The sequence below is a fragment of the Orcinus orca genome, chromosome 1 (genome assembly GCF_937001465.1).
Source record: "Orcinus orca chromosome 1, mOrcOrc1.1, whole genome shotgun sequence".
NCBI classification, from domain to species: domain Eukaryota; kingdom Metazoa; phylum Chordata; class Mammalia; order Artiodactyla; family Delphinidae; genus Orcinus; species Orcinus orca.
The window spans coordinates 132,374,958-132,663,315 of record NC_064559.1 but is presented as its reverse complement, the minus strand read 5'-3'; the positions used below and the strand labels follow the sequence as shown (position 1 = coordinate 132,663,315).

General features: G+C 38.0%; 1 protein-coding gene and 1 pseudogene across 2 annotated transcripts; one reads left to right on the top strand and one right to left on the bottom strand.

Annotated features, from left to right (window-relative positions):
* The first annotated feature begins 40,101 nt into the window (after window positions 1-40,101).
* LOC101288777 (peptidyl-prolyl cis-trans isomerase G-like) lies at window positions 40,102-88,433 on the top strand (annotated as a pseudogene).
* Window positions 88,434-98,419: 9,986 nt separating this feature from the next.
* On the bottom strand, window positions 98,420-227,370 carry HFM1 (helicase for meiosis 1). 2 transcript variants are annotated; one of them, XM_033432488.2, is made up of 38 exons: window positions 227,278-227,370; window positions 219,659-219,771; window positions 217,822-218,131; window positions 210,657-210,922; window positions 210,357-210,404; window positions 199,208-199,278; window positions 198,613-198,745; window positions 197,822-197,973; window positions 197,167-197,244; window positions 196,789-196,947; window positions 194,368-194,568; window positions 194,196-194,284; window positions 189,909-189,952; window positions 189,700-189,801; window positions 189,171-189,316; window positions 188,130-188,224; window positions 187,381-187,514; window positions 186,534-186,581; window positions 178,478-178,558; window positions 172,745-172,836; window positions 171,163-171,269; window positions 171,020-171,067; window positions 156,533-156,630; window positions 156,323-156,451; window positions 150,519-150,604; window positions 149,974-150,057; window positions 149,693-149,850; window positions 148,121-148,224; window positions 147,512-147,646; window positions 127,035-127,115; window positions 126,673-126,788; window positions 117,033-117,112; window positions 115,922-116,028; window positions 111,283-111,528; window positions 110,130-110,220; window positions 99,969-100,071; window positions 99,713-99,867; window positions 98,420-98,972 (listed from the first exon to the last, which is right to left on the bottom strand). In XM_033432488.2, exons 1-38 carry the CDS (start codon window positions 227,346-227,348, stop codon window positions 98,903-98,905), a joined length of 4,431 nt encoding a protein of 1,476 aa, XP_033288379.2. In that variant the 5' UTR covers window positions 227,349-227,370; the 3' UTR covers window positions 98,420-98,902. The 2 variants fall into 2 exon arrangements, 1 of the variants encoding a protein (XP_033288379.2); XR_007478961.1 differs by lacking the exons at window positions 98,420-98,972; window positions 99,713-99,867; window positions 99,969-100,071; window positions 110,130-110,220; window positions 117,033-117,112 and having other exon boundaries at window positions 111,396-111,528.
* Window positions 227,371-288,358: the final 60,988 nt, after the last annotated feature.

The window sequence follows — 288,358 nt, the reverse complement described above, 5'->3', positions numbered from 1 at the left end:
GAAGCTGATTAACTTACAGAGCCAGATTTAAACCTAGGACTGCGATTCTGGAGCCCAGGCTCTTAACCACTCCATGGCCTTGCCTCTGTTGTGGAAGTTTCTGAGCTGGGGTCACAGAGTCCAGGTACCACATATAGTAATATTTTTCCTGGATGAAGCCAGTAACAGATCCAGGAATTCTTATTTCTTACCTTTAGCTCCTCAGTCTATCCCATATCCCCCTCACTCCTTCCCCGCCCCAAACACACAACTATAGTGTACTTGCTTGGTAGACAATATACATTGGAACTCCTTCAGCTCAGGCAACTAGCTGTCTCCCCTGGTCAGGAGTAGTGAAGGGGACCTGAGTAGGATCCCTGGCAATGGTGAAGGCCCCCTAAGTCAGCAGGGGCAGATGGGGGCTGTGATGGAGTTGGTGGGGATGGAGCTAAGGAGAGGAGCATGAAAGTTCCATTGACAGGGACCAAAGATAGTTCTTGCAGTGCTGCTGCTGGGAAAGGAATCTCAAATGCGGTAGCCAATCTTTATGTTTTAAAAAACACCTCATACTAATCCTTCCTTAATTTAAAAGGCACTTCGACTCTATCAGGGGTGTCTGTACACAAACAGGGAAACATTCATCACAAGTTCACAGCTTTCAGTATGAGTTTAACATTTATTGAACATTTATCACACATCAACCAGAGGGAATACTGAAGGGTTTAGGGGATATTTTTTTTCCCACTAGGGTGACCAACCAGATCTTGTTTGTCTAGGACTGTCTTAGTTTTAACACTGTAAGTCCCACACCCCAGAAACCCCTCAATCCTGGGGATACCAGGACGGTTGGTCACTCTAACAGATGACTAACACAAGGTGTCTGTTCTCAAGGAGCTCACAGTCCAGAGATGATGGAGGAAACTGCATAAAGCAATCATGACAGTCCAAAGGTTTAGGTACAGTGTTTCATTCGGGAGGAAATGGCAGTTGGATGTCTTTACTGTGCCCACTAATGCTATAATATAGAGTGATTTCCATCCATTATAAACTCTGAGCATTAGCTCATTGGTGGATTGCACTGTGAGATGGAAATCATGGCAGAATTTATACTTAAGCAAAATTTTGTTTTTGTCTAAAATACACTATCCTTTTCCACCTGGAATAAATTCTCCTTTCACTCTGTTAGTGATCCAATCTTTATGATATTTTGCTTTAATTGTCCACTGAGTATGTACAGGCATTGTCTGCACTAGAGCTGTCCAGTAGAAATTTAATGCAAACCATGTGTGTAATATAAAGTTTTCTAGTAGCCACATTAAAAAAAAGGAAAAAGAAACAGGTGTAATTAATTTTAATAATATAGTATTCAATATATTTAACTAATACATTAAAATATTACTATTTTAATATGTGATCAACGTTAAAATTGCGATTTTTTTGGTACTAAGTCTTCAAAATTCAGTCTAGCCACATTTCAAGTGCTCAGTAGTCATAAGTGACTAGTAGTTAGTTTTGGACACCACAGGTCTACGCAAAGTCATGTGTAGAATACGATTATTTTGATAATTGAAGTCAAAACTCTTTGCCTAAATTAATGGGCTTTAAATTAATGGGCTATTTTGAGGGAAAGTGCTTTCTTCTGCCTAGGTTTTGGACTCCTCAATAATATGGACCATGCTGCCACTGGTCCCTAGGTTCCAGCTGAATTAAACACAAATTCTAAGCACAAGAGCAGCAGCACATCTAAAGAAGAAAACTGCAAGCTGGTAGCTGCATATTCTTTCTTAACTGTCGGAGCCCTGCTGAGCACATGGTGAAGAGGCCATTCTTAGGTCTGATTTTGAAATATCCCCAGGTGTTTCCAGTTACCTCCAAGGCGTATCATGGAGTTTGCAAAACAAAATATAATTTACATTCTTGGATTTATAAAAAGCAATTATTGTATGTGCCTCATGGTACGCTCTTGATGGGAAGGGGGGAGAAATGTGAAACCTAGCACACAATGAACTGATGTTGTAATTCCCTAAAGGCTGCAAAAACACAAACAAAAACAATGTGACAGAGATGATAAAGACACTATGAGAAAACATTGAGCTGGGGTTTAGCGAACCCAGTTCTCCGTCAGCATGCTTTGCCAGATGACTTATCTACTCAGTAATGTGGAACGAACACTGCCTTTCCTCCAGTTAAAAAAAGTTCTGACTCCCCCTTTTGTTTCCCATAAGCATTTCTGCTGTTTTTGCTCACTGAACCTCAAAATAACTGCACCCATACTCTGTTTTTCTCATTATTCATCTTGCAAACATTTATCGAGGCTTCCTATGTTTCCAGCATTGAGCTAGGCCCGAGGGTTGGGGGAGGAGTTACAAAAACGCTCACCGTCTAGTGGGCGAGACAGAGAAGCAAACAAAAGAGCTGCAGTTCTTACGACAATGAAGGGCTAAGTGAGCCTAGCTGGAGAGCTCCGCCATCAGTGAAGGATCTGGTTAGGTAGGGATTGGTCTGGGTGCGGATGGCCTTGTAGAGCAGTATTACATGATCTGGTTGGAAGGGCGGGGAGGAGGTGGAGAAGGCTCTTGAAGCAAACAAGCTGAGCCAGGGGAGCAAAGATGTTGAGGTTCTACCAACAACAACGTCATTGCCAGTTAACGCCTCAGCAGTTTGTGGTTGGACTGGGACTCTGAAAGTTAGCAGAAGCAGGCAGGGCAGGGATGATCCTGGATGAGAAGCACCATGTATTGACTTTGACACATTTTTCTCCTGGACTGGCCTTGACCTGTCATTCGAAGTGATCTCAGTGACACTTTGACACCATTCCTTCCTTCCTTCTATTTATTCATCCGATAATTTTGAACTCCTACTAGATGCCAAGGGTAGATCGGGACTAGAGGAAGGAAAAAAAGGAATAGGACGAAATCCTTCCCCTTGGAGTCGGGGGTGGGGGAGGGTCACTCGTAGGCACACATATCACGATGTGGTATCTGCAGTGGCAAAGGCAAACTTGGGAAATGGGGAAGAATCCCCTGACTGGTACCTCAAATTCAGGAGCCAGAGAGCTAAGAAGAGGAACATCACTCCACCGCTCCCCTGGACTCTCAGATATATTCAGGAGGGCTTTCAACTTCCACAGCTCCTGGGATTTGGGGTATGACATATGTAGCAGACACTATACAATTTTACCTGGATTTTGAGGGCCAAGGAGACCCCCAGCTGACACTCGGTAATACTGGGATGAAAGACACGACCAGAAGCAGGTGACCTCAGTGTTCTCACTCTGGGACAGTGTTGTGTGTGTGTGTGTGTGTGTGTGTGTGTCACAGCCAGAGACAGTCAAGTAAATGTCAGAGTGGTGGGAAGGGCCCACGTGCAGAGTCTGTTTCCTGATTCCTGGATCAAACCTGCTGTTGGAACTGGAGTGTCTTTAGACATCCTTTATTCTTTTTTCAAAATCCTTCCCTTAATGACTGAAAAGTCTGAGATCTAGACACGTGCATTGATGTGTCATGAGGTGCTGTGACCGGATCCTGTGTTACCCTGGCTCCCTGTGTCCTTCTCTCCATCATGCTGCCTTTCTGACCAACTCTGAACAATCAGGGCGGCACAGCTATAGACATAGGAAGACCTTATCCAAGTTCACCTTGGGTAAGTTCAGCAGCACAGGCCAAGGCCCTCTGCTTTGTTACACTGCCCTGCATCCTTGCTTAGGGCCTCACTTCCTTCTGGCTGAAGAGTCTCATCTGTGATGTTGTTCAGGGCTGTAACCCAGCACCTGGTATTTAGGGGATGCTCTGTCACTGTTGATTGATTGAGTGGATGAGATGTAACTCCATCCAGCTCCAGTCATACAAACCCAGACTGAAGCCGCCAGAAGCTCTGGGCTGTCTTCCCACTCTCACTGGCTGCTGCAGTAGTGGCAATAATGCCTGTTATTCAGATGGCCCTTTGCTATTTCCAAACCCATTAGCCTGCTTGGCCACATTCAGTCTCAAGTATCCCTACAAGGTGAACATTTGCATGAGAGTAAAGGAAGCCTGAAAAGTTCTGGACTTTTCTTTGGCACTTTCATTCAGGCCCACAAAGCCTGAAAAACCAGAAAGTTGCTGTATGTTATATAGACTCTGAGGGAATGGCATCATTTACCACAGTTTAAGATTGATTCTTAAATGCATGCATGGCATTAAAGGGGCTGTCCCTCCATCAGTTGTTTGTGGAACTATAATTTATTCAGCTAGAGTTTTTCCTGGATACACTCAGCCCAAACTTTGGGGGGTATTTGGTGATCACATACAAATTTCTTACAAGCGTCTAAGTGTGGGAATGCAAAGAAGTTTCAGCCCAACAGAGGTCTGGGTTTATGCCTTCCTCACATCTGATTTCCTCATAGAGACCACTTCCTCACATCTGAGGGGAAGAACCACATCTGTGCTGGTCAATTCTGCAATCCCAAGACCTAGCATTTTCAGTGGATGGATGGATGGATGGACGGATAGATGGATGGATGCACGGACTGATGAAAATTCAAAGAATCTTCCTACTTGAGAGAAGTTTTGAGCTCTCCCTCTTTGTCATTCCAATTGATTTCTTCATAGAAGAGCATTATAATGACCAGACAAGAAGGAGTGAATTCATGGATACAGAGAGCAGTTTAAAAGGACAGATAGCAGAGAATTTCTCCACACGCAGAAAAGAACCTGGGGGAAAATAAAGGTTAAAAATACACATGTGTATTTTTGAGGACCAGGTACTTTATCTTACTTCATTCTCACAAAAACATCCTGATAGGAAGAGCAACAACTTAGTGACTATTCCCCTGTGTAGGTTACTTTGCTGAGAACTTTCCATGCATCATCTTATTTAAAATTTGCAACTTAATCAGGCCAACACTATTATTATCTCCATCTTACAGATGATGAAACAAGCTTCGAGAGATGAAACAGGATGTGACAGTTGCAGGAATTGGACCTAAATCCAAAGAATATGTTCTAAACTGCTATGATTTATGGTAAGGAGGTTAATTTGATTTTCTTTTAGAGAGATGAAGAAACTGAGCCTTAGAGGACTTGAGAATCCTGCTCAAGCCAGTAAATGGTAGAACCAGGACTCAAATTTAAGTCGGCCTTACTTTAAATCCTACCTTCTTTTCAACCTCCAAACTCTCTTCTTTTTTTGACACGCTCAGTGGCTTCAAGGCAGACCACCAAAAGTGACTTTAGATGGATACAGAAAGAATATTTTTGACCAGAAACTTGGTGATGGTATCTGATACACATTAAAAGAAAAAAAACAAAAACAAAAAAAACACCAAGATTTCCCTAACAGAGAACAGAATTAGGCCCCTGTCGGATGAGTTTAAACATTATTTAAATTCTTTTTTAAAAAAAACTTATTTTATTGAACAAGTATTTCATGCTCTTGGTATAATATTCAAACTATACAAAAGGATTTGTTGTGAAAAATAGCTCTTCTTCTCTCCCTCCGTGACCCAGTTCCCCTACCATGGAACTACTCATTACATCAACACTGGGGTAGTGGGGGATTAACCTGGCCTGCCCCACCCCGCAGTCTGCACACCCTGCCTGAGAGCAGGAGGAAGGGGGAGAGAGCAAGAGAGGTTGGAGGCAAGTGAATGAATGGCATCTGCCCCTACTGGCCCTCACTGGAGACAGGAAGTTAGAGACCAAGGTGATATAACTATTGGAGGGATACTGGACCCCAGCCAAGCTGGGTTAGGGTAGGTCCTTCCCCCTGCCCCGCTGTGCTGCTGCAGTAGAGCCCATCTGGCCTTCTTCCAGGGCTGAGATTGGGAGCTTCTGAGCATCCAGAGGCCACTCCCACTGGGAACGTTGGCACGTTCCTGATTGGCTGTAAGTCACCTCAGGGCCCCAGCCCGTGGGGCGCAAGAGGAGGAAGAGGCCTGAAGCTGTGTGGTAACAGTAGCTGACCAATTGGGTGTGAAACATGTCCCTTCTGGGGACATTTTGGGGCTGTGAGCTGAGGTCACACTTTTAAACGAGTGGAGGTGATCAAGCGGTAGGCATAGGCCCTTACCACTTAGTGAGTGCACTGCTGACTACGTGAATTACAGCCATTTCCTCACTTCAGTCAAGCATGTGATCTCCTCAAAGAGAAGTTTTTGGCTGGCCCACTATTTGTCTTGCTGAGGACTGATGAAAGTGGAGGACACTGGGGAAAAAAACAATAAAGGAAAGAAGTCTTGCCTGGTTCCCAGACTGTGCATAGCCTTAGAGGAGAAATGCTTGATCCCCCCAGTTGCAGCAGAAAATATCCTGTGACAGTCATTGGTTGCTGCTGTTGTTTTTGTTTGCCAACCTTGAAGAAGCCCTCAAGATAATTTTATCCAAATCCCTGCCATTCAGAGATGAAGAACCTGCAGATCGGCTGAGGGTGTAGTGACATGTCCAAGGTCATAGTCAGTACCAGCATCACCTGGCTGAGATGACCCACTGGAGACCCATCCGGCTGGCAGGTGGAGGGTGCACCCCACTTGGTCACAGGCTGACCAGATTGTTCCCCACAGCACTGTTAGTGCTTGTCAGCATGTTCCTTGCCTCTGAGTTCTAGGGCTGGAAAATCAGGTTTTTCAGGTCTAGAAACCCCACAACCCTTTCTTCACTTCCCCAGCCGAGCCTCGAAGTCCTCAGAAAATCAATTTATGATAACCAGACTTTCCTGAAGTTGATTTGTAATCAAGAAAGCTAATAATTTACAAGGGGGACACAGTCTATTCCAGAATCTCTTTACCTGGTAGGAGGCCTCCTTGTGAAATCAAAAACATAGTAGGAAAATTGCCTGATAGGCAGAGAATTATAGAGCAGGAAGAATAGGTCTAATAAAATTTATTCAATATTTGGGCTGGGAATATCTACTGTCACCCCTCCTTTTTTCATGGAAAGAGTTGCATCTTGGGTTTGAATTTTAGCTCTGACATTACCAGCTATGTGACTTTGCCTGGTTGTTTGACCCCTCTGAGACTTCGTTTCTCCACAGGTCCAGTGGGGTTACCTACCAAATATACCATCTCCTTCTCTTAGATGGTGTTGGATGCACTGAGATTTGGGTTCTCAAATGCTGTTAAGTGGGCTGTAATTCCCACCTGTCCTTTTCTAGGTGAAAAAAGACAATAGAGTGAGTTTTCATCATGCTAAATTCATTGAAATATTTGATGTCAAAATGTCCTTTATTTCACCAAAAGATGGTGATAAGAGATCATTTTTCTAAAAAACGTTCTTACTTAGCTGCATAAGAAGTCGATCTCTTAATCTAGTCACGCAGGATTAGTGCCTGCATCTACAGGAATATTTGGATTAAGCGACTGCAGCAAAATAAGGAAGTGTACCCTCTTTTGCTTGTAGGTCTTCTACTTGGTTAGTGGTTTCAGTGAATTTAGGAATAAAAGCTGAAATTTCTAAAATAGAAAATTTTAAGTCCATGCTATTCAGTCTCAAACTTCTAATTTGTCTCAGAGAATGTTAGCATTTGGTGGTACCCAGATTTTTTGTGACATGCTGTCCCCTATCTGCCTACCACATCTACCTTTGTTGCCTTTCTTTGAATACTCCAGTGTCTGGTGACTTGGGTTTTATGCAAGACCATTAATGGGGGTGCAGAAATTACGCCTGAACTTGGTTGGAGTCCCTAACTCCTCTTGGGAGGTTTGTCCAGCAGGTAGAACCAGGAGAAGAGAACTTCGGAGCCAGCACAGTGGCGTTCCACCCTGCTCATGGGTCAGTAACTTCCAGAACCATCGGGGGGATGGGTGAAGCTGCTGAGGAAGACTTCAGCCTGTGGCTTTATGTGAAGAGAAAAGAGAAAAGAGAGAGTGAGAGGAAGGAAGGAAGGGAGGGAGGGAGGGGGGGAGAAAGGGAAGGAGGAGAGGCTTATTATTTGAGAGAGTCAGGCTCTTTAAATAAAAAAATCCATATGGCCCTCTAGAGAAAAAAAAAAAACCAAAAGCAGTTAAAATTTGAGAGCTACACTGTGAGCGACACCTGCTGTGTTTAGAGGCGGAGTTATTTAAATAGCAGCCACCGGGCGTCACTTCCGGTGCACGCAAGCTGTTATTCTGCGCTGAAAACTTGAGCAGAGGAGAAGGGAGAAGGAAAGAGTCTGGGTGAGCTCGCTAAACCCAAGCTTGGGTAGAGGAGGGGCATGTCTGGCTGACGCTGCCAGCCTCGGTAACTGGTAACTTCCACGGTGGGAGCCTCACTCTCCCTCCATCTGCATTCTTGTAAGACAGGCATGTGGTTGGTTCCCTTCTGAGTTAGCCAGCAAAAGCCAAGGTTTCACCCTGTTCACAAGCTTGCGAAGGCTTTTCTTGTAACCTATAGTTGTAGACTGTGACTATTTTGACTCTTGTGAATCGTTTCATGTAAATCAAGGGAGGCTGAAAACCCAAGCAGGGCCCTTCTGGCAGCTTCCTGGGCTGCCCGCCCCCCTTGGAACAGCTGGGGAGCAATGATATGCCAGAATATCTGAGGGTGTTTGCAAACATGGCTCTGGGAAGATAGTGAAAGGACCTAGGTCCACATTTTTGTACCTGAGGCAAGGCTGTGGGGGGCTGGGGGAAGATAGCCACATCCCTCACCCTCATGTGTCATAGCAATAGTTGGAAAGCCTTGCTGACATTTGGTGGTGGAGGCAGGGTGTTTCAGTCACTGACGTGCATAGAACGTGGGGCTAGCTCCAGCTGTGATCAAAGGAGAGGAAAGTTCAGACTACCAGCAACTTTTGTCTGGACTAGCCTCCTAACTACCTTTCTTGTCTCAGTGCACTGAAACCTGCCCTGCTGGCTCATAAGAGTTGATTGTGCATGGCTCGGTCCTAACGCTGTGTTCAGCGACATCGAACTGGTAAGCTTGAAATTGGCCTTGATGGGAGAATTTACACTACAGAAATTGTCAAGTGCCACAAATCAAGGCTTTTGTTTTTCCCCAAAGATCGATTCATCAGCACAGCACCTTGCTGCTTCCACTCTTGTCCCCCTACTTTCATTTCCTTCCACAGCTGCAGTGGCTCATCAACAGATAAAACTGATTGTCATCACCTGTAGTTTAAAACATCCACCACAGGAAATTCCCTGGCGGTCCAACGGTTAGGACTCCGCACTTTCACTGCCGAGGTCGCGGGTTCAATCCCTAGTCAGGGAACTCCCGCAAGCCGTGGGGCACGGCCAAATAAGTAAATAAATAAATGAAACAAAACATCCACTGTCTTCCCGTTGTTCTGAAAAGGACCACAGTCTTTACCATGGCTTATGAGGCCAGCCTGCACAGTCTGGCCCCTACAAGTCTCCCCTGCCTTTTTTTGCATTAGGCTTCACCTCACTTTATGTGCTCCGTCAGTTCTTCCAACACAGCTTCAGTTTCTCACCACAAGTTCTAAAGCACAAGCTCTTTGTACTGCCGTGTAAAGAGTTATTTGCTGCTCACCAGATATTCACAAACTTTCTCACATTTCCCAGCCCACTTGCAGTTGGGTGGGACCATGTGACCAGTTCTGCTGAGTGAGCTGTGAGTTGAAGTGACACGTAGCAGAAGATTTAGGAGCTGATGTGCCATCTTCCAGCCTTCTCTTCTACAGCTGCAATCGTGGAGGCCATATGTTGAGACAGCAGAACCACAGGATGAAGTAACCTGATTGCTGAGTCAGCACATGGAGAACAGCTGTCTTTAGAGAGCTGCCTGATTGTCTGTGGATGTCAGGGAAATAAACATTTGTTCTGTTTAGCCACTGAGATTCAAGACAATTTTGTTACCACAAAATAATTTAGTCTAGCAGTTCTCAAACCTTTGAGTCTCAGGACCTCTTTAGACTCTTAAAAAATTACTGGTAATCCTAAAGAGCTTTTACTTATGTGGATAACATCCAGCAATATTTCCATATCAGAGATTAAAACTGGGACTTTTAAAACTGAGAAAAACTTTTAAATGTGTACCTATGAATTCCTTTTAAAGTAAAAATAATAAAACCATTACTTAATATAAATATCACATTTTATGAAAAAGAGCTAGCTTCCAAAACAAACTAGTGAGAATTATAGTGTCTTACATTTTTGCAGATCTCTGGATTAATTGAAGACGGCTGGATTCTCATATTGCTCCTGCATTTAATTAATTGCAATCTGTTCTGTTTTTGTGTTGAGGTGTGTGAAGAAAATCTGGCTACACACAGATAATGTAGTTAAATAGTCTTTTCTGCTGATTACGAATATTCTTTTTGGATACCACATCAAAACTTGACAAGTGGTAGATTTTTAAAAGCTAGCTACAATATGGAATCTGAAATCATACCAATGAACTTTTCATGCTCTGTTACATTAAAGTCCACTAGGCTCTCTTGCACTTTGAATGGATCCTTTATTTACCCATGCGTGATTTTGTGACCTCAGGCATTGGTTACTTGGAAAAGATTGGTTCACTGAGTTATACAGATCTTCCAAATGTTGACATATTTCATTATATAATATATTTAAAAATCACATTAATTAGTATCAGCATCCATCTCACTGGAGTCTGTAAGTATTAGGAAGCTGTCAAGCTCATAATAATGGCTACAAGTTTTCTATAATTCTAATTTTTGTTTGAAAGCTTAAATTTTTATCTTTGGCAACAAACACTGTCAGTTATTTTCCTTGAAGTGACAGATTCGCTTTATGCATTCTTAAAAATATATATATCTACCAAGAACCCAAGATGGAATAACCATAGTTTGGCAGTAGTTCTTTTTCAAGTAAAAACTGTGTTCCATGATAAAAGCAGCTAGTTCCATTTACAACTCAAACAACTGCTTTCCCTGCAGACAACCATCGCATTTCTGTAGGCAGTAGAAGTGCTTTGTGCATACTTCCCATTTGTCACAGAGAATATTGAAGAGCTGTGTACTCAAGGGTAGTGATTTAATAAAAGAAATAACTCTTACTGCTTAATTAAAGGCGTTTCTAAGTAAAACTGACTTTTTCCCCCCTGCAAGTGCATGGAAAAAGAATACAGTGGCTACGAGTACGGTCTGGTGCCACTGCCTTCGTTCGTGCTAAGGCCTCAGCAGTGCTACCCACCAGTGCTTTTGTATCATCAGTGCAAATGTCATTCCAGCTGAAAAGGGGCAATGAAATCTTAGTAATAATTATAAAAATAATGTTGACCTCAGAGAACCTCTGGAAGGATCTCTGGTACACACAGTGTTCTGAGGACCGCACTTTGAGCACTACAATCCAGCCTGTGCTCACTAATGCACTCACACTTTTCCTTCTGGCTGGAGTGTAGCCCCTCCCCCACCTCTTTATCATTGTAGATATGATGCCCGGGTTCATGACCAACCTTAGGGATCCTTCTTTGACTTCCTAAGTCTATTCCCCTTTAAACATTCCCGCATACCTCATGTACATCTTCACTTACCACAATAGTAATTTACATTGACATCTATCTTCCTTTCTAGATTTTAAGCACAGGTAGCGTTGGGATGGGTTTTACGGTCTCACTATTACATTTTCAGTATCTGGCGTGGTGTCCGGTACATACTAGGACTCAAATCTTTGTTGACTGAGTAAACATGTGGTTCTGAAAACAACATGTGAGAAGGCCTGATGGAGGTTCCTGTTGATTTGGGAGCAGCTAGAATGACTCCCAGACGTCGATTAAACTTTCGCTCACCCAGGTTTTCCCACAAACAGATTCCATATTAAAAAGATAGCAGACCTGTGACTGGTATCTATGCTCTGCACTTTCCTGTTTCTGAAAAAGTCGTGTGTATGTGTGTGTGTGTATGTGTGTGTATGTGTACACGTGTGCGCATGAGAGAAAATGGGTCTGGGGAAGGGACGCTGACTATTCCTAATTACCTCTATAACGGGGCAAAGCGCTAACAATATCTGAAAATGTTATGCAGTTCTATGTTTTTATCTCATCCCATGGAACCTTTAATAAGAGCTGCTAATAAGTAGGAAATTGATTTCTGTACTAATGCATTTGCTTCCCCTGTGAAGATTGGTAAGTTCTATGAGGATAAGCGCCATGTCTTTCTCCTCCTTTCTTTCTGTCTATAGTGCCCACCCAGCCCAGCACCTGGCATACAGAAAACATTCAATGAATGTTCATTAAATTGTCATGTGGGAAGAAATAAAGCAATGTGGCAGGAAGAAGGAAAGGCAAAGAACTTGAGTTGGGAGCTGATCACCAAGGATTATCCAGCCCCACCATCTTCCCTGTCCAGGAAGAGGTTTAGGCACAGCCTAACGGCTGCTGTTGGCCACAGTTAGCAGCTCTTAGACCCATACCCTTTCTATTTTTTATATCCAAGATGTCCCGGGCTAAACCACTCCACCTTGCTGGAGAAGGGTTGGGGCCACTCCCATGGTTCTCAACCAGTGCTGTACATTAGGTCCTCCCGGGGATCTTGTGAAAAATACCATCTCTCTAGGGAGGAACCCAGGCATCAGTATTCTGAGGAGGTCCCCAGGTGATTCTGATATGCAGCCAGGATACAGAACCACTGAGCCAGGCAAGGAGGGGGGCACTCAGGTGCTCATGGGGCTCCCCCTATCTCCATGAGAATGAGTCAAAAACCAGGTAATGCGTCCCTGAGAAATTACCATATGGCTGTTGGTTGCCATGATGGCTGTCACTGCAAGAGAAGCATGCATGGGACTGGAAGCAGCTCCACGCCTGATTCCTGAGCCATGGGACCACCTCTGAGTGGTCTCAGGCTTGTGATGCTTGAGTGTTCCTTGCATAATCCACCTTTAAAGCACCATCGTCTCAAAATCTGTTCTTCACATCTTTCAGTTACTTGAACTAGAGGCAAGTGGAGTGGCATGATGCCCTAGAAAGACAGGTGTGCGATTAAATTCCTCTTACGGTGAAACTCCCCAGGGGGTCACATGCTGAGAGTTCCAGGAGCAGTGCTTATAATAAACCATTGTTTATAGTTCAGTTCGAGTTCAATAGCTCAACAACCCCCCTCTCCCACTTCTCCTCCCCACTTTCCCACCCAATGGTTTACCTCTAATAGGGTTCTTTAATGTAGTCTCTAATGGTGGGACAGATACACTGCCCAGGTCCAGTTATAGTTTTAATGGTGTTTACACAGTCAAAGTAGCTCAGCTTGCTAGACCATCGAGCCTCAAGGACAGGCAGAGCATCTGCTCAGGGCTCTGTTAAATTAACCTTTAGTCAGTTTGCCCTAATTGATCCAGTGCTTCATTCCCAGGGCATTCTAAGTATTTAAAAGCATGTAAGGAAAGATCTGACTAGCCTGTAACCATGGTGGTTTAAGAGAGCTGCTACAGTATTCCTTTTGAAATATACCACTGAACTAAAAATTTTTTAGGAGATATTGGGCTGAACATAAATTAATTCATTGGAGGCAAGATTAGTCTTTCAAATGTGGACCAAAATGTAGGAACATGAAAGCACTTGTTTTGTACTCAAGGAAGACTTGCTGCAACACTGACATCCCTTCCCCTGGTTAGAACATTTGTAAGAGCCTGTACGCCCCAGCAGCTTTCATCAATAGAGGGACGATATATGGTGACCTCTGTGCGTCAGCAAATGGGATTTGCCCGGCAGAGGTGCACAGACTCCAGAGAACCATACCAGGCTTGGAGTGGGTTCCATCTATGGCCAGAAGCTTGCCAGCCAGAGCTCAATGGAGTGGATGGCATAGGATCTGGAGTGGTGGAGACCCAGGTTAGAATCTCAACTCTCACACCTACTGGCTTTATGACCTTGGTCAGTCAGTCTCTTAACCAGGTTAAGTTTCCATGTTCACATGTGTAAAATGCGGAGGATATTAGTACCCACCTCCCAGGGTTGCTATGAGGACTAACAAAGATAACACATGGACAGCGTTTGGCGTGCAGTAAATACACAATAAATGTTAGCAGAACAAAAAAACAAAGCAAAACAAATTAAAACCCAAACAACAACAAAAGTAGGATAAGAAGCCCTGAAGAGCTACAGAAAATTTTTTAGCTACTTGAAACTGGCACTGTTCCCTTCCTTTCCACCCCCGTCTGCGAGCATGATAATTGCAGTGACCTCAAAGTAAAATATATTTAGTATGTTATAGTATAAATATTGTACGTTATAGGGGTCTAGAGTTCAAACGCCCTTGATAAATTCAGGACAAAAATGAGGACTAGCCCCATGATACTTGCTGTTCTCAGAGGAGGAGACTTCTAGAACCCACGAGTGTCGATGGGTGCTCTTTTTCTGAGCACACAGTCAGACTACATTTCCCAGCCCCCCCCGCACAGTTAGTTGTGGCCACCTGATTGAATTCTGGACAATGGAAGAGAGGTGGGGCCAATTCCGAGTCTGGCCTGCTAAACCCTCCTAGGTGCAAGCTTTGTTCCTTTTCATTTGCTGGCTGAATGGAGAGGACACCAAGGACGTGAAGAGCCTGAAAGAGGGCCAGCCCAGAGGGAATAAGGAAGGCCAACCTCCTACCTACACTGGATTGTGACACAAATGAGAAAGACATTCTTATTGCTTCAAGCTACTGATACTTATGGTGTGATCATAGCAGCTTGCCTCTTCTGATGGATACAATGAGTTTTTTTAATCTTTTGCTGGTCTCTGCAGGGTGGGTAAACACCAGATAGGCAGTCAGAAGAGCTGGTCCTAGTCTGGGCCCTACCCCTCGCTTCTTAATGCACCTAAATGGTCTCAGAGAGCTGAGAGTCTGAAAAGGAGGTCAATGATTCCTTCCTCTCTGATGATGACACAATTGCCTCTCTGCCTGAGCAGAGACTTGGCTGGGAAATGCGTTTTGCTAAGCCCTTGGAAGGAGATGCCAGCTGCCCTTCCCCTCCTTTTCCTGGAGTTTGACTTATGTGCTGGCTCTGCAGCTCAGCACACTGCAAAAACTATATGGTTCAGTCACTTAAACTAGTTCAATGACTTTATCCAAGTCCCTTCACTACTTGGGGCCTCAGTTTCCTTGTCTATACAATGGGAATAATGATTCACCTACCAAAGAGAGTTCTTATAAGAATTAGAGATAATTTTTACATTGCGTGGATCACAGTGCCTGGCACTGGTAATCACACAACAACAAGTTGTTGCTCTTAAATCTGTGTGCTTGAAACTTGGTACAGTCCAAAAACATTTGTTGAGCACTTGCTGTGGGACGCAGAGGCATATGGGTAGACAGAGCTCTGCCCTCAATGCATTTATGCTCCAGTCCTGGCACCCCCTAACCTCCTCCCACCCCTCCCCATCTCCCCAAACACACACATGGGCATGACTTGGCAATATGAAGTAGAAAACAAAGAAATGAAAAAAAAATTATACACTTTGGGTGAAATGTATGGTATGTGAAGTTTATCTCAATAAAGTTGTTATATATATATATAAAAATAAATTACTGGGTACAGAATTTTACTTTTTATACCTCTGTTGCATTTGATTTTGTTTTGTTATGATACAGTTTTTTACCTTTATAATTAAAAGGGAATAAATATGTTTTACTTACTGCAAAAAAAAAAAAGAGAAAGCAAATAAATGAATTTTCAAAGGGACGAATTCAAAGGGGTATCTGGGGCCAGGCTTCTGCTCTCCCCCCAGGCTGTTACTTGGAGTCAGGTATTCCTTCCTTAAGGAATTTCTCCCTTTTGGTCCAAGGGTTGGCAAAATTCGGTGGTTAGACCCTGGGCAGGAGGAGTCAAACCTCAGAGGGCTCTCAGTCAGTAGAAAAGCCTCAGATGCAGCTTAAGATTGACTCCTTTGGTCTGAAGGAACCTAGAGAGAAGGGAGAGGTCAGAGTTCAGAATCATTGCTCTGTTTCCCGGGTATGAGGGGTGAGGGAATCCGGAAGCCTCACAGAGTAAGAGAGGGACAAATCATTATATATCCATGCATTAATATTCTGAATGTAAGATCTTCAGTAGTCATTCCAAGCACAGTGTAACAAAGCCTTTAAGGACAGGCTTAAGAAGGATTAATTTACAAAGACCCAACAGGTAGAAACCTCTAAGATAATTGTGAATGGAAAAATGATACCATTTTTTCTTTTGCACATGTGTCCCTTATAGTTCTAGGAATAAGTAAAACAAATTTCCCAAATTCTCTCTCTGATTTTGCTCTAGGACAGTGCTTGGAGATCACACTATAAACCCTCTCCTTTATAATACACGAAGCAAATTAGAACTATAGTCCTCAATCTTCTATTCACAAAAATAAGAGTTTTAGGACCAAACCTAGGAATTTTGTGCATCAGAGCTATCTGGAAAGATGCCAAGCTTGCTCTGTATCCTTTGATAAGGACAACGGCCCTCCCACAGTTCCCTGCTGCAGGAAGCTGACGCTAAGGCTGGGGTTGAAACAAAGGTGGCCACTGGACTGGACCAGGCTGGAGTGGCCACCAAAGAAGCTGTCCAGGGGATGGATACACACCTGTGAGATGGTCTTGTCTGGGAAGCTCTGCCCAGGAAACTTCCCTTCCTGCTCAGGGAGGAAAAATGAACTAACACTTTTAGTGGTAAGCTCGTGAGAGTAGGAATCACCATAGCAACAGGGCATGAGAATGAAGACCTTCGACTCTCGTATCTGAAGAGCAGATCCTAGGCCTGTCTTGGGTCTTGAAAAGGAGCTGCTCCTTGTTTCCATGAGCTTCTTTACCTGTCTATAACCGTCATGTAATAATGATAGATACGTGACTAACAACTCCCATTACTTGAGGAAACTTGAAGGAATTTCTAACAATGTGTGAATCTTGGTCTCAGTATTTATGAATTGGAGCTGTGTGGGGAAATCTTACTTATGACTAGAATTTACCAGCCCACACAGGGGAGAGGATTCTTCTAGGGGACACAGCTCTTCCAGGTATAGAGGCATGGACGGTCAAGGTGGGTCCAGAGGATGTGGGAAGGCCAGTATGACTAGCAAGAAGCATGAGGAGGGGGGGATGGCAGGCTGTGGGGTTGGAATAGTAGGATCCAGATTGTCAGGGGTCTGCTTGTCACGCTGAGGTTTGGACGAGATCCTTAAGCAGGGTGAGGGATGGGACATGATCAGATTCACTTCTCTGTTGGTTTCCTTTGGGTTACAAATACTGTTAACACTAGTAAAGACACACTGAGAAAAAGGAGGCCAAGAAATGATCACATCAGCTGCACATTCAGGTCTCACAGAGAAGCAGAATGTCAGTCAGCACACAGCCATTGCTCTAGGGAACTGAAATCGAGGCCTTAAGAAAATTATTTTAAATTCTAGATGATGTCATTTTGCTTTTCACAACTCAGTATTCCAATCACAGTATTGCCCCCTTGGAATACTTTCCTACTTTAAGTTCCCAGGGCTTGAAGGAAAGATGTTTAAGGAATATTTTCATCTTGTCTTTCACACTTAAATTCAAATGTTCATGTCTAATGAACCACAGGCTGCTGCTGTAACCCAGAGAGCATTAATTGTTCAAGGACCAGAGTGAAGTCAGCATCGTGTGATACATGGAATCCCTTTGACCACAATATTGAAGTGATGGGATGTTTGTCCTTCATGAAGCATGGCATGAAAAGCTTGGCTATGAAGTTGCAGTTAAAATAATAATAATAATAATTTTATCTTTATTTTGTAGTTAGTAAACATTGTGGCTTAAAAAGACTGAGTCACTGTGTGGTGTGATGGACTTATGGTCCTATAAGTTTGTAAACTTTAAGGGGTCTAGAAAGAAATATGTGATCTGATTTAGGCCGTAAAAAGCCTAGTTTCGTAAACTTTAAATTTAGTCCACTTTCTCAAACAAGGGTAATATACTCCAGAGCTCGATTCCCTAACTGTAGTTCCTATAATGAAAATCAGCAGTTACAACTTCTAACGACTGCTGTTTACAGACCCTCAGGGCTGGTCAATAGGTAAGTTGGTGCAAACTTTCTGGAAGACTATTTGACGATATGTATCAGGAGCCTTATATGTGATCACATGCTTTGACTCAGAAATTCTGCCTCTGGGAATAGTATCCTAATCAGATATATTTATCACAGCATTATTTATATTAAATCCAAAGTAAAACTACTGAAAGATCCAATTATAGGGAACTTACCAAATAAAATTATGGTATATAATTCATGTGATGAATTATTAAGAAGACAGAAAAATGTTTTCAAAGGATATTTAATTCATGGAAAATTATTCACAATATAACCTTATTTGAGAAAAGGACATAGAATGACACACACACAAACACACACATATACATATATGTAAAGTTTTGGGTATGTATTTATATACATTTTTAAATGCTTTAAAAGAAAACCTGGGAGAAAATACTCCAAATCAAAGACCGTATGCAATAATCAAATGTTAATAGCATTTGTCTTTTGGTGTAGGTTTACAAATGCTTTAATATTTTTGTTTTTCATTAATTTTCCTAATTTTCCTCAATGCATGTATACTATGAATATCGTCAGGAAACATTTTATTTAAGCCACACACACAAAATTATCATTTGAATAGTCATTAGTTGAAAGGATGATTACATTCAGAAAAACAGAACAAAGACCAAAGCTTTCACCACCCCCAATCTGTTGACACAATTACAGGGAATAAGCAGGTGACCTTACTTAGGTCTCCGTTCTTTTTCCAGCTTATTCCTTGGGTGAGTTGATGAAGCCAAACCAGATTCACTGTGGTCTCCCAGGCCTGTCATCATCATCATCACTGCTAACAGGTATTGGGCACGTGCCATGTGCCAGACATTTTCAGAAGGGTTTTTCACATATTGTCAATTAACCCTTACAACAGCACTTTGGAGTAGGTATTATTATTGTCCTTGTTTTACTGATGAAGAAACCAAGCAACAGAGAAGCTTGCCCGAGTTGACACAATTAGTAAGGGACGGAGCTGGATTTAGACTCTACGGAGTCTGACATGCTGTAATGCAAGGCTCTATGCTGCACTGCCTGTCAGAAATCAACAGACAATACTGGAGTTTTTGGAACTAGAGGAGATCATTGCTCTTTTTTAAACAAAGGAATTTTTTTTCAAATCAAACTCTGTGTAATTCCAATACCTAAAACATTTCTTTTTAAAGGAGGGGTTACTTCTGGTTTAGTTGAGGCAGAAGCTGGGGTCCCTTGCTGTGCCTTTTCCTCATTTCCCATTGAGGGCGCTGTGGTTCCTTAGATTTGTGCAAGTCTTCTGAAAAATTCTTGTCCCGTTCCAACTACTTCTACTCAGAGATCGGAAACCTGGGCAAAGAGCTTTTAAAAGGCCTGCCCTAGGGCGGCCAGTTAGTATGTGCATAAGCCAGTGCTTCTCTAGTATCACCCCAGAGTACACATGTACCTTACTCAGGACTCTTTCTGTTACAAGGAACAGAAACCCAACTCAAACTTGCTTACACAGAAATGGGAATTTATTAGTTCAAATAATTAAGCAGTCCAAGGAGATGTTGGCTTCAGGTATAGCTGGATCCACGAGCCCAATATCACATAAGAGGCTCTGTCCCCCCCTTTAATTTCTTAGCTCTGCATCCCTGTGAATTAAGTTCCCATTCTCAGGAAGACTCTCCACATTGTACACTTATACCGTAACAGCTCTAGATGTGCAGGATTCCTGCATGGTAAACTGGATAATCTGTGTATCCTTCTAGTTAAGACTTGTTGACCTTTATTCTGTTAGTGGTATGATGATTAGGTCCCTTGTTCCCTATTTAAGAAAGAGAAAAGAAATGAACACAGAGTGCTTAGTGGTCCATGACATGCACCATCACCTTCTGTAGGCGTGGTGGTAAAAAGCTCCTCCTGGTAGCCAGGCACCCTGGTCCATGCATCTCTAGGTCTATCTGTTCACAAAAATTACACCGTCTTGATTACTACAGAAAGTCTTGAATTCAGGTATAGTAACATTCCTACTTGGTGATGGTGGTGACGGTGGGTGGTGGTGTTATTGCCATCCTCCTCCCCCTTTACTTCCTCCCCACCCACCCCACATTCTTCTTCTGTCAGATTTATTGATGTATAATTTAAATACAATAAAATTCACCAATTTTAGCTGGGCGATTTGATAACTTTTCACAAGAATATATGTATATAGTCATGTCATTACCACAATCATGGTAAAGAAGAGTTTCATCATTCCCCAAAGTTTCTTTGTGCCCCTCTGCAGTTAATACCTGCTTACCACTCTCTAGCCCCTGGCAACAGCTCTCAATCAGGTTTTCCCTTTCAAGTAATTGGAATCATACATATGTTGTCAGTTGTATTTGATTTCTTTCACATAGCATAATGCTTTTGATGTTCAGTCATGTTTTTGCATTTATCAGTAACTTGTTCCTTGTTATTGCTAAACAGTACTCCAATATAGGCGTATACTACAATTTGTTTATCCATTCACAAGTTCATGGACATTTGGTTGTTTCTACTTTTTTGGCCGTTATGAATAATGCTACTGTGACCATTCATGTACAAATCTTGGGCTGGGCATATGCTTTCATTTCTCTTTGGTAAATATCTAGAAGTGGAATTGCTGGTCCATACGGTAAGTCAATACTTAACTTTTAAAGCAATTGCCAAACTGTTTTCCAAATTGGCTGTGCCGTTTTACGTTCCCACCAGGAACGTATGAGGGTTCCAGTCTCTCCACATCCTCCCAGAACTTGATACTATCTCTCTTATTTATTATAGCCATTCTAGTGAGTGTGTAGTTGTGTCTTATTTCGTTTTTAGTGTGCATTTCCTATGTCTAATGATGCAGAACATCTTTTCATGCACTCATTTGCCATCTATATTATCTTCCTGGTGGGGTGACTGTTCAAATCTTTCTCCCCATTTTTTATGGCTTAAAAATGAAAGATAATACTTCAATTTTTATAAGAAATCAGAATAACATCTTACATCATTGGAATAGGGAATTTTAAATTATAAATATGATAAAAATGAGAAATCATAAAGAAAAATTTTAATATGTTAGATTATATTAAGGACTACTTTCCACTAAAATATTAAAAGGTGAAAAGACAAACTGCATAACAGGAGAAGATATTTTCAGGACATACAAATAACAAGAACTAGCATCCAAAAAATATAAAGAGCATCTACAAATTAATAACAAAAAGAAAAGCAACACATCCCATTAAAGGCTTTAGAAAAGGAAACAGGAATGGTGAGTGAACACAGGAATATATTCTCAAAATCATTGGTAGTTGTGCATGCAAATCAAAACCACAATGAGATATCATGTCTCTGCATTTTTAATTGGGTTGTTTGTTTTCCTACTTGATATGGACTGAATTGTGTCCCCCCTACCCCAGTTCATATATTGAAAACCAAACACCCAGTATGATGGTGTTTGGATATGGGGCCTTTGGGAGGCTATTAGGTTTAGATGAAGCCATGAAGGTGGGGCCCTCATGATGGCATTAGTGCCCTTAAAAGAAGATACACCAGAGAGCTTCGTCTCTTTCTTCCTGCCATGTGATGGCACAGGGCCCTCTGCAAGCCAGGCAGACATCTCTCACCAAAACCCAATATTCTGGCACCTTGATCGTGAACTTCTAGCCTCTAGAATAGTAAGAAAATAAATTTCTGTGTTTAATTTCTGTGTTTAAGTCTGTGGTATTTCGTTATTGCAGCTGGAATAGACTAAGACACTACTGTAGAAGTTCTTTAAGTATAACAGATATGTCTTTGTTGGACATATGATTTGTAAATACTTCTCTTATCTATGACTTGCCTTTTCATTTTCTTAATGCCTTTTGACGAGCAAACATTTTTAATTTGGGTGAAGTCCAATTTATTGATTTTTTTTCCCCATCTATTTCCCTTATTTTGTGTTTTTTGAGTAACCAACACAAAGATATTTAAGAAATATCTTCCAACCCCAAGGTCATTCAGATTTCATCCTATGCTTGTTTCCAGAATTTTTATAGTTTTACTTCTTACCTTTAGGTCTATTATCCATTTCAAGTTAATTTTTTATATTGTATGATGTAATTGTCAAAATCTTTTTCTTTTTCCTTTTCTGTTCTTTCCTTCCTTTCTCTTTTCCTTTTCTTTTTATCCCCTCTTATTGAAAAGATTATCCTTTCCCTATTGAATGCCATTGGTCTCCCCATCAAAAATTTATTGACCCTATGTTTATGGGTCTATTTCTAGACTCTGTTCTATTGCATTGAGCTATGTGTCTATGCCAATACCACAGTGTCTTGGTAATTGTAGTTTCATAGTAAATCTTAAAATCAGGGAATGTAAGTCTTGCAAATTTGTTCTTCTTTTTCAAAATTGTTTTGGCTATTTCTAGGCCCTTTGTATTTCCATATAAAATTTTTTTAATTAATTAATTAATTTATTTATTTTTGGCTGCATTGGGTCTTCGTTTCTGTGCGTGGGCTTTCTCTAGTTGCAGAGAGAGGGGGCTACTCCATTGCAGTGCACAGGCTTCTCACTGTGGTGGCTTATCTTGTTGCAGAGCATGGGCTGTAGGTGCACAGGCTTCAGTAGTTGTGGCATGTGGGCTCAGTAATTGTGGCTCACAGGCTCTAACGTGCAGGCTCAGTAGTTGCTGAGCATGGGCTTAGTTGTTCCGCAGCATGTGGGATCTTCCCAGACAAGGGCTCAAACCTGTGTCCCCTGCATTGGCAGGCAGATTCTTAACCACTGCGCCACCAGGGAAGTCTTATTTCCATATAAATTTAAGAATCACCTTGTCACTTTCTACAAAAGAGGCTGATGGTATTTTAATGCAATTACAGTAAATCGATTGATTAATTTAGGGAGAATGTGCAATATTAAATCTTTTAATCCATTAATATGGTGTATCTCTCCACTTATTTAGGTGTTTTTAATTTCTCTCAACAATGACATATGGCTTTCATTGACCTGGACTTACATTTAGTTTGTTAAATTTATCTCTAAGTATTTCATATTTTTGATAGGATTCTAAATATTGTTTTATTAATTTCAATTTTTTGATTGTTTATTGCTAGCATAGAGAAAAACAATTGATTTTTGTATATTGGCCTTGTATCCTGCAGCCTTGCTAGACTCACTTATTAATTCTAGTAATCTATTTTGTAGATTTGCAAGAACTCTCTATCTAGTTTGCAGATTTCTAAGGTTTATCTATCATGAATGGTTAGGGACAGTTTTGCAAACAGAGACAGCTTTAGTTATTTTTTTACAATCTGCACATTTTATTTCTTTTTCTTTCTTTATTACTCTAAGATCTCCAAAACAATCCTGAATAGAAGTGGTGAGAGCTGACAACCTTTCCTTGTTTCTAATCTTAGCGGGAAAACATACACTATTTTACCGTTAGGCATGATATTAGGATTAATTTTTTTTGAGATAATAACCTCATTATCAGGTTGGGAATGTTCTCTTCCATTCCTTCTTTGCTAGAAAATATATTTTTAGAATTATGAATGGGTGTTGAATTTTGTCAAATGCTTTTTTAATATTTATTGTGATGAGCATATGTATTTTGGTTTTAGTTTGTTATTATGCTAAATTATATTAATTGATTTTTTCATGTGAAAGTAACCTCAGATTTCTGGGATAAACCTCACTTGGTTATGACATGTTATCAATTTTGTTAAGGATTTTTGCATGACGTCCTTGAGGGAGGGATATAGGTCTGTGGTTTTCTTCTCTTGTAATGTCTTTGTCTGGTTTTGAGGTCAGGTTAATGCAGTATAATGACCATTGAGATGATTTTGGCTGCAGTGATTTAGGGTACTCTTGAGCAATCATTAGATTATTATTAGATTTTACAAAAGAAAGGAAGCGTCTTTTTTGTGGTAACATGATTTCATTAAAGTCTGGGATTCTTAGAATTAGAGAATAAACAATTTCATCCAAAAGCAACTAATGGTCACCATAATGAAAATAACTGAAAGGATAAAGCCGATTTTAGCAGAAAGTCTCCATATAAAATCACTTCTAAATAAGCAACTGGGCAAATGAATAAATCTTATTTCAGATCTTGGGAAGAGGCTGGCAAACTCCTCGGTTATGCTCAAGAAGTTGGGAGGAATTCAAGTACGGCACTCAGGGATGTTCACTGCACACCTCTGCTGTGAGATAAGATGCAAATTGTGGCTGCAATGGGGATTCTCTTGATTTGTTTCATCTTCCTGATTTCCTTTGGCACATCTTTAGACTGACAGTGATAACACTGACCTCCCCAGGGAGAAGAGGAGATGGCATTGATTAAAAGCAACAATTGTTTAAGGAAACAAGGAGTCTGGAACCTTGACTGCTACCAGGAGAGAGGTGTGGAGACTCCCAGTGGGAGCAGGTTAGAGATAGACTTGCAGCTCCAGCCCAGATGCCTGCATTTATGTGATGAGCAATGATCTTTCTGTGCTTTGTCAGTACTGAGAGAGTCTTCTTCTCAAAATAATTATTTTATCATTGTAGCAGGAAAAGCTCTCATCTTTCGTCTAAATTGATATCTTCATCTGCCTTATGGAAGCCTCATCCTTACTAAGGCTTTGGCTGAGATGTTGGCTGCCTTCTGCCACAGTCAGATTTTCCTCCTAATATTTTCAGGACATTTTAGTCTGTGGTGACTTCCAAAGGAGAAGGAAGTTCAGGATCCACCCCATCATGTCTCCAAGATGAAAAAAGATTGAATAGAGACAGAGAGAAAAATCACTGTGGTCACTAGCAGGGAGCAATATGTAACTGAGTGGAGTGGTTTTCTCGAGAAATAGTCATTTCTTTTCTGTCCACCTACCTGGGTTCCCTTAAAAGCAGAGCCTGAGACAAAGGCTTACATACAGGTAGTTTACTTGAGAATGTGGTCCCAGGGGGCAGGAGTGAGTGAAAAACAACAGAGAAGGAAGGAAAGCCAACATAAGGATGTGTTGTTGAGTTGACCATGGCATAGGCAATTGGGCGACCCTGCAGAATTTTCTGAGGATCCATACGAAATGTGTTCCAGAACGTCCATGGGGGATGAAAGAAAGAAACACATATTTATCAGCTCTTATCTGCCCCTCATCACCAGTGGCCCCAGAGTGTCAGCAGCCCTGCATTTTGAGCTGTCCACCTCGGAACGCTGTGCCATTCCCATCTTATGATTCTGACATCAGAACAGTAGTTGTAAGACATAAGACAGCACGGAAAGGAATTATTAGGGACTCGGACTGCAGCAAGGATGAACCAGACAGGCCCCCAGTTTGGAATGTGGGGCGGAGGATGGTGCATCTGTTTTTCAACAAGTCAGAGTGCAGGCCCTGAGATGGGGCTGGCCCAAGTCTGACAAGGTGTCAGGACTTCCACTAAAGGAACTGAGGTCACAAACGGGAAACTAGAGCATTGCAGAAGAAATAGAAGCAGTTGTAAGATTTCAGAAATTGGGGGATTGCAGAAGGATTGAAAGAATGCTTAGACAGCCTTTTGGGCACAGAGAGGCTTCCCCACCGCCATCCGCAGGCTTACAGAAGCCAGACTAACTTCACGCCAAGCACTGGGTCCCTCTGAATCGACTGTTCGCCTGAACACATGGTGTGATTCACGGGTTCAGAATGAGGGGATTGGTTCCCCTGGCCGGGGCCGGGGATGACAAACTAGAAACTTGCCTGACTCTTAGCTCAACTGCAGCTGAGCAGGAGGCCTCTGCCCTAGCGGGGTTGGCACATAACCCCTGACCCTGATCCCAATCTGACATAACCTCAGACCGCAGGTTAACCAGGTTAACCAGGCCCCCTTGCCTCGGCTGGCAGGGTGACTGCCCCACCACTAACACCTAATCCTTTGAGGCTGAGACCAAACTCTCAGCCGGGACTAATAGCTCACTGACCGAGGACAGCATAAACACACCAGCTATCCCAAACTGTAACTCATGTTTCCTCTGTTAATTTCATTTGGGGGAAAGAGCCATATTTTATTATAATGGACCAGGATCTCTGTTGCATCCTACCGCACACGGTAACAATGTAAGCAAATTCATTTCGACAAACTTTCCGTTTTTATTCTATTTAATATCAATACCTTTCTTTTATGGTGTTCAAAGAATGATCTCAGATCCTCTAGGTTTTCATGGAGAAAACACAACGAATTGATGTTTTTGATTGAAACAAAGATGTTGAAAGCAAATTTAAATGAGACGTGTGGTTTTATAAATCGTTGGCTGTGTAACAAATGATAAGTTAGCTTCCCTTTATTTTTCTTCAAAGGAAAAAATTCCAATTGAATGATGCTTTGAAAATAGCTAACTGGAAGCGTGAGGGACTTGTTTAGAAAGTTGAGGTGACAACGGAAAGTCAAGACCACACATGTTCCTGTGTTTCCTAGGGGAAAACATCTCCAATTTAAAGAGACTTGGGTGCTGCTGCCATTTCTTCAGATATAATGCGTAAGAATGGAAAAGATGGCTTTTCTTAATGAAACATTAAGATGTAAATGTTTTAAAATGAATATGAAAAGTGACATTTTTCCTTTCTCAAGATGTTTCCCTTATCTCGTCATAGTTTTATTGTTTGATGTCGACATCTTTAACTCTGTGCTTTCCAGCAGCACCCGGGGACACTACAGGGGGGCATCTTCGGGAACCAGGAGTCTCGCTCCTCCCCATGGCTCCCCACACTGGCTGGACCGTTGTTTCCTGAGGTGCCGCCCTGCCTCCGCCATCCCCTCCTCAGTGTGCTATGTGCCGTCCCTGGCCCCATCCTGTGCAACCTCTTCTGAACTCCTCTCTCCCTGTTCACTGAGACACGGTTATCCTTATTTCCCTTCCCAAATTCCTGGCAGATTTCTACCTGTTCGCCATCTTTTAAGATTAATCCTAGATTACAGTGTTGATGAGTAGCCTGAGTTCCTAAAATAGGTCGCACATAGACCAAGGTGGAAAACTGAGCTAATTGGGTCACTGAAATTAAGTGAATTTTGTGTCATAACAGGACCCAGTCCATCAGACCCTCTCCCAGCAGCATTAGCTCTTGAGCAATGTGATAAAAACCAGAAGTAAACAAGAAAGTCTTCTAAAGCGACGAGTCAAATAGCTGTCACAGAATCCACATAACTTTATTTCTTTGATTAAATTTAACAAAAACTTATTGAGTATTTTCTATATGCCAGGTGCTGTCCTGGGTGGTAGGAATACTGAGATGAATAATCTCAGTAATATCTCTCTCTCGTCTTGTGCCAGAAAGGATCTGAGGCAGCTTGTAGCAGAAACCTGTAAAATAAAATGGCCAAATACAGGTTTTTAAAACTCTGGGTAAGGCAAATATAAATTAAAATAGGTCACATCCAGGGGAAAAAGAGGACACAGATACATGGCCAGTGACAGCCTTTGTAATTGTGATTCTGAGCTGTGAATTTGACTCTAAGTGCGTTAAGTGGCTAAGGGAAAAGGGAAACATGGTCGGATACACGTTTCCCGTTGCAGAAACAGAGAAACTGTTTAGGTACTTAGGGAGAGGAAGATGAACAAGACATGGTTCCTAATGACAAGGAATTTGTAATCCAGCAGGAGAGACAGATCTCAGTGAACAGCTGTAAAGCAAAGCTGTATTATGACGGTCCGTATAAAGTGCTGAGGGAATAGAGAGAGAGCAGCAATTTACTGGGCTTGAGAAGGAGAAGATGCTACAAGGAGGAGAAGGGTGCGTGAGTCGGCGGGAAAGAGTACAGTGACCCTAGATTAGCGACTTCCAGATATGTGCACGTAAAAATTGCTTCTGGTGCTTGTTAAGCCTCTGAGTCAGTAGGGCTGGGATTTTTCACAAGGACTCCAGAATGCTAATTCTAGTGCGGAGTGACCTGACTTGGAGAAACACTGGAATAGACTCTCCCGGTGTTGCACAGTGAAAGATGACGTTGGAAGAGGAGGCTGGACCCATTTGGAATGGGCCTTGTATGCTGCAGTCAGAAACGTAGGCTTTACGGGTAATGGGGGACGGCTGGCGCTTAAAAGCCTAAGCAGGCGGATGACACTATCAGATCTGTGTGTGTCCGTGTGTGGGCCTGTGTTTTACTCTTCTTTTCCCTGATTAGAAATGCAACAGCTAGAGGATGAAAAGCAGGAAGAGACCAAAGCAGGGAACCAACTAGGAATGTTGCAGCGTCCAAATCAAAGAAGATAAGGATGTGCTTAGGGTAATGACAGGGGAAATGGAGAAGGTGAACACTTTTTTGCAGTGAGCACGAACCTGTTATTGTATTATTAGTCACAGATTTACTTTTCTGGTTAATCTGTTGTTTTCATGTCTCACCTAGTATTATTTGACTTCAGTTTCTGCTCTCTGGCATCTGGCTTAAACCAACAAGCAGCCCCAGTGATCTGCAGGGGAGAGGGTCCTTGCTGAGTTCTGTGTGGTCCACGTGTAGGGGGTGGGATGGCTTTGAAGAGCCGTGAGGGACGCTTGCTCACTGTCATGTAGGGGAGACCACTTCTCTCACGGTGAACTCACATTGGAGGGTCACATAGTGTGTACAGTTTTTTTGTTTCCTTTTTTATGTTGACACATTTTTAAAACTCTGTTTTCATAAACAGATAAAATAGAGAGGACAGTAGTGAATCCTCATAACTAATTACTCAGATTCTGCAATTTCAAGATTTTTATAACCGTTTTTCAGCTATATTGAGGTATGATTGACAAAATTGTATATTGTAAAGTGTACAACATGATGATTTGACATATGTATATTTGTGAAATGATTACCACAGTTAGCTTCATTAACACAGCCATCCCTCACATAGTTACCTTTTTTGTGTGGTCACAACACTTAAGGTCTACTCTCTTAGCAACTTTCAAGTACACAACACAGTATTACGAACTATAGTCACCATGTTGTACATTAGATCCCCAGAGCTTATTCATCTTATACCCTTGTACCCTATGACAAGCATCTCCCTATCTCCCTGCCACTGGACCCGGTAACCACCATTCTACTCTCAGTTTCCAGAGTTCGGCTTTTCGTTTAGATTCCATGTACGAATGAAACCACACAGTATTTGTCTTTCTCTGGCTTATTTCACTTAGCATAATGTCCTCTTGGTTTGTCCATATTATTGGGAATGGCAGTATTTCCTTCTTTCTCACAGCCAAGATACATACACACCACCTCTTCTTTATCTGTTCATTCATCCTTTCTAGGACATTTAGATTGTTTCCATATCTTGGCTATTGTGAATAATGTTGCACAGCAGTGGTCCCCAACCTTTTTGTCATCAGGGACCAGTTTCATGGAAGACAATTTTTCCACAGACCGTGGGAGGGGGGATGGTTTCGTGATGATTCAAGTGCACTATATTTATTGTGCACTTTATTTCTATTATTATTACATTGTAATATATAATGAAATAATTATACAATGCACCATAATGCAGAATCGGTGGGAGCCCTGAGCTTGTTTTCACCTGCCACTCACTGATAGAGTTTTGATATGAGTCTGCAAGCAGTTGGTTTATTATGGTCTCTGTTCAGTCAGACCTCTCTGCTAATGATAATCGGTATTTGCAGCCGCTCCCCAGTGCTAGCATCACCGCCTCAGCTCCCCCTCAGATCATCAGGCCTTAGATTCTCATAGGGAGCGTGCAACCTAGATCCTTCACATCCGAAGTTCACAGTAGGGTTCGCGCTTCTATGAGAATCTAATGCTGATCTGACAGGAGGCGGAGCTCAGGCAGTAATGCCAGCGATGGGGAGCGGCTGTAAATACAGATGAAGCTTTGCTCGCTCACTCGCCCGCTGCTCACCTCCTGCTGTGCAGCCCGGTTCCTAACAGGCCGTGGACAACTACTGGTCCGTGGCCCAGGGGTTGGGGACCCCTGTTGCAAAGGACACGAGAGTAAAGATATCTCTGAAAAATATTTTCTTCATATTTATACCTAGAAGTGGAATTGCTGGATCATATGGTAGTTCTATTTTTAAATTTCTTGTGGAACCTCCATACCGTTTTCTCTAATGGCTGTACCAATTTCCATTCTTACCAAAAGTACACAAGGTTCTCTTTTCTCCACATCCTTGCCGACCCTTATTATCTCAGATCTTTTCTATGGATAAACCTGCTTCACACCTCTGGTTCCCTCTTTGGGGGGAAATCTTCTCTCAGCCCTGCAGAGCCAGGCCATGTGCTGACGGCCACGTGCTTCCCTTAGTGTGGTGCTGATACTTGAGTTGGCGTGCTTTCTCTGAATCTCGCAGGCTGGTTTTCTGTGCATGCTCACCAGCCCTCTGCAACGGCTCATACTTGCCACCTTCAGGGTACACAGGGAGTCAGACACGGGGCAGGGGTGTGTGTGGGGGAGGCAAATGGAGCAGTCAGGGTGTCTGTGAGCCAGCTGGGGGGACCTGCAGGTGAGGTGTCCCCAGCAGCTCATGGGCAGGCTTCCTGGGGGATTCCGTGAAGCAGTTAGTAGGATCCGTGTCCCTGTGATGCCCTCTGAGAGCCCGTCTGCTTCTCCCAGGGCCCTCCCACCCCCATGCCATGCAGCACACCTCCAGCTGCTGGATGGGGTGAGACAGAAGGGGGCCCCTTTGGCAGCGTTCCACACAGCTGGGGAAGCTAGGTGCTCCCTCACACACTCACTTTCCCCTGTGAGAAATTCTCTCTTGCATTGAGCTGTGCTACCTTGGGGAAAAGATAACGTGGGTAAAGGGAAACCGTTCCTCTTATCCTCTTCAATGTGTCCAATGTTGGATTTGTTTTTGTTCCAGTGCCACGTGGAACTTCTCCACCGGTCTCATAGATGGCCGCAAAGGCACTCTCCTCCATGGGTGGCTGTTAAAATTGCTGTTCTTTAGGGGGACTACAAGAGAAAACTCCTATTTCACCATTTTGCTGACATCACTGCTATGTGTTTTTATTTATTCTAAGAAAATAGCTAATAATGTCCAGTTCACTAAATTCTGCAAACACAATGTCTCCCCCTCAAAAAAGGCAATAAATTCCAGCACCTTTGCATGTAGCCCACAAAACGTAGTGTGTCTGAAGCTGGACAGCGTTCCAGTGCAAAGTCCAATTGTTTCGAGTTTCCTCTCACACTTGCAGGGGTGTTTCTGAGCAGCAAGCCTGTGGTCCAGTCCAGTATTTCATTTATGGTACAGGAGCCACTGAGCACAGGCCCAAGGTAAAGTCAAGTAAATAATATTTGACTGGGCTTCCCTGGTGATGCAGTGGTTGGGAGTGTGCCTGCCGATGCAGGGGACACAGGTTCGTGCCCTGGTCTGGGAAGATCCCACATGCCGCGGAGCGGCTGGGCCGTGAGCCATGGCCGCTGAGCCTGCGCGTCCAGAGCCTGTGCTCCGCAAACGGGAGAGGCCACAACAGTGAGAGGCCCGTGTACTGCAAAAAATAAATAAATAAATAAATAAATAAAATAAAAATATTTGACTGGGATCCACTGATTAAACCTGTGGTTAGCAGGACAATGACCTCCCAAAGATGTCCATGTCTTAATCCCCAGGACCAGTGAATATGTTATCTTACATGGCAGAAGGGATATATTGGTTTGCTGGGGTTGCTGTAACAAAGTACCACAAACTGGGTGCTCAAACAGCAGAAATTTAGTCTCTCACAGTTCTGAAGGCCACAAGTTCAAAATCAAGATGGCAGCAGGGTTGGGTCTCCTGAGGGAAGTGAGGAAAGTCTCTGCTGTTCCAGGCCTCTCTCCTTGGCTTGTAGATGGCTGTCTTCTCCCTGTTATTTCTTCACCTCACCTTCCTTCTACGTGTGTCTGTGTCTGTATCCAAATTTTCCCTTTTAATAAGGAAATCAGTCATACTGGAGTGAGGCCTGCCCTAAGAACCTAATCTTTGTTGATTATATTTACAGTGACCCTATTTTCAACGAAGTTCACATTCTGGGGTTGAAGACTTCAACGTTTGAATCTGGGAGACACAGTTCAACCCATACCAAGGGACTTTGCAGATAGGATTAAGGTTAAGGACGGTGAGATGGGGAGATGACCCTGAATTATCCAGATGGGTCCAATCTAATCACACGAGTCCTTACAAGTGGAGAACCTTTCCCTCTGAGGTCATGAGAGAAAGTTGTGATGACAGAATGGCGGTCAGAGCAAGCAACGTTGCTGGCTTTGAAGACGGAGGAGGGGCCACAAGTCAGGAAACGCCAGTGGCCTCCGGTGCTGGAAAAGGCAAGGAAACAGATTCTCCTGCAGAAGGACCTCAGCCCTGACGATGCCTTGATCTTAGCCCAGTGAGCCCTGTTGTCAGACTTCCTACCCACAGACCTGTAAGAGGGCACATTTGTATTGTTTTCAGCCACTAAGTTTGTGGTAATTCACTACGCCCGTCAGCAATCGAAAACAAACACAACCCCCTCCCAAGCACAGCCCCTAAATTCACCACGCAATCCCAATCCCCCATAAATAATGCCTCTCTTTTGGGAGTCACTCTCCAAAGAACTTCCTCCACAGCCACTGATCAAAACCGAGTCAGGCAGTGTCAGATTCCTGGCAGAGTGTCTGGCCAGCCCACAGCCACTACACTGTGCACCCCCCGACGTCAGGGTGAGCCTGGACAGCACGGTTAAAGGACACCCTCCTGCCTGCACTGAGCTGTTGAGCAGGAAGGACGGTCTCTCTCAAGATCTCGAGCTAAGAAGCTCTGGGACCAGGAGGTGGGAGCTGCTTCCTGTTAATGACAGGGGTCTGGAGAGAAGGTTGGTGGCTTAGCTCTCTTGAGGTTCTGTGCTGCTCTGCTTACAACAGTTCGCAGCGAGTTTGTATGACTTGCCAGAGAACCTGAACGCTTGCACTTGGCTAACCCAGAAAGTCCCACCGAGACTGCACTGGAGAGGAGGAAAGGGAGATGCAGAAAAAAACCAGGGCAGGATGCTGCTCCCTGGTGTGGGAGAAGGCTGCCACTCCTGGAAGGAAGGAGTCTCAGAGGAGTTTCCGGGTTCCTTTTTACAATGATATGTTGTCAAATGACTCCGTGTTTTCTATGATGCCAGTAACCAATTTCTGGAGGCCTTGTTTTCTTCTAGAAGAGTCAAGCCACACATCTCTTATTGTAGGTGGTTCTTGCACCACAGGCACTTATCTCTCTTACACAAAGGCTTGCAAAATACTCAACTGCCTCTCAGTGCCTTTGTCTTGCATTGTTTTGTTTTGTTTTAACGTGTTTGATTTTTGAAAGCTGTTAAGACCTAGATTGGAAACTCTCAGATGATCTGATCCTCTCCAGTGTCAGGATGCTTAAACAAGGCTCTAGTCTTTTCTTTGTATCTATTTCATCAGGAACGGCTGGAGATAAAAGCAAATGTCTTAGAAGAGCAAGTGTGACATCTGGTTTGCTATCAGGAATAAATCTCTACCTGCCAAGCAAGACTGTACGGCAATCTGGAACCACTTACTGTGCAAACTTGTTTTGTTTCAAAATCGTATCACCTGACTTACCTTTCTATTTATTGCCTGTCTTGAATTCTTTTCCGGTATCAAGATGCTCCTAATGAAACACAGTTGACCTGAGTTGTTTTTTGTTTTAACATCTTTATTGGACTATAATTGCTTTACAATGTTATGTTATTTTCTGCTGTATAACAAAGTGAATCAGCTATACGTATACATATAACCCCATATCCCCTCCCTCTTGAGTCTCCCTCCCACCCTCCCTATCCCACCCCTCTAGGCGGTCACAAAGCACTGAGCTGATCTCCCTGGGCTATGCAGCTGCTTCCCACTAGCTATCTATTTTACATTTGGTAATGTATATATGTCAATGCTACTCCCTGGCTTCGTCCCAGCTTATCCTTCCCCCTTCCCATGTCCTCAAGTCCGTTCTCTATGTCTGTGTCTTTATTCCTGTCCTGCCCCTAGGTTCATCAGAACCTTTTTTATTTTTTTTAGATTCCATATATATGTGTTAGCATACAGTATTTGTTTTTCTCTTTCTGACTTACTTCACTCTGTATGACAGACTCTAGGTCCAGCTACCTCACTACAAATAACTCAGTTTCATTTCTTTTTATGGCTGAGTAATATTCCATTGTATGTTTGTGTCACATCTTCTTTATCCATTCATCTGTTGATGGACACTTAGGTTGCTTCCATGTCCTGGCTATTGTAAATAGAGCTGCAGTGAACACTGTGGTACATGACTATTTTTGAATTATGGTTTTCTCAGGGTATATGCCCAGTAGTGGGATTGCTGGGTCATATGGTAGTTCTATTTTGAGTTTTTTAAGGAACCTCCATACTAGTCCTTGACCTGAGTTTTGAGGTGAATAGTGAGACAGGGGTTTGTCAAAAGGACTTAAAGGGAAAGTGCTCTTATTTCCTCTAGGCTTCATGTCTGCAAGGACACCACAGAAACCAAGCCCCAGCTCTAAAGGAAGGGAAGGGAAACTGATGGTGCTCTGATGCCCAAAACCCCACCCTAGGAGCTTGTTTTAAGATGTGATGAATAGGCAATACATTTCTGCACTGATGTGTAACGTGGGGTCAGATGCCTGTTGGGCCACCGTCCAGTATGTTGAAGGGTCTTGGATGGATGACGCTGGAGAGAAGGCCTGTGCCTGCATGACTTACTCTCAACTGCGTCCCCCTGCCACCAACCCTCCCCGCCACCGGCAGGGACTTGGCGAAGGCTTGAGATGACTGACAGGTGATAGGGGTACCTGTCAGCTGCCGTGTGCTGACAGATAGTGCCCTAGCTTTTCCAGATGCTGGTGCCCTCCCAGTTGAGTATTTGATGTGCAAAAACATGGAGGTGCCAAATGGCAGGCAAACCCACACATCCTCAACGTGAGCATGAAAGACTGGGAAGCAACAGGCCCGTGATATAGGGCTGTTGTTTGTATAGCAGCCTTCACATTTTCTTACACACTCTCCTATATGTTATCCTGTAATACTCTTCAGAAAAGCCTGGTGAAGACGCTGCTGTCTTTCCCATCCTACAGATGAGGATGTGGAGGTTCAAAGGGCTGACTAACTTACTATTAAATTGAGGAAGTGAGTCTCAAGCCCCTTTTGCCTAAGTCTAATGCAGGGGTCTCAAACTCAGATGCCTGAGAGAGCGGGATAGTAATTACGGGAGAGCAGTGGCCTGGAGACCACACAGCCCGTCCAGAGGGGCAGCAACCCTCAGCAAAAGAGGGCGCTGCCACCTGAGAACTCAGGTCCAAAGTTACCAGAGCCTTCCATTTTTTCAGTCCGTAGTATGGATTTGTGTGTATGTGTGTGAGACTGCAACTTATTCAAAACAGCTTATTGAAAACTAAAAACAAAAACAATTTTGTGAGCCCTAAGTGGCATGTCTTAAGGCCTTCTTTTGTTTTCCCACCAGTTTGCAACATCTCCTGGTGGCTCATTTTACGTTTATTGAGCACCTACTATGTCAAAGGACTGTGCTGAGTGCTTGGGGGGCAGACACAGTCCCTATTTGAAAGGAGTCAATCTGCTAGTGAAGGCTCCTTTATTCATATCCACTGAGTCTATGTAGACTCAGCTTCCAGTCCTGGCCCCATGCTGGCTGCTAGGGTTAAAAAAAAAAAAACCACATGGTTGCATAACAATGCGAATATACTTAATGCCATTGACTGTACAGTTAAAGACGGTTAAAATGGTAAGTTTTATGTTATTTATATTTCACAACAATAAAAAAGTCAAGCTGTAAAAAAAAAAAACGTATAATTTTTATCCTTAACCAAGAAAAAACCTAAATGAGAAGAGAAAATTTAGTGCTATCAAATACTTCAACTCAGCAAATATCTGAGCACCCACTGTGCGTGCAGCACCATCCTAGGTGCTGGGAATAGAAAGTTGAGGAAAATTAGTTCCTGTCTTCAATGTAGCTTCTACTTGGAGATGAGAGTAATGTTGGGAGCAGCCTAGGCTTTTGCAGTTGATAGATGATAACTCCCTGCCAGGCACTTTAGAAAGTGCTCTGTGTTCTCTGGCTATTTCATTTGCGCCTCACAGCAACCCTATGGGGCAGATACTATTAACAACCTCATTTTACAGAAGAGGTGGCAGAGGCTCAGAGAGGTCAGCATCTTGCCCTAGGTCACACAGCACCAGAGAGTGGAGAAGCCAGGTTTTGAGCCCACAAACACTGACTCCAGAGCCCACGGCAGAGGGGCCTCAAGAGCCCTGGTGTAATTAGCCAGCAGAGATCGATGGGGCTCGGGAGGCAGGAGTGCTGAGGAGACTGGGCGAGGGGGGCTCAGGACTGAGGCCCAGGTGCCGCTCTCCAGGCAATTAAGCGTCCTGCACGTCTCCTGTTCCAAACGCATGGCAGTTTCACAGAGCTCATTGTCTTAGTGTGTTCGAGCTGCTATATCCAAATAGCACAGACTGGGCGGCTTGTAAACAGCAGAAATGTATTGCTCTCAGTTCCGAAGCCTGGAAGTCTGAGATCAGGGTGCCAGCATGGTCGGGTGAGGCCCGTTTTCCAGGTCACAGACTTCTTGTGTCCTCACATGGCAGAAGGGGCGAGGAAGCTTGCTGGGGTCTCTTTTATAAGAGCACTAATTCCATTCATGAGGTTCCGCCATCACGACCTCCCAAAGACCCCACCTCCCAATACCATCACTTCTGGGGGTTAGGATTTCAACATATGCATTTTGGGGGACACAAACACTCAGTTCATAGCAGTCATGAATGCTGATTCCTGAAGGATGAGAGATGGAGGAAATGGGGAAGGTCCCACTGGCCACATAGAACAGGTTAACACAGGGCAGGGGAGAGTGGCTGCCAATATCATGGAGCCCTCAACGCCCAGCAGTGGCACAGTGAAGGGTGACATCACACAATGTGGAGGGACATCTGAGGGAGGTGGCAGCTGTGGCAGGGCCTGGGTACCTGCATGGGGCTTGTGGGTCTTAGCGACCTCAGCAACAGACATCCCTCCCACAATAGGACTAGAGGAAGGTGTCAGGCACCACCTGGCAGCCGAGTGGGCTCAAGTTGAAGACTCTTGAAATAGTGGGAAGGGCAGCTTCCAACAGTGACTGGAGGTTCTACCAACATGCATGGGGCGGAGACTAAGAAATGTAGCTGCATGCAGGGGTTGCAGCACTGTTTTAGGCAAATGAACCCAACTGTAGATGCAGGGGCTGTGACACTCAGCCAGGGTGGTCTGGGGCACACGTCATTCATTCAACAAACATTAATTGAGTGAGTCCCCATGAGTGTCATGCTCTGTTTTATTTTTATTAAAGAATTTTTTAAATCAAGATTTTTAATTGAAGTATAGTTGATTTACAATATTAAACTAGTTTCAGGTGCACAGCATACTGATGCAGTCTTTTTACAGGCCATGCTCTAGATGTTGGGGACACACCAGTGAACAAGACAGGTGAACTCCCTGCCCTCAGGGAGCTCATTCTAGGTAGAGTTTATTATCTGACTAGATAATACACAAGCAAACAAAAATTATATAAGAAATTTTCAGAGAGTGACAAGAATATGAAGAAAACGGGGGAGGAGCATAGAATGTGATGGTGGTCACTAATCTAGATAAAATAGTCAGGGAAGGCTTCTCTGAGGAGGTGATATCTAAGCTGAGACCTGAATGGTAAGATGGGGTGGGCATGAGCTGGAGAGCAGAAGGCAGAGGGGAAAGTGGTATAAAGAGCCTGAGGCAGGTGTGAGCTTATTTTCCTGCAGCTTTGAACACATCTGTCTGAGGAAAGGAGGAAGGTCAGTGTGGTCAGTGGGGAACGTTGGGGAAAGGAAGGTAAGAGATGAGGTTGGGTGGGGACCAGAACATATTGGGCCTTGCAGCCTCCAGGACATAAATGCACACGCATTGGAGCAGCCTCAACACTACCCTCAAGAGGTTCCTGGACCAGCTGGGAAGGGTTCAGGGAAAACTAGCTGGGCCATAGGGTGAACTCCTATGAGGCTGGTTGACAGTCCAGGGTGTCGTGTCCAAAGGGACCTGCAAAATCAAAGCTTGGTATAAGGGGACACGGACATATAAGGTGCCTGAATGCAGAGCAGAATATGGCTTTGGGAGTCCACCACGGAAGTGCGTGGCCACGTCAGTCCGAGCTAGTGGTGAAGGGGCTGGGTTTAGGGTAACACGGGAAAAGATCCTGGGCAGGTTAATAGGGACTCCGTGAATTTCAGGGCTAACTGGGTAAGAGAAGCCAAAGCCCAGGTAATCGCTGGGTGAGAACACGGACAGACTGAAGGTGGCTGTAGTGGAGGAGGGTCGGCGGAAAGGGGATGGAGGCGGTGGGGTGGGTGGGGGTGGCGTGGGCACCGGCTCCAAGCTCAAGCTCAGTGCCTCAGTCCTAGGCAAGAGCCCTGGCAATAAGGCTGTTTCGGGCGCCACCTACTGGTGGGCTTCAGCGGCTGAGAGCATCCTGGTCCTGGTCAGGTCCACCTCCAGTAGAGGCCAGGAGGGAATTTGTAACAGCATTTATGATCGGATTCTTACTATCTCTGTTTTGTTTGGGGTATGACTACAACAGATACTAAATTCCAAAGGGGCCACTGTGCAGAAATTTCAAAGTCGTATCAAGAACAAGGAAGACAACTCTTAAATTCCTTACCCACTAAGCAAAGGCAAAAAGGATTTGCAAAGAGAATTTTTAGAGGGAGCAGCTGTCAAATCCCATCCTTCACAGGGTTGGGGAGGTGCGGGGCTGTCTGCGGCTGCTCCTTGCCTCAAGCCCAGAGAGAGAGACTCTATGGAGAATGCTTGGAGGGCTTGATCAGTGTTTCCTGAATAGAAAGACACTGGACTAGGATCTACCTTCTGCCTACAAGATCCAACAAGCTTCAAATGGGCTGGCTGCCCTGGAACTTTTCAAGGAAATAGCAGGTATTGATGTAAATAGCCAAGAGTAATAAACATCACAAGGTATGAAATACTATATTTCCCAAAGTGAATATCTATTTTTTCCTGATGAAAAACATAATGCTTGCTAATCAAAATTCAAACAGCTCAGAAATATCCCTTAGCAGAAAATGAATCTCCCCTTTATTCCCCACGCTGGTCTGTAAGGCCTTTTCCAGCATTAATAGTCTCAATCTACGTTCTGGGGTACGTTCTTCTGTGTTGTGACCAGCAGGTGGCAGCACACCACTGCGTTAAAGGGACGCAGGAAAGAAGATTGGAGCGGTAAGTTCCAGCCAGCAGAGAGCTGTGTAAAACGGCTTTAAAACAATTTATGTTTAAAAAAAATGATGTCAGGAAAACCTCGTAGTGATTGTTTTACATGTTGAGACATGGTCAGTTCTGGCCACTATGCCCTAGATTATTGCCCCTGAGCTCTGAGCTTTCGAGAGCAAGAAAAAAAAACAAAGTTTAGAAAACAAAGGGAATTTATTGGCATACGTAATTGAAAAGTCCAGGGATTTGTTCTGGTTTCACCCCCATCATTAGGGCCTTGGGTCTGTTTTCCTGACGTTTTCCACTGTCCACGGCCACCTTGGTCCTAGGACTGCCTTCCCTCCCGCTGGAAAACAGTCACAACAGTTCCAGGCTTCATCTCCGCATGTTTCACCTTCTGGAGTGCCTCCCACCCCTGCCCCACACTCTCCCCCAAATGCTGCCTTGGGTCTCAGCAGCCTGAATTGAATCACTTGCCCTTTCTGAAAGCAAACACAGTGACGGGAGGATGGAGCTGTGCTCATGCGCTGGAGCCTGAGCTTCGTGCCCTAGGAGAGCCGCCAAGTTTCCCCCGAAGGACATGGGCTATGTTGGGGTGAGGGAAATACCTGAGTGACTAAGAAGAGTTAACATGGGAGGTGGGTGGATGTTTGGTGGCCACGCATGGAATGTCAGTGGGACTCTGGTACCTTACGTCTCTGAGAAGTCCTACCAGGGACCAAGCCTCAAGGTAGCAAACCCGACAACCTCCTCCAGGCCTTCGCACTCCGATCCACCCTCCACCCAGCCAGCCCCTGAATGGCTTGTCCGGGCTGCACACATTTCACTGCACATTGCTCTACTGAAAACCCGATCGATGGCTCCCGTTCTCCAAGCACAAGTCCTCAACATGGCACACGAGGCCCCGACCCCTCTGGCCCACAGTCTCCCCAGCCTCATCGGCCTCTAATATCTCTGGCACTTTAGCCTCCAACTGCACTGATCTGCTTGTTCATCTCTTCACTCTGATGGGAGGGTCTTTCCATTTTTCTCACCTGAGTTTAGTCCTCTTCCTCCTTCCAGAGTTAGCTCAAGTAACACCAACTCCTCCAAAGCACCTTCTGTAGACGCCCCCAGGGCTGCATGGTGCCCTTGCCCTTGGCTCAAACACCACACAGGGCGAAAACCCGCAAAACGGCTCTAACCACGTGGTGTTGCAATGATGTGCTAGCCATGCACCCCCGTCTCCAGAACTGTGCAATTCTGGATGGCACAGGACTGAGGCAGGTGCTCAAGCGGTGTTTGTGGAACTGCTGGAATGCATTCTCAACCCTTCCTCAGCAGCGGGAGGGGCTGCTTTCTGCTCTAGGAGGCAGATAGTGGTTTTCCACTCAAGAACTGAACTTCCTCCGTCAGTTGTCTTTTTCCCCAGGAACCCTCCCATCCCATTGGCCTGAGTGATCTTCTGGGATCCCTTCCAGTCCTAAAGTGTATGATTCACCGCTGGAAATAGCATTTGAGGAGCAGAAGAGAGCTGGTCCCACTGATCAGATTGGTGGAGAATCTGAGCTTCCTGTTATAGGAAGTCAGATTGGATCGCTGGGAACAGCCCCGTATTTTGGATGTACGGGGTTCTGAGTAAATCATACAAGCTGCCCATGGTCTGCAACCTCCCCATCTTCTTTCCCCCAAGAAAAACATTTTCATTTTTTGCGGACATTTCTAAAGTGGTTTTTTTTTTTTTCTTCTCAGTTTCTGGCTGATTTGCCAAGGTGGAAATGTCCTGGTGTTCTCTGAATGAGCAGGGAGGTCAATAGAGTCAGGCCATTTGGAATGACATTACCATGGCTATTAAGGAAGGCTCCCATTTCTTGAGGGCTCACTTTACTAGCTATCATTTTAAGTATAATAATGTATTATTAATTATCATATGTAATTCAATGTTTACAACATCCTATGAGGTACACGCACCACTATCATCCCCATTTCACAGATGAGGAAACTGAAGTGTAGAAAGATTAGGTGGCTTGCCTAAGGCCGTGAAGCTGCTCAGTGACCAAGCCAGGATTCAAAGGCAGGCAGTCTGGTCTCCCAGACCCTCAGCCACCATCCTATACTGCCAGTCTTCTCCAGCCTGTGCAGGAAGAAGGAGGGAGAGAGGCCAGTTTGGAAAGGGGCATCCACGCTGGTGGGACCCTCTCTCCATTGCCACCAAGGCTGCTGGCCTCCAAAGACCAAACCTGGCTCAGTTCTATCGACCCAGGGCTCTTTAAACCATCCTAAATACTGATTATGGTCAGTAAAATGCCTGCTATTAATCTATCACGTTACAGCTCTCAGAACGCATCAGCAGCCTTATTTCATTAGAGACGGACAATGGCTCTGTGAGGGAGGCATATTAACTCCGTTTTCTAGGAGGAGAGGGTGAGGTTCAGCAAAGCTAAGTGGCCACTCAAATGCCCCAAACAAGTGAACAGAGAGCTGGGACTCACTCCTGGCGTACCTGTCTATGGACTCAGGACCCGCATCGCAGTTTCTTCCCTGGGAGCGTGGGCTCTCAATTTCTGGAGAATCTCTAGTGAAAACAGCTCTGAGGCAGCTTGTCCTTAGTCTCCATTCCCTGCTGTCCCCATTTCCAGCCCCTGCCCAGAGGGCCATGCAGGTCAGAGGATGGAGAGAACTGCCTCCGTGCCTAGGATGACTTTTCACCCCTCTCCCCACCCCCAATCTGTGCCCACTTCCTTTCCTCCAAACACCCCCTTTTCATTTTGCCTAGAAATGTTTGAGGTTTGATAGGCTCTGCCTCTGAGTCACTAACTAACCCCAGCTGGTGGCCAGGGCAACCCTGCTGCTTTCCACAGCGCAGGCTCATTGCTTTCATGGGCCGTCATTCCCCACTTCGCATCAGAGTCCTTCTTGGGTCCTTGGACTTTCAGGGACATTAGAGCCTGCAGTGCTGGCCAAGGTCAGGCCCGCACTTCACCACCCTTCCCCTTAGAAACGGTGCTGGGAGGAGAGAAGGTCGTGTTTCTAGTCTTCCTCTCTCGGGGTAGATGTTGATTAAGCACCACTACTTGGTCATTCAAACAGTTACGGAAAGCTCGCTCCAGGAAGAAAAAAATTCCCCGTTTCTCTTTCCTGGAATCCCTGAGACCCCCAGCAAATCACTCCTCCCAGAAATCCAGTCACTCTCTCTTACTCACATGGAGACCTGGGCGGTTGCAGCGTGGTCAGTGGAGTTGGGCCATTTGGAATGACGTTATTATGACTGATAAGGAGAGCTTACATTTTTTTTGAGAGCTCACTTTGTTAGCTAAGATTCACTGAGCTCCTACTCTTACAAGATGTCACTTTTCTTTTCTTTCCTTTTTTTTTTTTTTTTTGGCCACACCGCCCAGTATGCGGAACTTCCCCAACCGGGGATCAAACCCACATACCCTGCAGTGGAAACTCGGAACCTTAACCACTGGACCACCAGGGAAGCCCCAAGATATCATTTTAAGTATAATAGATGTATAAATCATTCAATATGCACAATCTTATGAAGTAAGCACCATTATCCTTCCTATTTTATAGTTAAAGAAACTGAGGCATAGCAAGGTACCTGCCAAAGGCCATGAAGCTAGTGTGAATAAGAGAAGCCAGGAGCTAAGATCAATCCCTGCTCCATCCCTAGACTCCCCAAGCAGGTGGGCAGATCCATCCACTCATCTCTTCGGGTACCTGCTAAGTTCAGGGCATACAAAGAAAATAAGGTTTAGGCCCCGGCCTCTGTAAGTTCAATGCCTGATAGTGAAGACAGACATGTAAGTTATAGCACAATGAAACAAGTGCTAAGAGAGGGTAGGTAGGAAGTGTGTGGGAACAGAATGGGGAATTCACTGAGACAGAAGGGTGTTACACAGGGGAGGTTGCATGTACCAAAGTTCAGAGCCTTGAAAGAGGCCTTCCTTCCTGGGGCACTGCACTGTGACCCACAGCCCTGCTGGACCTCCTGTGAGTGGGGCGGGTGGCACATACCCACCAAACAGCTGGCTCAGCCACTGAGCTTCCCAGCCACTGGCCAAACACCCAGGTGGCCCTTTCTGTAGAGATTCAGGGTTGGGTGATGGGACGAATCACCAGGGATGTTTCATGACAGTATGAGTCCTGCTTTCTGGGCCCTCTTAACACATGCTGTGGTTTTCTGATATTTTCCATATGTCACAAAATTTACGAGTCTCTCAGAGCAGCCAGAAAGCTCAGAGGCAAATGGTGATGTATGTGGACCTTCTGACTCCTCCAAGACATGATTCTTCAATTGTGTCTCTTAAAGTGATTTAATACTAAATCTTAGGCTGGAACAAATAGAAAATGCAAATCTGCCTTCCTTCTTTAAGGATTTTGCATTCTTTGATAGTTTCAAAGCAATCATGCAGAGAAACAACATATTTTAACAAATATAACTCGTTGGAAAGCGTAGATGCTTTGACAGATTAGAAAGCCAACCAAGTCACACACTTTCTTGTCAACCCTTGATTCCAGCTGGCAAGCATTTAAAATAGTATTTCAAGAAGGTTTAACATTCATGATTACATTGTTTGATTATTGCACTTTCTAGATAATGGTTTTTCAAAATTGTATCTTGCAGCTAAAAATTAAATAGCTACTTCTGGGTATGCACGACATTCTTTAATAAAGTGAGACCCAACGTAATATTCTCAGAGGTTGAGCAGTAATATAGAAGAGATTTACTGTAGTCCGAATGAGTGAGATCACTGATCCTATAGGATTCTTATTATTTTCTCAGGCTAAACTCCAGAGAATGCTGGGAACGGAGCCACAAGCTCCATTCACATCTTCCAGGATCCTGCATGGGCTTTTCTCTCCCACATGGGTACCTGAAGAATTCTTGGGGCCTTTTGGCTGTGTGCTGGGAAAATGCCTCCTAAGAGAAGGCTGTGGACAGAGCTGTTTATTTGTGTCCACTGTAAAAACATACCTCTGATTTTTAGGGCAGTGAAATAGTATGTTTGATACTATAATGGTGAATACACATCACTCTACACCTTTCAAAACCTATAGAATATACAACACCAAGAGTGAACCGTAATGTAAACCATGGACTTTGGGTGATAAGGATGTGGAATGCGAGGTTCATCAATTAGAACAAATGCATCAGTCTGGTGGGGAAGGTTGATAATGGGGGAAGCTATGCAGGTGTGGGGACACTAGGTATATGGAAACTGCACGTGCTTTCTGCTTAACTTTGCTATGAACCTAAAACGGGACTTAAAAAAAAAAAGACCCTCTGGACAGCTCAGCACAATACGCAGACCTTCCCAGCCAATGCCAGCAGCCCTGGCCCTGCCAACCCTCCGTGTCCTCAGATTGCTCCTTCCAGCTCCGCTATATTTTGTGCCAGATCCGAACCCTGGACTTTGTTTCTTGCTTGTCCCTCAGGACCCAGATGTTCGATCAATGTCTGCAGTGGAGATTCCGGTGTGCACCAGGCAGTGGCTTACACTTGGGCTTAAGCTTGGCTCTGACCCGGTCTTCAAGCATCTACCTAGAAGAGGCCCCAGGTGAGTCTGGGTACAATAGGAGGTCTGATGGGCTTTTTCATATGAAATATTGATTTGATTAAAAATATTATTTACAAATGTCCTGGTTGGTAGGTCCATCCCATGTTCATACATCAGGTCGAAATAAACAGACGCACCTGAGGATGAAATCCGTGAGTGTTGGCAGCACCTTCCTCCCTAGGCTAGCCTGCTTCCTGCACTCAGCCTAGGCTGGATTAAGCGGGTAACAGACAACTCTAAGAATCTCAGTGGCTTAACACAATGAGAGCTAGGCTCCAACCACACGAAGTTCAATGTGAATGTCACTGGTCAGGTGACTCTGTGTCATGAGTTCAAGGGTCCAGCTCTGACCTCTCGGAGTCCATTGCTCCAGGCACAGAGATGGTGAAGCCAGGGACCACGGAAGAGCTTGCTGGGCATTTTAGGGGCCAGGCCCTAAAATGGCATTTACACCCGTGTATCTGCCACACACAGTAAGGGAGCCACTTCCACCGGGGATGATTTTGAAACTAAAAGGTCATTTTCATTCTTCCTAAAATTTTTATATCCCATCTACTAGGCCTTTCTTCTTCTATATCCATAGTCATTAAACCAGAGACCCTTGGACACAAGTGTTCTGAGTAGCTCACCTCCTGACCCGAGTCACAGGACAGCCCTATGTGTTAGGACAGGCAGCTCACAGTGGACAGCCTTTTTGCTTTTCAAGAAAGGGATAATACAAGAAGTGCAACTAGACTCAGCAAGGATTCTATACGGGAAACTAGTAAGAAAGATAAATCCATCCTATTTTTCTGGGACCCAATCTTAAGTTTGAAAAACATCATTCTCTTCCTAATTGGGAATATATGGTTAGATCTAAAGCACTTGATAGTTTTCTATTCATTATCTGCAAATATTTGTCACTGAAAATCTGTTGTGCTAAGTTGTCCTAAAAAAGTTTTATTAATGAACTCTATTAAGTTTAGAGAATATGCAAATTTCCCCCTTTGTCACTTCAGGTAATCATACCTTCATTCAAAGGAATATTCTCATTAGAGAATTTCAAGGTAGAGTCCACAGAAGAGGAGGGTTGGGTGTGTGTGTTCTCACACATGTGCACTGTGGTACCTGCCAAAGTCCAAACCCTGTTAATGCTGATAGTTTCAAATATGCTATGATGATAATGCCTTTATTTGTGTACTTGGGGTATTCCCTCACTGCACCCACTTCCCCGAGAACCAGGAAATAAGATTGCCCTTTGAGAACCAAGATCAACATCAAAGAGAAGCAAAGTCACTCAAAGGAGACAAAATGTCTCAGGAGTCTGTAGAGCCCCGCTAGCAATTCAGAGAAGGTGTGACATATACAAAGGAAGAATATGTCCATTAGAAGAGCAGCTAGTCAGCCCTGGAAGTCTAGAAAAAGAAAATCTGGGGCATGTGCTGATGGCATAAGCAAAGGGTCTCGAATACTAGGGCAGAGGAATTGGGACTGGTCCCCAAAACGATGAAATAGTTACATTTGTCTTCAGTGTCCTTCTATTTTCTCCTTTTCCCCTATTTCAACTGTTTTTAAGACCCCTTTTCCTCCATTTCCTCCAGATGGCCAATACTGTGCTACCTTGCTTTTTTTCCAAAAACCAAGCTTTTCAGATGAAATAGGAAACCATGGAAAGGAACCTTACCCTATAGAAGTCATGATTCTGGAATATACTTTATTATTATTTTTTTAACATCTTTAATGGAGTATAATTGCTTTACAATGGTGTGTTAGTTTCTGCTTTATAACAAAGTAAATCAGCTATATGTATACATATATCCCCATATCTCCTCCCTCTTGCATCTCCTTCCCACCCTCCCTATCCCACCCCTCTAGGTGGTCACAAAGCATGGAGCTGATCTCCCTGTGCTATGTGGCTGCTTCCCACTAGCTATCTATTTTACATTTAGTAGTATATATAAATTCATGCCACTCTCTCACTTTGTCCCAGCTTACCCTTCCCCCTCCCCATGTCCTCAAGTCCATTCTCTACGTCTGCGTCTTTATTCCTATCCTGCCCTTAGGTTCATCAGAACCATTTTTTTTTTAGATTCCATATATATGTGTTAGCATACGGTATTTGTTTTTCTCTTTCTGACTTACATCACTCTGTATGACAGACACTAGGTCCATCCACCTCACTATAAATAACTTAATTTCATTTCTTTTTATGGCTGGCTAATATTCCATTGTATATAGGTGCCACATCTTCTTTCTCCATTCATCTGTTGATGGACACTTAGGTTGCTTCCATGTCCTGGCTATTATAAATAGAGATGCAATGAACATCATGGTATATGACTCTTTTTGAATTATGGTTTTCTCAGGGTATATGGAATATACTTAATTATTGATTCTTAATTTTAAATGCCTATCATATATGCTCAAATATAAGATGAGGATTTTTTTTCCTAAAAAAATTATCCCTTGGTAGGAATTCGCTGGCAGTCCAGGACCCTGTGTGTTCACTGTAGAGGGCCCGGGTTCAATACTTGGTCCAGGGATCAAGATTCTGCAAGCTGCATGGTGGTGCAACAAAAGAAAGAAAGAAAGAAAGAAAGTAAGAAAGAAAGAAAGGGAGGGAGGGAGGGAGGAAGAAAGGAAGGAAGGAAGGAAGGAAGGAAGGAAGGAAGAAAGAAAGAAAGAAAGAAAGAAAGAAAGAAAGAAAGAAAGAAAGAAAGAAAGAAGAAAGAAAGAAAGAAAGAAAGAAAGAAAGAAAGAAAGAAAGAAAGAAAGAAAGAAAGAAAGAAAGAAAGAAAGAAAGAAAATGATCCCGTGGTAATGAGAAAGAAGCCTTATATATAAGACCCCAAAAAGGCTCTCATGCAGCTGCTCTCTCAGTTACTTTACTGTGAATAGCAAATAGCAAAGTGCTGTTTGGGGAAGATTCATCCAGGTTAAAGGAGATCCAGACCAACGAACGGAGTCACTGGGCCCCCTTGGCAAAGACATCCTTAATATGAAGATGAACACAGAGGGTTGAGGCCAGCTGAGTTCTAATGTTCTAACTAGCCCTGGTTAGCTTTCGATGGAAGCATCAGTTTATATTAGTTTGCTTTCACTAAACATCCAGGTCATTTAGCACTGCTGTTCTGATTCCATAACCCTCCCTCTACCCGCAGGCAATCTTCTGATGAATATGTAGTGTCTGCCTTCAGAAAAAGAATGTACTACTCGTGTAGACTTTTTTTTTTTTTGTGGTACGCGGGCCTCTCATTGTTGTGGCCTCTCCCGTTGCGGAGCACAGGCTGCGGACACGCAGGCTCAGCGGCCATGGCTCACGGGCCCAACCCCTCCGCGGCATGTGGGATCTTCCCGGACCGGGGCACGAACCCATGTCCCCTGCATCGGCAGGCGGACTCTCAACCACTGCACCACCAGGGAAGCCCTCGTGTAGACTTTTGAGCATTTTGGTCCCTATGAGAGTTACTTCTTGTTGCCAATTAGTACCCTGGTATATCGCTTTTATTCTTCAGCCTCACTACTTGGCTAATGAATCTTTATCTAGAATAATAAAAAAAAAATGGATCTGCTCCTGGCGGGTTGTTAAAGTTCTGATTCCACAAGGCTGAAATCTAGACCAGCCCCCGGACAACCCACAAAGGTAGTGGTGGCCACAAGTCAAGGCTTCCCTGCAGATGGACTGATGATCTTGTTTTTCAAGAAAACATTTTGACTTGTTGGGTGAGTGAAAGAGAGCGTTTTTTTTGTTTGTTTGTTTGTGTTTTTGGTCATATGATAGATACTTTCTGTTTCAAATTATAAGTTTTCAATCCCCATCTCTGCACAGCTCTAGGCTGCTTCTCTTTAGTGCACCAGGAATGAATTTTGCATGTAACACCCAAAATTTCTATATTACTGGCAATTTTGGAGGAAACAAACTTATCAGTTCTTATTAACAATTTCTGAAAAAGAAATCACAGTGTACTCACAGCTCAGTATAAGAGCTGAGCTGATGTAAGCTACGTCCTCCAGATCTGAAAACAAAGACTGCAGCGGATAAGGTTGACAACCAATACTTTCTCCTTTTTGGTGTAAAGCCCCCTCCCCAAGCTTTCTAGGGCATGTGCTTTTTGGCAGGCTTCCATGTGCACATGCATGCATACATGAGTATACTTCTGAAATAAAGCTTTGATGGGTTCTTGAGTCTGCTGTCGTTTTTTTTTCTTTGACAACTCTACACATGTTAAGTTAGCTTTCTCTAACCAAGGGAGGCCAGTTTAGGACGTGGGTTTTAAATAAAAATTGAAAACATCAGGAGCCACTGCCTTCGTAGGAACTTGGGAAATGAGAAAGTTTCTTAGGCAGTTTTGTGGGATAAGAAAGCAGATGTCCGGTCATATGTAATAAAACAAACTAAGTGGATAATTCTGAAGGGACTGCTTATAACTCCCTAAAATATGCTCACATGGCACCCTGTCCTCTCATAACATTTTTCCATGGTTGCAGTTAACCAATTATGGAATTGTTGGGTTAATGTCTATATTCTTGCAACATCTCAAGTTTTAAGAAGGCAGGGACTATGTCTGGCTTTTTTTCCCTCTGAAAACTCAGCACCTACTACAGTGTCCTGCACTGTAAAGATGGAAGATGGTTGGTAAGTATTAGATGACTTGTTAATATACCATCCAAGGGACTATGTCTTTCATCTTTGAACCACTAGTGCCTAGCAGAGTGCCTAGCACAGCAGGCACCCAGGCATCAGCTGTGAAAGGGAGGACGGAAGGAAGGAAGGAAGGGAGGAAGGAAGGAAGGGAGGAAGGAAGGAGGGAAGGGAGGAAGCAAGGAAGGAAGGGAGGAAGGAAGGAAAGAAGGGAGGGAGGAAGGAAGGGAGGGAGAGGTCACCACCATCCCATGAACTCAGTGCAGTTAGACTTCAGGTTTCCTGATTAATATCATCAAAGGGAAAATCTTCTTCTGTTAGCAAAAGATATGAAAAATAAACAGAATGCCATCTAATTTAATTTGAGATGCAAAGAAAGTGACTAACGAGGCATTTCTGTATTTGGGTAGGAGGAGGATTCTCTAATTGCTACCTGGAAATGGCTTTAGTTACTTTGGTGACTGTTATAGTCTTGTGAGAATAATCTCCTCTTAATAAGGACAATTACTTAGATTTATTACTCCTCTGTGGTCTTGTTAAAGATCTAAGAAGAATCCTATTTAAATGAAAGGAACAATAGGAGCTTTTTAACAGGGAACAAGGTTTAATTAAAACCCGAGCACCGGATTGCTGCCTCTGTGCCTGGGTGGAAAAACTGGGTTAAAGGAGAAAAACCAGGGTAAATAATGGCACCTACTTCACCTACTTTTGGGGAAGAAGGTCCATTTTGAATGAAAAGGCCTCAAAAGGGTATGTGTATTCAGATTACACAAAACATGCCTTTTTTGAAAGTGGCCTTTGGAATCAAGTCCTCCCACTTAGTTTAATGAAATATCCTTTAGAATTGAGATAATGAGCTCGATTACCTGCCGGCGTGTCTGATCCAAGAGGCAGAGCTGGATGACTGATGTGAATCACTGTAATAATATGCAGTGGTATTTAAAGTACTTTATAATGTTCCCAGTGAGGACCCAGCATGCTTTCAAAGAAATACATTGTACCAGAGTCCCATCCCACAAGTAGAGAAGCTTAGGGTTCTTCCTGCTTGAGTAATAATAGCAAGAGCTCTTTAGAAACCCCCAAAGCTCTGACCCTGGGGAAATGTCATTAAAAATAATTGATATTCTAGAAGGTAACAAAAATAATGGAATGAAACAAAACAAGTGTGGTAACCCATCAGATGGGGGCCTAATAGGCTGCCGGGTGTACGCTGCCACAGATTGACAGCTTCTCAGCTGTTCACGTGGCTCTTTCCATGTTGGAGTGGCGCATATAAATACAGCTGTCTGCTGTTTGTAGCATTATTCTGCCCTAAATAAATAACCAAGAGCAGTCATTTAGATGCATTTTGGGTGACAATGGCACATGCGAACTCATGTCATCTAACCTAAGCCAGAAGTATTTCCACATTAAATTATATGATTGAAAACAATGAAGGCATAAACATGGGGTGGGGTGGAGGTGGGGAGGCTCTTTCTTGGCTTACGGGGTATGTTCTGATTTTATGTCACCCTAGTGGTCAACAAATGTCATACCAAGAACAGATGAGCACTAAATGAATCTCTTCTTGTGATGATTATAACAAGACTGTAAAATGGAAAACAGTAAATATAACTCATCCTTATTAAGACTCTCTGGTATTTGTTTCCAGCTAGAGCTCCTATAACAAGAGAGTAAACAATACCTGGTCTCTTGTGATTGCTAATTAAAATGCAATAAATTATGGAATCAATTTAAATTCTGGATCAGCTCTACAGTGGGTTCAACAAACCTCCTAAATTTTATTTTCCCCTTGGGGTCTGTCTTCCAGAACCTTGGGCAGGGCGGGGATGTGCATGTGCGTGATCTCTCTTTTGTTTGCTATTTAATTGCTGGTGGCTTCTTTCAAGGAAAGATAGCCAATAGCAGGACAAATTTCGGGATCCCTGCACACATTTTCTCTGCCTCTGAGTCACCTCTTTGCTTTTGGCTTGTTATTTAGATCAGGATAAGACCTGGGGTTGCTGCCCAAAGAAGTTCAGTGGCAGTGGCCTTGGCAAGACCCCTAGAGTGACCAAGTAGCCTGGCTTGCCCACAGTCTTGTCTGGGCCCAGCAAGAGCAATAGGGTCTAAGTCGCACCCTTATGTGTTTAATGCAGGAAGGCAAAGTGTTTGTCATCAAGGCCAACAGGAGAGGAGACTAGTGTCTCTCAAGAGAGGAATATAGAGATATGATATAGATATAGATATGTAGATACAGTTATAGATATAGGTACAGTTATATAGATGTGGTATCCTAAGCCAGAAATATTTCTATATTATATTATTTAAAACAATGAAGGAGAAAGGATATATATCTCTATCTATATATCTATACCTATATCTATACCTATATATTCCTCTCTATATCTATCTATATAGCTAGTTATATATAATATATAGTTATATAATATATAATATTATCTAGTATAGCTATATAACATAGATAATAATACTTATGAATTACATGCAATAATTACTAAAATATGTAGTTATTAAGATATTATCTATATAACAATATCTACCTATTTATCTACATATATTTCTAGTTTTGTTCTGAAGCTATCTGAAATCTAGTAGAACTCTGCAAGAAAAGAAAATATTCTAAGGAAGATTCCATCTTGGAAAAACAAAGTTACTTTGACCAGATGTGGCAGTGGCCCTTTCAAACTGCCAGAGAGAGGACAGGAATAGCTTGCTGTAACTTATGATACTAATCCCAGACATTGGAGTGAATGGAAACCCTTGGAGGGCTTTGCTGACCACTCCTGATCTGCACCAGCACCAGCGAGGGGCAGGTGAAGCGTGAAGAGGAGTGTGTATATGTGTTCCAGCCAGAATACAGTGCAGCTAGGATTGCCTGCTAGGCTGAGATGGAGACACAGTTTCAGGTAACGTCACAATTTATATCACAGCAGATACACAACCCAAGTCTGCTCTTTCCCTGTGTAGAAGATGTCTAGTTCTTTGCTGCCTCCTTCAGACAAACAATATCAGCAGTTTCATCTCTTGCTACCTGAGACGCAAGCTTGACATAATAAAAGACATGCCACTTTCCTGGCTGCTACTCAACTGTAACTCAGGAGAATTAACTTCCATCCCATTTGAATGCATGAAGTGCTCCCATCCAGCCAGTACTTAGTAAATTTGTATTGGTTATTCTTGAGGCAAAGGACATTTTCACCTTCTAGATAGGCCATATGGTCTCTTTCAAAGTCATCATGATGTAGAGGAATAAACATAGACTTCAGAGTAAGTCAGTGTTGGGTTCAAACCTCTGTTTTGTCTTTTATTAACTGCATATTCTTTAGCAAGTTTTTTTGCCTTATGTATAAAATGAGGTTAATAATGCCTACTACCTACTCAGGGCTATTATATAGCTTAAGCAAGTTCTTATATGTAAAATGCCTACAACATCTAGGCATTAAATAAATGTTGGTTAAAACAATTTAAAATTTGGTTTTGTCTATTAACTTTATTTTTATACCTATATATCACTTTGTATATTAAAAAACCCTAAGTATAACCATCTCTCATGCCTTTTGCCCAGGTTATTTTCTTAAGGAATAGCATGATAAGATAATTTAAAAAGCAAAGGATGGTTTTTCTTTTCTTGGAGAGCACACATACATTTGCGCACACATGCAGAGACAGGTGGGTGACTTTCCAAAGTTCCTCAAGCTTTGGGTCGTCATCATAATTAAAAAGGGGATGTGACCAAAGTGAGGAAATAATGCACAGCACATCATGAGAGATGTATTCCTCCGTGATCTGTAACAGATGCTTTCTGAAGAGCCTGGCAGAAGCCGGGTGCAGGCCCAGCTGCCTGTCGGTCAAGATGACCAAAGTCTGTGTTCATGTGTTAGAAGAAAACTAAAAGCCAGAACCCAGCAATCACTTGCTCTGAGCCAACTTTGTGGTAGCTGCTATTGAACATTTAATAATTATTAGTTTCATTCCGCCCTGGAATCTCTGACAGGAAGACTGTTGGCAGAGCTGTAAACAATAACTAAAAAAGACTGCATCTCTAGAGAGAATAACCAGGCCACTAAAGGGGTCTCTTCTCTCTGTCCTTCTAATTGCCCTTGTATTTTAGATATGACAGAGTCCCATGCAATAAGTCTTTTCTGTTCATCCTCATCCTTGGGTGGGTAGTAAATCAAACTCCATCTTCTCATTTCTTTCTTCTGCTGGGTGACTTTTTTGCATCTGGTGTAGCTCAAAGACCATGCAGTCCTGGAGAGCCAGTGCCAAGTCGTTGGTCAGGAAGAGGAGTCCAGACAATGTGGGCAAGAGGGTGGAAACCCCAGGCGGTTGAAAGGCTGTGGTCAGACCACTGTCCTCAGATAGGAGAAGGCCCCCAGAAAAATTGTTGGAAAATAAATGATTCCAAGTGCTAGAAGAGGACAAGGGAATCCTTTTTATCACAGAAGGCATCAATCTTATAGACATAAAGGAATTAAAAAAGAAAAAGGCCACAAAGAAGAAAGTTGACTTTAACTCTTTAAAAATTAAAAATAAGGAACGCAAAACACTGGCCTTAAAAAGTCTGGCGTCATTTATGGCTGGTTAAGGCGGTGGACATGAGAGAAAGGATATATTGACAGAAATGTGACGGATTATGAAAGATGAGCTTTGTGGCTTCCCTGGTGGCGCAGTGGTTGAGAGTCCGCCTGCCGATGCAGGGGACACGGGGTCGTGCCCCGGTCCGGGAAGATCCCACATGCTGCGGAGCGGCTGGGCCCGTGAGCCACGGCCACTGGGCCTGCGCGTCCGGAGCCTGTGCTCCGCAACGGGAGAGGCCACAGCAGTGAGAGGCCCGCGTACCGAAAAAAAAAAAAAAAAGATGAGCTTGGTTCAGGCACACACTGGGCAATCCTTCGAGTCCCAAATGCGTCTTTACTTTTAGGATCTTGAAGAAGGCGAGAGCGCAGCGCGTGCGTGAATCAGCAGAAGGAATCTTTGTAAGGTTGGTGTTTCCAAAGCAGGGCAGGTGTTAGAGGAGCCCCAGCTCAGACAGACGCCTAGGGAACACGCAGTCAACCGGTCCAGCAGGAAAAGAGCCCCGACCGGAGGCTGAGATGGAACGAATACAACCTGCCCAGCCCAGGGTAAAAGTTGAAAAGAGCTGGGACGAAGGGAGCTAGGGAGCAAGGAAGACACTCCCGGCCACGCCCCTCCCCATGCGCATGCGCACGCGCACTCACATCCACCCCTCCCCCTCGAGCCTTGGGACAAGCAGTCGGGGTCTCCGCCCAGCTTCATCCCTGTTTACCTCTTTCCCCAAGAGAGGCCCGAAACTCAGCGATCATTCCTCATGCCCTGGACACTTCATGCACATTAAGTCCAGTACATCACATTTTCTGACCCCGTCTCCCACCTTTCCTTTTCTCCTGAAGCTCTTCCTCTGTGCTCCCTGGAATTCAGTCAGTTGGCAGCAATATCCCTCTATTCGATCCTCCACTTCTTTTCTGAATGCTCCTTACTTCGTGCTGACACTTGCTCTTCTGAGGCATTGCTTCTCCTGTGGCTCTATGTGGTAGTGGCTCCCCGGCTCCAAATCAACTGATCCTTTCCCCCTTTCACTGACCCTCAAACCCCTCATGTCCTCTTTTCCCAGCTTAAGTCCGTGGTGGGTCATAACAATTACTCCCAAATTTAAATCTGGACTTCTCTCCTGAGCTCCAGTCACATATCCATTTGTCTATTTGACATCTCCACTTGGATGTTTAATGGGCTTCTCAATCTCTAACTGGTCCAAAATCAAGCTCAGAATCTTCCCATCTGCTCCTCCTGCAGTCTCCTCTGTTTTAATAAATAGTGACCCTTTCTTCTAATTGCTCAGGTCAAGAAACTTGTTGCCATCTTTAGGTCCTTCTCCTCCCACATTTATTGAGATATAATTGACATGTAACAGTGTGTAAGTTAAAGGTATACAACGTGATGATTTGATAAATGTATATATTAGGAAATGATTACACATCCATCACCTTACACAGTTACCTTTTTCTTTTGGGGCGAGAACTTTTAAGTTCTACTCTCTCAGCAACTTTCAAGTATATAACACGGTATTGTTAACATAGTCACCATACTGTACATTAGCACAACCAGAACTTACTCATTTTGTAACTGGAAGTTTGTACCCTTTGACCACCTTCTCCCATTTCCCCCACTCTTCTGCCTGGGCAACCACCTATCTACTCTCTGTTTCTATGAGTTTGATTTGTCTTTCAGAGTCCACGTATAATGGAGATCATACAGTATTTGTCTTCATCTGTCCTGTTTCACTTAGCATAATGCCCTCAAGTTCCACCCATGTTGTTGCAAATGGCAGAATTTCCTTCTTTCTCATGGCTGACTAATATTCCATTATGTCTGAAAATATACCAAATTTTCTTTATCCATTCATTTATTGGTGGGCATTTAGATTGTTTCCATGTCTTGGTGATTGTAAATAATGCTGCAATAAACACAGGGGTACAGATATCGTTTCAAGATAGTGATTTCATTTCCCTCGGATATCTACCTAGAAGTGGAATAGCTGGATCACATGGCAGTTCTATTTTTAATTTCTTGAAGAATTTCCATACTGTTTTCTAGAGTGGCTGCACCAATTTACGTTCCCACCAACAGTGCACAAGTTTCCCTTTTCTTCACATCCTTGCCAACACTTGTTACTTCTTGACTTTCTGATGATAGCCATTCTGACAGGTGTGTGGTGATAGGTCATTGTGGTTTCGATTTGCATTTCCCTGATGATTAGTGATATTGAGCACCTTTTCATGTACCTGTTGGCCTTTTGTACATCCTCTTTGGAAAAAATGTCTATTGACGTTCTTTGGGTCCTTTCTTTCTATCTCATAATCTGTCAACAAATCCTGTTGGCTCTACCTTAAAAATACATCCTGGATTTGATCACTTCTCACCATCTCCACCATCACAGACTGGTCCAGGCCACCATCATTTCTTGCCTAGATTCTGCTGTAGCCTCCTAATTATTCTCCCTTGCTCTCCTTCAGCTCATTCCCCACACTGCACCCAGCATGACCCTGCTAAAACTAAGACATGCTGGGCCACCCCTCAGCTCAGAACCCCACTATGACTTCCCACATGGTGCAGAGCAAAGCCAGGGCCTTACTAGGCCCTGCAAGACATACCCGGTCTCTTCCCAGCCTGCCCCACTCCGACCTCATCTCCTGCTTTTCCCTCCTGCATCGGCTTCTGCCTTCTGCCACTGCGGCCTCCCCACTCTTCCTCAGGCTCCAGGAGTGAGCTTCTACCTCAGGCTTTTGCACTTGCCTTTTCTCCCTGGCTCAGTTCAGACCTTCTCAAAGAGCCCCTGCCCTGGCTGGTCCATTAAACTCCACTCCAGACTCCTCCTATTCCCCTCCCTGCCTCATTTTTTCTTTATCACTGCCTAACTTACTGAAGTTTTACAAACTGTGTCTTTGCTTTATTTTATCCTATTGATTGTCTTTTTCAAGAAGGCAAGAGATTTTTGTCTCTTTTCTTCACTACTGAGTCCCCCCATTGCCCCAAACAGTGCCTGGCACACAGTTGTTTAATAGATGGGTGAATACCCCAGGCTCTGGGAGTGGGTCATTGGTGAGAGCACAGAAGAGGAAGGTGGTTGCACTGCAAACATGATGGAACTGGGCTTTGGAGGAAAAGAAGACACGGGTGGGGGGTGGGGAACCAAGAAAACAGGCTCCTAGAGATGAAAGCCTGCCTTATGGTCCCCAAGATTTCCTCAGCATCTGGCACACGGCCAGGCCCCAGCAGCCTTTCAGAAATATTGTTGCAATGAACACACTTTCTTTAGATTGGAGAAATCTGAAAAAGGAATGGGGCAAAAACAACCAGAGTTGTTGATTTCAGAATCTTCCTATAACCTCAGGTTACCCAGGAGTCTGTCACCTGGGTGCCCCCTTGCTAGGCCACTTTTTTCTTTACTACTTAAATGAAAACACCTCAAATCTTGTGGGCCACAAGCTATGGGAAGTCCAGTGACTGCCCCAGAGGATCTCTGTAAATCCCTGGGCCTCTGCTGAGTCACCTCTCTCACTAACCTCCCAGGCCTGCCAACGCTTCACCTGACATGAGGGCTGCTCCCCTCTCTCGTCCCATGGAGACCCCCCCTGTGAGCCCTGGTAATACAGAGTAGTGACTACAGCAGGCTCATTCTAAAATTAGGGGTTATACAACAATACATCACACATTTAATTTGAAAATTCGTTATCCCTGTTCCTAAAAGTTCCTTGGCTTCTCTCACACTGACCATCCACACTCCAACCCAGGATTTCTCACTGCCCCACTTTTCTCCTCAGACCTCACACAGACACAAGTAGGATAAGCCTGGCCCATGACTATAGCTCTCCTCTTTGGCTCTGGCAGAGTCCCCAGAAACACCCTCACCTGCAATGTCAGGACACTGAGACCAGGTCTCACACAGCTATTTCCATTTCAATTAAGTATGTGGGATTTGGATTTTGGAAATGTGGTTTGGGTTATCTCAATTAGATATTTTGTGAGCACTATTTCTGACTTGCAAATAGTTACAAAATTGCTTCCTTCTCAACCCAAGCCTGTGGTGGGAAATTAAGAACAATTTGAATGGGTCTCACCTTACCCAAGAGCTAATAATTCAGACCACAACCCACACTCAAACCCCGACTTTTTCAGCCACTGTGGATTCAGGGGAGGAAATAAGAGAAGGTCAGGCACTGGAGAGGGTGCCTCAGCTATTTGCACTCACTAGACAACGGGGTGTGGAAAGGAATTAAAGCTACAAAAAATCTGCCTTGCACCTCACCTCTGTCATACGCTTTTTAGGGATCAAGTTGCAAAAAACCACTTGCCTTGGGCTTCCCTGGTGGCGCAGTGGTTGAGAGTCCGCCTGCCGATGCAGGGGACACGGGTTCATGCCCCGGTCCGAGAAGATCCCACATGCCGCGGAGCGGCTGGGCCCGTGAGCCATGGCCGCTGAGCCTGCGCGTCCGGAGCCTGTGCTCCGCAACGGGAGAGGCCACAACAGTGAGAGGCCCGCGTACGGCAAAAACAAAACAAACAAACAAACAAAAAACCCCACTTGCCTCTAAGAGCAGGCTTTACTTTAGTGCCGGGGTTCCCAACCCCCGGGCCATGGACCGGTACTGGTCTTCGGCCTGGTAGGAACCGGGCCACACAGCAGGATGTGAGCGGCGGGCAAGCCAGCGAAGCTTCATCTGCCGCTCCCCATCACCCCCTATGGCTCCCCATCACTCGCATTACCACCTGAACCATCCCCCACCTCCCGCCCCTCCCCGTCCGTGGAAAAATTATCTTCCACGAACCTGGTCCCTGGTGCCAAAAAGGCTGGGGACTGCTGCTTTAGGAGGGCTAGCTGGCCTTCCAGCCGCCTCTGGAGAATTGTTAGCCCATAGAGGTGAAGTGCGTGTGGCTGGCTGATTGCGGATCAACACCACCCATTCTACTTTGGCTCACCCAAGGCAGAGGTTCTCAGGGCATGGTCCCTAGACCAGCCATGTCAGCCTCAGCATCAGCTTTACTCGGGAAGTGGTTAGACAGGTACATCTCATGTCCCACCCCAGACCTACTGAATCAGAAACCTTGGGAGTGAGGCCCAGGAATCTGTGGGGTTTTTTTGCGGTACGCGGGCCTCTCACTGCTGTGGCCTCTCCCGTTGTGGAGCACAGGCTCTGGACGCGCAGGCTCAGCGGCCATGGCTCACGGGCCCAGCCGCTCCGCGGCATGTGGGATCCTCCCGAACCGGGGCACGAACCCGTGTCCCCTGCATCGGCAGGCGGACTCTCAACCACTGCGCCACCAGGGGAGCCCAGGAATCTGTGTTTTAATGAGCCTTTCAGGCAATACTGATGCAGCTCAAGTCTGAGGACCACCGACCTGGCATTCTGTACAGCCCATATGCAAAGTCAGGCCTCCAAGTCTGGTGAAATCCACTCAATCCTTCCCATGTAATGGGAAAACAGTAAAAAAAAAAAAAATTATTTATATAGATAGATGAACAAAAAAGGCACGGAGAGGATGCTGGATGGTGCTGCTTTAAACCACTAGGCACAGCAATGGTCTGTGTATCCATGTCTTTGGGGGTGAGGTGCTGGAAACGTCAGCCCTCCAGTGACCAGCAATGAACACGCAAGTGAGTGAAAACATCCCCCGACTGTCCACTGAGCTGCCACAAAGCCCCGGGTCCTCTCTTAGAAACATTTCACTTCTCGGGGTACCTCGTGGTAAGCTGCGGCCCCCAGAAGTCTGTGCCAAGTTCTGTACCCACATCCCTCCATCTCACAACAAGCCTAGACAAGTATTTCTTCTCCATTTTATAAATGAGAAAACTGAGGAAATTAATTGTTTTAAGTTCACACAGGAAGTAAGTGGTGGAGCTGGAATTCACCCTAAAATGTTGGACTCCAAAACCCCTGCTCTGTCTCACCCGCAAAATCCTGCCTTGTCTGATTAGAAGTGGTGAGGGGGATTTAAGGGCAGCACACAGTGGGTGAGCAGGAGAAGGAAATGCTCAAGCAAAGGAGGAGGCTGAAAGCCACAACCGAAGAGCCATATGTGGCCCAGCAGACCCAGCAGCCACTGCTGGGTGGTGACCAGTAACAAGAATTCATTTTCACAAAGAAAAAGTAGGTGTTCACTCAAATCTAAAAGGTAGGCAATTCCCACCAACGGTGCAAGAGGTTTCCCTTTTCTCCACACCCTCTCCAGCATTTATTGTTTGTAGATTTTTTGATGATGGCCATTCTGACTGGTGTGAGGTGATACCTCACTGCAGTTTTGATTTGCATTTCTCTAATGATTAGTGATGTGGAGCATCCTTTCATGTGTTTGTTGGCAGACTGTATATCTTCTTTGGAGAAATGTCTATTTAGGTCTTCTGCCCATTTTTGGATTGGGTTGTTTATTTGATATTGAGCTGCATGAGCTGCTTGTAAATTTTGGCGATTAATCTTCTGTCAGTTGCTTCGTTTGCAAATATTTTCTCCCATGCTGAGGGTTGTCTTTTCAATTTGTTTGTGGTTTCCTTTGCTGTGCAAAAGCTTTTAAGTTTCATTAGGTCCCATTTGTTTATTTTTGTTTTTATTTCCATTTCTCTAGGAGGTGGGTCAAAAAGGATCTTGCTGTGATTTATGTCACAGAGTGTTCTGCCTATGTTTTCCTCTAAGAATTTTACAGCATCTTCCCTTACATTTAGGTCTTTAATCCATTTTGAGTTTATTTTTGTGTATGGTGTTAGGGAGTGTTCTAATTTCATTCTTTTACATGTAGCTGTCCAGTTTTCCCAGCACCACTTATTGAAGAGGCTGTCTTTGCTCCATTGTAAATTGATACAGCCACTATGGAGAATAGTATAGAGGTTCCTTAATAAACTAAAAATAGAACTACCATATGACCCAGCAATCCCACTACTGGGCATATACCCTGAGAAAACCATAATTCAAAAAGAGTCATGTACCACAATGTTCATTGCAGCTCTATTTACAATAGCCAGGGCATGGAAGCAATCTAAGTGTCCATCGACAGATGAATGGATAAAGAAGATGTAGCACATATATACAATGGAATATTACTCAGCCATAAAAAGAAACAAAATTGAGTTATTTATAGTGAGGTGGATGGACCTAGTGTCTGTCATACAGAGTGATGTAAGTCAGAAAGAGAAAAACAAATACCGTATGCTAACACATATATATGGAATCTAAAAAAAAAAGGGGGTTCTGAAGAACCTAGGGGCAGTATAGGAATAAAGACACAGACGTAGAGAATGGACTTGAGGACACGGGGAGGGGGAAGGGTAAGCTGGGACGAAGTGAGAGAGTGGCATGGACTTATATATACTACCAAATGTAAAATGGATAGCTAGTGGGAAGCAGCTGCATAGTACAGCAGCTTTGTCCATGCTTTGTGACCACCTAGAGGGGTGGGATAGGGAGGGTGGGAGGGAGATGCCAGAGGGAGGAGATATGGTGACGTATGTATATGCATAGCTGATTCACTTTGTTATAAAGCAGAAACTAACACACCATTTGTAAAGCAATTATACTCCAATAAAGATGTTAAAAAAATAAGAGGTAGGCAAGTATGCAATTATTGTAGAAATGCTAAAATGCAATGTGCTTACACTGAATGGATTAAAATTTAAATATCATTTAGGAACGATTTACTTCTAGGGAAAACAACCCATTTCCTGATGGTGCTAGCTAGATAAATGAAGTAGCCCTGCAGTATACTTCTGTTCAAGTGCACGGTGAGTTTTTAAAGAATGGGTTTAGTCATAAGTTCTGCACGGGTGAACAGTGTACCCACCCATTTCTTGTATTTCACCCGATGAGCTCAAGCGATGATGGTCAAAGAATTTCTCCTGCAGTTTGGGCAGTCAGCATCCTCCAGGGAATTCACTTTAAACTAGAGAGTTTAACCAAAGCCAAGCAAATTTCAGCACTTGGTTATTACTATTATTGTTTTAATAAGCATCTTCAGCAAACATACCAATCTTCCAGAAAAAAAAAAAAAAGAGTCTAGTTCTTTTTCCCTGTTGACAAGGGAGTAATTTATGAAAATATTGCCTACAGTACAAAGAATGATGCAATGACAGGCAACACTCAAACTGACGATTAATTAGAACTTGCGTCTTCTGCCTGTTTCTAGTATGTTGCTTAGTTCTGTCCTTGCCATGTGGGGTTGTGTCTTCCACGTGAAACACTAGAGAAGGCGGCAGCATTCCTATTCTGAGGATGGAAGAAACATTAATTATTCCTTGGAATCCTGTTGGGTGAAGTGGGTTTTTTTTCTTCCCTTCACCAAGCGAAACAGGAGAATTATTTCCTAATAAAACTTTCACTAGGCCAGATAGTGTTGCTTGAACATAATTTTTAATATGCAGTGGCCTGGAACCTGGCAGATATTGGCAGAGTGGGTGCCCCTGTTTTAAAAAGCTGAATGTGGCTGACAGTAATATCACTGCTTCCTTATGTCTATTAGAGTCAGGGCAAGGTTAGACAAACACATTCCCACCAGCACAAAACAGCAACTTTCCAAAATGTATGTCAGTGGTGTATTTACAGCCAAATCCAGAAGGAGCTTGTACTTCTTATGCTGCTCCCATTAATGAGACAGATGTCAGCATCCACAAGCTATTTTTTTCTTCCTGCTTATCAAATCTTTCAAAAAATTGATAACTAGTCTTTATAGATTGTGAAAGTCAGATATAACTCTGAATGTATTACTTTACTGGACCCCTTGGGGTAAACTTATCACCTGGAAACCGTTTTACATTGACGATTTGACTTTCATGTGGCGTGTCATAATGCACCCTGGTTGGAAATCTAAAATAAAATATCTGGACTACAACCTTCCTCTTGGTGGAATTTATGATTCCCTCAGTACAATAATTTTGAAAACTGTATCCCTTAAGCTACAAGACTTGATAAATTATTAACTGCTTGAATTGAAGAAGCTTTCCAATAGGCTTATGTGCTATCTAGAGGCACGGATTAATTTCTACTGAACTAGAAGCTCACCTCAAACTGTTTTTCAGCAGTCTAAACTACCTGCTTCCTCTTCTGTCTAGGACAGATCAAAGTGTCCATTTCCTCTCTGGCAGCTCCGAGAGGTGCTGCTTTTAGCAAAGCTCTGCCAAAAGACGATGACCATTGATCCACCAGAGAATTGGTTGTGTTCAGGCAATCACACCCCAGAGAGACTTGCATCCACCTGGGGCTCTTATCTTTCTATTTCTCGTGGCATTTTCTGGTTTAAATTCTACTCTGGAGGAACTGAACTGGTATAGAGAGAATGCTGGTAGGAGGGAGTCTGGAGGGTATTGTTTTTGTGAACTTAGGGAATAGCATTTTTTTTTTAACTTTCAGGGGCTTGTGCTGCCAGAGGGAAAATGTTCACCTGTCTTCTGCTTTTACAGCCCCTCTTCTCTCATCCCAGACACCGTGCCTTGAAAATCAGCCACGACCAGGTGTATAAGAACCACCAGACTGACCAAAGGCAGAAAGGGCCCAGAAAGCTTTCCGCAGAGGCTCTCCTTTTTTTTGGGAGGGGAATTTTTTTTTTTTATTCAAACAGAAAGTCACAAAAATTATAATCAACCTCATCAGTTCACTCAGTCCCATGTAATTAATTATTTTTTCACCTTGATCTTTTGTTAGCACTTTTATGAATTCATCAGTTTTCCATTAGAGTTCTGAAAATGCTTATTCATTCAGTTCAGCAGTATAGTCAGTTACCAGAAACCTGTACTTGTCAGAGTCTTTTCCATGAATTCCTTGAAGATGAAACCCTTTTATAGGAACATTTTTGCAAAAGCATCAGAGTACACTCAAAACTGTCTGTAGATGACAAAAGACTTAAAAATGACCACAGTTAAAGATTTGATGAAAGTTCATAATAATGTAATTGACAAGGAAATTTAGTTATTTCTGAGATATACATTTTAAAGTAATAACTAGAATTATGACTTATAACATTATACCAGAACATATAAGATTTTTAGAAATTTCATGTAATGTCTGAAACATTAACATATTTCCATACAAATAACCCAAAGAAAGTTTAGTATTAGTTGGTTTTTTGTTTGTTTGTTTTTTTATACTGCAGGTTCTTATTAGTCATCCATTTTATACACATCAGTGTATACATGTCAATCTGAATCGCCCAATTCAGCACACCACCATCCCCACCCCACCGCGGTTTTCCCCCCTTGGTGTCCATACGTTTGTTCTCTACATCTGTGTCTCAACTTCTGCCCCCGCAGAGCTCTTCTAATAGATTCTTTCCCTTCACCCAGGTCAGCTGAGTTGGGAGTACATTTAATTATCTGTTTTACGGTCAATTCTGTGTGTAGTCAAGATAATGCTAACTGTCTTGATATAGGGACAGCTTCTATAAACACTGTTTCGGGGACACAACAGTGCAGTACCCAAGAGCACATTGCAATAGAAACCAATGTGTTCTGTGGCCCAAGGTGCCAGGAATATGTGAAAGTATTTAGGATCAGTTGCTCCACAGGAAAACTTGAAATTCCCTGACATTTCACAGCTCATGTATGAAAGAAGTAGAGGCTTTCCCCAGTTTGATAATGATCCTAAAACTTTACGTGACATTACATATAACACATTGTAAAGATGAAGTAAACTTTTACAAACTATCATTAATAAGAAATGAATTTTTATCAACCACATTAAAGGATAGACTGAACAGGTAGGTTGTCAATGCAGGGAAAGTGTCATAGAGGTGTAGCCAGTTAATCAATTAACATAGGTTAGTTTTGTGGCTTTTGTGAGGCTTACAATGTGTTGCTTCCTTTTTTTAATTTATAATTTGTTGCGTTTTTCCCTCCACTTAAATAAATATTCACTTTGTACTCAATTTTGTATCAGTGATTTTGTATTTTTTTTTTTTTTTTTTCTTAAAGAGAGTCCTCCAAATTGAATAAGCTTCAGGCCTCACAATACCTGGATCTACCCCTGGGTGGTTTAATCACCTTCTCTAATCCTGGGATGTCAAACTTTGGATAATATAATCATCTTCTATGTGTATAATCTGATCGATTACCAGGACTAAGCTTTTTAGAATTTATAGTTTTAAAATCTTTATTAAACCTAAAGATTTGGGGAGTTCCCTGGTGGCCTAGTGGTTAGGATTCTGGGCTTTCACTGCCATGGCCCAGGTTCAATTCCTGGTCGGGGACTGTGATCCCACAAGCCGTGTCGTGCAGCCAAAAATAAAAAACCCGAAGTTTTATATATACCTCTTTATGGGGAATATATCGAATACTTCAGCAAATCAACATTGAGATTCTTTTTTCAAGTTAGCATAATAGAGTACTCTAAAGGCTCTAAAGTTCTCTATGAAAAACATCTCTTTATGGTGAGTTTCTAAATTTTTCTTTTACCCTGCTAGCTATTTAATTATTTATTAGTCATCTTTCTCTCTTTTAAAAAGGATGTGTATACCAAAGACTTTTGTCATCCAATAAATATTAACATGTAAGGTTTAAAAATATGTTGAGAATTAGTTACCTAACTTATTTAATGAATAAATAGTGCAATGATCAAAGGCTGAATCAATGAGTAAAGTCTGTTACTTAAAGGATCACAAGATACTACTTTTCTATAAGAGAATCTAAAGTTATCCCTTAAGGGATCATCATTTACAGGAAGATGTTCTCCCTGAGGAGACTGTGGACTGGCTGGCAGGTTGAAGGTGCTACTATCTATTTCTCTGGCCTTCCCAGCAGCCAGTATACAGCAAGCAGTTTCTAAACAAGCTCTATTTTGCAGATGGGGAAGGAGCCAATAAGCACTGGACTGATGCAGGGCCAAAATTTGGGGCAAATCTCAGAGGAACCCATCTCCTTCCTCCAGAGAGCATGCGGGACACTTGCCTGGAAGCAGGGCAGATGATTCCAGGAGCTGTTTCTCACCAGCTGTGACCCTTAAGCCACAGGCCATGGTGCAAGGGCATATGGTGGGTACTTGGTAAATTTTCAGGGGTTTCTAGGCCACAATAATTTCTCCCCTAATCTTTTAGCCAGGCTGTTGGAAAAACTTTTTAGAATATGGAAACTGGAGCTTCCTTTCACCCTTCAAAAGAAGGTTGACTCTGCAGAGGACAGAATGAAAGCAGAGAAAGCACCACTGTCTCTTCCCCAGGAGACCCCTGGGCACACAACCCTCTTTGTTAGCTGTACAGAAAACCAAGTTTGAAGTTGATAACTTTGGCTGTCACACAGCCTATGCATTTGTAGAGCATTTAGCTTATTGACCTAAATGTTCTCATGTTTAGAAAAAAAATGTAGTCTAATTAATTCACAATAAAAAATCTTCCATTTCATAGAAGATAAAATTCATATAACCCAAACAGAATTGAATGTGTGGTAGGATGAAGTCATCAGCATGCAGCCATCAGCATGCAGCAGCCTTAAAAATTACAATATCTGACCTTAGTATGTGTGAATCTATCAGGATTCCATTGTCGACATGTATATTTTTCAATATTCTTCTCTGAGCTGAAATTATGTCATTTATATGCAAATGACCACATCTTCAGCAGCTGCTGCTTCTCCGTTGAAGCTGAGGGACTTATTTGCACTTAATAAAGCCTCATAAATAGGTTTTGCCTCTAAAAGGGTGGGGGAGCAGGAAACCCATCAGAGCCTTTTACAGTTACAAGCTTCTTTTTGTTTTGAAAGCGAGCGGCCACCTCTAAGAGGACGGTTCTCAGTTATCAAAGAAACAGGACTCCTCACCCAGCCAGCTCGCTCCTTCCCTCCTTGGGAAACAAACGCTCCCGTCCTTCCTGGCACCTTTTTGCCACTGCAGCTGTGGGTATCGCCAGTCTCCAGCCGGGTTGTGATTTAATCCAAACTTTAGTACAAAGGGGGACTGCTCTCTGAGCAGAGTCTCCTGCCAGGTGGTAAGAACAGGTGTCCAGCCCCAGGAAGACCCCTCAGGACCCCACAGGCTGTCCTGTCCAAGAGGAGGAGGGGAATCCCTCCGCAAGTGAAGGGGAATTTTTCCTTTCATGAGTTATGAGTTTCCCTTTAAAACACTCTACATAGGGAAGGGACAGCATTTGGGAAATGTTTGTACACTCTGACGGCCCGATCAAACAGCATTAAAAGAACGTTAAAAACTCACCTTAGGGGAGACTTTAAGACGGCGGAGGAGTAAGATGTGGAGATCACCTTCCTCCCCACAAATACAACAGAAATACATCTACATGTGGAACAACTCCTACAGAACACCTACTGAACGCTGGCAGAAGACCTCAGACCTCCCAAAAGGCAAGAAACTCCCCATGTACCTGGGTAGGGCAAAAGAAAAAAGGAAAAAACAGAGACAAAAGAATAGGGACAGGACCTGCACCAGTGGGAGGGAGCTGTGAAGGAGGAAAGGTTTCCACACACTAGAAGCCCCTTCGCGGGTGGAGACTGCGGGTGGCGGAGGGGAAAAGCTTCGGAGCCGTGGAGGAGAGTGCAGCCACAGGGGTGCGGAGGGCAAAGTGGAGAGATTCCCGCACAGAGGATCAGGGCCGACCGGCACTCACCAGCCCGAGAGGCTTGTCTACTCCCCCACCTGGGTGGCGGGGGCTGGGAGCTGAGGCTCGGGCTTCGGAGGTTGGATCCCAGGGAGAGGACTGGGGTTGGCTGCGTGAACACAGCCTGAAGGGGGCTAGGGCGCCACAGCTAGCCAGGAGGGAGTCTGGGAAAAAGTCTGGAGCTGCGGAAGAGGCAAGAGACCATTGTTTTGGGGTGCGCAAGGAAAGGGGATTCAGAGCACCGCCTAAACAAGCTTCCAGAGATGGGCGGGATCCATGGCTATCAGCGTGGACACCAGAGATGGGCATGAGATGCTAAGGCTGTGCTGCGGCCACCAAGAAGCCTGTGTGCAAGCACAGGTCACTATGCACACCTCCCCTCTGGGAGCCAGTGCATCCCGCCACTGCCAGGGTCCCGTGATCCAGGGACAACTTCCCCGGGAGAATGCACAGCGTGCCTCAGGCTGTTGCAATGTCATGCTGGACTCTGCTGCTGCAGGCTCGCCCCGCATTCCGTACCCCTCCCTCCCCACGGCCTGAGTGTGCCAGAGCCCCCGAAACAGCTGCTCCTTTAACCCTGTCCTGTCTGAGTGAAGAACAGACGCCCTCAGGCTACCTTTACGCAGAGGGGGGGCCAAATCCAAAGATGAACCCTGGGAGCTGTGTGAACAAAGAAGAGAAAGCGAAATCTCTCCCAGCAGCCTCAGGAGCAGCGGATTAAATCTCCACAATCAACTTGAGGTACCCTGCATCTGTGGAATACCTGAATACACAACAAATCATCCCAAAATGGAGGCTGTGGACTTTGGAAGCAAAGATATATATATTTTTTTCCTTCTTCTCTTTTTGTGAGTGTGTATGTGTATGCTTCTTTGTGTGATTTTCTCTGTATAGCTTTGCTTTCACCATTTGTCCTAGGGTTCTGCCTGTCTGGGTTTTTTTGTTTGTTTTTTCTTTTTTAGTACAGTTTCTAGTGCTTGTTATCATTGGTGGATTTGTTTTTTGGTTTGGTTGCTCTCTTCTTTCTGTCTGTTTTTTTATTACTTTAAATTTTTTTAATTTTCTATATATTTTTTTAATTTTAATAACTTTAATTTAATTTTATTTTCTTCTTTTCTCCATTACTTCTGAGCCGTGTGGCTGACAGAGTCTTGGTGCTCTGGCCAGGTGTCAGGCCTGTGCCTCTGAGGTTGGAGAGCCAAGTTCAGGACATTGGTCCACCAGAGACATCCCAGCTCCATGTAATATCAAACGGCAAAAGCTCTCCCAGAGATCTCCGTCTCAATGCTAAGACCCAGCTCCATTCAACGACCAGCAAGCTACAGTGCTGGACACACTATGACAAACAACTAGCAAGACAGGAACACAACACAACCCATTAGCAGAGAGGCTGCCTAAAATGATAATAAGGTCACAGACACCCCAAAACACAAGACCGGATGCAGACCTGCCCACCAGAAAGACAAGATGCAGCCTCATCAACCAGAACACAGACACAAGTTCCCTCCCCCAGGAAGCCACACAACCCACTGAAACAACCTTAGCCACTGGGGGCAGACACCAAAAACAACAGGAACTATGAACCCGCAGCCTGTGAAAAGGAGACCAAAACACAGTAAGTTAAACAAATGAGAAGACACAGAAACACACAGCAGATGAAGGAGCAAGGTAAAAACCCACCAGACCAAACAAATGAGTCGGAAATACACAGTCTACCTGAAAAAGAATTCAGAGTAATGATATTAAAGATGATCAAATCTTGGAAATGGAATGGAGAAAATACAAGAGAAGTTTAAAAATGACCTAGAAAAACTAAAGACCAAATGAACAATGATGAATAACACAATAAATGAAATTAAAAACTCTCTAGAAGGAATCAATAGAAGAATAACTGAGGCAGAAGAATGGATAAGTGACCTGGAAGATAAAATAGTGGAAATTTTAATGCAGAGCAGAATAAAGAAAAAAGAATAAAAAGAATTAAGGACAGTCACAGAGACCTCTCGGACAACACTAGACACACCAACATTCGAATTATAGGGGTCCCATAAGAAGAAGAGAAAAAGAAAGGGACTGAGAAAATATTTGAAGAGATTATGCTTGAAAACTTCCCTAATATGGGAAAGGAAATAGTTAATCAAGCCCAGGAAACACAGAGAATCCCATACAGGATAAATCCAAGGAGAAACACACCAAGACACATATTAATCAAACTATCAAAAATTAAATACAAAGAACAAATATTAAAAGGGAAGGGAAAAACAGCAGCAACGGAAAAACAACAAATAACACATAAGGGAATCCCCATAAGGTTAACAGTTGAACTTTCAGCAGAAACTCTGCAAGCCAGAAGGGACTGGCAGGACATATTTAAAGTGATGAAGGAGAAATCGTACAACCAAGATTACTCTACCCAGCAAGAATCTCATTCAGATTTGACGGAGAAATTAAAAGCTTTACAGAAAAGCAAAAGCTAAGAGAATTCAGCACCACCAAAGCAGCTTTACAACAAATCCTAAAGTAACTTCTCTAACCAGGAAACACAAGAGAAGGAAAAGACCTACAATAACAAACCCAAAACAATTAAGAAAATGGTAATAGGAACATACATAATAATTACCTTAAATATAAATGGATTAAATGCCTCAACCAAAAGACATAGACTGGCTGAATGGATACAAAAACAAGACCCATATATATGCTGTCTACAAGAGACCTACTTCAGACCTAGGGACACATACAGACTGAAAGTGAGAAGATAGAAAAAGATATTCCATGCAAATGGAAATCGAAAGAAAGCTGGAGTAGCAGTTCTCATATCAGACAAAATAGACTTTAAAACAAAGAATATTACAAGAGACAAAGAAGGGCACTACATAATGATCAAGGGATCAATCCAAGAAGAAGATATAACAATTGTAAATATTTATGCACCCAACATAGGAGCACCTCAATACATAAGGCAAATGATAACAGCCATAAGAGGGGAAATCGACAGTAACACAATCATAGGAGAGGGCTTTAACACCCCACTTTCACCAATGGACAGATCATCCAAAATGAAAATAAATAAGGAAACACAAGCTTTAAATGATACATTAAACAGGACGGACTAAATTGATATGTATAGGACATTCCATGCAAAAACAACAGAACACACTTTCTTCTCAAGTGCTCATGGAACATTCTCCAGGATAGATCATATCTTGGGTCACAAATCAAGCCTTGGTAAAGTTAAGAAAATTGAAATCTTATCAAGTATATTTTCTGACCACACGCTATGAGACTAGATATCAATTATAAGAAAAAATCGGAAAAAATACAAACACATGGAGGCTAAAAAATACACTACTTAATAACCAAGAGATCACTGAAGAAATCAAAGCGGAAATCAAAAAATACCTTGAAACAAATGACAATGAAAACACAATGACCCAAAACCTATGGGATGCAGCAAAAGCAGTTCTAAGAGAGAAGTTTATAGCAATACAATCCTACGTCAAGAAACAAGAAACATCTCAAATAAACAACCTAACCTTACACCTAAAGCAGTTAGAGAAAGGAGAAGAAAAAAAGCCCAAATTTAGCAGAAGAAAAGAAATCACAAAGATCAGATCAGAAATAAAAGAAAAAGAAATGAAGGAAACAATAGCAAAGATCAATAAAACTAAAAGCTGGTTCTTTGAGAAAATAGACAGAATTGATAAACCATCAGCCAGACTCATCAAAAAAAAAAAAAAGGGAGAAGACTCAGATCAATAGAATTAGAAATGAAAAAGGAGAAGTAACAACTGATACTGCAGAAATACAAAGGATCATGAGAGATTACTACAAGCAACTGTATGCCAACAAAATGGACAACCTGGAAGACATGGACAAATTCTTAGAAAAGCACAACTTCCAACTGAACCAGGAAGAAACAGAAAATATAAACAGACCAGCCACAAGCACTGAAATTGAGACTGTGATTAAAACTCTTCCAACAAACAAAAGCCCAGGACCAGATGGCTTCACAGGAGAATTCTATCAAACATTTAGAGAACAGCTAACACCTATCCTTCTCAAACTCTTCCAAAATATAGCAGAGGGAGGAACACTCCCAAACTCATTCTACGAGGCCACCATCACCCTTATACCAAAACCAGACAAAGATGTCACAGAGAAAGAAAACTACAGGCCAATATCACCGATGAACAGAGATGCAAGAATCCTCAACAAAATACTAGCAAACAGAATCCAACAGCACATTAAAAGGATCATACACCATGATCAACTGGGGTTTATCCCCGGAATGCAAGGATTCTTCAATATACTCAAGTCAATCAACGTGATACACCATATTAACAAATTGAAGGATAAAAACCATATGATCCTCTCAATAGATGCAGAAAAAGCTTTCAACAAAACTCAATATGAATTTATGATAAAAACCCTCCAGAAAGTAGGCATAGAGAGAATTTTCCTCAACATAATAAAGGCCATATATGACAAACCCACAGCCAACATCATTCTCAATGGTGAAAAACTGAAACCATTTCTAAGATCAGGAACAAGACACGGTTGCCCACTTTCACCACTATTATTCAACATAGTTTTGGAAGTTTTAGCCACAGCAATCAGAGAAGAAAAAGAAATAAAAGGAATCCAAATTGGAAAAGAATAAGTAAAGCTGTCACTGTTTGCAGATGACATGATACTATATATAGAGAATCCTAAAGACACTACCAGAAAATTACTAGAGCTAATCAATGAATTTGGTAAAGTAGCAGGATACAAAATTAATGCACAGAAATCTCTTGCATTCCTATACACTACTGATGAAAAATCTGAAAGAGAAATTAAGGAAACACTCCCATTTACCATTGCAACAAAAAGAATAAAATATCTAGAAATAAACCTACCTAAGGAGACAAAAGACCTGCACGCAGAAAACTATAAGACACTGAGGGAAGAAATTAAAGATGATATAAACAGATGGAGAGATATACCATGTTTTTGGATTGGAAGAATCAACGTTGTGGAAATGACTATACTACCCAAAGCAATCTACAGATTCAATGCAATCCCTATCAAACTACCAATGGCATTTTTCACAGAGCAAGAACCAAAAATTTCACAAGTTGTATGGAAACAAAAAAGGCCCTGAATAGCCAAAGCAATCTTGAGAAAGAAAAATGGAGCTGGAGGAATCAGGCTCCCTGACTTCAGACTATACTACAAAGCTACAGTAATCAAGACAGTATGGTACTGGCACAAAAACAGAAATATAGATCAGTGGAGCAGGTTAGAAAGCCCAGAGATAAACCCACACACATATGGTCACCTTATCTTTGATAAAGGAGGCAAGAATATAAAATATAGAAAAGACACTCTCTTCAATAAGTGGTGCTGGGAAAACTGGACAGCTACATGTAAAAGAATGAAATTAGAACACTCCCTAACACCATACACAAAAATAAACTCAAAATGGATTAAAGACCTAAATGTAAGGGAAGATGCTGTAAAATTCTTAGAGGAAAACATAGGCAGAACACTCTGTGACATAAATCACAGCAAGATCCTTTTTGACCCACCTCCTAGAGAAATGGAAATAAAAACAAAAATAAACAAATGGGACCTAATGAAACTTAAACGCTTTTGCACATCAAAGGAAACCATAAACAAGATGAGAAGACAACCCTCAAAATGGGAGAAGATATTTGCAAATGAAGCAAATGACAAAGGATTAATCTCCACAATTTACAAGCAGCTCATGCAGCTCAATATAAAAAAAAAAAACAACCTAATCTAAAAATGGGCAGAAGACCTAAATAGACATTTCTCCAAAGAAGACATACCAATTGCCAACAAACACATGAAAGGATGTTCCACATCACTAATCATTAGAGAAATGCAAATCAAAACTGCAATGAGATATCAGCTCACACCAGTCAGAATGGCCATCTTCAATTTATCTACAAACAATAAATGCTGGAGATGGTGTGGAGAAAAGGGAACCCACTTGCACTGTTGGTAGGAATGTAAATTGATACAGCCAATATGGAGAAGAGTATGGAGGTTCCTTAAAAAACTAAAAATAGAACATAAACTTTTTTAAGAACTTGGGATTCATGTAATTTGTTCATATAAAAAATTTAATATCATTTTGTTACCTAACGCATTTTCTCTTCTTTTATATAATCATTTATAAATGAGCATAAATTCCTTTGTTCTGAATTAGTGTTAACTATGGTTCAATTACTGTGATTGTGATTTTATGTACGTCATCAAATGTTTTTTCTTACACAAGTCATTTATATATTAGGGAGCCAGAGATACATGTTTGGTGGTAAATTTTGTATGTAAAAGCAAAATTACAAAAAAACAGATGAAATTAAATTATAGGATAAATATAGCTGATAATCAACTTTTAATAATTAGCTAATTCCTACGGTAATATTTGTGTGTTTTCTATTGCTAATAATGTCATTCAGGTAAGGAAGAATTATAAAGCAAGTAGCTGGACCAACAAAGAGAACACAAAGAAAGCTATTAGGCATGCACTGAGTTATTTGTGGTTAGTTCCTTGAGGACAATGCCAGATCCTTGATTTAGACTGAGATGGGAAGCAGATCTTAAAAGATTTCTGTCATTTTAATGATGTTTGAATATCATGTTTCTGTATACTTAGTAATTGGTCTAAGTGCAGTCTTAGTAATTGGTGCAGTCTTGTCTTTTTAAAAATCTTTATGAGTATTTTAATAAAAGCTTGGGAGAAAGGTAAAGAAAAAAAAAACACCTAAAAATAGAACTACCATATGACCCAGCAATCCCACTACTGGGCATATACCCTGCAAAAACCATAATTCAAGAAGAGTCATGTACCACAATGTTCATTGCAGCTCTATTTATAATAGTCAGAACATGGAAGCAACCTAAGTGTCCATCGACAGATGAATGGATAAAGAAGATGTGGCACATATATACAATGGAATATGACTCAGCCATAAAAAGAAACGAAACTGAGTTATTTGTAATGAGGTGGATGGACCTAGAGACTGTCATACAGAGTGAAGTAAGTCAGAAAGAGAAAAACAAATACCATATGCTAACACATTTATACAGAATCTAAAAAAAAAAAAAAAAAAAAAAGGTTATGAAGAACCTAGGGGCAGGACAGGAATAAAGATGCAGACGTAGAGAATGGACTTGAGGACATGTGGAGGGAGAAGGGTAAGCTGGGACGAAGTGAGAGAGTGGCAGGGACTCATATACACTACCAAATGTAAAATAGCTAGCTAGTGGGAAGTAGCCACATAGCACAGGGAGATCAGCTCCATGCTTTTTGACCACCTAGAGGGGTGGGATAGGGAGGGTGGGAGGGAGACGCAAGAGGGAGGAGATATGGGGATATATGTAAATGTATAGCTGATTCACTGTTATAAACAGAAACTAACACAGCATTGTAAAGCAATTATTCTCCAATAAACATGCTAAAAAAAGAAACGTAAGGTGCCAAATTATTTTTATTCCTGATATATATCACTGGAAAAAAAAAAACTCACCTTAATTCATGGAGTAAGTACCTAGTATTTCTCCTTTCCCCCTCCAACTCCCATCTTCCTAGCTGACCCTTATTTGTCAACAGAATTGGATGGAAAAGGAAAAGATTATATATGCATTTGGTGTGCATATAAGATGAATTCTACCCATTTTCTATTAATGCTCCTGTAAAACCACCCAGGCTTCTGTATTGGGGTCAACAGAAACGTTCCATTTACCATTTAAGACCACTTAAGACATGCAAAAAAAAATAGAAGAATATTAAGGGGATAATTTTCTCCTGCTCTTAGATACTAAGACAAACCTGAGGCATTTATGAAAAAAAAATACTGATGTGAAGCAGGGTCATTTATTTTTAAAGCACTGTGCTGCTGATTTGGTAATAATGACCTATTATCCCTGTCAGAGTAATAGACTATTCCTGGAGCTTCATTTCTGGTGTGTGAGCAACTGGCATAGTAGAGATGATTATACTGTCTAATAAATGTGTATAATCATTGAAGACACTGGTTGACAATACTATCATTAAATTGTCACCAGCTTGGCAAAGAGACAAACACCTCTACCACATCAACCTATCAGAGATGTTTATAACTGCAAAAACATCCAAGCACAATATTAATGTTAATAACTGAAATCTCATACACACACACACACACACCCCAGAATTCCAGCCACTAGGACCAAAGTGTGGCCAGGGATGAGCTGGAAAGAAGTGATACCTGGTCCTTGAGTCAGGAGTCCTGGGCTCTAAGCTCATCTCTCTGAGCCTCAGTTTCTTCCATTTTTAAAACAGAGATCATGTCTGTCCTGTGCATCTCACAATATTATTATCAGTAACAAAATTGTAAAAGATACAAAATACCAGGTAATAATAATATATTATTATGTATCTATATAACATTATGGTACAAGTTGCTCTTGGTATATTTAAGATTTTACATTGGTTTACTTTTTTAAAAAATTGTGGTGAAATACATATAACATTTATCATAACCATTTTAAATTGTACAGGTCAGTAGTATTAAATATGCACATTATTGTACAACCTTTATCAGCATCCATTTGCATAACTCTTTTCATTTTGCATCACTGAAACTCTGTACCCATTAAACAATAACGTCTTATTCCTCTCCTCCCTCCAGCCCCTGGCAACCACCATCCTATCTTCTGTCTCTATGAATTTGACTACTTTAGATATATAAGTGGAATCATACCGTATTTATCCTTTTGTGTCTGGCTTATTACAGTTTGCATAATGTCCTCAAGGTTCATTCATGTTGCAACATATGTCATAGTTTCCTTCCTTTTTAGCTTAATAATATTTCATTGTATCTATAAATCATTTTTGGTTATCCATTTATGGGTTGATGAATACCTGGGTTCCTTCTACCTTCTGGCTATTGTGAATAATGCCATAATTTATATGAATAGGAAAATGGGAATATATTCTATTTATGAGTATGAATATATCTCTTCAAGACCCTGCTCTCAATTATTTTGGTTATATACCCAGAAGCGGAATTGCTGGATCACATGGTAATTCTATGGTTAATTTTTGAGGACCTCCCATACTGTTTCTCACAGTGGCTGCACCATTTTACATTTCCACCAACAGTGCACAAGGGTTCTACTTTCTCCACATTATCAACAAGGCTTATTTTCTGTTTTTTTTCTTTTTTTTTAGATAGCAGCCATCCTAATAGGTATAAGGTGGTATACATTGGTTTATTTTTAATACAATGAAGGACAAGAACCATTGTCTAATATTATCATGAAAGTTTTCACATTTGGAATGACATTTTATTTTATTTTATTTTTATTGAAGTATATTTGATTTACAATGTTGTGTTAGTTTCAGATGTACAGCTAAGTGATTCAGTTATACATACATATATATCTATTTTGTTTTTCAGATTTTTCTCCCTCACAGGTAATTACAAATATTGGAATGGCATATTTTTTAACCATAAATTAGATTTGCCAAGTATGTTTACAACTATAGTACAGAGTAATTTAGGAGCTCCTCTAACACCTGTGTGTGTGTATATATATATATATATATATATATATATATACAGGTATTTACATATATAGTTTTAATGGAAATTTGCCCCCCAGAATTTATATGTTAATTATATATGTAACTCATACATATATAAATAGTGATACCTAAGAAGTTTTATAATTTATATATGTATATATAAATTACAAACCTTCTTAGTTTTATATATGTATAAAACTTAGTTATATATAACTTCTTAGTTACATATTTTTTTTATAAAAAATAAGCTTCTTAGTTACAAAACTTCTGAGATATATCAACCAGTCAATCTAGAGAATAAGAATCACTGGAAAGCTGAAAAACATGTCGGTGCTCAAGCCTCATCTCCAGAGATTCTCATTTAGTTGGTCTTGATCAGGCCCAGATGTCAGTATTTTGATGATTCTAGTGAGCAACCCGTGTGGTGAACCACTGCTGCCCTGTATCCATTCCACTGCAATTTTAAATCTGTTACTCTCTTACTTTTCAAACTGTGGATTTGGGTCATCATCACCGTCAGCATTATCATCATCATCATCATCATCATCATCATCACCTGAGAGCTTAGAAACTGAGAATCTCGGGCTCCACCCCAGACCTACTGAATCAGAATCTGCATTTATAACAAGACCCCCAGGTAAGGCATATACACATTAGTCTGAGAAGGGCTCATCAGTGGAGATGGAGAGAAGTTGTTTACCACCAACCACACACTATTTCTTTTCAAATCCTTGCACTGTAATATGCTTTTGAATAAAACCTATTTATAAGAAATACAAGCTGCTAAGACATGTACCCCATACTCTGCTTATAAAGTTTAATATTGGACTAAAGTAAAAGACTAGATTTTTTTGTAGGCAAATTTTGTATTGTTTGATTTGGTCTGTTGTTTCAGCCATATGAGAATTTTTTTGAATTCTAATTTTGTAACCCAGCATTCTTTCATTGATCACCAAGCTGCAGATATTAGCATAAAAGTCATTAGTGAAAATGTTGAACATTTTAGGGCTGAGGGATCAACCTCTAATTTATTCCTCCTGGAAAACTTCCTCTGAATTTATAATATTTCTTAACTAGCATTGTTTGTATTATTCAACAAGTTAAAAATCCTCTTACCTAATACAACGAGCCCACAGTTCTTTCATAAGGATATCTTGAATTCTTAGTCATACTGAAGTCCCAATACTCTGTCTATAAAATTCCTCTGATTTCCAGTATATAGCCCTTTAGAAAAAGCAAGATGCATTTAGACTGATATGGCTCTATTCTTACTGAACCTACACTATTCCTAGAGATCACTGTTTACTTTGGAAACTCTTTAAAACTATCTTTAATTTAATTAGTCCTAGTTTTATTGACTATTTACTTATTCACAACATTTATTCTTTACAATTTCTTAAAGATTTCTGATGTCATTTCAACTATAGTTTTAGTCTATAAAAATAATAATGATAAAATGAATAGCTACTGTACATCGAGCATTTATTATGTGCCAGGTGCTGTGTTAAAGTGGCTTACATTGAATTGTCACCCTAGCCCTATGAGGTATATACCATTATCCCTATTTTACAGGTGAAGAAACTGAAATTTAAATCTGTTAAGTAACTTGCTAGGAAAACAAAGTGGACTCTAGGTCTGACTTCAAAGCCTGTTTTCCTAATCAACATACTATATTACCTTCCCTTGGAATGCAGTGGTTCAGATGTGGAGTCTTGAATAAACTGGGGCTCCAATTCCTTCTTATCAACACTCATCAACACCCTTTCCAGTCAAGTCTGATGAGCAGTCTTCTTACCCAGAAAAAATATTTAAAGGTAGTACAACAGGTTCTGCTTCCTCACTGCTGTTACATGCCAACCTAGCATCATTATTTTCAAGCCCTGGGCCGTTCCCTTCTCAGAATTCTTCCCACTCTGAATTTCTTATTTTCTTTACTATTTTTGTCTGGTTCCAATATTAGTCTTCCTCCAAGACTTGAGCTACTCCAAATCTTGGGTACATGTCATCCCATTCAACTTTCATCCATGCTCATCAGAAAGCTTATTGTCCAATCCAATTGATCTCATTTGATTCCTCCAGTTTTTCTTCCTTGGTGGAACCACTGCAACAGTCAGGATCAAATTGTGCACTTAATCATTTTCATTGTTTGCCTTACTTCTGATGGACTCACTATCATGACATCAGTTAGCAAACTTTCCCATTGGGGCTGTAAGAACTAGTACAGTTCTGAGAGACAGCCAGGCTTGCACTCACAATCAGCCCATTCTCTGACTGCATTTGGCAGTAGAACTTTGCCTGGTGTTGTATGTGATATATGTTTTTCCTCTAGCAAAACCTTCCTGCATTCTAAGGAATCTGCTGGGGTAGTGCACTTAGAATATCAAGAAAACAATAAATATGCCATGACTCTGTCATATAGAAAACTTTCTTGGCTGTCAGCCATAGAGCTTCTGATGTGGAGAAGGGCTGTAGAGTAGCTGTTAACAGCTCACACTTGGAGTGCATAAAATCTACCGTGAGTCAGCTGTAGGCGATGTGGAGTTGGTGACATTTCTCAAGCTTTAATTTCCTCCATTGAAAATAGGGATGGTAAGAACGGGATAATACGTTAATGCAAATGTTCCTTAATGTGATGTAAGTGTGCCTTAGCACAGTGGCTGTTAAACTTCAACTCCTTGGCCCCCAGCGAGATTTTGATCAGCTGCCCCAAACTCCTTCCCAGCCTACACTATCAGCCCAAGGGTGTAGCTGAAGCTTTTGACCCCAGTGAAAACACTTAACCACTTTCTAAGGGCTTTGTGAACATTCTCATCCTCCAAGTGGTTTACTCTTGTTTAATTTTGAGTACAGAACAGGGGCCAAATTGATTCAAAGACATTGTGTATAGCTGTGAATAGTTTTTTAGAAAATATTTTTGGGTTTTAAAAACCTGGGAGAAGGAAATTAGCTCACTGGTTTCTTCCCATACTTAGGAACCCTCACTAACACTCCAATTCTCCTGAAAATAAACAGGAGCAAAGTGAGCTTCTGCTGCAGGGCCTCCCTGTTTTGGATTACAGGCATGGGAAAGTCATTTCGATTCAATTAAAATGACATCCGTGTGGTTCTGTGCCATGAGGCAAAAGGTGGTACATTAGATTCTATTGCTGCTGTAACAAATGATCACGAATTTAGTGGCTTAAAACAATACAGATTTATTAGTTACAGTTCTGGAGATCAGAGGTCAAAAAAAAAAAAAACCACAAAAGAAACCCAGTCTCACTGGACTACTGGGCTAAAATCAAGGTTACTTGATTTTAAAAACCAGGGCTGCATTCCCTCTGGAGGTTCTAGGGGAGAATCCATATCCTTGCCTTTTCCAGCTTCTAGAGGCCACCTGCATTCCTTGACTTGTGACCCCTTTCTCCATCATAGAAGCTACACTGTGGTATCTTCAAATCTGTCCCCCTCTCTCTTTCTCTTTCTGAGCTCTGCTTCCACCGTCACATCTCCTCTGACTCTGACTCTCCTGCCTCCCTCTTTCATCTATACGGACACTTGTAAATGGAAGTGGGCTTTCACTTTCAGAATGGGCTCACCCAGGTAATCCAGGATAATCTGTCCATCTCAAGATCCCTAACTTCACATCTGCAAAGTCCCTTTTGCCATGTTACTGACATATTCACAGATGTGGGGGATTAAAATATGGACATCTGTGAGGGCCTTATTTTGTCTACCACAGGTGTGGATTATACATTCTTTCCTCAAGCAGGGGGCCCAGATATTAGCAGTACTGGTTTATATTTTACAGTCAATACTTCAAATGGGACAAGGTGGCATTCAGAGAAGCCAAAGTTAATCAAATAAAAAGCAGGTATCAGCATGCACTTTATCACATCACCAAGAGAATCAAAACAGTATGATAGTAAATTTGACTTCTTGTCACGCTGAATTCTTCTTTCAGTGCTATGTTATCAGAAAGAGGCAGTATTGTTTAAATGTAATTTATATAGTGCCTTCCCCTGAGTGATGAACAGAATATTCCTCAGTACCCTCAGAGAATTAGGCTCTCTATCTCTCTTTATCCCAGCTCAGCCACTCCAGCAATATAATATGCAGCAATATAACATCTGTGTGCAAGAAATAAATCAGACTCACTAAATTTAAGGATGTTCACTTAAAGAAATTCCTTTTGGAGTTTCTTTTTTTCTCATTTGAAAATGCTCTTCTTTGGGTATTATAAAGCCATTGACCCATATTAGATTAATTAGGTCAATTAGCCTTTATGTAGTAATTACCAGTCAGATGGCTTTGAATAATTCCCTTTTAATAAAGATGTGCCTTGAAAAGAGATTATCAACTTAAATTCCTGCCACATAGTAGCATTAAAAAAACATGCATTTAGTAATTCTTTCTGCAATGTGGTTTGGGTGTAGCAATGAAACTGGGTAGAAAAAGCTTAAGGACTTTACCTTGATGAGTTGATTATTCACATTCACACACTGTTAAAAGCCACGTGGGTATTTTCCATTCAGAGAAGCTGTTGGTAGCCCTGAATGCTGAGCCTAATTCAGAGCAACTCCCTCTCTTTTTCTAACCTGTCAATAGGAATTCCCATATTTTTAGACTCACACTGGCCCCAGCACCTAAACTGGGACTCCCACTTGCTGACACAACTATCTGAATTTTTTTGCTCTCTGCTTCTCTCCTTCAACAACATCCCCATATTTTATCCTAATATTGACAATAGCTGCCGCTCAATGAATATTTGCTAGGTTCCAGACATTTCACATTTGTTATTCCTAATTGTTACCATGAGTTAAGTCACTACACAGATGTTTGTTGAAATATTTGCTCTAGATACTGGAGATAGTCAAGTGGATATCCTATGTCCATGTAACAGTTGAGGAAACTGAGATAGAGGACCTTAGTGAGGAGCCTACCGTCCCGCAGCATGGGGTTTTGCAGGAAACCCAGCGTCTGACTGGCTCCAACTTGGCTCCGTGCACCCCACCAGGCTACCCCCATTGCGGGAGGGGGCACTAGAATTGCTGTCTCCTTTGAAAGCTGTGTTAGAAAACTCACCGGACTGTTTGGGACATAAGGTTACTAATGAAGTCAGAACCTTCAAGAAAAGTTTAAAGGCACTTTAGGAATCAGGTTCAAAAATAGAAAACTCACAGTTACTTAGAACAAAAGTCCCATCCCTAGTAATTAAAGGGTTTAATTTTTTTGCTAAATTTCAGAATTCTGATACATATACAAGTGCAAAAACGTTGAGGTACTACTTAAACGAATACATACAAATGGCATGAGCGATAGTTCTAGGTGCATCCCTTGCTGTTTTCTCTTGCTGTAGTTCACTTGATTCCTGATGTTTAGATCAGAAGTCAGTGCTAAATTGTCGGTTGCACCCTGACATTAACATGTTGTGTAGTCTTTGATCTTCCACAGAACAGAAAGGACTCTGTGAGCAAATTTACTCTATTGCTAAGATCTGGACATTTCGGTGACCTGGAATATGGAGATAACTTTGTTTCTGTTGGTTTGTTTTACAAAAGTTTTAGATTCCTACAAGAATCAGAAAGTTTCATATTGGGAATGTAAAAATGGAGTTTCTGGAGGGCAATTTGATAACAATTTGTTTCAATAATTTAAAAGGCAAATAGATAAAGATGTATGCTTAAGAATGCTCATTGTAATACTAGTTATTAAAAAAACTGGAAACGATCTAAATATATATCAGTAGGGTAATCATTAAATGTTATGCACATCCATGCTTGTACTACATGAAAAATTATTATGTATAACATTTATATTGTATTGCTAAATGAAGAAGAAAATAAAGATTAAAAAACAGATTATAATCCCACTTTAAAGTGTGTGTGTGTGTGTGTGTGTATCTGGATGACTGTATTCCAAAATATGCAAACTGTGATTATCATCAAGTGGTGGGATTGAGGGTGATTTTTTTTTTTTTTTCGGTATATGGGCTTCTCATTGTTGTGGCCTCTCCCGTTGCAGAGCACAGGCTCCGGAAGCGCAGGGTCTGCGGCCATGGCTCACGGGCCCAGCCGCTCCGCAGCATGTGGGATCTTCCCGGACCGGGGCACGAACCCGTGTCCCCTGCATCAGCAGGCAGACTCTCAACCATTGCGCCACCAGGGAAGCCCTTGAGGGTGATTTTAACTTCTTTGTACATTTCTGTATCATCTGAAATTTTCTTTTATCCACATTTCCCACTTAGATCACCCAAACCACCCCCCACTGACAACAATTCTAATGCATTTGATGTAAATATTTTTAGTTTGCATATATTTCTATAAAATATATTTTCTTGTTCAGATATTTTAAATTTACTTAGTTTCATATTCTATTCCTTAACATTTTTCACCTAGTACTGTTTGTTTAGGCCTCTGTTGTTTGTGTACTAGTCTATTGCTGAACTATTTTCATAGTATAGGCACTGTAAATATGCATATGCTACTTTCATAATCAGAAAAAAATCCAGCAAAGCTCTTTTTATTATGAAGAAGGAAAAATTAAAGATAATTATTTCTTCTAACATAAGAGCATAAATTGCTTTACATAATTTTGTAAATGAAATATCCAACTGGAGAAATATTTATTACACTGAAGATTCTATTTTTCTAAACACACCTACTTTAGAAAAGTGTTTGGACATATGGAACTCTTTTCTATAAGTATAGAAAATTCAAAGAGAAAAGAGACTATTTCTTTCTATGAAGACTCTAAAATGATTTATTTTAGGAGGCAAAAATTTCAAAAGACAAAGTTATTTTGAAAGTGAAAAGTAGTGAAATGAACTTATTACAGTGTTCTCACTATATATTAAAAATGAAATTAAAATCATTTAAAATAAAAGAAATATGACATTGTAACACAAACAGAAATTGAGGAATATCCCAGAAGGATAGGACATGGTTGATGGACAGCACAGGAAAATGAAAAGACAATCAGAGGAAGTAATAAAGCCTACTGGGAAAAACTTGAAATTTATATATTGAAAGTTCATAATTTTTAACATAAAAATCTAATAATAACTGATAATCCCTTTCTTTTCTTTAAATTTTAATTTAAGGATAAAAATAGAACTTTAAGAATAACTTTATTCAATCATATTTTTATAAGATAGATATCAAATACTCTCAGCAAGACTGTGTTTAACTTGCAAACTTTTCTTCAAAACAATATATTCCTAGATGAGAGATGTGGAAAAAAGTCACATATAACTATTTATTATGGGGGAAAGTGGCAAGATGAGAGTCATATTTCAAGCAGATGTTACTTAAGTCCTTCGATCCTGGAAAAGGTCACAAAGAACTGGGTTTCTTCTCTTTCTTTTTAAAGTTAGTTTTCACTGGCAGCAGAGAGAAGCTTTATGACATACCACTAGCAGACAAAACCAAGCTGCCTTTACGAAAAGAATTTTGTTGAACACAGGGTCTTTTTTTTTCTCTCTCTCTCTCTCCAAAATATTGGGTTTCAAAATGAAGTCACTGACCTAGGAAAGACAAACAAATAGTCTCCAGGGATCAGGAGGCAGGACAAAAAGCAGGTTAAAGTACAGAAGTTTAAGTGTGAGAACCAAGAAACAAAATAACGACCTGAGGGCTCAGGGCCAGTTGGGAAGAAGAGATGTCTACTAATGTTGACAGGTGACCGGCAAAGGGGAACAGCCCAGCACAATGACCAGGTTCTCCAGGGAGGAGGTCACAGCAGTCTTGCTTCTCTGGAAACTAGAGTTAAACTGGCCACTGAGAATGTAGGAGGTGTCTTGGCTAAGAGCCCTCTTGAATTTGCCTTAAATTCTCTAACACAGAAACTCTAAAGATTAGGAAAAACATGGATTTTGATAATTTTATGCGGCTATAAATGTTAGTGTTTCACTCATTTCTAAGCAGAATGGCATAATGTTTACACAAAGGATTCTTGGATTGCACAAAGTTCAAGCTTTTTGACCTCTTGCAATTTATTTAACTTCCTCATGTATAAAATATATACATAACAAGAGAATTTACCTCATAGGACTATTGTAAGGATTAAGCTAAATATGCCATCCATGTACTATGTGCCCAATGGCCTTATGCAGGAAGTAAAAAAAGGAAGTATGTTTAACATTTGAGCATCCACCTGAGATTCAGATCTGAATTTTTATAGCAATTGAGATTAGTGTTTTGTAATGTTTTTGATAGATCATATTGAATCTGAAGAAGACATTGTTTGTTACTAATAATATTAAGAAATGAGACCTTGCACAAATCTATCACTATTAATAATATAGTGGGTACAAACCTCAGTCCATTAGCTCAAGGATGCAAGAAATGTTAAGTTTTAATTTTTCTTTCAAGCCCCCCTTCCACTAGATGTTGGAAAAACAATCACAGTCAACTCAAGTTTTCCCTCCCCTTACATTGGGATTGCATCCATGTTCCAGGGGGCTGTTACCTGTTGTCAGTTGTCACCCTCTCTGTATGCTACTATCTGGTAAGGTGTACATCCTGGTCCTGATGTACAAAGTTTATGTCCGTGTTCTCCTAGTGTTGGACATCAGCTTCTGTGACTGTTGGGAGAGTGGAAAAATGAATGGGGCACTAAAAGGCCCTACTCCATCCCCTTCTAGCCTCTGGCTCATAGAAAATGCTTCTGCTGTGCCCCATGCTATCCTGGGGCACAAAGGGACTCTGTGAGCTTATCTCAGTCCCCCTTTCCAACTCTAACACACAACACTGCCATTGCTACTCTACTGCTCCCAAACCATCGACTGTGGGGTCTTATCACCTTCTCAGAGGAAGTAGGAAAAGTGACATTCTTTCTGCTCTTGAATCTCCAAAATTATGCAGAGATGAGTGTTCTATTATTCCCTAAACCTTACCACACCCTACTTCAGATGAATCCAGGAGAAAGCTGGGCACAGGTCCTTTTTCAGGTATCTAGCATCTTTACTTTTCCTCTGACTTCTCTCCTTCTCTACAAGTCTAGAGAGTCTTCAGTCTTGGGGACAGGGAAAAAGGTTTTGACTCATCAGGTATTTTTCCAATTCTTTCATCTCAAGTCTGGATCTTGACTTTTGAAATTTAAAAAATCAAGTATTTGACATCTCCCTTGAGGAATATCTACTTCATAGTCTAGTTGCTTCAATGAGGGGGCAACAGCAAACAAAATCAACCAGCCAAACAAACAAACACGATAGTTCAATACACCAGAATACACTGAAGTAGGGAGGGATGTATGTTTTATCATTTTCATCTAAACTTACATTCTAAATACTCTCCATAATGAATTAAAAAGTCTCCCAACTAAAATATTTGTCTTTGGTTAAAAACATGGGTTACCTTATATACTATTAAGTATCTGATTTTATAATTTCCTTTATAATTATTAATTACATAAATTTTATGCATATAATGATTCTAACACTAGTCTGCCAGATGAGGATGCTTCTTTTCTTTACTCTCTCCTTGCTTTTTTTCTCCTTCTTTAACCTGTTTGTCAATGTTCCTCAGTGATCTCTTGTTACTCTCCGAATTTATTCCATCCTTTAGCTTCACATTTTTTATTTATAATTTGCTATCCAAAAGAATGTGTAGCTTTCCTTTTTGTAAAATTTGACTATGTCTGCATATTACCTTCTTAAGAAGTCCAGACACTACTACAAATCTTATGTAGAGTCTAGAAAAGCCTTGAAGTCAGAGACATTTGATAATATTATTTGATGGTGATGATGTTTATTTTTTAAAAAACTTGATAATGTGAAAGGTCATATATTTTTGTTGAATTTTGATCCCTGATACCTGGATCATCTATGAGCCCTTTGAAACATGGCGTGGTCATATTTATCTTTCTAGGACTAATTCATGATACAATAGATAGTATAGCAATTGTTTAATCACTACATTGAATGAAAGAACAATAAGATATTTGCCTTTTTTTAAACAGTAATGCATAGCAAGAGCATTCTAATCTACATACACCATATACTACAATATATGTGTACAATATTTCAAAAATATAAGTGTAGCAACAACTATGAGTAAAATTGTGTTTGGAATTGAGTTATTATGGTTCATAGGTAGAGAAGAATTTCTTAATACATTTAAGGAAGAAGAGAGTGAAGTACATTTTACATTTCTAATCAAAAGATTAAAAGTTTACCAAACAAACAAAAAACGTTATACAAAACTGAGCATGAGATATAACCCTTAATGTTAGAACTGAAGTAGGAAAAGTATGGAACCAACCTAGGTTCAGTTCTGGTTCTACCAATTATTAGCTGAGAAATTATGGGCAAGTAATTTAGTATTTGTGGGGGGGCTCAGTTTTCCCTTCTGCAAATCAAAATTTTGAGTTAGAATCTTTACATTTTTTTCATTGTACCATTGCACCATTCAATTATTTCCCTTATTTAAAAACTATATCAGATAAAAAAAGCTTAAAAATTATTTTTTTAAATAAAACTCTTGTAGCAAATTAGTCATTAAAAAGGATTGTAGTAGTAGGCTTCAGAGCCTTTTCTGGCAGTGGTAGATTTGAAACACTTTAAAGGACAGGACCCCAGGAAGAAGAAAGTGCACTGGTGCAGGAACCAAAAGATTTTTGGATCAGTTTTCCTTGATTTTTCTTTATTTAAAGATTGAAGTATTGGAGCCATCGGGATAAAGCTTCGGCACCCTCAATGTTTTCTTTCTGACATCACCATTAATAATCAACCTGCTGGAAGAGTTGTCTTTGAATTATTTTCTGATGTGGGCCCCCAAACATGGGAGAACATTTATTGTCTTTGTGCCAGTGAAAAGGGGACAGAGAAATCAACTCAGAAGCCATTATGTTTTAAGAATTGTCTTTTTCACAGGGTTGTCAAAAATTTTATGGTTTAAGGTGGTGACTTCAGTGAAGGAAATGGAGAAGGAGGGGAATCTATTAATGGAGGATATTTTGGACGAGAGTTTTGCTATTAAATACAAGAGAGAATTTCTCTTATCAATGACCAACAAAGAAAGCAAAGGATACAAACAGTTCACAGATCTTCCTAACAGTGAAACCAACTCCTCATTTAGATGGGCATCATGTTGTTTTGGGGAAAGTGATTTCTGGTCAAGAAGTTGTGAGAGAGAGAAAATCAGAAAACAGATGCAGCTAGCAAACCATTTGCTGAGGTGCATGTATTCAGTTGCAGAGAGCTAATTCCCAAACTAAAATGAAGAAAAGGCATAAGTCATCATCACCATCCTCATCATCATCCCATGACTCAGAAGAGATTCTCAGTGCTCTTCTGATTCTTCTGATTCTGAAAGTGCTTCTGAAGAGACATTTTTAAAAAGAAACATAGGAAAAATTCCTGAAAACACAAAAAAGGAAAAATGAAAGAAAAGTGCATCTAGTGAAATGAGGCTGAAAATCTTGAAGCACGACCCCAGTCTATTGTCCATCCAGAAGATATCCTCCTATAATTGAAAACAGATTCCTAATCAGGAGCATGGGAAGACCAGAACCTCAGTGGAAACGGAAAACCAAAAATCAAATGGTCAAGAAAATGACCATGTACGTGACAAAAATAAAAAATTTGAATCAAGCTCTAGGACAAATGAAGACAAAAGTGGATCAGTGAGTTGTGCAAATCAATTTCCATTTTGTCTAAATTTTTAAGTTTGGAGACTTGCTGATGAATCTCCTTTATGTTGTTTTCATCTTTTCACTGTTTTTAGGTTTTTGACTTTTTTTTTCTTTTTAATGTGGACTTAGTTGAATTGATATTTGATAATCTGTAACCTGGATAATTTGCCTTGCTAAAGTTTTAATAAACTTGAAATGATAAAAAAAATATTGCAGTAAAATTAGCTTTTAAAAAAATTCTAAATGGTAAAAGGTTAAGTTTCCAAACATCAATTTGGAAAGTAAAAAAAAAAAAGGTGACTTTATCGTGTGTGTAGTTTTAAGATTTTTTTTTTGATGTGGACCACTTTCAAAGTTTTTATTGAATTTGTTACAATATCGCTACTGTTTTATTTTTGGTTTTTAGGCCGTGAGGCATGTGGGATCTTAGCTCCCCAACCAGGGGTCAAACCCGTACCCCCTGCATTGGAAGGCAAAGTCTTAACCACTGGACCACCAGGGAAATCCCGTGTGTGTAATTTTAAAGGATTGAAGCCATGTAACTGTCATAAGGAGGTATTTTAGGCAAAATGCTAATGTCAGCAGAATTTTAATTCCTCTTTTAATAAAATTCCTCTTTTAATAAAATTCCTCTTTTAATTCCTCTTTTAATAAAATTCCTCTTTTAATAAAACATTTTAATAAAACATTTACAACATTACAACATATAATTCGTGACTGTAGGTTTATGCACACTTTTCTAAATCTTTCAGAGTGCTATACAGGGTTTGGATTATTTTGTTTCGTTTTGTTTTGCTGAAGTATGTAGGGATTTTTAAGGCATGTGTTAGTTTAGGGAAAGGTTTCTGAATTGAAATGTGAAAATAAGAAAGACAAAGATTGCTCTTTTGAATTATCTGATTTTATTATGTTAATAAAACAAAACTCTATAGAGCATCTAAGTGCCTCTCAAGCTACATAACAAAATACCCAGTTGATGTATGAGAATTATAAAGATAATTTACACAGTTGGTGAAGAAACAACCTATACTGAAAGGCATTAAACAATAGCTATACCACCATGTTACATTTAAAATAGGAAATATATGTGCAGAAAACCAAGTAATCATCATTACTCTTTTATACTTGTCTTCTGGAATGGATTCTCTTAAAAGTCTGATATCGTCCCTTTCCTTTCCTTTCCAACGAAAACAAGTGCTTCTCACACTTTAACATGACACATAATCACACGAGGATCTTGTTAAAATGCAGATTCTGACTCAGAAGGTCTGGAGTGAGGCCTAAGACCTTCTAACCAACTCCCAGGGATCTCCTTTGTTACTGGTCTTTGGATCAGACTTTGAGTGGCAAGATCTTTAACTACTGGCAGCCAGGAGTTGAAATGCCAAAAGACAAGAAGTACCAGCATTTTCCTTTTTGTTTTGTTTGTTCTACTAACTAACCAAAACTCACACTAAATTCCTAGCTTACTTACTTAGCTTAATTCAAAGCTTAGCTTAGTTTACTCCTCTTTGCCCTGACTTCCTCCTCACTGGTGCCTTCTCTATACACACCTGTTATTATCTAGGATGCAAACGTAAATGTTATCCATTTATCCAATGCTCTCCCCCTCGGTTAGAGGTCCTCAGAGAGTGGTTCTCTACTGTGCTTGTTGTGTTGTTCCCATTTTTAAGAAATGGGATCTTGGTAAGGGATGCTCCATAAACTACTAAGAAGTAAATTGTGCCAAAACCTAAAAGAGTGAATAATCCAGCAATCATTTGGATTTGGCTTTAGAATGTATTATAATAGAATATGTCGAAGATTTATTTTATAATTACATTTTACTTAAGGTAATATTAAAATAGATTTGTATGCTCTGACCATAAACCAACTAAGAGTGTTGGCAAGGAGGGAATGGGAGTGGAGGGGACCTATTTGAAAGCATGAGGAAGTATATGTAGGAGGGAGGTCTAAGATTAATGTTTTTCCATGGATGATAATCTGTGGAAGTCAAGAGTTCATTTTTCAAGTCCTATGCAATTTAATGCAACTCAAATATGACAACTGAATACTGTATTATTTCACCCCTTCCCAATGGGTTATTTAAAGTGCCATTAAGGACACTTTGTTTTTAGCACAAACAGGTACCATTCATTGAGCACATACTATGTATCAGTCCTTAAACTAAGAACTTCCTATGCAGTGGCTTATTAAATTCTCACTCCATACCTGTGAGGTAGCTGCCATTATGCTAACATTATGGACGAGAAAAATATAGCCAATTAAGGACATTTTTAATTGAAAAAAACTTCTGAAAAAATATAACCCAACAAAGATTTTTGTGAAAGCTCTGTTGTATGGTTCATTCTATAAGAATAAATAAACCCAATATATTTAGAACATAACTAATAAATAGGAAAACTTAGGGTTATTATTCACTTCATGGAAAGAATACCCAGTGACTGTACTCCTTTAAGTGATCAGTATACGTAACAGGATTTTGAATTAATACATTTAACATACATATAATTTTTCAGGTAAGCACTTGTACAAATGGCAAATTATCTACCCAAGTGTTTCTAAGATTGGCCTGATCATAAAGAATGACCTAGAGTGCTTGTTAAAACTACAGAACTCCCAGTTTTGTCCACTGGAGATTCTGAATCAGTAGCTCTGAGATGAAGTCTGGGAGTTTGTACACTTAACATATTATCCATATGTTTTTTATGATGAGGCAAGTTTGGGAAACATCAGTTTGCTGAGTAAAGCTCAGGTTTCTTATTTTAACATCTAAAGTCCTCCACAGAGTGACCTTAGGTACAGTTCAAACATCTCCTACAACATTAACTTATGTTTAGAATTATCTATTCATTATTCCCCACATACTTTCCTCCCTCGGAGCTTTGCTCAAGCTGTCCCCTCTGCCTACAATGTCCTTTTCTCATGTATTTTCCCATCAAAATCTTATTCATTTTTCAAGGCTCAGCTCAAATTTTAACTTCTCCGTAAAGGCTTCCCTGACCCCACAGTCAGGATAATATTCTCCCTCTTACGAACTCCCATAGTTCTTTAAATTTCTATTGCAGTGATCCTCAAAGTGTGATCCCTGGAACAGCAGCATCAGCACCACTTGGGAATTTGTTAGAAATGCAAATTCTCAGGCCCCACTCCAGACCTATTGAGTCAGAAACTGGGTATGGTGCCCAGCAATCTGTTTTCAAACATACTCTCTAGAGTATTCCAACACACCCTGAAGCTTGAGAACCACTTCTCTAATGTATTCTTTATTTTATTATTGCTTCATTATAGGTCTTAATTTCTCTACCAGAATGTAAAGTAAGCTCTATGAGACCAAAAACAGTGTTTTCATCATTGGTGTCCCTTGCATTAACAAGCACAGTACTTTTCACTTAGCAGATCACAATAAGTCTTATTGAGCTAAATTGCTATTTCCTTAGTATCAAAGTCTATATATGCTAGATGAGCAGATTGTAGTGTACCAATTTTTCATTTTAATAATGTTTAATAACTTTTAAAGGTTGTAGTATGATGGATTCAGATGAAGAAACACCAATTGTAAAGATGACTAAAATAAGGGCTGGTTGCTCTTATTTTTCAACAGAGACAAAGCCTCTTAGATTTGTTCTAAGTTTAATACATATGATGCCTCATAAATATTTACTAATAATAACTAACAACCTCATCTTTTTCTTTGCTTCTCTTGTCTCTAAGGCTTTTATATCTAAAGAAAAATTCCTAAAATATCTTAAGTGGCTTCAACTTCACACTGTAACTATGAATAAATTAGATAATAAACATTGCTGAGATTGGTTCATGATAGCAGAGTAGAAGGACGTGCACTCACTCCCTCTTGTGAGAGAACCAGAATCACAACTAACTGCTGAACAATCTTCCATAGAAAGACATTGGAACTCACCAAAAAAGATATCCCACATCCAAAAACAAAGGAGAAGCCGCAGTGAGATGGTAGGAGGGGCGCAATCACAATAAAATCAAATCCCATAACCACTGGGTGGGTGACTCACAAACTGGAGAACAATTATACCACAGAAGTCTACCCACTGGAGTGAAGGTTCTGAGCTGCACGTCAGGCTTCCCAACCTGGAGGTCTGGCAACAGGAGGAAGAATTCCCAGAGAATCAGGCTTTGAAGGCTAGTGGGATTTGATTGCAGGACTTCAACAGGACTGGGGGAAACAGAGACTCCACTCATGGAGGACACACACAAATTAGTGTGCACATCAGGACCCAGGGGGAAGGAGCAGTGACCACGTAGGAGACTGAACCAGACTTACCTGCTAGTGTTGGAGGGTCTTCAGAGGTGGGGGTGGCTGTGGCTCACCCTGGGGACAAGGACACTGGCAGCAGAAGTTCTGGGAAGTACTCCTTGGCATGAGCCCTCCTGGAGTCCCCCATTAGCCCCACCAAAGAGCCCATAGCCTCCAGTGCTGGGTGGCCTCAGGCCAAACAACCAACAGGGAGGGAACCCAGCCCCACCCATCAGCAGACAAGTGGATTAAAGTTTTACTGAGCTCTGCCCACCAGAGCAACACCCAACTCTACCCACCACCCAGTTCCTCACATCAGGAAGCTTGCACAAGCCTCTTAAATAGCCTCATCCACCAGAAGGCAGACAGTAGAAGCAAGAAGAGCTATAATCCTGCAGCCTGTGGAGCGAAAACCACATTCACAGAAAGATAGACAAAATGAAAAGGAAGAGGACTATGTACCAGATGAAGGAACAAGATAAAACCCCAGAAAAATAATTAAATGAAGTGGAGAAAGGCAACCTTCTAGAAAAAGAATTCAGAATAATGATAGTGAAGATGATGCAGGACCTCAGAAAAAGAATGGAGGCAAAGATCGAGAAGATGCAAGAAATGTTTAACAAAGACCTAGAAGAATGAAAGAACAAACACCTAGAAGAATGAAAGAACAAACAAACAGAGATGAACAATTCAATAACTGAAATGAAAAATACACTAGAAGGAATCAACAGCAGAATAACTGAGGCAGAAGAATGAATATGTGACCTGGAAGACAGAATGGTGGAATTCATTGCTGGCAATAAAGAACAAAGAAAAAAGAATGAAAAGACATGAAGACAGCTTTAGAGACCTCTGGGACAATATTAAACACACCAACATTTGCATTATAGGGGTCCCAGAAGGAGAAGAGAGAGAGAAAGGCCCTGAGAAAATATTTGAAGAGGTTATAGTCGAAAACTTCCCTAACAAGGGAAAGGAAATAGCCACTGAAGGCCAGGAAGTGCAAAGAGTCCAAGGCAGGATAAACCCAAGGAGAAACAAGCCAAGACACATAGTAATCAAATTGACATTAAAGACAAAGAAAAATTATTAAAAGCAACAAGGGAAAAACAACAAATACCATACAAGGGAACTCTCATAAGGTTAACAGCTGATTTCTCATCAGAAAATCTACAGGCCAGAAGGGAATGGCACGATATATTTAAAGTGATGAAAGGGAAGAACCTACAACCAAGATTACTCTACCCAGCAAGGATCTCATTCAGATTCAACAGAGAAATTTAAACCTTTACAGACAAGCAAAAGTTAAGAGAATTCAGCACCACCAAACCAGCTCTACAGCAAATGCTAAAGGAACTTCTCTAAGTGGGAAACACAAGAGAAGAAAAGAACCTGCAAAAACAAACCCAAAACAATTAAGAAAATGAAAATAGGAACATACATATCGATAATTACCTTAAATGTGAATGGATTAAATGCACTAACCAAAAGACACAGGCTTGCTGAATGGATACAAAAACAAGACCCATATATATATGCTGTCCACAAGAGACCCACTTCAGACCTAGGAACACATACAGACCGAAGGTGAGGGAATGGAAAAAGATTTTCCATGTAAATGGAAGTCAAAAGAAAGCTGGAGTAGCAAAACTCATATCAAATAAAATAGACTTTAAAATAAATAATGTTACAAGAGACAAGGAAGGACACTACATAATGATCAAGGGATCAATCCAAGAAGAAGATCTAGCAATTATAAATATATAGGCACCCAACATAGAGGCACCTCAATACATAAGGCAAATGCTAACAGCTATAAAAGAGGAAATTGACAGTAAAACAATAATAGTGGGGGAATTTAACACCTCACTTACACCAATGGACAGATCATCCAGACAGAAAACTAATAAGAAAACACAAGCTTTAAATGACACAACAGACCAGATAGGTTTAATTGATATTTATAGGACATTCCATCCCAAAACAGCAGGTTACACTTTCTTCTCAGGTGCACATGGAACATTCTCCAGGATAGATCACATCTTGGATCACAAATCAAGCCTCGGTACATTTAAGAAAACTGAAATCATATCAAGCATCTTTTCTGACCACAACGCTATGAGATTAGAAGTATATTACAGGGAAAAAAACACAAACACATGGAGGCTAAACAATATGTTACTAAATAACCAAGAGATCACTTAAGAAATCAAAGAGGAAATAAAAAAATACCTAGAGACAAATGATAATGAAAACACGACAATCCAAAACTTATGGGATGCAGCAAAAGCAGTTCTAAGAGGGAAGTTTATAGCAATACAATCCTACCTCAAGAAACATGGAAATCTCAAATAAACAATCTAACTTTGCTCCTAAAGAAACTAGAGAAAGAAGAACAAACAAAACCCAAAGTTAGTAGAGGGAAAGAAATCATAAAGACCAGAGAAGAAATAAATGAAATAGAAACAAAGACAACAATAGCAAAGATCAATAACACTAAAACCTGGTTCCTTGAGAAGATAAACACAACTGATAAATCTTTAGCCAGACTCATCAAGAAAAAGAGGGAGAGGACTCAAATCAGTAAAATTAGAAATGAAAAAGGAGAAGTTACAATGGACACTGCAGAAATACAAAGCATCATAAGAGACTACTACAAGCAACTCTATGGCAATAAACTGGAAAACCTGGAAGAAATGGACAAATTCTTAGAAAGGTAAAACCTTCCAAGACTGAACAAGGAAGAAACAGAAAATATGGACAGATGAATCACAAGTAATGAAATTGAAACTGGGATTAAAAATTACCCAACAAACCAAAGTCCAGGACCAGATGGCTTCACAGGTGAATTCTATCAAACATTTAAAGAAGAGCTAACACCCATCCTTCTCAAACTCCTCCAAAAAATTGCAGAGGAAGGAACACTCCCAAACTCGTTCTATGAGGCCACTATCACCCTGATACCAAAACCAGACAAAGACACTACAAAAAAAAAATATTACAAACCAATATCACTGATGAACAAAGACACAAAAATCCTCAACAAAATACTAGCAGACAGAATCCAACAACACATTAAAAGGATCGTACATCATGATCAAGTGGGATTTATCCCAGGGATGCAAGGATCCTTCAATATATGCAAATCAAAAAAAAAAATATGCAAATCAATCAATGTGATACACCATATTAACAAACTGAAGAATAAAAACCATATGATCATCTCGATAGATACAGAAAAAGCCTTTGAAAAAATTCAACACCCATTTATGATAAAAACTCTCCAGAAAGTGAGCATAGAGGGAACCTACCTCAACATAATAAAGGCCATATATGACAAACTTACAGTAACCATCATTCTCAATGGTGAAAAACTGAAACCATTTCCTCTAAGATCAGGAACAAGACAAGGATGTCCACTCTCACCACTATTATTCAACATAGTTTTGGAAGTCCTAGCCACAGCAATCAGAGAAGAAAAAGAAATAACAGGAATCCAAATTGGAAAAGAAGAAGTAAAATTGTCTCTGTTTGCAGATGACATGATACAATACATAGATAATCCTAAAGATGCCACCAGAAAACTACTACAGCTAATCAATGAATTTGGTAAAGTTGCAGGATATAAAATTAACGCACAGAAATCTCTTGCATTCCTATACACTAACAACAAAAGATCAGAAAGAGAAATTAAGGAAACAATCCCATTCACCATTGCAACAAAAAGAATAAAATACTAGGAATAAACCTACCCAGGGAGACGAAATACCTGTACTCAGAAAACTACAAGACAATGAGGAAAGAAATCAAAGATGACACAAACAGATGGAGAAATATACCATGTTCTTGGATTGGAAGAATGAATATTGTGAAAATGACTATACTATCCAAAGCAATCTACAGATTCAATGCAATCCCTGTCAAATTACCAACAGCATTTTTTTACAGAAATAGAACAAAAAATCTTCAAATTTGTATGGAGACACAAAGGACCCTGAGTAGTCAGAGCAATCTTGAGGGAAAAAAAGAGAGCTGCAGGAATCAGACTCGCTGACTTCAGACTATACTACAAAGCTACCATAATCAAAACAATATGGTACTGGCCCAAAAACAGAAATATAGATCAGTGGAACAGGACAGAAAGCCCAGAGATAAATCCACACACCTATGGTCAACTAATCTATGACAAAGTATGCAAGGATATACAATGGAGAAAAGGCAGTCTCTTCAGTAAGTGGTGCTGGGAAAACTGGACAGCTACATGTAGAAGAATGAAATTAGAACACTCCCTAATACTATATACAAAAATAAACTCAAAATGGATTAAAGACCTAAGTGTAAGATCGGACACTATAAAACTCTTAGAGGAAAATATAGGAAGAACACTCTTTGACATAAATCACAGCAAGATCTTTTTTGATCTACCTCCTAGAGTAATGGAAATAAACACAAAAATAAACAAATGGGACCTAATGAAACTTAAAGCCTTTTGCATGCAAAGGAAACTATAAACAGGATGAAAAGACAACCCTCAGAATGGGAGAAAATATTTGCAAACAAATCAAGAGACAAAGGATTAATCTCCAAATTATATAAACAGCTCATGCAGCTCAATATTAATAAAACAAACAACCCAATCAAAAAATGGGCTCAAGACCTAAACAGACATTTCTCCAAAGAAGACATACAGATGGCCAAGAGGCACATGAAAACTTGCTCAATATCACTAATTATTAGAGAAATGCAAATCAAAACTACAAAGAGGTATCACCTCACACCAGTAAGAATGGCCATCATCAGAAAATCTATAAACAACAAATGCTGGAGAGGGTGTGGAGAAAAGGGAACCCTCTTGCACTGTTGATTTGAATGTAAATTGAAACAGCCACTGTGGAGAACAGTATGCAGGTTCTTTATAAAACTAAAAATATAATTACTATATGACCCAGCAATCCCACTACTGGGCATATACCCTGAGAAAACCATAATTCAAAAAGACACAGGCATCCCAATGTTCCTTGCAGCACTATTTACAATAGCCAGGTCATGGAAGCAACCTAAATGCTCATTGACAGACGAATGGATAAAGAAGATGTGGTACATATATACAATGAAACATTTATGTGTATATTTATGACAATGAGTCATAAAAACGAATGAAATTGGGTCATTTGTAGAGACGTGGATGGACCTAGAGACTGTCCTACAGAGTGAAGTCAGAAAGAGAAAAACAAATATCGTATATTAATGCATATATGTGGAATCTAGAAAAATGGTACAGATGAACGAGTTTGCAAGGCAGAAATAGAGACACAGATGTAGAGAACAAACATATGGACACCAATGGGGGAAAGTGGTAGGTGGGTGGTGGTAATGGGATAAATTGGGAGATTGGGATTGATATATATACACTATGTATAAAACAAGTAACTAATAAGAAAAAAAGATAAAATTAACCCATACTTATGAATTCATGGGAAAATTAAAAAACGTAAATGATCTAAACAGTCAAAGATGGTCAGACTGGATTAGAAAGCAAAACCCAACTATATAAAAACAAACATTGCTTACAGTGTCTATATACTACTTAACAGTAAAGAAATTTGAGATATATCCCACTGGAAAATAACATAAAATAGCTTTTGCTATAGTAAAAGTCAACATAACAAAGTTTTAGAATTGTCACATTGAGAAACAAGTTAAACAGTCTATATTGATTAATGTTCCATTTATTGTTGCTTGAAATTATATAACAATAGGTTCAGGCAGCCATTGGATTCTTAAAAATCTTTAGTAAAACAAAACAATAATGGTGAAAAATCGATAGAGTAAATAGATTCACTGACCTACCATCATTTTGCTTTCACAGAATACCTTTCTTCTTGTTAAGAAAATATAAAATTGGTTCCCGTCAAAACCCAATTAATAACCAATAATTATTTCTAAATGAAACAATTATCAACTTATGAAACAAAGCCACTGCAAAAGTGCTTTATATGAAGTTATCAATATGATGGGGGAAAAAATCAGTCCAAATATTTTGTTGCAAAAGAGTCAACAAAGCTAGTCAAATCCAAGAGAAAAAAAATCTGAACAAATATGAACTACTTTTTAAAAATAAAAATCATGCTTTGTAATTAGGTGTCTTTAATACTTTGTCTTATTAATATAAAAAGCATTTTTGTCTGATTGTTTTAGAAAATACCATCAAATATTCCCAGAAAAGACTTCATTTCATCAGCTTCATCCTCAGGATAATACCGACTGGAGGAAAAAGCAAACGTAAAAATAACTATTTTTGTAACACAATTTATTTTTAAATTTACAACAAATAATAATAAATATAAAATGGATAAACTTGAAGATTGCTGAGAGGGTTAATTTATTAAACAAACTTCAATGTGCATAACCTTGTAAAAAGTCTGGAGCAAATTAAGATTTCATAAACTGTGAAAGATAGAGACAAGTGTCTTAGATATTTCTTTAAACATATTGGAAAGTAATGCCATTTAATCAGTGTCAACAGGTCTATAAACCTTGACTATTCAAGGAGAGGGAAACTGCTAGAGTTACCCATAAAAATGACCAGCAGTCGGGGCACTGATTAGACTTAGTCTGACCTTCGCTTTGAATCTGTAGAATTGTAACAGAACTTGGTGGCTAAAATACAACTTGAATGTTAAAAAAATTAGCTGATCTCATTTCTCAAGTGACCTTACACTTCATATTATCAACATAGTGTATTCAAATCAGTAAAAAAAAGTTTATCAACATAATATAATGTTTTAATTACTAGCATCAAATATATGGGTTCTCAAAAATTGAGATATTTGATATTTTGAATTATCTTAAGGAGCTTAGGTCACCAGTGGTCTAAAATTTTAATGTCTTTAAGTAAATAAAACATTTAGGTTCTGATCTTTAAAATGAAACAAGGAATACTGAACTTCTTTGTAAAAAGTTCTTACTAGTGTAGTTTCAAAATATTTTTAAAGAGTTCTTACCTGAAATCAATCTCCTTTTTATGTTCACTGTTTCTAATAAAGCAATCCACTTTCTTAACAAAATTTGAAGAGCTTAGTATTTTTTCAGAGTGAGTAAAGCACAGCTTTTCAATCTCTGGCGACAGACTTTGTTGTTTTATTTCTTGTAAATGGACCTATATTTTGAGGTTAAAAAAATTAACAATCATTGAAGGTTTAACTATTCAGGTGGTATTTAAAAGAAAAACAAAGAAGTGCTTCTTCTTATAATACTTGCATTTCCAGCTTGTTGAGGTAATTTTGTCATGGAGGATGCAGCAAATGTGGACATAGCAGAATTTGATAAATAAATATCTGGCTTCTCATGTGATGAAACAAAACTAAAAATCAAAATGAATTATTTATAAAATACAGCAAATAAGAGAAACAAACCATTCTAATTTAGATCAACAGTGATTCTTTGGAAAATATGATTAGAGTTTATCATATTTATCAACACCAAAATTAGTGCTCCATTTCTTAGACTCATGGAGAACTTCGTGTATCTCCTTTCTTTTAGATAAAACAACAACTTATATAGTCCAAATAAAATAAGAATGTTACTTTTAAAGGCCTACAGAAATAATCATTCAACAATTTTCATTAAAACTGTCTTATGCTTAATCATCTATCATCTAGCAGTTTGTAAATCTTTTCTAAATCCCACTTGCTTAACTTTTAGTCTCCTTTCCCTATTCTGGTCTCACTGTAGACAGACATCTCTACCTATCTGTTCATGTATAACTGTATACTAGAATTCACCTTTAATCTTTTGTATTAAATTAATTCATTAAAAAACATTTATTATTCACTACTGTATGCCACACATTATACTAGGAGCTAAGTATGAAATAGTAAACACAGCCTCAGGTGGTTATCATCTATAGAGGGACAGACAATGAATAAACAATAAATATAATTATAGATCCTGAAGTGATATGAAAGAAATGAAATGAGCAATATTATAGGAAATAACAGTGTGGAGGCACAAACCCACTTTAAAAAGGTGGTCATGGATGCCGCTATGAGGAGGAGACAATTTAAGCTGACACAGGCTAAAATGTGACAGTCATACAAGGAGCAATAAACAGTAGATATGGGTAGGGAAGAATCACATATATTGATAAGAACTGAATCTCTTTATCTCTGATGAATGGCAAGGAATTAATATAGTAAAAAGGGTATGAAAGGAAAAGCATGTGTTTCCTTTTCATCTCAGACCCTCAGATTCCACAGGCCTTCTTCCTAGCAACAACTTCTGGCATCGGTTTCTCAGAGGTTTCTTGATAGGATTCCTTTTTAAACCCACTTATCTTCTGTTGGTCACTTCTAAACTCTCCCAGAATTATTTGTACTTTTCTAAAAGTGTGGTGCACAAAACTGTTCATATGCCTTGTTATCTTCCGACTTGTGATTTGCCTATTTTCTCTATACCTCCGGCTTTGTTCCACTTTGATGTTTCTAATCTGTTTATTCCGTATGACTCAGAGTTAGAAGCAATGAATGTAAATGATAAAAAGACAAATTTTAGACAAATATTTTTAAAAGCTATTGAGTGATCTGAGAGATACAAACATGAAACAAGCACTGAAGAGTGAATAAGCTCCTGGACATTGGAGTTGTCTTGGTATAAACAGCATGATTACTTGCCAGTGATGTTGGATGGTTATTCAAGGATCCAGTGGTGGTGAGACTAAATGACATTTAAGTTAAGCCCCCTTCAACTCTGGAATTCTCTGAAATCTATGATTCTGTGATGTTGATACTAATGTTTAGTAAAATGACTAAATAATAGCAAAAGTATCAAAAGACACCACAAATTTAAAACTTTTTTAAAGCAGGAGACATAAATAATCCTTAAGTAGAAAGTTGGACCATGAATAAAAAGTTATCAATGTTTCTTCTCTGTGGGAAAGTTTTGGCTCTGGCTATAATTTCTCTCCCTTGAGTTCTAATCAGGTCCAATATCCAAATGCATTTTACATTTCTACAAAGATACTGTAAGTTGTGGGGATGGGCAGTGGTGGTGGTGTGATGAATTGGGAGATTGGGATTGACATATATACACTAATATGTATAAAATAGATAACTAATAAGAACCTGCTGTATAAAAAATAAAATAAAAATTAAAAAAAAATACTTTAAGTTGAACATTTCTAAAATTATTGTTTTTTTCCCAAACGTCTATGTTCTATATTCTCAGATAATACCTCAATCTACCCACTTGCCATTTATTTTTCCCTCTTCCTTTACTACCATATTCTAGCAATTGCTAAATCTAATCTGTGTTATCTATGAAATATTTGAAAAATCCAATTCTACCTCTCAGTTTCTATCACCTCTACCCTAGTTGAGGCCTCATCATAGCCTGCCTTTCTCATTGGCCACCATGCCCCTGCTGGTCCCACCCTCTACAAATCATTCTAGATATCACTGCTAGAATGATTTTTTCTGATTAAATTATATAAACTGTGCTTAAATATTTTGGATGGGCCCTCACTACTTACTATGGAGATCAAATACTAGAGGCCTCTAGGCTACATACGGTCTACAAGCATTATTATTATTTTTTGGAGAGAGGGTGCTGCAGACCATATCACATTTTAAAAAATGAGCTGTCAAAATTTAAAAGTCAGGAGAGCTTCAAGATGGCGGAAGAGTAAGACGCAGAGATCACCTTCCTCCCCACAAATACATCAGAAATACATCTACATGTGGAACAACTCCTACAGAACACCTACTGAACGCTGGCAGAAGACCTCAGACCTCCCAAAAGGCAAGAAACTCCCCACGTACCTGGGTGGGGCAAGAGAAAAAAGAAAAAACAGAGACAAAAGAATAGGGATGGGACCTGCACCAGTGGAAGGGAGCTGTGAAGGAGGAAAGATTTCCACACACTAGGAAGCCCCTTCGCGGGTGGAGACTGCGGGTGGCGGAGGGGGGAAGCTTCGGAGCCGCGGAGGAGAGCACAGCAACAGGGGTGTGAAGGCAAAAGCAGAGAGATTCCCGCACAGAGGATCGGTGCCGACCGTCACTCACCAGACCGAGAGGCTTGTCTGCTCACCCACCAGGGCGGGCGGGGCTGGGAGTTGAGGCTCGGGCTTCGGTCGGAGCGCCGGGAGAGGACTGGGGTTGGCGGCGTGAGCACAGCCTGCCGGGGGTTAGTGCGCCACGGCTGGCCGGGAGGGAGTCCGGGAAAAGGTCTGGACCTGCCGAGGAGGCAAGAGACTTTTTCTTCCCTCTTTGTTTCCTGGTGCGTGAGGAGAGGGGATTAACAGCGCTGCTTAAAGGAGCTCCAGAGACGGGCGCGAGCCGCGGCTAAAAGCGCAGACCCCAGAGACGGGCATGAGACGCTAAGGCTGCTGCTGCCGCCACCAAGAAGCCTGTGTGCGAGCACAGGTCACTATCCACACCCCGCTTCCGGGGAGCCTGTGCAGCCCGCCACTGCCAGGGTCCCGGGATCCAGGGACAACTTCCCCGGGAGAACGCACAGCGCACCTCAGGCTGGTGCAACGTCACACCAGCCTCTGCCACCACAGGTCGCCCCACATCCGTACCCCTCCCTGAGTGAGCCAGAGCCCCCAAATCAGCTGCTCCTTTACCCCGTCCTGTCTGAGCCAAGAACCGTCACCCTCAGGGAACCTACACGCAGAGGTGGGTCCAAATCCAAGCTGAGCCCCTGGGAGCTGTGTGAACAAAGAAGAGAAAGGGAAATCTCTCCCAGCAGCGTCAGAAGCAGCGGATTAAATCTCCACAATCAACTTCATGTACCCTGAATCTGTGGAATACCTGAATAGACAACGAATCACCCCAAATTGAGGAGGTGGACTTTGGGAGCAACAATATATATACACTTTTCCCTTTTTCTCTTTTTGTGAGTGTGTATGTGTATACTTCTGTGTGTGATTTTGTCTGTATAGCTTTGCTTTTACCATTTGTCCTAGGGTTCTGTCTGTTTTAACTTTTTTTTAATACTTAAAAATTCTTTTTCTTAATAATTATTTTTTATTTTAATAACTTTATTTTATTTTATCTTCTTTCTTTCTTTTTTTTCCTCCCTTTTATTCTGAGCCATGTGGAGGACAGGCTCTTGGTGCTCCAGCCAGGTGGCAGGGCTGTGCCACTGAGGTGGGAGAGCCGAGTTCAGGACACTGGTCCACAAGAGACCTCCCAGCTCCACGTAATATCAAATGGCGAAAATCTCCCAGAGATCTCCATCTCAATGCCAAGACCCAGTTCCACTCAACAACCAGCAAGCTACAGTGCTGGACACCCTGTGCCAAACAACTAGCAAGACAGGAGCAAAACCCCATCCATTAGCAGAGAGGCTGCCTAAAATCATAGTAAGTCCACAGACACCCCAAAACACACCACCAGACATGGACCTGCCCAAAAGAAAGACAACATCCAGCCTCATCCACCAGAACACAGGCACCAGTCCCCTTCACCAGGAAGCCTACACAACCCACTGAACCAAACTTAGCCACTGGGGACATACATCAGAAACAACGAGAACTACAAACCTGTAGCCTGTGAAAAGGAGACCCCAACCACAGTAAGTTAAGCAAAATGAGAAGACAGAAAAACACACAGCAGATGAAGGAGCAAGGCAAAAACCCACCAGACCTAACAAATGAAGAGGAAATAGGCCGTCTACCTGCAAAAGAATTCAGAGTAATGATAGTAAAGATGATCCAAAATCTTGGAAATAGAATGGAGAAAATACAAGAAACGTTTAACAAGGACTTAGAAGAACTAAAGAGAAAACAAACAGTGATGAACAAAACAATAAATGATATTAAAAATTCTCTAGAAGTGTTCAATAGCAGAATAACTGAGGCAGAAGAATGGATAAGTGACCTGGAAGATAAAATAGTGGAAATAACTACCACAGAGCAAAATAAAGAAAAAAGAATGAAAAGAATTGAGGACAGTCTCACAGACCTCTGGGACAACATTAAATGCACCAACATTCGAATTATAGGGGTCCCAGAAGAAGAAGAGAAAGAGAAAGGGACTGAGAAAATATTTGAAGAGATTATACTTGAAAACTTCCCTAATATGGGAAAAGAAATAGTCAATCAAGTCCAGGAAGCACAGGCAGTCACATATAGGAAAAATCCAAGGAGAAACACACCAAGACACATATTAATCAAACTATCAAAAATTAAATACAAAGAACAAATATTAAAAGCAGCAAGGAAAAAACAATAAATAAAACATAAGGGAATCCCCATAAGGTTAACAGCTGGTCTATCAGCAGAAACTCTGCAAGCCAGAAGGGAGTGGCAGGACATATTTAAAGTGATAAAGGAGAAAAACCTACAACCAAGATTACTCTACCCGGCAAGGATCTCATTCAGATTTGATGGAGAAATTAAAAGCTTTACAGACAAGCAAAAGCTAAGAGAATTCAGCACCACCAAACCAGCTCTACAACAAATGCTAAAGGAACATCTCCAGGGAGGAAACAAAAGAGAAAGAAAGACCTACAATAATAAACCAAAAACAATTAAGACAGTGGAGATAGGAACATACACATTGATAATTACCTTAAATGTAAAGGAATAAATGCTCCAACTAAAAGACATAGATTGGCTGAATGGATACAAAAACAAGACACGTATATATGCTGTCTACAAGAGACCCACTTCAGACCTAGGGACACATACAGACTGACAGTGAGGGGATGGAAAAAGATATTCCATGCAAACGGAAGTCAAAAGAAAGCTGGAGTAGCAATTCTCATATCAGACAAAATAGACTCTAAAATAAAGACTATTACAAGAGACAAAGAAGGACACTACATAATGATCAAGGGATCAATCCAAGAAGAAGATATAACAATTGTAAATATTTATGCACCCAACATAGGAGCACCTCAATACATAAGGCAATTACTAACAGTCATAAAAGGGGAAATTGACAGTAACACAATCATAGTAGGGGACTTTAACACCTCACTTTCACCAATGGACAGATCATCCAAAATGAAAGTAAATAAGGAAACACAAGCTTTAAATGATACATTAAACAAGATGGACTTAATTGATATTTATAGAATATTCCATCCAAAAACAATAGTATACACATTCTTCTCAAGTGCTCATGGAACATTCTCCAGGATAGATCATAGCTTGGGTCACAAATCAAGCCTTGGTAAATTTAATAAAATTGAAATCGTATCAAGTATCTTTTCCAACCACAATGCTGTGAGACTAGATATCAATTACAGGAAAAAATCTGTAAGAAATACAAACATATGGAGGCTAAACAACACACTACTTAATAACCAAGAGATCACTGAATAAATCAAAGAGGAGATCAGAAAATACCTAGAAACAAATGACAATGAAAACACGACACCCAAAACCTATGGGATGCAGCAAAAGCAGTTATAAGAGGGAAATTTATAGCAATACAATCTTACCTTAAAAAACATGAAACATCTCATATAGACAACCTAACCTTACACCTAAAGCAATAAGAGAATGAAGAACAAAAAACCCCAAAGTTAGCAGAAGGAAAGAAATTATCAAGATTAGATCAGAAATAAATGAAAAAGAAATGAAGAAAACGATAGCAAAGATCAATAAAACTAAAAGCTGGTTCTTTGAGAAGATAAACAAAATTGATAAACCATTAGCCAGACTCATCAAGAAAAAAAAGGGAGAAGATTCAAATCAATAGAATTAGAAATGAAAAAGGGGAAGTAACAACTGACACTGCAGAAATACAAAAGATCATGAGAGATTACTACAAGCAACTATATGCCAATAAAATGGACAAACTGGAAGAAATGGACAAATTCTTAGAAATGCACAACCTTCCGAGACTGAACCAGGAAGAAATAGAAAGTATGAACAGACCAATCACAAGCACTGAAATTGAAACTGTAATTAAAACTCTTCCAACAAACAAAAGCCCAGGACCAGATGGCTTTACAGGAGAATTCTATCAAACATTTAAAGAACAGCTAACACCTATCCTTCTCAAACTCTTCCAAAATATAGCAGAGGGAGGAACACTCCCAAACTCATTCTACGAGGCCACCATCACTCTGATACCATAACCAGACAAAGATGTCACAAAGAAAGAAAACTACAGGCCAATATCACTGATGAACATAGATGCAAAACTCCTCAACAAAATACTAGCGAACAGAATCCAACAGCACATTGAAAGGATAATACACTATGGTCAAGTGGCGTTTATCCCAGGAATGCAAGGATTCTTCAATACATGCAAATCAATCAACGTGATACACCACATTAACAAATTGAAGGAGAAAAACCATATGATCATCTCAATCGATGCACAGAAAGCTTTCGACAAAATTCAAAACCCATTTATGATAAAAACTCACCAGAAAGTAGGCATAAAGGGAACTTTCCTCAACATAATAAAGGCCATATATGACAAACCCACTCAACATCGTCCTCAATGGTGAAAAACTGAAACCATTTCCACTAAGATCAGGAACAAGACAAGGTTGCCCACTCTCCCACTATTATTCAACATAGTTTTGGAAGTTTTAGCCACAGCAATCAGAGAAGAAAAGGAAATAAAAGGAATCCAAACTGGAAAAGAAGAAGTAAAGCTGTCACTGTTTGTAGATGACATAATACTTAACACAGAGAATCCTAAATATGCTACCAGAAAACTACTGGAGCTAATCAAAGAATTTGGTAAAGTAGCAGGATACAAAATTAATGCACAGAAATCTCTTGCATTCCTATTCAATACTGATGAAAAATCTGAAAGAGAAATTAAGGAAACACTCCCATTTACCACTGCAACAAAAAGAATAAAATACCTAGGAATAAACCTACCTAAGGAGAAAAAAGACCTGTATGCAGAAAACCATAAGACACTGGTGAAAGAAATTAAAGATGAGACAAATAGATGGAGAGATATACCATGTTCTTGGATTGGAAGAATCAACCTTGTGAAAATGACTCTACTACCCAAAGGAATCTACAGATTCAATGCAATCCGTATCAAACTACAACTGGCATTTTTCACAGAACTAGAACAAAAAAATTCACAATTTGTGTGGAAACACAAAAGACCCAGAATAGCCAAAGCAATCTTGAGACAGAAAAACGGAGCTGGAGGAATCACGCTCCCTGACTTCAGACTATACTACAAAGCTAGAGTGATCAACACAGTATGGTACTGGCACAGAAACAGAAATATAGATCAATGGAACAGGATAGAAAGCCAAGAGATAAACCCACTTACATATGGTCACCTTATCTTTGATAAAGGAGGCAAGCATATACAGTGGAGAAAATACAGCCTCTTCAATAAGTGGTGCTGGGAAAACTGGAAAGCTACATGTAAAAGAATGAAATTAGAACACTCCCTAACACCATACACAAAAATAAACTCAAAATGGATTACAGACCTAAATGTAAGGGCAGACACCATCAAAGTTTAGGGGAAAACATAGGCAGAACACTCTATGACATAAATCACAGCAAGATCCTTTTTGACCCACCTCCTAGAGAAATGGAAATAAAAACAAAAATAAACAAATGGGACCTAATGAAACTTAAAAGCTTTTGCACAGCAAAGGAAACCGTAAATAAGACCAAAAGACAACCCTCAGAATGGGAGAAATATCTGCAAATGAAGCAACTGACAAAGGATTAATCTCCAAAATTTACAAGGAGCTCATGCAGCTCAACATTAAAAAAACAAACAACCCAATCCAAAAATGGGCAGAAGACCTAAATAGACATTTCTCCAAAGAAGACATACAGATTGCCAACAGACACATGAAAGAATGCTCAACATCATTAATCATTAGAGAAATGCAAATCAAAACTACAATGAGATATCATCTCATGCCGGTCAGAATGGCCATCATCAAAAAATCTACAAACAATAAATGCTGGACAGGTTATGCAGAAAAGGGAACCCTCTTGCATTGTTGGTGGGAATGTAAATTGATACAGCCACTATGGGGAGCAGTATGGACGTTCCTTAAAAAACTAAAAATAGAACTACCATATGACTCAGCAATCCCACTACTGGGCATATACCCTGAGTAAACCATAATTCAGAAAGAGTCATGTACCAAAATGTTCATTGCAGCTCTGTTTACAGTAGCCAGGACATGGAAGCAACCGAAGTGTCCATCAATAGATGAATGGATAAAGAAGATGTGGCACATATACACAATGGAATATTACTCAGCCATAAAAAGGAATGAAACTGAGTTATTTGTAGTGAGGTGGATGGACCTAGAGACTGTCATACAGAGTGAAGTAAGTCAGAAAGAGAAAAACAAATACCGTATGCTAACACATATATATAGAATCTAAAAAAAAAAATGGTTATGAAGAACCTAGGGCAAGATGGGAATAAAGATGCAGACCTACTAGAGAATGGACTTGAGGATATGAGGAGGGGGAAGGGTAAGCTGGGACAAAGTGAGAGAGTGGCATGGACATATATACACTACCAAATGTAAAATAGATAGCTAGTGGGAAGCAGCCGCATAGCACAGCGAGATCAGCTCAGTGCTTTGTGACCACCTAGAGGGGTGGGATAGGGAGGGTGGGAGGGACAGAGATGCAAGAGGGAAGAGATATGGGGACATATGTATAACTGATTCACTTTGTTGTAAAGCGGAAACTAGCACACCACTGTAAAGCAATTATACTCCAATAAAGATGTTAAAAAAAATTAAAAGTTAGGAGATGTCACATAAATTTTTGATCTTAGCTTTTTTTAAAAATCAGGATATTTGACAACACTCGACTCACATTTCCTGTACAGCAACAACTGGTTGGAGCTGAGTAGTGGTTATTCCCTTTAGATGGGACACTCTACAGTTAACCTTGGCCCATGAAATCCCAAAGGCAGTTTGAGCTTGTGACCCCTGACCTACTGGATACAGCACAGGTATCTAAATATGGCATTCATGGCCCCTCACAGACCTCAGCAATCTCAGCCTTAATTCTATGACTACATAGACCACACTTTACTGACCCTTGAGCATGGGATGCCTTTTCAAGCCTTATCCCTTTACATGTACTCTTCTACCTGGAATGCCTTAGTCTCCTTTTTTCTACCTGTCAAACTCCTATTCAGTTTTCACATCTTATAAAAAGTGAAGATTCCTCAGCTCCAGCCCCAGAGACCATGATTCAGTAAGTCTAGCATGGGGCCCAAGAATGTGCATTTTTAATGTGCACCCCTGGGTAATTTTGATTTTGGGGTGGTCTGACAACAGCACTTTGAGAAACACAGCTCTAAGATTAAGAGGCTTTAAGTTGGCTAATACCTTATTGCTTCTCTGACATCTAATGACTTTATCCCCATCTCCACTTACATGTCAGGAGGATATAAAGTTGTAAGTGTTTGAAAATAAAGTTCTAAAACTTGCCTGTTTGACATTTCTCTTTGGAATTTGCTTTTTGATTCTTCAAAGGGTAGCTTACTTTCCCTGGTTCTTGAACTCAAAGGGTTTCCAAATCCTAGGTAAAAAGATAACATTTTGAAATAAATTGAATAGAATATCTGTATTCTATTCTAGAGTAGAGTATCTCTCCAAACAGATATGATCTGGTTAAGGAGAGAATGAAAAATTCTTCTCAATAATCAAATTTAATGTGCATAGACAAAACAAAGGAGCAAAGCTAAGAGAATAAAACTATAAAACACATAGGTTAGCTTATTAGTCACTATATTAAAAGGTCCCCAACCACTATCATTTATTTATTTATTTATTTATTTATTTATTTATTTTTAAGCCATGTAAATGATCAAGTCGAAGTTCATTCAATATTTTCTATGGTCTGCAAGGGACTGATTTCCATCTGTCAGCCATCCTGGGAAAGAGTATCTCCGTCTCCCTATCTTGTCTTACACTTACCAAGATTTTCACTTCTCTGTTTTGGTGAAATAGAGTAGATTCACCAGTAACTCAAAGGCCTAGTCCCATTATTTTTGGATTGTGTATGATTTAAGCACAATATCTAATACAAGAGAAACTAATCTTTTCCTGTTTATTTATACTTGAAAAGTCAATATTTCTATTAGAAATAAAAGTTATGTTTTTTGCTAGCATGTGAAAAAAGAATATTTTTTAAATTGGAACATTTTTGTTTTTCACAAACATTACCAGACTACATGAGATCTTAAAATGGAGAGCAGGATAGTCTGTTTTATGAGGGAAAATTCGATAAACAATCTGAATTTGAATAGAGCCTTTACAAGATAAGGAGCAACAGAATAGAAAAAGCTCATTTCCTATATCGTCATCATGGAATAACCTTGACCTCTGTCCCTAGGGATAGGAAATGTTATTTGTGGGAGGGTCAAATTTTACTTTTGCTAAAAATTATAATCTTAACAAACTGAAACTAATTAAGCAAGCACACAAAAAAGAAAAAGAAAAGTAGTCCCAAAAGCTTAACTGAAAAATATTCAAATAATTTCTCATAAAATTATTTCATTCTAACATATATTTCAAATACAATACACACATATATACAAAAATACATACATACAAATGAAATATATTTCATGCTATTTACCTGATGTTTTTGTCTTCTCGGTATCAGTTGAAAAGCTAGTAACTTCTATTAAGCTTTCATCATCAAAATCATCCCAAACTTCATTTCCCAATTCAAAGTTCACATTCAAAACTTCTGAAAATGAAGAATTACTTTTAACCGCATCTGTCAAATCCTGGTTTTCAGATGCATTAAGATTTCTGTTGAACAGCATTGTTTGAGGTGCTTTCTCATTTGAAGTTGTAGAATAGGCCCGTCTAGAAAAATCTGTCATGTGTATGTATAAATGAGTATAGGCACTTTTTAAACCTTAAGCATCATTATCTATTGACATATCAAACACATCTTTCAACTACTAAACAGAGGTCTTGAGTAGTAGTGTTCTAAAGCATCGCTGAGTATTGTATTCAACAATTTTATTTACTGTATTACATGTAGTGATTGACTGCTGCACTAAATTTAATTTTCAAGGTATTCTTCTAGACAGAATTAATTTTCCCTCTTAATTCCCACATAAGAATAATCTTACTCCAAGATTGGATTGTAATAGCTTCTAAAATGGGCTTCCTCCCCCATCTCTTCTCCCTACAAGCAGTTAATTTTGAGTATTGTTACGAAAATATATCGTTATTTTTCTCCTTCTAAAATATCCTCAGTGTTATCCATTGTTTATAGCCTGGGTTTAGAGCCAGACTACCTGGGTAAAAATTCCACCTCCATCATTTACTAGTTGGATGATCTTAGACAAGTAATTTAAACTCTGAGCTTAGTTTTCTCCTCTGCAAAATGGGGATAATAATAGTACCTAACATGGAACCTCCCTGGTGGCATGGTGGTTGAGACTCCCCGCTCCCAATGCAGGGGGCCCGGGTTCGATCCCTGGTCCGGGAACTAGATGTCACCTGCATGCCACAACTAAGAGTTCTCATGCCACAACTAAGGAGCTGGCAAGCCACAACTAAGGAGCCTGCCTGCCGCAACTAAGACCCAACACAACCAAATAAATAAATAAATAATAGTACCTAATACATATGATTGTTATGGGGACTAAATGTCTTTACTTGTACAGTTTTCCATAGCAGTGGTTAATAAATATTCAATAATTCGCTTCTCCAAAAAATTTTATGCATATATATGTATTATATGTAAAGGATGTATAGCACACAATTTACAAATAATGATAAAATATACAGCATGCTTAACTGTAAATTCCATATATCTAATTGATTATCACTGAAAGTTTTCATTGAATTTTGCCAAACTCTTGTATCTGTATCAACCTATGGTTACAATTTATAAATGAATGTAGTTCTCACATTCATTTGTCAATTCGAGCGTTGTTTGATATTTTTGTTGACTTTAATAAAAGTAAAACAATAAAGACATATGTTGGGATTTCACTCATTCACCCATAGCCTTAAGCAATTTCCTTGCTGAATTAGATAATAATTTTCAAATGCTAGAAGAATATTCCTTCAATTTTTCTTGCTATCCACAATATAAGGGCTACAGACATGACACACTGATAAATTAAATCTGCACTACTGTCATTTTCTCCATCACTTTCTTAGGTATAAACAATAAACAAAACAATAAGTTAGGCCCTGATTTGTAGTGTTTGCTGATTTCCATTCTATAAGTATTCCCACCATGACTGATTTCAAGCTACAAATGTGACGTAACTGAATGCAAAGTTGGGAAGAAATGCACAATAGCACCCCTTTATACAGTATTTCCACCATACAGATATAAATATAGATGCAAATAATCTCAAGAATACAGATAACAGTAAAATGTAGTAGAATAATTAGGAAATGGTTAGTTTTTAATATTTATAACCTTTGTGTTTAATATAACTTAATTGTAAGTTTATATAATTAAACTTTAATGATGCCTGATTCCCCAAAATTTAATAATCATCTCACAAGCTAGTACAAGCTTGCTCCAGTAAAATTTAAAGTGAGTTTCCTTCACTTTAAATAACCGCTATCCTTTTCTTCACTATCCAAATCCTTCTCTATCCTTCAACTGTACCTACAACTCCAGTACACATTATTCTACTTTTGTGCCTTGATACACATACACAGTATGCTATGTCCTGAAAAGAGAAGTAGGTACAAAGTGCAGTGGAAATATAAAGAGAAGAAGACCATTTGGCTAGATGGGGACTGGCAGCTAAAGAAGGAAGAGACTTGAGCATATTTATATGCTGAAAAGAAAGAGGCCACAGGGAGAAGATACTGAAAATAAGGGCAAGAGGAGAGAGATAGCTGGTCTTCTAAAGACCCAGAGGGGGCAGAATTGGAAAGATTACGATTACAGGTGGAGAGATAAACTTTGAATAGAAGAAAAGATAATTCTTCTTTCAAAATAAATAGAGAGTTATGGATGGGTGCAGAAACAGAGAAATATAATAGTTGGGGGGGGTGGAAAGTTGAAAGAGTTTGTATATTACAGGTTTGATTTTCAATTCTCCACTGATAACTAAAAGTCAATTTCATTTTATAGAAATGGCATTGCCTGGGAATCAAGAGATATGAAATCTATTTCTAGTCCTGCTATTAATTAGATATGTAATTTTGGCCAAGTCATTTAATCTCTGAGTCTTGGCTTCTTTCATTGTAAAATGAGAAATTGCACAAAGGTCCATTACAATTTAAATTTTACAATTCAACATGCTTTCTCATAATTTCTGACATTTTTTCTTCTTCTCTTTTTGCACCTGGAATACAGATGATAACAATTGCCATGTTTTTCTTAAAACATTCTTAAGAATGTTTTTGAATACATTATTTGAATACATTTGAATGTATTTGAATTGAATACAGTATTTGAATACATTTAAAGTATGTTTTGTCACCAAAGACTAATGTGGAAAAAGTATAATGAATATACTCAATTACTATTAATAACAGTACCAGATATTATGCTAAGAGCTTTATATATATTATCTCATTTAACCCTAAAATCCCTAAAATATAACCAGATGAGGGAATTGAGATGAACTGGGTAAGTATACTATGAAAAGTCATACAACTACTAAATGAGCTAGGATTTGAACCTAGACAGATAATCTCTAGATCCTGTAAGTTGAACTACTATATTATACAGCTTCTTTAAAAAAGGTGGGGGGGCATTCAGTAAAAGAGGGATACAGTTATTATTGAGGTTTAAACTATCTAGATGAGACTTTTATATCATAATACAAATCACATTTGGAATAGTGGGTGGGAAAGAAATAAAAGTAGAAAAACTATGTAAAGACAACATGAAAGTAGGGAAGGACAAACTCTGGTGTGGAGAAGGGCAGGGAATAGATCAGCCATACAAGGAATAAGTTAGAGAGCTACAGGTTGAAGAGAGATAAAAATAAGAGGATTGACACTCTTACACCTTCTATTCATGTTGTAATAATATTTTCAGGCTTTGAACAAATTGGATAAATGTTCTGATAGTCTAGGTAAGACCAGGGGATTTTTCTTGATCTGATATTGGGCCTAATGGCTGCCACGGTGTCATAAGGGGTGATGGGTACTCCAGCCCTTGCCTACCTAAGATCTTAAATTATGGCCAGAGAAAGCAATAGAGTGAAAGAATGAAGGAAAGAGTGGCAATAGAAGTCAAAAACAACACACACATGAAATTAATTGTTTTTAGAAAATCCCAAGTTTGCCATTTCCACATACAGCCACTTGAACAAACAACTCTGTGGCCAGAATTATTTCTCACACGTTTTAACAGACTGCTATTAGTATAGTAGCATGACCCAGAGAAATGGTGCTATTAATGGCAAGACCCTGAGAAATGATGAAACAGGCCCAAAGTTGAAGAATTTATATGCATTATCTCTTTAATTTAATGACAGACACAGATAAAAAGCAAATCTATATTACAAACCAGCTATATCGCACAAACTAGGTTATAGTCTCACATATCATAGCGATTGTAAGAATCATAGGTTTAAGAACTGGAGAGATATTAAAGGCCATCCAATTTAATCCCTTAATTTTAAAGATAAGACTAACACCCAAAGAGGTTAAATAATTTTCCCAAGGTCACACAGCTATTTTATAAAATGGACTAATTTTATAAATAAAAAATTATTTCAAATAATTCTAAAGACATATAAAAGTAATCGTTCAGCATTTTAATACTTTGCATATCCTAAGATCCCTTATATTCTCAGCTTTTCCTCATATTATCTTTTTTTTCTTTTGCGGTATGCGGGACCCTCACTGCTGTGGCCTCTCCCGTTGCGGAGCGCAGGCTCCGGATGCGCAGGCTCAGCGGCCATGGCTCACGGGCCCAGCCGCTCCGCGGCATGTGGGATCTTCCCAGACCGGGGCACAAACCCGTGTCCCCTGCATCGGCAGGCGGACTCTCAACCACTGCGCCACCAGGGAAGCCCCCTCATATTATCTTTAAATTAAAATAGTCAATGCTATGTACGAAAAGATTTTTTAGGAATCTATGATAGACACAACAAGACCATCTGAAATAACAGACCTAAGAATTTGAAACTGCTTCAATAAGTGAAGAGAAAAATGTTGCCAAGTTAATAATCATAATTTTAGATTTTGGTTTTTCAATAACATTGCTTGTCAATCCAAAGTAGTGAGAAATCATTTTCTCTCTCAAGTCAATATCAACAGTAATTTACCTTTGTCTTGATATGCAGATGGTTCTGGTTGTTGACTTTTTGTGTAGATCTCATGCTGATACCTCTGCTCCATTATAGGCAATTCGGGTATGTTTAAATATTCTGACCTTTATAAAGATAAATAAAACCATAAAAATGTTAAAGAAAATATTAAAATTAATCTGACTTTGAAAACTACTGATTCATATAAATGGGAAAAAACTGGTTCAGCCACTCAACACTTCTATGATAAACTGTACTAGCCTGAGTAGTAAAAGGTAAAAAAATAGGTGTTTAATGGAAGTGACAGCTACTTAGGTCACTTAGTCATCTTTACATTCCCCCATTGGGTAGATTTCTGCTATTAGTGTGTAGCCTTAAAAATTTATTTCTAATGCTTCTTTCAGTTAGATAACAAAAGTTAGGATCTCTTGAAGTAGTGTTGGCATCTATTCTGATTGGTCAGCGGCTGTTCTGTACTGGTTGTTAAGTATATTAAATGTCATCCCAGCATATAGAATGCCCTTATCTGGAAGGAAAATTACATATACTGTTACCTTTTAGGTATCATAATAGGAAAAGAATGCTGAATTATCATCTAGGGCCCTCTGAATATGAGCTTTGGTTATTTCATCTATATAATAGGATAAAAATACCTTGGTTTATGAGCCAGGTTGTTGTTAAGTTCAAAAGAAAGAATGCACAAACATGCAATTTTTAAATTATAAAGTATTTTATAAATCTGATGTATTATTAATATAGAGTGGGCCCCTAAATGGAAAATATTAGACTTTATACACCAACATGACTTCTCTTTTTAAAGTATACTCTTGTCATCTTAAGTTTAGAAGGCAGAGAGAGCCTGGAGGCATGACACATAGGATGGGTAGTTTTCTAGGAAAGAGTAGATTAGATCAATGTTAAAGTATCCTTATGACTGCAGAGTTCTAAATAAATTTGGGGTGTAAAAGATAACAAAACTCTCCTGATGTAATTACCTCATTATGGAACTAAATGATTACTGTGATTCAAAGGTAGCCAGTAACAATCTTTCTCTGAATAAATGACTATTTGGAGGAACAGAGAGTTTATGATGAATATTTTACCTCAGATATTAACATTATATTTGTACCTTGATATACTGGTAAGAGAAGGTTTTGGAGTAAAACCAAACTCTTTAAGGTCCACACTTTGAGATTTATTCATCTGCATCTATTAATGAAAAATTAACAAGTTCAACTATCAATTTCATATCAATACACCTTTTAACAAATAAGCCAAACAGCAAAATTCCTGCTGATACATATAGTCCCCAAACCAATAAATTGTGAGAAACTCAAGCTAGTTTTCAACTCAAATCTCCTTCTCAGGCCCTTCTTAAATGTTGATATTCTTCATGGTTCTTCATCATGAGGCCTTCTTCTCTTCTCACTCTCACTCATTCTCAATCATAGATCTCATTTACTCCCATGGCTTCAATTACCATCTACACATGAATGACTCTCAAATCTATAGCTCTCTGTAGATTTGAGCTTAGCTCTCTTTCTTGATTTTCTAGCTCAACTCTCTCCTGACTTTCAAACAGCTATTATCCAACTGTCTATAGAACATCTTTACCTAGACATCTTGTAGGCCTCTAAATTCAGTATTTCCCAAATGAACTTATCAAGTCTCTACTCCTCCAAACTTGTTTTCCATTTAGAGTTTCTACCCTAGTGAGGCCCCACTTTTTTCCCAGTTGCTCAAGCCAGAAGGGCATCATCTTTATTCCTTCTACTTCACCCCTTATAACCAATAAGTAGCAAGGTAGTTGTTTCTACCTCTGAAAAATATCTTAAACCCAGCCACTTCTCTCCATTGCTACTGCCATTACACTAGACTAGGCCATCGTCTTGCCTGGACTACTGCAAAACCTCCCTAATGAGTCCTTATGTTCCTTTTCTATTATCCTCTAATGCATTCTCTACATTGCATCCAGAGTGAACTTTATAAAATGCGGTTCCAATCATGCCACTGATTAAAGCCCTTCAGTGATTTCCCAGTACTTTCAGGATAAAATCCAAATCCTTAAAATAGCAAAAATGTTTTCATGATCTAGCTCCTACTTCTTCAGCCTTATCTTTCTCCACCCTCCTACTTGTAAATGAACTCCAGATATACCGTATTACTTCAGTTTTTAAAAAGATCTCTATCTCTTTCTCAGCTCTGAACCACTGCATATTCTCTATAGCTGAAATACTTTTCTATCCCTCTTTACCACCACTCTGGTACTCACCTCTCCATACTTGCTTATACCCATATATCATTCAGGTCTCAATCATGTTTATTAGGAATCCTTCCCTGGCCTATCAAATGTGGAGTGAATGCACTTTCTATAAGTTCAAGTTATCTTACACTTCTGTCACAGAATCACTCATCACACTGTATTGAAAAAGCCTATTTACTTATTTGTATCCTTCACTCAAACTGTAAGCTTTATGAGGTCTGGGACTAAAACGGTCTTATCACTGGATCTTCTACACCTACTATAGTGCTTGGCACATTCTTGGTGCTCGATGAATATGGAAGGAAGGAAGGAAGGAAGGAAGGAAGGGAGGGAGGGAGGGATGAAGGGAGGGATGGATGATATGGAATAAGTACAAAAAAAAAGGTAGGAAAAACTTGGGACACTAAAAAATAATTGTCTCAGAAAAGGTGGTTGCCATTTCAAACTGTAAACCTCTCCATGTTTCCCAATATTCTCCTTGTTTTAGCCTCATGACTGAGAATCTTCTTTCTTATAAAAGACCTAGAGAGGAGACTTTCAAGATGGCGGAAGAGTAAGACTTGGAGATCACCTTCCTCCCCACAAATACAACAGAAATACACCTACATGTGGAACAACCCCCACAGAACACCTACTGAATGTTGGCAGAAGACCTCAAACTTCCCAAAAGGCAAGAAACTCCCCACGTACCTGGGTGGGGCAAAAGAAAAAAGAAAAAACAGAGACAAAAGAGTAGGGACAGGACCTGCACCAGTGGGAGGGAGCTGTGAAGGAGGAAAAGTTTCCACACAGTAGGAAGCCCCTTCACTGCTGGAGACTGGGGGTGGTGGTGGTGGGAGCTTTGGGGCCACGGAGGAAAGCGCAGCCACAGGGGTGCGGAGGGCAAAGTGGAGAGATTCCCGCACAGAGGATCGGTGCTGACCGGCACTCACCAGCCTGAGAGGCTTGTCTGCTCACCCGCCGGGGCGGGCGGGGCTGCGAGCTGAGGCTCGGGTTTCGGTCGGAGCGCAGGGAGACGGCTGGGGTTGGCTGCGTGAACACAGCCTGAAGGGGGCTAGTGCGCCACAGCTAGCCAGGAGGGAGTCTGGGAAGAAGTCTGGACCTGCCTAAGAGGCAAGAGACCATTGTTTCAGGGTGCACAAGGAGAGGGGATTCAGAACATCGCCTAAACAAGCTCCAGAGATGGGCACGAGCTGCGGCTATTAGTGCAGACAACAGAGACGGGCATAAAATGCTAACGCTGCTGCTGCTGCAGCAACCAGGAAGCCTGTGTGCAAGCACAGGTCACTATCCACACCTCCCCTCTGGGAGCCTGTGCAGCCCGCCACTGCCAGGGTCCCGTGATCCAGGGACAACTTTCCCGGGAGAATGCACGGCATGCCTGCACCTGTTGCAACGTCACACTGGCTTCTGCCACTGCAGGCTCGCCCCGCATTCCGTACCCCTGCCTCCCCGCCCCTGAGTGAGCCAGAGCCCCCGAATCAGCTGCTCCTTTTACCCCGTCCTGTATCAGTGAAGAACAGACGCCCTCAGGCTACCTTTACGCAGATGGGGGGCCAAATCCAAAGATGAACCCTGGGAGCTGTGCGAACAAAGAAGAGAAAGGGAAATCTCTCCCAGCAGCCTCAGGAGCAGTGGATTAAATCTCCACAATCAACTTGAGGTACCCTGCATCTGTGGAATACCTAAATACACAACGAATCATCCCAAAATTGAGGCCGTGGACTTTGGAAGCAAAGATATATATATTTTTTTCCTTTTTCTCTTTTTGTGAGTGTGTACGTGTATGCTTCTTTGTGTGATTTTGTCTGTATAGCTTTGCTTTCACCATTTGTCTTAGGGTTCTGCCTGTCTGGGTTTTTTGGTTTGTTTTTTCTTTTTTAGTATAGTTTCTAGTGCTTGTTATCATTGGTGGATTTGTTTCTTGGTTTGGTTGCTCTCCTCTTTCTTTCTTTCTGTTTTTTCTTTTTCTATTACTTTAATATTTTTATTTTTAATAATTATTTTTTATTTTAATAACTTTATTTTATTTATTTTCTTTCTTTCTTTTATTCTCCCTTTTCTTCTGAGCTGTGTGGCTGAGAGGGTCTTGGTGCTCTTGGCCGGGTGTCAGCCTGTGCCTCTGAGGTGGGAGAGTTCAGGACATTGGTCCACCAGAGACCTCTCAGCTCCACGTAATATCAAATGGCGAAACCTCTTCCAAAGATCTACATCTCAACGCTAAAGCCCAGCTCCACTCAACGACAAGCAAGCTACAGTGCTGGACACCCTATGCCAAACAACTAGCAAGACAGGAACACAACCCAACCCATTAGCAGAGAGGCTGCCTAAAATCATAATAAGGTCACAGCCATCCCAAAACACACGAACAGACACGGTCCTACCCACCAGAAAGACAATATCCAGCCTCATCCACCAGAACACAAGCACTAGTCCCCACCACCAGGAACCCAAAACAACCCACTGAACCAAGCAGACACTGGGGGCAGACACCAAAAAAAATAGGAACTACAAACCTGCAGCCTGTGAGAAGGAGACCCCAAACACAGTAAGTTAAGTAAAATGAGAAGACAGAAAAACACACAGCAGATGAAGGAGCAAGGCAAAAACCCACCAGACCTAACAAATGAAGAGGAAATAGGCCGTCTACCTGCAAAAGAATTCAGAGTAATGATAGTAAAGATGATCCAAAATCTTGGAAATAGAATGGAGAAAATACAAGAAACATTTAACAAGGACTTAGAAGAACTAAAGAGAAAACAAACAGTGATGAACAAAACAATAAATGATATTAAAAATTCTCTAGAAGTGTTCAATAGCAGAATAACTGAGGCAGAAGAATGGATAAGTGACCTGGAAGATAAAATAGTGGAAATAACTACCACAGAGGAGAATAAAGAAATAAGATTAAGGACAGTCTCACAGACCTCTGGGACAACATTAAATGCACCAACATTCGAATTATAGGGGTCCCAGAAGAAGAAGAGAAAGAGAAAGGGACTGAGAAAATATTTGAAGAGATTATACTTGAAAACTTCCCTAATATGGGAAAGGAAATAGTCAGTCAAGTCCAGGAAGCACAGACAGTCACATACAGATAAATCCAAGGAGAAACATGCCAAGACACATATTAATCAAACTATCAGAAATTAAATACAAAGAAAAAATATTAAAAGCAGCAAGGGAAAAACAATATACAAGCGAATCCCTATAAGGTTAACAGCTGATCTTTCAGCAAAAACTCTGCAAGCCAGAAGGGAGTGGCAAGACATATTTAAAGTGATGAAAGGGAAAAATCTACAACAAAGATTACTCTACCCAGCAAGGATCTCATTCAGCTTCGTCAGAGAAATTAAAACCTTTACAGACAAGCAAAAGCTGAGAGAATTCAGCACCACCAAACCAGCTTTACAACAAATGCTAAAGGAACTTGTCTAGGCAGGAAACACAAGAGAAGGAAAAGACATACAATAACAAACCCAAAACAATTAAGAAAATGAAATAGGAACATACATATCGATAATTACTTTAAATGTAAATGGATTCAATGCTTAAACCAAAAGACATACACTGACTGAATGCATACAAAAATGAGACCTACATATATGCTGTCTACAAGAGACCCACTTCAGACCTAGGAACACATACAGACTGAAAGTGAGGGGATGTAAAAAGATATTCCATACAAATGGAAATCAAAAGAAAGCAATCAAAAGTAGCAATTCTCATATCAGACAAAAGTAGCAATTCTCATATCAGACAAAATAGACTTGAAAATAAAGACTATTACAAGAGACGAAGAAGGACACTACATAATGATAAAGGGATCAATCCAAGAAGAAGATATAACAATTGTAAATATTTATGCACCCAACATAGGAGCACCTCAATACATAAGGTAAATGCTAACAACCATAAAAGGGGAAATCGACAGTAACACAATCATAGTAGGGGACTTTAACATCCCACTTTCACCAATGGACAGATCATCCAAAATGAAAATAAATAAGGAAACACAAGCTTTAAATGATACGTTAAACAGGATGGACTAAATTGATGTTTATAGGACTTTCCATCCAAAAACAACAGAATACACTTTCTTCTCAAATGCTCATGGAACATTCTCCAGGATAGATCATATCTTGATCACAAATAAAGCCTTGGTAAAGTTAAGAAAATTGAAATCATATCAAGTATCTTTTCTGACCACAAAGCTATGAGACTAGATATCAATTACAGGAAAAAAAAAAAGGTAAAAAATACAAACACATGGAGGCAAAACAATACACTACTTAATAACCAAGAGATCACTGAAGAAATCAAAGAGGAAATCAGAAAATACCTAGAAACAAATGACAATGAAAACACAACACCCAAAACCTATGGGATGCAGCAAAAGCCGTTCTAAGAGGGAAGTTTAGATCAATACAATCCTACCTCAAGAAACAAGAAACATCTCAAATACGACCTAATCTTACATATAAAGCAATTAGAGAAAGAAGAACAAAAAAACCTCAAAGTTTGCAGAAGGAAGGAAATTATGAAGATCAGATCAGAAATAAATGAAAAAGAAATGAAGGAAACAATATCAAAGATCAATAAAACTAAAAGCTGGTTCTTTGAGAAGATAAACAAAATTGATAAACCATTAGCCAGACTCATCAAGAAAAAAAAGGGAGAAGACTCAAATCAACAGAATCAGAAATGAAAAAGGAGAAGTAACAACTGACACTGCAGAAATACAAAGGTTCATGAGAGATTACTACAAGCAACTACATGCCAATAAAATGGACAAACTGGAAGAAATGGACAAATTCTTAGAAAAGCACAACCTTCCGAGACTGACCCAGGAAGAAACAGAAAATATAAACAGACCAATCACAAGCACTGAAATTGAGACTGTGATTAAAACTCTTCCAACAAACAAAAGCCCAGGACCAGATGGCTTCACAGGAGAATTCTATCAAACATTTAGAGAACAGCTAACACCTATCCTTCTCAAACTCTTCCAAAATATAGCAGAGGAAGGAACACTGCCAAACTCATTCTACGAGGCCACCATCACCCTGATACCAAAACCAGACAAAGATGTCACAAAGAAAGAAAACTACAGGCCAATATCACTGATGACCATAGATGCAAAACCCCTCAACAAAATACTAGCAAAGAGAATCCAAGAGTACATTAAAAGGATCATACACCAGGATCAAGTGGGGTTTATCCCAGGAATGCAAGGATTCTTCAATATATGCAAATCAATCAACGTGATACACCATATTAACAAATTGAAGGAGAAAAACCATAGGATCATCTCAATAGATGCAGAAAAAGCTTTTTTTTTTTTTTTTCTGTATGTGGGCCTCTCACTGCTGTGGCATCTCCCATTGCAGAGCACAGGCTCCGGATGCACAGGCTCAACAGCCATGGCTCACGGGCCCAGCTGCTCCGTGGCATGTGGGATCTTCTCAGACCGGGACACAAACCTGTGTCCCCTGCATTGGCAGGTGGACTCTCAACCACTTGCACCACCAGGGAAGCCCCAGAAAAAGCTTTTGACAAAATTCAACACCCATTTATGATAAAAACCCTCGAGAAAGTAGGCATAGAGGGAACTTACCTCAACATAATAAAGGCCATATATGACAAACCCACAGCCAACCTCTCTCAATTGTGAAAAACTGATACCATTTCCACTAAGATCAGGAACAAGACAAGGTTGTCCACTCTCACCACTATTATTCAACATAGTTTTGGAAGTTTTAGTGACAGCAATCAGAGAAGAAAAAGAAATAAAAGGAATCTAAATCGGAAAGAAGAAGTAAAGCTGTCACTGTTTGCTGATGACATGATACTATACATAGAGAATCCTAAAGACTCTACCACAAAACTACTAGAGCTAATCAATGAAATTGGTAAAGTTGCCAGGTACAAAATTAATGTACAGAAATCTCTTGCCTTCCTATACACTAATGAAAAATCTGAAAGAGAAATTAAGGAAACACTTCCATTTACCATTGTAACAAAAAGAATAAAATACCTAGGAATAAACCTACCAAAGGAGACATGGACCTGTATGAAGAAAACTATAAGACACTGATGAAAGAAATTAAAGATGATACAAACAGAAGGAGAGATATACTATGTTCTGGGATTGGAAGAATCAACATTGTGAAAATTACTATACTACCCAAAGCAATCTACAGATTCAGTGCAATCCCTATCAAACTACCAATGTCATTTCTCACAGAACTAGAACCAAAAATTTCACAATTTGTATGGAAACACAAAAGACCCTGAATAGCCAAAGCAATCCTGAGAAATAAAAATGGAGCTGGAGGAATCAGGCTCCCTGACTTCAGACTATACTTCAAAGCTACAGTAATCAAGACAATATGGTACTGGCACAAAAACAGAAATATAGATCAATGGAACAGGATGCAAACCCAGAGATAAACCCATGCACATATGGTCACCTTATCTTTGATAAAGGAGGCAAGCATATACAGTGGAGAAAATACAGCCTCTTCAATAAGTGGTGCTGGGAAAACTGGACAGCTACATGTAAAAGGATGAAATTAGAACACTCCCTAACACCATACACAAAAATAAACTCAAAATGGATTAAAGACCTAAATGTAAGGGCAGACACTATAAAACTCTTAGAGGAAAACATAGGCAGAACACTCTATGACATAAATCACAGCAAGATCCTTTTTGACCCACCTCCTAGAGAAATGGAAATAAAAACAAAAATAAACAAATGGGACCTAATGAAACTTAAACGCTTTTGCACATCAAAGGAAACCATAAACAAGATGAAAAAACAACCCTTAGCATGGGAGAAAATATTTGCAAATGAAAAAACTGACAAAGGATTAATCTCCAAAATTTACAAGCAGCTCATGCAACTCAATATCAAAAAAACAAACAACCCAATCCCCAAATGGGCAGAAGACCTAAATAGACATTTCTCCAAAGAAGATAAACAGATTGCCAACAAACACATGAAAGGATGCTCCACATCACTAATCATTAGAGAAATGCAAATCAAAAGTACAACGAGGTATCACCTCACACCAGTAAGAATGGCCATCATCAAAAAAATCTACAAACAATAAATGCTGGAGAGGGTGTGGAGAAAAGGGAAACCTCTTGCACTGTTGGAGGGAATGTAAATTGATACAGCCACTATGGAGAACAGTATGGAGGTTCCTTAAAAGACTAAAAATAGAACTACCATGTGACCCAGCAATCCCACTACTTGGCATTGCATATACCCTGAGAAAACCATCATTCAAAAAGAGTCATGTACCACAATGTTCATTGCAGCTCTATTTACAATAGTCAGGACATGGAAGCAACCTAAGTGGCCACTGACAGATGAATGGATAAAGAAGACATGGCTCATATATACAATGGAATATTACTCAGCCATAAAAAGAAATGAAATTGAGCTACTTGTAGTGAGGTGGTTGGACGTAGCGTCTGTCATACAGAGTGAAGTAAGTCAGAAAGAGAAAAACAAATACTGTATGCTAACACATATATACGGAATCTAAAAAAAAGAAAGAAAAAAATGGTTATGAAAAACCTAGGGGCAGAACAGGAATAAAGACGCAGATGTGGAGAATGGATTTGAGGACACGGGGAGGGGGAAGGGTAAGCTGGGTCGAAGTGAGAGAGTGGCAGGGACTTATATACACTACCAAATGTAAAATAGATAGCTAGTGGAAAGTAGCCGCATAGCACAGGGAGATCAGCTCAGTGCTTTGTGACCACCTAGGGTTTGGGATAGGGAGGGTGGGAGGGAGATGCAAGAGGGAGGAGATATGGGGATATATGTACATGTATAGCTGATTCAGTTTGTTATAAAGCAGAAACTAACACACCATTGTAAAGCAATTATACTCTAATAAAGATGTTTAAAAAAAAAAAAAGACCTAGAAAAGAATCAGGCACTCTGCCATTTTCTTCGTTCTGTTTTGTGGCCTGATCAATTATTTTGCCCTGGATATGATGACTTAGGCTTAGAGTAAGTCTGCTAGTGACTAGCCTATCAACCAGTGGCGACTCCCATTTCTTCACCACTTGAAAGGGAGACTCTTGCTCAGTACTCATCTATGTTCGTCAAGCAAAATCAACTTCAGACTTTCCAGCGCAGTCCACCACAGATGGAGCCACAAAAGGGCAAGAGTTTCTAGTTTCAATTGCTGAACCAAAGCAAGCTACATATCCCTCTTCTCTGGTTTAAAAAAAAAAAAAAGGCTAATGAAGCAAAGGGATGTATCACTATGCCCCTATGCACCAAAAGTGGATTTATAGATTAATTATTAAAAACTATAGTATCTTTTCCTATAGAAACAGTATTATGAATAACAGTCATTTTCCTACTCAAGCCTTTATGTAACTCTAAAGTACTCTGTGGATACCTACCTGATACCCAGAATAAAGGGATATTCATATACATTTAATTACAGAACAAGGGATAAATGTTATTAAAACTAACCTTTAGACGTTTCACTGGAGGAAGAGATGAAACAGCATTTCTGTTTCTTAAATCAGATAAATATGAAGAAACTGCTGACTCTTTCATTTCTGACTTCTGTGCAACTCCATTTTTACCTATGAGAAGAAATTCTAGATTGTTTAAGTTAAACTTTATGTATTGTTCATATAAAGCCAAATTTCTTCAAAATTTCTAATCTAATATTTACTTTTTAAAAATGTTAACCACAAAAGAAAGAAAATCATTTGAGTTATAAGCTGCATAATATAAATATCATACATAGATAATTAGGATATTATTACTATTCTTCAATGACCTTTCAATTTTTAAAACCTGAAATAAACTTGTTTTATGGAACTCACAGCAGTCGTGTCCACATGTATGTTTATTTTTACAGTGATGTTTACATTCTCGGTTCCCAGGTTTTTTGCAGGCAGTCATTCCTAAATTAATATAAGAAAAGAAAGCCTCTTTTTCACTACATCTATTAATGTGACTAATTATAATTAATTTTTATCCAGCTCTGTCCTTTCTGGCAGTACAAAAAGATTATGATTTTCACACTCCCTCAAAAGTTAACCCCTTTAATATGTATTTTTAAAAAGATATTCTGATAACAATCAGTCCCTGCCCACTATGGGGCCCATCCCAGCTTTTCACAAGGAGCACTGAGTCACCTATAAGCTTCTCTTAACCTCCCTGATATAAATAGAACCAAATATCACTGAACATCAGTTAACTCCTGCTGAATGAGATAAGAATGAGGGTGGAGTTTTGAAACTTTTATTTCTACTTTATACTTAAGCCTGAAGAACCCAGAAAGAAGGAAACCTCATGGCATTTTGATGGTACCACTGACAGCAGCTAGTAGATAGGACACGATGCATATTTAATAAATGTTAGAAATAAGTGCTTTAGGGATATAAACAAATTTGCTATATGAATTCATAGAAAGGAGAGATTGCTTCCAGCTTGACCCCTCTAAGCTAGAATTAATATATCGAAATATATAATCTATTCTTCATTTATTATATTTAAGTAGGTTTTTTCTTGATTTTAACTCTCCGAGTAACATGGGAGAAGGGAGAGACATTTGAAGTGGTCCTTGAAGGACAGACAGGATCTGGACATGAGAAGGGGACCAGAGGAAGATGTTCCAGATAGACAGCATAATATCCAAAGGCAACCAACCACAGACTATAGAAACACATCAGTTTATTTTTGCTGGAGCACAGATTTTAAATTAGAAATGTTGGAGGTAGTGAAGAGCTCTGAAAACTTTTGTAATCTTTCTCGGTCCTTTACTCTTCATTTTCAGTGTGTTGCTCAGTCAACTTTTTCAAGGCATGGCACATCTGAACAATGATAATATATGTATAGCACCCAGGGGTAAATGAATAAGGCTGCCCACCATATGAGGCAACTGGTTAGATGCCTTGGGGGCTGAGCAGATCAATGTACTGGGTACTGAAAAAGTAATAAAATAACCCTGGCAGCTGGTAGCTGACAGCTGAACCATAGTGTTCCCAACTGAACATAAACAATTTCGGCAGAATATAAACAATAATCAGATAAGGCCACTCTATGATCATAGTAGAAGACAGATATAAGACTATTGTGTAATTATTTCTGAAAGTAGAGACAAGGATGCTGAAGAACCACAAAAATAACTAAACATCTCCCTCTTCTGGCTAACACAAATGACTACTATTTTTTTAATTCTCCCATCTCCAAGATAAGATATACCAAAATATCCAATATCCCACTTGCTGATAGCACCCAATCTAGAACTGACCTCTGCTTCTCCCAAACCCTTCTAAGAATCACCTGGCACAAGCTGAACTCCTATAATAGGCTCCTCGCAATTCCCTGAGATGACCCACAGTTCTGCAGGTGCTGTGCTCTCCTTTGCTGCAGCAAATTAAAAAATACCTAACTTTCCTCAAATATAGGTATGCTCTTAGTGATCCTTGTCTGAAAGGTTTCAACGTTATACTTTACAAGGTATGTCACGGCTTACTGGTTGAGAAGTTTTGCCCCAGTTCATGATCTCTGTTTTCCTTGAATCCAGTCCTACCATGCTACAATTTATCTATATGCTGTTGCTTAATTAATCCTCCCAAAATTCAACTCTGATCAGATAATTTGCCCACTTAGAAACGTTAGTTACTTCCTGCTGCCAACAAAATTAATTCCATATTTAAGGTCCTCTACAATGTAATTCTAGCCTCCCTTCTAGCACCCATATTAACCCTACATCCAAAAACATACATTCACTTGCCATTAGTGTTCAAATAGTCCCAAGCCTTTCTATGATTGTACCTTTGATATTACCTCTTGTCTTAGAAGACCCTTCTTTGTCTACCAGAAGCCTATCTATCTGCTTTCACGACCAACTCAAATGGCACCTCTATCATGGAGATCTATACTGATCACCTAAATTGGAAGTGATTTCTCTCTCCTTCAAGCCCTTATGGCATTTTCTTTGCCCCTCTCACCTACTGTATGCTGCTTTATATTTAATGTATTTACATGAAAAACACAGTGGTGAAGTACAGGGCACCCTAAACTAGAGTAAGAAAACATGAGTTCTAATATGGATTGTTCTCTGTTAAAAACAACAACAACAGCAGGGATTAAAAATAATACTACCTGTTTTGAACTTCCCTGGTGGTGCAGTGGTTAAGAATCCGCCTGCCAAAGCAGGGGACACGGGTTCGAGCCCTGGGCTGGGAAGATCCCACATGCCGCGGAGCAGCTAAGCCCGTGCGCCACAACTACTGAGCCCGTGTGATGCAACTACTGAAGCCTGTGCACCTAGAGCCTGTGCTCCGCAACAAGAGAAGCCACTGCAATGAGAAGCCCGTGCACCACAACAAAGAGTAGCCTCCGCTCGCCCCAACTAGAGAAAGCCCGCACGCAGCAATGAAGACCCAAAGCAGCCAAAAATAAATAAATAAATTTATTAAAAAAAATAATACTACCTGTTTTGTTACCTCACAGAGGTAAAAAGATAAAATGAAATTACGTATGTGATAGCATTTTAAAATTAAGTAATAAACTAATATATTAGTGTATGTATTATCTCTATTATTACATTAATTAAAGATTATACAAGTAAATATAAAATGGTTCTGAGTGCTATGAAGGAGAGGGGCACAATGCTACATAACAGGGGGAATGGTCCTGGTCAGGAATGTCTTGGAAGACTTTCCTAATGAAGTGATAATTGGACTGAGGACTGAAAAAAGAATGGCATTAACAAGGCAAAGGGTAGGAGAAAGAAAGGGATAGCATATGAAGAAGCATTCAAGAGAAAGCTTTTTTTCAAGAAAAAGCTCAAAAACAAGAAAAAGCATGACATGTGGAGAAATTAAAAGAAGGTCAATGTGGCTGATGCTCAAAAAATGAGAGTGCATGAGATGAGACTACAGTGGTAGTAAGATCAGCCTATATTCCTAGGGAAACAGCTCCACCATGGCACCCTGGTGATTGCATGTCTCCACCTAGGCAAGGCTCAGTTAGTTACAGAATGCCCTCTGATCCTCCCTGGGACATGTCAAGATAGGCAGTCTTGCGAGGAACTGTTAAAGGCTATTTCTCATCTGCCTCCTTAGCTTGCAGGAGGCTGCCTATCCTGCATAAGGCTGCCATGAGGCAGTTTCTCATCCGTCTCCTGGTTCTAGTAAGGCATAGGACTTTCTACCTTGACCCTTTCAGGTACAGCTGTAGGCTATAAAGTTGCTTAGCTGCAGCCTAGAGTTGACTCCTCAAAAACAAAGCAACCCATCATTCTCATCTGGTCCCTCCAGTTCAGTGTCATCCTCTGGGATTATGGATCCATGCAACTGATACCATGCTGATCATGTTTTGCTGTCTGTGTAAGTAGTAAACTGTCTAAATATATTTGGGTCTCTTGTGTCTTTACCAGTCAATCCTATGGAGGTGAGGCAAGACTACATAGCAGCTGGCACCCCACTGCTACTTAGGAACTGATTGACTTAGTGTTAGTATGGAACCTTGTAGTGGATGTTAATGATGTGGATCTTTTATTCTAGGAGCTATGGGGAGCCACTGAAGTGTTTTAACCAAAGAAGGGACATAACTGAATTTGCATTTTGAAAAAAGCAATCTATGGAGTGTAGTATGGAGAACAGATTTGAGAGAGAACAGAGTAGATACAAGAAAGCTAGTTAAGGGCTTCCCTGGTGGCACAGTGGTTGAGAGTCCGCCTGCCGATGCAGGGGACACGGGTTCGTGCCCCGGTCCGGGAAGATCCCACATGCTGCCGAGCGGCTGGGCCCGTGAGGCCTGGCCGCTGAGCCTGCGCGTCCGGAGCCTGTGCTCCGCAACGGGAGAGGCCACAACAGTGAGAGGTCCGTGTACCGCAAAAAAAAAAAAAAAAAAAGAAAATTGAGAGATACATAGAAGGTAAAAATATTTTTAATGCAGAATCAAGTGGAGTGCTTTTCTTTCTTGAGAAACATATTATTTTCCCTGAAGTTTTACTGACTTTTAGTCTAGCAATATCTACCTAAAGTTTCTTTAGTTCATTCAATATTTCAAAGATAAAGGCAACTATATGAAAACACCTCACCCATTTACTCCCCCAATATATACCTCCTTTCTTGAGCCCTCCATCTTCCTCCCAATGCAATCTAGGCCTGTGCTATAGTTGTCATCCTGGAACTTCATTAAGCTTCTGGGCTGAATCCACTATTGCTGGATTCTTTGACTTTTTCTTTATTGGTTAACTGCTTCGTTTGATTGTGCTCATACTAGAACAACTGCCTGAGAAAGGATGTATGAGAGTTAAACTTTCTGAATCCTTGAATGTATTAAGATGTCTTTATTTTACTTTCACACTTAATTAATAGTTTTCCTGAGTATAGAACACGGGGTTGGAAATCATTTTCCCCCTGGATTTTTAAGTCCACTGTCTTCTACCATCCAGTGTTGCTGATAAAAACATTAAAACTACTTCAATTTTTGTTCCTTGGAAACATTTATGATTTTCTCTCTATCCATGATGTTCTGAAACATTGCTTCCTTTGTAGATCTTCTTTCATTCATCCTAACCAGCACTAAGTAAGCCTTTTTGATGCGCAGATATATGTCTCACTTTAAGTCTAGTGAATCTTCTCAAATTATTTATTCTGATTTGTTTGTTCTGTCTTTCTGAAACTTTTATTAGTAGGGTATCAGACTCCAGATTGCCCTCTTGTCTCATGTTTTCTGTCTCCTTGTCTTTTTGCTTTCATTCAGATTATACTGATTTTATTTTCTGGCTCTCCAGCTAAGCTGTTTTTTTTTTTTTTCAAATCATAATTTTTACTTCCCTGTGCTCGCTCTTCTTCTTTAATTTTTATTTTTTTCACAGCATGCTCTTCTGTTTTATGGTTTCAATTTAGTCTTTAATTTCTCTGATGTTACTGATTAGTTTATATTACGTTTTATTACATCTCTGAATTATCCGGTTGTTCTTTCGTCCACTTTCTGTTTACTTATTTTGGGCTTTCTTTCAAATGTTCCAAATTTTCCTCAAATGTCTCTTCATCCTTGGTTGTCTGCCTATACAGCAGTCCTACTATATCTCCACAGATGAGAAAATTAATTCATAAAGAGGTTAAGTAACATGTTCAAAACTATGAAATAATAAGTAGCAAATTTGAGATTCTAATTCAGGTGGTCTAATTCCAGAGACTGATCTCTCAACCACCCTGATTTACTAGTTATACTAGCTGCCTTACTTCTCCCCATATAATGTATTTAATTTACTTAGGGAAGTAATCTACAGTTTGTGGGGTGGGAAGAATAGGAGGAAACGCCTTGAAGGTTGTTGTTTTGAAGTAAGTGATAAGGAGTCACTTTGTCCCTTATCCAACAATTTCTAATAGATGAACTTCTAAACATTACCACAAGATGGTGCACAATGACTATACACATTTGTTCCCAGTGGTGGAAACTAACTAGGATCTGGAAATCTAATTATAGAGATTCTGGGGACACCCCAAAATTTCAAGGCAGTGTTGGCAAGTCTTGCTAGGAATGAGAACTATATACAAGTTTGTTTACAGAATACTAGCATACGGCTATTACTACCTAAGTGACAAAACTTCTACTGTATTTCTGTTAGAAATGATACTTAGAAAATATAAGTGCTCCTCCACTTATATATAAGTGCAACTCCACTCCCTAAGTCTGAGAACTGTCTGAATTTGTCTTATTAACAAACACAAGCTTACAGAGATTGTCAATTGGAAAAATAAGGTTCTGAGGGAAAAATAAGGTTCTGAGAGAAAACTGACCTAAGCTGTACACTTAGGTGTAAAATTAACAGATCCCATACCCCATCACTATCATAATCTGAAATGCATATTTTTTCTTAGTTCTGTCACATAATATATTAATTTACATGTTTTTAAAGTTCCCGTTTCCAAGTATTTAAAGCAAAATAAATCATTAATGTGAACTAGAAATATATTTGAAGTAAATACTTAGAATTACTTTAACAGGGTCGATAATGACCAGTGGGGTAAGGGTCAGTTGCTTAAAAAAAAAAAAATCCAGAAAAAAATTAAAAATAGGAGGCATCCCTGACACAGCTTCACATCCTAACTATAAATTCAAATAATGTGGTCTGTGCATAAGCTACTGGAATTAATATTTTTAAAAGAATATTACTTTTTATTTTGCAGTTCCTGATATATGCTAATCATATTTATAATTTTACTTTTTAAATGAGAAAGCAAATCTCCTTTCATTTTTTTTGTCAAATATTACACTATCATTTTGTTATTTATCAAGAAAAGGATAGCACTAATGAATTGGAGTCCTTGATTTTGCAATTTAATGCATGTATACACCAAAGAGTACAAAGAAAAGCAGACGCCTTTTGACTACTATTTAAATGTGCACACTTCCAAACTGCTTGGGCACTGGTTTTATCCTTGCATTCTTCAAGTACATTAAATTTTCACACTCAAAATGGCATAGCAAATGCAGATGAACTTATTAATGTCAAATCAATTTTCTTCAAAGTAAACAAAGCCCATATTTCTTATTGAGAATGCATTTAAAGGATAAGAAGTTTAAATGATAAAAATAAAAGTTAAAAAAATTTACAACGAAAAAGGTGTATTTTTCACACTGCCTAATCTTAAAAATAGCAAAAATATTTTTCCTAAAATTTTACAAAAATTTTATCTCTTGGACTATAACTGTGAGAAACAACTAAAAAATAAAATTTTTTGAAAGAGTTGTAGGAAGCATAAAAAAATTTCTAATTATATTTGTACTCTAAGGTGCATACTTCTGTTTTTAAATATGGTCCTACAATTTGACAATATAAAATATTAAAATATTTGTTGAACCTACAAGCACATTTGGAAACAATCATTTAGCAACTATATTCTCTGAACAAAATATCAGTTTTTATCATTTAATAAAATGGTCTGACAAGAGGTCAGAAAAACTGAAATCTGTATTGTTTTGAAAAGGCTGTTGTCACAACCTTAGTATGGTAAATCTATGACCCCTTCATTGTGTAAGTTACTGAGAAAGAAAATGCAGATAGTGTATGTATGTTATATATAAAGGTATAATTATCCAACTTTATTTGGGGATACTTGAATTTGCACATAAGAACTGAATTATATAATCAGAATGTTCATAAGATTTGGGATGGTTTTATATATAATATATGTATGTGAAGGGGGTATGTGTATAATAAAACATTTGCCTGATAGGGAGCATCTTTTATCTGTTTTCCACAGGGTTATGCTGAAAATGTGGGGGACTTTTGCTCTCATAAAAGTCTCATGCTAGGGCTTTCCTGGTGGCGCAGTGGTTGAGAGTCCGCCTGTCGATGCAGGGGACGCGGGTTCGTGCCCCGGTCTGGGAGGATCCCGCATGCCACGGAGCGGCTGGGCCGGTGAGCCATGACCGCTGATCCGGGACGGAGCCTGCGCGTCCGGGACGCAGCCTGTGCTCCGCAACGGGAGGGGCCACAGCAGTGAGAGGCCCGCGTACCGCAAAAAAAAAAAAAAAAAAAAAGTCTCATGCTAGTAGGAAGTATAGTAAACACCGTAATTTTCACTACAGTTGCAAGCAACAGAAACAATTCAAGCTATTAAAAAAAAAACCCATGTGGTGGGTGGTGGAAATGTATTACATGAACATAGCTATCTCACAGAATCCAAAAGCAGCAATGCAGCTAGGCATCACGAGGGACTGAAACCAAGAAATGGAAAGTCATCAGAACTTCAGCTCTGGCCTTCTCACCTTTGCTTCTTTCCATACCTCTGATTTAGTCTTCTCTTACATGGTCCAACTAACTTTGATTATTTCTGTACATGGTAAAGGATGGCCACCGACAGCTCTGATTTTATATTCTCTTAGTGCAGTCCTAATTCTAAATTGTCTTTCTTAAACTGAGGTATTTCTTTTCTTCTAGGAATTTGGACTTTGAACTGAATGAAAGAAGGTCACCCTGGCTCCTGATAATTTTGCTGTCAGAAAAATAGTGGCCAGAACGGGGGTCCGAGGAGAATGCAGTACAAACAAGACAAACAACCTACTTCTGTGATGTGGCAGTCAGTTCTAAGAAAAAGGGAGTCATTGAAAGATAGACAGAAACCTTCTTCCTTTTTTATATCTAAACATATACACCATGAGATTTCTAGTTTTCCTGTAGTGTGGTCTTTCATCTTTTGCTACTGTATTACTAGATATTTGAGATTTCTAATGCTATTGTAAATGGTATTTTCAGAATTATGATTTCTATCATTTTTTTTGCTGGTAAGTAGTAATACAACTGATGTTTAAATTTTTTAATTGAAATAGAATTCATACCACAAAGACCTTTTTAAAGTACATGATTCAGTGGGTTTTTAGTATATTTCCAAGGTCGTACAACCATCATAACTATCTAATTCCAGAACACTGTCATCACCACAAAAAGAAATCATGAACCCACTAGTAGTCACTCCTCATTTCTTCCTACCCCTTGCCGCTGGAATCACTAATCTACTTCCTGTCATTATGTATATGCCTATCCTAGACATTCACATAAATGGAATCATACAATATCTGATCTTTTGTGACTGGCTTCTCTCATTAGCATAATATTTTCAAGGTTCATCCATGTTGTAGCATGTATCAGTAGTTTATTCCTCTTTGTGGCTGAATAATATTCCATTGAATGAATGTACCACATTTTACTTATCTATTAGTTGATGGATATTTGGGTTGTTTCTACTTTTTGGCTGTTATGAATAATGCTGCTATAAACATTCATGTACAAGTTTTTGTATGAATATTTTTCAATTTGTTTGGATATATACCTAGAGGAGGAATTCCTGGGTAATTCTATGTTTAACTTCTTGAGGAACTGACAAAATGTTTTCCAAAGCAGCTGCACCATTTCATATCCCTACTACCAAAGCATGAGGGTTTCAATTTCTCTGCATCTTTGCCAACACTTGTTACTGTCCATCTTTTTATTAAAGCCATCCTACTGGGTGATACCACACTGTGGTTTTGATTTGAATTTCTGTATTGATTAATGATGTTGGACATCTTTTCATGTTGTATATTGGCCATTTGTAGCTCTTCTTTGAAAAATGTCTACTTAAATTCTTTGACCAGTTTTAATTGGGTTATTTGTGTTTTTATTGTTGAGTTGTAAGATTTCTTTATATATATTAGATTCTAGTCCTTTATCAGATATATGATTTGCAAATATTTTCTCATCTTTTGGGTTGTATTTCACTTTCTTGATAGTGTCAGTTGAAGCACAAAAATTTTTAACCTTGATAAAGTCCAATTCATCTGTTTTTCTTTCTTTGGTTGCTTGAGCTTCAGATGTCGTATCTAATAAACTACTGCCTAATCCAACGTCAAGAAAATATACACCCATGTGTTCTTCTAAGAGTTTTACAGTTTTAATTCTTATCTTTAGGTCATTAATCTATTTTGAGAAAATTTTTATATATAGTATGAAGTAGAGGTTCAAACTAATTCAACTGTTTATCCAGATGCCCAGCCCTATTTGTTGCAATACTATCCTTTCCCCACTGAATTGTTTTGGCATCTTTGTTCAAAATCAATTGGCCATAGATGTATAGATTTATTTCTGTACTTTCAATTATATTCTCTTGATCTATATGTCTATTATTATGCAGTACTACACTGCCTTGATTATGCAGTACTACACTGCCTTGATTACTGTAGTTTTATAGTAAGTTTTGAAATCAGGAATTGTGAGTCTCCATGTTTGTTCTTTTTTTTAAAGATTCATTTGGCTATTTTGAGTCCCTTACATTTGCATATGAATTTTAGAATCAGCTTGTGAATTTCTGCCAAAAAAAAAAAAGCTAGAATTTTGATAAGGACTGTATTGAATCTGTGAATTAATTTGGGAAATGTTGCCACCTTAATGATATTCAGACTTCCAATCCATGAACATGGCATATCTTTCCATTTATTTAGGTCTTCTTTAATTTCTTACAATGGTGTTTTGAAGTTTGCAGTGTTCACATCTTGCACTTATTTTGTTAAATTTATTAAGTATTTTATTCTTTTTTGATGTTATTGTACAATTTTTAATATTGACTCTTTATCCAGTGATGTTTCTAAATATATATATTAATTCTAATAGTGTGTCCATAGAGTCTTTTATATTTTCTAGGTACATAATCATGTTGCTTTCAAGTAATGACAGTTTATTTCTTTCTTCCTAACCCTTATCCCTTATATTTCTTTTTCTATATAATTGTACTGACTAGGACTTCTAGCACAATGTTGAAAAGAAGTATTGAATAGTAAGAGAGAACATTCATCATTCTCCATTTAAATAGAAAAGTTTAAAAATATTTCACTATTGTGTATTTGCTATATATATACATTTGCTATATATTTTTAATGAAAAATTAACATTGAATTTTTGTCAAAGTTTTTTTGACATCTATCAAGAGGATCACATGTTTTTTTTCCTTTTTTTTCTTTGCCCTGTTAATGTAAGGATTATATTGATCCATTTTTAAATGCTAAGGCTCTCTTGCATGTATGGAATAAGCCATACTTAACTGTGCTGTATTATGCTTTTTAAATATGTGGCTGGATTCCACTTGCTAATATTTTGTTAAGAACATTTGGATTTATATTCATGAATAGACTGATGAATAATTTCTCTTTCTTTTAATGTCCTTGTCAGGATTTGAAATCAAAGTCATGCTGGCCTTCAAAAAAATTAAAATATTAGAAAATATTCTTTCTTTTTTTCTGGAAAAGTTTGGGTAAGTTTGATGTTATTTCTTCCTAAATATTTGGAAAATTTTACCAATGAAGTTATCTAAGGCTCAGGGTTTCTTTATGGAAAGATTTTTTTTTAAATTGCTTCAAATTCATTATTAGTGTTAAGACTACTCAGATTTTCTATTTCTTCTGTCAGTTTTGGTAAGATTTCTCCTCAAGGTATTTGTTCCTTTTTACCCAAATTATGTCAAATTTATTGGTATAAAGTTATTCATATCTTGTTGGGGTTTTTTTTACGCCTGTAGGATCTGTAATAATATCACCTTTTTCATTCTTGATATTTTTTTAAAATTAATTAATTTATTTTATTTAGTTTTGGTTGCATTGGGTCTTCGTTGCTGCATGCAGGCCCCCTCCAGCTGTGGCAAGTGGGGGCCACTCCTCACTGCAGTGCGCAGGCCTCTTACTGTGGTGGCCTCTCCCCTTGTGGAGCATGGGCTCCAGGCACGCAGGCTTCAATAGTTGTGGCATGCGGCTCAGCAGTTGTGGCTCACAGGCTCTAGAGCGCAGGCTCAGCAGGTGTGGCACATGGGCCCAGCTGTTCTGCGGCACGGGGGATCCTCCTGGACCACAGCCTGAACCCATGTTCCCTGCATTGGCAGGCAGATTCTTAACCACCATGCCACCAGGGAAGTCTGATATTGTTAATTCATGTTTTATCTCTTCTTTATCAGTCTTGGTAGGGACTTCTTAAATTTATTCATCTTTTCAAAGAACCAAATCCAATAAATTTGGCTGATAAATTTAGCAGTAATAATTAATTCCTTCAGTTATTTTTTTTCTCAAAATGTCTCGATTTCACTTTAATTTTTGAAGGATATTTTTCACTGCACATGGAAATCTAGGCTGGCAACATTCTGAAGCTATTGTTCCATTATCTTCTGGTTTCCATCATCACTGCTGAGAAGTTAGCTATCAGTTTCACTGTTGCCCTTTGAGGGTAGTGTGTAGTTTTTCTGTGTTTGCTTTTGAAGATTTTCAGCAGTTCTGCTATATTGTGCCCCAGTGTGGTTTTCTATGTATTTGTCTCTGCTTGGGTTTGCTGAAATTCTAAACCTGTGAGTTGATGTCTTTCATTATTTTGGAATGTTCTCAGCCATTGTCTCTTTAAATATTGCATTTGTCCCATTCTTTCTCTACAGTGCTTCTCAGCCTTTACGCATATGTTAGCACTTTGAGTATTATGCTCTTTTCTGTTCTTTCTGTTCTCTTATCTCTGGGCTTCCATTTAGACATTTTCTATTGATATGTCTAACAGTTCACAAATCCTGTGTTTGGCCATATCCAATCTATTACTAAACCTACCCAAAGAGTTCTTCACTTCAGATATTTTATTTTTCAGTTCTAGGAAGTTCACTTAAATCTCTGTATGGATTCCAATTTTCTGGTTAAAATTTCCATCATTTCATTCATTTCGTCTTTTTTTTCCTCTATTTTCTTGAAAATATTAATCATAGTTGTTTTACAATCTTTAAATGCCAACGCCACCATTTGAATCATCCACAGAGTTGCTTCATTTTCTTATATAGTTAATTATGAGTCATATGGCCCTTCCTCTTTGCAAGCCTCACAATTTTTTTATTGTATGGCAGACATTATATCTACAGATTCCAGATTATGTTATATTCCACCATAGAGGGTTTCTTTTTTTCTCTGTCAGGCAAACATGGTTAGTAGCTGATCATATAAACCCTTTTTAAGGCATGGCTTACCCGGCCTTTTAATTAAGAGCCTATGGATCCTTGACTCCTCAGCCCTGGAATGGCTCTCCCTCTCTGGAATTTTAGTGCCTTTAGTTCGCTTTCATAGATGTCCTAAAAATTGTAATTTTTATAACTTATGTAGGCTTTTATAATTGCTGCTATCAGAGCATTGGCCTGTCCCAAATTACCTCATCCTACCCAGAAGCTCCTCTGAATTCTTTAAAGAGGAGGATGAGTGCTCCTCGGCTCACAGAGTAGTTCTGTATGTCCTCTTTTGCCATCATTCACTGCAATTACTGTTTATTATAACTACCTATACTATTCAGAGAACATGACTGTTTAGATTACTTTGGTAGGTAGCTGCTGCTCTCACATTCCCCAGTACCTGTTAATTGCTCCCTTTACTGGGCCTTTCACAAAGCAGTGAAAATAGAACCAAGTGAATAAGGAAGAGCTGTATGGTAGACTGCCTATGCCTCAAGTATTAACAACATTTAGTGTTTGTTTTGTAGATTTGCTATGGAACACTGTAAATGTTTTACATTACTATCCGTCAGAATTAATTCTTAAAAACTATTCAAACAACAGAAAATAAAATAATAAATAAAATAGTACATGTGTAGCCAGTTGGTGGGATACCCACACACAGAAGATCTAGTCCAAGTAATGTTAAAACACAGTAATTTGATTATACATGCCTAGTGAGATATAGTCTAAGAATAAAAATATTTACCATAAAAACCTTAAAGTATTTTTAATAATGACATTAAGAGTGCACTTTGGGGAATTCCGTGGCAGCCCAGTGGCTAGGATTCTGTGCTTCCACAGCAGGGGGCATGGGTTCGATCACTGGTCAGGGATCTAAGATCCCACAAGCTGCACAGTGTGACCAAAAAAAAAAAAAGTGCACTTTGTTGTTGTTAACCTGAGACTTTGTTGTGTGTATAATGTAGAATAAAGAAAATTAGTGGGGAGACCTTCAAGATGGCAGAGGAGTAAGACATGGAGATCACCTTCCTCCCCACAAATACATCAGAAATACAACTACATGTGGAAAAACTCCTACAGAACACCTACTGAATCCTGGCAGAATCTCAGATGCCCAAAAGGCAAGAAACTCCCCATGTGCCTGGCCGTGTGGCTTGGTGCTCCAGCTGGGTATCAGGCCTGTGCCTCTGAGGAGGGAGAGCCGAGTTCAGGACTTTGATCCACTAGAGACCTCCCGGCTCCACGTAATATCACACGGCGAAAGCTCTCAATCTCAATGCTAAGACGTAGCTCCAATCAACAACCAGCAATCTACAGTGCTCGACACCCTATGCCAAACAACTGGCAAGACAGGAACACGACCTCATCCATCCATTACCAGAGAGGCTGCCTAAAATAATAATAAGGTCACAAACACCCCAAAACACACCACTGGACGTGGTCCCGCCCACCAGAAAGACAAGATCCAGCCTCAGCCACCAGAACACAGGCACTAGTACCCTTCACCAAGAAGCCTGCACAACCCACTGAAACAGCCTAAGCCACTGGGGGCAGACACCAAAAACAATGGGAACTACGAACCTGCAGCCCGCATAAAGGAGACCGCAAACACAGTAAGTTAAGCAAAATGAGAAGACAGAGAAACACACAGCAGATGAAGGAGCAAGGTAAAAATGCACCAGACCAAACAAGTGAAGAGGAAATAGGCAGTCTACCTGAAAAAGAATTCACAGTAATGATAGTAAAGATGATCCAAAATCTTGGAAAGAGAATGGAGAAAATAACAAAGATCTAGAAGAACTAAAGAGCAAACAATGATGAACAGCACAATAAATGAAATTAAATATTCTCTAGAGGGAATCTATAGCAGAATAACTGAGGCAGAAGAACGGATAAGTGACATGGAAGATAAAATAGTGGAAATCACTATTGCAGAGCAAAATAAAGGAAAAAGAATGAAAAGATTTGAGGACAGACTCAGAGACCTCTGGGACAACATTAAACACACCAACATTCGAATTATATGGTCCCAGAAGAAGAAGAGAAAAGGAAAGGGACCAAGAAAATATTTGAAGAGATTATAGTTGAAAACTTCCCTAATATGGGAAAGGAAATAGTCAATAAAGTCCAGGCAGTGCAGAGAGTCCCACACAGGATAAAGCCAAGGAGAAACACACCAAGACACATATTAATCAAACTATCAAAAATTAAATACAAAGAACAAATATTAAGAGCAGCAAGGGAAAAACAACAAATAACATACAAGGGAATAACCATAAGGTTAAGAGCTAATCTTTCAGCAGAAACTCTGCAAGCAAGAAGGGAGTGGCAAGACACATTTAAAGTGATGAAAGGGATAAACCTACAACCAAGATTACTGTACCCAGCAAAGAATTCATTCAGATTCGACAGAGAAATTAAAAACTTTACAGACAAGCAAAAGCTGAGAGAATTCAGCACCACCAAACCAGCATTACAACAAATGCTAAAGGAACTTCTCCAGGCTGGAAACTCAAGAGAAGGAAAAGATCTACAATAACAAACAAACCCAAAACAAATGGTAATAGGAACACACATATCGATAATTACCTTAAATGTAAATGGATTAAATGATCCAACCAAAAGACACAGAGTGGCTGAATAGATACAAAAACAAGACCCATATATATGCTGTCTACAAGAGGCCCACTTCAGACCTAGGAACACATACAGACTGAAAGTGAGGGGATGAAAAAAGATATTCCATGCAAATGGAAATCAAAAGAAAGCTGGAGTACAATTCTCATATCAGACAAAATAGACTTTAAAATAAAGACTAATACAAGAGACAAAGAAGGACACTACATAATGATCAAGGGATCAATCCAAGAAGAAGATATAACAAATGTAAATATTTATGCACCCAACATAGAAGCACCTCAATACATAAGGCAAATGCTAACAGCCATAAAAGGGGAAATCGACAGTAACACAATCATAGTAGGGGACTTTAACACCCCATTTTCACCTATGGACAGATCATCCAAAATGAAAATAAATAAGGAAACACAAGCTTTAAATGATACGTTAAATAGGATGGACTAAATTGATATTTATAGGACTTTCCATCCAAAAACAACAGAATACACTTTCTTCTCAAATCCTCATGGAACATTCTCCAGGATAGATCATATCTTGGGTCACAAATCAAGCCTTGGTAAAGTTAAGAAAATTGAAATCATACCAAGTATCTTTTCTGACCACAAAGCTATGAGACTAGATATCAATTTCAGGAAAAAAAATCGATAAAAAATAGAAACACATGGAGGCTAAAGAATATGCTACTTAATAACCAAGAGACCACTGAAGAAATCAAACAGGAAATCAAGGAATCCCTAGAAACAAATGACAATGAAAACACGACAACCCAAAACCTATGGGATGCAGCAAAAGCCGTTCTAAGAGGGAAGTTTATAGCAATACAATCCTACCTCAGGAAACAAGAAATAACTCAAACAAACAACGTAACCTTACACCTAAAGCAATTAGAGGAAGAAGAACAAAAAAAATCCCAAAGTAAGCAGTTGGAAAGAAATCATAAAGACCAGATCAAAAATAAATGAAAAAGAAATGAAGGAAACAATAGCAAAGATCAATAAAACTAAAAGCTGGTTCTTTGAGAAGATAAACAAAATTGATAAACCATTAGCCAGATTCATCAAGAAAAAAAAAGAAGACTCAAATCAATAGAACCAGAAATGAAAAAGGAGAGGTAACAACTGACACTGCAGAAATACAAAGGATCAAGAGAGATTACTACAAGCAACTATATGCCAATAAAATGGACAAACTGGAAGACATGGACAAATTCTTAGAAAAGCACAACCTTCCGAGACTCACCCAGGAAGAAACAGAAAATATAAACAGACCAATCACAAGCACTGAAATTGAGACTGTGATTAAAACTCTTCCAACAAAAGCTCAGGACCAGATGGATTCACAGGAGAATTCTAACAGTTAGAGAAGAGTTAACACCTATGCTTCTCCAACTCTTCCAAAATATAGCAGAGGGAGGAACTCTCCCAAACTCATTCTACGAGGCCACCATCACCCTGATAACAAAACCAGACAAAGATGTCACAAAGAAAGAAAGCTACAGGCCAATATCACTGATGAACATAGATACAAAAATCCTCAACAAAATACTAGCAAACAGAATCCAATGGCACATTAAAAGGATCATACACCATGATCAATTGGGGTTTATCCCAGGAATGCAAGGATTCTTTAATATATGCAAATCAATCAATGTGATAAACCATATTAACAAATTGAAGGAGAAAACCATATGATCATCTCAATAGATGCAGAAAAAGCTTTTGACAAAATTCGACACCCACTTATGATAAAAACCCTTGAGAAAGTAAGCATAGAGGGAACTCACCTACACATAATGAAGGCCATATACAACAAACCCACAGCCAACATTGCTCTCAATGGTGAAAAACTGAAACCATTTCCTCTAAGATCAGGAACAAGACAAGGTTGTCCACTCTCACCACTATTATTCAACATAGTTTTGGAAGTTTTAGCGACAGGAATCAGAGAAGAAAAAGAAATAAAAGGAATCCAAATCGAAAAAGAAGAAGTAAAGCTGTCACTGTTTGCAGAGGACATGATACTATACACAGAGAATCCTAAAGATGCTATGAGAAGACTACTAGAGCTAATCAATGTATTTGGTAAAGGAGCAGGATACAAAATTAATGCCCAGAAATTTCTTGCATTCCTATAAACTAATGATGAAAAATCTGAAAGAGAAATTAAGGAAACACTCTCATTTACCATTGCAACAAAAAGAATAAAATACCTAGGAATAAATCTACCTAGGGAGACAACAGACCTGTATGCAGAAAACTATAAGACACTGATAAAAGAAATTAAAGATGATACAAACTAATGGATACATACACCATGTTCTTGGATTGGAAAAATCAACATTGTGAAAATTACTATACTACCCAAAGCAATCTACAGATTCAGTGCAATCCCTATCAAACCACCACTGACATTTTTCACAGAACTACAAGAAAAAATTACACAATTTGTATGGAAACACAAAAGACCCCAAATAGCCAAAGCAATCTTGAGAAAGAAAAACAGAGTTGGAGGAATCAGGCTCCCTGACTGCAGACTATATTACAAAGCTACAGTAATCAAGACAGTATGGTACTGGCACAAAAACAGAAATATAGATCAATGGAACAGGATAGAAAGCCCAGAGATAAACCCATGCACATATGGTCACCTTATCTTTGATAAGGGAGGCAAGAATATAAAATATAGAAAAGACAGCCTCTTCAGTAAGTGGTGCTGGGAAAACTGGACAGCTACATGTAAAAGGATGAAATTAGAACACTCCCTAACACCATACACAAAAATAAACTCAAAATGGATTAAAGACCTAAATGTAAGGGCAGACGCTGTAAAATTCTTAGAGGAAAACATAGGCAGAACACTCCGTGACATAAATCACAGTAAGATCCTTTTTGACCCACCTCCTAGAGAAATGGAAATAAAAACAAATATAAACAAATGGGACCTAATGAAACTTAAAAGATTTTGCACAGCAAAGGAAACAATAAACAAGACGAAAAGACAACCCTCAGAATGGGAGAAAATATTTCCAAATGAAACAACTGTCAAAAGACTAATCTCCAAGATTTACAAGCAGCTCATGCAGCTCAATGTCAAAAAAACAAACAACCCAATCCAAAAATGGGCAGAAGACCTAAATAGACATTTCTCCAAAGAAGATGTACAGATTGCCAACTAACACATGAAAGGATGCTCAACATCATTAATCATTAGAGAAATGCAAATCAAAACTGCAGTGAGGTGTCACCTCACACCAGTCAGAATGGCCATCATAAAAAAATAAATGCTGGAGAGGGTGTGGAGAAAATGGAACCCTCTTGCACTATTGGTGGGAATGTAAATTGATACAGTCACTATGGAGAACAGTATAGAGGTTCCTAAAAAACTAAAAATAGAAAAACCATATGACCCAGGAATCCCACTACTGGGCATATACCCTGTGAAAACCATAATTCAAGAAGAGTCATGTACCTCAATGTTCATTGCAGCTCTATTTAGAATAGTCAGCACATGGAAGCAGCCTAAGTGTCCATCGACAGATGAATGGATTAAGAAGATATGGCACATATATACAATGGAATATTACTCAGCCATAAGAAGAAACGAAATTGAGTTATTTGTAGTGAGATGGATGGACCTAGAGACCGTCATACAGAGTGAAGTAAGTCAGAAAGAGAAAAATAAATACCGTATGCTAACACATATATATGGAATCTAAAAAAAAAAAAAAAGGTTCTGAAGAACCTAGGGTCAGGATAGGAATAAAGACGCAGATGTAGAGAATGGACTTGAGAACATGGGGAATGGGAATGGTAAATTGGGACAAAGTGAGAGAGTGACATGTACTTATACATACTACCAAATGTAAAATAGTTAGCTAGTGGGAAGCAGCCGCATAGCACAGGGAGATCAGCTCAGTGCTTTTTGACGACCTAGAGGGATGTGATAGGGAGGGTGGGAGGGAGATGCAGGAGGGAGGAGATATGGGGATATATGTATATGTATAGCTGACTCACTTTGTTATAAAGCAGAAACTAACACACCATTGTAAAGCAATTATACTCCAATAAAGATGTTAAAAAAAAAAAGAAAATTAGTGACATTCTATCAGTTTGGGAGTTATTGCGAAACAAATCTCTCAGCATGGCAGAAAGGAGATACAGATTATTGAGTTTAAGGATAAATACTATAGCCCTGAATTTGATTTGGACATTTAACTATGAATCAATTATGTATTTTATCTCAAAATAAAAAAATCACATATTTCCTAAATCTGTGCATGGAAAAGGCAAGAGATAATAATCAGTCAATGGCAATGAGCTCTTCCAGCACACAGAAAACTATTTATCATGAAAAGAAACCAGGTATCTTTGGAGAAAAGGCTTATTACAGGTCTGGGTCTGGAATTATAAAAGGTTAAGCCTAGAACATCATATAACCTCACAAAGCAAGGAAGCTGTCAAGACTACTAGGGACATAGCAAAAGGATTCAGGAGCCAATCTGGTATGTCTAGATGGTATCAAGATGATATATCTACAACATTTATGAGTAATCAGTGGTTTGAACATTAACTCAATATTGGATAATTATTAGTTACTATTAGCTTTTTATGTCTAAGAGTAACGCAGTATTTTTTTCTTAAATCCTTACCATTTACAAATATATACTGAAACATTTACAGAGGAAATAATATGATATCTGATTTTCTTCAAAAAATACAAGGGGAAATCTAAACAGAGGTACAGATGAAACTATATTAGCCCTGAGTTGATAATTGTTTAAGGTGGGTGATGAGTACATGAAGGTTCAATATACACTTCTTTCTACTTTCGTCTTTATTTGAATGTCCCATAATAAAAAAAAAATTGTCACCTGCTTTGCCTTATCAAATCCATTAATTCTTGTATATCACTTGCTCTCCCCCTGACATGGCCATAAGAATGGAGTGGATATGAAAAGGGGGAAATGTATACAAAAAACTAGTCAAATAATTCTTTGCTCCAAAAATCACCCCAATTTTGACAAATATTAACACTAAGAATTCCTACTGTACATTATTAATGCAATTATTAGAAAGTCTAAACATCTAATTCCACAGTATCCACAATCTGAATGAAGCAGTACTATACTGATGATACTACCCTCAGCCATATCTTTGCTTTAATGCAAAACAGGACTAAATACAGCTATTTACCTTTACTGGGCCCTGCTATTGAATGTTTAAAATGGGACATCTCTGTTTCTGGTGTTTTTCGCATAAGTATTTGATTTCCAAATCTCTTGGGTCCTAAGTAAAAGACTGTAAATTTCTGGTGTATATCAAGTCCAACTGAAAAAAGAAAAAAAAAAAAGCATACAAATGCTTATTTAAGTCATATAAATCCACACATGAGACCATTTATTTGTTTTTATACCTGCTATATTTTATACCTTTTTGAACTGGAAAGTCTAACAAGTCCAGGAAATAGAGATGTTTTAAAGATACTTTAAAAAGTATAACAAATGAAAATTTATACATCTGTCATAAAAATAAAAATCAATGTTCCTACAGTAATTGAAATTTATCTTAAAAAATAAAATGTCTATAAATGAACAGATAAAATTTTAATTTTATTATCCTAGTCTCTGCCATCTTTTACATATCCAAATATATGAAGCTTCCTTTAAAATTATTCATTTTACTTAAATAAATTATTTTTACACAATATCATTTATGTTGCTTTTCTGTTTTACATAAAGGAAATAATTTTTAAATGCTATCATATTTTTTACATTCATGTCTTCATTACTTCAATGAACTTACCATATTCAGAACTAATTAGATTTATGCTAAGATCTTCAGATTTAAGAGCTCGCCTCACATCAATCTTTTTAGCCCAATTTCCAGCTTTTAGCAAAACAGAATCCCTGAAAAAGAGTAATGCATCATTTAATAGTGATCTTGAACACTAAATGAAATGAAATACTAAATTAATGTTCAAGGGCTAACTGATCCTAAGATAGGTCCTATCTGGTAGTAAACTGAAGTGAGACTGAAAACTACCTTCCCCAAGTTCTGAGAATAGGGAAATGGAGTGTCAATGGAGCTACCGTTACCATAATTTTCTTAACTATATGTTCACCCAACAGCTGATTCTAAGTTGCACTGAATCATTTCAGGCCTGCTTGAATATATAATTGCTATCAATAACCTATGACCTTGACCTTAAATCACTACCACTTTAAAATGGCTATACATAAGTTACATGGATTTGTGAGAACTTCAACAGTATTTTTTTAAATGATATGAAATACTCTGTATCTAATAACACAACACCAGCAACCAATTTTGTGATTGAACTTATTTTAGCCTCCTATAGTCAAGGCTGTCATTAGATTTAGTTGTCACAGAGAATAAAGATTTGTATAATTATATATTCTCTGTAAGTGTATCATGGCTAGTTGCAGGAGAGTAATTATCAGTGAAAAGGATATCCTTATCAGTCACTGCAGTCCCATTAGGAACCTTGCACAGGATGTTTTAGGAAGCCATATTCTAGTACACTGGCAAAAATTAGGAGATTCCCATTTCAGAATCACTGCCATCCTGAACTTACAGGTACAGTTATATGCTAGGAGCATAGGCTCTGGAGTAAGAATGCTTGGCTTCAAAACTAGTTTTTGCTGTAAACTACCTATATAACCTTGGTCTCAAATTTCTCCTCTATAAAGTATATATAATGATAGCACCTATCTCATACAAAGACTAAACAATTCAATACCTGGAACCTACTAAGTGTTCAAAAAATATTAGCTGTAGCTACAACTATTATCTTTAGAGTTTGTTTATGACATCCTGGGAGAAAATATCAATATGCAATAGTATTAGAAAAAAGGCTGAAGTAAAATTATAGAATGACATGCTAGAGAACTAGATATAAGGCAAGGTACCTCCTTTATCTATTGGATCTGGTTGCCTGGATCCTACAATGGCAGTAGTAGTTTGTTAGATTTTAATTTGGAAATAGAAGATATATTTTGAAATAAGTAGGAGGAAGATTGCACTCAAAGAGTAGTAAGGTCATGAATGATAGGAGAAAAGCAACAAAATAAGAAAGTTCAGCAACAGTGAATTAGAGCTACTCCTAAAGGTCATCTATTACTTGTTTCAAACCATGGTGACAGACTTTACACTTTGTTCATTTGAGTACTAAATATTATCTAAACCAACAGACCCAATATTAGTATCTTCTTTAATAGACAAACTATCCCGTTATAGAATCAGGAAAATGTAATTTAATTGATCCCACCATGATTTTATTACTCTTTTCCTCAGCAGAATTTTTCTTTTATAGTATATGCTTAGAAATAAAACAAATAGAAATTTCACACTTACATAATTTTGTGCTTAGAAACCAGTTGATTATCTGCATCACCTATGATTAAGGTAACGTAGTGGGAATCTGGTGCTGTTCTTTTAGTTTGTAGCTGTTCAAAATTTCTTAATATAACTGTCACTAATATTTCTGCCATGGTATCACTATATCTTGCAATCTTTAAAAAAGGATAGGCATAAAAAGTGTTAAAAATAACCTTACTACTCATACTCACCTCCAAGTCAGCTATGGGTAGCTTTATTCCTGAAAATCAAAATATATGAAAATAGAAAATATTTACCTGTTCCACTTCAAGTTCATATTTTGGTAGATACATCACTGTTTCTTTTATCTGAGTTCCAAAAGGGGGATGTCTATTTAAAATCTAAAACATATTTATGTCATTATGTTCTTATTACAACACTAAAAACTCTTTTAGTAAAATATTTTTTAGAGTCAATAGTTTTAACATGCTTATTAGCTAAAATCTTAAGTTAAAAATATATATGACTGGGCTTCCCTGGTGGCGCAGTGGTTGAGAGTCCGCCTGCCGAAGCAGGGGACACGGGTTCGTGCCCCGGTCAGGGAAGATCCCACGTGCCACGGAGCGGCTGGGCCCGTGAGCCATGGCCGCTGAGCCTGCGCGTCCAGAGCCTGTGCTCCACAACGGGAGAGGCCACAACAGCTAGAGGCCCACATATCGGAAAAAAAAAAAAAAAACACACATATATATATGTATGACTATGAGAGGGAAATCATTTTTTGGCAGAAATAAAGATACAAAAGTCAGGCTTTAGAATTTATACAGAATTCAGGTAACATTAGGAATAAGTAAATATTAAATACCAGTTCAAGTTTCCTTGCATCTGTTTCTTCTATCTTTTTAAAGGTAGTCAAACCTGCATTTACCATAGCATTTGATAATGTTACACCTGTGGAAAATTAATCAAATAGTTTTTAAACAATCCACTTAAAACTAAATCTACACTTAAATATTTAACAACTACATTAGTAAAAAAGAAAAATTTAAAGAGCCAGACTAATGACTTATTTTTAAAGTTGTTAAAAAATGTTCTCAATTGGATTAATTGGGCTGCGATGTTATTTGATTGTTCATATTTATTTTTTCAAACTCAAATAAAACACTCATGTGCTTTATAAAAGAAAGAGGAATTCTTTGGTCCACATGATGTCTCAACCCTTAGTTTTACCTTATGTCATAGAGCAAGTAGCAAGAAACATCTATGGTTATACTCATGTTTTTAAAAAAGGCAACATTATTCAGGGATGGGAATATTGTTTCATGAAGCTATGGCTCTCTGAGCATTTCTGTCTTGAAATGAGTTCATGGTAGGTTTATGTTGAACTTTTAAAGAAACAGGAACTCAAGAAATTGAGTTCTCTGTTTCTGTACTAATTCAGATAATTTTACTCTTCTGCCTAAAATTTCCAATGCCTTTCCATTGCATTTAGAATAAAATGGCAATTTCCTTACTATGGCCAAACTCCCTTACCTATCTGACTTGAACACAGCCTACCTCTCCCATTTAATTTCCTACCATTCCTCTCTTGCTATTCTCCAGCCACACCGGCTTTAATTTTGCTCCTTAAATACATCAAGTGCTCTTCCATCTTTGGACATTCTCTGTTTCTTCATGCTTTGAGAAACTGTAATTTTTAATTCTTACACTCATATGAATGATTTTAACCAAATTCCAAAATAGAAGATATTGTCAGACGCATAAAATCCTAAACTAGTACCACCTTGTTTAAGGCACACATATTACTGATGAGGGTATGATACTCCTTTCCTTACTCATATCTTTAACTATTCCTGGGAATTTCTCTTACTCAATCTTTAGACACAACTCCTAGTATTCTTAATTCCTTAATGTTCATTTCCATTTTCCCTTATCACCTTTCCTGATTTTTAATTTTTAGTTTATAAACATTGTTGAAAATCAATTTGCATTCATTATTTTTTCCTGGTGCTCAATAAGAACTTAGATTTACTTTTTTGTTTGGATTCTCTCACTTTTCTATTACATGAATTTTGCTGGTCAATATTTGTTTCTTTTTGTTCAGCTGTACTAAGTGTGAAAAACATGTTCGTGTTCAACAATTTGGAAGGGATAGAATGCAACTGATGCCCAGACTGACAATATTCTAGAAAGTCAGAAAGACTGGCTTCTTCCAGTATAGTGAAATTTTATTAATCAATTTTTATGGATAATTCATACTTTTCTTAATCATTCTGCTATTGATGGACATTTAAGATTATGTGATTATAAACAATGTTTATATTTGTATCCATGTGGAAATATTTCTATAAATTTAATTGCTAAAGTGAAATTGCTGTTTTAAAGAGATTGTGCATTTTAATTGGTAGATATCATGAGACTTAGGCTCCAACCAACACTGCATGAGAATGTTCATAACCTTATACTATCTCCACTACAGGACTTTTAATTTTTGCTCATTTGGTGAGTGAATATAGTTTCCTTTGGATTTATTTATTTATTTTTACAATTTTACTGACTGAAGTATAGTTCACATACAATATACTTGACATGTGATTTTGTGTGTTTATGTATGTGTGTGTATGAGAAACTATCACCACAACCAAGCTAATAAACATTACCATTGCCTCTAAGTTTCCTTGTGCCACTTTGTAATTCTTCGCTACCTCTTCTGTCCCCTCCCCACACAGTCCCCAAGCAACCACTGATCTGCTTTCTATCACTATTGTATTTTCTAGTCTTTTATTTAAATGGAATTAAATAGTTTTCTTTTTAGTCTGGCTTCTTCTACTCTGTATAATTATTGTAAGATTCATCCATGTTGTTGTTTGTATCAACACTTCATGCCTTTTTATTACTGAGTATATATATCCATACTATGGGATATACCACAATTTATTTTCCATTTGTGTGTTCATGGATATTTAGGCTGTTTTCAAATGTCTTCGTTATTAGAATTGTGTGTCTACATGCTTTTATTTCTTTTGGGTACTTAAGCATGAAAGGGCCGGTTGCATGGTAGGTTTATGTTGAACTTTTAAAGAAACAATCAAATGGTTTTCCAAAGTGGTTGTAACATTTTACATTCCCACAGTGAGAGTTCCAGTTGAACCATATCCTCTCCAGCACTCTGTCAAGTTTTAATTATTTTAGTGGCGACTTCCCTGGTGGCGCAGTGGTTAAGAATCCACCTGCCAACGCTAGGGGACACGATTTCGATCCCTGGTCCGGGAAGATCCCACATGCCACAGAACAACTAAGCCCATGTGCCACAACTACTGAGCCTGCTCTCTAGAGCCCATGAGCCACAACTACTGAAGCCTGCACGCCACAAATACTGAGGACTGCGTGCCCTAGAGCCCACATGCTGCAACTGAGCCCATGTGCCGCAACTACTGAAGCCCACGCGCTGCAACTACTGAAGCCCATGTTCCTAGAGCCTGTGCTCCGTAACAAGAGAAGCCACCACAATGAGAACCCCATGCACCACAACAAAGAGTAGCCCCTGCTCGCCATGACTAGAGAAAGCCTGCACACAGCCAAAAATAAATTTAAAAAAAAAAGAAAAATTAATTATTTTAGTGGATGTGTACTGGTATTGCGTTGTCATTTTAATTTGCATTTCTCTAATGACTAATGATGTTGAACAACTTCTCAGGTGCTTATTTGCCATATACATATCTTCTTTGGTGATGTGTCTGTTTGAATCTTTTGCTTATTGTTTTACTCCGTGGTTTGTCTTATTATTGAGTTATAAGAATTTTTTATACATTCTAGGTACAAGTCCTCCATCAGTTATATGTTTTGCAAATATTTTCTTCCAGTTTGGTGGCTTGTTTTCTCCTCCTCCTCCTTCTTTAATAGTATTCTATGAAAAGCAAAAGTTTTAAGTTTTGATTAAATCCACTTTTTTTCTTTTATATAGTTCGTGCTTTTGTGTTGTATCTAAGAAATTCTTTGCCAAATCCAAGATCACCTGCTGACTTTGAAGGTAGAGGAAGAGGGCTATGATCAAGGAATCAAGTATTCTCTAGAAGTTGAAGGCAGGAAAATGGATTCATCCCTAGTGTTTCTAGAAAGGAAAACAGCCTTGCCGAACCTTGATTTTATCTCAGTGAGAACCACATCAGATTTCTAATCTACAGAACTTAAAGATAATAAATTTGTGTTGTTTTAAGCCACAAAGTTTGTGGTAATTTGTTACAATGGCAATAGAAAACTAATATAGCATAGTTTTTCTAATTTTAGTTTCTGATTTTCCTTACTAGTATGTAGAAATAAAGTTAATTTTTATATATTGACCTTACATCCTTCAACCATGCTAAACCTTTCCTACCTTCCATGGAATTTTCTACATAGATGATCATGTGATCATGTATGAATAAAAACATTTTTACTTCTTTCCTTTCCAATCTGTATGCTTTTAGTTTCGTTTTCTTGCTTTACTGTACTGGTTAGAACCCCTAGTACAATGTGTACTGGAAGTAGTTACAGTGAGCATCCTTTTTGTTCCTGATCTTAGAAGGAAAGCATTCAGTCTCTCACTATTAAATACGATGTTAGCTGTAGGTTTTTCATAGAGGTCCTTTATCAATTTGAGAAATTTCCTTCTATTTTAAATTTGTTGAGAGTTTTAATTAGAAATGGATTTTGGATCTTGTCAACTTTTTTGGGCATTATTGAGATGATCATATGGTCTATTTTAGTTTGTTAATATGAGGAATTACACTGATTGACATCAAGTGGTAAACCAATCTTGTATTGCTAGAATAAACCACATTTGGCCATGATATGTTAGCCCCTTTATCTATCATTGTGTTCAATTTGTTAAAAGTTTATAAAGAATTACTGCATTTATATTACTGAGGGATATCTTTTTTATATTACTGAGGTCTGTCTTTCTTGAATGTCTTTGTCAGGTTGTGATAACAAGGCAATGTTGGCCTCATAGAATGAGTTGGGAAGTATTACCTCCCCTTTTAAATTTTCTGAAAATGTCTGTGTAGAACTGATATTGCTTCTTATTTAAATGTTCAGTAGAATTCACCAGTGTAAACTGCTGTGCCTGGGATTTTCTTTGTAAGGTTTTAAACTACAAATTTAATTTCTTTCATAAATATAAGCCTACTCATGTTGTCTATTTCTTCTTGAGTGGACTCTTGACAGTTTGTGTTTTTTAAGGAATTTTCCCATTTCATCAAAGTTGTGGCATTTATTGACATTAGATGTTTATAGCATTCCCTTTCTATCATTTTGCCATCTATAAGATCCATAGTTATATCTCACATTTTTGTTTTTGGAAATTTGTGTCTTTTCTCTTCATTGCTTGATCAGTCTGACTAGAGTGTTATCAATTTCATTGATATTTCAAAATAATCACCTTTTTGTTTTGTTGATTTTTTTGTTTTCAATTTATTTATGCTCTTTTAAAATTATTTCTTTCCTTCTGCCCACTTTGGGTTTAATTTGTTCTTTTTCTCATCTTATCACATGGAAACTGAAATCACTCTAGAGAACTTTCTACTTTTCTAATATAAGTGTTTTAGTGCTATACTATTAATAATCATTTTATATAATTTCAAATTTTTCTGTAAGTTGAAATCTCCTAAATATTGTATGTAACCTTCTTCCCAATTCAGAACTCTTATCTCTGTGGGATGGGCGTGGCATTTGGTTTGCCAGGACTTATGTATTGATAGGAAGGTGAGCCTTTAATCAGGAATCTTTCTTCTACTTTGACCTTGCTTTCACCAGTTAATCTCCACCTTCACCCCAGTTCCCAGGACTGGTCAGCTCTCTGACTGATTTCCCCCACCGATTTCAAACTTCAAGGAAATACAAAGTAGTACTTCCTCACAAAATAGCTGGAGATCTTTGTTCTAAGGAATAATTAGACAATCCTCAGTGACCCATTACCTAATTTTTTAATGTCCCCAAGATGCATACAAAATTATAAAGCTAATAAGACTGTCAGCCATGAAATAACTCTCTTTTTGGAGTTCTAGCTATCTAAGAAGGAACAGGGTCACAAAGCCAAAGACACCAAAGTGAAAAATTCCGAAGTGCTTTAGGCATATCCCAGTCTTTGTAAATGGCACCGTGTAGAGTTTTTCAGTTCACATCCTGAGCTAGATCCCAACAGACAGGAAAGAAACCTGTCTATAGAATCTCTATGAAAATCATTACTAATATTGAAATGTTATTGAAAAAAGAGAAAAAGTTAAGATATAAATAAGTGACAATTTTTCTGTAATGAATTAGGAATGACCAGGACTGCTAGCTCTGTACCTTGTCATTGAGATCAAAACAAAACAGTCATAAAAGTAGAAGAGAGAACAACACACAGTTACCTAATTACTAAAACAAAATTTCACTCTTGGTTTGAGAACAAATTTAAAAATAAGAACATTAATTTTTATTAGGTTTCCAAATTGATTTCAAATAGAATCCTTTAAGCATAAGCAAATGAAAATCAGATTTTCAAGAGAAGGAAAGTATAGTAACTTATTTAGGCCCATAAACACATTTTTCCTTAAAGGTCTATAACCATCTTAGAACAATTTTTCTAACAGTGAAATACAAAATAAATTGCAGACATTGACACATTGCCTACCTGTATTCAGTACCTACCGATTTTTTCCAGCTGTTTGGATACATGCAGAGAGTTTTCCCAAAGTTTACATCTAAAACACTTTGCTAAAATCAAACTGTTCAACAGTACAGCAAACTTTTCTTGAATAGCCATAAAATCTGACAACCCTAAAAAAAAGTTTCCAATATTAAATCTAGTATACTATTTTACTGGAAAAATATTGAAAATCCATTAATCCTATAACATACATCTTGTAATTCGTGAGCCATTTCTGAAAATCTTCGAAGTATCTTGCGTCAAAGCAAAGTCTTGTATGGGAATGCATCCTAGCTGAGCCTGAATAAGACTGAGGAAAGAAGAAATTTTATTATTTCTTTTTAAAAATTACTATCTCACAGTGTTTGACATCAGTGACTGAAGTATCTCTTCTTAAAATTCCTCTCTGCCTTGATTTCTGTGACACTACATGACTCTGCATCTTGTATCATCATTATTGCAAGTAATTGCTGACTTCCTCTTCCCAGCCTCTAAAAGGTCAGTTCTCATTTTTCTACTCTTCTTTATTCACTCAACCTCTCTTTCTCTCAAATATCTCATTTCTTCTCAAGATTTTTGTTATAATCTCTAGATTGATAAATTTCAAATGATCACAGGGCACTTGCACTTTGACTGTTTTTTTCATCTCAACACATCTAAAATTTGTTATCATATTCTTCTCCAGTGCAGCTGACTTTGGGCTTTACTATATATAGGTATTATAGAAAACAACATAATTTATATAATCACCATATATTTATTAAGTACCTATTGAGTAAAAAGCATACTGTTAGGTGATAAAATTCTGTTCAACATTTGAAGGTTGGTAGCTTATTAGTTGATTATTAGCAACAAGCAGTTGCTTGGCTACAAAATTTGAGGGGCGGAAAGAGGGGAGAAAAGAAGTTACCGTCTATTGTGCCTACTATCTCCCAGGTCTTTGCTACCTCTTTCGTCTGTTTACTTATCTAACCGGACCTTGATATGCAAATCCCCCTATGATTCTAACTAAAATTATTAGACTTGTATTACTCTCTGGGGGGATCTCTTGTAAGACCAAAAACAGGTACACAAAGAGAAAGGGTAGAATAGTTATATTTTATGGTTTAGTTTTAGCAAACAATATATGAAAATAGAAAGAAGCAACTAACTTCACAGAATGGGTGCATACAGCTGAAACTACAGAATGATTACTTCTTTTGGCTATAATATATGCTTCTGAAAATTATTTTATATCATCTACTTAGAAATGATTGTATACCCCATGTTCATAGCAACATTATTTACAATTGCCGAAGTATGGAAGCAACCTAAGTGTCCATCAACAGATGAATGGATAAAGAAGATGTGAGATATATATATATATATACACACAGATATACACATATATATACACAGTGGAATACCACCCAGCCATAAAAAAGAATGAAATTTTGCCATTTGCAGCAACATGGATGGACCTGGAGGGCATTATACTAAGTGAAATAAGTCAGAGAAAGACAAGTACTATATGATATCACTTATATGTGTAATCTAAAAAATACAACAGGGGCTTCCCTGGTGGCGCAGTGGTTGAGAGTCCGCCTGCCGATGCAGGGGACACGGGTTCGTGTGCCGGTCTGGGAAGATCCCACATGCCGCGGAGCGGCTGAGCCCATGAGCCATAGCCGCTGAGCCTGCGTGTCCGAGGCCTGTGCTCCGCAACGGGAGAGGCCACAACAGTGAGAGGCCCGCGTCCCACAAAAAAAATTAAAAAATAAAAAAATAAAAAATAAAATAAAAAATACAACAAACTAATGAATAAAGCAAAAAAAGAAGCAGACTCACAGATATAGATAACAAATTAATGGTTACCCATGGGAAGAGGGAAGGGGGAGGGGCAATACAAGGGTGGGGAAATATAGGATTATTATGGGATTATATGAAATCATGTGTGTGAAACTTCTGAAAATTCTAAAGCACTAAAAAATTTAAAGAATATTTCATTCAATTAAAAAAACATATCTCACAACCTATTAGCATTAAGATTAGCATTAAAGAAAGTTGGAAACTAAAAAAAAAAGGAAAGAAAGAAATGGTTATAAAGTTACATGGTTTGTTAACAAAGAAGTAACTGATGGGAAAATGTGGATGGGGTGCTTTCAAGTGCTGGATAAATAAAACTTCTTGTGAAACTATTCTGGAATGCACAAATGAAGAATATATACAAAATTATAGAGTAAAAATAAGACTTTTGAGGTAATATTTATGTTTAACATCAATATACCTTAAAAAATAGTACACTTTTCAACATCATACTTCTCTGTCAGAAACTTTACCATAAAAAGCAGTATATAAGAGAAGAACAAACCTGACTCCATATTGGATCTATTCCTTTAGCTCTAACCTTTGTGCTCTGTTGCCCATACTTAGTCATGCTGGCTCTGAACCTTTGTAAAAATGTTGCCTATGGCTTCAAATATACATAATAGCCCTTTCTCAATGCTCTGCCTCCTAGGTTTGACCTTTAAAAGTATAACATGTTTACATTCATGTAGAGATAAAAAGTTGCAGAACAGAAAATAATGATTGTTGATTGTCATGTTGGAGGTTTACAGGAACATTGGGACCAAACCTACGTGGACAGCTGCAAGAACAAAGGATTCTGGCACCAAGAAGTCTGCAACAACAACCAGCTACACCCTCTCCCCTTTTAGTATAAAAGAAGCCTGAATTCTAACTCGGGTAAGATGGTTCTTTGGGACATGAGTCCACCATCTTCTTGGTCTGCTAGCTTTCCAAATAAGTGGCTTTTCCTTGCCCCAACACCTCTCATTTTACTGTCCTGTCATGCGGCGAGCAGTGCAAGCTTGAACTTGGTAACAATAAGCAGGAATGGAAGGGAGAACAGGGATTTATTCTAGTAGGTACAGAACCTTGGCAGGGCTGTCTGTCTCTCTCCACCAGATAAGGCCAGCCTGAGCTTATCCTCAGTAGAAGTAAACGTCTCACAGCCTCAGGTAAGATGGCACCTCTGCCATCTCAACTAATGGGGTCAGACTTGCATGATAGTTATGTAATGACTAAATCAGGGTTATTGTAAGGATTAAATGAAATAAAGTAATGATGCAATTTGAATTAGGTTCAACCATGACCAGACTATAGAGGCTTAAATATAAATGGTTTATTCTCTTATGTAAAAGAACTCCAGAGTTAGGCAGTCTAGGGCTTGGTATGGTAGTCCAACAAGTCACCAGAGACCTAGGATCCTACTATATTTCTATTCTGCCATGTATGGCTTCCATTCTCAGGCCATCTCATGGTCTAAGATGACTGTTGGATCTCCAGCCATTACACATTCACTCCATACAACATGTTGGAGGAAGTGGTGGAAGACAACAATTGATGCCCTTTTTACCACCTGACTCCATTTCCTTTAAGCAGCCTTCTAGGAAGACTTACATCTTCTGCCTACATCTTGTTAATTGGACAAACTTAGACACAGGGCCCTATTTAGCTACAAAGTTGACTGGGAAATGTAATCTTTTCCCTGTGAAGGTAAGATAAATATTGGACAGTAAGCTAGCAGTTTCTGCCATAGGTATGTACAAGTATACCACATTTTATTGCACTTCACTTCATTGCACTTTGCCGATATTGTGGGGCTTTTGCAAATTGAAGGTTTATGGCAACCCTGCAGCAAGCAAGTCTATCAGCACCATTTTTCCAGCAGCATTTGCTCATTTCATGTCTCTGTGTCATATTTTGTTAAGTGCTGAAATATTTCAAGCCTTTTCATTATTATTATATTTGTCATGGTGATCTGTGATCAGTGATCTTTGATGTTACTGTTGTAATTGTTTTGAATTTTTAAATTAAGGTATGTACACTGTGTTTTTGACAGTGCCACTACACACTTAACAGACTATAGTCTAGTGTAAAGATAACTTTTATATGCACTGGACTGGGAAACCAAAAATACTGTGTGACTTGCTTTATTGAGATAGTCATGTTATTGTGGTGGTCTGGAACTGAACGCACAATATTTCCAAGGTATGCCTGTAAAGCATCTAATGCAGTGCTTGGAACACAGCAAATATTCAAGAAATGGTTATTACTATTATTATTATCAATGGTTGAGCCATTTATGACCTGCTTTCAGCTTCCACAGTTAGCCAACTAATAAAAATGATACCAGAACTTCCCAAAAGACTTCTGTATACTGGCCAACTTAGTAAAGGAAGGTATAGAAAGAGTAGAAATCCTTCATATGAAGATAAGTTAAAGGTGTACTATAAAGCTGTACAACTCTCTTGAGAGGAGAAAAAGTTATTCTGAAGTCATCTTTTTCTGCCTAAACATAGAATAAGAATGCCCAAAGAATCAAATGAGAGAAAAAAATCAAGATGGCACATGGAGCCTTCTATACATATAACTCCTCTTTAAATTCCATAAAATGATGGACAACTATATAGGTGTGTTTTTGTGTGTTAGTCTCTATCCACAAAACTACAGGAAAGCAAGAAAGCATGCCATTGGTGGGCCAGAAAGTTGAATGTTAGAAATCATATCTATGAAAAAGATCAAATCTATGAGAAAAACAAAACCGGAGATTATCCATAGTACATGCAGAAGAATTAATAGATCAAGAAGGAGAGAGGGTCCTAGGGTATTTGTTGGAGCAATTCACTGGAATGCTGTATTCTGAGCAGGTAGTTTAGTCTACCCCTGTCACTCTCTCTCATTTGTGGAAAACATTAGGCAGTTGTGGTATGTATTGAAAGGCTAAAGTAGGGAGTGTAGACACTGAGGCCAGAGAGGCAGGACAGTTCTCCAGGTAGGAATGAAAACCCCAGTAGAAGTAGAAAGACTTTACTCTTAAATTGCAAGGTATTTCCACACTTTTATGGGAGTCAATCTAATTACTTCTCCACAATCATTAGAGATAGTAAGTAACAGAATAGGTAGGCAAAAATATATTTACAAATGCAAAAGCAAACAATGAAGAACTACCTAACATTTGAGAAAAAAATTTAAAAAGACACACAATATTAATAAATGAAATAACAATTGAGGAAACAGAGTTAAGTGCACAGAAAAAGAGTTTCAAAATAAGCATAATTGATTTATATAATTAAAATTTTTTTCAGAGAGATTAGAAATACCATGTATAACATTTCTCCAAAAAAGACATACAGATGGCCAAGAAGCACATGAAAAGCTGCTCAACATCACTAATTATTAGAGAAATGCAAATCAAAACTACAATGAGGTATTACCTCACACCAGTTAGAATGGGCTTCATCAGAAAATCTACAAACAACAAATGGTGGAGAGGGTGTGGAGAAAAGGGAACCCTCTTGCAGTGTTGGTGGGAATGTAAATTGATACAGCCACTATGGAGAACAGTATGGAGGTTTCTTAAAAAACTAAAAATAGAATTACCATATGACCCAGCAATCACACTACTGGGCATATACCCAGAGAAAACCATAATTCAAAAAGACACATGCACCCCAATGTTCATTGCAGCACTATTTACAATAGCCAGGTCATGGAAGCAATCTAAATGCCCATCAACAGATGAATGGATAAAGAAGATGTGGTCCATGTATACAATGGACTATTAGCCATAAAAAGGAATGAAACTGGGTCATTTGTAGAGGTGTGGATGGATCTAGAGACTGTCATACAGAGTGAAGTAAGTTAGAAAGAGAAAAACAAATATCGTATATTAACGCATGTATGTGGAACCTAGAAAAATGGTACAGATGAACCGGTTTGCAGGGCAGAAATTGAGACACAGATGTAGAGAACAAACGTATGGACACCTAGGGGGGAAAACAGTGGGGGGTGGGGGTGAGGGTGTGATGAATTGGGAGATTGGGATTGACATGTATACACTGATATGTATAAAATTGATGACTAATAAGAACCTGCTGTGTAAAAAAATTAATTAAATTAAAAAATTTTCTTTTTAATTTTAAAAAAAAATAAAGAAAGAAACTTATTTCTTAACCCTGTCCTTACCGTTAATCTTACTCATGCAATTTGTTTTGTATTGCTATCAGAATAAACTTTTAAAATCACACACACACAGAAAAAGAAATACCATGTATATTTTAGAAAGCCAAGCAGAGATACAGTAAAATACAAATTTTATCAGTTATTTCCTTTGTAATGTTGTAGGAGCTTTCAAAATATCAATGCTTTAAAATTTCACCTAAAATTCTTTGAAGAATTCTAATAAATCCCTGATATGCTTTAATGCAAAAAAACAAAAAAATTTATCACTGAAAAAACTCAATAGATAAAGCTGAAGAGCAAATTAGTGAGATGGCTAACTGAGCTAAGACATTCTCCTAAAAGCCAAGCATAAACAGATAAAAAATATGAAAGGATAAGTATAATATGTGGAGGAGATGGTCAGAAGTTCCAACATTCATCCAGCAGGAGTTCCAGAAGGAGTGAACAGAGAGAATAGAGAAGAAATAATTAAATTATAGAAGAAAATTTCCCAGAGCTGAAGAAAGATACAAGTCTACATATTAAGAGGGTCCACAGAATGCTGTGCAAAATAAAGAATAAAGACACACGCAGACTTTCTGGTGAATTTCCTAAATCAGATAAAGAAAAAAGTTATTAATAAAGAACTGAAAACATGGGGACTTCCCTGGTGGTGCAGTGGTTAAGAATCCACCTGCCAATGCAGGGGACATAGGTTTGAGCCCTGGTCCAGGAAGATCCCTCATGCCGCGGAGTAACTAAGCCTGTGCACCACAACTACTAAGCCTGCGCTCTAGAGCCCACGAGCCACAACTACTGAGCCCATGTGCTGCAACTACTGAAGCCCGCATGCCTAGAGACTGTGCTCTGCAACAAAAGAAGCCACTGCAATGAGAAGCCTGCGCACCGCAAGGAAGAGTAGCCCCACTCGCCAGAACTAGAGAAAGCTGCGTGCAGCAAAGAAGGCCCAACACAGCCATAAATTAATTAATTAATTTTTTTAAAAAGTACTGAAAACAGATTAGATCACCAACAATGGATGCAAGAAGAGCAGTATAAACATCTGAAGAATGATTTATCCAAACTTATTCAAATGATAGGGCAAAATACATTTCAGGCTTACAAAGACTCAGAAGGACTCAGAAAATTATTTGAGAATGTATCCAAAAAAAATAAATTATATATCTAAGGAAAAGGAAGATAGAGATTTTAAAAAGCAGAAAATAAGCAAAGCAATCAGTAAAAAAAGAAATTAGGTTAAGTCTACAATTTTTAATGCACAGTAAAATATTTTAAATTTAACAATCTGGAACTAAAATCCAAGATGATCTGAACATGGGAGACGGCAAGAGGAAATTGAAAATATGATAAAAGTTTTATCTCATATGGGAAGTTTTTAAATGTTCATTTTCTATAGACATTGGTTAAAAACATATAAAATTTTAAAAGAAGAGCTAGTTAGAAGAACAAAAACAAACGAAACTTGACATATCCAAAAAGAGGCAGAAAAGGCAAAAGAAATAAGTGAGGAAAAAAGAAACAAGCAATAATCGTGCAAATTAGAAAACATACAATAAGATTAAGTCCAAACACAGTATCCTCAGGGGATACATTTCAAGATTCCCCAGTGGATGTCTGAAACCAAAGATAGTATGAAACTCTACATATACTGTTTTTTCCTATACATACCCAGGATAAAGTTGAACTTATAAATTAGGCACACTAAAAGTTAACAACAATAACTAATAATATAATAGAACAATTAATAGTGTTAATAAATGTCATGTGAGTGTGGTCTCTATCTCTCTCAGAATATGCTATTGTACAAATATAATGCCTCTTCCATCTTAACTAAACACTTGACATGCACTGTGGCTGTAACTTTTGCAGCTTGAGGTGCGACAGCAAAACCAGCATGAAATTTCTTTTTCCTTCTTTACAGTTTCCTTTCTTTTTCTTTCTTCACAATTTCACAGGTAGAAGACTCATTCGTACTGTAGATCTTAGCAACCTCAGCATATTAACCTCTTATTAACCAGCATAGCAACCTCTAAATTATTAAATCTAGAACCTATTAAATCTAGAACTTTCACCTTTTCACTTAAAGGAAGGACTTGACAGTTTCTCTTTGGCATATCTGAATTGTCAGCATCACTACTCTTGCGCTTTGGAGCTGTCAACTTTAATAATACAGTAGCCAGTTATTTTATAACTGGCTACTGTATTATTTATAAACTTGCTTTATAGCAAAAGCAAGTTTATTGAGGAAGAGCCAAAAGAACTGCAATTCAGGATATGCAAACTATGGCAAAGCATAGGCAAATCAAGAGAAAAAGGAATTTGCTTTACAGGGAAAAGGGGGGAGATAGGAGGGGCTGTGAAAACCAGAGTCCATTGGAGGAAGCTGGTAGTACAAAGTATGGAGGCTTCTCATTAGTCGGGCTGGTACAGTCTCCGACTGGCTGGGCTGTCAGGGCAGAGAGAAGTTTTCTTTTTCCTGCTGGATAGTAAAGTAGAGGGATTTTCCTATCAGAGAGGTAGGTGTACACCTCTTTCTGCTTGGAGCAATTGATGATGCATGGCAGAGTGTGAGAGCTTCCCCGACAGGTCTGTCCTGATTCCAATTTTAGCTGAGGTTCCTTTAATTCCACAGGGCCATTGTTAAGTAAAATAAGGGTTAGTTGAACACAAGCACTGCAATATGGCAACTGTCATCTGATAACTGAGATGGGTACTAAGTGAAGAACAGGCAGGATACACTGGACAAAGGGATGATTCATGTCCCAGGTGGGACAGAGCACAACGAAGTGAGATTTTAAACTTATGAATTGCTACTCAGAACAGTGCACAATTTTAAACTTATGAATTGCTTATTTCTGGAATTTTTCATTTAATATTTTCGGACCACAGTTGACCACTGGTAACTGAAACCGTGGAAAACGAAACCGTGGATAAGGGGGGGGACTACTGTAATTATAATAAATGTGAATGAACTTATTCTCAATTAAAAGAATTCTGAGATCAGGTAAAAAGAAAAGTGATAAAATGTAACTATATTCAATCTATACAAATTATAAAACAATATGAAAACGTTAAGAAGAAAAAGATTAAATGATATACTAAATAAAACAAGTATGGCAATATTATTAATAGTAGACAAAATGGAATTAAAAGCAAAAAGTATTCAATAGGACAGTTAGTTGACTCATCTAACCTGCCTCTTTCCATCAGCAGAAACGACAAGACAGGACAAGAAAGGCAACATGGACAAACGGGCCAATAGGCCTGTAGTACCTAACAAATGTGTAAATACACAGGTTAAGTACAACTCCTTTTATGTACAATCCTAAGAAGACAATTTCCTTATGATTTGTTCCTTTATTGTATAATCCATCCTATACTTTTATAGTCATTTCCACAAGTCACAGCTGATCAGACAATATGTCACTCTTCTGTTTACTGTGTACTTGTTCCTTTTCTGTTTGCTTTTCCAAATATATTGGTGGTATATATATATTCCCTTGAACTATCTGACATTACATCTTTAGATCCATCATATAATCTGGCTATATTTTCAATATATTTTCCTCTTCCAATACAATAAATTACTCTCTTGATTAATAAAACTTTACATGAAAAATGAGTGATATTTCACTTTGAGTAACACAATTAGCAAACTCTTCCTAATGGCAAAATATGCAATTTAGTGCCTAAGGAACACATCATTCATTTATCCATTTACCATCCACATGGAATAATGATAAAAATTAACCATGTATTAAGCCACAAGTAAAACCACAATATCTATCATAAAGCAGAACTCTAACAGGCCACATTCTCTAATTACAATCCAATAAAATTAGAAATTAACAATAAAAGAATGACAATTTTTAAAAAGTATTACTTTAAAAATTTTAAACATAATTTTAAATAATTCTTAAGAGGAAACTAAAACTGAAATTACAAACTATTTAGAAAGAATAGCAATAGATTTAGAAAATCTATAGAACAATGTCAAAGTGGTATTCACTGGAAAATTTGTAGTCTTACATATTTTATAGAAAATTTAAAAAAATAATAAATGGAGAAAAATACAATTTAAAAGATTACAAAAAGAAGTAGAAGGAAAAAAATAAAGACAAAATGGGAAATTAATGAAATAAAAAATAATAGAAAGTAAAGATTAAAAATGTAAAATTAATAGGACTATTAAACATGATCAATAAGTCAAAAATAAATGGCTTGAAAAGATCAAAATATAGAAACCTCTAGCAAATCTGATTAAGAAAAAAGGAGACGATACAAATAATATTAGATATTAGAAAAGACATTATATATTTAGAGGAAATTTTTAACTTATTAGAGGACAAAATACTTTATGCCATAAAAACTGACAAGCTGGGTGAAATGAATGGCTCAGGAACATATAAAGTAAGAAAAATTGATTCAAAAAAAGTTAGTAACCCTGCAAAGAACAAAAAATGAAAGAAATTGTAGAGAAACCCAACTTTTAGATCCAGAGACAATGGTGAGCTAAAATGGATTGCTCGCTCTTCTCTCCGAATTCAAATCTGTTTTTACAAATAAGTGAGAAGGAGGTTAATGGATTCCACAATCGAATCCAAAAAGTGTGAGAAATTCCCCAGTGGTGAAACACTGGAAACTTGACAATTAAAAACAGTAAAAAGACAAAGATGTCTGCTCTCTCTAAAACTAGAGAACATATACTAAAGTTTCTATCTACAAGAAGTTAAGAAAAATAGAGTTGCAACTATTAGAAATCGAGAGATAAAACTATCACTATTTACAGATAATGATTGTCTATCTAGGTAATCCCAGCAAACCAACTAAAGGACAACTCATACTATTAAGAGAGTTCAGTGAGATAGCCAGATAAAACAATCAAAATTTTAAAAATTGATAGCTTTCCTATATACCATCAATAACTGACCATAAAAGGCAATGGTATGCAATGTAAAGAAGGACTCACAATATCAAACTCCATAAAATACCAAGAAATAAACCTATCAAGAAATATAAAACCTAAATGATGAGTTATAAAATATCACAGAAAGACATAAAGATCTGAATAGATGGAGAGAGATACCATATTCCTAGATAGAAAGATTTCAGAACTGTTAAAGGAAGAATTCTTCCACAAACTAATCTATAAAGCCAATTTCAATAGGACTTTTTATAAATCTTGACAAACTGATTCTAAATTTCACAGGGAGGAAAAATGCAGGAATATCCAAAAACATTTTTTAAATAACAGTAAGAACGGACTTGCCTTACCAGATAACAAAACATGCAATAAAAGAATAGCAAGTAAAACAATGTGGTATTGTCACGGCAACAAAATAAACAGGCTAACAGTAAGTGTCCAGAATCAGATCCTTAGGAATTTAGTTTATGAGAAGGTGGCATTCCAAATCAATAGGCAAAGAGAGAAAGACAACATAGTTATCAAACACTCCTGACTATCTTTCAGGGACAAAATATAATTAAATTCTTAACATACCACATATAAAAATTAACTCCAGATGCCTATGAAAAGCCTTTAGGTAAAAATAAAATGATTTTAAAGTATTAGAAGAAACGATAGAAAAAGTCCTATGATCTTAGGATGTGTGGCAGAGACTGCTTTACCTACCCAACATTCATTCTTTATTTCCTTATTAATAGCAGAATCCTAATTTTAATATAGGCACACTATCACCAAGACATTTCCCAGTCTCTTTTGTACTTAGCTGTATTAGGTGAGAAAGGGTTATCTGGGACTTCCAAGAAACCTACTGAAAAGAGAGAGGATATTCAAGTGTAATGGCTGAAGCTCTAGTAGTAATTTTGGACAATGAGGTGACCTTGAAATAGAAGTCATGTGTGGGATAGCAGAGCAGAAAGATAGGAACATAGTATTCATGACACCTTGAAGCCACTATATCTACCTTAGACTATCTACCTTGAGTTGTATGTTCTGTGAGAGAAAAGTAGCCTATTTTGTTGAATCTACTGTTAATTCATTTTATTACCATTTTATGTAGTTGAACCTAATCTTAAGAAATACAGGATGAAAAAAAAAAAAGAAATACAGGATGGAAAAGGCCTTCCTAAGTAAGCAAGACACAAAACCTAGAAGTCATAAGGAAATGACTGACATGCATGATTTTATAACAATTTAAAATTTCTGTATAAAACCAAATAATATGTATATTCCCTCCTAATAATTAGGGATTTGAAAAGTTTAAAATTTTTCACTCATTAGATTGACAAAAGTTCAAGATAAAAAAACAAGTATTGGGAGGATTTATGGAAATGGTCATTCTTTTTACACTGTGGGTGGGAACTGTAAATAAGGTAAGCTTTTTAGAAGGCAATTTGGCATTAAATATTAAATCTTTTCATGTATATACCTTTTCACCCAGAAATTCTTGAAAAATACGGTGTAAATAAAAGGAAGTTCATTTCAGCACTATTTGTAATAGCAAAAGTTTGTAAGCCATCTAACTCTTCATCAGTAAAGGAGTGGTTAAAATTTATAATATGTTCATACTGTGGAATACACTGCTATTAAAACACACATTGGGGGCTTCCCTGGTGGCGCAGTGGTTGAGAGTCTGCCTGCCGATGTGGGGGACGCGGGTTCGTGTCCCGGTCCGGGAAGATCCCATGTGCCGCGGAGCAGCTGGGCCCGTGAGCCATGGCCGCTGAGCCTGTGCGTCCGGAGCCTGTGCTCCGCAATGGGAGAGGCCACAACAGTGAGAGGCCCGCGTACGGCAAAAAAAAAAAAAACAACACACACACACACACACATTGGTATCAAAATAAATGAGGTTGATGTGTATGTACTGATATAGAAGAACTTCATGACAGGAGCAATAATTATAGTATGACCTTTTTTATATGTAGACATAACATATGTTTATTAGCCCATATATATGTACGAAATAAATAGAAAGGAAATTGGAAGGACCCACAGCAAACTACTGATAACAGTTACTTCTGGGGGTCAAGGGAGACCTGACTTTTTGCTTTATAAATTTTATTTTTGAATCTTTAAAAATGAATCCATGCGTTACTTATATAATAAGAAGAAACAAACAAATGTGAAAAGAAATCACTGACTTGGAAATACACCCTATAAGTTCATTGAAAAATACCAAATAAAGAAAACAGAGCTAGTGCTTAAGATGAAAGACCCAGGAATTATGAAAAATTAAAAAACAGCCTTAAAGGGCAGAAAGGTGAAGGATAAAATGTTAAAATTAAAAGGATTAACACCTACCTGAAAAAGAACTGATCTGAAATTCAGCAAAGTAACAGGAATATGAGAGACATAAAAGTGGTAACTATTAGCCATCATCACCCACCAAAAGACTGTACATTTTGGATTAAGAAAATACCCCACACACATTCACTCTTCCTAGCCACACTCAAGTAGTTGCATAAAGGTGGGAAATTATAATGGGAAGTTAAATTATGATACATATAAAAACAATTATAAAGTCATCAATTTTAAAATCTGACAGTCCCAATGAAAAGAATGTATGACCCAATCTAAGGTAAGGTAAATGAAAGCGTTAAAATTGCGAATAGAGTGTTCCCAACAAGGTGCTTGTGGAAAAATACCTTGATTTAATTTGACTCAGTAGTTGATACAACAGAGTATATTGAAAAAAACATTGTGAGAATCAAGAGATCTAGATTCTAGTTCTAGATCAGCCCCCAGTATAGCAACATAGCCTCGAGCAAGTCACAACTTTTCTAGGCATCACTTACTTCATTTGTAAAATGAGAGGACCTGGGTACAGGATCTCTAAGTTCTGTATGATCTCTAAGGATATTTAAATTTCTAAAGAAATATATCTAAGAAACAGAACATTAACTTCTGTTGTCCAAGCTGTAGATCTGCCTGATGAGTTGTACACAGCAGTGGAAGTTTGTTTATGAGATGCCATGGTATTTGGGAGATAAAATTCAATGAGACGTTAGGAAGTATCCCAGAGAACGAGTGACCTCCTTTAGCTAAGGAGAAAAAGGAAATTCTTTGGCCAACTGGTTTTATTGAGCCACATAAAAAAAATCATTTTTACCTGAAATGATCTAAATCAAATGGTTTAACACTAAGACCTAAATACTCAGAAAACCAAGCACTTGGCACCATTTGTGATTGGAAACTGGGTAAAGTCATTACAATACAATGTAACTTTAGTTTACTCTTCCAGCTACTACTCCTCTATACAAACTTCCCTTTCCTGGGAGAATAGTCATCCCATTGTCACAAAAACATTCCTTCACTGATATCATTGCATTTAGTATGTCTTTCCCAGAATACCACTATCATTCAATAGACATTTACTGTATGTGTTTTCATACTGTCCATTATTTTTATACACATGGTTCTCATTCAAGCCAACTTGAAAGTTCCTGTGGATGAGAAGCATATCTTCTTCTATTGTCTAACTTCCCTCAACAGATTACACTCTCAACATTTGTTGATTTAAAAATTCACAAATTATCTCTTTTAATTGAAGTCTGAGTTTTGGGAAATTAATTTCGCACCTACATTCTGACTCCTCATTCTTATGTAAATATGTTCTTTTTTGTATTAAGGAAAAGAAATTTAAAATAAGTTTTAAAAAAAAACCTTCATAAATATGAATCAGGGACAGGTAATCAGTATTTTAAGACATTTAACAATTGATTTTCTTTACCAATTTACTTTCATTTCTCTTGTTTTAATTCTTCCTCCCATTGGAAATCTGTAAATAAACAAGGCAAAACTTTTATTATTATTATTTATTTTAACTGAATGAAACCTTTTTAAAATTACTTAAAACATATTTAATTTCTGTACCTGATAGTTATCCGATTTGGATCTTTGTTCAAAGTATTCAGTGTTTTCTTTTCATTTGTTCTTAATTGTATATCTAGAAATTCCTTGCAGCTGGCTACCATTGTGACCTATAAAATTTCAGCATTTGTTCATTTAGTTATGTCCATTCTTTACTTCTTTTCTCTCATTTATTTTTTCTGTATTTATTTATTTTTAATGCTGCCTTGAGACATCACGTTTAGCATAATAGAGTTAAAAACCTGCCTTATGCATTTTGCTTCTTTAAGGATTCATTCATTCACTAACGAAAGTTTACGAACACTTGTTATATGTCAGACACTGTGTTACACACTGGGGCTATATCAGTAAGATTGTAAAGATTAACAAGATAAAATTTAAAATATTCAGCGTAGCACCTAACACATAATAAGCACTCAATAAATGAAGATTTCATTACTATCGCTATTACTACTGTTATATTATTATTTACCCTTCTATAGTTTGCAAATTATTATTCCTATTGAGGATTATTTTGTAATGAAAACAATGCGTAGGTATTAAGAAATCTGTATTCTAGAGCTTAATTCTGTCAAATGACTCTGCTTTGGTTTTTCACACCTGTAAAATGAAACTAACACCCTTTCTAATTCTCTTTCACACTTACTGAACTCAAAATCAGATGAGTTAATGTTAACATTAGGGAGTTTCTATTCTTGATTTCTTCTCAGTTAAGAATAATATTCAACACAACATTGTAAATCAACTATACTTCAATAAAAAAATAAATTTAAAAAGAATAATATTTACATGAAAATACAAGCCTTCTATTCATCAATTTTAATGCAATTTTTAGTATAATAATCTTATCACAATAATCAACTTAGATATTTTAAATAAAAATAAATAGTTTGGATTTGACAATAAATATAAATGTCATGTTTCATGTTCATATCCCCAGTAATGGAAGAAAGGACCAATACAGTTACCAGGTGCCAAAAACATGACTATGGTTCTATTCACTGCTACAGCTACAAAGTTGCCCCCACTGGTGATATCTTAGTATAGCCTGTTTTTACTCCCATCTTCTCCAAAATCAGTTCTTTTTCCTGGTCTATCACCAATACTATTCTCTTTCTACTGTTATCATTATTCTGATGCAAAGGATTTAGGGAAGAGTTGCAAGTAGGAGGCACATGCGTCCCTCAGTGTCCCTCATTCATGGCAGACTTTCCTAATATACCATGCCACACCATCTTGGAATCTTTCTCAGCACATTCTTTCTCAACATATTACACTTGGTAACCACTACCAAGGTAATCAGCATTACTACGTAAGTTGAAAGGCAGTTGCCATCCTGACTTTGGGTATGTATATGAATTTTCTTAGCCCTAACACAGAGATACAATTGGAAATATATTCTAAGGAGTACTATTCTATATCTTACAATCAAAGGCATATGAGGAGGAAAAACATAAGCACTATTAGAAATGCTTTCTTTTCTGCTCATTTATTCTTAAATTGCATGAGATACACAAATTATTTACTCCAATATTATTTTATACTATATCATTATATATTTATTTTCTTGTGAAAATTAATTTACCAGATCCAATAAAGTTTCTTTTCCACTGATTGTACAAAATTTCTTCACTGTCTCAAATGTAATATAATACCAAGCCATCAATCTTCCTGCCTCTGTGGGAAAAGACAGAAAAATAAACATTCCCCATCAGCTGAAACAACTTGAATTTTCATCAATTTAACAAACATTTCCTTAGCATCTTTGCTGTGCCTTTAACAGCATCAGGTACAAAAGACACCAAAAAATCTAGAAGACACGGTCTCTGGAACCTACAGGTTAGCTAGGGAGATAACCACATGTGAAATAGCTAGACTAGAGTACAAAATCCAGTTAATGATAATGTTTACATACACAAACTTAAGTACAGAGGAAATTAAGCCTAAAAGAATGGTCCATGTGGGATTACCTTCTAGACCTCAGGAAAAAACAAAACTTGTTTATCAAAAGAGTAAAGTTTAAAAGGCTCTTTAGAATAATGTAATGAGAGATATGGCTTGATAAACATAAGACTAAAATTCAGGTCAAACTGACCTGCTTAGAATCTTTGGGCCACCACTTACTAGTTACTACGTGATCATGTGCAGGTTACTTTACCAGTTTCTTAATGTAATGTGGGAATAATAAAAGTATGCCTCTCATATGTTTGTTGTGAAGAAGATTAAATGCAATAATACATGCATAGTACTTAGCATAGTGCCCAACGTTAAATAAATGTTGCCTACTTTTATTATCAAAACATGATGAAAGGTAGAATACAGAGGCCCTGAAATAGCCTTTAAATGCTATAAAGGAGTTTAGATTTTGGTTTTGATTTGTAAAATAACAGAAGACCACTTAAAATTCTTGAGCAATATTTCAATTAAATTTGAATTTGAAACTAAATTGTTTTGGAAATAAAACATCAGGTAGGCTGTGGGTAGGAGGATGGGTAGAGTGAGGATAAGTAATTGATGAAATGGAATTCATTTAAAAGGTTACTGGCTTCAATTATAAGTTGTCAAGAACATTACAAAGAATTTCAAGTCTTGTGAACCCATACAAAAAACAGCTGAGAAGAGGAAAAAGGCATACTGTTACTCAAGGAAAAGGCTAATATTTAAGTATGTGCTACAGGTTTTGCTGAAGAGGAAAGAATTTGACATTCCATCACTTATAGGCACCAAGAATAAAGTACAGTAGACAGAACTTAGACTCAGGAATAGCCACTTTCTCAATTAGGAGTCTAGTGAATATGTTCAGCCAAAACGTGAGTAATGCAGTGGTCCACCAAAGGGAGATTCTGAGAGCAGTGTGTGAGATAGCGAGAATATGGTTACCAAGGGAACTAGTATATGTTATATGTAGGGTAAATTTTAAGATGCTCCTCTTATCCTAGATGTTTATAACTTAATATAGGGTATCTCCCTGCTAGTCAAAATGAAAGGTTTTGAGAAAAGGCTTGATATTTGCTGGCTTATTAGTAAGGACGAAGGTTTCCTAGGTAAGGTATAAAAATAAACAAGAAAGAAAGCTATAAAGAAAATGAGTCAAGGCAGAAGCAATGGAAATAATTTTTTAAAATTTGCAAGTGAAGAGAGGAAATAAAGAGGCAACTTGCTATCAATATAGCTTTTGAATAATAGCAAATACAGGGTATTTCAAAGTAAAAGTCATAGATTTGGGGTAAGGAGAGTGGAAGCAGAGGTCATGAGAATGCACCTCTCACATATCCTACTGCAAGAAGTGCTCTGATGGATGGCCCCAACTGCTATGTTCTGAATCTATCACTATGTACACACCAAGATCACACTTCTCAGGAGATACAAACAAATGACTGAGCATGGCAGGAATATTAAGAAAGATCTATAAGCCAAGGGACTCTTAGGATGGGCAACTTTGACTTGAAGATTCCCCATCAACTTTGCCAAATGGTCTTAGGACTGCATTGCAGGATAAAATTCTCCTTCCTTCTCTCTTTCCTTCCTTTTCTCCTTCCTTCCTTCACTCTCCTTCACAGAGGTAAGATTTGCATCCCAGTTTAATGACTTTCCATGCCTTTTGCAATTACTGCCCATTTTCATAAGGTTGTTAATCCTTCATAAATTTGCACAAACTAAGACTTGGCCTTTTGAGACCTTCTTCTATACACATTAGCAGGCAGAATAGCCAAAAATCTGGACAAGAACACAAGCATACAGATAAAAATACCTAGATACTTGAGTATTATAACCACAAACTAAAAAAGCAAAAACTATATGAAGCAGAATTACTGGAACATACAGACTAAAAATTTAAATACAAAAAATAAATATTCAAAGAGATAAAAGAAGTAATAGTAACACAAAGGAACAAGAAGTCATAAAGAAAGAATTAATTAGAAATAATATGTAAGGAGCTTCCATCCACATTAACAGCAGGCTAAGTAATTATGAACCAATGCCTCTGCTGAAGGCAACTAAGTCAGATAAATGAAACATATGAAATATCTTTTATAAGGCAGCAAAGAACTAACAAGATATTTATCTGGGAGAGGGCTTAAAACCAAAGGGATAAGCACACACAAAATATTAAAAACTGACCACATACTGGGCCATAAAACAAGTCTCAACAATTCTCAAAAGATTGAAATCATACTGAAAATATTATCTGATACAAAGCAACTGTATCAAATATCAAAAACAACAGCAACAACAAAAAAATTGAAAAGAAAAATAACTAGAAAACCATCATATGTACAGAAATTAAGAACTAGATTTCCAAATAACCCATAGGTCAAAGAAGAAATAATGAAAATTAGAAAATACAACAAACTGATTGATAATGAAACTATTACAAATCACAGCTAATAAAAATTCTTAGCCTTAAATAAATATATAGTATTCCTATACATTTACATAAACCTTTATTTCCTGTAAATATATAGTATATGCATTCCTATAAAATCTTGTATTCTATAAACTACATACTAAAAATAACAAGGTTTTATGGGAAAAAGTATTGAGGCAAACAACTAAAAAATTCATACAACCTTATAACAAGAGCACTAACCTAAATGATCCTAATAAAAATACTGGCACAGTTAAAAAGACATGTTAAATTCCTCATAAAGTTATATATACATACATGTATGTAACACTTTATGTGTGTGTGTTTTAAGTAGCTTGATGGTGTAGGGTGTAACAAGAGTTGAGGCTGCTGAATTAATAAATACAGAGGACAAAATGTCCAATGATTGGGCATTGCATAATATGTGCTTTCAAAGCAGAGTACATGACCAAACTGGGTCCAGAGGAGGAACAGGTAAAACAGCATCATGTACAATACCGTATTCCTCTGAAAACTCAGCTACATTCAGCTAGAATGTATATTTTATGTTAAGCTGCTGTGATAGTTAATATTATGCATCAACTTAACTGGGCCATAGGGTGCCCAGATATTTGGGCAAATATTATTCTGGGTATGTCTGTAAAGGTGTTTTGGATGATATTAACATTTAAATTGATAGACTGAACACTGATAGAATATTAGTGCTCTTTGCAATATTAATGGATTTCCATTTAAAAGATTTCTGTGGACAAATAAGAAAGTAAAAATCTTAGGCTAATCAATTTCATCTCTTTTTTACTACCTTTCTTCTTAGCACATTTAGTATGCTACTGAACCCCATGAATCTCCTAGAGAAGATAGTTTAGAGTAAAACTGCATTCTCTATTTTAATTTGGAGTCTCTCACCCCCCACCCCAGAACACTCACTAAGATAAATTGGTGTATGACATGAAGATCTAAATAGATTTTCACTATACCATTTATTGAAACATCAATCCCAAGGCAGTTCTCAATTTTAATGTGCAAAAGCAGCATCCAGGGAACAAGCTTAAAATCTAAATTACTAGGTTTTACTCCTAGAAGGTGAGGTTTGTAGGTCTGGAGTAGGGTTCATTAATTTCATTTTTAACATAACAGCACCCTCAGTTGACTTTGAGAGGAAGTAGTTAACCCAACCACACTTTAGGAAACATTACCCTGCTACGTGATAAGGAATATTTTCAGCTCCAAGATTGGATTGTCCTTTTGGACATTCCTGCCTGGACATGGAATGAGTGAGGAATGAAAGAGAAACCAAAGACATCAAACATTTTTTAATAGGCTTAACAAACCGGTTATGCTATTGAGAATAAGAGGCAAGTAGAGATACATTTTCCTAACCTTGGACAAAAAAGAGCAACGACTCATGTTTTCAGAGGAATTTTTTTTGCTGTAAATGTTCATTATCCCATTTCATCATCACAACAACCCAGTAAGGTAAGTAGGATGTGTAATATATTCTTGTTTTACAGATAAATAAACTAAGGCTCAGTAAGCATAAGGTCACAGCAAGCAGAGTGGCAGAACTGGGACTGAAATCCAGGCATTTGGAACACAAATTTTATGTTCATTCCACTGTATAGTATTCCAGGTCAAATTAACTGTTATATGCTCTGGGTGTCAAGTTTCATGTCATATATGTAAGAAAAGATTTCCAATAGAAAACTAACGTTCAAATGTCATAGCAAAGGTGAGAGACCAGGATCAAAACTACAATTCATTTACGTAATGACCATAGCTTAAGCTGTGAAGGTAAATTATGTTTTCAAAGAAATTATCATAAACTGGGAATAAAGGTCCAACATCTACACATTTAAGAAGCCCATAGTAAAGCAAAAAAGGTCAGCAAAGAGAAATTGATTAAAGAAGCAGAAAGAGAATCAAAAGAATGTTAAAAAGAAGAAAATTAATCAGGTAGTATTCACTGATGATTGAGAAAGAAGACAAATATTACACATATCATTTATTAAGTATGTTTAAAGGCAGAAGGAATGTTGTCAGTGGATTCAAGAAGTTCCACAGGGAAAGAATTATAGTGGGAATAAGATTCTTGAGAGTTAAAATATCTGAAGAATAGATGAAGAAGTTATATTAGTGATTCTCATGCCCCCTTTAGTGAGACATCCTAGAATACAAAGAAGGTAATTCTCACAAACAAATTAGGTTTATCAGAATGAGAACCATGGGAGAGGAAACAAATGTTATAAATCTAGGGCTGAGAGTTAGGGAGGTAAATTGCTTTTAAAAACCTTATACAAATAAATACAAATAAAAACATAATACAAAATCATACATTTCTATAGTACAGTTGCAAGTATGTAAAAATGCATTTAAAAATGGAAGGATACATAAATGTTAACAGATAGTCTGATTTTTTTAAACTTTCCTATACTTCCCAATTTTTATTCAGTAAAGTATATCTTCTTAAAAAGTTTAATTTGTTATAATGAAGTCAATATTTTCCCCTAAGAAACTTCTAATCATGAGTGGTAAAAACTACAAAACATTCTTTCTTGCTTCTGTTATACCCTATATAGAATCAAAAGGAGAGAGACAGAGAGAAAAGGAGCCTAAGTAACCAACCATATAAGCAATGTTTGAATAATTAAGAATTGGCAAAAGGATAGCTACAAGAGTTATGACAGGACTGAAGCAACCCAAAGATTTGAGCATTTTAATCCTCTGCTAAAAGTCACTGGCATTAGCGAACACAAATTCTGTGCCTGTCAAAAAGAAGATCTATAATTTCAGAAATAAAACTCGTATAAATTGATCATGCTAATAATGATGATACCCTACTGAGAACTGAAACCACAATTTTACCATCATCTAAATTTTAGTAGAAAAAAAATTTTAATTTAGCCTTAAGTAAGCAATTGTTAAATTTACTAACAATGATGGAAAAATTACCAGTTGGTTTGAAATTAACATCTTCATCCATCTTTATCAGGTCCAGAGATGATAAATCATTCAGATTCTTCAAACATAATTCTGTTCAATTATAGAAAACACATTTTAACTTTAGTAAAATAAAGAATCAACACAAAATAGAATTTATTATAAAATATCCTGAAGGTGTATTTCAGTGTAATTGTTCTGGGAAGAACTGTAGTCCCTATTTAAGTGGTTAAAAAAAAAAAACTCATTTAAACAAAAGAGCTGACTAATATGCTGAAAAAATTTTTCTAACAGTAAAAATAATACAAATAATAAAAATAACACTCAAGTGATAACATTTACAACTTGGAGCTTTTAAAATGATATATTTGTACTATCTCATTTAATCCTCAAAACACAACATGGCAGGTATTAGTATTATTTCATATACAAGTTAGAAAATTAAAGAATAGAGAGGCTAAGTGACTTGCTCCAGGTCTAAATAACTGTTTTGCCATTTGACTTCCAATACGGCAGTAGTTTTTCTTTTTAAAAAAGCTTTAAGATATATACACACAAAGTATAAAGAGTCAAATAGTTCTACAGAGATTGTTCAAAAAACACCAGTCTTTCCCCTCCTCCTAGTTTGCCACACTCTCTTAAGGTAACCATTATGACTATTTTAGCTGATGTTTCTAGTATTTACTTCAGCATCTCTGAATATGACACTATTGCACCTGGAAGGAACCTCTGAATAGGAAGCAATGCAAGTTCACTCTCACTGATTGATGGGGATCAGAGCAATTGTAGTAACCTGTTGCATTCAGTGTTCTCTCTGTTCCCTGCTATAAAGACACAGACCTACTAGAGAATGGACTTGAGGATATGGGGAGGGGGAAGGGTAAGCTGTGACAAAGTGAGAGAGTGGCATGGACATATATACACTACCAAACGTAAAATAGCTAGTGGGAAGCAGCCGCATAGTACAGGGAGATCAGCTCGGTGCTTTGTAACCACCTAGAGGGGTAGGATAGGGAGGGTGGGAGGGAGGGAGATGCAAGAGGGAAGAGATGTGGGAACATATGTATATGTATAACTGATTCACTTTGTTAGAAAGCAGAAACTAACACACCATTGTAAAGCAATTATACTCCAATAAAGATGTTAAAAAAAAAAAAAAAGCCCAGGAGATTGGAGGCAGTTAACAGCAGAGAATGGGAACACCACAACCTATTCAATGTTATATAGACTAGCCACTCACAAAAACATAGCCCTTAGAAAGCAGGGTTCTTTGAAAAATACTTTAGTTTAAGCAACATTGCTAAGGCAGCTTGATAGTTTTAAGTGTTTGGTTAAGTAAGGCTTTTGAAGTCTTTGCTAATTTTCTTAATTACCCACTATTAAATTAACAATCAGTGGCCATCAACAAAAGTCTACACATAATAAATGCTGGAGAGGGTGTGGAGAAAAAGGAACCTTCCTACACTGTTGGTGGGAATGCAAATTGGTACAGCCACTAGGGAGAACAGTATGGAGGTTCCTTAAAAAAGTAAAAATAGAGTTACCATATGATCCTGCAATCCCACTCCTGGGCATATATCCAGAGAAAACTATAATTTGAAAAGATACATGCACCCCAATGTTCATTGCAGCACTATTTACAATAGTCAAGACATGGAAGCAACCTAAATGTCCATCAACAGATGAATGGATAAAGAAGATGTGATATATATATATATATATATATATACACACACACACACACACACACACACACAATAGAATATTACTCAGACATAGAAAAGAATGAAATAATGCCATTTGTGGCAACATGGATGGATGGATGGACCCAGAGATTATCATACTAAGTGAAGTAAGCAAGACAAAGACAAATATCACATGATATCACTTATATGTAGAATCTAAAAAAAATAAATAATACAAATGAACTTATTTACAAAACAGGAAGAGACTCACAGACATAGAAAACAAACTTATGGTTACCAAAGGGGAAAGAGGGGGAGGGATAAATTAGGAGGTTGAGATTAACATGTACATACTACTATATATAAAATAGATAACCAACAAGGACCTGCTGTACAAGCACAGGAAACTATACTCAATATTTTGTAATAATGTATAAGGGAAAAGAATCTGAAGAAAAATATACATATATATAAAACTGAATCACTATACTGTACACCTGAAACTAACATGACATTGTAAATCGACTACACTTAAATAAAAAAAAAACAATGCTCTCAACTTTCAACTTCAAAAAAATTAATATTCAGTAAGTTAATCAAACAAGAATGCTTACTATATGCTGAGCACTATTCTAAGCTTAAAGTTTATAGTAGTGAACAAGGCAAGGTTCTTCTTCTATAAAACTTGTATTTTACTGATGAAAGCAATCAATAACAAATAAATAATTTCAGGTATTGATAAGTATTACGAGGGAGGGAGAGATTGGGATTGACATGTACACACCACTATATTTAAAACAGATAACCAACAAGGACCTACTGTATAGCACAAGGAACTTTGCTCAATATTCTGTAATAACCTAAATGGGAAAAGAATTTGAAAAAGAATAGATACATGTATATGTATAACTGAACCACTGTGCTGTACACCTGAAACTAACACAACATTGTTACTCAACTATACTCCAATATAAAATAAAAATTAAAAAAAAAGAAAGGTATTATGAAGGAAAATAAAGCTGAGACAGGAACTAAAGAATAACAGTTTTTTAAGCTTTTATTTAATTAAGCTTACGTGTATTTCAGATACACAGCTTATAATTTCTGATTAAAGTAAGGATGTAGTCATCCTAATTTTCAACATAAACACATCACCTTTTCCAAGAGCAGGAAAACAGCAGTAACAATATGGAAATTGTTTTTCCTTTGTCTCTGTAAATGTGGGTTTAAATAAGGTAGTCCAGGAAGGTCTCTCTGAGGAGTTGATATGTAAACAAAGACCTGAATGAAATGAAGGTTCAGGCCACGTAAAATATGCAAGAAGTGTTTCAAGAATAAAGAGAGTGCAAGGACCTGAAGTGCGAACAAGCTTGATGTGGTTAAGAAACAGCAAGATAGCCAATTTGGACAGAGTGGAATAAATGAGGAGAAAGTGACAAGAGATAAAGTTAGAGAAATAGGCATGGGGATACCAAATAGGACTTTGTGGGTTCTGGTGAAAGTTTGCATTTTATTCTAAGAGTGATGGGAGAGGTACTGGAGGATACTGAGTAAGAAAGTATAACAAAATTTAGGAAACAGCATATTGTATGCTAAAGACGCTTCCTAAGAAATTTAAGGCAGAGCTCCAAGCAAACCAAAACATTCTATCCAGTTATATAATAAATTTGGCTATTCTTTATAGGCAAAACTTAGCCACCTATAATAACTGAAAATAAGACAAATATGAACTGTTAAGAACATTTAAGAATGCCAGAGATTTCTGTGCATTAATTTTGTATCCTGCTACTTTACCAAATTCATTGATTAGCTCTAGTAGTTTTCTGGTAACATGTTTAGGATTCTCTATGTATAGTATCATGTCATCTGCAAAGAGTGACAGCTTTACTTCTTCTTTTCCAATTTGGATTCCTTTTATTTCCTTTTCTTCTCTGATTGCTGTGGCTAAAACTTCCAAAACTATGTTGAATAAGAGTGGTGAGAGTGGGCAACCTTGTCTTGTTCCTGATCTTAGTGGAAATGCTTTCAGTTTTTCACCATTGAGGACGATGTTGGCTGTGGGTTTGTCATATATGGCCTTTATTATGTTGAGGAAAGTTCCCTCTATGCCTACTTTCTGCAGGGTTTTTATCATAAATGGGTGTTGAATTTTGTCAAAAGCTTTCTCTGCATCTATTGAGATGATCATATTGTTTTTCTCCTTCAATTTGTTAATATGGTGTATCACGTTGATTGATTTGCGTATATTGAAGAATCCTTGCATTCCTGGAATAAACCCCACTTGATCATGGTGTATGATCCGTTCAATGTGCTGTTGGATTCTGTTTGCTAGTATTTTGTTGAGGATTTTTGCATCTATGTTCATCAGTGATATTGGTCTATAGTTTTCTTTGTGACATCCTTGACTGGTTTTGGTATCAGGGTGATGGTGGCCTCGAAGAATGAGTTGGGGAGTGTTCCTCCCTCTGCTATATTTTGGAAGAGTTGGAGAAGGATAGGTGATAGCTCTTCTCTAAATGTTTGATAGAATTCGCCTGTGAAGCCATCTGGTCCTGGGCTTTTGCTTGTTGGAAGATTTTTAATCACAGTTTCAATTTCAGTGCTTGTGATTGGTCTGTTCATATTTTCTATTTCTTCCTGATTCAGTCTTGGCAGGTTGTGCCTTTCTAAGAATTTGTCCATTTCTTCCAGGTTGTCCATTTTATTGGCATAGAGTTGCTTGTAGTAATCTCTCATGATCTTTTGTATTTCTGTAGTGTCAGTTATTACTTCTCCTTTTTCATTTCTAATTCTATTGATTTCAGTCTTCTCCCTTTTTTTCTTGATGAGTCTGGCTAATGGTTTATCAATTTTGTTTATCCTTTCAAAGAACCAGTTTTTAGTTTTATTGATCTTTGCTATCATTTCCTTCATTTCTTTTTCATTTATTTCTGATCTGATTTTTATGATTTCTTTCCTTCTGCTAACTTGGGGTTTTTTTGTTCTTCTTTCTCTAATTGCTTTAGGTGCAAGGTTAGGTTGTTTATTCGAGATGTTTCCTGTTTCTTAAGGTACGATTGTATTGCTATAAACTTCCCTCTTAGAACTGCTTTTGCTGCATCCCATAGATTTTGAGTCGTCGTGTCTCCATTGTCATTTGTTTCTAGGTGTTTTTTGATTTCCTCTTTGATTTCTTCAGTGATCACTTCGTTATTAAGTAGTGTATTGTTTAGCCTCCATGTGTTTGTATTTTTTACAGATCTTTTCCTGTAATTGATATCTAGTCTCATAGCGTTGTGGTCAGAAAAGATACTTGATAAATTCCTATACACTAAGGATGAAAAATCTGAAAGTGAAATCAAGAAAACACTTCCATTTACCATTGCAACAAAAAGAATAAAATATCTAGGAATAAACCTACCTAAGGAGACAAAAGACCTGTATACAGAAAATTATAAGACACTGATGAAAGAAATTAAAGATGATACAAATAGATGGAGAGATATACCATGTTCTTGGATTGGAAGAATCAACATTGTGAAAATGACTCTACTACCCAAAGCAATCTACAGATTCAATGCAATCCCTATCAAACTATCACTGGCATTTTTCACAGAACTAGAACAAAAAATTTCACAATTTGTATGGAAACACAAAAGACCCCGAATAGCCAAAGCAATCTTGAGAACGAAAAACAGAGCTGGAGGAATCAGGCTTCCTGACTTCAGACTATACTACAGAGCTACAGTAATCAAGACAGTATGGTACTGGCACAAAAACAGAAATATAGATCAATGGAACAGGATAGAAAGCCCAGAGATAAACCCACGCATATATGGTCACCTTATCTTTGATAAAGGAGGCAGGAATGTACAGTGGAGAAAGGACAGCCTCTTCAATAAGTGGTGCTGGGAAAACTGGACAGCTACATGTAAAAGTATGAGATTAGATCACTCCCTAACACCATACACAAAAATAAGCTCAAAATGGATTAAAGACCTAAATGTAAGGCCAGAAACTATCAAACTCTTAGAGGAAAACATAGGCAGGACACTCTGTGACATAAATCACAGCAAGATCCTTTTTGACCCACCTCCTAGAGAAATGGAAATAAAAACAAAAATAAACAAATGGGACCTAATGAAACTTAAAAGCTTTTGTGCAGCAAAGGAAACCATAAACAAGACCAAAAGACAACCCTCAGAATGGGAGAAAATATTTGCAAATGAAGCAACTGACAAAGGATTAATCTCCCAAATTTATAAGCAGCTCATGCAGCTTAATAACAAAAAAACAAACAACCCAATCCAAAAATGGGCAGAAGACCTAAATAGGCATTTCTCCAAAGAAGATATACAGACTGCCAACAAACACATAAAAGAATGCTCAACATCACTAATCATTAGAGTAATGCAAATCAAAACTACAATGAGATATCATCTCACACCAGTCAGAATGGCCATCATCAAAAAATCTAGAAACAATAAATGCTGGAGAGGGTGTGGAGAAAAGGGAACCCTCTTACACTATTGGTGGGAATGTAAATTGATACAGCCACTGTGGAGAACAGTATGGAGGTTCCTTAAAAAACTACAAATAGAACTACCATATGACCCAGCAATCCCACTACTGGGCATATACCCTGAGAAAACCATCATTCAAAAAGAGTCATGTACCAAAATGTTCATTGCAGCTCTATTTACAATAGCCCGGAGATGGAAACAACCTAAATGTCCATCATCGGATGAATGGATAAAGAAGATGTGGCACATATATACAATGGAATATTACTCAGCCATAAAAAGAAACGAAATTGAACTATTTGTAATGAGGTGGATAGACCTAGAGTCTGTCATACAGAGTGAAGTAAGTCGGAAAGAGAGAGACAAATACCGTATGCTAACACATATATATGGAATTTAAGGGAAAAAATGTCATGAAAAACCTAGGGGTGAAACAGGAATAAAGACACAGACTTACTAGAGAATGGACTTGAGGCTATGGGGAGGGGGAAGGGTAAACTGTGACAAAGCGGGAGAGAGGCATGGACATATATACACTACCAAACGTAAGGTAGACAGCTAGTGGGAAGCAGCCGCATAGCACAGGGAGATCAGCTCGGTGCTTTGTGACCGCCTGGAGGGGTGGGATAGGGAGGGTGGGAGGGAGGGAGACACCAGCAGGAAGAGATATGGGAACATATGTATATATATAACTGATGCATTTTGTTGTGAAGCTGAAACTAACATACCACTGTAAAGCAATTATACTCCAATAAAGATGTTAAAATGAAAAAAAAAAAAAAGAACATTTAAGAAAAGTTAAATCTTTACAGTTACCAGAACATAGCAAGATATTTCTTGGTCTGTCTCATTTTGTGTATTTGATCATTATGATAAAAAATATATGCTTTTAAAACTCCATTACAAATTTGGTCAATACATAAAGAATAATACAACTATATTATAGATCTGTTTCTCAACAGCTGCATCATGAACATAAGCTATTGCTAATCAGCATGTTTTTTTGTGGTACGCGGGCCTCTCACTGTTGTGGCCTCTTCCGTTGCGGAGCACAGGCTCGGGACGTGCAGGCTCAGTGGCCATGGCTCATGGGCCCAGCCACTCCGCAGCATGTGGGATCTTCCCGGACCGGGGCACAAACCCGTGTCCCCTGCATCGGCAGGTGGACTCTCAACCACTGCGCCACCAGGGAAGCCCCTAATCAGCATGTTTTAACAATATATTTATTTTTAAGAAAGACAATTTTACTGCTTCATCCTTATCTCTGCATTTTTATTTGCCATATGTGTATATCCAAGTAGAGAATAAATTAAAATTGGCTAAATATTTTTTGGGATCTAACATGTTTTCTTTTCCTGGAAGACAGTCTCAATACAATGAAGAGGCAGCAATTTCTACTCCTAATAAATGCTTAACAATATTTTGATATTTTAAAAGATAGGTAATGAAATACTGAGTGATTAACTGAAAACTAAAACTGGGTTTGATAGGAATATTTCATTAGCACAGATTAAGATAAGAAGCCCATAATCAAGCTTGGCTTATATTTTCAGTTAAAAGTAAACTAGAAAAGGAACATAAAGAGTTGAGTATCTATAGGCAACATTTCCAAAGACCAGGATCATTTTAAAAATAAAAACAAACCAAGTTAACATGTTATACAAAGGAAGATATTCTGATAGAATTAATAAATAGATTAATACAGAAAAAAAGTACCTGTGCCAAGCTTTATTTACCTGTGAAAAAGAAATCCATATTTTCTTTTCTGCAAACAAGGTTACTTTAAAAAATACTTTCCTGGAGCATTCTTACTTTCAAAATAACTAAACTTTTTCATTAAAATGTATAGAATATAATTTTTTAGAAGGAAATGCATCTAACCTTGTAATTTTGATTCAATTCCATCTTTGCTCAATCCAGATGCAAAACCTATATAAGTTATGACAATTTATTAAAAATAAAATACAATGAGATGAATTCATCTTTATAAGCTCACTTTATACCCCAGTTAACTAGAAAAGAGTAATCTAACTCAATCTTAAATAGAAGAAAAAAGTAGCTTAAAGTTAAAACAAGGCTTAAACATCTATAGAAAATAAACACTGTTGTGAAATCCTTTCAATATCAATTGGCTATCTCTTGTTATTTTTATTGTATAACAGTGACCAGGAATACTACATGTATTTTTTTTCCTTAGAGGTCTGAAAGTTTTGAACCTATGTGTATTAGAATGGTATTATAACACGTCAGGTTTTAATTTGATATTCTGCAATCCCAAGCATTTTTATTTTATAACCTGTACCACATGAAAGAACCCTCTAGAAGCAACATAACCATATGTGTGCTAGCTTTAGAAGCAAGAAGAAAATTCCAGCAGCAACAGTATTACTATATACTTTGATTTGAACACCAGTTCAGACAAAATTCAAAATCTCTTTTTGACTTTAACTTATTTTAAATAATTTTAGGTATTTAAAAAATTTTTGAGATAACTTTTTTCTAAAAGATCTATTTTTAATGGTGTTGATTTCAAACCTTATTAAAAGACTAGAAGTAAAACAGATAAATATTTCTCACGTTTCTCTACTCTTGCTCTAACTGTATTTGTTATAATTGTTTTTACTTCTGCTAACTATTAGTTTCTATAATCTATTCTGTGACTTATTAGTATAAAGTAGGCCCAATTGGCTTGATAAAGTTACTACTCTTCAAAATCAAAGTAACAAACCATAATGAGATGGATTTTTCAAGGCTCTGATATAAAGCAAGGTTGATCGTATCCATTCCAAAGCAATATTCACATCTGTGATGGTATGCAATACTATCTCCGCATTTAAATGCTCAATAAGATGTCTGTGCAAACTAATGAAAAAAAAACCTTTTCATTAGTAATATATATTTCAGTGCCATACAACTGTTACTTGTTTAGAATAATATTTGAATAATTCAATAATTTAATTGAATAATATTGTTACTTTAATAATTCATGAAAGTTAACTTAATTTTCAAAAATATGACAAAACCTTAAAATGTCAGTTTAACTTTTAAAAACATTATAGATTTCTCTCTACTCCATGGATCTAGAAGACATTATTGCTTTAAAAAAGGGTGGGGAGTGGATTACATCCTATTTTCCCCAAAAGTATTATAATCAAACACTTTACTAAAAGGTCTCAGGTTGCCTGTCTCCTACTATTATGCAAATTTTAAAGATGTAAAAAGATGTGAAAATTACATTCCTCCCATTACTAATTTGGCCTTTTATAACAAGGATACATGCAACTGCATGCTAAGAAGCATTGCTGAACAAAGATATTACACTGTCTCTTTTTTAACTATTAAATTTCTTAAAAGTACACACTTTCTAATTAGATTATTGAAAAGTTTCAAGAAAATCCCCTAATATATTAAAAGGAAAAATACAGCCTATATTAACATTAACGTATTAACATCTTTTGGGAATATTTTCCATATTACCTGCTTTCTACAGTGTCACTACAAGCTAGCATCTGAATATACTTCTCTTTTGTACTTAACCGAGTCATAATAACTGCAGTAGCTGTAGTGTCAAACTGGAAGGAAAAAAAAAAAAAAAGAAAACAGAGAAATTTAGTAAAGAAAAGCACATGTTGATACCAGTCTTCTTCAATAACTCAAGATTTTCATTTTATATTAAACAGTTCCCTGTCTTAAACAACAGGTCAAGAAGGCCTTAAAAATGCTTCTGAATTTGAATATTAACTGAAAATTTGACTTAAAAACCTTCCAAGAGTATAGATGTAAAAGTACCACTTTGGTTTCAATGTAACATAATTTTGGCAGTAGTAATATCAAAACAAACTTAGGTAACTGGTTAAAAGCTGTAAGATTCGGGGCAATTTATTTATAATCTAATTTATCCTATAATAATTATAAATTTGTATGACACAATATTTTGATATTCTTTGAAAAGATATTCTTCCTAAATTTTCCCTTAGTACCTATATGAATGACTTCTTTATTCAAGAATTTGTCAGATTAGGCCATGTTTTATAATGCGTATGGGCTGATTTTTAATTGTCGCAATATCTTGGGACCACTGTTGGCATTTTGTGCTAGGATCCAGGGATGGTACATGTTCTGCAATGTATGACAGTCCTACACAATGAAAAACTGTCCCATCCAAAATGCCAATAGCATCCCTATTCAGAATAAAAAACAAACAAAACCAAAAATACTCAAAACCAAAAAAACTCTTTAACAGCATACACATTAATAAACCCAACCATTTATCAACCCAACCATTCATCAACCAATGGGAGCTTAGAGGGAATGAAGGGAGTATGTCTCCTTTGGTGAGACTTGTTTTACTTCTACTCCTCCGTTAAAGTACATTTTCTTAGTTACATTTATGCTTAAACCTAATCTAAACGTGAAATGTTAATCTTTTGTTTAAGAAAAAATACAAAATTATTTCCTTTTTTTGCTTTTTATCTTGTCTTTAAAATAAATTACAAAAAGTGAAACACTGTCACTTACTTGAGGTCGACCAGCTCTACCAATCATCTGTAGAATATCTGTTTCACTGTACTCTTCAAACATTCCTCCAGCATAATGCATTGTAGATTTTATAACTACTAGGTGAGCAGGCAAATTTACTCCCATGGCTAAGGTACTGGTAGTAACTGCATCAAATTATGGAATATTACTTTTACGTCATATAACTTTATTGCTTCAAGTAAACATTTTCTTATAGAAGATATATTCTTATAAATGTAATAAAACTCATATATAGGAAATTTAGAATAAAAAGGAAAAAGAAAACATTACAACGTAAAATAATATATCTTAAAACCAAAAAGCTACTAATTCTTACTTTTCAAATTGCACTATGTTCAGTAAGATGATAAAGAACTAAAATTGCCAGAGAGTTTACTATAGCACGTATATGTATGGATAGTTATATAATTTTAGATTCTTGGAAGAAAAGCAGAAATGAGTCAGAATACCTGAGCTTTTTCTTTTTCCAAAAGATCTCATAATATTCACAAGAATACGTTTTACTTACAAAGAACTGGTAGATCTCCAACAGTAAAAGCTCCTTCAACTACTTTTCTATCTGACAGCTCCATACCAGCATGATGATAAGCAACACCATGTATTAAGATATCTATAAAAGAAATATATCATCTGTTATGTACTGTTGATATTTCATCAGTAATTGGCTCTTTTTATCTATAGCTGAAAATACTATTCAAAAATTATCTCTAAACCTACCTCTCAGTTTTGAATCTCTTATGGAATATGCACAGTTATGTAACCTATTTTAAAAAACACAAAATTATTGAGTTATTCCCATTAACATCAAAACTCTTAGTATATTAGTTAATTATTTTGAAGATTACAGATATCAAAATATTTTCACAACATCATTTTTTGAAAACCATCTTTAAGAAGCAGAGAATATCTAACTTTCATACTGAGAAGTCCCTAATTTATAACTAAGAAAAAAAAAACCTAAATAATCCAATTTTAAAAAGGGCAGAGGACCTGAATAGACTTTTTTTCAAAGATGACATCCAAATGGACAGCAGAACAAGAAAAGGTGCTCAACATCACTAATCATCAGGGAAATGGAAATCAAAACCACAATGAGATATACCCTCACACCTGTCAGAATGGCTATTATCAAAAAGACAACAAATAAGTGTTGGTGAGGATGTGGAGAAAAGGGAATCCTCATGCACTATTGGTGGGAATGTAAATTAATGCAGCCACTATGGAAAACAATACGGAGATTCCACAAAAATTTTAAAATAGAACTACCATATGATCCAGCAATTTCACTCCGAGGTGTTTATCCAACAAAAACAAAACCACCAATTCAAAAAGACATATACACCCCTATGTTCATTGCAGCATTATTTACAATAGCCATGATATGGAAGCAACCTAAGTGTCTAACAATAGATGAATGGATAAAGAAGATGTGGTACTTGTGTGTGTGTGTGTGTGTGTGTGTGTGTGTGTGTGTGTGTAAAATATTACTCAGCCATAAAAAAGAATGAAATCTTGCCATTTGTGACAACTGGATGAACCTACAGGGTATTATGCTAAGTGAAATAAGTCAGACAGAGAAAGACAAATAAGTGAAATAAGTCAGACAGAGAAAGACAAATACCACATGATTTCACTCATGTGGAATCTAAAAAACAAAACAAATGAACAAACATAAAATAAAAACAGAGTCATAGATACAGAAAACAAACAGGTGGTTGCCAGAGGGGAGAGAGGTGGGTGGAGGAAAGAAATGGGTGAGGGAGATTAAAAGGAACAAACTTCCAGTTATGAAATAAATGAGTCATGGGTACAAAATGTGGAGTGTGGGAATATGGTCAATAATTATATAATATCTTGCATAGTGACAGATTGTAACTAGACTTATCATGGTGATCATTTTGAAATGTATGGAAATACTAAATCACTGTGTTGTGTAATAGGAACTAACACAGTGTTGAAGGTCAATTATACTTCAAAAATGAACAAATTCATGGAAAAAGAGATCAGATTTATGGTTACCAGAGGCGAGGGGTTGAGGGGGTGGGGAGGGGCAACTGGATGAAGGAGTCAAAAGGCACAAACTTCCAGTTATAAGATAAATAGGTACTAGGGATACAATGTACAACATGATAAATATAATTAATACTGCTGCATGTTACATATAAAAGTTGTTAAAAGAGTAAATCCTAACAGTTCTCATCACAAGTGAAAAACATCTCTATTCCTTTAATTTTGTATCTATATGTATGGATGATGAATATGCACTAAACTTATTGTGGTAATCATTTCATGCTATATGTAAGTCAAATCTTTATTCTGTACACCCTAAACTTATACAGTGCTATATGTCAATTATATCTCAAAAAAACTGGGGAAAATAGGGAAATAAATAATTATAAATAAAATCACAAAAAAAAAAAAAAAGAGAGAAAAATACCCCCAAAGGCTCAGGAAACATTTTCACAATGAGAATACTACCAATTAACTTCCTGAAGTTAACTAAAATTTTTTAAAATATAGAAATATTTTTTTAAGTTAAATGCATGATACAACAGAAAAATTATTTTTAAAAAAGCTAAAGAGACCAGAGTACACAAAAAGTTGGGCATGTTAGACAAGTTTAGAAACCTTAGTAACAGAATCTGGGGTTTATGGGCAAAAAGAAATCTTGAGGGAGCTGCTAGAATGTGACTGGTTAAAGGGGAATTGACATAAGCAGCAGTCTCTTCCCCTAGTCTATAGCAACTCAAAATGGCATTCCACTCCTTTTCACTTATGCTTTTCTCAGGGAATGAAGTAAAAGCCGAACATACAAATGAGAATCTATTCAATTGTTTATTGTGCCTGAGTAACAGACTGACCGTGATATATGATAAATATTCTCTAGAGTATAAAACAAAGAGGTAGGTAGAAAGAAATCTATGTTATTGTTATCTTGATAGCATTAATTTCACATTTTCCCTTTCTGTCTACCTCTTAGACCTCATGTACTTTTTTGGCTATAAGCTCTATTTTGGTTTCTCCTTCTCTGGCTCTCTACTGTATCTTATTGTTTAATCATGCTTTGCTGATGTTTGTAACAAAAGCTGCACCATAGAGAGTTTTTATCTTATGGCTGTAACTAAGGAGATCAAGTTAAATCCTTAAAGCAGAAGTAAAATTATGAAAATAGTATATACAGCATGGATAGGTGGCTGCATATGTAATTCTTTAATGCACTAAATGACTAGAGATCCACCCTTTTAGTGGATAGAAAGTCAAATGTCAGAAAGCTAAAGTGGTATCCTCTAGGTTTGGTACACATCTTTGGTTGAAAAGTAACCAAAGGTGTAGCCACAGGGTAGACTGTAATTGGAAAGCTGATCTGATCCAAAGTGAGGAAAGTACATCCCCCACCGTAGAAAATTAGTCAGAAAAATCAGTATCTGCTCATATCCACATGTAATGATCTAATCCAACTTTGGTTTGAGGTCTACCACTAAACTTATTTATTTCCAAAAATTGTTATTAATAATAAGCTAATATTAGTAGTAAGCATGTGCTGGCACTCTGCTGAGTCTTGCTAAGATTGAGGGGTAAATAAGATGACCATGAGTCCTTCTTTCCTCAAGACGTTTACAATCTAAGGAATAGAACAGATATTAAATAACAATTAAACAAAAGCATATTTATTATAATTACAGTAAGTTTTATGAAATAAAAATATAGGGTGCCTGTAAAAGCAAATAAAGGGACACTAAGAATCATGGAAAACTTCTTAAGAAACTGATATTAAAGGTGAGACTTGAAGGATGAATAAGAGGTAAAAAACAATTCTGGGCAAAGAAAATATGATTCAGGAAAGCTCTCTGTAGGATAACAGTTTGGTGTATTCACAGAACACATTATACAGGGTATTGCAGGCAATATTAAGTATTTAGGATTTTAGCCTAATGACAACAAGAAACTATTAAAGTGTTTTAGGCAGAAAAATGACATGTTTAGATTTGTAATTTTAAACATTCACTCTACTATGAATATAATAGATTAAAGTGGGATAAGAGTGTGTTTGTGGTCATCAGATAAAAGGCAAGAGATTAATAATTACTTGAATGGGGAAGGTGGCAGTGTTGATGAAGATAAAATGATATATTTGAGATATATTTACAAGTAAGAATAGACAGGACTTGGTAATTGATTGCCTATGGGGAAGAAGGTGAAGGAGATGTCAATGACAGGTTTCTGCATGAGCAACTAGGGAGATGATAAATAATCAGGATGGGGAACACTGGAGGAGGAACTGACTTGAGAGAAAGAACCAAGGTTCTCTTTTGGACATACTGAGTTTGACATGCCCACAGATATACAATCGGAGATGTCAGGCAGGTGGATGGTAGACCTGGAGCTCAGAATGGAGGTCTGTGTTGGAGCTGTAAATTTGTAAATTCACAGACATATATAAATATGTGTATACATATGTTCTTTGAACCATGTGATAATGAGACTCAAATACCTAGGAGTGTGGCATTAGAAAGAATGAACCTTGGATAGAACCCCTAGAATGTTAACATTTAAGAATCAGGTATTATAAGTGAAAAGGGACTGAGAATGAGTAGAAAGCAAAGTAGCAAGAAACATGGTAGAAATGATCATGGAAACACAGAGTCTGGAATTTTTAAATTGGGTGGGAGTGGTCAAATGTGTTAGAAGCTCCTGAGAAATCAATTAACAAGATCAGCTTTAGTAAAAGATTACAACAGATACTGGATTGAAAGTGAGTAAAAAATTGAAGACAGCAATATGAATAATCTTTCAAATCTGGCTATGAAATAAAGAAGACAGGATCACAGTTGCATCAAGATTCATTGTCTTAATCATCCAACTTACTTTTATCCTTATTTTACAGATGAGGAAACTAAGGCTTAGAGAGGTCAAGTAACTTGAAAAGGTCAACCCAGTTTTCTCATCTCATCTAGGTTATCCCTAAAAGTCTTTCTACCTCCAAGAAAAAAATTTAAAATATACCTCTGTTTCTGTTCCACAGTCATAATAAATTTCGCATCTTTCACAAGAACAGAAGCAGCCTGTTGCACACCTTTCCTTGTTGCACAAAACTAAAAATGAATGAATAATTTTTGTATTAATCATATTAAAAACTGAACATTACACTAAAAAATAAGCAACCAACAAACCATACCACAAGCGTGGGTTTCTGATCAGAGTACGTTTGTATAACACTGGCAACTTTGTAGTTGAGGGTTAAATCAAACTTAAATTCGGTTTGGTTATTACTGCAGGGAAATCCAAGGACCACTTTCTCAAGTTTCACTGGTCTATGTCCCTCATCCATTTTCAGACATACAGCAGATCTTTCACCATCTGAAAGCCATTCTGCAATCTTTAAATGACAGAAACATACACATTAAATTTTTTTCTAGTAAAGTTTTATGGCTAAAAAGCCCAATTATAGTTCACTTTAAAGTCAAGTTTAAAAATATTTAGTCAAGTAGTCTTTTTCAACATTACATATTCTAGTGACACTGTTCTATTGATATATTGGTAAATATTTTCAATAACAGTGGTTCAAGATTATACCCACTTTTAACATGGTAAACTTCCAATTAATTATTATTATTTTGTTTTATTTTCCTCCTAAGAGTCTAAAGTAAAATTAAAATTAATTTCAACAGAGAAGTCAAATTTCTCACTAGCACTGTAACTTCTTTGCTATTTTTCAGAATGATGCCCAGATATGGCTGACACTTCTCTTGTGTTATCCTAAATATTAGCTGAAGAGTAGCAAAGTAATGATTGGCTTAGACTGGCAAAGGCTGACAACTTTTTTAAACAAAGAACAAATAAACACTGAGAGATAGCAGTGCCAAAAGCACATTTCAGACTCAATGCTAGAGTCCTTAGTTAATTTCTGGAGCTGTGGAGAGCCATCCTTAACTTCACATAGCCTGGTTAGTAATCAGGCTTCCGTGCCCTGCTATGAAACTGATTGTTTCTTTGACAGGAAGATAAATTAATGAGTTTTTAATGGCACAGGAAGGAAATATTAAAACATTTTCAAGGCTCTCATGGGTAGGGATGAGAACAAGAATTTACAGTTTGAGCAGAGCAGAAGGCAAAGGTTGAAGGCCTTAACTCAGGGGAAAACTGAGGTAGAGGACTTGTAGAAAGAGACAGAGAGATAGCATTCACAGAAGTAGTGATTATCACAAAGGGGAAGAGAGTTTCAAGAATTACAGAGTATTGATATTTTGTCACTGCTTACGAATAAATAAGAAAAGTTTAGTATCCCAATGTGAAAAAAGGGTTAAGTCTATGGCCTTGCAGGTTGCAAAATAAGAACTTAAAATAGTTGACAAATATATTAATATTTACTTCAGTAAATCAATGTAGTAATCAATGCAGTACAAAATTTTAAAATAAGGTACCATTTCAAATAACAAATTTGAGAACTATTTAAAAGTAATAATAACAATAATAATTTCATTATTATACTATCCAGCATTAGAATACAGAGAAATGGCTGATGGTAGAGGTATAAATGAATATAACATTTATTGAAAGCACTGTGTTCTTAGAGTTTTATATACCCTTTGACTCAGTTATTCTACTTTAGCAGACCATCCTAAGGAAATAAATGTGATGTTTTCTTAGATATAATTTCAAGACTATTTACAATAGCAAAAAATGGAAACAATCTTCCACCATTAAGGTATTAAATAAATTACAATAAAACCACAAAAAATTGTATTAAAGAAGAGTAGTTAATAACATGGAAACATTTGTAGCTAACATGCAAGTCATAAAAGTGTATGTATATTATGATTCCATCAATACATCTAGAAGGACAAATGCTGGGTTTTTTTTAATTTACACATACTTTAAAATTTTCTCTATTATTCTTGAATATAAACAAAACAAGTAGTCATTTTAAGAACAAAAAGGATTAACTGTGCTAAACTAAAGATAAAGGCAAAATTTTACATTGGATTAGAGAATACTGTACAACAGCTTTTGTGGAAACAATTTCTAAGAATTAGCTGGGGGAAAAGTCATGTTACAGTAGGCTGAGAAGTAAATAGGATTAAGAAAGCAGAGTGAAATTGTACTACTTTTCAAGTTTGCCAAAAAACTGAAGAAGAAAATTAGGACATGTGTTTGTTATAGAAAGTATAATACTGTACAATTATTTCTTTACATGTTCATGTACCCTATTAACCATGAGATCCTCTTCAAGAGCAGGGTCTATATGTTTTCACTTTTGCATCTATCATTAGTGCTTACCACAATTCCAGGCACATAGAATTGGGGGTAACATAACACCTCATATTATGAAGTGTCTAAAACCCATGAAAGTATGACTTTTAGATACTATTAAACAATAGACTTGCACCAAACATATTTTATTAAGCGAAATCAACCAAATTTTATGGCCTTAATGCTGTCATACCCTATGAGATCTAACCATAACTTTCCACAATATACTTTTCCTATTAAGTTGGTTAGGTGATTTACAGAAAAAAAAAAAAACCCTCACTTTTCTCTAAGATTAAATATTTCACTAAGTCATAAAAAATTCTGATAGACTAAAATTCTAACTTACATCCTCAGCATTTGGAATTGTTGCAGATACAGCTACAAATCTCATTGGAATAATACTGCTGGTATTTTCTACAGCATGAGATAAAAACTGCACAGTTTTCATTCTGCTGACTACAACTTCAAGAGTTGGTCCACGATTTTCATCTTTTACAACGTGTATCTGAGAAAAAAATTAAGACTCATTAGCTATAAAAATAAAAATCTATCTAGTCAATTAAAATGTAAAACAATATTAAACACTCTTTCTTAAGAAAATAAGCATTTTCCACTTGAAGGGATAAAGCAAACATAGAGTTTGGTTGAAAATGTCTTGTTTCTTTATATCCATTCAAATCATCTCTTCATGTTTATCTCTGAAAGTGAATAACGCGTTCACTACCTCATCAATGAGAAACAATCGAACCAGCTGGACCAAAGAGTTGTCTCTCCATTTCCTAGTCATGCTATCCCATTTTTCCTAGAGAAAAAATGCAAGTGGTTTAACATGATAAGGAATTATAATAAGTATTATTAAGATGTTGGTAAAAATTTTAACATGACTTGTTACAAATGATGGGCAATATTTTAGTTGATGTCTTAAAAGTATCCCAAAAGATACTTAAAGATTTTTAAAATTTTAAAGAATTTTGATAATCATGTGTTTAAAAAATTGAACTCCCATTTATTTTTTAAGTTTAATCAAAAATATTCAAAAGTATAGTCTAATTACCCTTTCTAAGCTCTACCAAGGTCCTCCTGCTACAATACATAATATTTGGATAAAGAATACAAGCAATAAGTATGATTACAAATCATCCACAATAACAAACTGCCTATTCATATCTTTTGCCTATTTACTCCATTTGGTTGTTTGTCTTTTACTTAATTGATTTGTTAGTATTCCGTATGTACCCTGAATACTAGTACGTATTGTTTGCTTCACATTGCAATTATAGTCTTCTACTTTGTATTTTCTTTTAACTTTTTTCCATGGTGAAGAGAAAGAGATATTTGCTAATAAACCAAGGAAATAATAAAATATAAGCAACACCTACTGGAGTTGTCATAATAATATGGGCTTGCTGAATCTCAAATAAGTCATCCATTACTGTATCTCCAGTGAGTTCTTTACAGTTCAATCCTATTGGTCCAAATTTTTCTTTCCAATCATCAAAACGCTGACTACACAGGGCTTTTATTGGTGCCACTACAACAATATAAGATATTTATTTTAAATATCAGTGCAATTTGAAAATTATTTTCACAAATAGTTAATAAAGTTAGCACACATCTAGGTGCTGCCTAGTATTTATAAATTAAAAATTAACAATATAAACATATTATTTAGAACTATAAAAGTAATCACCAAACAGAACTAAAAATAGAAAAAGAAGTGATTCCTCAGGAGATTGTAACTAAGAATGAAGAAAGGTAGGGTGGAAATTATCACCCTTTGTGATCACTGATTTTTTTAACCATGTGTATAAATTATTTTGATGAAAAATTTTTAATATATACCTAAAAAAAGAGAATAGAGGTTCCTATGGAAATTTCTCAGATTACAAAATGTTTGATTCTATTTGTTCATCTTCCCTGTCCTTTTAAAAATAAACATGTAAAGGCCAAATTCTCAATTCCAATACTATTTTTATTTGTAAATCTGGGAAAATGTGTTTTGAATTTAATGTTAACAGATAAGACCAAATGTGACAGGTCTTTATTTAAAAAGTATGGAAAACCAAATAATAATTCTTATGTCTTGAATTTGAACTTATTTCTTACTTTTACCTCAATGGTTTATCATTATTATAATTAATTATCACTCTTTCAATATATAAATACTTACTGTAAACAATTTTAATGTTCGACCATGGCAATGGTACTTCCATTAACAATCTTGTTATAGCTAGCTCAAACAATACAGTTTTCCCCGAACCAGTTGGAGCACAAATCACAAAATTCCTATCTGTATAAAGAAGCTAAAAAATAAAATTTAATCAACCATAGAATATACAGAAATTTTCAATTCTCAATTTGTTAGAAAGTATGCCTTAAGAAGACTCTATGGAATAATAGTTCAAACATCTTTACCTCTAAACTTATTAAAATTATAAGCTGGCTCTAGGTCTATCACCCTCAAAAAATAAAACTATTAATAATTTATCATCTTGTTTGGTCAAAGTAATATGCTAGATAGACCTAGAAGAAAATAATTTCTTTAGCTTCCAGAAAAATTGTTATAAATCTAATAAATATAAAAAACCCACCTATGAAAATTACATGCATTCATTTAACAAACATTTTTTGAGCTCTTATAATGTACCAGTCACTGAGTATAGCACTGAAGACAAAAAGATGAATGTGATCTAGTCTCTGCCCTTAGAGAGCACACAATCTAGTAAGAAAAGGCAGATAAGTAAATAATTAAACAAAATACTTACATCATCAAAGGCTTTGGACTGTATATAGTTGAAATATGGGAATTCTTTGAAAATACTTCTAAATTTTGCCGCTGAGAATAACATTAAGGAGTTAAATATTTCAGAATTTTAAAAGTCAGTTACTCTTAACTTAAAAATTAAGTTAATATTGACTTTGACAATATTTAATGATGATGCTTAATACTTGCTATTTTATCATAAGAAAGGAATTAACAGATATAGAGGGAAGCACCGAGATGGCAACATAGGAGGCTCCTGAACTTCCATCCTCCCATGGACCCACTGATCAAACAGCTACATGTGGAGCAATTCCCTCTGAGAGAAATCCCCAAACTAGCTGAATGATTCCTTTACAACAGATAAATGAGAAAATACCTACATCAAAATGGGTGGGAAAGGCTGAGAAACTCTTGCCATAAATCCCACTCCTGGCACATCACCATACAGTTGGGAAGAAACCTCCAACTCCCAGATCCTCCCTGAGGAGCAGAGGGTTTGGACCACACATCTAGTGCCCCAATTTTTAAGGCTCCTGCCTGAGGGATGGGCTCTCAGAACACCCAGTTCTAGAAGCCAGAAGGGCTTGCATTTACAAGCAAAGAAAATAAGCATCTTTTAAATGGGCACAGGAACATCCCACTACCCCTGCAGGTATACATCCAGGCTCAGTGCAGAGGGGGCAGGCAAAAATGCCCATCTTCAGTTTCTCCCTGAAAGGAATTTTATTGCATACTTTCTCAGCTGCTGCCTGAAGTTCTGGCTTCTAATCAACCTGCATCTAGGTGCTGACTGACTGCAATCCTCCCCTTTGGGACACTGATGGATCTTGGCACACCCTTAACTTCTGTGAGCCACTAAGAACAAAGGCAGAGGCTTGGATAATCACAAAGGTTTGACAGGTAACTAAGAGCCCAGGCCAGGTTGACTGGAAAGGTTCATCTCTTATACCAGACCAATCTCTCAAGACTGGGGAGGTACCTGTTTTGTCTAACGTTCAGAGACCAAGACAGAAAGTCAAGAAAAATGAAGAAACAGGGGAATATGTTTAAAAAATAAATAAATAAATAAATCTCCAGAAACTGAATTTAATGAAACAGAGACAAGTGATTTACCTGATAGTTCAAAATAACACATAAAGATGCCCATCAAGGTCAGGGAAGCAATGCATGAGCAAAATGAGAATTCCAACAAAGTCATATAAAATATTTAAAAGTACCAAACAGAAATCATAGAGCTAATGAACAGAATAACTGAACTGAAAATTTCAATAGAAGGTTTCAACAGAAGACAGATCAACTGAAAGAAAGGATCAGTGAACTTGAAGACAGGGCAGTGGAATTAATGCAATCACGGGAGCAAAACGAAAAAAAAAGAGTGAGAAAGAGTGAAAGCAGTTTAAGGAACTTATGGGACACCATCAAGTGGACCAATATACACATTATAAGGGTTCCAGAAGAAAAAGAGATAAAGGGGAAGAAAGCTTATTTAAAGAAATAATGGCTGAAAACTATCCTAGCCTGGGGAAAGAAACAGACATCCAGATCCCAAAATCCCAGAAATGACTAAAGAAGGTGAATCTCAAGAGACCCACACTGAAACTCACAGTAATTAAATTGCCAGAAGTTAAAGACAAAGAGAGAACCTTAAAAGCAGTAAGAGAAAAGAAACTTGCTACATACAAAGGAATTCCCATTAGATTGAGTGAATATTTCAGCAAAAACCTTGTAGACCAGATTGTGGAATGATATATTCTGGGTGCTGAAAGAAAAAACTGCCAACTAAGAATATTTTACCTGGCAAAGCTGTCCTTCAGAATTGAAGGAAAAATAAAGAGTTTCCTAGACAAACAAAAACTGAAGGTGTTCATCACTAGACCAGCTTTACAAGAAATGCTAAAGGAAGTTCTTTCAAGCTGAAATGAAAGGATGCTAATTAGTAACAGGAAAACATATAAAAGTACAAAACTCACTGATAAAGGTTGATACATAGTTGCATTCAGAATACTCTAATATTGTAATGGTGGTAGTTAATCACTTATAACTGTAGTATAAATGTTAAAAGACAAAAGTACTGTATCTATAATAATTTATTAATGGAGACACAATATTAAAAGATACAAATTGTGACATTAAAAACATAAAATGTGAGGGCTTCCCTGGTGGTGCAGTGGTTGAGAGTCCGCCTGCTGATGCAGGGGACATGGGTTCGTGCCCCGGTCCGGGAAGATCCCACATGCCGCTTGGAGTGGCTGGGCCCGTGAGCCGTGGCCGCTGGGCCTGCGCGTCCGGAGCCTGTGCCCTGCAACGGGAGAGGCCGCAGCAGTGAGAGGCCCGTGTACCGCAAAAAAAACCCCATAAAATGTGAGAAAGTGAATGTAAAATTGTAGAGCTTTTGTACGCATTCAAAGTTAGTTTTATCAGCTCAAAAGAGACTGTTAAAACTGTAAGATTTTTTTATGCGAGTCTCAAGGTAACTACAAAACAAAACTCTACAGTTGATACACAAAGATAAATAAAAAAGAGTAAGAACATACCACTACAGAAAATCATCAAATCACAAAGGAAAAGAGCAACAGGAGAAGAAAGGAGCAACAGAACTACAAAACATCAGAAAACAATAAAATAAGTCCAACCTATCAATAAATACTTTAAATGTAAATGGACTAAATTTTCTAATCAAAAGTCATAAAGTGGCTGAATGGATTTTAAAAAACAGGACTAAATTATTTGCTGCCTATAAGAGATTCATTTCAGCTTTAAAGACCCACAAAGAAAGTAAAGGGATGGAAAAAGATATTCTATACAAGTGGAAATCAGCAGAAAGTAGAGGTAGCTCTACTTACATCAGACAAAATAGACTTGAAGCCAAAAACTGTAATAAGAGACAAAGAGGTCATTATAATTATATAATCCTCCATTGGGAGGATACAGCAACTGTAAATACTTATGCACCCAACATTGGAACACCTAAATATATAAAACAAATATTAACAGATCTGAACATAGAAATAGACAGCAATACAATAATAGTAGGGGGCTTCAAGACCCCACTTTCAATAATGGATAGATCATCCAGAAAGAAAATCAATAAGGAAACATCAGACTTAAACTATACCTTATACCAGATGGCTCTAACAGATATACACAGAGCATTCCCTTCAGCAGCAACAGAATACACATTCTTCTTAAGTGCACATGGAACATTCTCCAGGAAATATCGTATGTTAGGGCACAAAACAAGTCTTAAGTTTTAAAAGAAGAATGAAATCATATCAAGCATCTTTTCCAACCACAATAGCATGAAACTAAAAATCAATTAAAAGAAGAAAACTGGAAAATTCACAAATATATGGAGATTAAACAACATGCTCCTGAACAACTATTAGGGTCAAAGAAGAAATCAAAAGGGAAATCAAAAACATACCTTGAGACAAATGAAAATGGAAACACAACATACCAAAACTTTTAGGATGCAATAAAAAGCTGTTCTAAGAGGGAAGTTTATAGTGATAAGTACAAAAATGAAGAAAAATGAAATATCACAAATAAACAACCTAACTTTACATCTCAAGGGACTGGAAAAGGAGGAACAAAATAAGTCCACAGTTAGTAGAAGGAAAAAATAACAAAGACTGGAGCAGAAATAAATAAGAGACCAGAAAAACAATAGAAAAGATCAATGAAACAATGAGCTGGGTCTTTTTGAAAAGATTAACAAAATTGACAAAACTATAGCTAAGATAACTAAGAAAAAAAGTAGAGATGATTCAAATAAATAAAATCAGAAATGAAAGAGGAGAAAACACAACTGATAAGACAGAAATACTAAGGATCATAAGAGACTACTATGAACAATTATATGCCAAAAAGTAGATAATCTAGAAGAAAAGGAAAATTCCTAGAAACAAGAACCTATCAAGGCTGAATCATGAAGAATAGAAAATCTGAACAGATCAATTACTAGTAAGGAGACTGAATCAGTAATCAAAAATTTCCCAACAAAGTCCAGGACCAGATGGCTTTACTGGTGAATTTACCAAATATTTTAAAAGAATTAATACCAATCCTTCTCAAACTCTTCCAAAAACTAAAAGAGAAGGGAATGCTTCTAAACTCATTTTATGAGGCCAGCATTCCACTGATACCAAAGCCAGATAAGAACACCATAAGAAAAGAAAATTACAGGACAATATCCCTAATAAACATAGATGCAGAAACTTCAACAAAATATTATGAAACTGAATTCAACAGTACATTAAAAGGATCATACCCCATGATCAAATGGAATTTATTCCTGGGATATAGGATGGTTCAACATCCACAAATCAATCAACGTGATATACTGCTTTAACAAAGCAAAGAATAAATATCATATCATCTCAATAGATGAGGAAAAAGCATATGACAAAATACAGCATCTTTTCATGATAAAAACTCTCAAAAAACTGGGTACAGAAGGAATACACTTCAACATAATAAAGGCTGTATATAACAAGCTCACAGCTAACATTCATACCCAATTATGAAAAACTGAGTTTTTCCTCTGAGGTCAGGAACAAGACAAGGATGTCCATTCTTGCCACTTTTATTTAGCATAGTATTAGATATCCTAGACACAGCAATCAGACAACAAAAAAAAAAAAGAAAAAAAAAAAGAAAAGGAATCCAAATTGGAAACAAAGAAGTATAACTGTTTCTATTTCCAGGCGACAAGAAACTATATATAGCAAAACCAAGACTCCACACACACAGACCAAAACAAAACAAAACAAATAAACAAATTTTAAAAACTGTTACAACTAATAAACAAATTTAGTTAAGTTGCAGAATACAAAATCTATATACAAAAATCAGTTGTATTTCTATACAGTAACAATGAAATATCAGAAAGAAAAATGAAGCAAATAATCTCATTAACAACAGCATCAAAAAGAATAAATACTGAGGAATAAATTTAACCAAGGACGTAAAAGATCTGTAAACTGAAAACTATAAGACATTGATGAAAGAAATTGAAGACACAAATTAATGGAAAGATACTTCATATTCATGGATTCAAAGGATTAATATTGCTGAATGTCCACACTACCTTAAATGATCTACAAATTCAATGCAATCCCTATCCAAACTCCAATTGCATCTTCACAGAAATAGAAAAAACAATCCTAAAAATCATATGAAACCACACACACACACACACACACACACACACACACAAAAAACAGCTAAAGCAATACTAAGAAAGAAGAACAAAGCTGGATGTAACACACTTCTTGATTTCAAACTATATTACAAAGCTATGGTACTCAAAGCAGTATGGTACCGACACTAAAAACAGACACATAGATCAATGGCGCAAAATATCCAGCCCAGAAATAAACCCATGCATATATGGTCAATTAATTTTCAACAAAGGAGTCAAGAATTGGGAAAGCATAACCATTTCAATAAATGGTGATGGGAAAACTGTATATCCACATGCCAAAGAATGAAACTGGACCCCCATCTCACACCATACACAAAAATAAACTCAAAATGGATTAAAGACTTAAACATAAGACTTGAAATCATAAAAGTCCTAGAGGAAAACAAAGAGGAAATGCTTCTTGACACTGGTCTTAGCAATGATGTTTTGGATTTGAAACCAAAAACAAAGGCAACAAATGCAAAAATAAACAAGTGCGACTACGTCACACTAAAAAGCTTTTTCACTGCAGAAGAAACCATCAACAAAATGAAAAGACAACCTATGGAATGGGAGAAAATATTTGCAAACCAAACATCCAGGGCTTCCCTGGTGGCACAGTGGTTGACAGTCTGCCTGCCGATGCAGGGGACATGGGTTCGTGCCCCAGTCTGGGAAGATCGCACATGCCGCAGAGCGGCTAGACCCGTGAGTCATGGCCGCTGAGCCTGCGCATCCGGAGCCTGTGCTCTGCAACGGGAGAGGCCACTACAGTGAGAGGCCCGCGTACTGCAAAAAAATAAATAAATAAAAATAAAAATAGGCAAAGGACCTGAATAGACATTTTCCCAAAGAAGACATACAAATGGCTAACAGCACATGAAAAGGTGCTTATCCTCAGTAATCATTAGGAAAATGCCAATCAAAACCACAGTGAGTTGGCACCTAACACCTGTTAGAATGGCTATAATCAAAAAGATAAGAGATAAATGCTGGCAAGGATATGGATGAACGGAACCCTTGTACACTACTGGTAAGAATATAAACTGGTGCAGTCCTTATGGAAAACATTATAAAGTGTCCTCAAAAAATTAAAAATAGGAGTACCACATGGTCCAGCAATCCCTGGGTTATATCCAAACGAAACAAAATCAGTATCTCAAAGAAATATCTGTATAGCCACGTTCATTTCAGCATTACTCACAGTAGCCAAAGTATGGAAACAACATAACCATTAAGAAATGAACAGATAAAGAAAATATGTATACAACAGAATATTATTCAGCCTTTAGAAAGAAGGAAATTATGCCTTTTGTGACAACATGGATGAAACTGGAGAGCATTATACAAAGTGAATTAAGCCAGACAGAGAAAGACAGATCCTTTCTGTGATATCTGCATGATATCACTTATAAGTGGAAATTAAAAAAAAAAAGTCAGACATAAAAATAGTACAATGAATGGTGGTTGCCAGGGGCTGGGGGTATGGGAGAAACAGAGGCTGGTAATGGTAAAAGAGTACAAACTTTCAGCTACAAGATGAGTAATATCTGAGGATCTAATGTATAAAATGGTGAGTAGAGTTGAAAGTACTGTATTGTATAACTGAAATTTGCTAAGAGAGTTGAACTTAAGTGTTAACGGTTCTCATCCAAAAAAACAAAAAAAAAGGTAAATATGTGAGGTGATGGATGTGTTAACTAACTCGATGGTGGGAACATTTTGTAATGTATACATTTATCAAACTATCATATTGAACACTTTAAATGTACTATAATTTTATTTGTCAATTATACCTCAGTAAAGCTGGGGTGGGGGAGGAATTAAAATTATTCCAGTCCCCAGTCACCTTCCATATTCTGAAGAGAACTTGTAAAGTCCTTATGGAGAAACAAGGTTATATAAGGGTTATACTTTGACAATTAGATCTGATAGAAGAGATGCAGAAACATATGTAAAAGTATATCAGAACTAACAATGTGGTTTATCTTTTCCAGAGTGGTATTTTTTTCTTATTCATCTTGATGAGGCCATTTGATATTTATCTCTTCTTTAAAATTCCAAATTTCATTTTTTAATTGTTGATTACGTTTCATTAGCTGATGTGTGTTGCTGCTGGTCACCTAACCCTGAATTCCTTTGTTTTTGGTAATTTCGTTGTGCTAAGTGGTGGATTTAATTGCAATTATCAGCATACTGGCTCAACAAGGACTTAAATCGTCCTTCCTCTAAGAAAGCTCAAAAATATTAATAGATATAAAGAATAAACTGTCCCCTCTCCAAGTTAAGAGTCTATTGCCAGTTTGGGAGATATTTGTACTTGCATGGATTCTTATTAGTCTGAATCACATTTGTCAACTACATTTATGAAACACTGTGCAGAATACTAGACTCAGAAAGCTGCAGGAAGTTGTAAATAAAGAAGAAAATGAGTTCCTGAAACTGATGCTGTTACAATCAATTAGGAGATATAAAACAGGTAATATATCTGAGAACACAAATACATAGTTATTTAAGCAATTACATTTTTATGAAGATATTAAAAAACTGACGGATTGTGATAAGTGATCCTGATAAAAGTTAAATCAGAGCATATTACTTCTCTGCTCAAATTCCCCCATTTCTCTCAAAGTATATGGCCACAAGGCCCTACATAATCTTGCCTCCCCACTCCACCTTTGTGTTTCTGACCTCATGTCCTACTACTCTTGCTTCTGACTCATTTCCTCTGGCTTTATTGGACTCTTTTATGTTTTTCAAAAACATCAGCCATGTTTTTGCTGTAAAGCCCTCCCTCTGCCTAGATTGTTCTTCCCTCCATATTTCCTTGGCTCTTTCACTTCCTTCATGTGCTTACATCTCAACTTCTAAAGAAGACATACCCTAATTACTCTATTTAATTCTAATCCTGAGCCCCCATTCCAGAATTCCCAATGTAATCTCCTTTACTCTGCCCCACTTTTTTCTTTTTTCATATTACTCATCACCTTCTAAAATACTATATGACTTATTTATATACTATTACAATTGTTCTGATCTATCCTCTTCTCCATCCCCATCCCAAGAATGTTAACTTCTCAAGGGCAAGAATTCACTGCCTGTTTTACTAACTGACATATCCCAAATGCCTGGTACACATTAAGAACTCAATACAGGCCTGCATTTATTAAATCAAGCAGATAATTTATAAACCTTCATTTTACTTTCAATTGTGCACTGTGTCAGAATACTCATTGCAAAACAAAAATGTAATACTGAGTTTGTCAATCCATCAGTTTTTGAACGAATCTCATTTTTCCTTCAAAATATATCTCTTCCTTTAAAATATTTATTTGTAACAAGCCCACAAGTGGGTCATCATGCTGGTTTTTCTCTCATCAGGTAATTCCACATCAATTTACACTCACAAAAATGAATCTATGATTCAGAGTAGATGTAAAATCAGTTTCTAGCTCATGAGAAAACTCAGCTACTAAGTATAGCATTTATCATCACTATCAACACTTCATATCAAATTTTTCCTTTTTTTTTTTGCGGTACGCGCGCCTCTCACTGTTGTGGCCTCTCCCGTTGCGGAGCACAGGCTCCGGACGCGCAGGCTCAGCGGCCATGGCTCACGGGCCCAGCCGCTCCGCGGCATGTGGGATCTTCCCGGACCGGGGCACGAACCCGTGTCCCCTGCATTGGCAGGCGGACTCTCAACCACTGCACCACCAGGGAAGCCCCAAATTTTTCCTTTTGTCCGAAGAATTCTCAGCAGTCTCACTGCAATTACATGTTATAACGGGATGCGGGGCGGAAGGAGCAGGATGTCTGCAGAACTGAAAATGACAACAGTACTGTAGCAGGATCAATCTGACCAAACTTCTATTGTCCTGAGGATTCAAATATAGTAAACTATTGTAAAATAATCAGAAAATAAGTCCAAGTAATCCCCAGACTCTCAAATTATTGTAACTAGCATTCAATCTTCCACTTTAAATATACCCTTGGAAACAATAAAGTGCAGCAAGTTCAACAAGTTTGACAGCAAATGAACTTTTTGGACAATAAATCAATGGACACAAGAGTAGGCAGTAGTCTAGCTAACAAAGAGACCTAAACAACAGAAGCACTTCAGCTATGCTAAGATAGCAAGAAAATCTTTATAAAACTCTTCAAAAATTAGTCACATTATGGCAAGTTCAGGTATGGGATAAGAATTTTCCATCATACAGATAATGAAACTACTTTTAACTGTTTACTGCTAACCTATTTCCTACATTCCCACACTATTTAGATCATCAGAGAGAAGGAAGTGCAACAAGACTGAGACAACATGATGAAGAGGAGCACTAATGGCTGGCCATTTCTGACATTATTATATCATATATAATCCTTTTATTGTCCCCTCCTCCCATTCTAATTCAGTTCAGTTATATGCACTGGAGGCAATTTTTCACAAGTGGTCAACCAAACATTTTCTAACTATACTTCAGAATTCTCAGTCCCCAGAGTACCCAGGATTAGAATCACTCATCCCTAGATTTCTCTAGCTCAACAGCCCCATATCTGGAATTCACTGTTTTGCCAACTAGATCATAACTTTTGTGGATTCTAGAGCCTTCCCCAGCTTTGAGTCACTATTTCTATAATCCTAAAGCATGGCTTAGGTAATGTAACTTGACCTGCTCAAAAATATTGCATGGTTTCTCTTCATGGCTTAGTAAATATATTAAAAATAAAAGCTTCTTGGTATTCATGGCATTAAATGATCTAATCCTAAAATACCTATCCATCATTATTTCCTCCTACTCCTTTTTTTAAAAAAAAAATACAATTCCTTTTTACTGCATTTTAAAAAAATTTATTTATTTTTTTGGCTGTGTTGGGTCTTCATTGCTGTGCGTGGGCTTTCTCTAGTTGTGGCAAGTGGGGGCTACTCTTCATTGTGGTGTGCAGGTTTCTCATAATGGTGGCTTCTCTTGTTGCAGAGCACAGGCTCTAGGCATGCAGGCTTCAGTAGTTGTGGGGCTCACAACTACTCAGTAGTTGTGGCTTATGGGCCCTAGAGTGCAGGCTCAGCAGTTGTGGCACACGGGCTTAGTCGCTCCGCGGCATGTAGGATCTTCCCAGACCAGGGCTTGAACTCGTGTCCCCTGCATTGGCAGGCAGATTCTTAACCACTGCACCAGCAGGGTAGTCCCCCTACTACTCCTTTAATCATGACTTTTTTCACCCAAACTGGAATACTTGTTCTTTCCAAACATATTCCATACTTTCTTACCCTTGCCCTTGCTCATGGCTACTCTTTTGCCAGAACAACTTCTCCTCTTTATACGGCTTTCAATGAATTTGGAGATAAGAAGATACATAAGGCTTGGTCCTTGCCTTCAAGGAGTTCATAGGTCATAGGGAAGTAGTTACAGAAACAGCTGATGAGTTACTGTTACAGACATATATAAAGTATCAAAGAAGCAAAGAGAATGTTACCTCCAGAACACACATATATACTCAAAATAATTACGTTGGAAATACCCAGACATGTAAATAGGTATACTCTGCAAATTAGGTTATTTCAAAAATTACTAGATTTGTAAAAATGTCCCCAGTCCATAGAATATCCCATTCTCAGTCATTTCCCCTACCCATGTTTATACCAATACGCTGTTCTTACACAAAATATAGGAAATTATCTGTATCAATTTGTAAGTAAATATGCTCACAGTTCATTCAGTAATACAAATCTCATATCTGTACTTGTCACAGACTGGTAACAAACAGTTCACAACTGGTACCAGTCCACAGATCACACTTTCAGTAGCACTATCACACATATTGGGACTCTTACATGACCCAAAAGATTCACTTTTCCCTCTTCTTCTTTGTCAACCAAAACAAACAAATAGAAACACAATGATACAAAATGTTTTAAAATTATGACTTCAAATATAATGCTGCTATAGCAAAATAATTTAAAGGATACGGATTTCTGTGACAGCCTTCAAGGAATTGAAACCATTTTCTGTTACCCCTAAAAAAAAATCCTACATACTTATGCATATTTTTAACCTTTTCCATAAAAGCTACTTCAATAAAATTTGTATAACTTTTCATTGAGAGCACAGTTAAAACAATATTAGATCACAGTTTAAAAAAACAATGCAATATAGTAAAGAAATTGTACATAGAGACAGCCTACTCAAATTTTTGTATCCTTACCTATGTTAAGAAAAACAGACTAGACTGTACTTTTAGAAAACCAACTGAAAAAGCAAGGAATTACCTTGAACTTCATGAGGCTGGGAGGCAACTGAAAAAGATGGTCCTTTGATTATGCCTTCTCTGATTTCAGAAGCAGAAAAAGTATCACTGGCTCTAAACATATTAATGTCTGAATATTGAGGTTTCTGCTTACTATTGCTATAGTTCCATGATTTCCCTTTGCTCATTTCCATTTGGACAGTTTTCACTGAGCCAATATGAGAGTCCAAGTTTACTCTGTCATTGGAATAAGCACTTCCGTGTATATTGTCAGATATTTTAAATAATCTGCAAAACAAAACATATTTGCATTTATAATAGTTACTTAGAATGTGAAAAACTAGCATAAAATTGGTCCCTTTAAAAATACCTACAGATTTTGGTTTATTAGAACACAAAAGCTAATCGTTCTCCTAAAGTATAATTTGCTGAATTTACCACTGAATTATTTCTTTTCCTAACACTCAGATAAATCCATCTGTGGTAGCCAGCCTCTGAGATAGTTCCAATGATCCTTGTTTCCTGATGCTCACCCCCTTTATTAGTCACCTTCCTTGAATCAGGACTGGCCTATGAGACTAGCAGAGTACTGTGGAAGGACAAGCGTGTGACATCTAAGGCTAGGTCATAAAAGATTGTCACTTCCACATGGTCTCTTGGATCATTCACTCTAAGGGGAGCTAGCCACTATATCATGAGACCACTGAAGCAACCTTATAGAGAGGCCCATGTGGACAGGTACTGAGACTTCTTGTCAGTATCTAGCACCAACTTTCCAAACACTGTTCAATAATCATTTTAGTGTAAGAAATAGTTCTTTATAAAGTTCTAGAAAACAAAGAAAGGCCATTGTATGATTGTAATTTACTATATTCGACTGATTCAAAGACAATCCATCAAAGTAATTTGTTCACAATAGCCCTAAGGGAAGAAGTGACCAATAGGGTTCCTAATACAACACTAGCACCTTATAGAATAAGTAAAAGGGTGATGGCAGGTTATCAGTCTTACAGAATTCTGTAAGGAATGACACCCAAATAAGTACTGTACAAATACAGAATACTTTCTAAATTATTTTGACTATTAATCTTAATGACAGGTTTTTGTATGAGAAAGACCAATCTTTCAAAAAACTAGAGAGAGAAATGTATTTTAGAACAAACTGTAGAGTTGCATCCTCCAAGGCCAGCAGTTCTATTTTTGAAGACAGAAAATTCAAAAGAAAATGGTTAGTCTTAGATAATATAATAGAATCCCATTATGAAATGGTATTGAGTACAAGGAAAACACTTATGCCACAAGATGACTCCTTGCTACATGCTGTGATATCAGTTAAAAGGACAGACTTTGGAATCAGACAAACCTGAATATAAATCCAAAGCTCCTCCACTTTCTAGCTGCATGACTTTAGAGTTTGAAATAGGATTTTCAAACCATAAAAATATTATCCACATACTAGTTACCTAGATTCTCTGAACCTCAGATTCTTCCTAGGTCCTCTGGAACTCCCACTCCACATTCTCCATATCCTCAGCTTCTTTACTGAATTTTATATTTACTTCCTGGTCTTAACAAAAATATTTATTTTTCCTGGAAAACTCTTGCTCCTTAAAAAACTCTTAAATGGAAAAAACTGCTAACTCTCCCACATCCAATGTATTGATGGTTGAGAGCCTTCTTCTCCACCCCAAATCTACATCATTACTTTTCCACTCTCTCACAAAAGTATCTGTGCTACCTAGCTATACCACCTTGTAACCCTCCTCATGGCATGTATCATATATCAACCTCTGGTCACTTTAGAATCTTTTCCTCTCAATCCCAAACTCTGCCATCATCTGGGTTACTTCAACACTCATGTAGACAACCCATTCAAAATCCTACCCTCTCAGTGTCTTAGGCTTTTATCTTCAGTGGCTTTATCCCTCACATGATCTCAGTCACCTACTCTCTCACCTTAGACATTATCATTATCCAGAACTGCTCCTCTTTTCAAATCAACGATTCCGACATATCATTCTCTGAACACAACCTCCTATCCTTTTAGCTTGTTTGCTCAAGGTACCAATGAGGTCAAAGAACAAAATTACTATAATTAATCTCCTTATTTTTTCCCAAACCATCTTCCCCTTCATTTTTCTCACGTACCTTTAATGAATTTAATACCACGACCTATCTTTTCAACCACTCTCTTACCAATATTCTAAACTCCTCTTCCCCTTTAGCCTTTTATCATACTATCTTGCAAATCTGCAATTCTAGATGAATCTAACTATCTATTGTTTTTTATAATTGCAGCCGGGTGGTGGAATACTACTGGAAAAAGTACAACTGTTAGGTAGATGAGTTATATTAAAATTCAAAGTCATCATTAGCAAGACTGAAGAAACAAAATCAATATACAAAAATCAACTGTATTTCTATATACTTTCAATGGACAATCTGAAATTCCATTTAAAATAACATCAAAAAGAATAAAGTACTTATGAGTAAATTTAACAAAATAAGTATAAGACTTGTCCACAGAAAACCACAAAACATCTTTGAAAGAAATTAAAGAAAACCTAAATAAATGGAAAGATATCCCAGTTCATAGATTGGGAGATTTAATGATATTAAGATAGCAATAGTCATCAGGTTACCTACAGATTCAATACAATCCTTATCAAAATCCCAGCTGGCTTCTCTGCAGAAATTGACCAGCTTATCCTAAAATTCATATGAAAATGCAAATAAATCAGAATAGCAAAAAAATCTTGAAAAGAAGGAACAAAGTTGGAGGACTCACACTTCCTGATGTAAAACTTTACTATCAATACAAAGCTACAGCAGTCAAGAAAATGTAGGTTATGCCATTGTGAAAAATATCCTTATGCCAGGCATAAGGACAGACATACAGATCAATAGAATAGAATTGAGAGCATGGAAAAAAACCTTTGTGTGGTATAATAGAAAATATATGTTTGGTTTTTGTTCCCAGTTCCTGGCACAGAGCTCCTGAAACCTTTGGAATTCCCTGCTTGACAGAAGTGATAGAAGCATCTTTTGTTATTCAGAATAAGCCCCTTTCAATCATACCTGAGTTTATGCTAATGAGGTGACTCTTGTCACCTAGACAGTTTCAGGATGGGGACCATCACCAGAAAGAACTAAACTTGATTAGAGGGTTGAGATTTTCAGCTCCACTCCCAACATCCAAGGAGGGGAGAAAGGCTGGAGATTGAGTTCAATCACCAATAGCCAATGATTTAATCAATCACGCTTATGTAATGAAACCTCCATGAATAAAAAATTCCTAAATGACAGGGGGTTCGGAGAGCTTCTAGATTGGTAACACATCAAGGTGCTGAGAGAGTGACACACTCAGAGAGGGTATGGAAGCTCTGCACACTCTTCCTCTCCATACCTTGCCTTATGCATCTCCTCCATTTGGCTGTTCCTAAGTTGTATCCTTTATAATGAACTGGTAAACATAAGTAAAGCATTTTTCTAATTCTGTGAGTAATTCTAGCAAATTATTACACCCAATATGGGGTAGTGGGAACTCCCAAATTTGTAGTCTGCAAGGCAGAAATGTCAGTAGCCTGGCACCCTATTTGTGGCTGCCATTTCAAGTAGGGCAAAGGACTGAACCCTTAACCCATGTGGTCTGATGCTAACTCCAGGAGTTAGTATGAAAACTGAATTGAACTGTTGGACACCCATTGGTGTTGATGAATCAGATAATTGGATGGTGTATGAAAACCCCCAGACCTTCCATTTATGGTTGATTGATTGTCAGTGAGGGTGCCATGACATTCCATGGGGAAAGAATAGTTTTTGGTTTTGTTTTTTAACAACTGGATATATATGTGCAAAAGAATGAAATTGGACTCCTACCTTGCACCATATTGAAAAGTTAACTCACAATGGATCATAGATCTAAATTTAAGAGCTAAATTTATTAAACTCTTAGAAGAAAATGTGGGAGTAAGTCTTAGCAAACTTGGATTAGGCAATGGTTTCTTAGATAGGACACCAAAAGTCCAATCAACATAGGACACCAAAAGTCCAGTCAAAAATTAGAAAAATTGGACTTAACTTCATTAAAATTAAAAACTTTTGGGCTGCTAAGGATACGAACAAAAAAGTGAAAAACAACACACAGAATATGAGAAATTATTTGTAAATCATATAACTGATGAGGGATTTTTATCCAGAATAAAGAACACTTACAACTCAACAATAAAAAGACAACGCAATTAAAAATACAGGCAAAGGATCTGAATAGACATTACTCCAAAGAAGATATAAAAATAACCAATAATCACATGAAAAGTTGCCCAACATCTTTAGTCAGCAGGAATATGCAAATCAAAACCACAATGGTACACGTCTCACCCACTAGTATGGCTATAATAAAAAAGACAGACAACAAGTGCTGGCAAGGACCTGGAGAAATCGGATTCCTCATATATTGCTAGTGGGACTGTTCAGTGGTATAGTTACTTTGTAAAACAATTTGGCAGTTTCTCAAAAAGATAAATATCGAGTTACCATATGACCCAGCAATTCCACTTCTAAGTATAAATCCAAAAGAATTAAAATACATTTGACCCTTGAACAACATAGGTTTAAACTGCACCAGATCACTTATACTTGGAATTTTTTTCTTCAGTAAATACTACCATGGTACTACACGATCTGAGGTTGGCTGAATCCACTGATGCAGAACTGTGGATAGAGAGGGCCAACTATAAAGTTATACTTCATTTTCTGACTTCCCAGAAGGTCAACACACTCCTAACCTCTGTGTTGTTCAAGAGTCAAATGCATATATTCACACAAAAACGTATACGTGAGTGTTCATAGCAACATTATTCATAATAGCCAAAAAGTGGAAACAACTCAAATGTCCATCAATTGACAGATCATTAAACAAAATGTGATATACCCATTCAATGAAATATTATTTGGCCATAAAAAAAGAATAAAATACTGATACATGACATAACACGGATGAACCTTGAAAATGTTATGCTAAGTGAAAGAAGCCAGACACAAAAGGTCAGATATTATATGACTCCACTAATATGAAACGTCTAGAATAGGTAAACCCACAGAAACAGAAAACTATTAGTGGTTGTCAGGGGCTAGATGGGGGAAGGAGGAATGGGGAGGGACTGTTAATGAGTATAGAGTTTCTTTTGGGGCAGCAAAAACATTTTAAAATTGGAGAGTAGTGACGGTTGCACAACTCCGTGACTACACTAAAAACCATGAACTGTACACTTCAAAATAATGAATTTTATGATATGTGAATTACATGTTAATAAAATTTATTTTTAAATTCATAGACATCAACCTCAACTGGGCCCTTTACAGTGTCCAAAAATCCTACCATTATTCTAATTAGTTGCTTTCCCATTCTCCGCAATTTCTTCCACTCTTCTCATACTTGCTCAATAATCCCACTTTTCCCCTCAAACTCCACAGATGACTTTGCCTCTTATGTCACAGAGAAAACAAAAACTGTCAACCAGATCTCTTCTGAATCCTTAACCCATACATCCAATTGTCTTTTGGACAATTTGTAAGTACCCAAAATCAACATGTCGAAATCTGTACTCACCAAGTTCCCCTATTCTTCCTTTACAGTTTTCTGTATCATGAAAGAACACTATCATCCTTCATCATTCTGGCTCAAGCCAGAAACCTAGGAGTCAGGTCTCGTATCCAAACGTCATTTAAGTCCTGTGGGAATTCTATCTCCTAAAAAACTTTGAACTTTTTCATTCCTGTTATCTCAGTCCTAGGTCAGGCTACCATCTTCTCTCACCTACACTAATAAAATAGCCTAAGTGACCCTTCACAATGTATTCTAGCTCTCTTCTAATTTATCATACTGGGGCCAAAATGGACATTAAATAAAAAAGAAAATCTAATTTTACTCCTCTGCTTAAAACCCAGGACCTTAGAACAACGGTTCTCAAACTTTAGTGTGCATAACGATCATCTAGAAAATTTGTTAAAAATTTGGATTCCTGGGTCCCATCCCCACCTTTATCCAGACTGTGATTCAATACATCTAAGGTAGAAAGCAGGAATCCAAATTTTTAACAAGCACTCCAGGTAATTCTGATGCAGAGAGTTCATGGGCCACAGTTTAATAAGTACTGCCTAAAGGTACAAAGTGTTTCATGACCTACAAGACTCTGAATGACTTGGCCCCTCCACACCTTATCTCTTAGCATTCTCTCTTACTTAAACTAAAGAAAAATTTCTAAGAATAAGCCAAGCTCTGCGTTACCTTAGTACTTTTGCACATACTATTCCTTCTGCCCGGCACACTCTCCTTCTTTATTTGCATTCAGCTTGATTCTATTCTTCCTTAATGTTAAGCTTAAATACCATTTCCTCAGGAAAGTCTTCCCTGATTGTGCAGAGCAGATTAGGACCTCATATTAACAACAGTTCTCAAATGGTGGTCAAGATTCAGAGAATTCATATGATCAAAACAATTTCCATAATACTTTTTTCCATAATTTTAATTTATAATATGGTTAAATATCAATAGATATAAACCAAATAAGCAAAAGCTCTATGGGAATCCTCAGTAATTTTTAAGGGTAAAAGGGTCCTGTAAACAAAGTTTGAGAACCTCTGCTCTAACCATATATCTCATCAAAATAATTGTGGTGCAAAAAGTATTCAATCAATTATTTTTATTTACTATCTGCCTTTCCCTCAATAAACTGTAAGTTCTCTGAAGGCAAGAACCTATGGCTAGAATCCCACAGTTAACAGTGTCTAGTACATAGTAGACTCTGTTTGGTTTTTTCTTTGTTTGCTTTTTAATATTTATTTATTTATTTTGGTTGCACCGGCTCTCAATTGGGACATGCAGGATCTTTATTTACAGTGTGAGGGATCTTTTAGTTGTGGTGTGCGGACTTCTTAGTTGCAGCATGTGAACTCTTAGTTGCGGCATGTGTGCGGGATCTAGTTCCCCAACCAGGAATCGAACCCCAGCCCCCTGCATTGGGAGCACGGAGTCTTACCCACTGGACCACCAGGGAAGTCCCTGGTAGACTCTATTTGTTGTTGATATTTTCTCATTCAGATTCTACCATACTTCATACGTCTGGACATACACATAAATATTCAACTTTATCATTGAATATTATTTATTTCATTTAATTAATTACCTCTTGCAGAAGGCTGACGTGCTCTCTCCTTTATCTTGTGCAAAATTAATTAACTTCGTATCATCCGGAACATTTTTCTCAAGTGCTATCTCAGTGCCAGTGTGATTTTTCCATTTCTGAGAAGAACCATATGTCAGTTTGCCAGCAACATGTAAGTCATTGTTACCTGCCCCTCCAAAATTTAGATCATCTTCTTCATATTCATTAGAAGGGAAGGCAAATTGGAATCTTTGTGTTTGTGAAATATAATTTGTGTCTTCATTAGTGATCTTCAAATTTGATGGTAACATTTTTGACCTCTTTCTCTGACCTACAAAAATGGAATATTTTAATTACTACATGTTCTCCTGGAAAACAAATCTTCAAAATGATAGAAAAATTTAATAAAATTTTTCAAAACAACTTACTAGGTAAATATGAATATAACAAGATAATCTGTAATACTATATGTGATTTTGAAATACAGGTAGTTGTTACTCTTATGGTATATCATAACACTACAGGATACTCAGAAATTAGTTAAGAATTAATGAAATTAAATTTGAAATTTATATTAAACCTACATTATAAAATAGGTTTAATTTATGACCCAAAGAAATAACTATAATTATAATGTTTAAGTATTTATCTACTACAAATGATATAATTATATAAGTAATTATGAAGATTTAAAAAATTATATAAATAATTTATACACAAAAATACAGCAACCAATCATATAAAATGTTACTGAATAGATTCAGTATTAAAATACATGACACAATGCTTTTAAATTTGTAATCTTGCTTCTAAAATCAAGATAAAGGAATGTTTTCATCAAGGTGACAGAATTTTAAAGGTGTCTTTACAGAGACTTTATAAGCATCTTTGAAAGGTATGGAAGGAGTCTGGAGGTCTCATTAGGGCTTAAATTTTTTTTTTTTTTTTTTTTTTGCGGTACACGGGCCTCTCACTGTTGTGGCCTCTCCCATTGCGGAGCACAGGCTCCGGACGCACAGGCTCAGCGGCCATGGCTCACGGGCCTAGCCACTCCATGGCATGTGGGATCTTCCTGGACTGGGGCACAAACCCGTGTCCCCTGCATCGTCAGGCAGACTCTCAACCACTGTGCCACCAGGGAAGCCCATGGCTTAAATTTGCTTTATCATTTAGGTGTACATACTATACTACTACAAATACGTATTATATATGGGTGTTCTAATATAACATATAAGAGAATTATCATATTCTATATATGTAATAATTCTACATATTATTTGGTACATACAAGAGCATATAATATGTATTTTCATATATAAAATATACAAAAATTATGAAGCTTAATAATAAAATGTACATGCATGAACCTACCACTCAATTTAATAATCAGGTTTACCAACAATATCACATTAGACCACAAATACTGTTTGAGTGTGCTGGTTTTCTAGCTCTGTAAAGATGGTAACAAACTATATATAATCTGCATCTTGTTTTTTTCACTCAATATATTTCATGAATCTGGTTCCCTAAATGAGAGGATCCTACCTTTAGTAAAGGGTAAGGCAAAAACTAAATAGCACTGACAATTTTAATGGTAAGAGGAAACAAATTCACAGAACAATATAACAGGTGTGTGTGATAGTATATTTTATGCATATAATATACATATGTGTGTATATGTAAGTATGGAGAGGGAAAATGTTTCAGATTTTAAGATTTGCTAAGCACTATTTTGAATGGGTCTCTAACTTTCATTTTATTCCATTAAAATAAAAGAATTAATATTTCAATATTAGACTTTTTTACATTGACATGAGCTGAATGGGTTTGGCTTCCCAAAAAATATGGGACAACTTACCTAACAGTTTATGACTTTCCATTTCTTCCTCTAATGCTTGAGTCTCTGGAATTTCTGAAATCAATGAAGCAGGTGGCAGAAACCAATCCAAAGATTTTTCATTGTCTGGATGGCTATATAAAATATAAAAGTATGAATATATGTCAATAAAGATATAACATCAGAAACTATGTATTTATTGAGAAGCATACAGCAGAAGCAAGAAGAACTACAATCTTGCAGCCTGTGGAACAAAAACCACATTCACAGAAAGACAGACAAGATGAAAAGGCAGAGGGCTATGTACCAGATGAAGGAACAATATAAAACTCCAGAAAAACAACTAAATGGAGATAGGCAACCTTCCAGAAAAAGAATTCAGAATAATGATAGTGAAGATGATCCAGGACCTCAGAAAAACAATGGAGGTAAAGATCGAGAAGATACAAGAAATATTTAACAAAGACCTAGAAGAATTAAAAAACAAACAAACAGAGATGAACGATACAATAACTGAAATAAAAATACACTAGAAGGAATCAATAGCAGAATAACTGAGGCAGAACAGATAAGTGACCTGGAAGACAGAATGGTGGAATTCACTTCTGCAGAACAGAATAAAGAAAAATGAATGAAAAGAAATGAAGACAGCCTAAGAGACCTCTGAGACAACATTAAACGCAACAACATTCGCATTATAGGGGTCCCAGAAGGAGAAGAGAGAGAGAACGGACCTGAGAAAATATCTGAAGTGATTAGAGTCGAAAACTTCCCTAACATGGAAAAGAAAATAGCCACCCAAGTCCATGAAACGCAGTGAGTCCCATACAGGAGAAACCCAAGGAGAAACATGCCAAGACACATAGTAATCAAATTGGCAAAAATTAAAGACAAAGAAAAATTATTGAAAGTAGCAAGGGAAAAACGACAAATAACATACAAGGGAACTCCCATAAGGTTAACAGCTGATTTCCCAGCAGAAACTCTACAAGCCAGAAGGGAGTGGCATGACATATTTAAAGTGATGAAAGGGAAGAACCTAAAACCAAGATTACTCTACCTGGCAAGAATCTCATTCAGATTCGATGGAGAAATCAAAAGCTTTACATACAAGCAAAAGCTAAGCGAATTCACCACCACCAAACCAGCTCTACAACAAATGATAAAGGAAATTCTCTAAGTGGGAAACATGAGAAGAAAAGGACCTACGAAAACAAACCCAAAACAATTAAGAAAATGGTAATAGGAACATACATATCAATAATTACCTTAAACGTGAATGGATTAAATGCTCCATCCAAAAATCACAGGCTCGCTGAATAGACACAAAAACAAGACCCATATATATGCTGTCTACAAGTGACCCACTTCAGACCTAGTGACACATACAGACTGAAAGTGAGGGGATGGAAAAAGATATTCCATGCAAATGGACATCAAAAGAAACCTGGAGTAGCAATACTCATATCAGATAAAACAGACTTTAAAATAAAGAATGTTCCAAGAGACAAGGAAGGACACCTCGATACCAAAACCAGACAAAGATACTACAAAAAAAGAAAATTACAGACCAATATCACCAATGAATATAGATGCAAAAATCCTCAACAAAATCCAACAACACGTTAAAAGGATCACACAACACAATCAAGTGGGATTTATCCCAGGGACGCAAGGATTCTTCAATATACACAAATCAATCAATGTGATACACCATATTAACAAACTGAAGAAGAAAAACCATATGATCATCTCGATAGATGCAGAAAAAGCTTTTCACAAAATTCAACACCCATTTATGATAAAAACTCTCCAGAAAATGGGCATAGAGGGAACCCACCTCAACATAATAAAGGCCATACACGACAAACCCACAGCAAACATCATTCTCAATGGTGAAAAACTGAAAGCATTTCCTCTAAGATCAGGAACAAGACAAGGATGTCCACTCTCACCACAATTATTCAACATAGTTTTGGAAGTCCTAGCCATGGCAATCAGAGAAGAAAAAGAAATAAAAGGAATCCAAATTGGAAAAGAAGAAGTAAAGCTGTCACTGTTTGCAGATGACATGATACTATACATAGAGAATCCTAAAGATTTCACCAGAAAACTACTAGAGCTAGTCAATGAATTTGGTAAAGTTGCAGGATACAAAATTAATGCACAGAAATCTCTTGCATTCCTGTACACTAATGATGAAAAATTTGAAAGAGAAATTAAGGAAACATTCCCAATTACCATTGCAACAAAAAGAATAAACTACCTAGGAATAAACCTAACTAGGGAGACGAAAGACCTGTATGCAGAAAATTATAAGTCACTGATGAAAGAAATTAAAGATGATACAAACAGATGGAGAGATATACCATGTTCTTGGATTGGAAGAATCAATATTGTGAAAATGACTATACTACCCAAAGCAATCTACAGATTCAATGCAATCCTTATCAAATTACCAATGGCATTTTTACAGAACTAGAACAAAAAATCTTAAACTTTGTATGGAGACACAAAAGACCCTGAATAGCCAAAGCAGTCTTGAGGGAAAAAAACGGAGCTGGAGGAATCAGACTCCCTGACTTCAGACTATACTACAAAGCTACAGTAATCAAGACTATATGGTACTGGCACAAAAACAGAAATATATATCATTGGAAGAGGATAGCCCAGAGATAAACCCATATACTTATAGTCAACTAATCTGTGACAAAGTAGGCAAGGATATAAAATGGAGAAAAGACAGTCTCTTCAATAAGTGGTGCTGGGAAAACTGGACAGGTACATGTAAAAGAATGAAATTAGTACACTCCCTAACACCATTCACAAAAATAAACTCAAAATGGATTAGAGACCTAAATGTAAGACTGGACACTACAAAACTCTTAGAGGAAAACACAGGAAGAACACTGACATAAATCACAGCAAGATCTTTTGTGATCTACCTCCTAGAGTAATGGAAATAAAAACAAAAATAAACAAATGGGACCTAATGAAACTTAAATGCTTTTGCACAGAAAAGGAAACCATAAACAAGACGAAAAGACAACCCTCAGAATGGGAGAAAATATTTGCAAACGAATCAACGGACAAAGGATTAATCTCCAAAATATATAAACAGCTCCTGCAGCTCAATATTAAGAAAACAAACAACCCAATCCAAAAATGGGCAGAAGACCTAAATAGACATATCTCCAAGGAAGACATACAGATGGCCAAGAAACACATGAAAAGCTGCTCAACATCACTAATTATTAGAGAAATGCAAATCAAAACTACAATGAGGTATTACCTCACAGCAGTTAGAATGGGCTTCATCAGAAAATCTACAAACAACGAATGGTGGAGAGGGTGTGGAGAAAAGGGAACCCTCTTGCACTGTTGGCAGGAATGTAAATTGATACAGCCACTAAGGAGAACAGTACGGAGGTTTCTTAAAAAACTAAAAATAAAATTACCATATGACCCAGCAATCCCACTACCGGGCATACACCCAGAGAAAACCATAATTCAAAAAAACACATGCACCCCAATGTTCATTGCAGCACTATTTACAATAGCCAGGTCATGGAAGCAATCTAAAAACCCATCAACAGATGAATGGATAAAGAAGTTGTGATCCATATATACAATGGAATATTACTCAGCCATAAAAAGGAATGAAACTGGGTCATTTGTAGAGACGTGGATGAATCTAGAGACTGTGTACAGAGTGAAGTAAGTCAGAAAGAGAAAAACAAATATTGTATATTAACGCATATATATGGAACCTAGAAAAATGGTACAGGTGAACCGGTTTGCAGGGCAGAAATTGAGACACAGATGTAGAGAACAAACGTATGGACACCAAGGCGGGAAAGCGGCGGGGGGATGGGGGTGGTGGTGTGATGAACTGGGAGATTGGGATTGACATGTATACACTGATGTGTATAAAATGGATGACTAATAAGAACCTGCTGTATAAAAAAGTAAATAAAATTCAAAAAAAAAGATTTACACAGCCTATGAACAAATAAATGTAATCATGGGCTACCTTAAATGTTTTGTAATACCTCTCCATATGTGTTTTTTAAAATGTGAATTTTCAGAGCCATAAAAAATAAAATAAAATAATTTTATTTAAGAAAAAACAAAGAAACTATGTATTTATTAATGAAACATTACTCAATTATAGACTCTTAAACTTAATATACTACCTTTCTGCGGTGACTTTGACTTATCCCTATATAGCAGCATTCTTTTTTTCCTTGTGTGTCATGTGATTAATGACAATGCTATGTGAGATATTCTACCTAAATAATGGCTATAACTCCATTTTCTTTTCTCCAATTCAAATGCTTGTGACAGGAATCTTAAATCTGCTCCAATATAAAAAAGAAAGTAGTAAATCATTCTGAAACTTTAGCATCTTAACGAATACAAGTAACAAATTACTGACGATACACCTGACATCTAATCATGGGTCACAAGTGTGTAAATGACACCAGTATTGGTATTCTAGAGTACTCCTAAAACATTATTACGAATTAATGTCTTAACCCAAATATTCTTGGTCCAGAACCATCTATAACCATGGAAAATCCAAGAAAACAGTTGAAACTGACAATCACTTTGTAAACCTACAGTAATTGATGAGATTTTTGTCACCCTGTTTGCATTGTTAATTACCGTTCCTTATCTTTCAGCTGCAATCCTATTAATATATAATGTTTTAATGTTTCCTTTCCAACCAAAGTTGGCTTGTCCTTCATTAGAAGAAAAAGATAAGCATTAGGTAACAAAATAAAGTTGAGAAGAATACCACATAAACTGTCTAAGCCAAGTCCCAAGGATTTTATGATTTTTTCTTCTCTCTTTATTTAGAATTTTGAACTCCCAGAAGTGAGAGGCCCAGTCTTTCAATTTTCTGCCTCTCACAGCACCTCAAACATAGCTACCACAGCTCTATTTTCTAAATCAAAAATCTGCAACACATCACCTGACAATGTCTGACAGTTGTCTGACAATACACCAAAGCAACTGAAATTTAGGACTATGTCACAGAGTCCCCAAGATCACCACCAGGGTCAATGATTCCCTAGGACGACTTACAGGACTCAGCATATAGTCCTACTCATGACTGTGGGGTGAAGTCCAGGGGAAACCAGGCACAAGCTTCCAAAGGTCCTCTCCCACTAGAGTAACACAAGATGTGCTTAATTCCCCCCAAAACAAGTTGTGACAACACACGTGAAATGTCGCCAACAAGGGAAGTCATTAGAGACTTAATGCCCAGGGTTTTTATTGAGGGCTACTCATGTAGGCATCCCTCTCTGGCATATACCTAAATTCCAGATTCCCAGAAGAGCAGATGTTCATTATAAACCACTTTCTTTTTTTTTTTTTTTTTGGGTTTGGTACCCGGGCCTCTCACTGTTGTGGCCTCTCCCGTTGCAGAGCACAGGCTCCGGATGCGCAGGCTCAGCGGCCATGGCTCACGGGCCTAGCCGCTCCGCGGCATGTGGGACCTTCCCAGACTGGAGCATGAACCCATGTCCGCTGCATCGGCAGACAGACTCTCAACCACCGCGCCACCAGGGAAGCCCTAAATCACATTATTTTTATAAACAGTTTTTACACAGTGAGCCAATTTATAAGTTAACGATAGGAAGCTTCCTAAAATCCAAGTTCTCAGACTCCAGACAGAGGCCAACCTTACAAGTAGGCCTTTTCAAAGATAGTGGTTTGGGCCTGGTATATTAACTCTTTTCTGCACAGAGACTATTCCTGAAAATCCAAGAAAGACGTTAACAAGATACAAAAAGCACACATCTAGCTCTCTATTCAGCCTCCCCATAAAATCAAATCTTCCTTGATATCCGTATTTTCCAGAGGTGTCATCATTCTCCCCATCACCCAGAATCCAAACCATAGTACAGTCTTTTACCCACTATATCCATGTCTCTTATTGCATCTTCCTTATAAAGCTTCTTAAATACATCGCTTCCTTGTATTTCCATTAGCACTACCCTAATCAAGGCTCTAAGCAACTTATGTCTGATTGAGAACAACAGTATTTTAATTGACCTCACTGCCTCTGGGCTTTCTCTCTATATTTCATATACTCCTATCACATTAATTTGGAATTGTTTTCATGTTATTCCATTCAAAAATCCTTCAGTGGTTTCTAAATAACACAAAACTACCTAGAGGCCTTAGGTCATGTTACAGTTTCAATTCTCCTACATGTCCTTTATAGTACAGACCAAAGTGAACTACTTGTATACCAAACAGATAACACATTCTGTCCGTCCTTATCTTTGTTCAAAACTATTTTCTTTATTTGGCTTGCCCCTATACCCGACACTACCCCTATATCCAACTATAGAAGTTCAACTGTTTTTTTTTTCATTCATTAATCAATTCAGCAATTATTTACTGAGTACTATGTGCCAGGCATTGTTTTAGGCAGCAGAGCATATGCTCATTCAAAATCCATTTCTGATCTTACATTCACAAAATCAGGGAACTAGATCCCACATGTATGCCGCAACTAAGAGTCCGTATACCACAGCCAATGAGCCCACGTGCTGCAACTAAGGAGCCTGCCTGCCGCAACTAAGACCCGGTGCAACCAAATAAATAAATAAATATTTTTTAAAAAAAAAGAATTATCCAGTCCTTCAAAGCCTGAAGTCTCCCCCAACTACCATAAAGCCTGACCTAAACAGTCTGGCCCAAGTCTCTCTCCAAATCCGAAATTTCTTTGCGTGAATATATGCTTATAATTTGCTTTGCACTTTTTTTTTGTATTGTTAGAAGAGCAACCATATGTTCCAAATTTGCCCAGGTCAGTCTTGATTAACACTTGTTACTTCATTTGAATGCACTCTTTCACTCTCAAAAGTGTCCCAGTCTGAATTACATGGTCACATTATTTATGAATGACCTTTCTATATGTGTATTTAACCTCAAATAGGCTTTAAGTTTTTTAAAGTAAAAGTCTGTTTCATTCTTTTTATATCCCTTTCAGCATTCAGTCAATATTTGAATTAATATTTGAATGAATGGAAGAATAAATGAAGCAGTAAATAATTTACTCAATGCTTCATTAAAAAGGGTAATACAATAGAACAAATACATAGAAAACTTAGAATTAAAGTGATTCACATGTGAAAATCCATAAAAGCCAGTATTTAACAGACTCCCTATTCCCCATTCATATTTCCTTTGGTACCACATCTTTATTTCCACCCCTACTTCCTGCCTGCACTGAATCTGCCTATCACACCTGGCCTTTGGCACACTGCCCTTTCTGTTTTCAAAAGGTGCCATCATCACTCCTTGTCCTGAGCTACTCTTTGACCATTACTTTCAGTCTTTACTTTAGCCAAAAATAATTTGAACAAACCAGAAATGCAAATGAATGAAAACCAAACAAACAAGAATCTACTCTGTTTTTAAAATTGTAACATGTAACATGTTAAACTTCAGTTACTCCTTTATATCTGAATTCCATGTTTACCAAGCATATACCTGAAATGCCATTCTGTTGTTCTCTCATTTTTTATTTATAAATTTACCAGAGAGAAAACTAAAATGCCTTAAAAATCAAAAACCCTTAAGCAATATACTGTTATCATTCTTTAAAGCAGACTTACTTTTCAGCTTCATCTGTTTTTTCAAAAAACAAATTATCCAAGGAAAACAAGGAGTCATTTGATTTCAGCATTGTTAAAAACTGGACTTTGTCACAAATCTAAAAAATACCCAAAAAAAAAGTAGTTTATATTCTATTTACAAAGATGTAGAAACAAAATTTCTGGATCCATAAACTATAATCATTAATTTCCCAAAATAACCACAGATAGCCTTTCAGCAACATCTTTTGTAACTTCCTCCAAAGTGCTAAAATATTCAAATACATTATTCTCTGTTCTCCACTCATTCATACATATTCACATATGTACCCCTCTCTTCATTCTGAACCAATGCTTAAGAGTGTTTTCTTCCATTCTCCACCTGACAAATTCCTACCCATTCTTAATGGCACAGGTCAAATGCCATTTCTTCTTCAAAGTTTTCTCTGAATTACCCAAAAGCAGAATTAATGGCTCCTTCCGGGCTCCTAAAATATTTTGTTCATACCATTATTTTTGAGTTAGGATAGTGCATTTTATTGTGAATGTGTGTGTTTCTAACAATGTACTGTGTACATATGCAGGGATTTCCTTCAAAATCAAAGGATAGAGTAGATTTGCTTCAAAATAAAGAGAGAAATGTTGAGGGTTATTGATGAAACAAGATTGGCAATGAGTTGATAACTGCTAAAGCTACGTAATAGGTACGTGGAGTTCCTCAATGTTTATTTTTATATATGTTTGAATTTATCAAAATAAACAAATTTACTAGTTTAACATATATATGTATGTTTACATTATATTACCTAACATATATATAAATGTTTACATTCCTTTTTAAAAAGATAATTTTTACATCCAAAGATGTTATCTAAATGTAAAGGATAAAAACATTCAGCACTGGCTACCTGGGAATATAGCAAAAATCTAGGGCTGAGCAAAGCCTCAAATTTAACAGGAGAGAGTAGAATTATTTCTATAGATACATACTTTGTAATTCTTCCCCCTGCACATCAACACTACAACTCAACTTTTTTCTAATTGATGAAACATGATATAAGATTCTATATGACAAAACATGAAATCAGACGCACATACCAAAAAATATAAAATCACATTTCTATTTATTCTGTGATGGTTAATACATTGCAAAGCTTTCCTTAGGATGGAAACTAAAATCTGACACTATATGAGCGCCATCTCGTGGAGAAATCCATATTACCAAGTCAGAGCAGTGTGTGTGTATGTATGTTTGTATGTATGTATGTACCTATTGATTGATTGATTGATTGCTGCACCAGGGAAGTCCAGTCCCTTAAATTTTGAGTCCTCCCTGATGTGATAGTGAAACACACATGGAAGTATGTGGGGGAAAGAGGAACGCTTCCACATGCACCCCTTGACAAAATGCTACTAACAAGAGGGCTAAATTTGATTACATTAGGACTGTTCTTACTTTATCAGAATACTGTGGGGTTTTTCATTGGTTTAGTTATTGGGCTTTTCCCCTTTCTACCTGTTTAGCTTAGTTGTCCTCTTCATTTTTCTCAATTTATTAATCGTTTAGTCACCAACAAAAAGAAACAGTAAAGTTGAAACAAATTAGCATGGTTCTATAAATGTCTAAAACAATTTAATTATGTGGACAATAGAAGCCTAGGATAACAGAGTGGGAGGCAGAAGGGAGTCACTCAGAAATTGCTAACTGGAGTCTTTAACAACTTATTTAAGTAAAGAATTTCAGAAGCTGAAAACAATTACCCGATAAAGTATAAATTAAAATGCCAATCATGTTTCTATATTATACAAAAAGTAACAAATAAAATATTCCCTTTCTAGTCTTAGAAAAATTATATAATTTTAAACAACAAAAAGAGTTTTCCAAATTAAAACATTCCAGACCACTTTTATATGGTACCTCAGAATTTAAGTAGAAACTCTTAAGGCTGACACGCACATGTTTGAACTCTTTATTCTAAAAGAAGCTGCAAACAAAACAATAAAACTGCAAATTAAAAATATTTGTTTCCGAAAAAAAAATTTTCATAAATTAATCTAAAAACCTCCTATATAAACAGCAAATATTTTCAAGAGAACTTTTGATTTGACTCCTAGTTCTGACATAAAAGAGAATATAACTTGTTTGGGTCCAGAATAAAAACATTATGTATATATTTTAGTTGTGATGCAGTCCTACGAAAGAAAACCTCCTTTATCTAAAATACTCCATCCCTATACTTTGCATTATTTTTCTTCATAGCACTAATTTATAACTGTTCAGTTGTTTATCTTTCTCCCTGTAGAGGAAGCAGGGACTTTTTACTCATTAATGTATTCCTATAACCCAGAACAGTGCCTGATACATAGCAGATGGTCCATAACAATTCACTGTGGAATAAATACATTAGCAATGTTCAGTTTATAAAAATAATTTTAAATAAAAATAATTTTCCATCAATTCTGAGGCTTAAAATTTTATCCCCCAATCTTTATTCAGTTTAAAAATGTGATTTGTTTTTCTAATTCAGGATTCACGTAATCAAATCATGAAGGTTCTAAAAGACCGTGGGATTCGGCACTTGAATTATGTAAATAAATATATTTTTCTTAACATAGGTCCTACAAGGGACGTTACCATATTTCAATATGAGTTTGTTATTGTAGGAGATGATAGATTTTGGATTAATTAATTTTAAGTTTTAGGTTTAGAGTCAGATTTTCTAAGTTTCCACATTAGATTATTCTTTACAAAGTTCTAGTTTCAGCATGTGGTATAAAATTATGTTTTCCTTTTTTAAGTGCTTGCTTCTACTCTAACTAATCACTTAAAATATTTAAACTGTTTCTGTAACTACATAATTTGCTGATTGTTGAAATGACCTGCACCTTACCTAATTATTTTAGTGACAATTTAGCATCTTCTTACCTTCTATAATCCTTACTGTAAAAGATGTTCAGATCTATTAGTTATCTCTTACAATTTTTATTCTCAGAAATACACTTACTTCAAAAGTGCAGAAACCCAGATACGAAATATTGATTTGCCAGAAACCGTTAATCAGTGAAGACTCAGACCAACATTCACTGGAAAAACCAACCATCACAAATGACTGCAGGGAATTTGACTAAGAGAATGAACGTGGGAACAAATTAATACCCCGAGTCTCGGCCGAGAGGTCCTTACAGTCGGAGCGCCTGATCTCCAGGGGAACCTGGGGCCGGGAAGTTCCAGCAGGAACCGAATCTGGGTCTGAAGAAAAAATACCCCCGTGACGTTCCCTAAATCCGAGAAAGCCCACCCCAGACTCGTGGGCGCAGGGCGGAAGACTTCCGGCCGGGTGAGTGGCCGAGACCCGAGCGCGGGCGCCGACACCGGGCCCGCGGGGCTGCAGGTCGCGTCGCTGTGGACACGCGGCTACACGCGCGCTGGCCACCAGCTCCCGCCCCGGGAGGGAAACACACTTGGAAGTAAACACGTGGGGCTCCAGGAGCTATCAAAGCAAAACAAGAGTGCGCCAGCCGGCCCCTCAAGAGGCGGAGCCGCCTCAGGCCTCGCCCGCCCCTTCTGACGCGAAGGCGGCTGAGGAGCCGTGAGGGCTGGGGTCGCGGTCGGGGTCGCGCCGGCAGTCCTATACCTCGTCGCGCCCGTCCGCTGCCGCCCGACACTCGGCTGGGAAGCTCAACCACTTCCCCACGGACACCCTGACCCCTCTCACCGCGGGGTCTCCGTTCTCCCGTCCCTTCCTCCCTGTGAGACGCAACAGGCCCCAGTCCCCACCTTCCCCAGCTGCCGTCCCAGCTGCCCGCTCTCCCCTCCCCGCCGGCCCTCAGAGCCGAGCGCCTATTCACCGGTCCCCGGAGGACCCCCCAGCCTGGCTAAGCCGAGCTCCAAGCAATGGATCGCCAGGGCCCCCATCTTCCCTCCTCTCCTTTTCCCCAGAAGTTTATAATTCCTTTTTAATATATGCCTCTCAGGATACTGTGGCTTATTCTCATTGAATAGAAATCTTAATCCTTCCCCCAGCTCTTGGTAACTCTACTTTCCCTCCCGAAGAATTTGCTTATCCTAGGTACCTCATATAAGTGAACTCACAGTATTTGTCCTGTGTCTGTTTTACGTCATTTAGCATAAGGTTTGCAAAGTTCATCCATGTTGTCGCAAGTATCAGTGTTTCATTCCTTTTTAAGGCTGTGTATTCCATTTGTATGTATATACCACATTTTGTTTATCCATTCACCCACGGATGAACATTTGTGTTGTTTCCAACCTTTTGGCTATTGTGAATAATGCAGCTATAAAAATTGTAAAAATCTGTTCTGGAACTTGTGGTTACCAGGGGGGGAAGGGTGGAGGGAAGGGATAGTTAGGGAGTTCGGGATTGACATGTACATACTGCTGTATTTTAAATGGATAACCAACAAGGACCTACTGTATAGCACAGGGAGAGCTGCTCAATATTATGTAACAACCTAAATGGGAAAAGAATTTGAAAAAGAATAGATGCACGTATATGTATAACTGAATCACTTTGCTGTACACCTGAAATTAACACAACATTGTTAATCAACTATACTCCAATACAAAATAAAAAGTTTTTGTTTGTTTGTTTTTTTTGCAGTATGCCGGCCTCTCACTGTTGTGGTCTCTTCCATTGCGGAGCACAGGCTCCGGACGTGCAGGCTCAGCGGCCATGGCTCACGGGCCTAGCCGCTCTGCGGCATGTGGGATCTTCCCGGACCGGGGCACGAACCCGTGTCCCCTGCGTTGGCAGGCGGACCGTCAACCACTGCGCCACCAGGGAAGCCCCCAAAATAAAAAGTTTTAAAAAAATAAATAAAAAGCATCTGAAGCAGAAAAAAAAAAAATCTGTTCTCAGTCCCTGCGTTCAATTATTTAGATAAATACCTAGGAGTGGAATTGCTGGGTCATATGATAACTCTAATTTTTTGAAAAACAACCAAACTGTCTTCCACAGTTAGTATATCACTTTACAGTCCCACTAATAATGCAGAAGCATTCCAATTTCTCCACTTCCTTGCCAACACTTGTTATTTTCCATCTTTTACAAATTTTAGTCATCCTAGCAGATGGGAAGTGGTATCTCATTTATTATGGTTTCGATTTGCATTTCCCTAAGGACTAATGATGTTGAGCATCTTTTCATGTGCTTAATGGTTATTTTAATATCTTTTGGGGAAAATATTCAAGTCCTCTGCCAATTTTTTGTTATTTATTATTTTTTATTGATTATTATCTTTTTATTATATATTTTAAAAAATATTCTGGATATTAATCTTTATCAGATATATGATTTACAGATATTTTCTCCCATTTAGTAGGTTTTCTTTTTGCTCTCTTGACAGTATCATTTGATGCACAAAAGTTTTTAATTTTGGTGAAGTCCAATTTATCTTTTTTCTTTTGTCACCTGTGCTTTTCGTGTCGTATCTATGAAGTCACTGCCAAATTCCAATATCATGAAGATTTACTCCAATGTTTTTCTCTAAGAGATTTACAGTTTTAGCTCTTAAGTTTACATCTTTGATCCATTTTGGGCATGCCATGGACCAACAAGGTGTATTTATTTCAAATAAAGGTGGGGGGGTGTTGTCAAAATATAGTTTCTTGAAAGACTGGAAGAGCTTGAAAGACAAATAATAGGTATTCATGACACAGGAGGAAGATAGATTTCTGCTGATACAACTGATGCCATAGGTTCTGTCTCATAAGTTCAATATAATCAAAATTTTTCTCTACTTTGTAACCTCCACTCTTTTTAAACTCTGCAGGAGGAACTGATATTGAAATATTGGTGCTGATGGCTTTAGAGAAGCAGGAACCAAGACATGTTGTAGTTTCAGGACTGTTTTTCTCTGGATGACAGCCAGAAATATGCTGTGTTGTTGTCAGACTTGGAAAAGAAAAGGTAAGCGCATTTGGGAGACTCTGAAAATTGTACAGTTAATATCTGAGAAAGTAAAAAGAAAGAAAAGAAATCAAGTCTGGTAGGATGGGATTCTTGGGCGGAAAAAAAATTTAGAGGGTTATGCACAATTGTGTGCAGAAGAGTCCAGTGCTATCGATACATTTAGTAGATGCTTAAATAGAAAAGGGAGTGTTAGAGGAGCTGGGATTCCAACAATAGAAAAAGATGAATGAATGAAAATCAAAGGTTAATTGTTCTTTAGGGAAGGATTTAGTAAGTCTCTATGTAACCAAGAAAATAAAAGACAAATGTTAATTAGAAAGTAATTCCTTGAGTTCCAGCTTCTAAGGAGTATGTTTAATGATGATGCAGAAGAGACTAGTACCCATATTTTGGACGATCCATTTGCTTGTTTTTAGGCAGAAGTTGACTTCTTCAGCCAAAATGAATTTAAAGTATCTTCTGTTCTCCAAAGCCAAAAATGTTGATTTTAATGAGACTGCCAGATAGTGTGCTCCAGTTAGACCCAGACCCCAGCCACAGCTAGCCAGAGTGTATTATTACAAAGAGTATAAGCCTTCCATAGAAATTAGTCGATAAAGACTCAATATTCAATGGCTGTTTTTTGTGTAACTATGTAAGTAGAGTCTAAAATGTAACACAAACCCTGAAGTAAGAAGCAAACATCCCAGAACAGCAGCTTTGGGACAAATAGCAATATTCCACACTGGAATAGAATTATTTCCTAATTAAAAATTAAAACCAGTTTCTTCAGAATGAGTAAATGGGAGAGGGATAACCAGTGCACATTCTCTATGGGTAGTTGTACTTAGATTTGTGTAACAAATTGAACAAATTCTTCTGCCATTATTATAAAGTCCCAGTGTAAATAGGAATTAACACATTCCTTCAGATGGTTAGTATCTGAAGGAGGTAGGCTTTACCTGACTGTTATAATCAAGATTCTGGCATCCAGTATTTATGTAAGACCATCTTTTTTTTTTTTTTTTTTTTTTTTTTTTGCAGTACGTGGGCCTCTCACTGTTGTGGCCTCTCCCGTTGCGGAGCACAGGCTCCGGACGCGCAGGCTCAGCGACCATGGCTCACGGGCCCAGCCGCTCCGCGACATGTGGGATCTTCCCGGACTGGGGCATGAACCCGTGTCCCCTGCATCGGCAGGCGGACTCTCAACCACGCGCCACCAGGGAAGCCCTGTAAGACCATCTTAATGAAACATGGGATATATTACATCTACAAAAAGATTCTTTGAGGGAACTTTTAAAAGCCACTGACAGACATTTTAAAAGATATCTAAATATCAGGGATCAGAGTATAAAACAGATTTTAAGAATAGGCATTTTTTTTAATCAAAGACAAAAGAGTAATTGGCAAGATCTCACATGATCAAAGATTAAGTTGTTTATATATTACTTAGAAATAAAATCATTTCTAGAGGTGATATAATTTTGTATCACCATTGTATCATAATTACAAATACAGAGATTTTCAGTGTTACAAGTAACCAGTTAAGATACTAGACAGATTGGAGTACGGACAGAATAACAGAAATAAGAAACACCATGAAGGAACAATAATAATGCATCTGCCTAGAATCCTTCCCAGGAAGGGAGAGAGAGTGGTGAGAGATGTTATTACAGCTGGCAGATAATTATTCATTTGTGATATATATTGAGTTAGAATGCATTTAAGCATGGGTTATCTCATGTTTAAATATGTCAAAGCATTGAGAAAGCACAGGGCATGTAATAGCGTATATTTTAACATTTTTGGTGATCCCTGGAACAAAGCTGGGAGTGCTGCATCCACGTCTGCCCAGAGTCTGAAGCCTCCACAAAGAGAAGTAGACACATCGGTTTTCTCACAACAACTGCCACCATTACTAATCATCGGAGAAGGGAAAGGGCTAAATCTGAAGATGTTCTTTGGCATTTCTGGCTGTTCTCGTCTGCTTCCAGGCCTGGGAACATGAGATAACTTTCTGGAGGAAAGGTGGGCATGTTGAAGTGCACAAAGAATAAAAGTAGCTTACTGCTGAGGTTAAGGCCCCCCTCACCCCCGGTACTAGGCACAGGAGAAAGACTCATTCACATCCGGGGAGCATCAGACTCAGAACGAAGCAGCAAGAGAAGCTGTGGGGACCAGGCTGCGGAGGAGAGGCAGCTAAGCAGTGCTCCCAGACCGTTCCCAGGGCCTGGTGCCGCTAAGCCTTCCAGAATGGAAGGTCCCTCCTTGGTAGGTCCCTGCTGGCCTCGGAACAGCACACTGCCCAAACACAGGCAGGGATATGAGCAACAGAACTGTCACCATGGCTGCAGTGGCAGCCTAAGTAAGAGCTGCGAAATCAGCCAGGAAATTGTGCCTATGATAGTTAATAGGACGGATTGCTAAAGCCAGGAGAGTTTATGAAACCCCTTCCTCCAGTTGGCAGCTGGGAAACAGTTGGGTAGGGAGTGTTAGAGGAGCTGGGATTCCAACAATTAGGAGGTATGGTTTCAAAGTAATAACATGCTTTGTTGCCTTTGGTGGGGAAAAAGTCACCTGCATTATTACATTGCTTTAACTAACTCAGATTAGTGGCCTATGAAACACCAGTGTCACAACAAAATGTATATAGCACTCTACAGCAGCAGTCCCCAACCTTTTTAGCACCAGGGACCAGTCTCACGGAAGACAGTTTTTCCATGGACCAGGGTGGGGGGTGGTTTCGGAATGATTCAAGCACCTTACATTTATTGTGCACTTTATTTCTATTATCATTACATTGTAATATATAATGAAATAATTATACAACTCACCAAAATGCAGAATCAGTGGGAGCCCTGAGCTTGTTTTCACTTGATTCTCACTGATAAGGCTTTGATATGAGTCTGCAAGCAATTGATTTATTATGGTCTCTGTGCAGTCAGATGATAATGACAGATGATAATCTTTCTGCAAATGATAATCTGTATTTGCAGCCACTCCCCAGTACTAGCATCACCGCCTTGGCTCCACCTCAGATCATCAGGCATTAGATTCTCATAAGGAGCGTGCAACATAGATCCCTTGCATGCGCAGTTCACAGTAGGGTTCGTGCTCCCGTAAGAATCTAATGCCACTGCTGATCTGACAGGAGGCAGAGCTCAGGCGGTAATGTGAGCGATGGGGAGTGGCTGTAAATACAGATGAAGATTCACTCACTTGCCTGCCACTCACCTCTGGCTATGTGACCTGGTTCCTAGCAGGCCATGGCCCAGGTACCGGTCCATGGCCCAGGGGTTTGGGACCCCTGCTCTACAGTTTACAAACATTTGTTCATTTGATGTATGGGCAAAATGTCTAAGAATTCACACAAACAGTGTGTGTGCATGTCTGAGTGAGGGTGTGAGAGAGTAGATGCATTGTCTGTGTGTATTATGGGGAGAGCAAGAGAATAGAGTGGGCCCAGAGTCGATGGAGAAAAAAATTACATATTTAAGCAGAAGGAACATTGTCCTTCCACTAGAAAATAAGAGTGGTGTGGGTTAAAGCAAGTCCAGGTGAAACCATTCTGGCCAAGAATATATTCCAAAAGGTGAAGACTGTGGGACCTAATGAAACTTCAAAGCTTTTGCACAGCAAAGGAAACCATAAACAAGACAAAAAGACAACACTCAGAATGGGAGAAAATATTTGCAAATGAAGGAATTGACAAAGGATTAATCTCCAAAATTTATAAGCAGCTCATGCAGCTCAATAACAAAAAAGCAAACAACCCAATCCAAAAATGAGCAGAAGACCTAAATAGACATTTCTCCAAAGAAGATATACAGACTGCCAACAAACACATGAAAGAATGTTCAACATCATTAATCATTAGAGAAATGCAAATCAAAACTACAATGAGATATCATCTCACACCAGTCAGAATGGCCATCATCAAAAAATCTAGAAACAATAAATGCTGGAGAGGGTGTGAAGAAAAGGGAACCCTCTTGCACTGCTGGTGGGAATGTGAATTGGTACAGCCACTATGGAGAACAGTATGGAGGTTCCTTAAAAAACTACAAATAGAACTACCATATGACCCAGCAGTCCCACTACTGGGCATATACCCTGAGAAAACCATAATTCGAAAAGAGTCATGTACCAAAATGTTCATTGCAGCTCTATTTACAATAGCCTGGAGATGGAAACAACCTAAGTGTCCATCATCAGATGAATGGATAAAGAAGATGTGGCACATATATACAATGGAATATTACTCAGCCATAAAAAGAAACGAAATTGGGCTATTTGTAATGAGGTGGATAGACCTAGAGTCTGTCATACAGAGTGAAGTAAGTCAGAAAGACAAATACTGTATGCTAACACATATATATGGAATTTAAGGGAAAAAATGTCATGAAGAACCTAGGGGTAAGACAGGAATAAAGACACAGACCTACTAGAGAATGGACTTGAGGATATGGGGAGGGGGAAGGGTAAGCTGTGACAAAGCGAGAGAGAGGCATGGACATATATACACTACCAAACGTAAGGTAGATAGCTAGTGGGAAGCAGCCGCATAGCACAGCGAGATCAGCTCGGTGCTTTGTGACCACCTGGAGGGGTGGGATAGGGAGAGTGGGAGGGAGGGAGATGCAAGAGGGAAGAGATATGGGAACATATGTATATGTATAACTGATTCACTTTGTTATAAAGCAGAAACTAACACACCATTGTAAAGCAATTAAACTCCAATAAGGATGTAAAAAAAAAAAAAGAAAATACATGGAGGGCTTCCCCGGTGGTGCAGTGGTTAAGAATCCACCTGCCAATACAGGGGACACAGGTTCGAGCCCTGGTCTGGGAAGATCCCACATGCCGCGGAGCAACAAAGCCCGTGAGCCACAACTACTGAGCCCGCGTGCCACAGCTACTGAAGCCCGTGTGCTTAGAGCCCATGCTCTGCAACAAGAGAAGACACTGCAATGACAAGCCCGTGCACAGCAATGAAGAGTAGCTCCCGCTCACTGCAACTAGAGAAAGCCTGCATGCAGCAACGAAGACCCAACACAGCCAAAAATAAATAAATAAAATAAATAAATTTATATATATATATAAAAAGAAAATACATGGAGATTGGGAGGGAAATAAAAACACTACAAGCCTAGTAAACGACAAGTAAGATAAGAGAATGATTAATATAAAAGCGAAGCAAGTTAATGTGTACTGTCAGAATTTTTTCAGATAATCGTGGAATAAAAGAGCTGTCAAATTTTCAGGTGTCATTGATCATTAGGAACTATATTCTCCTATTTTATGTGTCCCTTAATTAACAGAACACTTAAACCATGCTATCCTAGGGAAACAATTACAGCATTAACTCCAAAAAAGAAGTCCTTCCAAACCCTGCAGCCTGTGTTTACACTTTATATTCCACCCACACTTGTAGAAATGGGCAAGTAACCAACCAGTAGGAAACTTCTTTTTCCAGCAGGATGCTTTGTATCACAAGTCATTTGGGGAAATTTTAACTAAATAAATTATTTGGTAGGTTATGATCTATAATATTGGAGAATTAGAAATTTTTTCCTGGATTAAAAAAAGTACCATTCACACAATTTATCTGAAAATTTCTCCAACTCAAGAAATATTCTAGAAATTAGTACTTGATTTTTTAATATAGTAATTTTGCCTGAATTTCCCTTTACCTGGCCCCTGGCTCCTTCTACATACCATACTATTTCCTTTGAACAATGGTTGTCACTGATTTGGTTGTTGTTGTTATTTAAATGTTCAATTAGAAAAAGTTTATTTTTAAAATCTCTGGCTTTGAACAAATCGTATTTTATTTGCAACATATGCTGTTACCTAGAGTGGACTTAAAGTATAAAGAAGATATATCTTTCCTTAGACTTCATTCCCAAGTGGCATTTCCCCAACATATTCATATATACCAATAACATTATATATATATATAGCAAAGCATCTTCTAAACAGCTCTGGAATTTTTTATTTCTTCCAGCCTAACATCTGAGCTGCCATATGTTTTGAATTTTTCCAGTCCACAGAGATTGCATAGCAAGTCACAAACCACATGACTGGAAAATTTCTTAATATCAGAAGTTAGGGGTCATTGATCCACATGCAAATGGAAAAATGAACATCCCTCCAAACACATATCTGATACAAAACAAAAAAATTATTTTCAAGTCACAAAATGTTGGGGTTTTTTTAGCTTCTATCACTTATAAGCAGAATGTCTCAGTTGAATTATATTTCCTAATTCAGAAAGTTTCTCAGAGGTTTCTTGCCTGTGCTTTCATTTCTGGATGCTAAAGATTTGACCTGAATCAAATCTTAGGTCAAATAAATAATTCCAGCTCCCTCATTATACTGAGGGATTGATTTGCTTAAGATCAAGCTAATCACTCACTGGCAGAGACAGTGAGCTCAAATTTGCCTATACCTGGTCCTCTGCTCTTTCTACAATTATTCTTTGTCCCTTGAACAAGACTTAATAGATAATATATAAGACAATTGCAATCAGTTTTGGATGATTCTTTTTATAAGTAATGTTGACAAACCAAATTATATTTCAAGGTGGCAAAACAGGAAGTTTAAATAGCTTAGGATTTAAAGAATATATTTTAAAGAGAGTCAGGGGTGGGGAATTGGGGAAAGGTACTACCTAATATGGAGAAGAAAAGCTGGCTCTTTTCAAATATTTGAAAGATTCTTGCAGTGGAATAAATAATTTGTTCATGCCTTGATAGGCATGATTTCAGAGGGTAGAACCAGGACCATAGAATTGGTTTAGGGTTATTACTGACTGAGAAATAGACTTCAGCTATGAAGAATGATATTAAAAAGGCCTTCTCATTTTTTCTTACCAAATATATTGAGAAATAATTTATGTACAAAACTGCATCCATTTAAAACATACCATTGAATGAGTTGTGACAGTTATATACATATGTGAAATCACAATCTTAATAAAAAATACAGAATATTTCGAGCATCCCCAAGATTCCTCCTCCCCGCTGTAAAGGTATCAGAAGATGCCTAATGGAGAATCAGGACTTTCACCACCACCCAACAATAGTGAGACTATGTACCCCTCACATTGTCAATGGAGACCACATGGTGAGTTGTAACATGGGCCTCTGAACAAAGCATCCAAAAAATGGGGACGTTTATTCCAGTTATAAAATTTATAAGTTCTGGGGATCTAATGTATGGCATGGTGATTTAGCTAATAATACGCTGTTATATACTTGTTGCTAAGAGAATAGATCTTAAATGTTCTCAACACAAAAACGAAATGGTCATTATGTGACAGGATGGAGGTGTTAGCTAATGCTATGGTGGTAAACATTTTGCAATATATAAATGTATTAAAGCAATACATTGTAACCTTAAACTTACACAATATTATATGTCAATTATACCTAAACAAAGCTGGGAATGAATGAATGAAAGAACAAATAAATAAATAAATAAATAGTTTGTTCTAGTCGCATAGTTCATATTTCGCCTTCAAAATTAGTCTAAAAACAAGATCCACCCTCATCCACCAGAACACAGGCACCAGTTCCCTCCACCAGGAAGCCTACACAGCCCACTGAAACAACCTTAGCCACTAGGGGCAGACACCAAAAACAACAGGAACTACGAACCTGCAGCCTGCAAAAAGGAGACCCCAAACACAGTAAGTAAAGCAAAGTAAGAAGACAGAGAAACACACAGCAGATGAAGGAGCAGGGTGAAAACCCACCAGACCAAAGAAATGAAGAGGAAATAGGCAGTCTACCTGAAAAAGAATTCAGAGTAATGATAGTAAAGATGATCCAAAATCTTGGAAATAGAATGGAGAAAATACAAGAAACGTTTAACAAGGACCTAGAAAAACTAAAGAGCAAACAAACAATGATGAACAACTCAATAAATGAAATTTAAAATTCTCTAGAAGAATCAATAGCAGAATAACTGAGGCAGAAGAACAGATAAGTGACCTGGAAGATAAAATAGTGGAAATAACTACTGCAGAGCAGAATAAAGAAAAAAGAATGAAAAGAATTGAGGACAGTCTAAGAGACATCTGGGACAACATTAAACATAGCAACATTTGAATTATAGGAGTCCCAGAAAAAGAAGAGAAAAAGAAAGGGACTGAGAAAATATTTGAAGAGATTATACTTGAAAACTTCCCTAGTATGGGAAAGGAAATAGTCAATCAAATCCAGGAAGTGCAGAGAGTCCCATACAGGATAAATCCAAGGAGAAACACGCCAAGACACATAATAATCAAACTATCAAAAATTAAATACAAAGAAAAAATATTAAAAGCAGCAAGGGAAAAACAACAAATAATATACAAGGAAATCCCCATAAGGTTAACAGCTGGTCTTTCAGCAGAAACTCTGCAAGCCAGAAGGGAGTGGCAGGACATATTTAAAGTGATGAAGGGGAAAAACCTACAACCAAGATCACTCCACCCAGCAAGAATCTCATTCAGATTCGATGGAGAAATCAAAAGCTTTACAGACAAGCAAAAGTTAAGAGAATTCACCACCACCAAACCAGCTTTACAACAAATGCTAAAGGAACTTCTCTAGACAGGAAACACAAGAGAAGGAAAAGAACTACAATAACAAACCCAAAACAATTAAGAAAATGGTAAGAGGAACATACATATTGATAACTACCTTAAATGTACATAGATTAAATGCTCCAACCAAAACACATAGACTGGCTGAACAGATACAAAAACAATACAATATATATGCTGTCTGCAGGAGACCCACTTCAGACTTAGGGACACATACAGACTGAAAGTGAGGGGATGGAAAAAGGTATTCCATGCAAATGGAAGTCAAAACAAAGCTGGAGTAGCAATTCTCATTTCAGACAAAATAGACTTTAAAATAAAGACTATTATAAGAGACAAAGAAGGACACTACATAATGATCAAGGGATCAATCTGAGAAGAAAATGTAACAATTATAAATATATATGGACCCAACATAGGAGCACCTCAATACATAAGGCAACTGCTAAGAGCTCTAAAAGAGGAAATCAACAGTAACACCAACGGACAGATCATCCAGACAGCAAATTAATAAGGAAACACAAGCTTTAAATGATACAATAGACCAGGAGATTTAATTGATATCTATAGGCCATTCCATCCAAAAACAGCAGATTACACTTTCTTCTCAAGTGCGCACGGAACATTCTCCAGAATAAATCACATCTTGGGTCACAAATCAAGCCTTAGTAAATTTAAAAAAATTGAAATCATATCAAGCACCTTTTCTGACCACAACACTATGAGATTAGAAATCAATTACAGGGGAAAAAAACGTAAAAAATACAAACACCTGGAGGCTAAACAATACGTTACTAAATAACCAAGAGATCACTGAAGAAATCAAAGAGGAAATCAAAAAATACCTAGAGACAAATGACAATGAAAACACGACAATCCAAAACTTATGGGATGCAGCAAAAGCAGTTCTAAGAGGGAAGTTTATAGCAAAACAAGCCTACCTCAAGAAACAAGAAAAATCTCAAACAAACAATCTAACATTACACCTAAAGGAACTAGAGAAAGAAGAACAAACAAAACCCAAAGTTAGCAGAAGTAAAGAAATCATAAAGATCAGAGCAGAAATAAATGAAACAGAAACAAAGAAAACAATAGAAAATATCAATAAAACTAAAAGCTGGTTCTTTGAGAAGGTAAACAAAATTGATAAACCATTAGCCAGACTCATCAAGAAAAAGAGGGAGAGGACTCAAATCAATAAAATTAGAAATGAAAAAGGAGAAGTGACAACAGACATGACAGAAATACAAAGCATCCTAAGAGACTACTATAAGCAACACTTTGCCAAGAAAATGGACAAGCTGGAAGAAATGGACAAATTCTTAGAAAGCTATAACCTTCCAAGACTGAACCAGGAAGAAATAGAAAATATGAACAGACCAATCACAAGTAATGAAATTGAAACTGGGGTTAAACATCTTCCAACAAACAAAAGTCCAGGACCAGATGGATTCACAGGTGAATTCTATCAAGCATTTAAAAAAGAGCTAACACCCATCCTTCTCAAACTTTTCCAAAAATTTGCAAAGGAAGGAAAACTCCCAAACTCATTCTATGTGGCCACCATCACGCTGATACCAGAACCAGACAAAGATACTCCCAAAAAAAAGAAAATTACAGACCAATATCACTGATGAATATAGATGCAAAAATCCTCAACAAACTACTAGCAAACAGAATTCAACAACACATTAAAAGGATCATACACCACGAGCAAGTGGGATTTATCCCAGGGATGCAAAGATTCTTCAACATACCCAAATCAATCAACGTGATACACCATATTAACAAACTGAAGAATAAAAACCATATGATCATCACAATAGATGCAGAAAAATCTTTTGACAAAATTCAACACCAATTCATGATAAAAACTCTCCAGAAACTGGGCACAGAGGGAATGTACTTCAACATAATAAAGGCCATATATGACAAACCCACAGCAAACATCTTTCTCAATGGTGAAAAACCGAAAACGTTTCCTCTAAGATCAGGAACAAGACAAGGATGTCCACTCTCGCCACTATTATTCAACATAGTTTTGAAAGTCCTAGCCATGGCAATCAGAGAAGAAAAAGAAATAAAAAGAATCTAAATTGGAAAAGAAGAAGTAAAACTCTCACTGTTTGCAGATGACATGATACTATACATAGAGAATCCTAAAGATGCCACCAGAAGTCTACTAGAGCTAATCAATGAATTTGGTAAATTTGCAGGATACAAAATTAATGCACAGAAATCTGTTGCATTACTGTTCACTAATGATGAAAAATCTGAAAGAGAAATTAAGGAAACACTCTCATTTACCACTGCAACAAAAAGAATAAACTACCTAGGAATAAACCTACTTAGGGAGACAAAAGACTTGTATGCAGAAAACTATAAGACACTGATGAAAGAAATTTAAAATGATACCAACAGATGGAGAGATATACCATGTTCTTGGATTGGAAGAATCAATATTGTGAAAATGACTATACTACCCAAAGCAATCTACAGATTCAATGCAATCACTATCAAATTACCAATGGCATTTTTTACAGAACCAGAACAAAAAACCTTAAAATTTGTATGGAGACAAAAAAGACCCCGAATAGCCAAAGCAGTCTTGAGGGGAAAGAAACAGAGCTGGAGGAATCAGACTCCCTGACTTCAGACTATACTACAAAGCTACAGTAATCAAGACAATGTGGTACTGGCACAAAAACAGAAATATAGATCAATGGAACAGGATAGAGAGCCCAGAGATAAACCCACGCACCTACAGTCAACTAATCTATGACAAAGGAGACAAGGATATACAATGGAGAAAAGACAGTCTCTTCAATAAGTGGTGCTAGAAAAACTGGACAGCTCATGTAAAAGACTGAAATTAGAACACTCCCTAACACCATACACAAAACTAAACTCAAAATGGACTAGAGACCTAAATGTAAGACCGGACACTATAAAACTCTTAGAGGAGAACATAGGAAGAACATGCTTTGACATAAATCACAGCAAGATCTTTTTTGATCCACCTCCTAGAGTAATGGAAATATAAACAAATGAGACCTAATGAAACTTCAAAGCTTTTGCACAGAAAAGGAAACCATAAACAAGACGAAAAGACAACCCTCAGAATGGGAGAAAATATTTGCAAATGAATCATCAAAGGATTAATCTCCAAAACATATAAACAGCTCCTGCAGCTCAATATTAAGAAAACAAACAACCCAATCCAAAAATGGGCAGAAGACCTAAATAGACATTTCTCCAAAGAAGATATACAGATGGCCAAGAAGCACATGAAAAGCTGCTCAACATCACTAATTATTAGAGAAATGCAAATCAAAACTACAATGAGGTATCACCTCACACCAGTTAGAATGGGCATCATCAGAAAATCTACAAAAAACAAATGCTTGAGAGGGTGTGGAGAAAAGGGAACCCTCTTGCACTGTTGGTGGGAATGAAAATTGATACAGCCACTATGGAGAACAGTATGGAGGTTTCTTAAAAAACTAAAAATAGAATTACCATATGACCCAGCAAAATCCCACTACTGGGCATATACCCAGAGAAAACCATATTTCAAAAAAACACATGCACCCCAATGTTCATTGCAGCACTATTTACAATAGCCAGCTCATGGAAGCAACCCAAATGCCCATCAACAGACAAAGGGATAAAGAAGATGTGGTACATATATACAATGGAATATTACTCAGCCATGAAAAGGAATGAAATTGGGTCATTTGTAGTGATGTGGATGGATGTAGAGACTGTCATGCAGAGTGAAGTAAGTCAGAAAGAGAAAAACAAATATCGTATATTAACGCATATATGTGGAACCTAGAAAATGGTACAGATGAACCGGTTTGCAGGGCAGAAATTGAGACACAGATGTAGAGAACAACCGTATGGACACCAAGGGGTGAAAGTGGTGGGGGGTGGGGGTTGTGGTATGATGAACTGGGAGATTGGGATTGACATGTATACACTGATGTGTATAAAATGGATAACTGATAAGAAAGTAAATAAACATTAAAAATATATATATATACCAAATTTATTTAAGCTTTCTTCTGTTGATGGACATTGAACCAGGAAGCAACCCTCACCCCCAGACACTGAATGTGCCAGCACCTTGATTTTGCACTTCCTAGCCCCAAGAACTGTGAGAAACGAATGTCTGTTGTTTATAAGTCAACCCGTCTATGGTATTTTGTTATTGCAGCCCTGACAGACTAAGACAGACATTTTGGTTGTTTCCATTTTGGACCTATTACAAGTTGTGTTGCTATAAACATTTCTATACATGTCTCTTGGTGCACTTAAGAATGTATTTCTCTTTGGTATATAACAAGGAGTAGAATTTCTGGGGCATACAATATGCACATATTCAGTTTTAGCAGACACTGCCAGGCCACTTTTCAATGTGATTGTACCAATCAATACACACACCCCTCAAATTGCTCCACATCCTAGCTAATTCTTTTTTCATTTTTTTTTCTAGTTAGCTAATTCTTGATATTGTTCATTTTTTTTTTAATGTCAACCATCCTTACAGGTATGCAGTAATACCCCATCGTGGTTTTAATCTGTATTTCTCTTATTACTGAGAAGTCTTAGCATTTTTTTCTTATGCTTATTGGTCTTTTATGTAATCTTTTATTTATTTATTTTTTGGCATGTGTGAAATGCCTGTGTCACTCCCGCCCACTTTTTTGTACTGATTTGTAGGCATTCTTTATATATTCCAGGCATGTCTCCTGTCAGCTACATATGTTGCAAATATTTTCTCCAGCCCTGTGACTTGTCTTTTCACCCTCTTAATAGTGTCTCTTGATAAATAGAAGTTCTTAATTTTAATAATGTTCAGTTTATCAATATTTCCCTTTTTGGTTAGTACCTGGTTTAAGAAATCTTGGCCGACTCAAAGTTCATAAAGATATTCTCCTATGTTAACTTCTAGGAGTATTACTCCTCTGGTTTGCACAAGAACTGATTTTTGTTTACTGATTTTCTACATGGATATTCAATTGACCTAGCACTACTTATTGAAAAGAACATCCTTTTCCCTGTGGCATTGCAGTGGCATCTTTGCTCTATATTAAGTGTGAGTTTTTTTCTGAACTCTGTGCCATTCCATTGGGCTATTTGTCTACCCTTGTGACACCACATTGTCTTAATTATCACTTTAGAATAAGTGTTGGTATTTGGTAATAAAAGTTTTCCAACTTTATTTTTTAAGACTTTCTCTTTGTATGTGTTTTCATATAAATTTTATAATTAGTTTATCAAGTTCTACAAAAAAAAATCCTGCTGGCATTTTGATTAGCATTGCATGCAATCAATAGATTGATTTGGAGAGAACTGAAATCTTACACTGTTGTTATTATCAGATATCAGATGATTTCCTCTTTAATAATTTATTTTTTATTTTCCTTGTCTCATAAAGTGTGATATAAGCTCCATGAGAACAGGAAATTTATCCATTTTGTTTATTGCTCCATCAATAAACAAAACCTAGAACCTAGAATAATACCTGGCATGTTGTAGGTTCTCAAAATACTTTTGAAGTAATTAATTAATATTCTAACTGAGATGTCTTTTTTATCCTCCTCTCCCCTTTTATCTTGGTCAATCCACCTCATCCTTCAGATCTGAAATCATATGCCATATCCTCAGGGGAACTTTACCTGATCTCCAGACTGGAACAGGCTCCGCTGTTACCTGTCACCTATTCTGACATCCTGTACTTCTCTCTTTTTTTTAGCAATTACCTACAAACTATCTTGTAATAATAATAGTTGACATCAGTCTCCCATACAGAATGTAAGCTCTGTGAGTACAAGGACCAACTCTGTCTTAATTTCTTACTCACTGCTATACTCCCAGTACTTGGCCTGGTGCCATACACAAGGCAGGTGTCAAAAAAATTATTCAGTTATTCTCTAGAAGAGGCCTAGACTCCCTCTGCTGTTTCTTAAAAATAGAAGTTATTATATTACCAATGCTTTGCTACCCTAACATCAAAAATCTTTCTAGATGTTTCTACTGATTTTTTCTTCTGGATTATTTGGTGGATATTCTCTACCAGATTTCCTGGGTGGGAAGGGGATCCTTCAGGACCCCTACCCCAGATTGGCTGAATCAGAAGACTCCTAAATTGGAAGTTGGGATGGTATGTTTCTAACAAACTCTGCAAGTAACTGTTGCAGTGGTGAGTTTGGCACTCACTTCTTTGGATTACATTCATGACATTGTTGCTTTATCTCTTGCATGCCATAATTTTTGTAACACAGCTCTGGGTCCAGTTTCTCTCATCATGCCTGCCCATATCATGTTCTGCTCTCAAGGCTGCATTTTCTCTTTGGCCATCTGCCCTCCAAGGACAGCTGGAAGGCCACCCTGACTGCCTAGTTAAGAACCTCATTAATCTCATCTTTATCTTTCTGGTCATGCTGACCACCCCAGCTAGAGGGGCCACATGATGTCACAGCTCTCTGATCCAACTTCAAAGACACTAAAAATGAAATAGCTCAATATTTAGGGAATTTTGAGACAGGAAACCAGAATTTGCGTGACCTTGAAAATGTCACTTAACTGCTTTTTACTCCAGGCATAATAATACCTGCCCTCCCTACCTCAGAAATGTTGTGAGGATCAAACGACATGATGTATTGTGTCAGAACTTTGTAAACTATAAACAGGTGTATAAATATTAATTATAATTAATAATCTCAACCATCCAACTCTTTGCATGATAAGAGGAACTATTTATACACTGTGAGTTTAATGGGAAAGGACATCCTTCCTAGCATTGCTTCATTCCTTGTAAGAAATAAACCAGCTGGCTAACTATTGTCTTCTCTGACTTCAAAATGTCCCATACTGTGTAGTTCCAGCTGCACAGTAAAATCTTTTTTTTTTTTTTTCCTTTGGCCGTGCTGCATGGCTGTGGGATCTTAGTTCCCTGACCAGAGATTGAACCTGGGCCACAGCAGTGAAAGCACTGAGTACTAACCACTGGATCATCAGGGAATTCTCTAAAATCTCTTAACACTTTTGAACCTTTCTATTTTTTACTACTTATCTGCATGGGTTATATAAAATTGCCTTGGTAAAAGTAATATTTTTCAGGTAATGAAAGTAGAAAAGTCTCAGGTTGTCCTCTTGAAAAGCTAAAAGTATTAACCTATTCAGTGTAATAATGATTTCCACTTCTGTAATGAACTTTAATGATCTCTCCCCTGTAGTCTAACACCCAGTGCTATTGAATCTAATCGCTAGCTCTCAATTTCTTACTCTCCCTTTCACGTCTATTGCCATTGTCTTATTCAAACCTTTCTCATCCTTAATATTGACCTTTAGAACTCCCTCCTGGGACTTCCCTGGCAGTTAAGACTCCGTGCTTCCAATGCGGGGGACACGGGTTCAGTCCCTGGTCAAGGAACTAACTTTCCACATGCTGCAAGGCATGGCCAAAAAAAAAAGGAATTCCCTCCTGCCTTGATTAACTGCCTTTATTTGCTGCCTTCCAATTCCTCTTTTGCACTGCCATAAGGGGTCAGCAAACTATGGCTCATGTACCAAAAAAAGCCAACCCATAATATTTGATTAGAACATAGCTACACTCATTCATGTACATATTGTCCATGGCTGCTTTGGTGCTACAACTGCAGAAATGAGTAGTTTCAAAAGAGACCAGATGGCCTGGGTAGTGGGTTGAATGATTGGCCCTCCAAAATATATGTCCACCTCCAAATCCCTGGAACCCGTGAATGTTACCTTTTTTAGAAAAAGCATTTTGTAGCTATAATTAAACAAAGGATCTTAACATTCTAGATTATCCAAGTGGGCACTAAATTCACTGATAAGTGTCCTTGTTAGAGATACACATAGAAGATACACACAAAGGAGTAGGTGATCTGAGGATGAGATTGGAGTGATATGGACACAAGCCAAAAAAAGCAAGGAATGCCTAGAGCCACCAGAGACTGGAAGACACAGAATCTCCCCCTAGAGCCACTGGAGGGAGTGCAGTCCTACTGAAACCTTTAATTTGGACTTAAGGTCTCTAGAACTGTGAGAAAAAAAAATTTTTTTTGATATTTTAAACCACCAAGGTTGTGGTAAATTTTTACAGTCATCTTGGGAAATTAATACAGCACGAAATTCCAAGACATTGACTATCTGGTACTTTAATACAAAGTTTTCCAACCTTCACATTTAGAGTTTTCTTTTCTAAAATACAAATCTAATCACTTCAGCAAAAGGCTCAAACTTATTAGCATGACTTATGAGGAACTTCTTAACCAACCCCTGCCTACTTTCCCAGCTGCAATCCCAGTTGCCTACTTTTCCTCTTTATTTTCTCCTCCTTTCTTTTTTTCAAATAAACTTTTAATTTAGAATACATTTAGATTCATATAATAATTGCAAAGATAGTATGGAGGGTTCTTACATACTCTAAACCCAGTTTTCCCTTATTAACATTTTACATGAGTACTGTACTTTGTCACCATTAATAAACCAATATTGGTACTTATGAACTAAAGGCCATTCTTTATTAAGATTTCCTTAGTTTTTTCCTATTTTCTGTTCCAGGATCTCATTCAGAATACCCCATTACATTTAGTCATCCGATATCTTTCTTTTTATCTCTTTTCCTTTTTTTCCCTTTTTCTTCCTTCTTTCCTTATTTGTTTGTTTTCTTCTTCTCTGTGCCAAACACTGGGCATATAAACAAGCATGGCTTTTCCTTAAAAGTCTAGTGAGGATAACTGAAAATGAAGAGTTTAATTAATTAATTAATTAACATAGTCAAGATAAATGCAAAGAAGAATATGAACAGTGGACAGACAGAAGCTACATTTAACAGAGCCATATTAGGGAATAACTCCATCTGATTAATTTTAAAGATTATTCTTAGTGGGAATAAAAGTGGCAGAAAAAACACATTAAGGAAACTATTGCGATCGTTCAGGTTAGAGATGGCAGTGGCTTGGATTGAGCTGGTGCAGTGGAGACAGAATTAGAGATATTAGCCATATTCCAGAGGTATTTTTGAGGTAGAAACAAGGGGACTTGTTGATAAATGTAGATGTGGTGGATAAGGGACAAAGTAGAATCAGTCACCAACCTATGAGTATAGATCTATTCTCTAGCCATACTAATCACTTGCTACTCCTCATACAGGTTCCAAGCTCTCACACTTATTGAATCCTCTCTGGGTAAATGCCCTTTTCTTCCCCAATTGTTTTATTGGTAAATAATTTCTCTTCAATATTCTCTTTAATATTCTTCACCACTTCTGGGGAGCCTTCCTCTTCTTTGCCTCTGTATCCTTCCTCCACTCCACCTTCCCGAGTGAGGGGTCTTTCCTCTTTCTGTCCTTATAGCTGCTGTACATACTTCTATGCTAGCTTGTGGCACCCCATATTGTACTGTTATTTGCTTACATATCATATCTGTCCTTTGAAGGCATTGTGTCATATTCATAGTACAGTCCCTGGCACAGAGAGAAGTAAATGAATGTTTAATTGATCAAGTCTTCATAATTTCACAGAAACAGAAAATAATATTACTTATAATTTTCATATTAGAAAGCCATTATCAAAACAATCACTAGAAAATCTAAAATATAACTAATGCCATCCACAGGGCACTTACAACTTCTGATCTTTTGCAAGCACATTCCTTGTTAAAACTTGTAATTTAAACAAGTCTCTTTCGTACTAAAATATATAGAAGTCTCTATTAAGAGACACCTGTAGAGCAGAGTCATATTATTTGTAAAGTTTCAGCCTTCATTTTTTAATTCCATCACTCTTTTGGTTTCAAGTAAGAAGGGTAGTCTCCATTTCTAAAAGTTAAGAATCACTCATGTAAATCAAAGAACTGAAGCCCCAAACTTTGATTAATTGAAAGGTTTTGGTGATGGTCTTAGAAGTGTGTATGTTTCAATTCCTTTTCTTTCAGAACACTGTCTTCTGTTTGATCTCAATGAAATTGGATTATGATTGTGTAACTTATTTAATTAGCTTGATTTACAAATTTAGTCCATGCTGATAATAATGGTGTTTTTCTTCTTATAAATAAAAACATTTACCTTGCATTTATTTTCATATTAGAAACATGTTCACAAGTTGGTCATACCTCTATAAATAATAGCCACTGCATTTCCTAAAATAAAGAGCAACTTCCAACAAGTATGCCTTGTTCAACATTTTATAGATTCCTTTCAAGATTTTCTCAGGAAAAAAAAAAAATGATGTTCTGGTTGTTCCCCGGTGGCGCAGTGGTTAAGAATCCGCCTGCCAATGCAGAGGATACGGGTTGAAGCCCTGGTCCGGGAAGATCCAACATGCCACAGAGCAACTAAGACCACAACTACTGAGCCTGCGCTCTAGGGCCCGTGTGCCGCAACTACTGAGCCTACGTGTTGCAACTACTGAAGCCCGCACGCCTAGAGCCCGTGCTCTGCAACAAGAGAAGCCACCGCTATGAGAAGCCCACACACCGCAACGAAGAGTAGCCCCTGCTCGCCGCAACTAAAGAAAGCCCACGCACAGCAATGAAGACCCAACGCAGCCAAAAAAAAAAAAAAAAAAAAAAAGTGATATTCTGCTGGGTTCTGTTTTCTTGTCTAATGCAATATATTGTAGTATAAAATACTTAGAAAGCCTGGAATTGAGGTTGCACAAATGTAGCTAATTTTCACATCTTTTAAGACATCATAGTCTTAAAAATATTAGCTAATTCTCTGTGAAGAGGCAATCTAAAAGTCTTAACTCCAGAGTGGGAGTCAGAAGATTATGGCTTATTTTCAGACCACAAAAACTCAGAGCTGGTCACTGAACTTATGCAAACTATAAATAATTTGCTATTTTTTTCTATTATGTGTAGAATTTGCTGGTTTCTGTTTACTTGTTAGCTTGAGTCAATAATACCAATTTTGATATTTGAATTGCTAGAAGGCAGGATCTAATTCTGTTGAACATACTCTATTTTGTATTTTGGATACTGATGTGCATATACAGAGATGTTTTTAAAATAATATTTAAATGATAACGAGGCAACCTTCAAAATTTCCTTCTGGGAAAACACTTTTTTCCCCTCAGCGTTGTCAAGCACAGATAAGATAGTCAGATGAGCCATATTCAACTGAAAGTTCTCTTCTAAATAATCTTTCGCTATTAAATAATTCTGACCTCTGACCCTGTTTTGTTTTTAAGGAGAAAAATTGACCCTTATCTATGAAGGAAGCCTATCTTTCTAGAAAAAGAATATCTTGCTCCCATTAGCTGAACAGATAGTTGAACAAATCTCTGGACTCCTCTTTGGGTACGATTCCCCTGCCACCACCATCTCCAGAGCTTAGATGGGAAGTCTTGTATTTGCATTCCGAACTGGCCCTGTTCATATTTAGACTAAATCAACCATGTCTAAGCCAACTCAATCAAAGTGCTGTTGAGCTTTTATTAAAGATCTTCAGGGCAGTAAAACTACTTATGACATCTTTAGTGGTAACTGCTAGTATGGGAATAGAAGGAAAGGGAGAAGGAGAAAAAAAAGAAGAAAGAGGAAGGCAAGGGGAAGGGAAATCCTTAGGGGAGCTTTGAAAACAATGGTCCTTCTTTTTAAAACATTTTCCAAATCTCATCAAGATTTAAGCAGATGGGAACAGCAGAATGTCTCGGTGTGCTCCAACAGCCCCTTGAGTTTCTTTTGTACCACCACCATGCCCAGATTTCATGCCCCTTAGAAACCTGGCTCTGGCTGAAACATGGAAAATAACCAAATTCTTTTCCCTTTTTCCCTAAACACAACTGAGAGCCCCCATATTGTGAATGTATATTCCCCATAAATATGAAATTGCTTAGGAAGTATCCAGAGCAATCTCATTAATAAGAAATGGAAATATTGTGGTTACCAATTTCTAGAAACACAAAATTAAGTCTGTGTGGTCAAGGCTGCTAGTTGTTATCCAGTATCCATTCTCCCCTTCTTTATTTTGTAACGAAACCACTGACTTTTAGCTGCTTGGAATAAAAGCTACACTTCCCAGTCTGCTTGCAGCTAGGTATGGTCACATTACTGACTTCTGGTGCATGGAATTTGAGCAGATGTGATGTATGCACCTCTTGATCTACCCTTAAAAGGGAACAGTATGCCTTGCATGTTTTTTTCCCTTTTTGTGCTAACTGGAATGCAGAAGTGATGCTGAATAGTTTTGAGCAATGTGTGTGTGGGAAATACCTTGTGGCAACAAGATAGAAGCAGCCTGGATTCCTGGACAACCACCAGGTTTCCTGGAGCAAAGCTACCATCTAGCCCTGAAGTACCAACCACCAGACTGTTACACAAGAGGAAATAAAGAAATAAATATCTACCTTGCTTCAGTCACTAATTTGGGTCTCAATCTAGATACTGAACCTGTATTCTAATACATACCAGTATGCCAATGAGTTAGAAGAATAATAAAAATACCCTAAGGCTGAAAAATTAAAAATTATGTCCAAAAGGATGAAAAGGAACTCAAATGTAGTCAAAGCAATAGTATCACCAGTAAAAACCAGAAATTTAAATTTAAATATTTTTAAAAGGCTGACATGCCATTTGAAGATTGATGACAGAAAACTGAAATTGGTAAAATTGATAAAAAATAGCAAATAATGTTCCAAAGCTTAGCAAAAATATCAGAAGGAATCAAAATATTTTATCACAGATGAGATGTTAAATTTTAGCTTTAAACAAGGAGCAATTGGTATTTTGAGTTGATAACAGTTTGCAGAAAGATTTGACAACCTTCTGTTCAAACTAGTGGAAAGGAAATGAGGATTTCTGGAAAAGATTACTAATTTCAACTGTATGTTTAATATCTCAAATAATATTCATACTTCCTTTCATCAATAAGAAAGTATAGGGAAGTATGTGGGAAGGATCAAAAAATAAATTGACTAAACAATATTAAAATGCTATAATATGAGTAAAGTGAGAAATGACAGGATCAACCACACCATGTAATAAATTTGTTGATTTTTAGAAATAAACTAAGTTCAAAAATTCCATTTGAGAAATTGGTGAGAGAATCCTAAGGACTCTAAACGTTGGTATTCAAACATTCAAAGACAGAAATGTCATTGAAAAAGTTTGAAAAGAAATTAACATATACTGACTTTTTAAAAAAATACGTATTATTGATATGATAGAAAGGGGATGACAGTGGATGCAGATAGAGATAAGAATGAGGGCGACTGAAAGTGAGTAATGGTATGAGCTATAAATTCAACTTCAAATGAACTTTGCCCCTGATTGGGAGTGAGGGCAAAAGTGACCAGATATCTCACATTTTCTTCTTATTCAGCACATAGTAGAAGGTTTTTAAGATGGAGCATTTCCAAGGTTTTTTTTAAAAAATGATGCTAATCTGTTTTCAAAAATAATCTTGTATAAAAGCCCAAAGTAAGAAACAAGCAGTAAGCAGAGTGTCTCTTTCTAAGGTTGAAGCAATTGCCAGGGCCCAGAACTCCAGCTGCCCAAATATTTCGGTTTTTCTGTATCTACCTTCCCGTGCTCCAGATGGTTATTCATAGGAAGGGGTTCCTTGACATCTTAGAGTTTCCATGAAGACTCATTTAAACGCCATATTTATATTGTTATCGGTTTGCTATACTGATCAGTGATAGCATTCATATCTATCTGCCTGGATAGCAAATATTTATTGCCTAGTGGAAGGAAACAGTAATCCCTTTTAACCAATATTTAGTACCCTTCATTTTGGTAAATATCAGTTTAAATGAGGTGCTCCTTTTCTCATGGTTGGTGGATTAACAACAGACATTATTTCCTTTTCCTAAATGTAGGCATAAAATTTCCTCCCTTCAACTTCTCCATTTGAGAAGTATTGTTTAATAGTAACCCCAAATATTTGGTTAGGTTCTGAGTATGAAGTTGTTCAACATTTTATTTTTAGTTTTAAAAAGAGGACCAAAAACAGTCCTGAACATCTTCCTTACTTTCACCATTTTTTCCAAAGATGCCTCTCTTTTTCTCATCCACTTTTAAAACGTGATTGAGTATCTACAGGAGGCTAAGTTCTGAGTCACTCTCTATATTCAACCACTCATTCAGAGCTATTACTGTTGCCTTGGGCTTTGTCCTCTGTGGACCATTTTGAAGATGAAACTGAACACAGTTCTGAGCAGTCTTCTGGCCAGACACAGAGCCACAGTGCATATTATAATGTAAGACTTGTTAGTAATGGAGGGAAGAATAGAATGCCTTTCTAAAAATGTGTTTCCTGGTAGAAGTCAATAATTTTTTTTTAATATTTATTTATTTGGCTGCATCAGGTCTTCACTGTGGCACACGGGCTCTTCACTGGGGAAAGAGGGCTCTCTAGTTGTGGTGCATGGGCTCTAGAGAGTGCGGGCTTAGTTGCCCCGCGGCATGTGGGATCTAGTTCCCCAACCAGGGATCGAACTGGCATCCCCTGCTTGGAAGGCGGATTCTTAACCACTGGATGACCAGGGAAGTCCCAACAACAACTTCTTTAATATGAAAAGTATGCATGTCTTCTTTATAATTTTTATAACCCAAAATTAATATGAAACTTTATCATCATCAGGAAAAAAGGGTAAACATCATTTCCATGCCAAAAAATAGAAAAGAAAAACATGCTAGATCATATGACTCAACTAAATGTTTCATAACAATGTGTTGATAAATTATTATCATATTTTGTAAAATTAAGAATTTTATGATACCATTTATCCAGTTTATTCAATCCAAAATTGGCAACATTAATGCTGAAAAAATTTCTTTTTTCCTTTTTTTTTAAGTTTGCCTGGCCTTGGTATACTATAATGTTCACTAGAAACAGAACTTCAAGGGTAAGGGGGAATAAACAGGGTCCAAAGTTTTCTGCAATTCTGTAGCCCTTTAAGTGTTCCTAGAACAGGAGAAGAGTGGGGATATACAAAAACAGCTTCAAGGAACTAGCTACTTTGGAACACTAAACCACAATCCCTGAGCAAATTCTATTTTAACAATAGCCACAGAATCTTTTCTAAAGTATTTCCTCATCTTTAATGTTTTAAACCCGGTGCCTTAAGCGATATACTGGTTATCTTCCTCTCTCTAGATGATTCCTGCTTTGATGAGTTGCTTTATGTCTCAGGGTTTCAGTAGATGGTCTGTTGGGTATGGCAAAAACATTTCACATTTGGCTGCTGAGATTTCTATACACTTCTGACAAGCTGTTGGATTTAGGGGTAAAGCAAGATTTTCTCTGAATGTGCTTCTTTGTTCTCTCATGGGGTTTAAAATAATTTTCTTATAAACCCTCAACCTTTTTTTCATATTGGAAATGAATGAAAAACAAGCAGAAACCTTATTACAGCTTACTTTTCACTTAAGCAGTGCAGAAGAAGATCTTTTAAAATCCGTAATCTTTGTGACTTAAAAGTTTATAGATTTTGGTTTCTTACAAATGAAAGTTAAGTAGACAAAGTTATATTATGGAAAAACTAACTTGGAAGAGTGTTTTCCAAGGCTGGTGCATAGTAGGTGCTTAACAAATTCATGTTAATTACTTTCTTTTGAGGCCATCAGGAGTTTCTTCCTTCTTCTGTCCACAAAATTATTATTATGCCAAAGTTATCCTCGAAACTCTCACAGACTTAGAATAATTATGCTTAATGAGCATCTGATTACTTACCATATCCTGAAATTAGAATTTCAAAGCCATCATGGTGTTTATTATTGGGAAGAGGTATGGGGGTACAGCACAGGGTGTGGCTAGGAGCATGGGCTTTGGCATTACCCAGACCTGTGTTGGAGCCCAGAGCACCTGGATAAGTCACTGAACTTCTCTGTGCATCTGTTTCCTCACCTATAAAATGGAAGAAAAAATACCCACCTCAAAAGGTGTTGGTACAAGGACCTACTGTATAACACAGGGACCTATACTCAATATCTTCTAATGACCTATAATGGCAGAGAATATAAAAAAGAATATATATATTTTTATATATATGTATAACTGAATCACTTTACTGTATACCTGAAACTAACACAACATTGTAAATCAACTATATTTCAATAAAATTTTTTTAAAAAAGAAAAAATCCCCCCGCCTCCGCCAAAAAAAAGGTGTTGGTAAAGACGTGAGATTATGCATGTAGAGCCTAGCCCAGTAACTTACATTGTGAGCATCGTTATTATTATTGTCATTATTATCAAATACCTGAAGTGTCAGAGAAGAAAAACAAACATAAGTTTTAATATATTTATAAAGGTAGGTCTTCTCTATTTATACTAAATTAGCACTTTCTACATGTGCTATGAAGAACATGAGGATCCTGTAATTTTCTAGAGAATATACTGAAGTATTAGATTCTATTAACTAAATTATAAAGATTATTATTTATATATTTACATGTATATGGAACCAGGACAAGCACTGAGGGGAAAATGCAAAAACAAAAAATCCTGAGCCTTTATGTAATATCCACTCAATCCTTCTAAGGTTCTGAGTTAAATAACAATAGTTTAATTTTTCCTCTGGCTTTTAAAAATTTACACTGTAATATATTTTCACTGTCCACTAGAGGTAATAAGTTATCCATTGGAAAGAGCCAATCGAAGGCCATATCACACTTTTTAATACTCTTTATTTCAATGACATACTATAAACTTAATAATTATTGAAATTAATTAGTCTACAAGGTTATAAAAACCAGAGTAAAGCAAAAAAAAGTCTTCCTGAGACATACATAGCAATAAGCACTGTTCCAGCTTAACCTTATAATGTCATCTAGAGATTTTAATATAATGACTCTTGACTCTTTCTTTCTTACTTGGAGTTAAACTTACCCCATCCCAAAATACCTTTTTATAGGAAGAACTTAACCCTTACTCCTTCCCCTTCCTCCTGTACCATTTTGCTGCTGCCTTACTTCTAACTTTTGCCATGTTTTCTCTGGAGGATCTTGTTTAGCATCAACCCAGCACATCATTGCCCTAAAATCTCCTCTAGTTTTCTGCCTAACTTAGATAGGCTGGCTTAATTCAATTCTTCCTTCTTTTTTCCTCACAAAATATACAGGCACACTTCATTTTATTGCACTTCGCTTTATTGTGCTCCATAAATACTGCATTTTTTTATAAATTGAAGATTTGTGGCAACCCTGCATCGAGCGAGTCTATCTGCACCATTTTTCCAACAGCATTTGCTCACTTCATGTCTCTGTGTCACAGTTTAGTAATTCTCACAATATTTCAAGGTTTTCAGTATTATCATATTTATTATGGTGATCTGTGATCAGTGATCTTTGATGTTACTATTGTAATTGTCTTGGGGCATCACAAACCATGCTCGTACAAGCCAGTGAACTTAATTGATAAATGTTGTGTGTGTTCTGATTGATCCACCAACCAGCTGTTCTCCCATCTCTCTCCCTCTACCCAGGCCTCCCTATTCCCCAAGATACAACGCTATTGAAAGTAGGTCAATTGATAACCTACAATGACCTCTAAGTGTTCAAGTGAAAGGAAGAGTTGCATATCTCTCACGTTAAAGCAAAAGCTAGAAATGATTAAGCTTAGTGAGGAACGCATGTCAAAAAGCCGAGATAGGCCGAAAGCTAGACCTCTTGCACCAGTCAGCCAAGCTGTGAATGCAAAGGAAAAGAAGGAAATTGAAAGTGCTACTCCAAAAAAAAAACAACAAAAAGGTGCTACTCCAGTAAACACATGAATGATAAGGAAGAGAAACAGCCTTATTGCTGATGTGGAGAAAGTTTTAGTGATCTGCATAGAAAATCAAACCAGCCACAACATTCTCTTAAGCCAAAACCTAATCCAGAGCAAGGTCCTAAGTCTCTTCAATTATATAAAGGCTGAGAGAGGTGAGGAAGCTGCAGAAAAAAAGTTTGAAGCCAGCTGAGGTTATTTCATAAGATTTAAGGAAAGAAGCTGTCTCCAAAACATAAAAATGCAAGAAGAAGCAGGAAATGCTGATTGTAGAAGCTGCAGCAAGTTTTCCAGAAGATCCAGATAGATCATTAATGAAGGTGTCTACACTAAACAACAAATTTTCAATCTAGACAAAAACAGCCTTATATTGAAAGAAGATACCATCTAGGACTTTCATAGCTAGAGAGTAGCAGTGAACACCTGGCTTCAAAGCTTCAAAGGAAAGGCTGACTCTCTTGTTAGAGGTTAATGGAGCTGGTGTCTTGAAGCTGAAGCCAATGCTCATTTTCCATTCCAAAAATCCTAGGGCCCTAAAAATCAGGCTAAATCTACTCTGCCTGTGCTCTGTAAAAACAAAGCCTGGATGAAAGCACATCTGTTTACAACATGGTTTACTGAACATTTTAAGCCCACTGTTGAGACCTACTATTCAGAAAAAAAGATTCCTTTCAAAATATTACTGCTCATTGACAAGGCACATGGTCACCCAAGAGCTCTAAGGAGATGTACAATGAGGTTTCTATTGTTTTCATGCCTGCTAACACAGCATCCATTCTGCAGCCCATGGATTGAAAAGTAATTTTGACTTTCAAGTCTTATTATTGAAGAAATACATTTTATAAGACTATAAGATTATTGAAGAAATATACATTTTATAAGACAAATCACTATCAGTGATTTGTCTGATAGATTTGGGCAAAGTAAATTGAAATCCTTCTGGAAAAGATTTGTCTTTCTAGATGCCATTAAGAACACTCATGATTCACAGTAGAAGGTCAAAATATCAACATTACAGGAGTTTAAAAGAACTTGATTCCAACCCTCATGAATGACTTTGAGGGATCCAAGATTTCAGTGGAGGAAGTAACTGCAGATGTGGTGGAAATAGCAAAAGAACTAGAATTAGATGTGACTGAATTGCTGCACTCTCATGATAAAACTTGGATGAATGAGGAATTGCTTCTTATGGATGAGCAAAGAAAGTGGTTTCTTGAGATAGAATCTACTCCTGGTGAAGATACTGTAAAGATCGTTGAAACAACAACAAAAGATTTAGCATATTACATAAAGTGAGTTGATAAAGCAGTGGTAGGGTTTGAGAGGACTGACTTCACTTTTGAAAGAAGTTCTACTGTGGGTAAAATGCTATCAAACAGTATTGCACACTACAGAGAAATCATTCTTGAAAGGAAGGATCATTTGATGTGCAAACTTCATTGTTGTCTTATGTTAAGAAATTGTCACGGCCACCCCAGCCTCAGCAACCGCCACCCTGATCAGTCAGCAGCCATAAACATGGAGGCAAGACCCTCCACCAGCAAAAAGATTATGACTTACTGAAAGCTCAGATGATGGTTAGCATTTTTAACAATAAAGTATTTTTTTATTAAGGTGTATACATTTTTTAGACATAATGCTATTGCACACTTAATAGACCACAGTATAGTGTAAACATAACTTTTATATGTACTGGGAAACCAAAAAATTCATGTGACTAGCTTTATTGCATTATTTGCTTTATTGTGGTGGTCTGGAACTGAACCTACAATATCTCTGAGGCATGCCTGTATTTTCCTGTGTAGGTAACATTTCTGCTGCTCTTTGTTATTTTGTGCAGACCCATATTTCCCATCTGGTGTCATTTTCCTTCTGCCTGAAGGACTTCCTTTGACATTTCTCGCAGTGAAGGTCTGCTGATGATGAATTATTTCATCTTTTATATGTCTGAAAAAGTATTTATTTTGCCTTTCAAAGATATTTGCACTGCTTATAGAATTGTTTGACAGTTTTTTCCCTTCAGTACTTTAAAGATGTTGCTCCAACATCTTCTCACTTGCATTGCTCCCAATGAGAAATCTGCTGTCATCTTTATCTTTGTTGCTTTGTACAGCATAACATGTCCTTTTGTTTTCCCCCCTTTGGCAACTTTTATGATCTTTCTCTTCATCATTGGGGTTGAGCAGTTTGAATATGATGTTCTTTTGTGTAATTTTCTTTAGGTTTCTTCTGCTTTGGTTTCATTGAGCTTCCTGGCTCTGTGTGTTCATACTTTTTATCAAATTTGGAAAAATTTTTGGCTACAATTTCTTCAAATATTTTTCCATTCCTCTCTCTCCCTCCCTCCCTCTCTCTCTCTCTCTCTCTCTCTCTCTCTGTCTCTGTCTCTCTCTCTCTCCTCTCCTTCAGGGACTCCAGTTACCTGTATATTAAACTGTTTGACTCTATTTTTTAATTTCTTTTTTCTCTTTGTTTCATTTTAGTGTATTTCTATTAATATTTTTGAGATCACTGATTTTTTCGTCTGCATATCTAATCTGTTGTTAATTCTATCTAGTATATTTTTACCTCACATATTGTTTCATCTCTAGAAGTTAGACTTGGGTCCTTTTTACATTGTCAGTGTCTCTAACTTTTTGATGATATGAAATACAATTATAACTATTTTTTAATGTCTTTGCTAATTCTAACTCTGTGTCAGTTCTGGGTCAATTTCAATTGATTAATTTTCTCCTCATGACAGGTTATATTTTCCTGTTTCTCTGTATAGCTGGTAATTTTTGATTGGGTGCATTTTGAATTTTAACTTGTTGGGTCCTAGATATTTTTGTATGTCTATAAACATTGTTGGGCTCTGTTAAGTTACTTGGAAACAATTTGGTCCCGTTGTGTCTTGCTTATAAGATTGTTAGAAGCAGAACAGTGCCCAGTCTAGAGCTAATTATTACCCACTATTGCGGCAAGTAGCATTTGTATACTGTACCTAGTGTCCCATAAACTTGGAGGTTTTCCTGTCTGACTGGTGGGGAATGGGCATTATTTCTAGCCCTGTTACTTCTAATCCATGCGGGTGGTTCTTCCCAGCCAAAGGCACATGTTTCCTGGCCAAAGGTGAGATTCTTTACTTTCATGATCATGCTTATCAGTACTCAGCTGAATACTTGAGAGGACCCTCTGCAGATCTATGGAGTTCTTTCTCTGATATCTCTCGTCTCTGTGATTCTCCTTCCTGTAAGCTCTAGCTGTGTTGGTCTCCCTATACTTTCAGCTCTATCTCCTTAACTCAGAGATTCTTCCAGACTCCATCTGGGTTCCTCCTTCCTGTGCTGGGACCTAGAAACTCTCTCAAAGCATACCCCACCCCCAAGTCATGAATGGAGCACAAAAAAAATTAAAGAGTTATTAACTTATTAATTCTGTAACTTATAGAGACTGGGGTGCTCATGATACAATGAGACTGGAATCTCATTCTCCAAGTGGGCAGATTCCTAGGCAGTGGTCCTTTTGATTGTCCTGTATCTACCTAAGCAGGGAAAAGCAATTGGAATGGGCTATAGAGAAGGGGTTTTAGGGAATAGGCATAGTAAGAATGCATGAATTTCCCATGGGTCAAATATCAGGAGAGTAGGAGGGCTTTAACCATCGTACTAGTGCCCCAGCTAGATGGGAATTCTGCTGGTTGACATGACACCAGTAGCAAGAGGCAATCAATGGGGTAAACCATCCTTGAGGGTGTCAAGGAAGTGGTTCCTCTGAAGAATCCCACAAATGCCCCCCCCAGAAACAGCAGTCAGACATCTGGCACAGAAGGCACAAATGTCGAATCAACATTAACCAGAGAAGTGATGCACATCCATTTCAGTAATGGGCTCAGCTAAGTAAAAAGACTAGTGCGCTTTTCCTTTTATCTTTTCCCCTGGCCCTCAAGCCCAAGAGAGCTTGAAGAGGGAGAGGGAGAAGAGAGCATGAAAAAGCAGCTCTTGTCTCCCTGTCCTTGTCCCCTGAGCCACAATCAAGCCAGGGCTGGGGAGGAAAGAAGATGATGTTAGAGTTTTAAACTGATCGGACTGATTGTTTAATAACTGAGGGTGACTAGAAAGTTATGTATTTGCCTACGATTCTATTGAGAGAGCAATGACTGGAGAAAAATAAAACCACTCCGTGTTTATTCCCCAGTAAGTTCAAACTGCTAGATAAATTGGTTACATTTCTACCTTCAACACAGAGTTCCCAGAACATAAGAACTATTTACTAAATTAATCAAGTAATAGCCCCTGATTATTTGGAATTATCATGTTTATTTATTTATATATTTTTTAACATCTTTATTGGAGTATAATTGATTTACAATGGTGTGTTAGTTTCTGCTTTATAACAAAGTGAGTCAGCTATACATATACATATATCCCCATATCTCCTCCCTCTTGCGTCTCCCTCCCACCCTAGTTTTCCCACCCCTCTAGGTGGACAAAAAGCACTGAGATGATCTCCCTGTGCTATGTGGCTCCTTCCCACTAGCTATCTATTTTACATTTGGTAGTGTATATATGTCCATGCCACTCTCTCACTTCGTCCCAGCTTACCCTTCCCCCTCCCCGTGTCCTTAAGTCCATTCTCTACATCTGTATCTTTATTCCTGTCCTGCCCCTAGGTTCTTCAGAACGTTTGTTTTTCTTTTTTAGGTTCCACATATATGTGTTAGCATACAGTATTTATTTTTCTCTTTCTGACTTACAATGGAATATTACTCAGCCATAAAAAGGAATTATAATTTTTAGATGATGTAAGTACATAATGCAAATTAAAATCTGTCAGGACTAAATCTTAGCTCTTAGGCAGCTGTCTGGATTCTCCAACATTTAGTTTGATAAAAGAAGCTCAATTATATGAAACTGATTCTCAAATATATAAGCAATTATTTAAATTTTTTATTTCAACTGTCAAATCAGGTATTTCCTTTGTGCTGTTTTTCAATATTTGTGATGAATTTCTCCCTTTCTCTACGTTAGGAAAAACAGTATGCTTTTATGAAATACTGTCTGGGACTAAGGTGATATTTACGTGACAGTTCTTTGTTGTATAAAGGTAACTGACCCATTAAAAATTACCCCATCCTCATTCAGCATCGGATGTAAACCACAGTGAATTTACACTGCCCCATGTGATAGATAGGTCTCCTTACCACTAGACGGCCTGATCCTCTCAAAAAATGTCTAAGAGCAACTTTATATTGGAGACTGGCATTAATTGCCCTGTATGCAAAGAGAACTAAGTTCAAGTAAGGGTATGGGACTGAGATATTTTTGTTGAAATGATTGAGCTTTAATTAACTTTTCCTGATATATTTTTTAAAAGATTATTCCCACTTCTACTATTATATTTTATCATTTTCCACATGGTATATGCTATTTGCCTTTTAAAATTCTCAGAATATCTTGCTATGGAAATGATTAGGAATAAGCTGTATAATTCCCATAATCACACTCTTTTCAAACCACATAGTTATAGTTTCTTCATTGGAAGGATACTCATTGCCTTTTAAGCATTTCATTAAGAAAAAAAAATGAGGAGGCTTTATTTTAAAAAAAGACCATATGCCTGTCATAAAATCCTTTGGAGTTCATAAAGCATTAAAATTCTTTAATAAATACCTTAGATAGGGACTTCCCTGGTGGCACAGTTGTTAAGAATCCACCTGCCAATGCACGGGACATGGGTTAGATCTCCGGTCTGGGAAGATCCCACGTGGTGCAGAGCAACTAAGCCTGTGCACCACAACTACTGAGCCTGCATGCCACAACTACTGAAGCCCGCATGCCCTAGAGCCCATGTGCCTCAACTACTGAGCTCACGTGCCGCAACGGCTGAAGCCCGCGTGTTCTAGGGCTCGTGCTCCACAACAAGAGAAGCCACCACGATGACAAGCCTATGCACCACAACAAAGAGTAGCCTCCGCTCACCACAACTAGAGAAAGCCCACACGCAGCAACGAAGACCCAACACAGCCAAAAATAAATAAATAAATAAATAATTTTAAAACACCCTTAGATATAATTTTCTCTCCCTTTACATTCATAGAACTTGCGATTATTCAGGGCTTGAGCACTAATTCTGTAAGCTAATTCGGAGACCTCAAATCCCTATTCTTCTCTTAAGTGCAAATGGCCTTTAGGTTATTTCCCTGCTCATTAGTACCTCGACCACAGGATGGACAAGGAAAACAAAAGCTCTGTTCTTTTCTAAACGCACTCCTGGAATATAAATGACTGGTGCTGCAATAACCCATGTCCTTTATTTAGAAAGGAAGTAGATAGAAAAGAATTAAAGATGAGATATGTCTGGCACAGCTCTCTGTACCAGGCCCCAAAGGCATAGCAAGACTGAGGCAAGTCCTGCTTTTAAAAAGCAAATATATAAGATCTTTTTCCAGATCTTGGAATTTCCCTCCATTCACATTTGTGAGCATGATTAGAACTGCCTGAACTTTGGTGCTTTCCGTGATCGTTCCATTTTGTGAGCCCAGAAAAGTAGCACACAGGCAGTGTACATGTTTCTATAAAACCTCCGTTTTACTGTATATTCTTGGGTTTGCATTATTTCATAAAAAGCACATGGAAAGTTAAGGCTACCCTGGCTGCATTCACAAAAGTTGAGACTTACTGAAATATTCCCAATTAATCTAACCACAAATATATAAGGTGAATATAACAGCAATTGCCTTGCAGAGTTATTAGAGGATATTATTAGAGAATTACAGACATGGATAATGTATGTAACACAATGCCTTGCATATTAATAGATGCTCAATAAATTAGACTATAGTAAAATATATTCAGCAATGACAATAGTCTTAACTATTTAAGTATTTATAGTACTTACTAACAAATTTATATCATTATTAGATAATTCAGAAATTAACTCAGAACCTGGAAGTACCTCAAGGTCATTGTCCCCTATATCCAGTTAGTCACCATTATCACCTACAACTCTGAGAGCACCCAGGAGTCCTATATAAGCTAGAACAAAAGTGCTTCAAAACCCCATCTAAGGGTCCTTAGTATTTCTACCAGACTCAGTCTGCCCTCTCTTTGCCTTCCATATCTTTTTATTTCCCATCCATATCTTGATTCCCCCACTCTTCCCCTACCCCTATGGATTAGTAACCCTGCTTTTAGTCATAGCTATAATCCTGGCATCCCTTCAAGGCACAATTTCTGGAATCTTATCAAAGAAAAGAAGTAACCAACATACCGCCTCCACCCTTGCTAGAGCCTTGTCTGATGGTAGAGAAAGTTTGGGCACCAGACTCTACTAATTCTGATACAAGTAACAGACACATTTTGAATTAGCTTCAGCAAAAGGAATTTATTGGTAATGATTCTGACTCTAATTCCAATGTGTGTGTGTTCATGGGGGTGATTCCCCACACCACCAAGCAATTCTCCTACACCAGCTGAGTGTCCTACAATTCAACTCAATTCTGACACTATCTACCTGGGGATAGTGTCAGATTCCACAGGGCAAGGGCTCAGTCCCACAGGACTGTCCAACCCTGCCTTCAAACACCAGTCAAAAGTCCAGGTTATCACTTGTGCTTCTGACTAACCTGCTATACATTGGAGGTTCCAACAACCCCTTTCTTGGGTTCAATTAATTTGTTAGAGTAGCTCACAGAACTCAGAGAAACATTTTACTTACTAGATTATCAATTTATTATAAAGGGATATAACTCAGGAACAGCCAGGTGGAGGAGATATACAAGGCAAAGTATGGGGAAAGGGCATGGAGCTTCCATGCCCTCTCCAAGCATGTTACGCTCCCCAAATTGCCATGTGTTCACCAACCTGGAAGCTCTCCAAATCCCATTCCTTGGGGTTCTTATGGAGTCTTCATTATGTAAGAGGCATGATTGACCAAATCATTGGCCATGGGCAATTGATTCAGTCCCTCAGAGGTGGGGGGTGGAGGTGGGGAATAAAAGTTCTGACCCTCTAATCACAAGGTTAGTTCTCCTGGCCACCACCCCTTATCCTTAGGTGGGCTCTAAAAATTACCTCATTAACATAACTTAAGACACATTTATAGCTCACATCACTTAGGAAATTCCAAGAGTTTTAGGAGCTCTGTGCCAGAAATGAGGATGAAGACCAAATACATACATCTTACTATAAATCACCCCCACCCCCTCTATCTCCGTCTTTGTTCCAAAGCTGCCCTCAGTTTTTATTTTCATGTGGCCAACATAGCTTCCAAATTTACACCATCTTTGCTCTTGGGAAGATTTCCAACTTACTAGATGACTCAATCCAAATTTCAAATTCTCAGGAAAGGATGTGATTGGCCCAGTTTAGGTCAGGTGTAATCCACCTTGATCCATTCAGCTATGGACAAGGGGCAGATTCAAGTAACACAAATATGGCAACAGAGGGTCCACTTTTATGTTCTCAGAGAAGAGATGGGACATCAGACCTGAATGGTGTCTCCTACATCATGTCTCACCCATTCTTCCCTTCTTTTCCATTCCCACTGCCACCATTCCTGGCCCTTCAAGTCAGGTAGGCCTTCCCATTCACTTCCCCCAAAGCTTTCCTCCTCCTTTCTCTTCCATCTCTGACTTTTTTCATTCACTTTCACCTATTTTTGTTGTTTTTCACTTTTTAAAAAATTGAGGTATAATTGACATATAACATTATATTAGTTTCAGGTTCCAACATGATGATTTGATATTTGTATACACTGCGAAATGATTCCCACAATAAGTCTACTTACCATTTGTCACTCTACATAGTTACAATTTTTTTTCTTATGTAACTTCCACAATTTACTCTCTTAGCAACTTTCAAATATGCAATGCAGTATTATTAACTATAGTCACCACGCTACACCTTACAACCCCATGACTTATTTTTTTTATAACTGGAAGTTTGTACCTTTTGACCTCCTCCCACCCCTCTCCCCTCTGGCAACCACCACTCTGTTCCTTTTGTCTATGAGCTTGGTTGTTTTGTTTTCTTTTGCTTGTTTATTTGTTTTGTTTTTTTAGATTGTACATATAAGTGAAAGCATATAGTATTTGTCTTTCTCTTTGTGATTTATTTCACTTCATATAATGCCCTCAAGGTCCATCATGTTGTCACAAATGGCAAGATTCCATTCTTTTTTATGGTTAAGTAGTATTACATTGTGTATATATACCACATCTTCTTTATCCATTCATCATGCATCAATGGACACTTAGGTTGTTTTCATGTCTTGGTTATTGTAAATAATGCTGCAATGAACATGGGGTGCATATATCTTTTTGAATTAGTGTTTTCATTTTCTTCAGTTAAATACCCAAAAGTGGAATTGCTGGATCATATGGTAGGTCTATTTTTAGTTTTTTTAGGTGCTTCCATACTGTTTTCCATAGTGGCTGCACCGATTACATTCCCACAGTACATAAGGGCTCCCTTTTCTCCAGATCCTCATGTGACTTTTGTTATTTCTTGTCTTTTTGAGAATAGCCATTCTGACAGGTGCAAGGTGGTATCTCATTGTGGCTTTGATTTGCATTTCCCTGATAATTAGTGATGTTGAGCTTATTTTTCACCTCTTTATTTTTAAATTTTTGGTTCATACCCCAGCTTTTATTTCTGCTCCTGGTCTCTTTGTGATTTTGTGACCCTTGACCACTCACCGTCACATTAAACTTCAACTTTCCCTTATGATTTGTGACTCAGCTTACTTCCCTTGGTCCAGCAAATCCACTGGCCATCTCAGATGAAAGGTTCTGTTATAGTCCTAATCCCTCAGAACCCCACTCCCTGCTCCTCTGCCCATTTCAGCAATGGTCCCATGAGAGGGAAGAGGGAGAACATGAGCCTGCAAACTGCTTCCAGATGAGTACAATATTCCTAAAACACTTCTTTGATCATATCACCCCTTGCCTCAAAAATTCTTCCATGATTCTTTAGCCTGATATTCAAAGATCTTTCAGAGTCAGGCTCCAAGTTATTTTCCCAACCTTTTCTCTATTTCCTTAATGAAGGTTCTAATCCACACACATTCCCTGAATGCTTTGCACAGAATTGTATTGCAGGTCTATTGCATACCTGGCACCTGGGAAGCAATACATACTTGTTTCCTGTATGAATAAATGCAGAGTAAATGTCGGTCTGGCATAACTTGATTTATTTGACCTTGAACAGTTTTCACAGTATAGCTATATGGAAGATGTGAGAAATTACATTAAACCTATACTGACCCTATGGCATATGTTGGTGCTGGTTTTTAAACCAAAATTCTGACAACAGCATATTTCCTATTTGTCTTTTTTCATAAAAATGGAGTACAGAATATGACAGGAAAACATCTTAACTATTTGCATATGCTGGTTGTTTGAATTCCAAGCTAAACAAAAGTTTACTGTATTTCTAAATCCATCCTTTACTAGATGCCAGTAACTTGGGCTGTATTGTGAAGCCATCTGTAATTTTTTGCCTCTAGGATCTTTTGGCCTCTGGACAATACTGTTGCTTATCCTCTTTATCAAGCTTAGCCAAGTAAAATGAGACAAAGCCTGTTTTGTATGCTATAAGAGCAACCACTTCAAGTTAAATTCTTTCGAGTCTGTTCTCACATTATTTTGTGTCACAGATACAAAATACCTTGACCTTCATTCTCTAAAATCTGTCTTTTGAAAGGTCATAATGAATCACAACACCAAAAAATGATGTAAGCATAAACATTTTTTGCCGATGTATGAAGATACCCTTGTCAAAGGAATATTTTACTATGAAATCTATTATATCTGTTTTAGCTCACCACATAAACCAACTTTAGTGTGGGTATCAATAAATACTTGTTAAATGAATGAATGAACAAATATGGAAAGTAAGAGAATCATGCATTTCCAGTCAATGACAGCTACGTTAAATGGAGTTAGATATAGGTTAATTAATTTTAAAAGTAATTCAAGAAAATAAAATACCTAGTTGAGCTAACTAAATTTATTCTATATTATTAATTCCATAACTGTCTTTCTACCCTTTTCTTTTATCTTCTCTAAAAAAGAAAATTATATTTAAAAAATTTTGGTGTTAAGGTTTTTCAGTTTTTACATTACTGTATAAATTTATAATGCTTATTCACTGCTTCCGTATTGAATTTTAAAATATGTTTTATCTTGGCATAGTGATCTTTGAATTATTTTATTCAACTCTTTAACTGTCATGCATGCAAGGTGGCGTTGGGGCAGGGGAGGCATGATGTCTCAGCCTGAGTTCCTAAAACTGATGCCGTGACAAATTTTGGATGAAGCTTTCTCAGGCTACTTTTGTAGTGGAAAAGGGCTGTCTTTTTAAAGGGTCATTCAATCCTTGCCTTTTTAAAAGTCATAATCAAAATCTCTTTAAATATTCTTTAAAGTTTAGAAATAGATTTTTTAATGTATGAGGCTCTTTCATTAAGCTAAGATTCCAATAAATTTTCACTTATAATATTGGAAATCTTATTGCCAATGATGTTAAATTTATGATAATATTTTCAAGCTTTTAAACTATATCTAATAATACTAATAGCTAATATTTTTTCAGGGTCCTTGGTCTATGTCAGTTACTATGTTGGGGCTTTTACATGAATTATCTTACTTAAGCCTCACAATAACCTTATTTGTGCCCATTATACAGATAAGAAAACAGGAACTGAGAAACAAAGCAATGTGCTCAAGATCATACAGCGGGCAAATGGCAGGACCGGGATTTGAAACCAGATCTGCCTGATGCCAAGGCCTCCAGTTTTCAAATCTGCAACATTATGGCGAAGTCCCCTAGTAACACTGTCCTGAGAGAGGGCATTTTAGAAAGGCAAAGCCTTGAGGGAGATTGATTGCTTTGGCATACCTTCCAGGTCTTCAATACAGATTAGAATTTGCCTGTTTGCCAGAGGCAAATAGAAATGGTACAACAGGAGAAAGAGTTAGAAGCTATTGCATTTCCAGGGTTAGTGCACTACAGTAGCTGCTACATCCTGGTATACTGGATTGTTGCCCTTTGGAAAGTGGGTTACAAACAGTTGTGCTCAATTGTGAGGTTTAGATGAAAGAGAATGGGAAGTCTAGAGAGCTATTTTAAATTGTGTGAGCATGAGGATGTGGGGATGACTGTTTAAGGAGAAATAAAGGGACCCTCTCCCTGACCCTCTCCAGCCCCAAAGGAGAAAATACCCACTACCCTACTGCTCATGGGTGCACCTGGATTTTCCTCTTTACCTGGTACTGCAGGAATCAGACATCTCTGGGAAGTTTTCAAAGTTAATTTGTCCCCAAAGGGAGTACAAAGGAATGGCATGCTTTTAGATCTCTTTTTGCTAGTTTAAGCCAAGAATGATGCTTCTAGACAGCAGTGAAAGTTGAGTATGTGGCTGAGTGCAGCATGTGATCCCTTAATTTCACTAGCGTTCCATCCTGCAGACTGAGGTTGTTAGATGTCATCTTAAGTGTGTGTTTAATTTTTCTCAGTTTTGAACTTTGACCTTAATCTGGGCAGGCCTATGCAGCTAAAGGGGGATACCAGCATTCCTTTCGTGTCAGTGTTTCAGGTCATACTCCTTGGCCATCAGATATTCCCAGAAAAAGTCTGGCATTTCCAGACTTAATTTTTTAAAGTCATCACTGATGGCTCTTGAAAAGAAAGATCCAACTAGCATGCTAAAGTGAAATGTCCAAGGCTGAGTATACGATAACTGTTTAAAAGGTATTTTGCAAAACTCTGATCCAGTTCTTCCCCTCATGTTAAGTAACATATATTTGCCACACACACTCTCCACCCGCTCTTCTAGGAGCAGGCCTTTGGTTTCACATCCCATTCTCATTCCAGCCTCATCACTATGCTGAAACTGCTTTGTTAGGGTCACCAGAAAACTTTATATTGCTACATTCTAAGACCTTCTTTCAGTTGTTTTATTGTTGTTGCTAATCCAGTCAAGTTCCTTATCCCCTTTTTATATAGCAAAACATACATAAATTTAGTCCAAATGAAATGCCTCCCAAACCCTACCGTGGCCGGATAGATGCAGTGGATTTTTCCAAGACTCCTCAAAATCCCACAGGACATACTGCTGCCAGTGACTGTATCTGCACCAGGTGGAATCTTGCTAAATCCGAGACACTTAACTCCATGCAGTGCCAAGCCATTTTATACTTGGAACTTACATCACCGTTCAGGAAGTACCTACATGCCTGTCTTTAAATGGTTTCTGGTTTTGGTTTCCATGTTAGCACACTCCTCATTTTCTTTCTATTTTTTTGGCTGTTCTTTCTTAGTCTCTTATGTCAGCGTCTCATCTGCTACCCAACAATTAAGTGTCAGTGTTCCTCAGAATTCTGTCCTAGGCCTTCCACTCTTTGCCCTCTATACTTTCCACTGAGAAAATATCAATTCCCATGAGTTCAGTTGTCTATACACTGACAAATCCCAAATTTGTATCTCTGGCACAGATCACACTTCTGAGTGACAGATTTGAATATGGAACTGCCTACAGGACACTTCAGTGTGGATGTCTCAAAGGCATCCCCAAGTCATTCAGTATGTCCAAGACTGAACACATTGATCAGTGTTTCTTACCTGAGTTTATGGCTCCATTATTCATCCAGTTACTCAAGTCATAATCCTGGGGCCCATCCTTGACTCCTACTTCTCCCTCAATCCTCCCATCCAGTCAGCCAATCAAATTCTTAGATATGATTTACCATTGTCATCGTCCAATGGAGAGTGTCCTTGGCCACAGATGCAAGCATCTTAGTCCTTGGGATAGGTATATCTATCTATTACCAAACACGGAACTGAAGAAAGACCATCACATCTGTGACAAACACTCCCCCAGTGATGGTAGTTCACTGCCAGATGCCCCAGCAGTAACATCAGCTGCAGGTTATGTGCAGTTCCTGGCATTAACAACAACTCCATCCATTTCTATCTCACAGATGTATGACACATGGAACTCTCCTTACTGTAATCCGTACTCAGATTTCATTTTCTAAGCAAACATTCCAGTCTTTGGGACAGTTACTAATATATATATAACATCTGTATATAAATAATATATAGATGTTCTGGCTCTTTCCATCAGTCTTTGTGGGCTGATTAATATAAGCCACTAATGACAAATAGATCTACGTTGTAAGAGTTGATAAAATCCAGTTTCTAAATCTACAGGACTGAGAGCCAGATCATAGGCTGTGGTAAATTCACCAAGATAATCCATCCTGCGAAGACTCTTGAAAGGAGGCCAGTTGATCTTGCCTAGAGATACCCATGTGCTTTCCATTCGCAATGCCTCTGAGGTCTTCTTGGGAAGATGCCTAAAGCCCTTGAACATTTGTTGAAAAAAAATATACAGAATTGCTTGACTTAGTATAATGCATGCACAGACTTCCTTTGGTGATGGGGATTATTTGCAAAAATATGCCAGAAGCTGGGATAGCAAAGGGAGTTGCTTCACCAGCCATTCAGAGTGCCTGGATGTGGTATTCCTCCTACACTGGTAAATATAGTGGCTACACAGAGAATTAACAATGTGGTGTTTCTCATAATAGCAACCTGAATATAAATGCCTTTGTTCATCTAACATTTTATTCTTCTCCCAAAGAGGACTGACCACCATATGAAATATGCCTTTGGGGTCCATTTTGTGACAAGTAACCTCAGAGATGGTTCAGCCCAAATACAGCTGACTCTGGCATATACAGTGCCCATCCAAGTCAAGTTCACCATGGCTGCAACACTGAATTGGGTTCACTAAAAGCATCCTGTTGGAATCATTGCAGCCTACGTGGGAAACAACTGGCCATTCTCTGTGTGTGGCAGGCATTTTAGGGCTTCAAGGACACCTTTTGTGGCCCATTCAGTAGAAACCACAAACTGCTTTAGGAACTCAGAACGATGATAAGCAATGAGGCTAAAAAAGACAGACTTCAAGGAGGAAACAGCATTCCCTGAGTACAAGAGGAGAAGGTAGGGCATTCCAGACAGAGACAAGTTTTGGAAGCAAAAATGAGCTTTAAGAAGACCAGCCTGCAGAAATCAGAAGGTACAAATCAGGCCAAAGTTCGGAAAACAGTGCAAATGGAGGGTTGGTGCCAGATTGTGGAGGGCCTTGAAAGCCAGGAAAAGGACTTTAATCTTGACTGGTTGGAAAAAGGGAGCATCTTGAGGACAGCTTGGAGAACAGAGACCGAGAATCAGGAAGACTAACCAGATGACTATTGTAATAACCAGGGTCTAAGGATGTGAACTAAACTGGCCGCTGTAAGAAAGAGAGACATTTCTGAAAGGAAAATGGTGCAGTAGAAAATAACCCAATTTATAGTTATAATCAGCTATCATGCGTAAGAGATAATGTAGGGCCTAGCACTATGAGTCTCTCAATGGGGTCCATAAAATGTTCATAAGCACCCACCTTGGCTTTCATTCATCACACATGCCTTGACTCAAAATTCTGGAACATTTTCCTGTTCCCTATCTGAGCTGCAGATAAGGGAAAGGGGAAAGATTTCTAGGCTTCTAGAAAATTGTTGGCCCACAGGGCAAGAAAATTACCTTGATTTTCCCTCTTTGTCCCTCATATTTAATGTCATCAAGCCCTGCAGATCCCAAACCTCCCTCGTATCTACCCTTTTTCATCCATCTCCACTGCCTCTGTTCTCATTGCTGCATTTGGGTTCCTACCATAGATACCTAACACATCACCCATCTTCCAGTCCTGCCCCTTTCCAATATATCCTCCATACTTCTATCAGTGAACTGATAAGCTTTGCAAAACTCTAGTCTGACTATTGCAATTCCACTTTAAAATATTAGTGATTTCCTGCTAAATGTGTTTAGAAGGAAGTTCAATCTCTTTATCCTAATATACAAAGGTTATCTTGATTTGGCCCAGATGTTGCAGATAGATGTATATTTTTGGCCACATATTTTAATATGTTTGGGAAAATTCACATAAAAATCTGTATGTTAGATTTCTCTTGAAAAAATATCTGACAATATTTGGACCTTCATTCATAATGACTGCATCAGGCTGGAGTGAGGAATCGTTGCCCATTTGGACAAAGCATGTGCTCTCTGGTTTATCACTGTCTCCACTCTCCATATTGTATTTTACCCAACCTGCTTCACTCATTCACCTTATCTGCTTAGCTTCGGAAGCACTTTTGTTTGCTTCCTGTGAATACCCTCATATCATCCCCTATTACTTCTTCCCACACCCCTTATTTTACTGAACTACTTATAAGAAGAGGTAATATTGCAATAGGTAATGTAGCTTCCAGACTGTGTGACTTTGTAAACGCTGCTTCCTCTGTTTAGAACATTCTGCCTTTACCCTTTACCTATCTAACACCAACTTTCCTTCAAGACAGTTCAAGGGCTCCTTCTCTAATTTCCCCTTAGTTCCCAGGCTCATTTCTTTGCCCTTCTCTGTAGTTTTCAACTCTTACAGCCTTACTTTTATTGCCCCCATCACACTCTATACCTGCTCATTCACAGCACCTATCATACTGTGCTATAGTTAATAGTCAGAATATTTTCCACACTAGACTATAAATTCCTTGCTAGATTTGCATTTCCTTTGCTTGGCACAGTACCTGGTATCTTATAAGAGTAAATATTAATGAGTGATGTTGGAAAAATTTATTTAGGGGCAACAGGCAAAACTAGTCAGTACAAAAAAGAATGTAATGGAAAGAGGAAGAGAACTGAACAATAGTTAGTAGGTGAGAAAAGGGAATGGAAACAAAGAAGAATTAATTTAGAGGAGAATTTGTCTAAACAATCTTAAAGGCAAAAGGAAGAGAGAGTTTCGAGTTCCAAACAGAGACTCAGAGCCATCAAATGCCCTAGAAATACCAAGGATGATGGTATATTGAGAAAGTCCAGGCTTTAAACAAACTGATATCCAACCCTCAGTTCCACTACTTACTAGTCGTATGATCCAGCAAGTTACTTAACTTACTTAGCTCTTTTGAAACTCAGTTTCCTAATTTGTCAAATAAAACCTACTGTGGCAAGGGAGTGATTAGAAATAAAAAGCAAAAAGCTGAGAGAACTATTTTCATTAAAAATGCTATCATAGGGCTTCCCTGGTGGTGCAGTGTTTGAGAGTCCGCCTGCCGATGCAGGGGACACGGGTTCGTGCCCCGGTCCAGGAAGATCCCACATGCCGCGGAGCGGCTGGGCCCGTGAGCCATGGCTGCTGAGCCTGCGCGTCCAGAGCCTGTGCTCCACAACGGGAGAGGCCACAGCAGTGAGAGGCCCGTGTACCGAAAAAAAAAAAAAAGAAAAAAATGCTATCATACACTGGTACCCCTTTATCAGTGTGTGGCAGATACATTCTCCCTCACTTCTCCATAGAACACCATATAAATTTGAAACTCTCAAGACTTCAGGCCATTGACAGTGGTAGCCAATGGAATTGATAGTGATGCCCAGCAGAAACAATGGTACCAATCAGGAGCAGCAGTGTAGGACAGTGCTGATGCCCATCAAAGCCCAGAGGAAGCAGCACTAGTGCCTGGCAATCCGCAGCAACGTGTGCATGGCAGACACAGCGGTACCCAAGAAAGATGGTCACTGGCTGAACTTGTCTGTGAACACGTGAGGCGCCACTGAGGACTCTCAGAAATATTTTAGGGTAAGCAGGGAGTTTTGAAAAGCATTAGTAGGTAAGAGCAAAAGCCAGAAAAACTCAGGTTAAATTACTATGGACAGTTGTTAGAATTCAAGATAATGCATAGAAAATTAGCTAGCAGAGCACCTGGCATTTTGTAGGCACTTTATAGTATTCACAAAAGATGTGTATTGCTGTTATCATTATGAGAAGAGCCAATCATCACAAAGACCTTGTCACAGAAACTGCCTTCCACTTGCTTTTTATAAGTACCATGTTTTACCTTTTCTTTACCTATGTTTATCTCATTCTAAACAATTCAACCAGAATACCAGCTTCTTCTACATACCTGCCCATGCTTCCTATTTTATTCTTCCCGCCATCTTGGATTCCAATGTTGCAAAGTGTCAGAGAAGTCCAGTTGAAAGATTTCACTTCACTTAGCCAATAAAACATATCTTCTGTCTTATTTGCAATGGAAAATATGCCACCTATTCTAATTTCCCACCCCTTCCCCGCCAGGCAGAACCTGCTGTCTCCTGAGAATTTCCCCCAAATCTTCAAAATACTAGCAACAGACATTTAATGATGGCCCAGTAGGATGTTCAGTTTTCCTGTCTCTTCGCTAGGAACTGGAGTATTTCATCTTCTCCACGTATGATCTGAAGGAATAAATGAGCTCCTTCATGTTTCTAATAGTCTCTGCTGATAACTTACTCAATAACAAAAAGATAACAAATTACAGGAGTATGCACTGTTTCTTAAAAAAAATTTCGCTCATATGATTTTTATGTGCTTGTCTTGATAATAATTTGATTACAAGTTACATTATCCAGTTTCAATGTAAATTCTTTTTTTTTTTTTTTTTTGGCCACACCGCATGGCATGTGGGATCTTAGTTCCCCAAACAGGGATCAAACCTGCACCCCCCTGTATTGGAAGCGTAGCATCTTAACCACTGAGCTGCCAGGGAAGTCCCTGCCATATTCTACAAGTTCCTCAAGGCAAAGAACAATTAAATTTTATCTTTGAAATACTGTAAATTATAGAAAGAATTATTTCATAACACGTGACCTCTTAAAATTGTTTGAATAGTAGACATAAATTTGCAGAAATAGAGTCAATATATTTCTTCATCAAAAGTGAACTTTAAGGGGCTTCCCTGGTGGCACAGTGGTTGAGAGTCCACCTGCCGATGCAGGGGACACGGGTTCGTGCCCCAGTCCGGGAAGATCCCACATGCCACGGAGCAACTAGGCCCGTCGGCCATGGCCACTGAGCCTGCGTGTCTGGAGCCTGTGCTCTGCAACGGGAGAGGCCACAACAGTGAGAGGCCCGCGTACCGCAAAAAAAAAAAAAAAAAAGTGACCTTTAGGGAGTTCCCTGGTGGTCCAGTGGTTAGGACTCGGTGCTTTCACTGCTGTGGCCCGCCGGGTTCAATCACTGGTCAGAAACTAAGATCCTGCAAGCTGCTTGGCAAGGACAAAAAAAAAAAAAAGTTACATTAAATATACTATAAAGGTAGAGTGAGACATTTAAAAGAGTAACTGTAGTGCCATGTATGCACACAAAAAAGCTTATTTATTAACAAAGATCAAAGAACTACGTTTCCTAATAATAAAGCTGAAAAACAGAATTTCCGACATAAAACCAAAGGTTGCCAATGAGGACAACCAACAAAATTGCCTAGCAATAAGAAAAAATGAAAGAAGGCAGGGAGTCGTTCTAAGCTCTAGAGTTAGTTCATTAGGTTCTAGGACAACTAGTTGACCTGCTGACTCTCTGACCATTCCTGACAACCGGATCTCCTAAAAAGGCAAGAGGTGCTTCATGGGAAGAGGGTAGTGGACTAGAGCAGAGAATCTGTGTTTACTGGAAATCATCATGGCTTCAGGTCTCTTATTTTGGTCTTCAGAATATAATCAGCCTCATAGAATACAAAATATACAGACATATATGCTATCTATGGCTAACATATACAAATTTGGTAATTTTTCTAGAAATTGTCTTAGTGAAAGATCACACGGTGGTTGAAAAGGAGGATTTTATCTAGGTAGCATTACTTTTATTTTACTCACGGATAATTAAGAACTCTAAATATATTGGTATGAAACATAGAACCACAGATGATTTGAGATTCTCTTCGCCACTACAAGTTGAAAGGGCAAAGGTTTATAAAACCACAGTGATAGATGTGTATAATGAAACAAAGGAGAAATGACTAAATAGTATACATTTATTTATATACATATTGAAGTTATGATTTTAATATCAAAGTAGCTGTTGACTTACATCGTCCTAGATTTAAAAACAAAGATCCTTCTTGATCTCAGGCTCTTGAATTATTACAACAGGAAAAATCTTCATAATTAAGGCTTTTGGTGTCTCTAGCATAGTTCCAAATGGGAACATTTTAATAGGCTTATATAAACTAGAAATAGGGTGATCACATAATTTATTGTCCAAGCCGTGACAATTTTGAGAGAGAAAGGGGGCACTGACCAGATGGAACATGAGGAAATGAGGCATAAACTAGGACTGTCCCAGGCAAACCAGTGTGTGAACTCCTAGTCTAGCTGGAGATAAATCCCTTCTCCCATCTCAGCTTTTTATAGATATTTCCCAGTTTCAGCCTTGTCCTACCCCATGGCTGTAAGGTAGTATGGAGGGAGAAGTCCATCTTTCACCCCTACCCTAATTTCCCCCTAAATTCAAAGAGGCTTCATCTTCCCTTTGAGAGATTTCTTCACTGGCAATATTCAGCACTTGCCTACATGTCCAGCATCAATAAATCAAATGATTATCAAAATTACATACAACATATCTGTCAACTAGAGAAAAGATAAAAGACTTTCAAAGACTAAAGACAAAAAAGATTGTAGATTATCACCTGATGACTCTGTTTAAAATGTGGTGGAATATTATCTATGAAGTATTAACAGATTATTTTTCTTTGACACTTTCCCATCTTTTAACACTTCCCCTCCTTCGTTGCCTCAGGGAAGGGGTGTTACAGAAGAAAGCAGATTTTAAAAGAGCCTATTCCTTGCTTTTAAGTTTCAAAACCCAGGCCCTCAGGAGACCTGAACAGACTCAGGGCAGTTTTAAGAAAAAAAGGAAAAAGGAGAAAAGAAACAAAAATAAGAACCTGGCTTCAGGCCTGGAGGGTGGAAGGAGAGGAGAGTCAAGGGGAAGAAATAAGATCTTAGAAGCTTGGGGTCCTTGAGAAAAGAGCATCTGCACTTCCTCACCCCATCCCTCAGGTTGAATTGAGACCTGCAAGGGTCTACAGAAATTTGGGATAGGTTTAGGAGAGCCAAGAACAGAGGGGAGGTCCTGCAGGTGGGAAGACCCTGGAGAACAGGCACCTTAGACAGCCTCACCCATTCCCCAAGAGGGTGCAGAAAGCATGGAATACCTTCTGTGTGCCCAAGAGGGTGATGAATGACCCTGACACCTTACAGAGTTTTTCACTGCCCAGCAGGTGATGGGAGCACTTGACTCAGCAGCAGAATGACCACTGTTGCCCAAGAGAAGGGGCCAGACCCAAAGGGGGCTTTAGGAATGAGCCTGAGAGCTGACTCAACGACAGCCCGCATGGAGCACAGACTGAGGACTCAGTGAGGTGATGTTGGCCCCAGAGGATGTCAGTTTGGCCAGATGATCTAATGCCCAACCCCCACCTCACACCCTGGCTCTCCTGGAACATAAGTACAACGATGGGAAAAGGGAGGAGAAACCCCAATTTAACTGATATTATTTTTCTGCCATCCGAGGGGAAAGCTCAAAACAGAACTTAGGCTGAGCTGAGGAAAAGACATTTGTATTTCTTATTCATATGTGTTTGTGGATGAGAATTTGAGCCCAGTACATATAGACAAGGACATGCAAAATGACAAATCGTAGTGCAACCTACGCAAAAAGAATGAGGAGGAAGGATATCAACCAGAACAGCTTTGAATCCAGACCTCCTCCACTCACACAGTGAATTCAGATAGGTCCTCCGCCCTTCCATTCTTTTCAAACCACTTTAACCACTGTGTTAACAAGTCCTTTCAATGCCATTTCCTTGACAGCATCCCCTTCTTTCTATCTCCAGTGCCACTGCTTTAGCCCAAGCACTCACCATTTCTCTTTTGCACTAATGTATTGTGTTAATAATAATAACGGTAACAGCAACAACAAGCTAACATTTATGTGGACCTCCTATGTGGCAGGCATTGTGCTGTTTGCTGTATCTCTACTAACTCTTTTAATTGTTACATCAATCCTATGGGGTAGTTACTATCTTTATCCCCATTTCACAAAGGAGAAAACTGAGGCCCAAAGAGGCTAAGTAAACCATCCACAGCCATAGAGCTAGAAAATGATGAAGCCAGAAAATCTGGGCCCAGACACCTGTCTCCAGAGCTATTTCAAATGACTACTCTATACTGCTTCCTCTTAGCTTCCTAACTCTCCCTGCATCTAACATTGTGCCTCTCTCTTCCACATTATTACCTACATAATCTTTCTAAACCATAAATCTGAACAGAGTACATCTTTCATAAAATCCTTTAAAGGCTTCCCATCATTTTTAGCATAAAATATAAACTTCTTAGAAAGCTGACATGATTCAGCTCCTGCCTGTCCAGTCCCATCCCATAGGCATATTTTCCTGGCAGAATTTTCCTGGAATTTTCCTGACATATAGTACTGGCAATATTCCCTGACCCAAATGAATGGACAGGATGTCTCACTCACACACACACCCAAATTCCCACTTGCTCCTTTTAAGAGTTCACTTATGAGCTTCCTGGTTTTGGAAGCATGTTTTTTTATGATCCTAACCTAAAATATATAATAATAAATTCTAATCAGTAACTTTCTTGTTTGGTTAGTGAATTTTTTGTCTATCTTCCCCTCTACACTGGGAGCATCCTAAAGTCAGGCTATATTTGATTTTATTTGTATTGGGCCAGAATGTTGCAGGCACTCAATACAATTGCCGAATGAAATAATCAAAATATCTTTCATATCCTCATCCATTCGGCTCAATTCAACAAAAATTTCACAAATATAAATGCCAGGCACTTTGAAATACCTTCAAATTCAATTCTCCCAGCAATATTATAAGATAGCCATTAGCATTCCAGTTTTAAAGATAAAGAAAACTGAAACTGAGAAGTGCATATAGAATAAAACAAGGTAATAATGTATTATCTTGCAGGATTTTTTGAGAATTAAAAATAACATAAATAGGCTTCCCTGGTGGTGCAGTGGTTGAGAGTCTGCCTGCCGATGCAGGGCACACGGGTTCGTGCCCCGGTCCGGGAAGATCCCACATGCCGCGGAGCGGCTGGGCCCGTGAGCCATGGCCGCTGAGCCTGCGCGTCCAGAGCCTGTGCTCCGCAACGGGAGAGGCCACAACAGTGAGAGGCCCGCATACCGCTAAAAAATAAAAAATAACATAAATAAGTACCAAGTACTAAACATAGCAGTAACTCAATAACTGGTGATCCTTACAATTATTGATCTGTTGTAAGTACCAGGACTTATTAATGTTTCCTAACTATATGTCAAAGCTGGTCCAGATATACCACATCTGCTCATAATTTAAAATTAATGTCTCGTTTTTTTTTTTTTCCTAAGAACGTTACTTCCATTCTTTAGTGTTCATTCTGATCCTTGGTGTTAACCCTTGGTTCCCACAAGGTCCACATTCCTAATTTCTACAGGTCATTTCACAAAATGAGACACAGCTCCCCCCTGGGGACCTCCTGACCCCACTGTGCAGAATACATTCTTACATTTTTCCCAGCATTTTAAAAGAATTTCCTTCCTGGCTTTAAGAAACTGGATGCTGCCTGCTTCTTGTCATTTTAAGAGTTGATGAGTTACAGCCTTGCCTACACACAGCTATGGAGGACTGTGAGAGAAGCAGCTGGCTCTGCTCAGAGGAACTAAGCAAGACTCCCTCAACCTTCAGTTTCACTCTCCAGCCCCTCTCCGCTAGCACCTGGAAATGCTCGTGTTCTCTAATGCTCATGGGGTACCATAAAATATTTGCTTCCCACTTCAGGGTGGGGTGGGGTTGGTGCTGCCCAACCCAGATGAGCAGTGCCCAATTTTAGGATGCCAGTCCCAGCTGTGCTCCCACCCTGACTTCATGCTCCCGCCCTCCTGACACTTCTGGGCCTTCTCCTCAGGAATTAGGGAGAAGGGAAAGGAAGAGAGGAAAAGAGTGCAAAGAAAAGCCAGGAGCGGGTCCCAGATGAGCTCACACTCACTCAGAAAAGAGGATCTAAATTTGAAGATCCATTAGAGTAGGAGTGAACGTTGAAGCCAACTAGTTCACTGGTGAGTAAACATCTTTGCATTTGGGCCACAATGAAAATGTCTGCAGGTGTGGCAGGAATGAATCTTTGCAATTTAACAGACAGTTTTTACTCCACATTTCCTCATACCTCACAACCCTTCTCTTTACACAGGTGGCAGGTAGAATATGAGGCATGTATTACCTCAAAGAAAAGATGACATAGCAGCCCACATAAAAATTCTTGGCTTGTGAATTTCAAATTCACAGGCTTAATAATAATATTTTATCAAACTAAACATTTTGCATGTATTCTCTTTTTTAATCTTCATAATTATGTGGTGTGGTAGATAGAATAATGGTCCCCTCAAAGATCTCCATGCCCTAATTCCTGAAACCTGTGAATGGGTTACCTTAGATGGCAAAAGAAACTTTGCAGATGTAGTTAAGTTAAGGATCTTGAGATGGTGAGATAAGCCTGGATTATCCTGGTGGGTGAAATGTAATCACAAGGGTCCTTATAACAGGGAGGCAGAAGACTCAGAGTCAGAGAAGGAGATGTGATGGTGAGATGAGGTGAGTTGAAGGGGAGAGCAGGGGAGGGAAGGGAATGGAGTTCAAGGAGTCATTCACTCTGACCAGGACCAGGGAACATTTGTTTATGTGATTTGGACAAGCTTCATGTTCTGTTCTGACATTAGTATAGAGTGGACTTGCTTTTGCCTTGATCCATCCCCTTCACAGACTGGCCTTGTCGGATGTTGCTGTTTTGTGAAATTGTTTATGTTGAACGGGGGAACAGTAAGGCCTTAGCCAACAGTACCAGGCTAGCTCTTGTATATCAGGGGCTGCTTCTTTCTCATTTTTTATATAGTTTATATATAATGTTATATATATATAATTATATATTTTAATAATTATATATAATTAATATATTTAATTATATATAATTATATATTATATAGTTTATATTATCATCCATTTGATGTTTCATTCTTTATTTAACTTGATGTTTCATTCTTTATTTAACCATGCCCTTCTCTTGAACATATAGGTTGTTTCCAGATTTTCAGTATTACAAATAAACCTATAAATTTAGGCCTCCACCTGCCTTAAATAATAAAGGAGATTTACTGGCTCCTGTAACTCTTATGTCAAGAAAATAGAAAGACAAGCCACAGACTGGAAGAAAATATTGGCAAATCAAATACCTGATAAAGGTCTTGTGTGTCTAACATACACAAAGAACTCTCAAAACTCAGAAATGTTTTTCTTTTTAATGAACAAAAGGTTTTAACACATTACAAAAAATATATATACATTTGGCATACAAACAAATGAGAATATGCTTAGCATCATGAATCATTAGGAAAATGCACAATGAGATACTACCATACACTCATTAGAATGACTAGAATGAAAAAGACTAATCATACCAAGCGCTGGCAAGGATATAGAGGAACTGGAAGTCTCATAAACTGCTAGTGGGGTGTATAACCACTTTGGAAAACAGCTTGGCAGTTTCTTAAAAAGTTAAACACATACCTACTGTGTTATACAGCCATTCTACTCCTAGGTATTTACCTAAAAGAAAAGGAAATATATGTCATACAAAGACTTGTATACAAATGATCATATCAGTCTTGTTTTGTTTTGTTTTGCGATACGTGGGCCTCTCACTGCTGTGGCCTCTCCCGCCGCGGAACACAGGCTCTGGACGCGCAGGCTCAGCGCCCATGGCTCACGGGCCCAGCCACTCCATGGCATGTGGGATCTTCCCGGACCGGGGCACGAACCCGTGTCCCCCGCATCGGCAGGCGGACTCTCAACCACTGCGCCACCAGGGAAGCCCTGATCATAGCAGTTCTATCTGTAATAGCCAAAAACTAGAAACAACCCAAATGTGCATCAGCAGGTATGTGGGTAAACAATTGTGGTACATCCATACAATGGCACACTACTCAACAATAAAAAGGAATGAACTTTTGATACATACAACATGAATAAATTTTTTAAATAATTATGCTGAATGAAAGAAGCAAGATGGAAAAAAGTACACCTATTTATATAAAAAGTACATTCTATTTATATGAAACCCAGAAAACGCAGCTAGTCTATAGTGAAAGGAAGCATATCAGATGTTGCCTGGGGAATGGGAGGGGTGGGAGTGACTGATTACAAAGGGGCAGGAGGAAACTTGTGGAAGGGATGGATAGGTTCACTGTCTTGTTTGTGGTGATGGTTTTACAGGGTATACATACATCAAAACTCATTAAATTATACAATTTAAATATATGCAGTTTAAATCATTATTTTTTAAAAGGAGGGAGAGTGAGGATGGGCTTCAAAGAAGCCAGTGACTGTCATCAGAGATCCAATTTCTTTCCCATACTCCACTGTGCCTCCTGGTCTGGAAGACAGAAAGCATCCTCTGATTGACAGGGGGTTTCCAAGCAAGATGCCTGAGACCTGAAATTCACCCCAACTGAGTATGCTTAGGTCATGTGGCTATTTTCCAAACAATCACTATTGTCAGAGGAACAAAATACAGGGAACTAGGCTCACCACTGGAGAAGGGGTCATATATCTTTGTAACTCTGATTATTTCCTTGTGAGAATATTATAAGTAGAACTACTCTGAAAAAAAAAAGTTACCAAAATTTGTAAGGCTTAATGTCCTGGGGAAAAAAAAAGAAAGGCAGAGTTAAAAGGGTAATTGAGGAGAGTTTAGTGAAGGACTATTTACAAAGATATGAGGAAAATTAAGGGCTAATGAAATTGCTGGGGGGACTAACAACAGTGGGAGAGATGGGGAGATGGGGCAGGGAACCTTCTCCATTTTCTAGACCTGAAGGTGAATGGAGGAGCTGTTCTTGAAACCTGGTGAGAGAGAAAACTGGGAGAGGAGATATGTGTTGCTGCAGCCTTATGTAGGGAACATAGCCAGTCAATTTGGGGCCCAGCAGGGAGGGAGATGGGGAAACAAAGCCCCAACCTCTCTTTCCTTTTCACCTCTCTCCTGCTGGTTAACCAACCTTGCCCAGAGTCTAGAGGTTAAAGGATCCTGGGTGATGTGGTCCAGTCAGTAGAGATCAGCTTCCCAGGGCACAGAGTGCAGAAGGGTGAAGAGGGGATATTGAACAAAGAGAATATCCAGCACAGTACTTCTTGCTCAGTTGCTTTCCTCAAAGCTACCTTTTATTTTTATTCTTTTATAAATTTATGTATTTGTTTATTTATTTTTGGCTGCGTTGGATCTTCATTCCTGCACATGGGCTTTCTCTAGTCCCCGGCGACCGGGGACTACTCTTCAACGCGGTGCGCGGGCTTCTCATTTCAGTGGCTTCCCTTTGTTGTGGAGCACAGGCTCTAGGCACGTGGGCTTCAGTAGTTATGGCGCACCGGTTTAGTTGCTCCGCGGCATGCAGGATCTTCCCGGACCAGGGCTCAAACCCATGTCCCCTGCATTGTCAGGTGGATTCTTAACCACTGCACCACCAGGGAAGTCCAAAGCTACCTTTTAAGTTTTTGTATTTTCCTTTCTTAAAATACCGCTGGCTGGTGGTTAATGAGGGACTTCCGTGCCCTGCTAAGAAAGAGCCTCCTGTCTTATCCCTGTCCCCACGTTGTTTGCTAAGTATGTTTGAGGTTGTCCTACAACAACCGAAGTTCTCTGTAAGGTAGGACAGCTGGGCATCTGGCAGCATAAATGGGGAATGGCTTTTTAAGGGAGTGTCTTGCCAGCTCCAAAGGCTTAAGTCAAAAGAAAGTTCAGAGGATCTCTTGCTCTCGGTTTCTTCCCTCACCCCAAATTCATAAGCAGAATAGTCCTAACTGGATAAAAATGTAAAATAGCAGTCTCCTCAATTTGTCATTAAAAAATGTAAACACATGGTAGGTACCACTGAATGGCCATATTAGGGAATAGAAGAGGAACTGAGAAAAGATAGTGACTTCCTTTCCATCGTAAAACAAAGAGATTCGTGCCTTTACTTTCCAAGGTTTGGTATCTGTTATAAAATGATACTGTTGTTTTGTTGGCGCAGTAGGGAGCACAGTCTAAGCAGTGAGTCACTCTGCAGACCAGACTTGTCTGAGTGTGTCTGCAAATCACTAGAAGATGGGGGTGGGGAGGGGGGAGGGGGGGTGATGGTGGATGTCCTGGTCTGAGTCAGAAAGCTGAGATCAGGAACACCCACATACAAGGACAGGAGAAGGTGGATGTCTCAATTCAAGTAGAGAGGGCAAATTCACCCTTCCTCTACCTTTTTGCTCTACTCTCTTTTGGTTCAATGGATTGGATCATGCCTATCAGAATTGGTAGGGTGCTCTTTACTCAGTCTACTGATTCAAATGCTAATCTGGAAACACCCTCACAGACACACCCAGAAAAAAATGTTCTACCAGCTATCTGGCCATTCCGTAGCCCAGTCAAGTTGACACATAAGTTTAACCATCACACTGTGTTTGAAAAAAAGAAAAACCTGCTTTTACTACCTGCTTAACAGGATTATTGAAATATTACACTAAAATATTTAATGTGAAAAAAAGCACAGTGTCTGGTTCATAATAGGCAAAGTTAGTTTTCTTCTTTTTCATGCTATCTGTTTCCCCACTCAACGTCACTGTCTACATAAAACCTCTTTTCATCAGTCATAAGAAGTTGTTTTTAATCACTTGACTGCTTTGTTCATTTTTTTTTCTTTTTGTTGAGACTTCAGCTGCCACTCAATCAGGTATAATTTGCTAATATCCTTTTGAACATACTCTGATTTAATTTAAGATAAATGCTGTGTACATTTAAGGAAGGAAGGGAAAATGGGACAGTAACTATAGTGGATTGAATAGTGTCCCGCAAACACAGGCCCAGCTCCAAGTCTCTGGAACCCATAAATGTGATCTTATTTGAAAAAA

Excerpts from the sequence above, each read along its gene's own strand:
- HFM1 (XM_033432488.2), bottom strand. The coding sequence starts at position 227,348 with ATGCTGAAATCAAATGACTCCTTGTTTTCCTTGGATAATTTGTTTTTT. Across the intron at positions 189,802-189,908 it reads AAGAGATTCAAAACTGAGAG|ATATCTTAATACATGGTGTT; the intron begins GTAGGTTTAGAG and ends TTTCTTTTATAG. Across the intron at positions 188,225-189,170 it reads GTAGAGCTGGTCGACCTCAA|TTTGACACTACAGCTACTGC; the intron begins GTAAGTGACAGT and ends TTTTCCTTCCAG.